At 40.2% G+C, this 251,431-nt stretch overlaps 7 protein-coding genes and 1 pseudogene across 10 annotated transcripts in view; 4 read left to right on the forward strand and 4 right to left on the reverse strand.

Moving 5' to 3' along the window:
* mrs2 (magnesium transporter MRS2) overlaps nt 1-7,482 on the forward strand; it is a 9,203-nt gene extending 1,721 nt beyond the window's left edge. For both annotated transcript variants that reach the window (XM_085366284.1, XM_085366283.1), the window contains 10 exons: nt 492-528; nt 913-1,025; nt 3,604-3,765; nt 3,883-4,013; nt 4,147-4,263; nt 4,616-4,685; nt 5,031-5,113; nt 6,381-6,498; nt 6,600-6,713; nt 6,855-7,482. In XM_085366284.1, coding sequence (XP_085222410.1) covers nt 492-528; nt 913-1,025; nt 3,604-3,765; nt 3,883-4,013; nt 4,147-4,263; nt 4,616-4,685; nt 5,031-5,113; nt 6,381-6,498; nt 6,600-6,713; nt 6,855-6,914 — 1,005 coding nt within the window. In that variant the 3' untranslated portion in view covers nt 6,915-7,482. The remainder of the gene's footprint in view (nt 1-491; nt 529-912; nt 1,026-3,603; nt 3,766-3,882; nt 4,014-4,146; nt 4,264-4,615; nt 4,686-5,030; nt 5,114-6,380; nt 6,499-6,599; nt 6,714-6,854) is intronic.
* LOC146622579 (putative integrin beta-like protein C05D9.3) lies at nt 374-2,340 on the reverse strand. Its single transcript, XM_085366285.1, is given in 5 exon segments — nt 374-1,214; nt 1,365-1,494; nt 1,605-1,815; nt 2,048-2,094; nt 2,097-2,340. Coding segments are annotated over 5 exon segments (744 nt in total). The 5' UTR covers nt 2,304-2,340; the 3' UTR covers nt 374-1,065.
* A 3,125-nt stretch (nt 7,483-10,607) lies between the features above and the next one.
* Nucleotides 10,608-19,127, forward strand: LOC146622580 (uncharacterized). Of its 2 annotated transcripts, none has more exons than XM_085365255.1 (5): nt 10,608-10,886; nt 15,567-15,696; nt 16,270-16,454; nt 17,692-17,959; nt 18,128-19,127. In XM_085365255.1, exons 1-5 carry the CDS (start codon nt 10,827-10,829, stop codon nt 18,289-18,291), a joined length of 807 nt encoding a protein of 268 aa, XP_085221381.1. In that variant the 5' UTR covers nt 10,608-10,826; the 3' UTR covers nt 18,292-19,127. The 2 variants fall into 2 exon arrangements, with proteins under 2 accessions (XP_085221381.1, XP_085221382.1); XM_085365256.1 differs by having other exon boundaries at nt 16,288-16,454.
* A 3,177-nt stretch (nt 19,128-22,304) lies between these two features.
* Nucleotides 22,305-44,708, forward strand: LOC146622581 (carboxypeptidase Q-like). Its single transcript, XM_085365257.1, has 11 exons — nt 22,305-22,406; nt 24,302-24,449; nt 24,702-24,914; nt 25,013-25,129; nt 25,212-25,419; nt 25,531-25,738; nt 31,011-31,122; nt 31,810-31,901; nt 32,395-32,490; nt 32,817-32,922; nt 43,960-44,708. The coding sequence occupies exons 2-11, from the start codon at nt 24,302-24,304 to the stop codon at nt 44,118-44,120; spliced, it is 1,461 nt and encodes a 486-aa protein (XP_085221383.1). The 5' UTR covers nt 22,305-22,406; the 3' UTR covers nt 44,121-44,708.
* On the reverse strand, nt 36,887-42,795 carry LOC146622582 (uncharacterized; annotated as a pseudogene).
* Nucleotides 44,709-48,093: 3,385 nt separating the features above from the next.
* On the reverse strand, nt 48,094-51,485 carry dscc1 (DNA replication and sister chromatid cohesion 1). The gene is made up of 9 exons (XM_085365258.1): nt 51,316-51,485; nt 49,857-50,025; nt 49,642-49,776; nt 49,471-49,561; nt 49,246-49,384; nt 49,015-49,067; nt 48,763-48,917; nt 48,327-48,475; nt 48,094-48,205 (listed from the first exon to the last, which is right to left on the reverse strand). The coding sequence occupies exons 1-9, from the start codon at nt 51,483-51,485 to the stop codon at nt 48,094-48,096; spliced, it is 1,173 nt and encodes a 390-aa protein (XP_085221384.1).
* A 424-nt stretch (nt 51,486-51,909) lies between these two features.
* Nucleotides 51,910-66,172, forward strand: mrpl13 (mitochondrial ribosomal protein L13). Of its 2 annotated transcripts, XM_085365259.1 has the most exons (7): nt 51,910-51,989; nt 53,138-53,261; nt 55,298-55,391; nt 57,599-57,659; nt 59,638-59,724; nt 61,889-62,010; nt 65,596-66,172. In XM_085365259.1, exons 1-7 carry the CDS (start codon nt 51,963-51,965, stop codon nt 65,618-65,620), a joined length of 540 nt encoding a protein of 179 aa, XP_085221385.1. In that variant the 5' UTR covers nt 51,910-51,962; the 3' UTR covers nt 65,621-66,172. The 2 variants fall into 2 exon arrangements, with proteins under 2 accessions (XP_085221385.1, XP_085221386.1); XM_085365260.1 differs by lacking the exon at nt 59,638-59,724.
* Nucleotides 66,173-67,285: 1,113 nt separating this feature from the next.
* col14a1a (collagen, type XIV, alpha 1a) lies at nt 67,286-234,361 on the reverse strand. The gene is made up of 47 exons (XM_085366286.1): nt 234,268-234,361; nt 219,050-219,166; nt 212,250-212,393; nt 211,676-211,762; nt 188,477-188,632; nt 188,186-188,305; nt 187,663-187,827; nt 186,482-186,646; nt 185,938-186,098; nt 184,935-185,064; nt 183,576-183,715; nt 183,317-183,446; nt 182,034-182,173; nt 181,530-181,656; nt 180,643-180,782; nt 177,767-177,899; nt 177,340-177,378; nt 176,159-176,298; nt 173,583-173,715; nt 172,499-172,621; nt 167,898-168,047; nt 164,877-164,993; nt 161,235-161,381; nt 159,715-159,789; nt 157,151-157,290; nt 154,644-154,767; nt 146,661-146,804; nt 146,217-146,381; nt 145,963-146,001; nt 145,657-145,795; nt 142,004-142,146; nt 139,000-139,109; nt 118,272-118,430; nt 115,366-115,443; nt 113,707-113,793; nt 108,802-108,855; nt 105,870-105,965; nt 105,385-105,438; nt 96,353-96,406; nt 85,999-86,052; nt 85,825-85,896; nt 80,032-80,067; nt 77,836-77,902; nt 77,501-77,692; nt 73,706-73,783; nt 72,508-72,663; nt 67,286-67,590 (listed from the first exon to the last, which is right to left on the reverse strand). The coding sequence occupies exons 1-47, from the start codon at nt 234,359-234,361 to the stop codon at nt 67,286-67,288; spliced, it is 5,619 nt and encodes a 1,872-aa protein (XP_085222412.1).
* Between the last annotated feature and the right edge of the window lie 17,070 nt (nt 234,362-251,431).

Raw genomic sequence — 251,431 nt, forward strand, 5'->3', positions numbered from 1 at the left:
AGTTGCTAATACTACTTGAAAGGTTTTGGGATGTGGTTTGTCACTTTGTCTTGCTGCAATAAACAATATCTTATTATTTTGTTTACAAAACCTGTAGATTTCATTCACACGTTTATAATTTAACATACATCCTCCCCATCTTTACCTTAGAAACACTCAGCACCTGTGAGGTTACTGACCTGTCATCAGCTTACACCATTATTTATTTATTTGTTTGTTTATTATTTTGGTGCTGGCATCAAAAATAAGGTTTTGTTACAAAAAACAAAAAAACCCAACAGTAACAAACAAACTTGTCATTTGATCAGCCGTGTGTGTGGAGATGGATAGATATTTAAAAAAAACAAATAAGCATAGCATTTGGAATGCTCAAGTAATTTATTGTTATTATTTACATTTCACACAATTGTGTTTCAACGCTGTGCAAAAATGCAGTGAAGATGTGGTTGCTTGATGTAACCAATCAGCTTCATGTTTTCTTTCTTTGACAGATGAAGTTTGACCAAGAGGGAAATGTGACGTCATTTGGTAAGTGTGAGGAAATTAACCTCATTAATGTTTACATGTTGTTGGCACTGAGACTGATGATTCTCTTATCTCTGGCATTGTGACAGAGCATAGGGATCTTTTCTTCTTTCTTTTTTTTTAACATGTCCCTGAAGTACTCTTCCGTATCCTTTTTATTATGTGTGGCACTGGACATGCACCACATTTTTGTCCATCACTGCTGTGTTTCTGTGTTACTTCCCCTGTGCAGCAGCCACTAATGGGTTGTGTTACCACCAGTGACTCACTTCTGTTATCCATGAGTAAAAATCAGTTGTATTTCAACCTCTACTTCATGTGTAGAGATTGGCCCAACTATATGTACATGTGTGCCTCTGCTCCTCCTTATTTGTTTTTCTCTTCAAGAAAAAAAGAAGACGGAGCTTTGCCAGGAGTTAAGTCTTCAAGCCAGAGACCTACGCTTCCAACACACTACCAGCCTCACTGCTAGAAATAACTGCATTATTTTACGAATGGCGGTATGTTTTATTTCTTTTTCCTTTGTCTGCCACGCTCCTCTTACACCACAGACTCAAAGGAAGTTATGTCAGTCTGACAAAGGTTTCCAACATAAGGCTGATAGCACACACAACGCCCACACACGAGGGCCCCGTGGCTGCTGCAGGTGGGACTGTTTTCCTCTCTGTTTTCAGTGCAACTACACTGACCTGGTGAAGCAAATAGATTTTTAATGTTATTATCACACTGAAGAAAAATGAGCTGAATTATTGAACTCTCAATTTTCTAACAGTCTCATGAAGACTTGCTTTAGGTTTTCAGACTCAAATGTTTCTCGTAGCAAGTTGCTGCAGACTTACACTGCAAAGTTACCTCCAACGCCACACTCTTTGCAAAGCCTCTGGGTGTGATCTGGACAGACCAGGGTCCAGTGCTGTTCTGGTTTGAGATGTCACTCTTACTGGGACATTGTGCTGCTTCCACAGTTACCTGCAGCGCCAGAGGAACTGTTGTTCGAATAATTTGATTTTGGGGGACAAACAAGAAGGAACATTTTCTTTCTGCAAGAGACTGTGTTGGACAGGATTTCTTTTTCTGACCTGCATGAGTAAGGGGTTTCCTGTAGTTATGCTACTGAATGTGATGTTGAGACCAGCTGGCACGTTGCTGGTGTCTAGAGTCAGGTCTGTGGTAGGATGATCACTTGGCATAGAGATTGACAGAGGAAAGGACTGGCTCACACCTGGCCTCAAATGAATGGCGAGCTCCTGGGGCTGCAGGAAGATGGTTTTGGCATCTGCTATGTCTGTTCTGCAGAAGTTCAGAATCACAAGAAATAACATTGTAAGATTTTTTTTTTTTAACATCATAACAAAGGCCCTTTTCTGTTCCAAAATATATTTGAATCCAATCTGAAACTTTCATATTAATAAAAACAAAAGAAAACTTTGGAAGGTTAATTTCTTTTTTTTTTTTTTGTATGGAACACTAAAAAACTGTCAGGTGTCCTTTAATGACTAAAGAGGTATTTAAAACAGCTTACCTGCTGTCATTCCTGATGACCTGCACACTGCTTTGAGGTTTATATATATATGACCTTTATGACAGCCAGCTCTCTGCAGCCCCTTCACAGTATGACAGTGAATGTTAGAGTTGGGGGCAGTGCACCAAGCGCACTCAGGGCCGGATTGGATGCACTGATTGCAGCTGGAGTCAGATGTGGAGCATTTTTGTCCACTGGTCAAACTGAAACTCGGCATAACCAGCAGCAAGAAGAGATGGGACAGCTTCACAGCCATCGTTAGTCCTGACTGTACAAGGGTAGAAACCACAGAAGATATGTTTCAGTCTAAAATTAGAGGAAATAAAGTGTAAAGCAAACATAAGCAAGGACTGATCAGTAAGTGACTGAGACTGCAGTTACTGCAATACAAGCTTGTAGTTATGTGCTACATAAACAAATGTACACACACAGAATGCTTCATTACCTGAAGAACTAAAAGTTTTCAGCTCTGTTATGTCGTCGTGAGGTCTCTGCAGGCTGTGACATGCTGACCATTCACAGTTGTATGTTGGCGGTATCTAAGTGGGACTCAGGACCAGGGAGGCACAACTAGATCCTGATTGGTGCTCAAGTTTCAAATCTCTAACCACAAATATTTACAGTTCAGAGTCAAACAGAGCACTGACATGTTAACAGTAAAACGTTAACCGGGCGCCATGTCATGTCTCCAAAGCCTTTAAAGGAAATTCAGCCATGGAGTCTTTAACAAAAAAGCATATTTTAAACATTCACTCTTTGGATCAGAGTATGTGGATGAGGACAGACTTTTTTGCCCTCCCTGTGGAAATTTTATTATTATTTTTCAGCATTTCCCAAGGGCTGTTAAACAAAGCAAGGAAATTGCAACACAGCACACGGGAAACGTCCTAGTTTCATTTTGGTTGCTTACATTATTTTAATTTGCACAAAGAAATAAAACTATTGACATAAACCAGGATTAAAATTACTAGTCTCACTGATGCTAATAGTCAGTTGTGTCCTGTGAGTAAGTCTCACAGCCCATTTTTTCCTTAGAGAATCTCTTAAGCTCCTGCAGATTTAATGATCTTCTGCTATGGACCCTTGTCTTCAGTTCACCCCACAGATTTTCGTTAGCGTTCAAGTTGGAGCTTTTTACAAGCCAGTCAGTAATGTTCACTTTAGTCTTCTGGAGGTTGTTCTTCACCAGGAGAACGTATGTTTTGCTGGAAGACCCAGGTTTACTGGTGACTGCTTGAGGCTTTCTGTTTTTGCTTAATTCCTTCCACCTTGATGAAATTCCCAGTTCCACACACACTCTGAAGCATCCTCTGTGTGTAATACTAATAATATTGACACTAATATTTTTTTTTTCTGAAATAATTTATTGTGTGGAGCTAGAAATAATTAATACTTAGTAAAAAGACAATTGGTGTATTTGGAAATGTTATACTGAAAATCCCTCCCTATTAAATATAACAGAAAATTTCTGTTATATTTAATAGGGAGGGTAATAATTTTGTCCTCGTCTGTTTGTTTAAGCTCTAGCCCATAACCTCCACTCGCTGTCTTTTCAGGCCTTGAAAGCCATCTTGACCCCGGAGTCTCTTATGGTCTTGGATTTTCGTGGTCTTGGACTGGAGCGCTGGTTAGTTCTGGAGCTCGCCCCCCAGCTAGCGTCACAGACGCACACTCTGCCCTTCGAGTTCAGAGCACTGGAAGCCATCCTGCAGCACAAGGTGAAACTGATCAGACCAGACAGAGTGCTTGTGTAATTAAGCGTGGTCTAACCTAGATAAAGCCTGAATGAAAGTCAAGGACACACACCTGAAGCTTTGTATTATCTGTGTCAACAGGTAAACACGCTGCAAGCCCGGTTGAATGAAGTTGAACCAGTCATATTGGATACGCTGGAATCCCTCGTAGACCCTAAAATCCTTTCTGCTGATAGAAGTAAACTACATGTACTTCTGCAGAATAGCAAGAGGTAATGAATCACTCAAGACATGTAATTGTATTTGAAGAAGTCATTAATGGCATCTGGCATATATGTAAATGGAAGTTTTCAGCCTAAAGATTTACAGTCTTGTAAGTTTTCCCTTCTCTCACGCCTGTTACAGCTTATCAGAGTTGGAGACAGACATAAAAATGTTTAAGGACTCCATGCTGAAGGTCTTGGATGAGGATGAGACGGTTGAAGAGTTCTGTCTCACAAAATGGACAGACCCAAGAGTTTTGTATGTCACACATGCACTCAGACACATGTATATGGGTGCTGAACACAGTATCTTAAAAATAGTTGGAAATCTCCAGTCAGTGGTGAAGCATGTTGAAAAAGAAAGACACGAATTTGTTGAGTTGCCAAGGATCAAAGTCTGTTTCCAGTCTGTTTTCACTCACCTGCAGATCATACGTTACAGGTTAACCTTTTTCTGTGTATGTGGGTTTTTGTTTTGTTTTTTCAAATTAAATTAATTCTGCCCAAACTGCCAGGCCCAGCTGTACTTCTATTTTTCATCCATCTATCCATTCTCTTCAACTTGTGTGCTTCTATTTTGTATATAACCTCATGTCTGTCTGCCTTTTTAGTGAAGAGAGCAGTTTGGGTATTGACCACGCTGAGGAGATGGAGCTTTTATTGGAGAATTATTATATGCAGGTAGCTGTACTTTAAATTCCCGAGTTTTAACATGATCAACAAATATTGCAATTATGCAAAAGTCTTGGTAAAGGCTGCATGCTCACACATTGTATAGGACACATTTGTCATAGATTTCATCAAGCCACGACCACTTCGTATGTTTTTATTTTTTTATTTTCATCTAAGCATTTATACCCATTTATGCTTCTGCTATGGTGATTACTTATTTCTTTGCCTCTATTTTAGTTTAATATCCGAAGCACTGAAACACTTTACATGTTACCTGTGGCAGTTGTGATGGGCTGTCAGTAAGGTGTAGGTTGTACAATTGTTGTCATATTGACCGTGAAATACTTCACACAGGCCGAGGAACTTGGGAACAGAGCCAGAGAGCTGAAGGGTCTGATAGACGACTCTGAGAGTGTAATCTTTATCAATCTGGACAGGTACGTACAAATTGGCTATACATTATGTATACATGCACACTATAGACTGATGTTTTTGAGAAGCAACAAACTCAAAACACTGATAATGAGGCTTAACAAGCCATTATTTTTGAAGATTGAATTTGATCTTATTCAGTCCCCCCCCCCCCCCCCCCCCCCCCCAAAAAAAAAAAAATGCTTTGCCATCTACAATTTAACAAGAAAAATTAAATTTACTAAAAATTGATGCATCTTTGTACTCGTGTGGAATTTTGTGAGCTAGGGGGATGTTCTAACACGTCCAGATTGCGGTTTGGTATTGTCATCCTGAAGAAGGCAAGGTCGTATTTAAAAGATTTTTATCTGAATTGCAGTAAATGTTGCTCCAAAATAAGTACAGTCATGTGAAAGGAGAGTTTTGGGCGCACGACTGGATAGTCGCCTGTCAGAATGTTCCTCTTTCACAGGACTGTAAATGTGATTCAGAAACAGTGGCGCCTTCACAAACGTGCTCGTTACTCCTGCCATGTGCAGTTACACACACACACACGCCTGCTGATAATAAGCTGATGGCATCCATTATTTCAAAATAGAAGTTATTTCAGAGACACTTACCATCTGTGGGATGCCTTTTTTTTTCTCTTTTTTTTCTAATATATACCCAGTTTTGTTACTAATTAGCATTTTTTTTTTCCCCCAGATGTCAGATATCGTCTAGGTTAGGAATGTGAGACTCATTTTATATCGAGGGCAACATGCAACCCACTTTGTTCTCATAAGGAAAACCAGCAAAACTACCTTTTCTGCCACAGTACAGAAGTTTCAGTACACATTTTTACAAAATAAATAAAATGAGACAAAACTGAAGTGCTATTTCAACAGTGTCTGAATTACAGAAATATATAACTTGGGACCCATCATCAGTGGTGGACCTTGGATTCATTGGGTGTTTCAGCCATTATCACTAGACACCCTCATCCAAGGAGGCCCTGCGAGGGTTGATCAGGAGTGTGTCACTGTTATTTCTACTTTCTTTTGTTTAGTTTTCTAAATTATTTTCTTCTATCAATTCACTGCAAAACAAAAGTAATACTTACCTCTTTAATATTTAAAGAGCCTCACTTCTTCAAAGGGATAGAAAAGGTGATAGCGAGAAGTAAGACAAAAGAGAAGAGAGCCGGAAGGGGGGCGCCTGATCTGGCATCCCACACCTCTCTGCCAGATCAGGCGTTCTCTTGTTTTGTATGATTTCTTGCAGCCACTGAGAGCACTGTGTGCTTTATTCCAGCCACCGGAACGTGATGATGCGACTGAATCTGCAGCTGACCATGGGGTCCTTCTCCCTTTCCTTATTTGGCCTAATAGGTGTGGCATTTGGAATGAATTTGACAACAGCTTTCGAAGATGTGAGACAACTTCTGATCAATACTTTTAATAGTTGTAACTAGTGCTTAATGTTTATGAACAGATATTTATGCACTGCTCTGCCTGTGTGTCTCTCCTACAGGACCCCCGCGCTTTCTGGCTGGTAACAGGTTTCATGTTCTTGGGCAGTGGGCTGATATGGAGGCGACTTTTATCATTTTTGGGACGGCATCTAGAGACTTCAGTACCCCCACGAGTAATGCAAACGCATACACAGACACTGTGCCTTGTTATGTGTTCCTGTAAAGTCCAGTCTGCGTAACACTATGCACACCTTTCCCTGGACTGATCCAGAGAAATGCATCCGTAAAAATAATTTCTTCTCTCTGTGATGCAGATCCCTCCAATTTGGAAGAGGAATATGAGACCATCAGACATCAAGGCTGGGGTCAGATGAAGTTCTACCTCGCAGATGATGGTTGTCTCGCAGCGCTCTTGGTCCTCTTTAACTTGATGCAAAGACTTCTGCTAGAATTTTTATTTTTAACACACCTCATTGTTTTACTGTCCCATGGCCACAGCAGAGGTTGAGATTACGCTCACATCTCTGGAGACTATAGTGCAGTGGTTCTCAAACTGTGGGGCGGGCCCCACTGGTATGGCATGGACAACCACGTAACACACATGAAGTTATATGATGTGAATATGATTTTTATTATTATTATTATTTTAGGGAAAAAATTGTAGCGAATTTTGAGGTGTGGACGATATCCATCTTGCATGAAGATCTGCTTTTGGTTTGGGGCATGTCAGAAGAAACTCTGCTCCAGTGTGTGCGTGTCACTGTTTCCCTTCATTTGACTGACGGTCATTTTTCATTTCTGCTTTTTATCTTTTTGTTTTCTTTCCTTTCAACGTCCAGTGCAGATAAAACTTTGAGTTTTCTTAGTGTTGCAGAGCCAGGAACAGCAGGACAAAGCCCGTCCTGTGCTTGCTGTGGGTGCAACTGTAACGTAATCAGCGGCTGCTAGCTTCACTGCTATTAGCAGGTTTCTTTGCACTTACAGTAATGAGCACAGCGTTGTTGCCGGGTCCAGTGACGTCTTCACCTGTTTGCTCTGCTGCACTCTTTGAAGCAGGAACCGCCACCCCACACCTCGAGGAAGTGGTGGGGAAATACTGCACATCTCCATATATGTGTATTTAAAAAAAAAAAAAAAAAAAAAAAAAAGCCAGGTCATATAATAATCATCTCATTGTGGAGTTGTGCTTTCTTTCATTTCACTGGTGAAGAACAAAGAAAAAAAAACTTTATATCACTGTGGAAGCAGTAAACCTGTGACTCTGTCCCTCTGTACTCTGTATGTTCTGCCTTTATTAAACCGGAGGAAGTACACTGTGCAGCTTTGTGGCATGGTGTTTGTGTCAACATGAGCGACAGGCACTTGCTCAAAAATGTCATTGTTTTTCATATAAATGCAGAGTTTAGAGTGACTTTAAAGATGTTTTCAGCTTTTACCAAAGGGAAGCTTTATCATTTATAAACTTAATCAAGTATTATAAAAAATAATTATAAATTGGTTGATGAAAGGTTTGGTGTATCTGCATGATGTCAACTGAAGCCATAGATTAGGTCTTGCATTAGTGGTTCCCAGGCCAAAGGTCAGGATACCAACATAGGGTCACCAATTAAATCAGATGAGTTTTCAGGTTATTAACGAATTGGGGAGGTTATAATAACAGCTTATGAGTTCACCCATAAGATAATGCTTTTATTTATTACATGATTTATTTCTTTTTGGTTGAGTGTGTCAGCTTGACTACTGCGTGTTTTAACTCTATTTTCTGTTCTGAAATATATTATTTTCAGGGAACGTTGAATTACGTGGATCCACTTTTCTTTTGTGACATTGACCTGCAAAAATGTCTCAGTGAAACAAAAAATTCACACAAATGGATATAAATAACAAAGTAGAAAACATCAGTTTCTTTAAAGCTGAGCGCATGTAATGACAGATTTTTCAGATTTCTGATGAGCAATACTTGGGAAGATGTTTTATTAATGTGGACTGTTAGGCTATAAGACTAATATCCTTGGTTTGCTGTGTCAAATTAAGAACTGTTATGGCTGGATAATGTTTTTTATTATTAATATTAATTGAGGTACCTCACATGGAGTCAAAATATCCTTCTCACTGCCTAAGTGGTTTCAAGGTTTGGAAACTACACTAGGCTTCATGTTTTGTAAATATGAGTTGGTTTGAAAGGGAGTAAAGCATTTGACAGTAACGGCCATTTAAACTGCTTGGTTGTCATTACAGCCTTTCTCCACCAGAGGGAGTCATGAACCACACCGTGTGTCACAACAAGCTTGTCCTTCAATAAAAATCAATGGAATCATAAAGTTTTTATTGAAATCTATGTTTTTGGAAATTATTCCGTCTGATCTATGTGCTAATTTCTCCGATGTCTCAAAGGGAAACTTATTTTTGTTGTAAAATTTATGTGTGTATATTCCAACACACAAAAGATGGTTTAGTCTCAAATCAATCCATACTGTGATGATTGCTCCTAATCTCCTGAGACCCAGAAGAATAAATGTTTCATAGTTGGTTGGTTTGTTTGTTTTTAGATAATTTAAGTATAGTAGTTGAAATAAATGTTTAGAAGATTTTTTTTGGAAAATTATTTATTTTTTATCTTAGTATGATGAAATGATATTGTTTCCTTTTTTTTTTTTTTTTAATTAAACTCCATTCTGCACTCCTAATACTCACCTAAACATGGGTTGTTGGGTCATGCTCCCCATGGCAGTAACAGTGATCATGGATGGTGTGACAGAGCGCTGGGTGTGGCAGATAGGATTTTACTCATACTGCTGTCAGGAGGTGAGGTGGAAGAGGGCCAGATTTTGGAGCAAGAAGGTGAAAGCTTAGAGGAGTCCGAGCAGGGACAAATATAGAAATGTTGTTAAAGCTAGGGCTCTGAAGTTGTGGCATTTGGTTTCTCGGCTGCCATTTAAAACACCGGCCTGTGAGGGCAATAATCTTTTGGCACCCCTGTTGCATTCTGTTTAACAGTGGTCTCACCTTCCAGAGAGCTTCATTCTTTCCCCTTTAACGATTAAGATAATCCGTTACTTTGATGGACTCCCTAATATCTGAAAAATGTGCCTTGACTTACTGAACTGACTGTAACAAGGAACCAGCAAGTTCAGGTCCTAGGATATCTGAGTCATGCCATGAAATGGATGTTTTCAGATGAGCACGTCCCTCTGGTTTGTGTGCTCTGACATGTTTTTCAGAAACCTGGTTACCTATTTACACTTTGATGTAATCATAGGGCCTCCTGTCCTGGTGGTTGTTAGCAGCGTTGTCCTGTTTTCATTTTTCATTCTAATGAGACAGGAGAGGTACAGGTTAATGCACCTTTAGCTTATACATCATTAATTATATAAATCAGCAGAGAAAAGAAGGAATCAAACTTTTTTCTGTTTGTGTTTGATTTGTTTAAACATTAAGCAATACTTCTGATAACAAACCTGCTGTTGTGTCCCCCTTTGAGCTTTTACCTTCCTGTCTGACCTCCCTCCACTTCATTTCATGACAGCTCTAATCAAACCACAATTTTGAGTAAAACCCTGTCTTCTGTCTCCTGAAATAGGCTGAAAATGTGCGGCATTAAAATTTTGTTTTGGAAGGAGTAAAAGTTAAAAACCTCTTTTTTTTAGCAATAGAATCATAATAGCTACAAAAAAAACAAAACAAAAGCTTATCACCATATTTTATAGCCACAAGGGAGGGGAGTCCATTTTGAAAAGAAATGTTTGCCCAGCCCCCGCAAATATGGCATCAATAGAACAGTAGGATTCATGTGAATTACATAGAGATAAATGGCCTTTGCCTCAGACTCAAGTCCTCCAAAAAAGGGCAAAATGAATTGCTGGATTTAAAAAAGCGTATATCCACACTAAAAATGTAAATAAGAAAAAGCCGCTCGTTCCGCCTATTATTAATTAACCTCGGTGTAAGGCAGTTGAGCTAATGTCGTCACCTTGTCAACGGTTCCGGCTCGTGTGTGCGTCTCCACTACCGTCGTCAAGGACCGGCGTGCTGACGTCACCGCAGAGAGCCACGCTTCACGACCAGGCTAAACAGCTTTTTCAGACGAAGTCCTTCTCACAACGAGTCCGGGACACACTCGGGAACTTTACTGAGATTTAACGAAGTGGCTCGACAGCGACAGCGCTACAACAAATTATACGTACTACTGAACACCGAAGAGCGAGTTGACCGTTTTCACTGTACCAACATATAATTTCTCGTTTTCAACTAGCGTGTTTTTTTTTTAAATTGTTTTGGAAGTTAAAATGGGGAATCTGTGGTGGTTGTTCCTCGTCGGGCTGGCAACTGGGCCAATCAGTGGAAAAGTAAGTGGCTTTTCTTAAATGTTTTTTAATTCAAACATGTTCCAGTTGACGTATTAGTGGAAAAATACATATTAATTATCTTTAATATGTAAAATAACCGAGAAGGCTAAAACTTTAAGATATTTTTGAAAACGACAGCCCTGGGTAACGTTTGTTATGTTCATGTGGACTGTTTGAGTTCTACCCCATAGAGTTTACACATAAAATAAAAATATTACTCTTAATGTTATATCCTCAGTTTTTTGTCTGTGTTAATTATTATTATTATTATTATTATTATTATTATTATTATTATTATTATTATGTATTTACGTTAAATGTACCTTTAAAGTGAACAGCACGAATTCGTCTTTTTAAAACATAAATAAATGTTACCTCCGGATCTATAAGCTGGGTGATTTTTGACCTCAGCAGCCTTTTCAAACCGAGGCCAAGCGTCCAGTTGGTGTCAAGTTCACACAGGGCCAAAGTCTGTTCATCATTTAGCTCACAGCTTTGACATTTAAACCAGACCTGGCCTGAATTTCTCACCCACACGTTTTATAATGTTATACTGCAAATTCAAATTCTAAACCAGGAAATCATTCATATTTAACCAAGGTGGTTTAAGGGGAAAAAAAAGAGTATTTCAAAATCCTCCTCCTTTACCCCTTCCATTGTTTCTCTATGTGCGGCTGCTTTATAGCTGGAAAACACCTGGGGATGACAGGCTGAAGCAGAGCTTTGTTCATCGTCACAAAGTATGAAAAATATCCAGGCTGGTGATTTATTGACTGTAAGAAATCTCTAATGAGAGCCAGGGAGCCTCACCACCTCTGCAGAAATGCAGTTTGTTTAAGATTTATGGACTGTATATTGTGAAAGGAGACGGAACTGAAACACGATACTGCTTCTGGTGTATATTTGTAGCAGAGGAAAGAGACATGCAATCCCTTAGTAGGACTCAGGGAGTTGTGGATATGGTGAAAATGAATACAGCTTGGCATTCCTGTCCTGCTTTAAGGCCCCACAGGTTGTAATCTCTGAATATAATAGCTTGTAAACAGGTGTGGCCACTCAAAAAACAAACAAACCTTTTTTCTGCTTAACTTTAATTTGTGTCATCTCATACTTTGATCCGTCTTCATGTCATACCATTAATACACAGACTCCAGTCTTAAATTGCTGGGTGTGATGGGCTACATCTTACATCCAAACTATCTGTGTCCCCAAGTGTAAAATGGTAAATGGCCTGTATTTATATAGCGCTTTACTAGTCCCTAAGGACCCCAAAGCGCTTTACATATCCAGTCATCCACCCATTCACACACTGGTGATGGCAGCTACATTGTAACCACAGCCACCCTGGGGCGCACTGACAGAGGCGAGGCTGCCGGACACTGGCGCCACCGGGCCCTCTGACCACCACCAGTAGGCAACGGGTGAAGTGTCTTGCCCAAGGACACAACGACCGAGACTGTCCAAGCCGGGGCTCGAACCGACAACCTTCCGATTACAAGGCGAACTCCCAACTCTTGAGCCACGATCGCCCCATGAGTGTGGCTGTAGAATTACTGGTTAGTCAGTCAGTGACGTTGCTCCAATCCAAAGGATGAATGTTTAAACAGGCTTTCTTCCTTTGACAGTTTGTGATCTGGTAGTTGTGTCATTTTTCTGGATGGATGAGTAACAGCGAGTTCCACTGGGCTAGTCCAGGCAAGCACGCAGCTGCGTGGGATATGAGCAGTTTTTCATCCAAATGCTAAGAGCGAGAGGAAAAGGGTAACACCTCCTCACGGTGCTATTAATGACGATTTTCGTAGGGCTTCAAAAGCACTCCACTGAAACGCCTACATGTGAGGAAGAAAAAAAACGTTTAGAAACAAAAGAACATGAATATAAACTATGTAGTTTGACACTTGCTGCTGTGGAGAACTAAAAAGCCTGGTGGGGCGGAAGATATGTGTTCTCAGTTAATCAGCATTAGTCACAACATTGTTCTGTGTGTCAAAGGCAGTCTGTACACATGCGATTAGCTGCAAGAGGTTTTTCTTTTGATGAGTTGCTGTAGCAGTTTGTTTGACTTTCAGTGTTAGCATGCCCTTGGAGAGTTTTTATTGTATTTATTTATTTATTTTTCAGTATATATTTTTTATTTTTAACCACATATCACTGATTATCTTGACTGTTCTTTGACCACCACACAACTAATGGACAAAGCTATATTAGGTCTTTGCGTACATGGAGTGGACTGGGACCTGTAGTCTCTGGTCAGCAGTTTCAAATTACTGTAATCTGAATTAAGGACATAACAATCACATGTAAGACAGAAGTAGATATTGTGTCACATTTTGCCTGTTGGCATCACTAAAGACTGCATTACCAAACTCTGTCTGATCACTAAAGTTTTAAGAGGAATATTCATTTTCTCTTGGCATCTGATAATTTTGTCCTTACAGGCTACAGCTACTTAATGTCTGTGGACATTTTATTCATTTTATGCCTTAGTCAAACATACACCACCTTCAACACAGCACTCTGCTGCTGCTGCTGCTGCTATCCAAGTGATGACAGATCTGTTGTGTGCTTTTCGTTGTTATCTAAACTAACTCTCGATCTGACCATGCTCTCATTACTTTGCAGCTCACTGGGGATATAGCTAGCTATCAGCTAAGGAGAAACAAAAAATAAGACTTTGATGATTGTCAGCTTTAATGTTGCCCTCCACCAACACTCAGTCTGTGGAGTGATACAGCTGTTTCCAGTAAACTGTCTTCATTGTGACAAAGCACCAGGATATCAGAATGTTATATACAGAGTGGGTGTGTAAATCCTGCATGCATACGTATGCTTTCCAGATGTGTATAAATTCTAAATCACATCTTCCAGTAAACCCCAGTGTAAAACTTGTATCTGTCAAGGAGAACTGATTCAGAGTCAGCAGAAAACAAACTGCCAGTAGGTGGGAGGTCAAAGCTTAATGGCATTTAGTGAAATCAATTCTAAATTAAAAATATTTGATTGATCTGTTTAAAAAGATAATGTGTTGACTCAGCTAATCGTGTGGTTAACATCTGGATTTGGTCTGGTAAAATAAATGCCAGTGAAACACAGTACAACACTTTGATCTAATACTTTTTTGTATGACTATCAAGTCAATGTTATTTATGTAGCTAATTTTAATACAACCGATGTTGACCCAGAGTGCTTTACAGGCACACTCATCTGCAATCCAAGAAGCCAGTTACAACACACAGAACTCACATAAACAGCATAGTAAACATAACGATTAAAAAGAAGTCAGAAAATAAGAATAAAATCAGAACTAAACTCTAACAATAGTTAAAACAGCTATATAAAAGAACTTGTCCAATCTGTGATGGACCTCAGACTTGACTGTTAGCAGTTAAAAAAGGTACGTCTTTAGAGGTCTTTTAAAATAGTTGGACAGATTTTGCATACATCTACCATAAGTTTGCTGATGTCTGATTATAGCCTTATAACCTGATAATTCTCAAGCTAGGCATAGAGTATATTTCTCATTGTGTATGTGACACAGACAGTCACAGCTTTTGCTTTTCTAATCTCTGGCTGAAGTCGGTGAGAACGCCAGCACCTCTTCTGCTATTTTAGTCACCCTTGGGTTTACGTGTTATTAATGCTTCACATGAATACACCAGTATCTTGGTGACATGTTGCAGAATGACCTTAAATGTTAGGTGTACAGTTGCAGATCAGATAGATTTTATATCTGTATCCCTTCTGTGGGCTGCTTGCATTATTGCATACTGATAAAAAGGTTTGTTAGCAAAAGAAAAATGGTGTTAACTTGAAAAGAACTGTTGCTTTGACAACATATTTTGTGAATTTTTATTGGAGTAAAACCTTTTTCTGGAGCAGGTATCTTATGAGAAGTACACTAAACTGTGCTTCCTTTCCTTTCTCCCTATTTTCACCCTCTCTCAGCATCTGTGTTAGTGGAAGCGTAGTATACATACCAGACATATTTCAGGTCTCAATGGGCCATATTCATCCATGTCTCTGTGTGTGAGTGTCTCTCCCTCTCTTAACACCAGCATATGTTTGAGCTTCTTTTTCTTTGGCTCTTTATCGATTTCAGCACAGTTAGTGTCTTTCTTTGATTCATGTGATCTCCGGTTGTGTTTGAGCCACTCGTCTCATTACCTTCTGTCTGCCTAGGCCTTAGATCAAGGGAAAAGAAGGTCACTGGTTTTCATCACACTCCTCTGTGTAGCATTCGGGTTGGCGGAAGGATTTCACGAGGTGCAATCTAATATGTGAAGCGGCCCTTTCCATGTGTGCGTCTACTTGCTTGCTCTCTGTGTTGTCTTTGAAGCTGCTTTATCTCATCCCTCCTCCTTTCAAAGACACTTAGTTCTCTGCTGCGTGGTTCTGCAAAGTATCACAAATTACTGCCACAGCATGTGAAATGATCAAGAAAACAGCCTATATCTACTGCACATACTATAGTATGGATGTAATACTCTCAGACAGCAGCATGCACTGCTGCATATTTGGCCAGCATACATCATTGGTTGTGAGAGGTATTGTCTTACTCCAGAACTGTAGCGAGATCCACATGTTGTCAATTAGTGAAAGGAATTCTGTGTGAATCTATGTGTGCGTTTCTCTCCTACTTAAATAAAATTGCATGTTTTTATCCCCCCTTCTTTTTGGCAGCTCTTTGTCTTCTCCCAGTCATTTAGCCCAAGTGATGACTTATACATAGAGGGCCGAACATCTGGTGACCTCCCTATAGACGATGAAGATGGTGATGATGGTGGGTCAGGCTCTGGATCTGGAGATTATGGTAAGGATATGTATGCATATCTGTCTGTCTGTCTGTCTGTCTGTGTGTAATATATCTATATGTATATTTTCCCTGTATTGCTTATTAAATAGAAACTTCATCACAGATTATTAGACATTATTTAACTCCACTCGATCATACATGCAGGCTGGTGAGTAATACACAAGTAAGCCACAAGTGCTTGTATGTTCAGACACAGATGCACTTACAATATACCAGATGTTTGTCCTGAGGTGATACAGTGGAACCAGGTGACATTTTATTGGAAACTCACAGACTTTGAATGACTCACCTGCGTAAACTGTAGTGAGTGATGTCATGGCACATTCAGCGTGATATAAAACTGCATTACGTTCAGGTGAATTTCAGTAAGTTATAAAACTTGCAGTAGGAACTGTTTCCACATTTGTGGCAGACTCTGCTGTAAAACCAAGTAACCTCAGATGTCAACTCGTTATCCAAGAAAAACGGTCCTATTCCTTCAGTTAATCCAATAGATTAAAAAAAAAACAACTATTCTATAATAATGAAAAGAGACATGCTCTGAAGTGTTTTGTGTTGGTGATTTCTCAGTTTCCCGTGCCCATTCAGATGCCGGGGATATGGTCCTGACGTTGCCTAGCCCCTCTAGCAAAACAGAGCAGCGTCAACCACAGCCTACAGTACACTCTCCAGACAACCCACCAACCACAGTGGCACGCAGCCATGATCCAGCAACTACAGCGAAGGAGGCTGACATTTTCCCTGATGGAGACAAGGTAAAGTATGACTGTTCCTTTTGATTCATGTCCTCATGAAGTCTGACTTATGTCCATCTTCAGGATGATTCATTGCACACACAAGGATATTTATTCTTTTAATTTCAATTGGTGATAGTGAGAGTAAATATTAAGGTTGATTACCGTATTTCCCGGACTACAAAGCACACCTGAATATTAGCCGCACAAGCTAAAATCAGGGGAAAATCCTGTTTTGTACATACATTAGCCGCACCTGACTAAAAGCCGCAGGTGTTTCAATGTTGACTTATCATATGTAAGAGAATATGCACAAAGGGAATTGTCAGGAAAGAGATGGCTGTTTGGAGACACACCCCTTTTATTAATATTTTGAAAAACAAGTTATGGGTACATATTTGCACATGTAGTACATAACAGTAACCTACAGCACACCAGAAAAATAGATTCGGACTACCTTTTAGGCTCAGGTGCAGTGACACGGCTTTAACAAGAAGAAAAGTCAGTCATTCACCATCTTTCTCTTCTTCCTGCGCTCTAAAACCACCAAAGTCCTCTTCTCCAATGTCGGAAACGAACAGGCTCAGGATGGCTTCGTCATCCACTCTCCGCTTCTCTCCTTCGTTGTCACTTTCAAAACCAAAGAAATCCTCGTTGTCAGTGTCAGAGTCGAACACCCTCAGAAGGGCCGTGGCGGTGTCCTCCTCTCCATCATGCAGCAGTCCAGCCCTTCAAAATCCGTTGGTGATCGTGGATGTTTTCGCACTTTTCCACGCTGTCAGAATCCACCGGTGGAGTTGAGCATAACTTGCTTTTCGCAAGTTTATCGCCGCTCGTCATCCACGCCTCCCGCTGAATGCGTAGCGCTACTTTGAAGTTTGTTTTTCGCGCTACTTCGTACGGCACTACGTTGCCTGGCGGACGGACATGTGACTAACATACCACTCTTGAACCCCGATCCTTCCGCCAGGCAACGTAGTGCCGTACAACAGCGGAACAAACAAAACAAATCATCTTACGATATCACAAAAATCATGGAAAATCCATAAAAAAGCCGCACCTGACTAAAAGCCGCAGGGTTCAAAGCTTGTGCAAAAAGTAGCGGCTTATAGCCCGACAATTACGGTAATTTTGGAGCAGAGAAACTAATTGTGATTTATTTGCTACCGCTTTAAGGTGTGAATAGTGGTAAATGGAAAGTATCTAAAGCCACATAATGTCTCAGCATTTTTTTTAAACTGTGCTAATATCCTTATAGGGGCTTGGTGTTGGCCCAACAGCTGACTGGTTTGGAAAGGATGCTAGTCCCAGCACCACCAATGTGCCTCCCAGTGGCAGTACTAGAGCTGATGGTGTAATCAATTCTGGCAAGGAGAGACGCCTGGATGTGTTAAATCCCCAATATGAAGAGCCTATCAAAAAGTCTGATGAAACTCTTACCAAAGCTGATCGAGAAGGATTATTTGGTGAGAACTCTATGGAGGTATCCTCTGAGAACCTGCTGGAGAGAAAAGAGGTGCTAGCAGGTAAGGACTAGGTTTCTACTGTCTTACCAGTTCATTACAAAATTACAGTAGTGAGTTTTCAAGAAAATTTAGACTTCTGTTGAAGAATCTGAAATGTTAAGTATAGATAACTGTTATAAAAATGTTATTTTTTTAAAATAATTTCGTATTTCTTTTTTCCGTCTCCAGCTGTGATAGTGTGCGGAGTCATTGGATTCCTCTGTGCTGTTTCCCTCTTGTCTCTCCTTGCCTACCGCATGAAGAAGAAGGATGAAGGTAGCTACGACCTGGGAGATAACAAACTTTCTGCAACTGCATATCACAAAGCACCCACCAAGGAGTTCTACGCCTGAACTGACTAATAAGAACAAAGCAGGGTGGATTTTGGCTCCTGCCTATTAAGACTCAAATGGATCTATAACCAGCTGAAGATGATTCTTCTTGATGAAGTTTGAAGTAGACACCTCTGCTCCTCTCCAGTGCTGCTTCTTTGTTCTGTCTTTTTTTTTTTTTCCTTCGCCATTCCCAACTTCATCCGCTGCCACTTTATCTTTCTACTTAATGTTCAGTGTTTGTGACAAAGGGGTCATAATAAAATAAAGTCAAACTGTTAAAATGCTTTCCTGTCATCCCATGCTAAGGAAGGAGTAAATACCCATTCAAAGTTTTAAGAATGAAATCCTGAAGTGGATCATTGTAGTGTTGGCGAGTCGTCAGTGTGAAACGGTCCGACGCTGTGCCTTTAGACCTAAGATGAACTACGCTGGACAAGAGCTGATTCTGTGTGACCCAGAAATTGATTGCTCCTTTGGATGGATGTACGCTGAACCAGCCCAGTTCAGCCTGGTACTATATTCTGTATAAGAATAGTATTAAGATGGACCTTAAAAAGTTGACACTTTTTTTTTCTGTCCTCTGAGGTCAGATTGTGTTTTTGTGTTTTGTTTTTTCTGTGTTAAAAACTGTCTGTGTTTCTTTTTACTTTCTGTATGCTTTCTTTAATTTGTTTTGGTTTTTGTGCGGGGCGGGGGAGGGGGGTTACATGAATGAACATTTTCATATGCTGCCCAGTATTGCATTGAGAGATTTTGTTACTTTGCAGGTACAAACATTTGTTGTTGTCACACAGGCACTTACAGAACTGACCAAATATAGATACGCTTTGTTGTTTGTAAAAAAAAAATAATAATTTGTGGTAGTTTTTTTTTTATGTTTAGAGATTATATTTCTGTAAGCCATTTTTAAGCAATTTGTCTTTGACTTCATACAGTGTGGCAGCCTTAGTAAAACTCCCTCAGGCATCTTTAGAACACATGTAATATGTTCAGGACTTTTGGGGGGGTTTTGGTGACTGAGTGCTGCAAGCGTGTGGACAGGTGGAGTCAAAGCTAATGACTATAATTCAGAAACCATAGAAGCGATCAAGGTTTTCTGACAACAGCCAAAGCGCATTCCTTTCTCGCTGTCCTCTGTATACAGCTATAATAGTTGGTTCAAGGTTTAAAGGCCAGTGAGAGCATTTACTGCTCTTTTACACTTTAGAGTTTATCAACTTAGCAGGGTTAGAGAGTTGTTAATTGTGTCTGTTTAACTAATCTGTTTCTTTTAAGCGTAAACGTGCTTTGTTTGACACATGTATTTCCTGATTTTCAGACTTTACCTCAAGCAACAAGAGCAGCATAGCATGTTTTATGGCTCCAATGAAGATACACAAAGCAGATAACGACAACAGGGTTCTATTCCCTTTCGACAGCACTTAAGTGTGTAGACCCTTTTCATAAACCTATTAGGAATTTGCCTTTTTATGGCTTTTTAACCAGCTACCTACTGCCTGTAATGGTTCAAAGAACACTGCTTACTGTTTGTCATAATAAAAATGAATATTTTAAAGCAAGTAGTACATTTGAATGCATTTGCAAGCTACCTATTCACTGTGCATAGAATAAACAGGAAGATGTAGTCATTAACCCACCTCGGTGACTCTTTGTTGATAACGTGACATTTGTTGAGTCTTCAGTGCCTCATGTTACATTATATCCTTTGCTTTGCAGTGCGGTTGAAGTATTAGTTTCATACTTTGAACTGTGAGCTGTACAGAACTGCAAGTTTGGAGTTAAAATCTACTATGCCAGTGTGGTTGAACAACTTCTGTGTGAAACAAAAACAAACCCAGAGGGTTAATACCACAGGTTAGCACTTGTTGGCAAAGACAAAATAACTTTTCTCTTCTATCATCTACATGCATTATATATAAAAGAGATGATTTTCATGTAATAATTTATACTTAATTAGACTACAATGTAGGTAAATATGTCCGTCATTATTGGGATTGTACAGTATTTACTGGTGGTTGAAGCCTCTTTGTGCCTTCAGCTTGAGTTTTATATGCCTATTTGTATCTTGGTGCATTTGATGAGCTTTAGATTATTGTCAATTTCTTTAAAAGATTTTCTAGCATCTTTTTTTTAAAAAAAAGTCCTTTTTCTTTATGAATGCTTCTAAAAATTATAAAAGTACAGAAAGTTTATTGGAGACATGTTGCAGTTTTATTTTTTATCGAAGCTGACTGAAATCCTGCTTCTTAGAAATAAACTACACAGGTATGAGGACCAGCCAATTATCAACTTACCAAGATGACCAATAGAGAACTTTGTTGCTGGTGTATCTCATGAGGTTCACTAATGAATAAAAGTTGTGGCTTTAATGCAGTGGCTGTTTTTTCTCTGTCTCTCAACAATACTGCCCCCCCTCCCCATATACACACATCAACACGACAGGTTTAATATTATGTGTGCTCTTAAAATCTTCTTCAAGGTCACGATCTTTGTGTTTATTTGTTAATTAAGCACCTTCTGGGCATCATTTTGAAGCCCACGTGTTCTCACAGATTTGCATTTTGTTTTTATTGTGTGAGACAAAACCAAAAAGTGAACATTCAGCTGCAGGTAAAAGCTATTATTTGTTGCTTTTGTTCAGCTGATCTGAAATGTAGAGCAAAGCATTTCTATCAAGTCTCAACAAACATTCTTTTACAAAGGCAGGCAAAAGTGAGAAAAAGGTTTGCAATATCAAACCTGGTCAGCAGCATGTGAAATGAGTCATATGGTCAGATGTTTTTAAAGATCTTCAGAAACAAAAGGAGAACATGTGGATGCACAAAAGGTTGGTTTTTTTTTATGTATACAGAAGATGGCTGTAGTAGAAAAGAAGCAGGAATAGAAAGTAGAGCCATGCACATAAGTTAATAGCATAAAAGTGGTAGTAAAGTGTGATAAAATAAATTAATATGAATCTGACATGGGTGGGGCACTTGATGTGAATATCTATGACTGGTGAGGAATGCAGAAGATCAGTGGGAGGGGAAGATGAGAAATAAAAACCACAGATTGAGATGTGCTGTGTTTCCCACAGTGTGCACACAATACACTGTTAGCACTGGGCATCATTTTAACCATAACATTGTTTGCAAAAAGGAAGGATGACTAAGAGAAGACTCATAAAAAGAAGTGCATGATTTAGCATTTGGTTTTAAATAGTTTCTAAATAGGCAGTTCCTTTTTCTTGACTTAATACCAAAAGTGAGATTGATACACTTCTTCTATACAGCTGTGTTGTTTCATTCAGTAGTGGTATTTTTCTGTGTGTAAACTTTCAATTTCTTCTTCAAATTGTTGAACAGCAGGTCAGATGTGAACCCAAAACAGCCTGTAACACATGTTAAAGAAAGGTAGACAAAGCTTTCTCAAAAGCTTCACAGACAAATAGAGCATCTTTTTTGAAATGTCAGTTTTGGAATAATGTGCAATTGCAGGTTTGGGTACTTAAACACTGATTTATGCTGGAACATAATATTTATTGTTGTGTGTTAGTTACTCATGAAAGGTATCATTTATGCACAGCTGAACAGCAGGTCAATTGTGAACCGAAACACTGATTATAAGTGTTCTATGTGGAAGAGCTGGCCATGAGAGTCTGTGATGAGTTCCTTAATCTTTGTATGTCCGACATATTTTACATATTTGAAAGCTTGGTGAGTATAATAGTAACAATGTCCATAATGTGAATAGACTATACTACTTATGAGGGGTAATTTTAACAAAAATCGTTTTGTATGAACTATTGTAACTATTAATTTCCAGTTGTTGCATACTAATCGGTTTCATTGAATTATTTTAGTTTTGTGAGGGGAAAACGGGAGAGTGGGGGGCTGGGTGTGGTTTATTGTTTGTGTGTTTGTGTGTGTTTGTGTGTGTGTAACCATATTTTAATACCTGTATAACAAAACTATTGTTATGGTAAGCATGACGCTCTTATTTTGAAATAAGACAAACCGGAAGTGCGCTATGCAGGTTGTAATCACGAGTACGGAACTGTTTACGTTGCGGTATTTGTGTATTTGGCATATCCTTAAAATTGGACGAAGTCCTGCAACGTCAACAAAACCAAAGACTTTGAATTGACTCGAAGGGTTTGTGCTGTTATGGAGAAGCGCTTTTTGCGCTCATTGTTACTGTGAAATGTTTAAACCGCTGTAACGTTTCTGTCCTTCTCTATTCGTCTGTGTTGCAGTTTTTTTATATATCGTGTTTGTTTTTTAAAATGAGAATGAAGCCGTCTGTGTTAATATGATAATTTAACAATTGTGGTGTCCAGCTACATTTACTAAGAAATAAAGTATAATTGTAATGTCCTAAAGTGAAAGTAAAACTATAACTGGGGATAGCGTAACGTTTCCAATAAAACGCCATTCACGTATAGTGTAGTACTGTAAAATAATAGCTTTTCTTGCTTAAGGCTTAATTTCGAATATCTAAAAAATATATGCAAAAAGCATACAAAAATACATGGCTTAACATATTGAAAAAAAGGAGTAGGAATAAGCATAAACTTATTTAATACCACCCTTTCTCCACTGTTTTGTAATTATCGCTTTACTTCCTGTTTATGTCCTTTCCTATCATAATTCCTTGTTTAAAATTTGCCGCATATATTTGGTTTTATAAACCCAGTAACATACCAAAAAGAGGTATTTACACATATACATCATCTTGGGATGAATGTCATGGTAATTGGTTAAAAAAACAAGAAATGGGTGCACAAGTATTAAATTATTTTTGATTTTCTCTAATCCACATGGGCTAAAAAGTATACATACAGGTTTAGTTAAATGTCCCTTAGCAAGTCACACCTTGACCGGATGGTAGTCGTTTTGGTAATCACGAACAAGCTTCTGGCTTGGTTATTTGGAAATTCTTGTTGACAGAATTTGTAGATTTAATTTAAATTGGTTGGTTTCCTTGTATTGTATTGTACTTGGCTTTTAAGAATAGTCTAAACATTTTCAGAGGATTTGAGAGGCCATTCCAGAAGCTTAATGTTAGCATAATTTATTCATTTCAAAACCAGTTTTGATATGTGTTTGGGATCATTGTCCTGTTGAAACATGCAATTGTTTCAAAAGTTTCAATTGTCTAGCTGTTGATTTGAGGTGAAGTTAAAGAATTTGGAGGTAGTCCTCCATTATTGTATCCAATTTGCGCAGTTAACCAGTATCACTGGCAGCAAACAGCCCAGAGTATGACGCTACAACCATCGTGCTTCACAGCTAGTAAAGTGTTCTTAGGTCATTGTTGCCAAACAGCTCAATCTTTGTCTCGTCTGACCATAAAACTTTTCTCCAGAAGGAATTTGGCTTGTCCATGTGGGCAACTGCAAATTTCAGTTGAGCTTGAAGATGTTGATTTTGGAGCATTTTTCTTAGTTGGTACCCTCTCGGTCCATGGCAATGTAAAACCTTACTTCACAGTCATGCTGGTAGTTCAGTGGTTCTATTGTTGCAAAGAGAAAGCAAAATTTGAAGTCAATCATGATAATTAATGAGAAGTTAATAGGCCTTGGCCCGGTCAAGTTAAAGTACACTGTAGAGCCTGTATATTTGTTTTTGACCCTGTGTGGATTAGAGAAAATCCAAAATAAATTCAACCAAATTCTTGTGCAATCATTGCACTATGAAAAAAGCACAGTTGAAAAAAATAATTAAAAGCCCAAAACTACGATTAATTTATGCCTGCTTTTTATACCACAACTGCATATACATATTCAAACACATGCCTATACATTTACATATACACACTCGCATATCAAAAATAGAAAATACCTGCTGTAGTGCAAAGTAAGTGTCTTTGTGAATTGCCTGTTTGAATCATATCTGCTAGATTAACTGTGTTAGCAGGGGTGATGCATGTTTGCTTTTTAGTTCGTACTAAGATGAGAGGATACTTGCAGTGTGTGTGCGGTTTAAGGAGGATTTAGTAGCAATTTAACATCAACTGACAACAACACACTGATATTTTCTTTTCACAGATGACTTGGAAGGGGACACTATGTATCCTCCTCTCCCTCAATGTGTTTCTCAACCTATCCTCTTTCTGTGATGGTCATCCCCACTCTGCACAAACTATAAATTCAGGATCTGCTGTCAGAGTCTTATCCAATGATACTGCAAAGAGAGGTAACCCAAACTCTGAGAGAGTAAGGCCTTTATTAAAACAACCAGTTTATAATTAATGCTAATAAATGCCTTCTGTACCCATGCATTTTTTTCCAGTTACTTTGGATCCTTTGATCAGTTTAATGTTGGGATTTATGTACTGAGTTACAATGACAACAGTGTACCTGAACTAACTGGTGGAACGGGAACAGTCTTTGCAAGCCTTTACAGTGTTTTGATATGTTCTTGTTGTGTGTCTCTGCATGATCCCAGCTGGGGTTGCAGCTGAGGTAGCAGGCTATGCTGATGTGGCCAAACAGATCATTGACCTGGCTGTGTTCGGTGCTGCCCAGAACCGCTCTTACAGACGGCTCGCAGACTTTACTGACACTATAGGAAACCGCGTCAGTGGCTCAAACAACTTGGAGATGGCTATTAAATACATGTACAATGCCATGGTGCAGGATGGGTTGGATGTACACCTGGGTAAGTTTTACAGTTTTTATCCAACATGTGTTTCAGAACGTACGGGAACTCTAGCTGATTTCTGGTGAATATAAACATAGTTTAATTGTCTTATCTAGAGCCAGTAAAAATCCCACACTGGGTACGGGGGAAGGAGAGTGCAGAGATGACTGCTCCTCGAGCCAAGACTCTGGCTATACTGGGATTGGGTAGCAGCGTAGGAACACCCCCTGAAGGTAAAGACCATAGTCGTATAAAACAGCTTTCATTTCATCTGTTTCTCCTTTACTGCTCACTGATTGATTGTTATTCCTGTAGGTATTGAGGCAGAGGTGTTGGTAGTTCAGTCTTTTGAGGAACTGAAGCGTCGAGCCAGTGAGGCCGCAGGAAGGATTGTGGTTTTTAACCAGCCATATGTTAGCTATGGAGAGACAGTGGCATACCGTGCTTATGGTGCCTCTGAGGCAGCCAAAGTAGGAGCTGTGGCTACACTCATTCGATCAGTCACTCCATTCTCTATTAACAGGTATATCTATCTTCTCCAAGTGTCCAGCTATCTGACTGTCTAGAAATGTTGTAGTGTCACTTTATCACTGGTATATTACATACATCTCTGTCTTTATCACTACCTGTGTAGTCCCCACACAGGCTGGCAGGACTACCAAGATGGAGTGAAGCGCATCCCCACAGCCTGCATCACTGTGGAGGATACTGAGCTGATGTGGCGTATGGCACAAAGAGGTCAGAAAATTGTGGTTAAACTCACCATGGGAGCCAAGACCCTTCCTGATGCTGACTCTTTCAACACGGTGGCTGAGATAAAAGGCTGGCAACACCCTGAGCAGGTAGCTTTCACTCACTCATAACATAGATATGCATGTTTGACAAATTTATCTCATCTATTATTTGTCTAGTTTCCACTTTGATATTACAGTAAATCCGTTTTGTCGGATGTTACACATAAACCACAAGGAAATCAGATGTCCCAATAATCCATTTTTAAATCTCCTTCTTAGTTATTTCCACTTTTATCTTAGCTCGGTGGAGAAGGAAATAATAGTGTGGGCTGTTTTTGCTGACTGAAGATATTCCGACAGCCCTTAACTCTGCCTGTATTTTGTGTTTGCTTATGTGATTTAATCTTTCCAGGAACCAGTATAAAATAGGCTTTCATGAGAACACTGCATTATTTAAACAATACAGTAACCACCCCCAACCCGTCACAGCAGATATCCACCACTGGTTGTGCCAAAGGTTTCTTCCTGTTAAAAGGGAGTTTTTCCTTCCCACTGTAACAAGTGCTTGCTCATAGGGGGTTGTTTTTGTAATATTGTGGGGTCTTTATCTTACAATACAAAGCACCTTGAGGTATTCTTACCAGAGATATTCTGGTAAGTATAAGTGATTATTTTCTTTTCTCTTCTCATTTGCCTCGTAAGCCAATTATAACATTTTGACCATAAAAAAATAAAATTTATAGTTGATCAGTTCAACTCAGCTAAATGTAACCAAGCTTTTTACTACTCACAGTATTTTTTAAGGTAATATAATGCATAAAACTGCAAACTGCAACTACTCAGTTTACATGAAGCATATCGGTTGCGATATAAATATCATATTATTCCAGTATGGATTATATGTAAGGTTGTTACTTCACAAAGGGAACGCAAACTCACAGTTTTAAGTAGCAAACCTTTTCAATATCAGACTGTCAAGAACAGAACGAGATGACAAACTATGGCCTGCTTTAACTCTAAGCCTATGAGCGGACTAAATTACTACCTACTGAACTGCAGAGTATACCTTTTCAGTTCACTGCAGGTGCTTTGTATTTATGACACATCTAACAGGTAGAACCTGATGAATAGATTATGTGCTCCTGCAGAAACCTCAGTGTATGCAAATACAGTTTTTAGAGGAGATATTTTTAGAGTCCCCTGGAAATACTACCCAAGGTTTCTGGGCTTTAGTGCTAAATGGGCTTAGAGGCATGCTCAGCGCCATGTACATGATGTATGTAAATATATTTGAGTTTGTGTTACAACGCCTCACCTAGAAGCTGAGTTGTAACATAACCATACATCTCCAAGAAAGATTACTGAATAGGAAACAAAGAATTTATTTACAACTATCTTACAATATTAAATTAAGTAGAAAAAGGAAAGCAAATAGACACCAGGGGTTCTAGGGCCAAAGCAAGTAAAATCCCCCATTCTTACTAGAATGAGAAGAAACACTGAGCTATGTGTTGAAACAAAAATACAATGCCCAAGTGCTCTGGCTGGCCACAAAACAGGAGAACAGTTGTGTACATAAAATGACAGCAAACCCTTACCAAACTTCCACTAACATACAGATTGGTTTCCTTAAACACAGAGCAACAGAGCATGACAGGTCCCACAGGCTTGCCACAGTTCAACTCCAAAGATCACTTTAGGTTACACTGAACAGCACAGCTCCAGCAACCACACATCTTAGAGCCCAGTGGCCAAACAGTGAGGAGCGCTGGCTGCTGGAGCCGTATAGGCAGTTACTTAAATGAGCAAAATGCTGTGTGGGAGACCTGGAACTGGATAGGGAGAGAGCAGCTCTCTTTCACCAAGAGGCCAAAAGGTCAGAGAACATAACAGTTTGCAGTTAAAACGAAAGGGACAGATTTATCTTGGCGTACTGGAAGTAACTGTTTGGAGTTTGTACATTCACACAAGGCAGCTCATGATGGGTTAAACCAACATGTCCTAAATAGCTGAGCGGGTATGTAAATTATAGTAGCAGTTATTTGCAAAGACAAGTGATGAAAGGTGTGTGGAACAAACATGCAGGGAAATGGGGGGGTGTCTTGTTCAATTTGACTACACTGAATTTTGCATCTCAGTTTATCACGCTCTGTGTGAAATTTCCATAGTGGCATCTGATAACCCTGGTGTATACTGTATATTTGTAGAGGTTGCCTGGTATGCGGATGTTACTGTTGTTGTTAAGGAAGTGTGTGTGCAATATTTGCTTTATTGGCAGATGAAGGTATATGATGGTATACAATGTTTGTTCTTGAAAATTTCCCACTAATGTGGGATATATGAACTATATCTGTGTAAACTTTGACTCCCTCACAAATGCAAGCCTCCCCCCCCTTTAACAGTTTGAAAAGTTCACATCCTAAATGCAAAGTCCAAGATAAAATCCGTCAGGACTCTTGAACCAAGCTGATGTAAGCTTTTACTATTCTGATATAGGAACCAGCATTTGGAGCTTTATTATAGAAAGGGAAATGAAACACATGACATGGCTGACATCATCTCTGGCCCTGTGACTTTGTGCTCTTGCAGTAGCAGTTATCGTGGCTGACGTATTGTGTATGTGCGTTTGTGTGTGTGTGTTCATTAGAAGATGTACATTTGGGGCTGAATGAGTCATTCCCACAGTTAAGTTTGTCACAGAATTTTTCCACCCACTCCAACTTCTACATCTTTCTTCTTCCTTCTTTTTAGTTTGAAGTTTTAAAAAAGTTTTAAGCTTTCAAATATTAAATGTGGTATGAATGATTTCTGAACTGACTGTAAATGTTAGCCTCTCTTTGTTGGGGAAAACATGCTTGGATATTACATACACCACAATGAATCATTAAAAAAAATACATTTGTGGTCTCTTATAATTTACACTTTTAACCAAAGCACATTATGCGGTCTCTGCTATGGCCACAATGTACAATCAGGCTTTAAACAGAGTCATAGCAAAACTAACCAAGTGGCTGCGTGTATATAAATATAATATCAAGTTAACAGGAGCAGGATTATTTTTCTGAGTGTAACCAATGTAAAAATTACAGTACAATAGAAAAATAAATCCACATTTTGAGGTTTCATTTTATATACAAATGTCCTGATGTTTCAGTGCTATTGGTGACCCAAATCTGTGTGTTTATAAGAATGGTTTAAATGCAGAGACGACTTGACTGCAAAATCCCTCATGCAGTTTGTAACCTGGGATGAACTGGCTGTATATGATTCTGTTAATGTGAAACCAGGCTCGCTGCTGGACTGGCCTCTTTACTAATGTAATGTATTTGCAAATACTTGAGAACTACAGCGTGGGAATATTATGCTGTAATGGAATGGGCCCACTTGCCTCCTTGGATGGGAGCATCACTGTTGTAGTGAGTCACTTGATGGGAGTGAGCCCCTTCTAGGATGACAGTGCTCCCATAAATGAGGAGTTTGTGTGAAACAGTAAATATATCTGGCCTCCTGTTAAATCCAGAATTGAATTCAAAATCCTTGTCTTGAATAACCAGTCCCAATGACCTTATAGTATCACCATATCACCCCATTAGAGCTCTTCTCTCTTGGACTGGGGGACTCTGGACTTGTTGTTCCTAGAGTATTTAAACGTAGAATGGGAGGCAGAGCCTTGAGCTTTCAGGCCCCTCTTCTGTGGAACCAGCTTACAATTTGGATTCGGGAAAAAGACACTATGTCTACTTTTAAGATCAGGCTTAAAACTTTCCTTTTTGCTAAAGCATATAGCATATAGTTGGCTGGATCAGGTGACCCTGAATGCTCCCTTAGTTATGCTGCAATAGGTGTAGGCAGCTGGGGGATTCCCAGTACTACTTCTTCAATCACCTTTCTCACTCACTATGTGTGAATAGACCTCTCTGCATTGATTGCACTGCTATTAATCTCTGGCTCTCTTCCACAGCATGTCTTTTATCCTGTCTTCCTTCTCTCCCCAACTGGTCGCTGCAGATGGCCGGCCCTGAGCCTGGTTCTGCTTACTTGCCTGCTTACTTCCTGTTAAAAGGGAGTTTTTCCTTCCCACTGTTGCCAAAGTGCCTGCTCACAAGAGGTCATTTTTATTGTTGGGTTTTTCTCTGTGTGTTATTGTTACCTAGCAATATAAAGTGCCTCGAGGTGACTGTTGTTGTGGATTGGCGCTGTATAAATAAAATTGAATTGAATTGAATTAAATATTTCATGTATGACTTTATCAGTCTTTCACATATGGAGGAATTTAACCCCTCCTGGAACCTCTTCCAAAAACTAGTCATACTTGTTTAATCTTCTTCTTATTTTGAGCACTGCATGGTCTGACCTTGGGATGAATTTGCTGGGATAAATATGCATAGTATTTCTCACTGTACACTGTTTCTGGGAAATGGCCTCATAGCCCTTCCCAGATTGATAGACAGCAGTGGTTTCTTCTCTCAGACATTGCTGATATCTTTACTTTGTAACATTGTTTTATACCTGTGCTCACACTTGCTGATGAGAAATTAATCAAGTGCATTTGATTAGCAGCAGCTGGCTGCTACTTAAACTCTTGGAAGCAGTAAAGGTGAACTTAATTTTTCACACACTGCTGTTTCATCTAGTCTGAATCTTTTCTACATGAAAACGTATGAATTAAAAGAGGGTGGAACTTCTCACTATTTATGCATCATTCACAAATAGTGATGTTACCAGTATTAATAAAGGTAAACTCCTTACACTTTTCCTTTGCTAAGTAGATACTATAATTTAGACTCCCCAGTTTAAACTTACTTCGGAGAAAAAAAATTAATTACTGCAAAGCATTCTGTGAGAAACATCTGTATCTGGAAATAATCACATTCCAATGTTATAGTTTAGACATCTCAGTCTGGAATCAAATGGGCGACTAACCAACACATTGGCATATATTACCATTTCAGTTACATAAGAAAGCAAACACTGTGAAAAAAAAACACATTGGTTTTTACGGGAATGTGCAGACTCTGGGTCATTGCACGGACAGGGCTAGATCAGGTCAGAAAATGTTTTGCAACCTTGAACAACGGCTCATCTACATCCCACTGACAGGAATCTTGGAAATTCCTGTGAGTACAGATACACTGACCCGTGTGCTCTCATCTTTTTCTTTGTTTTTTGTTTTTTTTTAAACGAATCTCACTTTTCCTGCTGATACAAACCTTTTTATTGTTAAAAAAAGAATCAAATTAACTGGACTTTTAACTATTTGTGTCGACATTAATAAAAAGTCAACAGGATATGGGCAGCACTGTCTGCCTATCTGTTTCCTCAGATTTGCTCCTCTGTTTCTTGTTTACACATTTTCTCTTTATCTGTACAATCTCTCTAGGTTGTCTTACTGAGCGGACATTTGGACAGCTGGGATGTGGGCCAGGGTGCCATGGATGACGGAGGCGGAGCCATGATTTCCTGGGAGGCCCTGTCACTCATCAAAGACCTTGGTAATATACAGAGAAATACTTAAAGTAAATCACAGATAAACTTCAGCAATGATAACATGTGCATATTGTAGAATGCAATAAAAGCTCAAGTTTATTAGTTTTGCTTAAATGTTAATCAGAAAAAGGAGATGGCAAACGTACCTATTCATGTTATTAATCTAAAACATTTTACGCTGGATTAGCAGAGCATCCTCTGTTTATTTTTATTTATTTGAGTCACAAAATTACTATGAAATCTAATAATTCTATTAGAATAAGTGAATGTGTTCATTAAAAAGAGAGGAAACAATCAGTATGTGCCGACACAGAAAGCAGAATAACCAGCAGTGGCGATACTGAGACCAATTTAAAAAAAAAGATCATTAAGTGGAGCTAAAGTTTCCAGTTCTAAACACAGGGACAAAATGAAAAACAAATCCTCTGACTGTAAACAGTAATTTCACCCCAGTGTTTGCAGAGGAACAAAATACACACAACTACAACAGGAGGCAGACCTGCATATAAAGTACAGTATTTTTGTGGACAATTTACTTGAATGAGCCTTGGACAAGGACTGGGTCATCAAACAAAGACTACAAAGACCTTTTATTCAACAAAAAAAAAAAGAAAAGAAAAATGTCATTATTAATATTTGGAGCCGTTATCCTCCTCTTTCTATACTGTGTATGTGTCTTCATCTCTTTGTAGGTCTGCGTCCAAGGAGAACTTTGCGAACAGTGCTGTGGACAGCCGAGGAGCAGGGCGGAGTCGGAGCACAGCAATACTTTAATCTACACAAGGTACTGTCTGCTGTTACCGTGCCAATCAGTAGAAAACAAGCACTGAGCCAATGTTATTCCAGCTGCCCAAAAAGCAGGAAGGGTCACAACTGTGAAAAGGCAGTTTAAAAAGGCACTTCCACCACACTGAAGGGACTTGGCTAGCTCCCATGTTTTTCCTGTGCAAAGGACATAAATAAGAATCTGGAGTCTTACAATTTCCTTCTTTGGAGTTCTTGCTGCACACCAGACCCTGACCTGTAATATACTGCGTTTTAAAAACCAGAAACACCAGTGTACCATAACTGCCCGTGGGACTGGTCCAGTTCTTACATTTGATGTATAATTACGTTTTAAATTGCCTAAATTAGTTAAGGCAGCTGCTCAAGGTACTTATAGTGGCTGGCTGAGTGTGTATGCTTTGTTTGCGAGTACTTTGGTTCGGTTTGCTTTCTTTCACCTTTTATCTCTGATCATGACATGTTCCCCCTTTTTGCGTCCTCTCTGCACACAGGTAAACATGTCCAACTTTGACCTTGTCATGGAGTCCGACTTGGGGACGTTCACCCCCATTGGCCTGCAATTTACAGGCAGTGATGCAGCACAAAAGGTGATATTAAAACCCAACTATTTAAAAAAAATAGTGGTATTAGATTGTGAATTCTGCCGCACACAGATTTTGCAAACTGACATGAAAATAGCATCTTGTCCAGTAGATGTACTTGTTTTTTCATTAAAGTCTGTAAAGGTTCCATATATTTACATGTAAAAAGGAAGTAGTAGGAACCACAGCATCTATCATGTTAATGTGGAACCAAAGCATCTGTACGTTGTCACTGAATGTTCCAGTAGTGCTCAAATCTAGAAATTACAATCATAATATTGTCATAATAGTTATATAAAGATAATTTCCTGTGTCTTTTTCCATCTCGACAGGTGATGGAAGAAGTGGTCAAACTTTTGGCTCCCATTAATACAACCAAACTCGAGGCCCACGGTGAAGGGACAGACATCTCACCATGGATGCAGGCAGGAGTTCCAGGTCAGTCTAATCAATATGCCTGTCTGCAACTAAATGGTATAACTAAAGGTTTATTTTAAAGGGGACAGTAGGGACATTGGAGTTTGCATTTTCTCTCTATGCCTCCATGGGTTCTCTCCATCTTCCTTCCAATTAACCTAGCATGCGTGTTTTTTTAATTGATTGTTCAAAATTGGTCATAGTTGTAAATGAATATTTACAACTATATTCAATTTACATGAATAGCTGTCTGTCTCTGAGTGTTAACCCCATGACAGCTGGGATAGGCTGGGGAAAGCCACATCACTAATGAGCACAAAGTTAAAAAGGAAGTAACACATCCTACTTTTAGTGGTGGGAATTTTAATGATCTCTCTTCGGTGGAAAGTGCTGAGCACAAAGAATCACATCCTCACCGATGGTCTATGAACAGATTCTAGTTAATACAATCTGGCTCCACTTCCTTAAAGCCAGTTGTGTATTGTAACTAGAATGACTTAAAGCTATGAAGCAACACTTCAAGACGTCTAAATTATGGATATTAAAGTTAAAGTTGTAACAGTCCTGTTACTGCTAATACAGTATAGAGTTGAAATAAAGTGTAATAAATATAGATTAATCAAATCAATTGTATGAAATTGTTTAGTGTTATATTTTTAAAAAAACATACAGACCTCTTCTACTTCCTTTTCAACTGTATCTCAGTTTAAATCTCTAACTGCGAGTACAAAAATCTAATCAGCCAGTCGCATGGGAGTGCATTTAGGCACGTAGACATGATCAAGACAACCTGCTGAAGTACAAACTGAGCATTAGAATGAGGAAAGAAGGTGACTTCAATTGGGGCATGGTTGTGGATGGTAGACAGGCTATTTCAGAAACTGCTGATCTGATGGCTCTGATCTCTGAACTCACAGCACATTGAAGCTTGAAGCAGATGGGCCTCAGCAGCAAAAGACCACACCGTACAATAAGCACACAGGTTCCAGTTCACACAGGTTCACCAAAATTGGAAACTTTCATTGTTGATTCTTGATTTTTGCTACGATATTAAGATCAAAATTTGGGGTAAACATGAAAGCATGGATCCAATCTGCCTTGTGTCAACAGTTCAAGCTGCTGCTGGTGTAATGGTCTGGGAGATATTTTCTTGGCAGACTTTGGGCCACCTAGTACCAACTGAGCATCGTCTAAATACCACAGCCTACCTGAGTATTGTTGCTGACCATGTTCATCCCTTCATGACTATAGTGTACCCATCTTCCAGTAGGATAACACACATGCCTAAAAACTCAAATCATCTCAAGCTGGTTTACTTACATTTTTGAATTGGCTATTCTGTGTTGCATGTTATGAAAAAACAATGAACCCTTGAAAAGGTTTTACCTAATATCGAAGTCCGTTTCTGTCTTCTTGTTACTTTAGAAATTTGTCGAACTATTTTCTGCTCTTTTCTTCTACACATGTGTTACTGTTTGTTGAAGATGGATTGTAACATATAGAAAGACACTGACTCATATATTAACAGTATAAATACATTTTGGGCACAAGCAATTTATCAGTCTTTTCACAACTGAATTTGTAGTTTAGAAACAGTTTTACCACTAATAGTAGTAATATTTTTTATTGCCTTGTAGTCATTATTTACAGTTTTATAAGACATCGCAAACCACAAAATACTCTGAATTACATTTAAATAAAAAAAATTTATATATTGCGTGAAAAGAAAACAAAATACTAAATGGAAATCTGAAGACCATGGATGCCACATTTTACATGGTATAGTCGACTTTGACCTTAAGAGAAACTACCCATTCTGTCAGTGTAAAGAAGTTTAACTACACTTTGAATCCCTCATATATTTTAATATAAGAAAAAGGAGTCTGATTGCAGCCTCTTAACCTCTCAATTTTGTCTATATGACAAAGAAATGCTGCTGTACGAAATGATAAAAATCTGTTAGCACGAAACTTTTAAATGCATAATTACAAAAAAAGTTCCTTAAGCTCATTGCACACACTTTCTTGTAATTATGATAAAAAAAAATTGTTAACCCTTTATTTACCACGTTAATGTTTATGCTAGAGACAAAGTTTAAACAGTTACAGAAAGGGGAGAAGACGAGCTTTACAAGGAGATTTGGTTTATTACGGTGGCATAAGGTACTGCACCTATTCAAATGGTTACCGAAAGATGAGAATTACTTTTTTTTTTATTTTAAAGCCAAACTTCAAAAATAAGTCATTAGGCCTGTATAAATCTTGGTCGATAAAGGAGAATAAGTTCCTTTTTTGTGAACTTTTGAGAGCCGATAATGAAAAACAGGAACTTACTGTTATTTAATTGTTCTGTTTCTTACTTTCGTGTAGTATGAATGGCAATGGGAAAGTCTTTATCCATTAGAAAAGCTGTAAAACAGTTAAAAGTCTAAAATTGATCCCTTCCTTCACATTTTCCAAAGCAGTCCAGTGGGCCAGTTTTTGGCGGACAAGTTCTGGAACCCAGGTCTTATGTTTGACATCCCTGGTGTAAACTTTAACCATCTAATTTAATCATGTTCCACTACCTCGTATCTCAAAAATGATTTCTTTCATGCTGGATGTCACCACTTGCATTCTAATTTCTTGGCACTATCCCACCGATGCTGGAGAATTGGTTCTTGTTTTTGTTCACAGCAGTGAGTTTGTTATCTGAGGCTGACACATCATGCGCTCTTTGTCCTCCACAAGTTTTCATCTTTTCCTTGTAGTCCATTTACTTGAGCAACAGTGACAATCTCAGGGGAGATGATAGAGAGGATAGTGCAAACATTTTTGGTGTTTGACCTTTAGAGTTTTCATACTGGGAATCAGATGTCATTAGTCAATATTAATAGTAGTGGGGTTACTTAGAGTCCTCTAGATTTGAAGTTCTCCTATTTGCAGACAGGGGACTGCTGTAAGTAAGAGGAATAACCTGAGCACAAGTAAGGTCACGTTAACTTTAGAGACTCTGAGATTCATTTATAGGATTCGATGTAGGATTTTGCAGCTACAAAATCAAGTGAGAAGGAAAAAAGTAACACACATACCCACAAATACAAAAAAACTTACAAGTGGAGAAGAATTGACTTTTATTAAAACAGTATGTGTTTTTATAATTTCCATAAAAAAGAAATATAAGCACCTCTACACATCATATTGCAACCTATATAACAGGAGCTGTCATATGCTGACAAAGGCTCCTGACAGCTGAGCAGCCAACAGCTAAATCAGTTTTCATGAAGACCTGCACGGTACCATTTTTTACAAGTGGGAAACCAAGTACTTCAAACTAACTGTGCCAAGCAGTAAATACAACAATCTCCACCAAGCTGTAGTCTACCTCAGTTTTTCAGGATTTTGAGAGTAGGCATTGGTTAGAACTGAAGAAGCTTCTCGGATGAGAGGTGAAACGTCTTCAAGCAACTTAAAGAAGTCCAGACGCTTTTCTTTGCAAGCTCCTTTGACTAGGCATTGGTTAGTTTCTCTTAGTGGTTTTGTAAACGTTAAAATGAGGCGTTTTGTAGAAGTGAAACATTGCAGTCACAAAGACACCATAGAATAATGTGTGAAAGACGACTTAAAACCTCATTAAACATGTGGTGCAGAAACACCCCTTCTTTGATGTATTGAAGAGACAGAGATTTAGCTGCCTCAATTACAGTTAATTGGAGTTTTACATTGTTAACGGTTTGTGAGTGGCTCACGCCCTGCTTCACGACACTGTGCTTTAAGAATACTTTCTCTTTTCTGGTGATTGTAGGATATGAAAACATACACTGCTTTTTGTAGTAGAAAACCATTATAAGTGTCAACTGTTAACATCTTGACGCAGCAGCTGAATGCTGTGCACATTATTCATAAGTGAGGGCCAATTTCTTGCCTTTCACTTGAGAATTGATTTTGTAGTACATAGTGTTGGTGTGTTATTCATTAACTCCCCTCTATGAAAATGCCGTCCTCAATCACGCTAAATCTTCTTCTTCTTTACAAACCGCCTTCGACGAAGGTGCATTTTTAAGGGTCCTCCTCGAGGCTGAGTCGAGGACTCTTAGATGATCGCTTTACTAATGTTGGTTGTAGGAACACCATGGGGCTGTCCAAGGGAAAGGTGACGGTGCAAACACCAACAATCTGTGCTGGGAACTTGTGCCTGTGTAGCTTAAGTGCAAATACAAGGAACAAGTAACCCTGACAGGATCCTCCACATATATGCATTATAGTGGAAGCAAAAAAGGATTTTTTTTTTGCATGACTTGATCATCTGAAGGGCCACAGACCTGTACTGCGGAGGGAAATCTGCCGGGTTTTCATTGACAGCTGTGTGCTGACTGATCTTCTTTCTGGGGCAGCAGTCTGGGAAGCTACAGACAGAGATCAGCATGCCACAAAGGCCTCTATTACTGCCCTAAACAATGACACAGGCAGTATTAGCTCTTCACTTAAACTTCTTTTTTAAGCAAAAAAGATTCATGGCCCCAAATTTTTAATATTTATTTAACAAAAGAAAATTCTAGCATTTAATTTTAATGAGATTAAGCTCATCCGTTAATGTCTGCTGTGGCTTTATGACTTAGGAACAGGGCCTGCCCGACAAGAGCCATCTATCTAAATAAAGAACTGAAACTAGTCAAACCTCGAGTTGTGGCATTAAGTAGCTTTAAAAAGCAATAACAGTATGAGCAATTACAAAGCAGAGCTATGACACTCAAGTAATAATTTAAGTGTCATAGCAATTACTTGAATCCATGTGAGAATTTCATTATATGAAAAATGGTTTTCTAAAGCAATCATTTGCTTTACAGCAGCCAATGTGCAACACATATAAGCCAGTCATTTTACTGGCTGAATACATAGTTGAAATGCTTTTCATTCATTTCAACTATGCAGTTATTTATCTATCTCATAGTGTAGTGGCCTAACAGCAAAGTGTCTAACTGGGCTTTCGGCATAAAAAGATTTGCAAAATCAAACATGTTTAGCTATCTGCTGACCACATTGTGATATTAGCATGGAGTTTGTTCAGTGCTCTGCTGGGAGAGCCACAGACATGGATCATGCTGGCTCTCTGAGGGAATGCAATGTTGCATGTTTTTTTGAAGTATAACCTTTGTAAGGAATGTGACTCTTAAATGATTATTTTGTGCCCAAATTGCAATAAATTTTAAGCAGTTCAAGCTTGACCTGTGAAGTCTGCACATGCAGTTTTATGTCCCAGTGACCACTAAAATTAAATTTTCCACCATCTTCCTATTCATTTAATCAGCACTTCAGCTGCCCAAATAACTGCCCAGAAGCACAGAAAGTGGCTGTGACAGGACTTGCTTTCAGCAGTTTTCTAGGTTTACTGAATCGTAACATAAATTAGCAGAGATGTTGATACCAGCACTCCGCTGCTAGTGAATAAAGCTGAAATTAAGTGCCATGAAATAATGCGCACAAGTATAGACAAAAAAATTGTAATCTAATGTTAAAAGACTTTTTTTATTTCATAGTAATTTGTCTCTGCAGACATTTCAGTTCTTAAATAACGTGAGAGTTGTCATCACACTTCAGATACCAGCAGGGTTGTTTTTTTTTTAAGTTTTTATACATTTCCTCCTCTTGCTTTTTCTGCAGATGGCAAAATCATCTGTAGATCGTGATCTTCACATAGTTTTAAACCTAATTCTGTTAAGAATTTTCTTATCTACTACCTACTTCAATCTTCAAATCTTTTTAGTGTGCATTTTATGTGCAAATTTTACTTCCAAAGATGGTAAGGTTCAGTGCCAACATTATAACTTCAAAACTTGCTGCACTGGCTGTTTGCTTGCTTTCAAAGTGCCTCAGACGTTAGTTAATCTTTCCTCTTTCTGTTCTCCTATTGCATATCATGTGGTTAGTTAGTACTGGGCCACGTAAATGTACACAACATGTTCAGACATGGAAAACCATAACATGAAGTGCCCAGTGTACACTTTTTGTGCTGATGCTAAAGCCAGAGGGAGTTTGCAACTCTGCAGTTATTGATCCTAAACACTTGCACTTTGCAACAATATTACTAACAGCATGGAGTAGGTAGGAGGTAATACATTTCATACATTCATTCATGAGAAGTTGCAGCAGTGTCATCCTGTCAGAGCACCACACTCAAATACAATGAGTTCTTTAAAGCAAACCCATTCACTCACAAATGTCTGCAAAGGCAGGCTGCATGGCTAGGTGCTTGATTTTATAAACACCTGCGGCAATGGGACTGAAAATACTTGAATGCAGAGATTAAGTGATTGTGTGGCCCAAAACTTTTCTCCATTTAGTGTTAAGTTAGCCAATCACCTGCCAGGTTTTTTACAAATAAACTGTAAATGAATTGGTGCTTATAAACTCTTAACTCTACATTCAATTCACTTTTTACTGAAAGCTTCATTCACTCAATCATACACACATTGAACTACCAACCTTCCAACTACTAGATGACTCATGCTACCTCCTGAGCTACAGCTGGACAACTTAATAGATAGTTTGAGCATTACTAGAAACATTCGGGGCCATGTCCTTGAATGATGACACCACAGAGGAGTTTAAATCAAATCACTGAGATGTGGCTGAAGTGCAGGTTTTCAGCTTAAATTCAAAGGTTTTAACAAAAGTGTTTCATTAAAAGTTTAGGATTTGCACGTATTTTTAGAGGCTGGATGGAACCAGGCTTATCTGATCTGGCATTTTGAAAATACACTGTGAGAGCAGATATCTATAGATTTCCCCAGTAACTGCTTCTTAGTCAAAGGGTGCTTTCCAAAAGTACCTCCTATCTCCTTTGCCTCTTTTCCTCAAGGAAAACGTCATTGTACTTAATCAAGGGCAAAAGGGTGGGTAGGAGAACTGATAAGGAGTTTAAAAAAGAGAAGAGCGGTGTGCTGAGAATTCGAACATACACTAGTCTCCTAACATTGTAATGCCAGATATCTGCTGTGTTGTAACTACAATGATCAGAAGATGGACTCAAAAAATACACACCTTACTTTGCCATGTGTAAACCCTGCTGTTTTATGGAGGCCATATAAATGAGAACAGCCTGTGAAAAATCTCTCTTCAGTACAAAGGTTGGAATTTTAAAGAAAAGGGAACATTAAGGTTGGAAATACTAACGCCTGTACGTTAGACATTAAAAAAACTGTTGGATTTTCTAAAACGGCAGCTAATTAGTCCTTAGTGTGTTAAATTAATGCGTGAATGCTGCAATACGCTATTAAAAATAAGAAGCGATGCACACTTTTACACATTTTCAGTTTGTAAATATGCAGGAGTCTTGCTCTGCACCTGAGTCCTAATGCTCAGCAATTTCTATGAAAGAGTTATTTCTTATATCAAAAGAATATTGATTTCAGCGTCCTCTCATTTATCTGAACCGCCTCACTGTTTTCAAAGAGAAACACACATATCCATCCATCACTTATCCCAGCTCACCTGAAGTATACATTGATTTATGATAATCCTAACAGCAATTGCAAACACAAACTAATTATAGAGAACCCTAAACACGCTTTGATCAGTTAATATATCTCATAATATTTAGAGAGCTTATATACATCTGTTTTTCATGCAAGGCAACAACTGAACAAGTAGGTTTTATTACAGCAGTGGGATGTTCAGAGTTCAGCTCTGCGTTCAACAGGCTGTTGTTTAAAAACCAAATATATCAGCAGGTCATGGAATGAAATGGAAAATACATTTATGAATGAATGAATGAACATTTACATGATCTGCATCACTTTGTTTATTATGTCGGTTGTTGTCGTGAATGGTCTGTAGAGGAGAGTGGTTCAATCCAAACAGTATTGATACCAACGCTGGTATTGATATCTGATTGATCATAGTGTGATAGGATCGATGCTTTGATTCTCTCCTCTAAGTTCAGTATGTAGGACAGCATTTTCTCCTCTCCAGGCAATCGTGGCTCAGTCGTTGTGCCCTTGGGCAAGACACTTCACCCGCTGGCTACTGGTGGTGGTCAGTTGTCCGGCAGCCTCGCTTCTGTCAGTGCACCCCAGGATGGCTGTGGCTACAATGTAGCTTGCCATCTCCAGTGTGTGAATATGTGTGTGGATGACTGAATGTGTAAAGCGCTATACAAATACAGGCCATTTACCATTTAGCAAAGGATGGTCACAGTCGATCCTAAAGTAGCAAATAAAGAAAGCACTAGAAGCAATGGAAACCGGTCCATGTATTTGGAACACACACAAAAAACCAGTGCTTTATATCTTCAAAATAGACGTCAGTGTTTCCGTTCACCTGCTGTTTTTTGAGGGCCATGAGTCATTTATCACGTGTTAGGGTTAAATGAGATGTTCTTTTTGATTGGGAAGAAGTGACCGATGGATATCTGCACTGCATATCGACTCCAGTTATTCAATGTTGAAACCATCAACCATCATCAAGCATCAGAGTTGGGTGAACATTATAATAAGTGTTAGTAGGAAATGCCTGCAGGATTATTGCCTTATATTGGGTTCTTCTTTCAATTTGGTAGATTGAGCGGATGGTTAAATTAAAGCAATACACATTTTTAAATGGGCTTATTTGTAGGTTTATATTATTTTACAGTGCTCTACTGCTGCTACACAAGCAGCTCTGCACTGTAACAGCAGTAAAAATATAACAGAGCACACTCACTCATGACTCTCCAGATTTTCCCAGCAAAGTGGGAACTGACTCGTCTTTCAGGACTAACCACTGCGAAAATCCAGCATTGAACCGCTTCAGGAAGCAGCTCTCGGTAAAATGAATGAGCACTATACGCGGTTGGGGTTGTACTGCTGAGGAATAGTAGTGAAAATGAATTTAACCACTGCTCCTTCACTTCGTCTTCCTGTGGCAGTGTATACAATGGGAGTTTACGTTTGCATTGAAGAAAATAACACCTCCTCGACGTGACTGACACCGCTAACCAAAACCAAACTGCTCCTGGGTTCTTCTGTTTGTTTCTGGGCAGATTTCTGTTTTTTACACTGCCATCTACAGTACCGTATTATATAGTGCAGGTTCTGTTTACTGCAGTTTATTATAGTTTGATGAAATTGATTAAAAAAATCAATACATTAAAAAAACAAAACAGTTTAGTTGTTTATTAGGATATGTGTTACATTCTCTGACCTTTCACATCTTATTTCAGTTTGTATGCATTTCACACTTTGTATTCATCGAGTTTCAGGTATGTTACAGTTTGCTTAGCATTCCTAAACTTTCCCATATAAATGTATATTTTTCTATTCATCAATCAATTATTGTCCTGTTATCCTTATCAGAATCGCAGAAATGGCTGGAGCCTATCCCAGCTACCATAGGGGGAGAGGCAGGGTGCACCCTGGACAGGTCACCAATGTGACACAGGATTATATTTTTTCCATTATATCCTACATTTTAACCTTGAAGTGATGTTTAAGCAGAACTTTCTGCTAATTTTGGATAAATGTGGGGCCACACTGTTCTAAAGGGAACTCACGTGTCTGTGAGTGACTGGTCAGCATTACTAGCAGTGGGAATTTTTTTTAATAATCTGGATGGAAGCTAAAAGATTTATTTAGGGAATGGGTGGAGATTTTAAGCAGGGTCAAGCAGGGTCATCTTGGCCTTTAAATGGTTTTAGAAAATAGTAGTCTGCGGTTCCTTCAATGAATACAAGTGTATAAAAAGCAGAATAACAATTACTACACCCTATAAAAGAAAAGAAGAACAGCAAATAGTCACCATAACAGAACTTTTTGTTACAACAAATCTGTTAAACCTATACGTGTGTTTTTAGCTGATAAAGTAACTCTCGCATTACATACAGACTCATATACAATACAACATTAACAATACTAATGTACACTACTAACTTACCCCTCATTTCTTTATATTTTGCTTGGAAAATGGGAAATTAATGCAGTGATTTGATGAGGCAAGCACAAACATACACAGAAATATACTATATAAGGCAAAAACAGAGTTTGCAAAATTCTAACAAGTTTAAATATATATTTGGTTTGACAACCCGAACTCTTCAGAAGTCTTCAGGAATAGTTCTCCATGGTTCTTAAAGAACATTCAAAGCTCTTCTTTGGATGTTGACTGCCTTTTTGTCAGTTCTCCCATCATCTCTGTCAAGATGATCCCACGCTGCTTCAATATTGTTGAGGTCTGGGGAGGCCAATGGTATTGCATAGTGATTGCACTTTTCTACATTCATATGTAGAATGATAAGATGATAAGATCTCCAACACCACTGGCTGAAATTCAGTCCCAAACCATGAGAGACTCCACCGTGTTTTGCTGTAAACACTCACTGTTGTATGTCTCTGCTGACCTCAAATTGATGATGATTTGAACAAAACTTTAAAATTTGAATTCATCACTCCATCAGAGCCTGTTCCTCTGTTCTCATCCAGTTCTTGTGTAAACTAAATATCACAGTACTTGTGTAATTTAGCATACGTCAGCCTTTTCTCCCTGTTTCTCTTCCTTAGAAATGGCTTCTTGACAGCCATTCTTCCACTGAGACTATTTCTGATGAGGCTTCTACATCTTCTTTTGTAAACGCTTGTAAAACATGTCGAAACATGCCCAGTTTTCAGCTATTAGCTCAGAAAATCCTTTGTTAACTGAATGTCACTTACTAAATATAGGTTTAATATGATTTCTAGGTCACAAACTAAATTAAAGCCTTGAGTACACAGTAAATACAACATTTTCTAATACATAAACATAAGCAAAGCATTTTTAATAGCTTAGACAAGAAGTCGATATAAAATTAGAATGTAAACTGAGGCTCAGAGCAGATTATTTTCCTTTGGTGGTTTTCGTTAGTTTCAAATTACAAGGACACAAATTACAAATTACAGCTGTGACCAGTCATAAAGAGAAATATTCTAAAGGAATAAACCAGACACAATGACGATGCTTCTTTACAGCTGCGAAACTCTGAGTCCAGAACTGTTTCCAGAGCTGAAGTTTCAGATTTTCCAGCATGTTTTGTGACGCTCTTTGTGCATCATTCTGTCCCTGTGTCATCCAGGTGCCAGCCTCCACGTGGCAGACAGCCGTTACTTTTGGTTCCACCACAGTGAAGGCGACACCATGAGCGTCCAGGACCCTCGAGACATGGACCTCTGCTCGGCATTGTGGGCCGTGGTTGCTTATGTCGTGGCAGACCTGCAGGAAATGCTGCCCAGATAGCACGACCTGCTGTGAACTGTACATCTTTACATAAAGCAAAACTCTTGTTAAATTATATTTTTAAAAAAGACTTGATCCAAAGTCCATTCAGATGAAAAACTGACATTCTGTTCAAAATGATTTCTTTCTTTTTGTTTCAAGACAAACTGCCACCTTTGCTATACCATCTACAAAATGCCTTGTGTAGATTAGTTAGTGACACAAACTGATCAGCCGTCTTGTGATACAACATACATCCTCTTTTTTGCACGACAGTATAACCATCGATAAAAGCTTAACAGCTATTTCATTTTGCACAAATGCACTCCTCCGAGTTTGTGTTTTTTCCATCTGACCACATGCAGCTTTCTGCACCATCTTTATACTTATCAACCACACTGTGTTTGTGTGCTGTTTCCTTTATTGTTACTAAAACTGAATCTGAAGCAGAGGGTAGAGCAACCATGGCAGTTTGTCTTGAAACAACTGTAATATTCACATTATGACTTTTTTTTCCATGAAAAAGTTTTTCGACTCGAAATTTTAACTTTATTCTCAAAATGATCTATACATGTTTTTCTTAATGTGGCCCTAATACTCCTTCGTATCAAAGAGATGCTTTTACATAATGATTTTTAACACAGAAGAGTATATTATGTTATGAATGAGGAGAAATTATTTTTTTAATGAATATGTTTTTAAATTTAGGGTTATTGTAGACAAGGAGGGATAAAATATAGATCTGAGTACTGTAATGTTATGTGCAATAGGAGGTTTGTTTAAGGTGTGTGAAATTAAAGAAATGGACTACAAAGTTGGGGAACTCCTGAGTCCACGTCTTTCTCTGTTTCTAGTCTTCTTTAAGGAACCTTTAAAAGCTGTAATGGTTTTCACTTTAAGAAAAAAAATCATTTGTGGTTAATTTTTCTAAGTATTTTCAGAGTCTTTGTATTTCCCCCAGTGCCAGTTTCAGTTTAAGTAACAGCTGACATTGATCGTACTACACATTAACACCCATCTTCTCATTAGCTGCAGTTCTTTCTTTTAATGTTGTTTCTGTGAAAAAAGGGGGAAGAATGACACCAGAGCAAATCACACTACACATCTAGTTCACAGAAAGAAGAAGAAGAAAGCAGAATAGACGAGCAGGAGCAGATATGATGGTGGATCACACATGGGAGGAGAGAAAGTAAAGATTATTAATCACTTTGTGCGTGTTATGTAGACCATCACAGCAGCTGCAACAAACACAGCTGGGATCTCTTACCCCATGCACTGACAAGTCAGCACTTCCAGTGGGTGAAGTCAAGGATAGTCAGCCAGCCAGATAAACTCAGCGTGTGTGTTGAAACACGGAAATTATCAGCTTTGTGTCGTGTCTGGTGAGATCTTCATGTGTCACTAACACTGACTCACATTCAGACAGTTGTGGTAATGAAGGAACAGTCTGCATCTGTGGGTGTTTTGCATGCTCGAGTTAAACATATGTGCCAGTGACGTGTCCTATTTAAAGCACAGTGCTTTCTGAATTTATTTTATCCTGCTTGACTGAATTTCAGTATCCTCAAATATTCATCCCGAATGGACGCCATTATTCCATGATGTAGCGAGCAGTGTTGCTTTATTTTACTTACCAATGAATTGGCTAGTTGGAATATTGCAAGGAAAATGGCAAAGGCTTTGTCAATTGCTTGTGACCTCTTATTCACAAGGTGTTACCACAGCAGATAGCTCCACTGATATTTATGCCGGATGCCCTTCCTGGCACAATCCCAAAGGGTTTTCTGTCTCCTCCCAGGATCAGATCCGGTCAAAAGTATCCAAGATCAAACTGATCGTTCATTTGTTAAGCAAATCTGTAAACCATGACACTGTGCTTAACGTGTCTTTTTTTGTCCAAACATGAAACATATTCATTTCCTTTCTGGAGTAATCCGATAGTCTGAATCAACCAGAAGACATCAGGCAGGCTAGCAAATCAAAACAATCAATTTCAAATGTAATCTGTTTACTTTGGAGAACCAGACTTATTAAAGCATGCTTGGTTTATGTACAGTTGTGGTCAGACGTTTACATCCACTCATCATGGGGATGAATGTCATGGTAATTTGAGGCTTTTCATCATTTCTTTGAGCTGTTCTTTTTCTATGGTGGAACGACTGTAGTGCATACATCTTTAATGACTTTAAAAAAACAGGTTGAAACTATTTTGGGTTTTCTCTAACCCACTCAGGGTCAAAAGTACAGATACAGGCTCACATTTATTTCTACACTGACTTAAATCTTTTAATAAGTGGTGCTACGACTTGTCTTTTTGCTTTTTAGCCTTTATGACAGGAGAAAGACATGCAGCAAATGGCCAGATTTCAACCAGCTCTCTGTACTAGCCGTAGCAGCATATGGGTTCCCTGATTAATCCAGTGAGCTAAACCAGCACCCTACAACAACCTTTGACTTGACATGGCCAAAGCCTATTAACTTCTCATTAGTGCTCATGCTTGACCACAACTTGTGGTTTGCCTTTGCCAATATAAAAGGGATTTGATCAACAGCACTCACTGGATTGGCCAATACTGGGAAAGTCCAAGGAACTCAGGGAATCTCTAAGAAGAATTATATATTTTCACAAGTTGGGAAAGTCTCTTGGAGCCATTTCTAAACAACTACAGATTTCAAGATCAGCATTTCAAAGAACTGTATTTAAGATTTGTCACCAAGATCTCAAAGAAGACCCAAACTGTCGCCCTCAAATGGCTGGAGGTTGGTTAGGATGTTCAGGATCAACCCAGGAACCACCAAAGCTCAACCCTGGCACGAACTGAAAACTACTGAAACACCAGCGTGACGGTCCACAGTGAAGTAAGTTTTACTGGACTGAGAGGGTGCCGACAAAGAAAAAAGCCCCTGCTCCAAAACAAATGTCTTTGAGCGAGACTGAAAGTTGCAGCTGCCCACATGGACAAGCCAAAAGTGTTCTTGAGAAAGATTTTGTGGTCGATACAAAGAGCCGTGTGGCCACAACAAGCGGTACCTTTGGAGGAGTAAAGGTGAGGCTTTCAAAGCTAAGAACATACCACCTGTCAAGCATGTTGGTGGTAGCATCATACTCTGGGCTGTTTTCCTACCGGTACATTTCACAAAGTGCATGAAATTATGGAGGACTACTCTTCAACTTCACCTCAGATTGACAGCTAGATGGTTAAAACCTGGATAGTTAGGTTTTCCAACAGGATAATGATCCCAAACACAAAACAAAACTGGTTGTGGAAAGGATAAGGAGGCTAACATTAAGCTTTTGGAATGACCTTCCCAAAGCCTCAACCCGAGTCTGTGCTGGGAAACCAACTGATTTAAATGAACTCTACCAATTCTGCCAAGAATGTGGGTCAAAGATCAAGAAGCCAGAAGTGTATTGATGAATTCTCAAAAGTGACTGGTTGCCAAGGGATTTATAACAAAATATTAGTGGGGGTATGTATATATATTTTATTCTATATGTATACGTCTGACCCTGTGTGGATTAAAGAAAACCTAAAATAAATTCAAACTTGTGCAAGCATTCTTGTTTTTGAAAGTCATTAATGATGTTTTCTGTACAGTCACTCCACTCTGGAAAAGAAACACGTCAAAGAAATCATTAAAACCCAGAAATCATTACCATGACATTCATCCCCAAGATGAGTGGACACAAACTTTTGACAGCTGTATATTACTCCGCATATGGCACCACCTTGTGGACAATTCCAACATTGCATTAACCTGCCGACAATAAAAAAGGTCTAAGTTTGTCAACAGAAAACAAAAACTTGTTTTTCTGATAACTTTATTATTCAATGATTTTACACATGAGACAAAAAGGAGCAGCTGAAAACGTGCTAACAGGCATTTTTAGCAAACAGATTTTCACAGAGCATCAAAAAAGTGACAGGGTGAAATGAACAGATTCACATGGATACATCTTCAAACAGTAAAAATAACTTTACAGTAGGAGTGTTCACGTAGCCACGGGCCTTCTGGAGTTGAAAACCTTGATCCCATTTTGCATTGAAGACCGAGCGTATTTGGTCAGGAGGGCTCCGGTGGTCTGTTTCTCTCCACACAGATCTCTGGATGAGGAAATGGAGCGTTACACATTGTAATAAGCAAAAAAATGGGACTCGGTTTACTCACAAGCTCTTTGTGTTTCTTTAATTAAAGCCCTTAATAATTTGTATGGATAACACTAACTGTATGTATGGTGTTATATCCTCCTCTGTCCATTTCTCTCGGAGTGTAAAAAGGTGGTTAAAGCGTTCCACCGTGTCCTCTGGGAGGTCCTCCACACGCAGCAGGCAGATGGTCTCTGGGCGGGAGGTGCGGTCCAACAGGGCAATGCCCTGGAAGATATACAATACAGACAACACCAGTCAGGAAACTAAGCTAAACTCTGGAAAGTAGCTTCTCAAACACAACGGGATACACACTGGCTTAAGAGAGAAACAGAGAAAAACTCAGTAAACTAAAGATATGTCTGGGGAATCCTATGGATAAGTGAATGCCAAGCCTGTGAGGATTTCCTTAATTAAAAACAATGAAAATGCCCAAATACACAGCTTATATTCTAACTCCCAACACTTTTCTCACTCTGAATACATCATAAAGGACAAAAGGTGTACAGGTTCACCTTTAGCTGGTCCAGTCTTGTACTCATGCCCTCTGGGACGCTCTGCTGCCAGACCTCCTGAAACTCCTTCAGGTTGAACTTGACAGCATTGTGCAGCAGCATCAGTGCGATACCCCAACAGACTTTGTCCTCATTTAGTGCATAAAACACTTCACCTGTATAGATAAAGGACACAAAACACATTTCATTACCAAGCAGCTGAGAATTGTGTGCAATCCTTCTAGTTTTGTGGTGCGAAGGTCAAATTTTCACCATTTTCAGTATAGCGTTTCCCATAGCAGTTCAAACAGTGCTCGATCATCTCTCTGTGAACAGAAAAGGAAACATCACTATGTAGCCATAAAATACAAGCTCAGAAAGTCACTATAGCCTCTTAAACTGTGTCACTTGGGTATGTTAAAAACAATCACTGCAACTTTACTCCATCTGCATCTTTATGTTACTATTTGTTGATCTCTGGAGGTGAAGATAAGGATCACAGACCTGGGCTCGAGTGGGGCCAGCTCATCTAAACTGGTCTGAAGGGGAACCCTGCTGAAGGCCCAAGACTCAGAGTCCACCAGCTGAGTCACATGACCAAGCAGCTTCATCTCATAGTCAAAGTCCAGAACGCGCCAGTATCCTGGAAGGAAAAAGGATGCTCTTGTTGAAGAGCTGGTAGCTATCTGTTTTGTCATGATGTTAAATAAAAATGACATCACTGTTTACCATCTATCTGACAGGCATGGATGGTCTCTAAGTGTGTCCTTATCTCCTCTTCACTGGCCTGAATCCTCTCCAGCAGATCCTGCATTGTGTACTGGGAACAGGGCAAACTGGTTACTAACAGCTACAGCAACATCAGCATCGACATGAAAAGATCTAACGGGGTGTATTCACCCTGTTCTCTGTATTCTCCTGCTGCCCTCCTAACGCAGGTCCTTCGTAAGGATTTTCCATTAAAAGCCTCTTTAGCTTCTTCAGTCTTGGTCGCTGTTTCCTCAGTTCCCAGTAGCTGTTACAAAACCCCCATATCTGCAACAGGAATCTATTTTTATGCACCGACTATAAGTTTGTGCTTGTCAGTCAAAGAAAGACACCCGTGTAGGTCCTACCTGAGCGTGCACAACATGAGAGCTGTCCTCGGTGTCGGTCAGCTGGTCTGGTGTTCTGCATCCAGGAAGAAACAGCAGCAGGTTGGATGTGTCAGCTATTTTTAGACTGTAGGTCTTGTCGTCGCTACAAACCACTGCATGTTCGTCTTTATCGCCCCGAATCACTAGACTGGCAAAGAGGGAAAAAAGTTAGTTATTAGTTATCACCAGGTAAACTTAACTTTCAAGTTTGCCTAGCTGGACCCATTTGCCTTTAATCTTCATGGACTAGATTAAACAAGTTGCTGGAAACATTTCTTTGTCCATGTTGGCATCATACAGTTGCTGCAGATTCGTCAGCTGCACATCCATAATAACAACCCCCCTGTTTTACCACATCCCAAAGGTGCTCTACTGGGTGGAGATGTGGTGACTGTGGATACAAGGAACCAGTTTGAGATGATTTGAGTTTTTGTATGTTATCCTGTTGGAAGCAGCCATCACGAGATGTGTACACTGATCACAAAAGGATCGATAGCCACAATATTCAGGTAGGCTGTGGCATTTAAACGATGGTCCTTTAGCACTAACGTGCGTCAAGAAAATATCTCTCCCTGTCTTACAAAACCACCACAAGTCTGAACTGTTTTCATGACAAATACTGACCCTACCATCTGAATGTGACAGCAGAAATTGAGAGTATTCAGACCAGGCAATGTTTTTCAACTCTGTTGTCCAATTTTGACCGGTCTGTGCGAAGTGTAGCCTCAGTTTCCTGTTCTTAGCTGACAGGGGTGACACCTGGTGTGGTGTTCTGCTGCTGTACTCCATCTGCTTCGGTGTTTGACCTGTTGTGCATTCAGAGATGCTTTTTCAGACCGTGGCTGTAACAAGTGGATATTTGAGTTACTGTTGCCTTCCTGCTAGCTTTAAGTGGTCATTCTCCTTTGTTCCCTGACATTAACAAGGGATTTCTCCCAGAAAAACAGCCACTCGTTGGATATTATCTCTCTTCAGGCCACTCTATTTAAATCTCAGTAGATCAGCGGTTTCTGAAATACTCAGACCAACCTGTCTGGCACCAACAACCAATGTTGAAAGTCACTTAAACCACCCTTCTTCCCCATTCTAAAACTCAATTTGAACTTCAGGAGGTTATCTTGACCATGTCTACATCCCTAAATGCACTGAGCTACTGCTATGAATAGATATTTGCGTTATATGTGCAGTTGAACAGGTATACCTAAAAAAGTGGTCAATTAGTCTATATTTACATATAGCTTCATGCACGTCCACCCTGCACTTCAGCTCTGATTTTCTGAAGCAGAAAATTGTAGTTCCTACACTTTCACTAATCAATCATTAAAACCTAAATCCACAATAACTTTGAAAGGTTGTTGACTTGTTCCCCAAACTAGCAGAGGAACATTTTCTTTGCTGTCAGTCTCTTCACGGGAATTTTCACTACAATCAGCTTTACCTTTGGCCAGCCTCGATGTGTTTGCAGAGTGTGTCGTCGAGCTCCATCAGGCAGTAGTCCGCAGATGAAACGTTTGGCCCAAAGGACAGACAGTGGATAGTTTTCTGTAAGTCCTCCTCTTTGAGTTTGGCGATCTGCAGAGTGGCCCGCACCTCCTCTAAAGTCCTCATTGTCAGTCAGACGGCAGGTTATATCAACAATAAATGGCCAACAATAACCAAAAGTTTTACAGAGGGAAACAAACCAAAGCAAACACTCCTTTTCTAATAACAAACAAGTCAAAGCAATTTGATCACTCTGCCAAAGAAGGGCCGTCAAATTTCCCCGCTCTCTCTTTCGCGAGAAGGAAGTGAGGTAACCACGTTAAGATGTCACGTAAAAATACCACCGGGTAGAAACTAAATACTACAGAATTATAATTGAAGCTAATTTTTAGCTAAATATCGAGCTATACTGTCAGTTAAAATATGTATAATCGTGAATATACAGTAGTGCCGGACACTACATGAGCTCACGATAAATATAGATTAATTTGGAACCTAGGAACCCTTAAAAATATCTTATTTCAACCGAACATAATTTCGTAGCGGACCGAAGCTCACGTTGGGGTCAACTATTTAGAGGATGCGCTAGTAGTTTAATCAAAAATGTCCAGTTTCTCCAGATCTGCACAGGTAATCTGAGACGCTGTGGGCTGCATTAGTTCCACCTTATGTTTGTATTTTTTGTTATTTAATGGTTGCGGTTGCTGGTAGCTAGCGTCGCTGAACGGCACTGACACTGTTACATGAGAGAAATTTTAACAGCTAGCTGTGAACGAGTGCACTGCCTCCAGTAGTTAAGAGGCTTTCTAAAAGAAATCGAAGGTCTTATTGTCCATTTACTATAACTCTAACCTTCAGTTAGTGAAATGTACCACTTAAAACGTCTAGTCTTTGACTTAACGTCGTTTCTCATATGGTTTTATCCTAGAGAGTTGCTATACTGCTATTTTGATGCTAGCTGTTTGAAACAGTTCTTCTACAGACTCTTAAGTTTTGTCTTAATATGAGATTTAATCCTCGCCACCATTTCTATCTTACTTGGCTCTGTAGTAAGAAGTAAGAAATACTTAAAATAATTTAAACACATGATCTAGTGTTTAAAAAAATGATGATCATTTGCCACCTGTATTTACCAGAAAATGCATTTCACCTGTTCTAAATGATTTATTGATCTATATTTTATCTCATGAAAGATGTCTTGTCATTTTGAACCAGAAAGAGTATTTCTGTAACCAGGTAGAAGCTGCTCAGTGACAAATGTTACAAATGTCTTGTTGTGACACCAGTTCTATAAATATATTTTAACTGGGAGAAAGGATTGGGTTGATTATAACGTAGACATTAAAAAATATATACAAACACTGGCAATAACTTTTTACCCTGAGGTTTACAAGATGGTAGCGAGACTTTGTTATGATGTATGGTTTTGAGTTTTGATGCTGAAAGTTTTGCTTGGAGTGACCAGGATAGCTAAGATTAGAAATGAGGGACCGGTCAGGTTAAGTGTTTTGGAGAAAAAGATCAGAAGAAACCAGTTTTCTCTCTTAGCAGCTGACTAATTGCTGAAAGGTTAGGATATTAAAATTGTCTACAAGGAAGAGTAAACATTTTGCCAACTATAGTTTGAAGGGACAGTTTGGCATGTCCATTATTTTAAGCTGCCCATCTTTACAATTTTGGAGCTTGGAAAATTAACAGGCCTTCTTTGGTTTCTGATGCTGAGATGTCTCAGCTTGTTAGCATATGTAATTTAAGTTTTTCTCCTTGACTTCGTTCAGCAATGGGCGACCTTTGCCCGTTCCTGGTTCCTGATTGATGCCAGGATGCAGCCGCCTGGGAAGATTGCAACTATGTGTTCTATTAGATTACAGGGGAAACACAAACCTATCTACCATGCTCTGAGTGAGTAGGAACTCCATCTCACACTCACCAGACAGTCATGAACAAATTCTCACTGTAACTCACTTTAACTGTTTCATTGTGTATATATGAGGTATTGTTTTTAAACCACAACAAACCCTTAGTTTAAGCATGTTGTGGTACAGCACTGCAGAGGTAAAAGCTGAAGCAGCACTTGAAGTAAAAAGGAGAACTTTATTTCTTACTGGCCTTCATCCCACCCATTGTTCTTCAGTGGTGTTAATTGCAGTTAGAGCTGGGCGAAATGAGATTTTTTCATATCACGATATGTTTTTTTCATTTCAGGCGATAACGATATCTATCACGATATAAGCCAAATAACTATATTTGTAAGATTTAAATGTGCCGTTGCTCACAAGTAAAATGTGAAATAATCAGCAGCTTGTTTTTATTTAAATATTTATTTCCCATAATAAGTTCAACAGGGTAGATGTACTTAAGGAACATGAGACTTTTTCAGATAGATAAAGGCAAATATTGCAAACTACACAAAAGGCAGCCGCTAAAGCGTTTAAGTTTCAAAATAGAACAAACGAAACAGACTAAATTGTCAATTCCACTTAGAAACAAAATATTAATTCTAAAAATAAATCTTAGTTTGTTTTACAGAAGAACAGACAAAACTGACTAACTTTTGTCAATATCAAATAAACTGAGAACTAAAAGGAAATTCTCAATCTCTCCTTGTTGTATAGCTGAGCTTTTCAAACAGTTTTAACAGTTACTTTAGTCTGACAAAAGCCGAATGACGAATTAGCGCTTCCAGTCAGAGACTGAGGCTACGTCCACACGTACACGGGTATTTTTGAAAACGGAGATTTTCCGTTTTCGTTTTAAAAATAATCCCGTCCACACATAAAGGCAGAAATGAAGGAAAACGCTGCTATGAACATGCCAAAGCAGCAGGTGGCGCTAGATTCCTAACCGTGCAGAAATGTTGGCCAATCAGAAGTCTAGAAGCCTCGGTGGGAAAAAGTAAACAAAGCTGGGGCATAGAAGCAGAACCGAGTCGTATGTGTGGACGGACAGTAACTGTGTGTATATGTAAGCATTTAAACACTGCAGAGAGTAGAATTAACAGTATTGTAGAAATTCATTTCACCGAAACAATAACGTGGCGCACAGTGTGACGCATGCACCAGTTTATTGTATTTCCAGACTTGCTTTCGGCACAATTTACAGTGCACGCTACTGTTTTTTGTCAGACTTGAAATAGCCGAAATACCTTCACACTACGGAACTTCTATGGCTCTTCCGTTCGACAATCTCTCCGGCATTGGAACCATCATCGGTTTTCTCTTCGGTCACGCTCGGTTGATTTTTCTAGTCGGCACACTCATTTCCTCCATTACCCGCTGGCTGCTTCCCAAACAAACACACGTGTGGCTTGGCACTTGTGCTGTACGTAACAAGTCACGCGACGTGACGCTGCGGCTGTGATTGGTTCGGCTCTGCGCTACTTAATTTGGATTGGCTGACCTTGAGCGGCGAGGTCTATCGCGATAGCTTAATTTCTCTATCGAGTAAAAGTTATATCGCGATACATATCGTTATCGTTCTATCGCCCAGCTCTAATTGCAGTCATTGTACAAATGTACCCTTTATAAGGTTGGGGAAACCTGCAGTCAGCTGAGACTGAAGAAGTCACCTGGATGAGTGATGAAACATTTCTACCACTGAAAACACTACATCCAGTTAAACAGAATAAATTTTTGGGATTTCCTCGTCTGGATTATGACATTATGACAGAAACATCTACTTTTATATAGAACTGCCACATGGTGGCAGCAGAGGACAAGCTTTAAAAATGTTTTTCCCTTCCTTCTCAGTTATACTTTGGAATAACAATATGTTTTAGTAAAGCTAAGCCTTAGTCTCACAAGGTAGCTTCTGCTCTTAGTAGTGGCGTCATTGGTAGAGCAGCTATATGTGCTAGTCTTCCTCTCTTTAAAACAGAATAATGTGGCTTTTTAATCATGCATTGAGCCTGAAAACAAACCTTTTGAACATCTTCACAGGTGACTGTGGTGACCATGTGGTGGTGATAAACAGCAAACACATAGCTTTCTCTGGGAACAAATGGGAACAGAAAGTCTACTCATCACACACGGGGTAAGTGTATAGTGCCATCTGTCATGATTTTAATTTCATGTTTCCAGTTCAAAGCAGGACAATGCGAGGCCTACATAAAGCTTTGTTTAGTCTGCTGCCAACAGTGATGTAAATGAGGTTTTTTGGGTCACTGAACAGTAGAGCTGGGCGATATAAGATTTTTTCATATCACGATATGTTTTTTTCATTTCAGGCGATAACGATATCTATCACGATATAAGCCAAATAACTATATTTGTAAGATTTAAATGTGCCGTTGCTCACAAGTAAAATGTGAAATAATCAGCAGCTTGTTTTTATTTAAATATTTATTTCCCATAATAAGTTCAACAGGGTAGATGTACTTAAGGAACATGAGACTTTTTCAGATAAATAAAGGCAAATATTGCAAACTATACAAAAGGCAGCCGCTAAAGCGTTTAAGTTTCAAAATAGAACAAACGAAACAGACTAAATTGTCAATTCCACTTAGAAACAAAATATTAATTCTAAAAATAAATCTTAGTTTGTTTTACAGAAGAACAGACAAAACTGACTAACTTTTGTCAATATCAAATAAACTGAGAACTAAAAGGAAATTCTCAATCTCTCCTTGTTGTATAGCTGAGCTTTTCAAACAGTTTTAACAGTTACTTTAGTCTGACAAAAGCCGAATGACGAATTAGCGCTTCCAGTCAGAGACTGAGGCTACGTCCACACGTACACGGGTATTTTTGAAAACGGAGATTTTCCGTTTTCGTTTTAAAAAATAATCCCGTCCACACATAAAGGCAGAAATGAAGGAAAACGCTGCTATGAACATGCCAAAGCAGCAGGTGGCGCTAGATTCCTAACCGTGCAGAAATGTTGGCCAATCAGAAGTCTAGAAGCCTCGGTGGGAAAAGTAAACAAAGCTGGGGCATAGAAGCAGAACCGAGTCGTATGTGTGGACGGACAGTAACTGTGTGTATATGTAAGCATTTAAACACTGCAGAGAGTAGAATTAACAGTATTGTAGAAATTCATTTCACCGAAACAATAACGTGGCGCACAGTGTGACGTCAAAAAATGCGCACACCTTTGACGCTGCGTTTTCTCCGTTTTTCTAGTCCACAAGTAAATGCAAAAACGGAGTTTTCAAAAATCTTCGTTTTCAGTGACCAAAAACGCCGTTTACGTGTGGACGAAAGGTGCAAACGCATAGAAAAATCTGCGTTTTCAAAAATACCCGGGTACGTGTGGACGTAGCGCATGCACCAGTTTATTGTATTTCCAGACTTGCTTTCGGCACAATTTACAGTGCACGCTACTCTGTTTTTTGTCAGACTTGAAATAGTCGAAATACCTTCACACTACGGAACTTCTATGGCTCTTCCGTTCGACAATCTCTCCGGCATTGGAACCATCATCTGTTTTCTCTTCGGTCACGCTCGGTTGATTTTTCTAGTCGGCACACTCATTTCCTCCATTACCCGGGCGGTACGGTGGCTGGCTGCTTCCCAAACAAATACACATGTGCGGCTTGGCACTTGTGCTGTACGTAACAAGTCACGCGACGTGACGCTGCGGCTGTGATTGGTTCGGCTCTGCGCTACGTAATTTGGATTGGCTGGGTTTTTTTTTAAGAGGACAAGAGCGGCGAGGTCTATCGCAATAGTTTAATTTTTCTATCGAGAAAAAGTTATATCGCGATACATATCGTTATCGTTCTATCGCCCAGCTCTACTGAACAGCAGAAATACTCGTTTATGTCTGATTTGACGTCTTTGCTGTGTAAGCTCAGTCTGAAAAGTTAAATCAGAATTTTCAAGTTTCTTCCTGCAACATTTTTCTGGCAGTTGTATGAACAGAAATCCTCAGATTTAGAATATACTGCGTTTCATTGTTTCACGTCACAGTCCCTCCTCTTCTGACTCAAAGTCTGCATCCACACACGCCTCCTAATGAGAGCAGCAGCCACTGCTTCACAAAACGTTATAATTAAAAATTACCTCTGGATTTTCAGTGAGCCTGCTGGCTTTCACATGAACATATAAATACTACAGTAAATGTTGCCTTCAGCATGTGTATTTCTGTAAAATGGATAGCATGATGTTGGGCTAATTTGAAAAAATAATCCGAACTGGTAACTAAAAAAGCATCATCAGAGCAATAAATGCCAATTTCAGTTCATGAAATAAAATTGGACTGGCAGAGATTTGTCGTAATTTATTCATTTTCTTTTAAAGGTACCCTGGTGGATTCAAACAAGTCACAGCTGCTCAGCTCCATCATAAGGACCCAAAAGCTGTAAGTGCTGCTGGCTTCTGTTCTCCTCTTTGTGTTGTTTAGAGTGAATTTTAAACCTTAGCTCACACCAAGAATTTGATTATATTGTAGGTATGATTAATTAAACCACACAGAGATAAGTGTGCCACATGCTCTGCAGTGGAGGTGCTTCCTGGTTTGACACTCATCCCTTTCCTCGTATGTGCTGCTCATGCATATTAATATAAAGTGCTGAGGAGTGGGATTAAGCAGCAGTGGATTTGTGCTGGTTGATGGAGGTATTTTGATATTTTCTGAAACTCAGACCAAGAATGTCAGTTTAAGGATAATTCTTGGGATTTTGGTTGTGATGCATATTTATGATTTCAAGGTAATGAACTCTTCTCCTGTGTAGAAAGAAGAGTAGAGCCCAGTGTGGCAGCTTTTTTACATAATATTTTACATGAATCCATGATTATTCCAGGCAAACTTACTGTGACCTGCATACTGTATTTAACAAATGATGCAAACTCCTGTGTTACTTAGCAGCGACTCAAAAAACAGGAACAACAACAGAACAAGAGCTGAAGGATAACTCTAGTGAGGGTCATTGATTCTTTTTATTGAATCAGTCCTGACACAAGCATGTACTCTGGTGTCACGTCATTATAATCAAAATGGGCACTGTAGTTGGTTGGTGCTGCAGGCTCCGGCTCCTCCAGTGTGCAAGATACTGAACCCCAAGTTACCCCCAATGCATCCGCTGGAGAGTCCATGTGTGACAGATAAAAGCTCTAAAGTATAAAAAGTGTGTGTGTGTGTGTGTGTGTGTGTGTGTGTGTGTGTGTGTGTGTGTGTGTGAGGCTCGTAGGAGAAAGGGCTACGAGTGCACAAATAAAATGTAAACGGGCTGATTCTTTTCTCATTTACACACTGAAAATAAAAGATACATTCAGCTGCTCCCTTATTCATCTGGGACACTTACTAGAAAACCAGATGTGTATTATTCTGCACCGCTACACAGTCCCTGAACACCTCAATACTTCTGGTTAGAGGTGATTAGAAAATAACAGCATCCAGCTGTTTTAGGAAGTTTTTTTTAACCCTTGAAAAAAATGTTTTTGAAAAGAAATGATGAGAAAATGATGAATGAACTCGAGGCACACAGAGACAGGGTGAAGATATAAATGAATAAATATGAATATAAGGGAAAGAAAATCTCCACAGATCCTCATTCAAACGTTACAAAAACGACAGAGACATCAGTGGGCGAAAAGAAGTGCACATAATCGTAACTCAAGTACTTGCCTCACTATAGTCAGTCCCATATTTACAGCATTTTCTGTTTCATTAAATATTAAATCCATTAAGTATTGGAGAATATCTATCATGATTTTTTCCCCCAGACATCTATCAAACATTTTTTTTAATTTTAAATGTATAAAAGTGAGTTTTGCATGTTAAGGCCTCGCCTGAAGCTGTGTGAAGGATAAGCATGCCTCTGCAGTGGTGCACTCAGTAAGAGTGTTTTGTTTTTTTGTTTTTTGTTTTTTTGCAGAAGTTGTGGGTTTGTAGACTTTTTTCCCATATGCAGCTAGTGTGCTAAAAGTACACCGTAAAATTGCTCCTGACATGCGGGAATGACTCGATGTAGGTGCATGACCTGCACTGGTCTCCAGTCTGAAGTGCACTAAACCAGAAGAGACATGCACTAAGCTGCTGGTTTCAGGCCAGTCAGCGACCACAGACGTGCATCCTGAAGGTGATTTAGTTGATGTGACATTTGAAGGGTTGGCGTGCGAAGAGGAAGAAATAGATTTGGACACATAAATGATTTGTCAGCACTGCGTCTGTCCAACATCTCTCTCAATCCAGTAACTTCATCCAAGTTGTGTAACCTGCTTCGCATTGAGGAACAATTTAGAAGAAAATATAAGAAAAACAGAAAATTTGTTGCTATAAACACAGACTTTTGAAAATATTTTTATGTCAATATTTTCATTGTCCTTCTCCTCTCCAGATCGTAAGGTTAGCAGTTTACGGCATGCTGCCTCGGAACCTGCACCGGCGCACCATGATGCAGCGATTACACATCTTTCCTGAAGATGTAAGCCCTGTTTCACATCATCTCACTAATGAAAGACAGTCAGGGTACATTAAGAGAATGAGTGCATGGCTGTGAGGTTAAGGTTTTTTACTAAATCTGGTTGTTGTTGTCCTCTTGTCAGAAGCGCTAGTCTCTCTCCCTTTTGTCTAAAGCTTTACTTATCAGCAGTTCTGGTCGGCAAGGTGGTGCAGTGGTTAGCACTGTTGGCTCACAGCAAGAAGGTTCTAAGTTCGGCTCCATCATCTGGCTGGGGTCTTTCTGTGTGGCGTTTGCATGTTCTCCCCGTGTCTACATGAGTTCTCTCCGGGTACTCCAGCTTCCTCCCATAGTCCAAACACATGCAGTTAGTGGGGTTAGGCTAATTAGTGATTCTAAATTGCCCTTAGATGTGGATGTGAGTGTGAATGGTTGTCTGTCTCAATTTGTTAGCCCTGTGACAGACTAGCAACCTGTTCAGGGTGTACCCCGTCTCTTTTCCTATGACAAGGATAAGCGGTAGAGGATGGATGGATTGTCAGCAGCTCTATATTTACGATGCGTCACCAAGAATATTGAGGAACCAGAGTTGTCTCGTGACTCTGCACTTCATCTCATGAATCTTTAAGGCCATTGTTTCACTTTCTGCTGATGCCCTAAGAAGAACAAATCACAGAAAAGGGCGAGGACTCATGAAGATGAGCTCTTTTTAGACATTTAGACATGACATCACCGACTTCATCACTGTGTTAAAGTCATTCAGACTTATTGTAGTTTGACTTTAATAAGCATCAACTCTGGGGAAGTGTTTAGGCTTTTGTAACTGCAGTTTTGTGTGTCACTTGGTGCTAAACTGCCTCCACTCATAGGGGAGCTTGTTTGGCTTTATTTAGACTAGTTTGCTTTAATTTTATTATTTTATTTTATTATTCAATTTAACCACCTCAAGGTGCTTTATATCATAAGAGAGACAATACAATAAGAGAGAAAATATCCCAACAATGTCCTACAAGCATGCACTTGGTGACAGTGGGAAGGAAAAACTCCCTTCTAACAAGAAGAAACCTCTGGCAGAGCCAGGCTCAGGGAGGGGGCCGCGACTACATTAGTGTAAATTCTTGCGCCATGTTAAAGGTGATATGTCCATTTATTTGGGTCTGATGTGGTAACTTTACTGTTGCAGCTGTTACTTAAAAGTAACTAGGGTACTTAAATGCCGTCAGATTAACCCAAAGTGTGTACCTGAAAGCATATGTAACTGGCCATTTGTTCAAGAGACCCTTAGGTGGTAGTGTACACCAAAACAGTATAAAATGAGGAAATATTAAAGTTTACAGGGCGGCCAGTAAACACACCTCCAATGAATGCTAATACTGGGATTATGTAAATAGGGACGCGTAAATAAACGAGTGACTGTCGATGTCAGTGAAGTATTGTTTTCTGCCTACTGTGGAAAATGACATCTTATTGGCTGCCAAAAGTCATTAAATGCAGCTGAGGCTGAATGTAAATAATGCGTCCAATCGGTTATCAGAGTTGACAAATTGTCCCGTCTCAGTCGTTGATTTAAAGCGGAGCAGATGCGTCGTATCATCGCCGCAGTGAATTATGCCTCGCATGCATTTTTGGCACTTGAGAGCATATTGATTGGTTTCAAATTACACTGGCTAGAGCCAGCGTCACACATCACAGCCTCTGGAATGAATTTAACATAAAAAGTGCTTGATGGGCTGTTAACTGACACACGGGGTCCATCTAAATATCAGCGGATTGTAATTACTATCATGGTGGGAGTGCCATCATCAGGTATTTTGATTTGTAATACTGTGAATAAATGTGTCCATATACAGAGGAACGACTGATTACCTGACTTTGGTCCTAACAGCAGAATCTAAGTAGTACTTAGAGATGGCGTTTCTAAGCCTGAGGCATTTCACAACAGTTTAGGCAGTGTTTCTATTGAACATTTGGTGTTTTTTGATTATTTATTTTTCTTTTCCTCCGTGTTATTCCCAGCTTAAAACCTCCTCCAGGCCTTTGAATAAGGCACCATTTGTAACACACAGTCTCCTTATTTGTGTCAGTTGCTATAAATTCTTTCCTCTCTCCCATTTCCTCCCTTTTCTCTTTGAATTTTTGTGTCTTGGATCAAATGCCTTTAACGTTTCCTTCATCCACCTCTCTCCAGGAGCTGCCATATGACATTCAAGCCAACCTGACAGAGGAGCTGCCTCAGCCCAGAGAAATACCGAAGAAGCTCAGCGAGTACACTCGGGAGGAAATCGATGCCTTCCCCAGGCTGTGGACACCGTATGTAGAAGCGTAACTCTCAATTAATATCCAAAAAGAAGCCCAAACTCCCATCAGTGTTGATTTTGACAGCAAATTCTGATTTAGTTTTAGTCATAATTTAGGGATTTAAATGCTTTTAGTCAACTAAATAACATAAGATTACATCAGAGTAAATCTAAAGTTAATTCAGACGATTAAAAGAAAGCGTTTGTCGTATTTTTACCGGTGAGAGTTTCTCAGTGTCTTATTTTCCTTTTCTACTCTGATCTTTCTGCCAAGTGTTGAAATTTTCTCTCATTTTCATGAGAAACAGGGAGGATGGGCGCTGGTTTTACCAGATCAAATGTGCCCGTCTAACCTTACCGCACAAGATTACTTCTGATTGGATCACCTCCAAACTCGTCCCGCCGTTCTACACAACTTTAATTAGTTCTTATCATGCCATCTCTCCAAAATATTTTCATCTCGTTTTTTTTCGGGATTAAAGTATCAGTACATTCATCACATTTCATCGTAGTGTTGTCACATTTTCGTTAAGGGGGGGGCGAGAAAGGTTGTTGATGAAAATTATTGGCCAATGAAATTATCACAGTCTCCCATTTTGCTGCATTTATACTGAAGAAATTGAAACATTCATGGTGACGCGTCACACTCAGTCTTGTGTTGATGAGGATGGTCCAGAAGGGGGTGATGTTGAACTGTGTACCATCTCACAGTCCCTCTCTCTATGCCAGCCTACTCTGTTTTATCTTAAAAAAAAAATAGCAGTGCAAAGCTTTAAATTAAGCATTTAAAATGAGAAACAGACGACTTATGAACTTGTGTGTGTGCTGGCACAATCTTCAGATATTTAAAAGACGGGAAGGTTTTGACCCAGGTTTGCCTTCTTCTGCTTTGACGCAGTCCTGTAATGTTTTCATGGTCTTACTAAGCAACACGCACACAAATGGATCTAATTCAAATGTATGACAGCTCCTTTTTTTGTGGCCATTGTGACATGACAGTTTCTCCTCAAGCAGGAAAAAAAAGTGCAACATTTTTCATCGTAACTACAAACACATGTAGCTGCGGTGCGAATGATTGTCAGCCAACTTAGAGCTGTCATTATGTGACGCGATGCACAAAGAACTGAAGTGCTGAACCACTAAGGAGCTGGCTCCTGTGTGCACTACTACATGAAAATAGGAGTAGTTGTCCCCAAGCTGACTTTTTTTTCTTTTTTAAGTTGATGCAAGTTGGCTTCATTGTGAGCTCGATCGAAAAGCTGTAAAAAAGTAGGACACTGTACATCGTAACGAGGAGCCAAACCTCAAAAACAGAGCAGGACGGTTCTCTCAGATGCACACTGGGAAAATCAGCTGTATTCCCTCACTTCCTGAGCGCTTGGATACACAAGTTTTCTCTGAAGGATGTGTGAGAGAGCATCTGTTACTCGGCCTAATCATATTCATAGCTTTTCTGAGTCAAGTATTTTCTGGTTGGAGATTAGACTGGCATTGTGACCCGCGGTTTGCCGGCATGATAATATCGTGCCGTTCTCCCCGGCCTCAGCCGCAGTAAACATCGTTCTGACAGGTTAACGAAGAGCGTTCTTGCTTCACCTGCTCAGCAGTAGCCTTTGCATCCGTTCATCCATCAATCCATCCGTTCACCTGTGGCCCAGCTGCTTCTGAGTCAGGGTCACTGCTCTTCACCCACCGGACATGCTCAGCACCCAGGACCTCTGATGGTCTTTCTTGTACCCAGTCTGAGGTGCTTAATTCGAAAGCTTGGATTTTGTTTCTCCAGGTTGTTGTAAACATTTTCGACAGCAGCTAAATCAGGATTTAACAAATGTATTGTTGTTATTGGCAAATCCAAACCCTGCTTTCCTGCCATCGTACTTTCTCTATGTAAAAACCCCCATAAACACATGAATCTATTTCTGCAGCTAGGTTTCCTTTGTGGTTTTCAGATGCTGGATGCCTCTGTGATGTCCCACTTCAATAAATGTTAATGGGATTTTGTTAACAGGATTCGGTGCATGTTAACAATTACACTGAGCAAAATGGCAAAATTCGTCATGTTCTTCCTCCTTTTTATGTGGTGTGATCTTTTGGAGCAAAACTGACATTGTTTTGTTGGAAATAATGCTGATGTTTTTTGTTTGCGGTGCTGCACACACCACAAGCAAAACACCATTGATCTCCTCTGTGTCGACACAGAAATCTCAGACTCTCAGAATCAAAACCAAATCTGCTTCACAACAGTCAAATGAACAATTTAGCTCGTATGATCCTAACGTTTTGCACATTTGAACTAAACTAATATCAGTTTTTAGAATCAGTGTTTTCACCCCTCTGTATACATATTTTCCTACTTGAGTAGGAAAATATTAGTAAAGGTTTTGCATGCAGGTTAAAGATGATCGTTTGAATTGAGTGTGTTGGAGCAGGGAACCCCTGAAAAACCTAAAATGAGCATTCGAGTGATCAGAGTTTAGAAGCACTGCTAGTGTTATGTGGTCTAACTGTACTTTTCTGAGGCAGCAAACCAAAAATGCTAGTAAATAAATGAAACCACCAAGTAGATGTATTCAAACAATATAGTTATTTAGGGGTACATGAGAATAGTGTCAGCATTTGCAGGGACTGGCTCATGCAGATTTGGTTCCTAAAAGGATAGCTCCACCCCCAGGTCGAAGGTCAGGCCCTCTTCTGCTCCTCGTCCTATTGAACAGTGATGACGCAGGACGTGTTGTTAAGTAGAAAAATGCATACATGAAATTTTTAAGGTACAGTGGTGCCACACAGGGCCAATAGTTTTATTTGTGTTCTCTGACATTAGTTTTCACTCTGTGTATATGCCTTGTGCAGATATGTACAGCATGTCGGTGCTGCGTTCACCACTGCTGTCAGAGTGTGTGCCTGTGCGAGGTGATAAATGAGCTACTTCTTATTGTTTACTGCTTCAATCTCCTCAGCCAATCAGTCTGTGTGCTGAGGCTGGTCGCTGTGTGGCCATCAAGGTCAAACTAATCCTGGTTTATTTAAGAGATAGGCCTCAGTCTAGTTAATATTCGCTCACACGCTGCCTCAGTCATTTTACTGATCGTGTGAGTGTGTCAGGGGAGATGGGGTTAAGGTCATCCAGGGCGATTCAATCGTTCCCCTTTATTAAACACACTGTTAATATTCTCTCAGAAAAACCTTGGAGCCCAGGCGAGAGATTATTATTGAATGTAAGCTCCCTGTCCACCCCTGTACAACACACACGCACACAGTCAACACACAAACAAGTGCTCAGACACAGAAAACCGACAGCATACGGGTGTAGCTGATAGCAGAGCTATTACATTTGATAACAACATTTTTTCTACTTTGTATCAAAACCAATACAGCACGCTCTGATAATATCTGTCTGCTGCAAACTCTGCTTGAAATTAAAGCGGAAAAACCGAAAACAACGACACAGTCTCTGAAGTCATTTTGAAAAAAGGGGCGGGGGGAAAAAAGAGATAAGATCTGCCCACTCTCTCATCTGTCCCATTCTATCCATGTTTTTCCTTGTAATCGGTCCTTTCCCCACCCTTCATACTAATGCGTTGTTGTATTTTTTCCACAGACCTGAAGACTACAAGATGAAATGAAGGCTGCCCAATGAGACCGAGAAATGGAGGGGGAAAAAAAGGTCTTATATCAACACAACACTGAAAGCAGCACCATCCTCTGCTATTGATTTGTGTAAATTTAGCCCGCAGTTTATGCCTGCAGAACTGGCATCAAAGCTCGACAGCACTTAACATAACATAGATGCCAAGAACATCAACATTATCCTACCAGGGGAACCTCTCTGTCGCTCCTGTCGGCTCCAGCGTGACCGCGGTGGGCCTGAATTATCCAATGACAGCTTGAGATTTGACCATGTGGCTCAGCTGTGAGAAAAATCAGATTCTGTGGGTGATTCTGATTACACACCATGAAATAATCCGATCTGGTCCATTAAAAGTGACATCTGTTAGAGCTGATCCTGCCTTTAAAGGCTCGTGGATGCACAGTGAAACCAGTTAATGTGTAACTATATGAGAATCCCAAAATGTTAACTTGATCACACAGCTGCTTTTTTGTTTTTGGTTATTAAGTTTCCATCGATAAATCTGTTCCCCTTTTAAGTGAATTGTAAAAAGGCTAATAAAGAGTTTAACGAACCTCTTCTTGTCGAATGTTGTTTTTACAAAAGTGTTGTAAACTCTGGGTTTTTGACCCTTTTGCGCTGTTAAACAAATGAGCTAAGCCAATTCTTGTAGTCTCATTACAGATTTATTGGTTATAAAAGCAAACAAAATAGAAAATAAATAAGTCCATATTGTACCAAAGGGTGCGGTAGCGAGACACATTCCTTATTAAAGCTATTCACGGTTGACAGTTAAAATCCAGACCGGGACCAGCTCGTAGCAACACGTCTGCTGCTTGTTTTTCTGACTGCAGTGCAAGAGGGGTTCTTATTGATTTCACAGAGAGGCGAGAGGATTTTCTTCTTCTTCTTTTTTTTTTTTTTTGTAATAATAACTGACTTCAGGTCTTATTCCAGAAAGAGGTCAGAGTTCAGCCAGTGAGCAAACAGCTTCCACAGTGAGCAGGCCCAAATTTGCATAAGAAATAAAAGGGAACATAATGAACATAACAATGTTCTTTAAATTCACAAAAGCCCCCTGAAATAAAATAAAATCCAGAACAGTAACAAGCGCCAATGTTCAAATTAAAAAGAAATTATCTTTTTTTAAGTGTGCTTCTAAGTGTTCAGGGAAAGGAGTTTGATTGGTCTGGGTTTCATGTCCACTAAGAACACCACTTTTCAACAGTTGGTACAAAAACAAAGACAACCAGAGGAAACATGATTCATCATTATAAAAAAGCAGCCTGCGCAAATGTTACCAGCTGAACTAAAACAACCCAGTTAGTTACAACCAAAACAAGAGGCGCGGGTTCCACTTCCATGCAGCTCCACACAAAAGTTGCTAAATCGGCTGTGAGATGGGAAGGAACAAGTCTTACCTTGACATTATCAAATGGGCGTTGCTAAACATAGATCAGGCACTTTTTGGACCTCCCTTTTACAGAGATATGGTACAAGAGTCCACAGAGCTATTTACAATGTTTCACCTGATGGGGGTGGGGCTGGGGGATCCCACCGGGGACACGGGAGGGAAGGGACGGAAGTTCTCGCCACAGTTTCAGGTGTTTTATATGCATGTCTCAGCTCCTTGCGTTTTGTGGGAACATCTTTATCTTGAGGACTTTAATTCGTCTTTCATCTAAAGTCCTCCATCCTCGCTCTCCTCCATTACGTCGACATCCCGCAAAAACCTCCCGGCGATGCCCGGTGACCTCAGCTCCACGTCTTCGGAGTAGGTGGGGCTGAAGTGGTAACCGTAGTTGATGTGTGCCAGCTGAGAAGGCTGTTGAGGGTAGTACTGAGGGGGATAACCACGATAATAGGGGTCCTGCTCCTCCTCCTCCTCACCCCCTCCTCGGTTGTTGTAGGCCTCTGCAGCAGGGTGGTGTGGCTGATTGTAGGGAGGACTGTAGGGCTGGTAGGCGTCATGAGGCAAAGCTTGAACTGGGGTGGTGGGAATATTTAGGATCAGTGAAGAGTGTTTCTGCATCAGCACAGCAAACACAAAGCCAGTACTACAGGAGAGCGTGGAGCGAGGTTAAGGCCAACACAAGAGTACGGTATAAAAGAAGCACAGTGGGAAAGTGAGGCATGCACAGATTCAGAAATAGCTTCACAGCAGGTTAAAATCATTTCAACCAGTCAACAATTCTTACTTCTTTGATGGTAAAATGACTTCTCTGCAGAAGCAGATTCAGGACCCGGGACAGAGTCCAAAAGATTGGGTTAATAAGGAAGTAGTTTAATGGAACTGAAGACGGCTCTAATCTCTGCCCCAGTATCGCCCAGATGTGATTATTTTTCCAGGAATGAAAATGATCACATTATATCAGGCGTAAAAACTGAGATTTTCTGTCCATCTTGCAGAAACTGAGATGCACTAATAGCTGGGATGTTCAGTAATGAAAGCAGCCAGTCAACATCAAAGCAATCCATCACTATTTAGCTGATTTGTCTGGCTTTTGAAAGATGAGATTAGCTTTTATGAGATCTGAGTTTAAAGCAGGGAGAAGCAAAGGCTGCGGCAGCAAAGCTTTGCATACACGAGTATCTGTCGACAGGTGGTCCTGTTGACGACGAGCGGGGGCTGTTTTTTGTGGAAAAGTGAGTCAAATTGCTCGTATTTTTCCTTCGACACGGGAAAATAACTAGTTTAATGAAGCAGTTCTTATCAAAATACTTTACTCACGGGTGCATGAAGTCTGAAAATCTGGTGTGGTTGTGTACAAACCTGCACCGAACGACGGCGTAACGATTTCTAAAATGAGAAAACCAGCTTGCTTTTAAACTGATGTGCCTTTAAAAAAACCCTAAAGAAAAAAAAATCTTAGCTAAAAAAACAAAACAAAAGGTCTCCAGAGAAGAAAAATGTGATAATCGCTGCTGCAGGGACTGCAGTTTCAAAAGTGTCAGGACTTATCCATCCCAGGAAATATGGCAGCCTTTAGGGAATAACAGGAGTTTCTTCAGTATTTAGTCTTTTCTTTTTAAAAGAGGACGCAGGAGGAGGTGAGCACAGGTGGAGGAGAGGAGCATGGTTCAAGAATGCTCCTCAGTAGTCATTCCTATAATCCTGTTGAACTTCAGAACGAGAGATGCAGGGAGGAGAGAAGAGGGAGGAGAGAGAAGGAAAAAAAGAACCAGAGAGAAGATGTTACTTCATATCAGAAAGAAAACCCAGTGAACCAAAAGAGTTAAACCTCATAAACGACACCGACTGTGCTTCCTCAGCTGCTTCGATGTGGCTTTTGAGGTGGAAAAAAATATCAGTGTTGTAATCTATGTTTCTTCTTAGGAGAAACAAAAAGCACAAACTGAGAAATTAGTTCAAATAAACACTGTGACATTTTTATAAAGTGTTTGGAGAATGTTTAGAAAATGTGTCAGATCTTTATTTTACCTTTCTGGATGTTAGAAAGTGCAAATAAAGATTTCTAACACGGAAAACAGATGACAAGGAAAACACGCCTTATGAGTCACCCTGACTGAGATCTTAGGAAGACATCTGTTGCAGTTAAATACAACACATTCAAAAATGTACATTCAGGCAAATTCAGAAAAAATAGCTCTAAAGGAATGAGACCTATGAAGCTTGTGCCAGTTTTTCTGATGCATCACCATTTATATCTACATAAAACATATTTTTCTTACAAGATCAATATAAACAAACAGTTTAAACTGATCTTGAGCATAACATATAGTGTGAAACACTTCACATTGCTCTGTCTAAAAGTAACAACATCCTGTCTTTCACCATCTTAAAGGGCCCATAAACCAATGTGCATTTTCTAAAGGCTATGCACCAGATTATTTTGGCAAACAGCACCCCAGTGAAGTGTGTATGTTTGAAGACAGCTGGACTGCCTTTTGTACCATCTTAATGTTTAGCTAAGCAGCTTTTGGTTTAGTTGTAGGCAAAAAAGTATTGGGCCACACCTCTTAATGACTTGCCAAAGGTGTAGGAAATCAAGCACCTAACCATGCAATCTTCCTTTACAAACATTCGTGAAAGCTTGGGTCGTTCTGAAGAGCTCACTGGATTTGAGCGTGGAACTGTGCTGCAGTAAGTTTCTTCCCATCAGCTTCAAGTGCGATTATTGCAAATTGCAAGGGTTTATCAATCATAGCAACTCAGCCACATAGTTACAGATCACGTAAAGTCACACAGTGAGGTCATCAAATGCCAGTGTGTAAAAGTCTCAGACGCTCTGCTGACTCAATATCTTTGGAGACTTTGAAAAACCTCCCTTTGAATTAACATCAGCACAGAAAGTGTGCACTGTGAGTTTACATGGCCGAGCAGCTCCTGTAGGCGTAACGTGAAGGTGGCCCGGTACTTTTATCCAAATAGTGTATTTTACAAGATTTTAACAACTTAGGAATGTGGGAAAAGGACTTTAATCACCCTTGTTTGGGATAAGATCAATTAGGCCAAACTAAAGTTAATAATTTACATATATCCTTTGATGTAATATTTTATACTTTTTCCATATATTTAGATTGGTAATGGCTGACATTTGATGGTTAAAAACCTCATATATCATCTTGAAGCCGTGACACTGATCCTTGTGTAATGCACTAACTGAGCCATGATATGTTAACTACACTATTCAGGTTGACAAATACAAATGTAGGAATAAATTCTACTTGTCACAAAGACACAGTTTGAGGCCGCATTTTATTTGCTTTAAAATAAAAAAAAAAACTTATTTTAAGTGGTCAGGGAGGCTGTGTTTAATCTGTGCACATTTGGGACTAGCACTGAGGATTCTCGCAAGTCATAAAGTACAAAAAGACACCATTCAGACTGGAATCCATCACTATAAAATAAATCTGGTTTGATGGATGAAGTAATGTCTCATCTATCAGCTACTTTTAGACGATGATACATCATCAGGGCAACTTGTCAGAGTCTGTTAGACGTGTAACGTCCAAGCTGAGATGGCCCAAGACCCTATAAAGCCCTGCAATGGCCTCATCGGTATGAATATTCAATGTCGTCAAAGACGTGTGTGCAACTGCATATTTTATTTGATCTAAATACAGATGAATAGCTTTGGCCTTCTAACGTCTTAATCCATCGGTGTGGACATGAATGTATAAACTTCACAGTGGAACAGCCATAAAAGTCGGGTAGCTCTCAAATTCCCCGAACACTTTTACAAGAACAATAACTGTGCCAGAAACAGCTGTCACTGTGAAAACAATATTTGAGTGTTTTACACATATAAAAGATGCTTTATAAGGGCGTATAAAGACCAAACAGGCCTGGTTTTGTTTAAGCTGCTTAGAGCAGCAAGTTAGCAAACATAAAAATAAACCAAATTGCTCAGAATAAAAGTAATATCGCTCGAATACAGAAGGACAAATCAGGGCAAGTCTGGATAAACAGCAGTGAAGAATGTTTTGGTAAGGTCTGGATATTTCATGTTTTGACTCTGGTCACAAAAATATTCCAGTCAAGATGTTATTTCGATTCCTGGTGGCAGCTCCTCACCTACTGTGCACACTTTTTATGAATGTGCTTTTGTATTCATTTGTCTGCAGCACACGTTCTGCTCTGTTATGCCCCCCATATGAAGCTATTAAAAACACATAACTAAACCTAAAGAGAAATCAGTTGATCCTTTTGTGTGGATAAGACAACATTGTAGTTGAATTCTTGCTGATAATTTGAACCTAAAATCTAATGTGGAATTTTAGCTTTTCCATACTGGGGGAAAATTAGGGCAACTGCACCGATGCTTTTGTTTCCTGCACCTCTCTTTCTTTTTCATTGCCTTGATTTGATAAAGAGTTATTACAGAAAAGCAAAGCACACACAAATATGTGGATCACCTCGTTCTCTGTTTTTGTAATGCAGCTTTGTTCCAACCAGTCATTAAATATCTGAGAGTGGCATCTCAATGATGGGGACTGAATTTGCTGCTTTAAAACAGCTGACAGGTTACGACAGCTAATGATTACACTGAAAACAGGAATACTGAATGTAAATTGAGGTTCATCAAAGTGACATTTTTCATTTGTGCAATAACAATTATTTTGGGAATTATGAATTACTTTTTTACACCTCTTTAAAATAGCCTTAAAAACAAGTACAGCATAGTAACACTCCCTGTAGAAACCTGTATGTACTACTACTTCCACGTGGGAACCAGTATTGCCAATGTAACTGCACTCGTGAGTCATAATTTTAAGTTATACTTTGTTAATTGCATTCATCATATTTTCAAAGAAAATCAGCCTAACTGACAATTACTAAATATATCAGTTAAGCATTTTTGTATTTACGATTTTCACCAGAATTTAGCTGAAAAACAAATCATGAGTAACAAGATGTTGGATATTGGGATTACTTCCGCTCCTTTTGAAGTCTGCAGGAAAACGTCTTTCTGACATGACTTCTTTCCTGATGATTTTATAGGTTCTTTGCTGATGTTGAATAAAATGTGAAGTCTGCTTTGTAAATCTTGGTCATACTATGATTCAATATTGAGGATTATCTGTCAATCACACATCAGTAGCCAGTGAGTGTGCGGTCAGATCCATCCCTCCTCATCACGTCTGCTTTTTTGTAACTAAGAAATAAATGTGTGACATCACGGTAGCAACATGCATCTTTCATTCTGTTTATAACTGTGATACAACTGCAATCTCATGTTACCTTAGTAAGAACTCAACTACATATGTTTTGTGTGTCTGAAAAAACCAAAACATTTGGCCGATATGTTGGCTTTTTAAATTGACAAATATTGGTATCAGTCCTAAAAATCCAATATTGGTCAGGTTTTATGTACCTCTGCCAAATCCTACACCCTTTATTTAAAATGGTACCAATGCATGAAGTTGAATGATATTTACCTCCCACGTTGTATCCCAAACAGGAGTTTGCATCACAGTATCCAGGCTGACCAGCTGGTCCTGTGGTCCCTGGATTCCCGGGCCTCCCCGGTGTCCCTGGGTTACCAGGTCGACCAGGTGGGCCCTGGCTACCTGTCCGTCCTTCACCTGGCAAACCTTAAGATTAAGGAAAGTGTTCTGGTTAAAAAAACAACAAAAACTCCCAAAATCCAAGTGTTTGTTTGACATTTAGTAAAACGATTCTCAGCAGATGATGCTGGGTGTGAAGGAATAAAGGGAAAACCACACAATTAACAATGGCAGCCTGTGTACAACCTGTCACTGTACCATCACCTCTTCAATGGCTTTTAAATCCTGTCTCCTCTATTAGCTGGAAAAACATGATCTGAAGGCAGCAAGTGTTTGTTTGTCACTTGTGGATAAGAAAGGTGATGGTGAATGTCATGAGGGCAGGAGCAGGAATAACACAGTTCTTCGCTCACGCTGAGCCAGAGGCATCTGTTTTCTGTTTTCACAGGAGAAACTGCCCCACCAGGACTCACTTCAGCAGTCAGCAGAAATATGAAATCAATATTTGGATGGGAGTTTCTTTTGCCAGGGGCTAAAATTATCATCCCACAAATATTTCAGAAAAGTACAATGGATGAGGACTGAGCCCCCCCGTCCCCACACCTCCCCTCAGCACCCTCATCTTAGAAGAGACTTCCTTTTTCAAAATCTGAAGTTTGGGCTTCCTTTTTTTTTAGTTATCTGATCACAGCAAAGTTTTGTCAGCTTGTTCTAGAAGTATTGATCGCAGTAAACAGAAAATCCCAGCACTGACATATTTTCATAACACGAGCCTCAAATTCCACAAAGCGTACCGGGAAATCAATACAGAGAATTATATTCATGGTCCACAATGCCTGCTTGCTTTCCTCAGACAGCGATTCAACAGAGAGTAAAGTAAATCCAAAGCAGATTAAGTCTCTGTGCCATTTAATTCCATTGTTTCAATATTTGAAGCCGCTGTGGTTTATTCAGTGGAAACACAGTGAATATCTCCCATACGGTAGCTCCAGCTGAAAACACCAATAAGAAATGTTCAGGAGCAGAAAGATGCCAAATGATCAGATTTAGAAGCAGCTACAGCGCCTTGATGTGTAGCTTGGAGAACGCTGGAGAGAGAGTGTTGAGTATTCCCGGGCTCGTCTCTTACCAGGAGATCCGGGTGGTCCTCGAGGCCCCTGAGTCCCAACCCCTGGAGTCCCCCTTTCTCCCTTCTCTCCTGGCAGACCTGGAAACCAACAAAGAGATGCACATTTAAACATAAATTCACATCTTACATCTGTCCTCTTGGGTGTCTGCACAGATTAAGGGTTTATAAGCTTTATATGCAGGAGGGAAGGCACAGGTGGAGTAAATGGTGAACCTGATGGTGAACCAACATGTTTCTCAAAGGGCAGGTAAACATCCTAATACTTTTTTACCGGTTTGCTGTAACATATTACAATTACAATTATATAATGGACAGGGACATAATGTTTGGACTCTCAGCTTTTATTTGAGGGTATCCACGTTCAAATTGGATGAAGGGTTTAGGAATTTCAGCTCCTTAACAAGTTCCAACCTCTTTGTAAAGGGACTAAAAGTAATTGACTCAAAGCCTCTTTCATGGGCAGGTGTGGGCAATTCCTTTGTTATGTCATCAGTTAGGCAGATGAAAGGCCTGGAGTTGATTGGAGGTGTGGTGCTTGCATTTGGAAGATTTTGCTGTGAACAGACAACATGCAGTCAAAGGAGGTCTCCATGCAGGTAAAAAAATGAGCTGTGAAAATAGAAAAAAAAAAAACATCAGAGAAATTGCCACAATAGTACGAATGGCAAAATTTACAGTTTGGTACATCCCGAGAAGGAAAGAAAGTTCTGGTGAACTGAGCAAGCAAAGAGACCTAGACGTCCATGGAAGATAAGAGTGGTGGATGTTCGCAGAATCTTTTTCATGTTTAAGAGAAACCCCTTCACAACAGCCAACCAAGCGAACAACACTCTACAGGAGGTAGGAGTATCGATATCCAAGTCTACCATAAAGAGAAGACTGCATGAAAGTAAATACAGAGGGTTCACTGCAAGGTGTAAGTCACTCATAAATCTCAGCAAAAAAAAAGGGTAGATTGGACTTAAAAAAAAAAAAAGCTGGCAGAGTTGTGGAAAAATATTGTTGTACAGATGAAACCAAGATCAGCCTCCACCAGAATGATGGAAAGAAAAAAGTATGTTGAAGGTGTGGAACAGCTCATGATCCAAAGCATACCACATCATCTGTACAACATGGCAGAGGCAGTGTGATGGCTTGAACGTGCACGGCTGCCAGTGGTACTTGGAAACCCGTGTTTACTGATAATGTGGCACAGGTGTTCAGATACATACTGTCTTAAGCCAGTTGAGTATGCATTTCACTTGCTGAAGACTAAACTTCGGACAGAAAGGCCCACAAACAAACAGCAACTGAAAGCCACTGTAGTAAAGGCCTGGCAGAGCATCGAGGAGGAAACCCGGCATCTGGTGATGTCCATGAGTTCAAGACTTCAGGCTGTTATTGCCAGCAAAGGGTTTTCACCCAAGTATTAGAAACAAACATTTTATTTACAGTTATTTAATTTGTCCAATTACTTCTGAGCCGCTGAAACGAAGGGATTGTGTTTAAAAAATGATTTAGCTCATCTCATTTTTATGCAATCTTTTTGTTCAGCCTGCTGAATCAAAGCTGAACATCTGAAAGACTTCAACTGCATCTGAGTTATTTAATTTATTATTAATATTATTATTTATTTGTCTGTTATATTTAAGATCCATATTTTTTATTTATTCCTGATTAAAAATGCCAAATAAAAACATTTTTATGAGTTTTTAATGCACTTTATCTGCATTTTAATTGTCTTCATGCCTTTTGGCAAATGAACCAGATTATTGATGTTCAAACAGGTTCATTTGTTTTTGAAGTCTAATGATGGCCAATCTCTTTGAGCCTTACTTACAATATCAAATACAAATTCAACAGTGAATTAATGTCATATATGTCTGCTCAATTTTTCATGAAATAACAAAGGAACGGGCCTCTCCAGGCCATGAATCCGCTCCTCACTCAGCTGTCCAATTACTTTAGATTGTCTAAAAATGAGGTACAGTGTATAAAAAAACATTCCAAATAATAATTCCCATCTTGGTTGTTTGGCTTAGAATCCACCACGGTGGAGCCAAAAATACAAAAATGCAAATTATTAGCCTAACTGTAGTTTCAAGCATTCATTTGTTGTAGTCGTCCTTCCAAAATGTCCCAAACCTAAAGGTGTCTACAGACTGTAACATGAGTTCATTGCACCTTCACAAGTGTTAAGTTTGAACACTATTACCAAACAATGTATAATATGGCACAACCTCTTACTTTTGTTTGTTTGTTCGGATGAGTAGGTCTTACATTTACTGTCTCTATCAGTAGTTAAGCTTCTGAGTAATTGTCCAATACTTGCTCTTCCAATGTTGTATTATATGAATATTTTCATATAAAATTTGCTAAATGAATTATGCCTCTGTGATCAGCCCAATAAAATGTATGATAAACCCAACGTCTGCTCTGCGCAGCTGTTCGAATGACCTAATGGAATATTTTTGTACACTCTAATATTAAAGAACCACATAAAACTAATGTGCAGATTTTCTGCCGTGCTGCTTTTACGACCGCCTTAATCAATCGCATCAATAAAAAGGAAGTAAGCACCACGAGGCTGGAAAACATTTGACATTACCTCAAATAAAAATGCGTTTTCTACTACGGTGGCTTCATTATGACTGTAACTTGATGATTGCAACTCCATTGTCTCACTGTCTGTCAATTTTACTGAAAATATTCTAATGTTGAGCCTGATTCTGGTAGCCCTGCGCTCACCATCTGTTCATAAGAAAGCCATACATCTTAGAATGGATGCTTACTCTGGTTTCAGTTCTATAAAACAGTAAATTAGTGTGTTTGTAGTAGACCAGTGGCTACAGATCATAAATGTCATTAGGGAGACTCAAAGACCTGAACCTTGACACTTCCTGACACAAGTTCAAGTGCTCTGAGCTTTCCAAAGCCTTCTCCGTGTGAGTGTGTGGGTGTGTGTGTGTGTGTGTGCGCAGGCTCATTCAGCATGTGGTTCTTCAGTGTGGGTTGCGTGTTTTCGTGATGAGAATGGAGCCTCATAAAGGCTGTTTCTCCTCTGAGGGCTCGTGGCAGGGGAATGACCTCATGGATATTAGAGATACTGTCTTCTGGCCTGGACTGAACCTCACAGGAGCGCTGATGCTGACTGTGAGTTTGTCTGGAACCTACACAGACCACAAAATACAGCAAACAAGCAGGCGGGATTGAGAATTTCTTGCTTTTTCCCCCTCCCCGAATCCTTTCTTTTTCTCACTGATAATTAGTGACATGGAAAAACATGGAAGCTCAATGTGTTGAGCTTTTGGGGGTTTAAAGCAACTTTTCAAAATTCAGCATTTGTAATGTATAATTCACAGAGATGACGGGTTTCTGTCTGGACACTGACAATGTACAGCTGAAATAATGAGCACAGCAGAACCAGACAGGTTCATCTGATGGTACTCATAGTCAGAAAATTGGTACTTATTTTACTCAGAGTGCAACTCACACTAGGGGCTCTACTTTTCTCACTGCAGTTTTTATTTCATGTGTATCTCGCAGCTAATATTCCTATTATCTGTCTTAAAGACGTTAAATTACTTCAAAGGCTTGTGACTGTATTTTTCTTTATGTCTTGCTAAATATTACACACAAACACATGCCTAATAAATACTCAAGTTTCTGTCTTTTTGATGCTGTTAAATGTGGGATGTTGACTCCTCAGCCATAGCAGTGATAAGGGGAAAAAATGACCGATGTGTGCCTGTTGACATGAGCTGTCTAATGTCAACAAACTCGGATTTTAACCATGAGCACAGCTTTATGTCTCACCCCTCTCGCCTGGTTGCCCGTTCTGGCCGTTAGTACCGGGAAAGCCTGGACTCCCGGCTGGACCTTGCTCTCCCTGAGGACCAGGGGTGCCTCTCCTACCCGGCTCTCCTGGTGGTCCAGGCACTGTTCGGACTGACACCGCTGGCTGCATGGGGATCTGGTTCAGGAAGGAGTTGTAACGCGACAAGTGGCCTGAAATAGATGGTGGAGATTGAATGATTTGAAAACACCCAGATTTAACTTTTGACATTCATGTATGTTTTGTTATTTAAAAAAAATAATCAGAAGTAATGAAGCATGCTCGTGTTAATCTGTAAAAAATCGAGATTACTCACTCTGGATGAGCTGTTCACACACTTGACGTGCAATAGCTCGCACAGTCGCCTGGGACTGCACATCACCCTGGAAGAACAAACACAGAGCTCGTAGGATCTGACTTTACACAACCACACAGACATAAACTGCCAGACCAGACGTTGATAAAGTGGTGGGCGGGTGTTTTTTTATGGGTGTTTAATGAGTGTACTCCACCTTTACTCCACACTGACACAAAACAGAAAGCCAGAACCATAGCAAGTACGTGAAAACTGGACGATTAAATATAAATCCAGATTTAATTACACTAATTATTTGGGCTAACTTTGTTGAGTGTGCTTCTATAGTTTGTATTTTAAAAATTAATCTTTTTTTTTTTTTAAGCAGTTAACTTGTCATGAGGAGTACTACACAGGAGGTGTGAAAAACAACCCAGACTACATCTCAAAAAAGATGAAATTACAAAGCCAATAACAAAACGTTTGGGACGTTGTATTGCATGTAAAATGATTTGTGGCTCTCATAACCCATATATTATTCCCAATAAAAATAGAAAAAATATCAAATGTTAAAAAGTATTCACTATTTTAGGAAAAATATTAGCAATTTGATAGCAGCAACAGCATGTTTAGCATCCCCTCTTCTTTTAACAACAGCCTATAAACATCTGGTAACTGAAGACACCAGCTGTTGGTCTTTTGGGAGAGAAATGTTGTCCCATTGTTGATTGACACGGGACTTTACCTGCTCAGAAAGATTTTTTTATCATGATCTTCTTTATCATATTTTTTTTCATATTGTCATTTTGTTTAAAAAGTGGCTGTCAGTAGTTACTTAAGAGGCACTGTGTCAGTTTTGCCGAGCAAAAATTTAGAGAGGAAAATGTTTAAAAGGTTTGTAGCTTGTAATTTACCACAAATGTCATCAAATTTCACAGAGAATAGAAGCATGTCTCATTTATATGGACGAGCAGGATTCATGTGTAATTGCCACTGGTAGATGGCTCAGGGCTATGAGCATGGTCCCATATTTCTAGTCTTCAAAAAACAAGTATTTTAATGAAACAGATCAGAACTCAGGAAGGGAAATCTCATTACAAACACACATAGAGCGTAACTTTCATGTAGTTTTTAAGCTAATATCAGAGCTTTTATGTACCAAATGCAGCATTCAACAGGACTCATAGAGATCTGAAATGTGTAGATTAATGTCTTTATCTTAGAGTATGTAATATTACTTTAATTAATACCTGCATCAATCGCAGTACTTGCGAATGATGGAAATCTGACAATATTTCTTTGTCTTTTCTCACATATCGTGCTGGTCAGCTGTTATTCTGATGCTCCACCTGTGCTGTCGGATTTACCCAGAGAACAGCTGTGCAAACATCCACCGCCGATGAGCAGGTCTGCTTGTTTTTGTACTACTGAAGTGTGTGCTGCTTTCGATAAAATGTGGATCATTATTGAAGTGAACTGGCTACCTTGCACTCGACTGAGTGCATCTTTGCTAATTTGTCCTGCTTACTAAATTTGCCCCCTAATGTCAGATTATCTGAACCCCTGTCTCTCTGACTATGAGCATCAGGTGTTTGTTTATATAAGAGCAAGAATACACATTAAAAATAACATTGCATTAAAAATGTATTGTTTAAGAGTTACACAATTCACTAGAGCTTTCCTACCATCACAACTGGGCCACCTCACCCAAATATACACTAAGAAAAAAAAATCCTCTCGCACGTTTTCTCCCAGCCTTTCATGTCACGTTGTACTGAAATTAACTGCAGCAGGGTACAAATGTCCCCAATAGTTGCTTAAAACGAAGCAGAAACAGGAATTACAGGTTCGATTCAAGCTGGCAAGTTGCGTGTCTCTCAAGCCCTCGGCGGTGACGGCCTCTTTCCCGTGTCAGCAGAAATACAGACCCTGCACTGCTGCAAATTTGGACCATGAACACTGATTTGATTTGGTGCGCCTTAAACGAGGCTGAGGGAGAGCAAGAGGAATAGAGTGAACGTTTGTGCAAAAAGACGAACAGGAAATGGTAACTGCGTGCTGCAGTACGCTGCGGTTTCTCCACAACATGGGCGGGAGGTATTAGTGAGTAATTGTTAGAAGTTTTACTTCAGCAAAAATAACTGTATTTCCACAGCAAAATAAAACCAGTAAAACAAGATTTGCTCTAAAGAGCTGCAAAACAGTGGAAAGACTTACTCTTTCTCCTTTATCGCCTTTGGTACCAGCAGGACCCTGGAACATAAAAGCACATGAGGAGAATAAACAGTCAACAGGGCTGAATGCTCACACACAGCCATCTCTTTTTCTGTCCCCATCTTATCAAGCCCCATCTCTTCATCTCTTTTCATCTCTGACATAACAGCTAGTACAACTAAATACATCTAAAATATGACAAAATGAGCCCAGAGTCTTTGTTTTCTTTCCATAACACTCATGAGCTCCAAAGTTAGAGTGCTCACAAACAGAGGGCATCATCTGTGTCTTGGATGGGCTTGCTTTCCTCCAATGTCAACACTGTAAAGCACAGAGATGCATATCTGAACACGGTACGCACATACTCTGAAATACCTGCCAAGCTTGCATATCAGAGGCAAATAAAAGACAAAGATTTCCTGGCCGCGTGGACCGTGAGCTGATACAATAAATATAAGTTTGATGCTGCTGCAGCTTTTGAATAGAGTTTTGTTTATCTTGGGAAAACGTGTCCTTGACCACCAACTGACAGGCTGCGTTTGTGTGTGTGAGGGAGGCTGAGCTGAGAGGGATAGAGAAAATGCGTGCATGCTGGCCTGGGATATTATATGCATATTATACCACAGATGATAAAAAGGCTTTGCCAACATTTGACACAGTGGCTGAATTGGAGTGCAGGTCTGAACAATAAAAGTCTCTTCCTGGACCTCTGCTGCGTGCCTGTTTGGAGGTTCTGAATCTTCCTGGGCACATAAATGTCGACTATCTCATCAGGTGCCAAAGAGCACAAGAAAGACAGAAGTACAGCTCTGGTATAAATCAAATTTCTTTTATGACTCAATCAAAAGTGTCTTTCCATCATGTCTTGTATACAAAGAGTCTTTCCAAAGTGCAGAGTTGGTGTTTTTTCACTCAAAATATTTCCCATTTTATCTGAGAAGGAAAGTCCACTTGCGAAGACTTCAAATGTGGATCTCATAAAACAGCCACTAGGTTTGTTCCTTTTTTTCCTTTTCATAACTGGCAAACGCCAGCTAGTCAACCCCTCAGGTGGTTGACTAGCTGGAAACCACATCCAGAAACTGTATCTGGTCTCAGTCCCACAAACTCAGGACGTTGGCGAGAGCTACGACGTGTTTCAACATCTACTGACAACCAGAATGAGATTTGGCAAATATGCAAGTCAATCAAGGAGTAAAGCATATTTAGATTCTCACTCAGTCTTCTCCCTTCCAAAGACCTCCATGCATATGTTTTGTTCTAAGTCTCTATTAAAAAGCTTCATAAATCCCTATATTTACAGATGGCACATAGCATTTCCAGATGCACCATGTCTTCCCTAACAGAACAGTTTGGGTTTCACATTAGATGCTCGAGGCAAGAATTTGTAGAAAGTGCAGAATGACCTTCTTCTCTGCATTTTTAAACTCTATGCTCACACACTTATCTAATTTGTCAGAGTAGTGGGATAGATGTACCAGGTTCTACCTCAGACAAACAGGTAGAGTACTCCAGGACTCACTTCTGAAGCAAAGTGGTAAATTTCCCTCCAGAATTAACTGTCTGCTATTTTAAACAACTTGTTTAAGAAGAAAAATATTCTCCTGCAGCACTGGTGAAAGGTTGCAGGGGGCAGAACAGACACTGAATCAGTAATTTCTGGTTGAGATAAAGTTTGAAACTCAAAGTTTAATAAAACGCCAGGAAGGGAAATGTTTTTCCATTCATTTAATAGATGCATGTTTGTACATCTCGTAGAATCGCCAGATGTGATCTCGCACTGTTTTTGGGTATATGTTGAGGAGAGAGGAAGTGATTTATAGCCCTACTGTCTGAGCCAAACTTGCTGCTGGCCTGCAAAGCTGACCCAAGACTAGATTAGCTGTCACAGGACTCCACAGTATCATCTGTTCCTGTTAGCATTACACAAAGCATGGATCCCCACACCATCTCCTCAGCATCCTCATCTAAAATTATGTTTCCTGCACAAATTATTTTAAAGGGCTAAACAAGTCTGACTTACTGTACTTCGGATATTAAAGCTAAAATAAAAGTTTTGAGGCTTCTCAATTTGCGACCAGTAAATCATTAAGTTGACCTTAAGCACCTTGGTGGATGTAAGATGAATTCTTGTTAACATGTTAACATGACCCATATGCACACAGTACCAAAAACATGACCTCCTTGGCAGAGGTTGTGATGTTAGTTTGATTACTGCTCAAAAGCGGAGGAAAAGGGAAATATAAAGTGGAAGAGAACAAGACTTCCTCAAGGACTAATTACATCTGAATATGAGGAAAAAACAAAATGTGTATTTACACTTCCTAAACTTTGTGTAGGTAGGTATGGAACGCCAGGACTGCCATAATGAATTAATTAAATACACCATTAAATAATTAATTAAATGTGGCAATAATTAATTAAAATTGGAATTAATTAATTAAATAAATAGTTATGACACATGTAATTAATTAATTATTGACACATTTAATTAATTATTTATGTATTTCACATTTTAATTAATTATTGACACATTTAATTAATTAATTATTGACATATTTAATTAATTATTTATGTATTTCACATTTTAATTAATTATTGACACATTTCATTAATTATTGACACATTTAATTAATTATTTAATGATATATTTATTTATTTCATTTTGGCAGTCCTGACGCCTGGCTCTCATCATGAAATAATTTTATCTGTCAGCCTCACCCATCAAACTCAGGGGGCGGGGTTAACGCTGATCGAGTCAAAACCATTGCTTTGGCCTGGTGGCCATTGTTTCTAGCACACAACAACCGGCATGTGGAAGCTAACAGAACTGAGCTTTGAAAAACCCTGTTTGTGTGTTACCAAATACCGTTTTAATATTTTTTTAGAATGTAGTGGTTTAATCTTCATGTGTCTGGTCGGTTTGTCAAGATACAGCCTCTTTGCAAAAGTGTTTCGATGATTTCGGAGATGTCGTCCCAGTCTCACGGCAAAGCGTGGGATAGACCCGCTCGCCTCGCAAGCAATCCCACCGACAAAGCGCAGGCCCCGGTACACAGCTGTAGTAACCCCCGCTGACTTCTTTTACTGAGGTTATATTTATCGGTGTTTTATTTCCTGATGTTCTTATGTGTCCTACGTGTTTCAGTCGCCAATTCTGAATTATAACTAACATTAAAAACATGTTTAAGGAGGAGAGAGAGCAAATAAATCTGTTTAACATCTGATCTTTGGGTTTTTGTTCAGTAATCAGCGTGACCTGTGTATAAACACATAAAAGAGATAACGTTGGTGTTTCCGTCATGTAGTAACTGCTGGCTTTAACTGTACAAAGGTTGTTCGACACTATGAAACACATACAGACTTCATGATGTTCGGCTAATATTTTTATTGTGAATATTAATCATGCTGACCTCGCTCTGTACACCACGCAGCGAGGTCAGCATATCCACGATATCCTCAGCTCCATGAGTTAACACAAAGTTTCCCAGCTGACTATCTAACTGCCAACTATTCCAGAGACGTGAAAATATACAGCATAAAGAAAAGTGTAAGAGACTCAGCAGCAGATTAGAATAACAGTTATACATTTAATAAATCACCAAATGAATCCAAGAAACGAGCAAACCTGTTCCAACAATTTGAATTTGTATTCCCTCAGCTGCAGACTCGCTGCTGTTTAAATGTTTGAAAAGGAAGATTAGATATAAACAAACGTCAAACATAGACTCAGTCTGCCTTCACATTTGATATGAGGCCAGCACGTATAGTGGCCTCAGCAGGCTATTACTGAAATACACGTGCTATATCTTAAACTATGATATAAACAGGGAGGTCCTATTAACATGTTTAGTTTTAAAGGACACCTTCCTGCCTTTAGTCTCATTCATGAGCAGTATTCGTTTTCTTCTAACATCCAGAAGTCTGCACAATGTGTTTCATAGTTTGTAACAAGCCTTTGACAGGTAAACATAACATGACCGAAAAAGCAAAAAAAAAAGAAAAAAAAAAGAGAGAGAGTGTTGACATAAGAAGAGAAAATTCTCTCAATTATGGAGACAGGCAAATGGTTCATTTATGTTTGATGTGTGTTTATTCCTCCCTAAATATCGTCGGTGAAGTTTGCCATGCACGTCAGATTTTCCTGCGCATTTTTATACCTCTGCCAACAGAGAGAGAAAAAAAATCACATTCTAACAGACAGCTGGTGCTTAGAATACAGTTGAATAACTATTAAAAAACAGATGATATTTAGATGATAGTTCAGTCTAACACATGTGCCAGTGAACCATTAAACGTCTGTGAAACTATGCAGTTATGAAACGTAACTTTAACCTCAGCCAAACCGATTTGCTCAGTTGTAAATAAAACAGCGAAGTAAACGTGACCCGACAGACAGAACCTGAGTGAATGAAGTCCAGCATTTAACCACTGAGAGCTAAAACTCAGCTGAGGTTTGAAAGCTGTGTGCTGGTGATTGGACATCAGCCGCTGATAAAGCTGGCTCGCCTATAAAGTGCTCTGTAAGGAAACAAGCTCCAGCAGCTCTGCGCTCGGGGAAAACACTATATTTACTTATCTTGTGCAGTTAAACTGTGACTATCACCAGGTAACTAGGCGTGTTTCTTGAATTAGCAGCAGGTGTTAAACAGCTGACAGATGAGGAGGAGGATGCATGCAGGTAAATTGAGGGTCTGCTGAGCTGATCGCTGGTTTCGTGAGAAAAATGTCAGCTCGTTCTTTATGTTACAGAAGCACAGAGACACAAGACCAGGCGGAAAGAGACGATCGTTCGGTGAAAATGAGAATCTGCGAATGCAACATGTGGAACACGGAGAGTGGAATATGTAAACAAACCGGTTAATGTACCCCCTCGGTGCGCTCTGCATGCTAACTGTTAGCAGAGCTAGTGAAATCTCTGAAAACATCTGAGCACTTTTGCAAGCATGTTCTATGTTGACAACCTGACCAGACATACGGCGCGACATTCGCGGCTAAAACACTGTTAAAAGTGTAGCTGGTGACAGAAAAACGGGGTATTTTAAAACTACACCACCACCATTGCTGCCTGTGATTTGATCTGCATTCTGGGATAACTGGCTGCCCCAAGTCTACACAAGCAATCGATTATCTAGGATCGACCTGTTTTGACTTACTTTGCACGGCAACCAATCAAATGTTAGAGAAGCTGCATGGGCAGCGTTAACCCCGCCCCCTGAGTTTGATGGGTGAGGCTGACAGATAAAATTATTTCATGACGAGAGCCAGGCGCCAGGACTGCCAAAATGAAATAAATAAATATATCATTAAATAATTAATTAAATGTGTCAATAATTAATTAAATGTGTCAATAATTAATTAAAATGTGAAATACATAAATAATTAATTAAATGTGTCAATAATTAATTAATTAAATGTGTCAATAATTAATTAAAATGTGAAATACATAAATAATTAATTAAATGTGTCAATAATTAATTAATTACATGTGTCATAACTATTTATTTAATTCATTAATTCCAATTTTAATTAATTATTGACACATTTAATTAATTATTTAATGGTGTATTTAATTAATTCATTATGGCAGTCCTGGCGTTCCATAGGTAGGTTTATGTGAAGGTTGGTTAATATGGTTCTGGTCAGACAATAAGGTGTTTTCTTAGCATACACAGCGCATCATGTCATAATATTTCATTGCAAAGTCCTCAGATAAATGCAGTATCATACTAATCTTAACAACAACAAAAAAACAAAACCGAAAAACAAACAAACAAAAAAAACATTTTCACCCACAGGAACTCCTTGATCCCCTTGTGGCCCTGTTGGCCCACCTGGTCCTGGAGCTCCTGGTGCTCCTGGTGCTCCCTGAAAAAGGTGCAGATGGAGAACAAAGATGGCTAAAAGCTGAGGGATCAAGTGGATTTTTCACACAAAATCACAGTGGAACTAATAAGAAAACAGACTTACAACTGGTCCTGGGGGTCCTCGTTGCCCCTGTGGTCCAGTATTACCTGGCAGACCCTGCATGAGTGAAATACAGTACATTTATTAAAGTCGGCTGCACTCTTTTAATTCCTGTGGGCTTCTCTGGGAACCCAAACGCTGTTGCATCTGCAGCTTCTGCTGGTGGTAACTGCACACACCAAATCAAATCTACTTTCATTTTATACAAAACACAGTTTTATTATTTTTCACTCTCTTTTACTTTTACACACCGCTCTGCATTTAATCATAAGTTATTATTCATCCCTGACTCACTTCAACACTGCGTCTTTTGTCTATCCTCACCCCCTACCGCCAACCGGTCCTGATAGATGGCCCCGCCCCTCCCTGAGCCTGATTCTGCTGGTGGTTTCTTCCTGTGAAAAGGGAGTTTTTTCTTCCCACTGTTACCAAGTGCTCACTTATAGCTGCAGGATCTTTACCTTACAAAACCTTTAGGTGATTGTTATTGTGATTTTAAATGCACCTCTACCACTTCATGCATGATACATTTATGTACTATGCGGTGATTCTTTTTCAAAAGCACAGTTTTTACATCAGAAGCACACTGAAATTGTGTAGGCCAATTTTCTGAATGCCCGCATATAATAACATGATTTTAAATGACATGATGGTGGACTTGTTTTAGGTCAAAATATAGTTGTAATTCGAATTGAACAAATTCCCTGTTATTAATACACAGTTTGGACGCTGAACACGGCATCGTAGTGGTCTGGAGAACAGCTTAACCTGAGGTTAAGCTAATCCTTTCATTCCAGTTTGGATGTACTTTGTGGTTAAACACTGAGTCCCCTTCAGTCTTAACAGACTCAGATTAACCTTTGTGAGGGGAAGCCATCCATTAATAACAACAAAGCAACATAAACATGGAGAGTATGACACAAATGAAGACTCCCCAGTGGGGCTACATCCTACTGTCACCAAAGTTAAACTGTCATCCTTTCAAATAAATATAAGCAGTTTGTGACAGCACAACAAAATCTGCACTTATTGCACAACAAGATATTCCGGAGTTTCTCTGAAATAGCTGAGCTGCTATGAGACATCTGAAAACTCTTCAGCGAGAGTTACTCTGGTGTCACACAGTAAACACTCGTCAACCCACTAATGGGACTCTGGAGAGGGTCTCAGATCCTCCCAGTAGTCATGCCTGAAAATGTCGAATACATACTTTGAAATCCTTTCAGTCTGAGCAGAAGCGAATGAGGAGCAACAAGAATTCAAATCTTTGTGAAGCAAATCTGCTGAGGTCCTGGGCAGAAGTCCGCCAGCAGTCGCACTAAATACTCACCATTTAATCACACAAAATGTTTCATTAATGCAAGTATAGTAAGGATGTATCCATCCAGCACTAATATAATGTCTAATGTACACACAAACATCATCAGTTACAGCTATAGTGCAATCCTGATTTTTCCTTTTCTGTCTCTGAGGTTCAAATAAGAAATTCAGTCTCCGGCCTTTTCTCACAGAGGTCAGGCTCATGAAAATGTATCACTGCTGTTGCATTTCAGAATCAGAGCAGCTGCAGGTTTATAGCTGCAGGGCTATAGTCTGAGAAACTGTGGGGAGCCTAATCTAACTGCAGCATAATATCCATCAACAGTGCACAGGCTCTGTTTTTGTAACCTCTATTAAAAAGTCTTTGTATTAATTTTAAACTTTCTATGCAAAGTCCTGCGAGGACACAGACGGGTGAGAACTGTAGCGTCGCAGTGTTGGATAATTTATAAGTCACCAGTAGATCCCAAATAATAAATGTGCCAAAGTGATGGCCCTCACAAGAATTTCATCAGGGTTTCATGAGCCTGGATCTTGGGGAAAACTTGGATCAACTTAGTTTTCTCCTGAGTTGGGAAACTTTGACAAAATAAAGATTTATAGCTTTGCTTGATCCATTTCTCTGTGATATTACGAACAAATAAAGCACCTCGGAGACAGTTGCTGTTGTTTCATCTGATCTAACTGGCAGCAGTCCACTTTTAGGCAGACTTGTGTTTGTTTTTTCTCCAAGCCAGGCTATCTTTGGCTTATATACACCTCTTAAAGACTTCTGTACTGTGTGTATGCCCATAGGAGGAGAGTGATACTGATACAGTTTTACCGTATCAGGAAAGGATCATCTTCTTTCCCTAGCTGGCATTATACACACTGGATGATACAGGCTGGTGTAAATCCCCATTTATTGCTAATCCCAAAAGTACCACACGCATTGTGAATGGCTATTAAGTTTCTCTAATTACTGCTCAATTGGTAAAAGCTTCCTTTCTATATTGCAGTTAAATGACTGTTGATATCAGAGATTGCTGTTGCATCGATAACATCTGATGAACTGATATTTAGCGCTATTCCCTCCTTTTTTGGATGCATTCAGCCTGAGAGCACTGCTGGATTTAATTCCACAGCAATTAAAGCACTGATTAGAGATATTTTCTCTATTTGCATGGAAACTGAATTCTCATTAACAATTTGCGAGTTTACACACCAGTGCACTGTGGGTTATTTTTAAAAACATAAAATTCACGGCAGATCTGTAGCATGTTGATGAAATATTAATGTGGGAGGTCAGTCATGCACAGTGGCGCAGAGGGGACGCCTCTCCAATCGAGAGCAGCTAAAATTGCTTCCTGAAAAGTAATTGAACACGATTACACTCAATAATTAGGTTGGTAAACACGGTATTCCTTGAGTGTATGATACAGTGCAGGCTGGTGATTGCGATATCCCACCAGGGCTCCAAAATTATGTTTTTCACTGTTGATTATATCTGTAATTTCCAGTTAGATTTTGTACCTCCCCGTGTCTGTTGTTTCAGATACCTCCAGCTCTGGTGCATTTCCTACCTTTGTGAATGTGCGCTCCACCCTAATGAACTGCACCTGTGTTTAATTGCTCCCCCTCAGTGTATTCAAGCAGTTTCCATCTTCCTCTGCCAGACAGCGTTAGAGCAATGTGTCAAGTGTCCAGTAATCCCTTTATTGTGTCAATCGGCCTGTGTGTGTCTGGCTTTGTTTCTGACACTCATTCTCATTTTGTTAGCTGTGTTGGACCAGTCGCTCGCAGACTAAACCCCTCAAGTAAAAGCTGCCCTTTTGAACTTACACCTAGCATCTGTAGGTAGTGGTAGAGGAAAAAAGCTGTAGATGGAAATTATTCAATATATTGCTTCAGCTATAATCCTGAACTGTTTCATAATCTGTTTTTAGTGCAAATACGCTTAGTTAAGAAGCTTCAGAAAACTTTATATACAGTATTATGTTATGTTATTTTAGAAACCTGTCAAAAACCTTTTAAAACAAAAAAATTCCTGAATTCATGTTGTTATAGCCACATTTGAGCTGGCATACTGGAGTTCTCTGAGAAGTCAGAAATTAATCAAGCATAATATTCAGCTGCAAGTAAAGATTTTCATTTGAAATCTTAATAAAAATAATAATAATGTGCGTTATTATTTAATCTATCTGCCGTTTTGTAAAGCAGTCAATTTGAATATTCATGGATGACAACAATAATTATATTATAGCATTAAAATTATTATTTTGATTAATGAGCTTGCACATACTGATCATTACAGAAACAGAAAAAACATTCTAGTAATTAATAATGCTGTTAATTTAGGGCAACTATGACATCAGTTAGTTGAATACTGTACTTTACTAATTAGCAGGTTGAGGTGATGATGTAAAGACATTTTGAGTAAACATACGTTGGAAGCACAGCTGCTTTAGTTTCAGTGTTACTTTCTTTGCGTTGCTCTTGCTCGCTAGCTAGCTTACTCTTATGATTTATGTTAACAGCAATTTTTCAGTTTTTTCTTTTACTATGAGCCAAAATGTCAGCTGTGAAAAACCAAGCGTATTCTGACTCAGTGTTTTGGATTGTAAATCTTTCCATTACAGTCAGAGTGTTGTTGGATGCAGTCTGTAGCGTAGCGTTTGAACACACAAGCCAACTCTCGATCCACATTTGTAGCAGCTCTGCAGAGCCTTTAACGTTTAAAAATATTACAATATGGTGCACACTCTAATATAAATGATGTACATTAGTCTGTCAAGCGGTATCAAACTGAGCATTAATATTTTAAAAGTATTAAAGAACTGAGTCCAGAAAAAAAAAAGAAATAGGAAAAAAAAGAACAAATCCCTGTCAGCATTAAGTTCACTGGCTTAAGTGTACTAAGACAGCTGAGAAGTGCTGCTACTGATCCTGCAACAGTTTCCTGGACTCTTTTACTAAATGCCCGCATCATTATACTGTATTTGCTGCACAGTCTGACAGATACACCTGCTGTGTTTCTCAAATCACGTTCTTTCTTACACACAAGTTAAGCGCTTAAGAGCCTTCACACAATCCAGTACTGCTACGTGAGGTGCTCTACAAGTATCTGTATGGTGCACTCATAGTGAACAAATATCACAAGAGTGACTACGCAGTGGAAAGAGGGAAAGGGAACGGGCACATCATCAGCTGATGATGCAGATGCTAGGTGCTTTTACACTGTTTAGGTGCTTACAGTACTGTGCAAAAGTCTTGAGCTACCCCTTTCTAATTTCTTTAGTTGAATCTACAAAAAACAAACAAGATGACACAGTTCAGTGGCCATAAAATATGCACCAATTTTGCACCAAAGAGATAATTCCCATAGACCTATTACCTAAAAACTGACATATAATCAGGATGGTGTGCAATGTGTCCTAAAAAACAAAAATTGAGGGAACTGGAGACGTGGTGGACAGAAGAACTGGCAAGCCTAAAAAACTATCTACAGCAGATGAACAGTATCTCGAAGTCCTTAAAAAATAAAAAATAAAAAAAAAATCTGAGGATGCATCTGGCCTTCAATTCATCCATCTACTGTTCATCAAATCCTCATCAAAATGGTCTCGATGGAAGGATGGCTGTCAAGAAGGAGAGAGGAAACAGGAAAAGGCTAAGGTATGCCAAATTACACAAGTATTGGACTGAAAATCGGTGGAAACAGGTTTTATGGACCGATGAATCTAAATTTACAATTTTTGTCTCAAGTAGTCATCATTACAGTGGGGAAAATGAACAGGCTTCATGGCTTTATGGTAGTTTCACTGTTTAATGGACAGAATATCAAACAATAATCCAGAAAAAGCACAATAAAATTATAAACTGATTTGCATATCAGTTAATAAAATAAGTATTTGATACCAAAGTAGAAACCTTTGTTGGCAAACACAGTGGTAAGACATTTCTTTTAGTTGGTTACCAGGTTTACACAGATCTCAGGAAGGATTTTGGCCTACTACTCCTCACAGAAACCCTCAAAGTCCTTTAGGTTTCTTGGCTGCTGCTTGGCAACTCAAAGCTTCAGCTCCCTCCACAGATTTTGTTTAATAGGATGGAGGTCTGGGGACTGGCTAGGCCAGTTGTTGCCTTGGTGGTATGTTTTGAGTTACTGTTATGGTGTAAGACCAATCCATGACTCATCTTCACTGTTCTAGCAAACAGAAAGAGGTTCCCATCGAAGATTTTTACAGTACATGGCCCCGTCCTTTAGCCCTTCAGTGCTGTGAGGTGGTCCTGTTCCCTTAACAGAAAAACAGCTTCAAAGCATAATGTTTCCACAATCGCTTCTACAATTGTTTCCATGACAGCTCTTTGGTCTTGTCCATTCCACACGTGTGCTTTGCAGGGAGTGCAGAATTATTAGGCAAATGAGTATTTTGTCCACATCATCCTCTTCATGCATGTTGTCTTACTCCAAGCTGTATAGGCTCGAAAGCCTACTACCAATTAAGCATATTAGGTGATGTGCATCTCTGTAATGAGAAGGGGTGTGGTCTAATGACATCAACACCCTATATCAGGTGTGCATAATTATTAGGCAACGTCCTTTCCTTTGGCAAAATGGGTCAAAAGAAGGACTTGACAGGCTCAGAAAAGTCAAAAATAGTGAGATATCTTGCAGAGGGATGCAGCAGTCTCAAAATTGCAAAGCTTCTGAAGCGTGATCATCGAACAATCAAGCGTTTCATTCAAAATAGTCAACAGGGTCGCAAGAAGCGTGTGGAAAAACCAAGGCGCCAAATAACTGCCCATGAACTGAGAAAAGTCAAGCGTGCAGCTGCCAAGATGCCACTTGCCACCAGTTTGGCCATATTTCAGAGCTGCAACATCACTGGAGTGCCCAAAAGCACAAGGTGTGCAATACTCAGAGACATGGCCAAGGTAAGAAAGGCTGAAAGACGACCACCACTGAACAAGACACACAAGCGGAAACGTCAAGACTGGGCCTAGAAATATCTCAAGACTGGTTTTTCTAAGGTTTTATGGACTGATGAAATGAGAGTGAGTCTTGATGGGCCAGATGGATGGGCCCGTGGCTGGATTGGTAAAGGGCAGATAGCTCCAGTCCGACTCAGACGCCAGCAAGGTGGAGGTGGAGTACTGGTTTGGGCTGGTATCATCAAAGATGAGCTTGTGGGGCCTTTTCGGGTTGAGGATGGAGTCAAGCTGAACTCCCAGTCCTACTGCCAGTTTCTGGAAGACACCTTCTTCAAGCAGTGGTACAGGAAGAAGTCTGCATCCTTCAAGAAAAACATGATTTTCATGCAGGACAATGCTCCATCACACGCGTCCAAGTACTCCACAGCGTGGCTGGCAAGAAAGGGTATAAAAGAAGAAAAACTAATGACATGGCCTCCTTGTTCACCTGATCTGAACCCCATTGAGAACCTGTGGTCCATCATCAAATGTGAGATTTACAAGGAGGGAAAACAGTACACCTCTCTGAACAGTGTCTGGGAGGCTGTGGTTGCTGCTGCACGCAATGTTGATGGTGAACAGATCAAAACACTGACAGAATCCATGGATGGCAGGCTTTTGAGTGTCCTTGCAAAGAAAGGTGGCTATATTGGTCGCTGATTTGTTTTTGTTTTGTTTTTGAATGTCAGAGATGTATATTTGTGAATGTGAAGATGTTATATTGGTTTCACTGGTAAAAATAAATAATTGAAATGGGTATATATTTGTTTTTTGTTAAGTTGCCTAATAATTCTGCACAGTAATAGTCACCTGCACACACAGATATCCCCCTAAAATAGCTAAAACTAAAAACAAACTAAAAACTACTTCCAAAAACATTCAGCTTTGATATTAATGAGTTTTTTGGGTTCATTGAGAACATGGTTGTTGTTCAATAATAAAATTATTCCTCAAAAATACAACTTGCCTAATAATTCTGCACTCCCTGTACATCATCTGGAAACCTCTATAAAAATTCATGTTAACACTGGTAGGCATTGCTGAAACAAAAAGATGTGAACAAAAGACATAATTGTCTTAAAATGGATTTGATGAAATGTGGGGAAAAGCATAACTAGCAGTCAGGTTCTGCAAATCAAGCACTTGGATGTCTGATCATCAGTAAGTGTGTGCAGAAAAAAAATCCAAGAGCTTCATTTCAGACTCTACAGGCCTTAGTTAGCATGTTAAATGTTAAAATTCACGATAATAATAAACTGTATTTGTTTGTGCTTTTCAAACCACTCAGGGTCACCTTTCAGTACAAAATTAACAAGAACATTATTAAAAGAGATTTCAAATCCAGGAAGAATAAGATTGTAAAACATATAAAACAAGATGCTTGTGAGTGATACTCTGATGGAAAAAGATGGGATTTGAACTGTGTCAGAGATTGTAGTGGACAAAGGTGAAGTGGTAATAAGTTCCAAAGATGAGGTGCAGCTCAGGTAAAGCTTGTCAAGCTTGTTAGACTTATACAAACTCTTTTTTTGCCTTAAATACTGTATATCCATGTACATTTGCACATTTCAATACATTTCACATTTTCCTAGCAAAAAATAAAGAATGAGGGACGGCTCAAGATTTTTTCCACAGTATTTATTGTATTCATGCGAAAGTGTAGCAAAAACATAAGGCCAAAGGCACAAATGCTTGCAGATCTTAATAAATGTTTTTGGTGAAAGTGGCATTTCTAGTAGTACACAGTGTGATGTTGCTTTGAGACAACATTACAAATCTTAAAAGTCATGTGTAGGGATGGGTACCGGTGTCCGGTGACATAAACGGTAGTAACCAGACCGAAAAGCAGCGCACATTTCGGTGCTTTATTTCGGTGCTTTTTTTTCCTGAGCTGTGATACACTTTAGATTCTAGCCAATCATTTTACGTTTCCGAGGATAGTAGGCGGGGCCAGGTACGTACGTTCTGTTAGAGCAGAGCTACAGATTAAAAATGCCCAAGGCGAAGCGGTCAAAAGTCTGGCTGTACTTCACAGCAAAATATGCAAACTCAGCAGCCTGCAACAAGTGCTTTAAGGTGATATTGTGATACTGTCAAAGGAGGTAACACCAAGAATCCGATTAAACAGCTGGCGACGCATAGCGTTTTTTTTAAAAGCCGAGAAATGCGCCGTATTTGATAGCTTGCTGCGAGACCTCACACCGTGCACGTCGGGTGGGTTGCCAGTTATCGGACCCGGAGCAACATCCCCCAACAACCCGAAGAGTAGAGTCCTGGCCCCTAGCCCTGCCAGTGTAGCAGAAATGATGAGGATGATGATGCAGCAGCCGTTCTTCTCTGCGTGAGTAGCTTAATGTTGTTCATGTGTAATTTACGTTGAGTAGGCTAACCACGTTATTACATTAATGCAGGTAAGGTGAACTAGCAAACATCATCATAGCTACATGCGGCTGTCTTCTTGTTTGATGGCAGATACTCCCTTCACCCTGGCCAAAAAGGCTAAAATGACCAAAGAAAAAGTGGGAAACAGTTAAACATGAGAGGTTTTTGGACAAAGTTTGTGTTTTTTCCATTGTTTAAGCACTGCTTCCAGCCAAGAGTGATACCATATATGCCACATAGCTGCAGAAAAGGCTAACATTGTTATCTTTTTACAAAAAAAAACAGCTGAACATGAGAGGTTTTTGGACAAAGTTTGTGTTCTCCATTCTTTAAGCACCGGTTCGAGCACCGTTTAAGCACCGGCACCGTTTCAAAAGTACCGATTTGGCACTGGTATCGGATAAAACCTAAACGATACCCATCCCTAGTCATGTGCTACATAAGTAAGTACTGAGTGTAACACAACTTTAAGTCAGCATGAGTTGTACAATTTGTGGAAACTTCACTGTGAATTCAGTTTGACTCTGTAGAAAATTTCTGATAATCAAATCTGAACTTTCTCAATACTGTATTTAAATTCAGGTGGCAAAAAGATCAAGTAAAAAAAGTTTAAGTTTACAAAGATGTCACTGACTGATTTAATTAAACCAAATTATAATATAAGTTGGTTGTTTTCCTTCTAAAAGTTCATGAACTCCAAACCTCTCTGGCACTGTGAGAAGAAACTCTGGCCAACATGCAAGCATCCTCAAGGAAACCACATGACAAGCCTGAAAACTATGCAAGACGTCTTCTGACAACTACCACTGAGGGGATGAGTGCTTGGGCATGTGTGGGCCAAAAAAGAGACAGCAGATGGATGAAGTGCAAGACTTTCACCTCTCCAGGAGCCAGACACGGACAACAGGCTTCCATGACTATGTTACATATTTGGAATAAACCTCCTTTTTTCTGCTTGCTGATACATTACCCTCTGGCTATGTTTCTGTTTTGGTATTTACAGTGCAGTTGAGCATTGTAAGGCCTGATCCCGCTGTCAGCATCAACTACAGACCAGCTGGTATCACAGAGCCCTAAAAGTGCTGGATCTCATATACTGTGAATGCTGTACATGAAACCAGGGTGATGTAGCTCTGAACAACTGGGGGAAGACATGCATGGTTTTATGAAGACACATAAAACTAAACAGAGAAATGCAGCTGGACATTAAGGCGCTGTGCAAAGCTGGAAATGGACCATAAAAAACGTTCTCAATAAACACGCCTCTGTTTTCACTTTCTTTTGTATGGTATTATTTATCTAACTCATTTAACTGAATGCAAACTTTGATTTTCATATTAAAGAAACTACAAAGAAATGCCATGAATATTAATGAATCTATGTATATTTCCTCAAAACTTATTTAGTGTATTAGAGCATATTTTCGTGATGACAGCGGAGTGATTATGCAGCTGTTTTACTGTTTTATCTTTGCAGATCTCATCCATTGTGCCTTTTTTATTTAGATGTTCACTTTCAGAATTGTATTTTACACCCCATTAAATTAAAACGTCCACCCCTATGTACCTATGTACTGTATTTCAGACTGTAGTTAACCAAATGCATGCAATAGACAGTACACTACACTCTACATTTCCAACAACCAACAAATCAGGCAGCGTAACACAAACCAGCAAAGCTGAACATCATGTCAGTATCTTACCCTTGATCCTGGGGGACCATCTCTACCAGGTGAGCCAGGACCTCCGGGAACTCCCTGAGAAAAACACAAACACAGGGGTTTGAATTACTGTGGCAATACAGACTGACTGAGGATTTATGCTTCAGTGAGAAAACTACGCCATAGCTACGTAGCAACCACTAACAAATCTGAAACCCTACGGTCCAAACTGATGCTAACCTGCCTAAAACCTTAACCACACGGCATGTCGCGCAGCTTTTCAGCACTGTCAATGTCCAGCTACTTTTTTACACCAGGTTTTGAATTTACCAGTGACAACTTATTTCAATATAAGAAATAATAACAGCATTAATGTAAGAACTCACGAATGTCGGCATAATCATGGAGTGATTTTGTTAAAACTGTGGGAATGGATGTGAAGGAACGGACAAATAAATGGAAGAACTTGAGGAACACAGATGTCTGTCCCTGAAAAAAACTAATCACAACAAAGAGCAAGGGCCCAGGAGGGAAAGATGTTCCAGCTTTTTATTTGTTTCTATCAGCTGGTGTTAGGATTAAAATTATTTAAGCTGTTTTTTATATGCACATTGTGATGGGATCATTAAAGAGTTGGAGCTCCATGTTTTGAAGGTCGGAAGCTTCATTCAGTGCTATGACTGAATTGAAATATTGTGATTGACGTAGAGTCCAGAGGGTTTTTTCGCAGCATGCTTACACATCATAACTAGCTAACACTCAGGATGATATTTACTGGGCCAAGGGAGTCTGAACAGAATATCCCGAACTTAGATAATAAATAGAATCAGTAAGAGATTTATAATCAAGGCTACGCAGGGAGGTGTTTTCTTTTTCTGTTTCTGTTATTCCAGGAAGGAGCAGATACGAGGTCGGAGAGAAGACTCGTAGGGAAACAGCCGGACCACCACATCGCTTCCGGAAGAATACTTGTTTTTGTTGGGGTATAAAACTGCACGGCTCCATCCGGGGTCATACTTTCTGTGAAGACAGATGGCTGATTTCACAGAGAGGTCCAGTGCTGTAACTTGTAATTTCAACTGCTGAAGCATATTAAATCTTTTTAAACAACAGACATTCTCCAGTACTTCCTGGAGACTGAACACGACACTTGCTCCATGCATAAATCAGACATGACATGACCGAACGGTAATTAACACATAATGCACAACGCAGATTCATAAATGCCAGTGACATCATCGGCAGCTTGTGTAGGTTGCATCATTGTCCATCAGCAGGAATCTCATCATAATTAGGAAAATGTATTTGTAGTATTTCCATGCAGTCATCTTGGTTGTTGCTGACCTGATATGAGCAGGAAACCAAAGGACTTAAATCAGCCTTCAAAATCAGATTTTCTTTAAAATTGTGAATTCATTTAATTTCTTTCTTCTTCTTCTTTTTGCACCATCGCAGCCCAGTGAATTTTTAAAAAGTGTTTTAGCTGCCGAATCACGTACAGTATATCAAGGAAAGTCTTTATCCATAAATGTCTCATAATAATTAAAATACGCACAGACGTGCTACTAAAGGTCAGAACAGCTGAGGATTTGCTATCTTGCTCAACAATGCTTTGACGGCAGTGGACATAAATCTGATTTATAAAAAGGACCAGCTTTTAACCCTCTGGGCACAGACAGTCTTCATATCAGCAGTCGACCCCGCCGCTCCATCTCCTGCCCCATTTCCCCTTCATCCGCCTCTCCGCAGGTCAATGCACACACAGCCAATTCCAAAATGCAGCCACGGACTGCGTGCTGAGGTGATTTATCTCCGCACTTCAGTATTAGTGGAGGGCTCATAAAACAGGACAGTTAACACTGTTAAAGGTTCTACAAATTACAGGACGGGGTCGCGGAGGACAGGCCTCATATGATTAACGATGTGCCGCTGTTCAGATGTTGCCTGATGTGCACTCTCCCATGACATCTGCAATAATACCTCCCCTGCAACTTTCACTCAGATATCGACAAACTTCAAGAAACACGTGGAGCGGAGAGGCAAACCTCCACGTCTGCACAAAACACAAAGACTGATGAAACCATTGTTGACATTAAAGACGAAGTTAGTAAAGCGAACTGCAAAAGAAAAATAATTATAGCAAAAAAAATGTTATGAAAGTATCGTGGCTCTATGTAAAATGTAAATAAAAATAATAATTCAATAATTTAAACACTACATCCACAAACACTACATATTAAATGTTAAATAAAAAGTGCGCTGCATCACCTTTTCTTTCAAAAAAGCGATAAGACTAATTTCTCATTTATTTCTCGCTTTATAGTAAAATGATTTCAGCTGCTCGACACTTCTGAGTTTCTTTTATGGTAAATATGCCAAAATATGTGCGTGACACGTCCAGTTTAGCAGCTGTACTGTTTTACTATCACGCCCCCTCTGTCATAAGCTGTACATGTGTCCTGCGATCTCCTGCTTTCACAAGCCAAACCTTTCCTCAAAACTATATTATCTGGGTGGCAGCACAAGTTTAGCCTTTACAAAAGATAACTATACACATGTCACATGCATTGATGTAACCCGCCATACGCCATCAGAGAAATTTGCAGTCTAGATGGTCCACATCCTCTTTAGCTCGGAGGATGAGACATTCTTTACTTCAAGGAAGAATTCAACATTTTTAAACTTGAAACCACAGGACAGTTTTCCACTTTACCTCAGTCTCTGAAATTAGCTCAGGCACAGTAACATTTCTAAATGTTATTTCAATACATTTTTTGCTCTGCATGATCGAGTTTCAGCTTGCATTTGTGGATAGTGATTAACTCTGTTCTCGGACAGGCTTTAGGATGTCCTCCTGACCACATGCAGTGATTTCCAGGACAGAACTGTGCTGTGTTTATAATACAACACTGTCTGAGGCCATGAAGATCACAGCTGTTTATTACTGGCTTTAATTTAATCTTTTAAAGATATCATATACTGTGCAAGATAAAATACTCAAACTGCAAATTTAGATTGCTCTGTTTTACTGATGGGGCACCGCCCTCCTCCGCCCTTATAATAATGCCACTATTTAACCCAATTAGCTCTGAGTTAATACACCATGTGGGTTTTTTTTTGTAGAGAACTAGAGAGTCTTTATTTTTATTATTATTTTGCTTTTGTCTTGACTTTCCTTTGAAGGAGTTCCCTGTATAACATTCAAATTGAGCATACGTGTTGAAAACACATAAAATGTCAGTTTCAACATTAAATAGGCTGTTTTTGTATTATTACATTTAATATAGAGTTTAATTAATTTGGATATAATGGTATTGCATACTTATTCATATTTTCCATTGTCCCATTTAGTTTTTTTGGTTTCTTTTTTTGGAGAGCAGTTGAAGAAATCTTTCAGTCAAGTCAAACTTGGAACAGTTTTCTGAACTTCTCTACCTGTACCGATTTTTTTAAAACCACTTTTAAGAAAAAAAGCTTCAAGTTTCAGTTATAGTCTAACTATAAAATATTCAGTGTTTGATCATAAAATATTAAAATATTCTTTTGTTTCTTGATAAATGCTGCATAATTCACAACACCCTGAGAATAAAATGAACAGGCAGGCCAAAGAAATTAATAATTGGAGTGTGCGAGTGATTCTGATTCAATACATTAGCCTCGGGATTTACACACACACGGAAATGCACAGCTGTAAATTTCCATGGTGTCCGGCAGATAAAGGACTGAGATGAGGGGGTCATGTGGGGCAACCGTATATATCCGCACAAGATCAAGAATGAGACCAATTTGAAATTATTGCCTATACCAAAACAACCCGCATCCCTCTCTCAGACAAAACCAAAATTATTAGTCGATAACAAAACCTCACATGCGCGCGATAAACAAAATGAAAGCGAGAGATGAGAGAGACGGCTACGTACACAAACACACAGTCGCCGCTCTTCAATGCAGCTGCATTTTTCATTGTCAAATTGAAACAGAGGTGGAGGGGATGCTGACGACAAGGTTACATTGTATTTACTGCAGGAAGAAACAGAGCGAGGGCGAGAGGGAGAGAGAGAGACTGAGGTAATTGATGCTTTAGAGTTGTGATACTCTCTGTGGTCCCTCGTATATTACAACAGGGCCCTGGAAGCTACATTATTCCCCCACTGAGCCACACACACACCCATTCATATTCCTTGCTGTGACAAAACACATTATTACTCAGTAACATAGTGCAGCACAGGGCAGCACTGCCAGCTTTTATTAATAGGGCTATGCAGGCACAGAGATCGCTAGATAGTGCCGCATCGAGGACTGCTGAAGCTCTCCGTGAGCTCGTTGGGAGACTAGTTGTTCTCGCCTCCTGAGAGTGGCTAACGTTTCGCTGCGCTTCTGAAAATGAAACTAATAGAAACAAACATTTTTTGGGGGGACAAATAGAAAACATTTTCAAATTCTTTCAGAAAATGAAAATTTGCAATTTGTTGGGCATTGAAATGCAGGTGAATTAAAATTGTCACAATCAGCAGGGCTGGCTGCGTGTAGAGTGAAACGTGGACCCAAATGCAGACGAAACAAAACGTGAAACGTGACTTGAATAACCAAAAATGAGCCGTTTATTGAGCTGGCAAAATAACTGCAAACAAAAGGCAAAAGGCAAGACATGAGCCTAATGACAGGACAGGGGAAGTGAAACTAAATACAGTGAACCAAGAACACTCAACTCCTTCAAAATAAAACCGGAAACACTGAAACTAGACATGACAACACAAGTTTAACAGGCCTAACACGTGATGAACAATATAAGAACCCAAATACAGAAACCAAGGAAACAATAAATAATGACTGCCTTTAACCTCAACTAAAAGCTAAATAGGAATGACACATGAACTAATCACAAATCTAAAATGAGACAAATACAAAATGTACTCAGAGCGCTGGGTCGGAGACAATCCAGCACTCCCATTCAATCAAGCTTTATTATAAGTGCAAAATTAAAAAGAGTTCTTATGTTAAATATCCTGTTGTGTGCAAAGATGTCGAGTGCCATTAGCTTGACTACCCAGGCTTTACTTGACCACTGAGAATTATTAATTATTTAATCATTCTTACAGTACCGAACAAAATCGGCTGATTCAACTGTCGAAGGAAACCATTAGAAAACGACCGTCCAAACATGGAGCCTGTGTGCTCTGCAGATCAATGTACGAGTGTGACACGATCAGGGGGAAGATGGGAACAGTGACTGTAACAAATTGTGCTCAGCGATGTAAAAAAAATAAATAAAATATAAGACTGCTCCTTTCTTTTTGCTCTGTGCTGAAGCCATCTCTCAAAATCAAAACCTTGGCACTGTCAGCTCGAGTGCAGCTGTTGTAATGAATTTAAGTTTAACTTTTATCAAATTATTCTCTGAAACGTTCTTATTCAATTCAATTCAATTTTATTTATATAGCGCCAAATCACAACAAAAGTCGCCTCAAGGCGCTTCATAGATGCTTATCCCCGTAAACGTCTGGAGATATGGTTTGCAAAGACACAAGACAGAAGGCCTCTAGATGTTAGTCCATGTGCTAATAAATGACACTCATATATTATATCAATACTCCATCTCAAATGCGTTGAAACACATTTTCTTTTCTTCAACCAAAGCTGATGCATCCAGATAAATACTACACGCCTGAAAGGGTTCTTGGCTACGGAGCCCCCCAGGGGACATGGGAGAAAAAAAAATTACGGAGGAAAAAAAAAAAAATTAGGGAGAAAAAAAAAATTAAGACGGACTTTTGCGAGATCTCGCAAAAGTATTGCGAGCGCTCGCAAAAGTATTGCGAGCGCTCGCAAAAGTTTTAGCCGCATTCTTCGGAGGCCGCCAGCTCGAAACCGACCGGGAGGTCGAGGCACGATGTGCCGGGAAAGCGGTGTTCCTCCCGGCTGTAGTAGGTCTCGACTTCCCGTTAGCTTCGAGCTAGTGGCCGCCAGCTCGAAGCCGACCGGGAGGTCGAGGCACGATGTGCCGGGAAAGCGGTGTTCCTCCCGGCTGTAGTAGGTCTCGACTTCCCGTTAGCTTCGAGCTAGTGGCCGCCAGCTCGAAGCCGACCGGGAGGTCGAGGCACGATGTGCCGGGAAAGCGGTGTTCCTCTCGGCTGTAGTAGGTCTCGACCTCCCGTTAGCTTCGAGCTAGTGGGCGTCAGATCTCCAAAAACGTCGGAGCACTTTTGCAAATATGTGATGTCTTGTAAACCGAGCAGGTATCTGACGTTTACACAACTACATTCACGCCTCAAAATATCTTAAAAGTGTATTTTGTGACCCAGAAAGAGTAATATTACAACTAAGTAGCTGCCGCCATTGTTGGAGTTTTGCGAGATCTCGCAATACTTTTGCGAGATCTCGCAAAAGTCCGTCTTAATTTTTTTTTTTCTCCCAAATTTTTTTTTTCCTCCCTAATTTTTTTTTTCCCTCCGTAATTTTTTTTTCTCCCATGTCCCCTGGGGGGCTCCGTACTTGGCCACTTCAAATGTCAATGGATTTTCTCAGTCTCCCAGTCAGAAGCCTGCAGGCGTTATCTGTGTTCTTGTTCCAGTTCATTTAAAAACTAACCATTTCTACAACAGGCGGGCCTGCACAGAGCGGCGAGGATAGTGCTGCGTCAGGAGCTGCTTTAGCTCAGTGCGAACAAGTGTGAGGAAGTGAGACAGAACTTTTACGCCTTCCGTTTTCTTCGCTTTCAAACAAAGTAAATTCAGCAAACCTTCGTTCACTGAAATGCATGCACATCACCAGGTATTATTTTATTTATCAGCTAAAAACAGAAAAACAAACTTGAAAAAATTAGAAAAACGGTCTGTCAAGAAGCACTTCTACAACAGTGAAAGTCTCTGCAGACTCCTACAGGTAAGTGATTCATTTAATATTTAACCAGTCTAGCTGCAAAACAGCAGAGATTCAGACTCCAGCTCAGCTTACACACCCATTACTCACCCTCACAGTTGTTTTCACTTAATTAGCCTGATTAGCTCTGTTTTCAGGAGTGGTGCGTGTATATTACCTTTGCTGGGGAAATAAATCTGTTTACATAGTCACATTCTTAAGACTTATTTCCCTTTGGAGGCTAAATACCAAAGTCTTTATACCATAGCATTAAATTTTATGGTGCAAACTTGATCCAAGGTTGTAGTAGGGTGAGGTTTTTTGGGGGGGGCAGTAAAAGTAATGTCCTCTGAAGTGATGGAGACATTGTATATTAGTGGTTTGGGCCTATGACCTTCCACAATGACCTAACCTGAATCTGATTAAATAGAGATTTATTATAATACAGATACATTAAAAGAAGCACAAAAGTGACATATTCTTCCTTGAAAAATAAGCGTCTCCTGGTACACAGCTACTGAAACAATGACTGTGTCTTTGCTGATGTCCAGGGCTCCCAGTAGAACACCATTAAATTAATTCAGTATTACTTTGGATTGGTTCAGTGCAGAATAATCGAGACGCCTGTGATGATTATTCACATCTCACTGATTCCATTAGACTGCATCATGACCATGTGCATGTGTAGACTGCTAAAACACACCCCCACACACTAAAACCCACCAACCACTAGCATTAAGACCAGATCCTTCCAGTCCTGTAATTTGGATCTGACATGTTATTCCAGCCCATCCCACAGATGCTCAGCCTGACTGAGATCAGGGAAATAAGGTGGCCAAGTCGACACCCTACAGCTGTCAGGGTGTACCTCTGTAATGAAACTGGGGGTTATGTGTTTAGGTACAAGCAAAAGTAACATCCAGATAAAGTTTTCCAGCAGAATATTGCCCAGAGCCTCAAGCCATGCCTCGTCTACATGATGTCATCAGACCAGGCTAACCTTTTTTCCTTTGGACCACATTTGGCAGGTATTAAACCGGAAACACCCACAAGAGCAGCAAGTTCAGCCCTTGCCGTTACCCTGGCCCATGCACTGACCTCCTTGAGTTGCTGCTGTTCCCTGCCACACACTGTCCCATATAGTAATTTATAAGATCTGTTATTTATATTTAGTTATTTCAGTACTTAGGTTTACATTTATTTGAGTATTTATTAAATTTATTTCAGCTGTTTTACCTATTGTTCAGTAGAATGCTGCGTATACTGAGGCTTACTGTAAAGCACTGTTTCATTTGTATCATGTCACATATTTCAATGACAATTAAAGCTGAGTCTGAGGAAACGTTGCTGAGATCGTCACACTTGGACATTTATCTTTGTTTCAAAACATCACCTTCAAGAGCTGCTATAATGTGTCCACCTCCCTGAAGAAGGCCACTGTAACAAGTGAATCAGAGTTAATCACACTTCTCTCCCCCCTCCCTTCTCTCCCGCTCATTTACATAGTGTAATTATGAAATGATCAGGAGCAACACAACAACTGTGTCTACAACTGATCAAATGAAGCCACAGTAGTTCTAAACAAACCAATAATTTGCCCTGTCAGCACTGGCCTGGCAAACATGTCACCAATATTGGCTACACAGGCAAGTCATTTTGGATTTTTTTCAGTCCAGTGCATTTTATCTATCACATTAGATATGTACTGGTGAGCTAATCATTTTGGTAAAACATTTTATTTATCCCTAACTAAGTTATCTGCTAAAGTTAATCAGAAATAACACACCGAGTCCATGTCAGCCTTAGTAAGAACGGCCGAAAGTATCAAGGAAACAAGAAAAATAATTGTAAAAAATCAAATGAAAACACAGAAATATGCTTTTATAGAGTAACACGTCTCACTTCTGTGAGCGTACAGGTCCAGGGCACCTTTTATTAGATGTAGGATTCATTTCAATTCTGCACACACACACACACACACACACACACACACACACACACACACACAGAGCTGGGTATACTTAGTAGTACTTAGCTCCTATAAGTAAGACAGAAACACAGGAGGAAAACATTGTATTTCAGGCAGGGTGGAAAGTAATTCCCTCTCCGTGTTGTACTTTGTAATGTAGGGAATCAGACAGTAAATGTAGGGCATCAGTAAACACACTTTACTGCTATGTTTTACAACAGTGACCATTTTTGGGAAATGTTCTTACCATTGGTCCGGAAGGGCCGATCTCTCCTCTCTCTCCTTTCTCCCCAAGAGCTCCCTGTAAAACAAACAATGTCACTGCGGCTGGGCTGGACTCGTGGGCCTCGTGATAGCCACGGACTGGAAAAGCCAACATCAGTTATCTTAATAACATTTCTTTGGGCAAGATCCGAGAAATGTCTGGAAGTCTATTTGAGGCATATGTCAACATTTGTCAGTTCACAATGGCAGGTGGTAGACAGCTTAATATCAAGTGCAGTCATAATTGCACACATTTCTGAACTTGCTGAAGAAAGATGGGAACAAACTGCAAAAAGCACACGTCCAGTGACCGGTTATCATAATTCAGTGAAAGTGCTGCTTGAGAATGACAAAACTTTATATGTTACTTGATCCCAAAGTTTTATTTTTGTTATTACAGGAAGTTGTGCGAGTTTCAACGCTAAAGCAATTGTGGAAAAATCCACCTTTACGCCAGTAAAGTCTTACCGGAGGCCCCTGAATGGAGAGTCCGTTGGGTCCTTGAGGACCAGGTTGCCCTGGGGGTCCAGAAGGGCCAACTTCTCCTACGGGCCCTTGAGGTCCCTGTGAAAAACACCACGTGGAACCAAAGTTGCAACTTTAAGTTACATATAGTAACACAGATTGGTGAGAAAGATAAACCCTGTGGTTCTTTAGTCTGACCCCCTGAGGATAAAAATGTTTTTGTGACCTCCTCACTCTCCAGAATCTGGAATGGCAAAATTTAAGAGTGCAGAACACGACTGCATAGTCAGCAATAAAAAATGTCATTTAAAGGCACGACAGCCTTTTACATCAATTTAACCGTCGATAAAGGAACTGGCCTGAACCGGGCTCAGAGGCTCATTTTCATAAACAAGGCTAAAAAGAGCGTGAGCGCTTTATAGCTTTACTAAATATAAAAACGGACACGATCGCTGCTTCTGTTCAGATCGTTCTACACATTTTTGATCAATTTAATCTCCAAAGAATGTTTAAGAGATTTTTTGTGCCAATTCAGCATGATGTCCATCAGGTTTAGATGGTTGCCATCCATCTGAAGTCAGGTCTTTGCAGCTCATTTCATTGGTGTATGTGGATTACAAACCGAGTTCACAAACAGGAGACAGAAAAGAGAAATTCCTACAAACCACGACTGATTTGCAGTATTTGTGGCTTGTTGGCCGAGCGGCAGCAGTAGCCAAAGTAATCGTTGCTCCAGCTGTATTTATTATTTTAAAGTTCAGCCTTAGAGGTTGTTGGGTCAGGGCTGCCTTATCCATGCACATGATCAAAATAAAGCATGGATCAGATATACATGAGTGGAAAGGAAATAAAAACAAACAGAGAGAAATGTTGTTGTTTTTTATCTCATATTTAACTTAATATTATTCTCATAAAAATATTGCACCAAAGTAAATCACTTTAAGGTTTATTTTGCAAAAAGAATAATTTATTTTGCGTTTTATCCACCGTTATCCTGTAATATGTAATTCACTAAAATGAATTAGTAGCACTGAATAAAGATGAGTTCAGGGAGGAGCATACTGATGACACAGATGTACGAATGGTGTAAGACTGATCGAGCAGGAATACGGTACTGTGGGAAAGTCTTCATCCACCAATCATTTCTTTATATTTTGCCAGAAAAACAGGGAAAAAGTGCAATAAGTTATTGAAACACATGCAAACATACATGTAAATACAGTATAGAAGGCAAAACTAGAGTTTGTAAAAATTCCTCTGAAAAAATAGCCCGCTCTCACTACCGAGGCCTAATATAATTTTGATTGGTCAAGTCCCACGGCGTTCCTAAGGAACGCGAAAGGTGACCGTCTGCGTATGCTACGTGCCGGGTTATGGATGAACTCCAGTAGAATGATCCTGTTGTAATACATGTTCCAGCCATGTACTCCAGCCCTAACCTTATCCCTAACCTTAACCAGCACTTAACAGCTCTCTAAGTCTCTAAGTCTAAACTTTAATAGTGTTTTCCAAAGTGATTTAAGTAAAATGAATGTACATGTGTGGATTCATTCCAAATGGTTCTCATGTTTCCTCATTTTTTCCGATCTCGTAATCTAGGGATGTGTTGGGTGCCCGGAAGTGTAACATATTGACGATTTGTCACCTAGCGTAAAATGTTATGCTTTGGGAGTGAGAATGTGTTGTGAAAAAATAGCACTTCAGTCTGGCTCCTTGGAAACAAAATCTGAAGAAATAAGGGGTGAATCGAGACCTTTGCACAGCACTGTATATTAATATCCTCTACTGTGTGTGTGTGTGTGCCTGCAGTACAGAAATCCACATCTCTCTTCATAGCTAACACAATGGACTACTTGCACTAGGTAGTCCATTGCACCCATGAAACACATCACATACAGTCATTACTGACTATATGTTGTTTGGGGGTTTTTTTTGTGGGACACTTCATGTGTCGCACTTGACGTGCTGTCGGTGAGGTAAAAAAGTGGGACATATGGTTGCGATATACAACCTTATTTCCCTGACTGACAGTAGTGTGGTTTTCAACACAAGCTGCAGCACCAATGTCGCCTCCTTCAAAGAAGAAAAAGCGTCAGAACTTTTTTCTAAGATTAAATTTCACTCATGGGAGTTTTTGTTCAGAGAAATTTCCACCAGGATCAGGATCTGTAGCGACTGCTGCAGCTGGATGTTTAGTAAAAGTTTGGAACAGACGACCATACCAAAACCAGAGCAGATCCAAACATTACAGTCAGTCAGGATGGCTGCGAGTGGAGGTAAACTAGACAAGTGAGATATACCCTTGCAAATATCAGCTTCCTTTAAACTACGGGTATGTAACCTGAATGCTGTTGAAACTCTTTCAAAGTCCGATATTTTACACTTTCATCACTGAATGTGTCATTAAACAGAAGGCGATGGTTGCTTTGTTCTTGGACCCACTGGTGTGGACCACCACGTGCAGAATACCACACAAAAATAAACAAATGATCCGGGCATCCATTTAAATTTATTACACTGTGAGAGACAAACTCACTGGCTTTTGCAAACTGATCCACCTTCATTTCGTTCATGCAGACTTCAGTCTGACTGAACTGTGACAGGTGAAATCATAAGGCTCTACTAAAGGGGTCAGATGTCATCCAAGAAACATATTTCAAAGTTCAAGGCTCAATTTATCCCTCTGTAAAAATCACAGAAATTATGCCCATTTATGCTGGCTGCCGTACTCGCAGCCATTTCCCACCTGCTCCTTGCCACAACACACCAAAATTTCGTCTGGCAAAATCCAGTCTCAACATTATTTTTAACTCATGCAGCAATTCTGCTTTCCCACTGTGGAACATTTTTCATGCCTTAACCGTGTGAAATACAGTAAATGTTCAAGACTGTAGCAGGACAATAGTGTCCCAGAATTTAAGAGCATTTTACAAACCGTCACTCCTGGCTCGCCTCTGTCTCCTCTGGCTCCTCGTATGCCTGGACCACCCTGAAACAAACACCAGAGACACACGGTAATAACAGAAATAAGAAAAAAACATGGGCTGTAAGACTGTAAATGTATCAAGACTTCCACTAAAACATGGAAACTGGGGTTTATGTTTAAAAATATGCTAAACGTAGAACGCCACGTGTCTTTCATATGAATGGATTGTGAGGCTCATGGAGAGAAGCCAGCGCTGATCATAATGCTGTAAACTGCTCCTGTGAGCTCTACACTTTATTACGCTGCATCTGTGACTAACAGCGAGAATCTAAAGCCATAAACCTCGGGCTGACCCTTCTCGAGGTTTATCCAGGGACAGGCAACACACATCTGCTAATCATTGGCCCATTTGGGATATATCCCCTTCCTGTGTTTTCTTAACTAGGTCTGCCTTGGGAAGCTGGGGGCAACTAGGTAGTTCCTGAAGTATTTAACCAGACGAGACAAGGGTGGGAGGAATATGAGAAGAGACATGCAGATGTGGTAAAAACAAGAGGTCATTTTCTTTTCGATAATTTCTATCAATTGGAAGTCAACACCAATCAGTTTGCTTTAATTGGTAGACGTAGGATATATTGTCTCTTTTAGATGTAGTCAGTGCTCTCTGCAGGGATTCCTTATGTGTGTGCTGGTCTTGGATTATGTACTTAAACGTAAAGTGACAGAATTTACAGGCTCAATTAGTTAACAAAACCATAATCAAAGTTTAATAAAGGCGAATGTAACAGCAGATCAAGTTAACCAAATCAAAAGGGTTTTTTCCAGTGTGTTTTTAGTTTTCGATGTGGAGGAATACTCATTGTTAGACAGCCAAAGGTTTGCTCCTGGGCCACAACTCTATTAACAAAAAAACCTACAGATGACAGCCAATATCCCAACATGAAGCTTTGAACTGGCACATTCATTTTGTCAGGTAGGACAGGAATGATGACAATGACCAATGACCCCTAGAATTATTTTGAAATACTTTGAATCAATGGTGAAATGGGCCTATGACGACTGTGTCTTTGTAAAATCACATCAGGGGAAAAGTAGTACTTAAAATGACTGGGCCTGTTCATCAGTTCAAAAATGTATTTCTGTTGTTTTAATGGATTCTTCTAAACAATCAGAGCACTTGCTGGAGGCACGGAAAAACCTGCAGAGAAACTGAAATGAGCTTCCAACAGTAACAGCACATGTAATTACATTTGGATTTTTCCACGAGACTTTAATGAATGTGGAAAAAACGGAGCAATTATTGTTCAACTTAGCAATTTTATGCCGAAGGGAAATTTACATTTTTTAAATAATGCTTGGATCTCAAACAGCATGGGCACTATTCATTTTGAACAAACAGACATGGCAGGTTGAGCATGTCTTGCTTTCCTTATTTTAGATTGATTGTTGACTGACGTTCAGCGTTAAGTTGAGTCTGTGCCAAATCAGATGGCACAGATTGCAGTTCAGCTCAGCCAATCAATAGTATTTGAAATGCTGAAATGTGAAGAGGTCTGCTGCTGCGTGAGGCAGGAAAAGACGTACATCTGGCAGTGAATGCAAACATAAAAATTACTCTGAGGAAGAAAGGCTCAGCGTTGTTGTGAGTGATTACGTCCGTAGTCTGCACACTGGAAAAATACAGCAGACAAAAGTGCATTTTCTGCTTATTACAAAAACTTTCTTTCTGCTATTACAGTTTCTTATTTGGCTCCTTGTTTTTGTTTTCATGACATTACTGAAATTACCCATTTAATATTTTTCTACAATTATCCCAGTGTGCAAAATATTCAACTTCTAGGTGACCACTTTTAATCGCTAGCTAATTGCAATGGTTATTTGATGGTAGTCAACCTGTTTCTAACGACTGTGGTCCAACTTGGACTTATTACAGTCACTCTCAGACAGATTAGCAAAGTCTTGCAAATAATTAGCATCTAATTTATAAACACAGACTGATACAATCAGGGGCGATCGTGGCTCAAGAGTTGGGCGTTCGTCTTGTAATCGGAAGGTTGCCGGTTCGAGCCCCGGCTTGGACAGTCTCGGTCGTTGTGTCCTTGGGCAAGACACTTCACCCGTTGCCTACTGGTGGTGGTCAGTGTCCGGCAGCCTCGCCTCTGTCAGTGCGCCCCAGGGCGGCTGTGGCTACACTGTAGCTTACCATCACCAGTGTGTGAATGGGTGGATGATTGTGTATAGTGTAAAGCACTTTGGGGTCCTTAGGACCCAGTAAAGCGCTTTACCATTTACAATCTACAGGCTCACTTGAAATCAGTCTAAGTAAGTCTGCCAGGATATGCAACATCTCTGCAAGATGTCTAATTGCAAGAGAAGATTCGACTGGACTGGTTACCCACTGCCTGTATTCTGGTTTATAGCCCCAGTACAGTTGTGGTCAGAAGTTTACATCCACTCATTGTTGAGGATGAATGTCACAGTAATTTTAGTTTTTTAAGGAACTGTTCTTTTTACAGGGTGGAATGCACAGCATACATCTTTAATGAAATGCAATGAAATCACCATCCTGCAGCAACTACGTCACTATTTGAGGAGGAATTTCGGAACTTCTATTTCAAGTGTAAGAGGCTGTGGCTGGACTCTGAATGTAAGTAGTTACAGTGTTAATAATATGTTTAGTGTAAATGTATGTGTATGTAGATGGCAACAGATTTACGATGTTCACCAATTTAGACTAAATGTAACTGCCTACTTGATCCCATTTAATCGCAAACTGATGGCTGACAAACGCCATCTTACCACCTTTTTATTGCCATCTTTGTACCAAAGTCCCGTTTGGTGCTCGCTTGCTTTAGTAAGAAGCAACCGAGTGCCAGTGATTGTAGACCTGTTCCCCATCTTTAATGCAACCATTTCAAATGCAACTAGATTGCAAATTCATTTCACACAGTTGCATTAATTTTAGTTGAACTGTAATCTTCAACTACTGTGTCCCCCCCAATGTGACTGTAGTATTAGACGCTGTATCAGGTATCCATCTACCTGATACACGTTTATTTTACAGCTTTATTTGATTGAGCTTAACACCCCCCCCCCCCCCCCCCCCCTTTTTTTTTGAGAGAACAAAGTGTTAGCACTGCAACAACAGAAGAGTAAATCTGTTTTCACATACACGTGAACCGACCGTTATATCGTTTTTAACAAGGGGAGTTGTGATAATTTTTCATCCTTTCTCTAAATCCCAGTGACTACAGTGTGTAGTTTTAGCACAAAAGCAGCTATGATTTCGCCATCACGCCATTCATCTATTCCCATATCCTGCAGTTAAAATGTGATTTAAGAAGCCCATTCAATGTGGGCGAGAGTAACAGACACAGACAGAGCGACAGAAACAGTTACAGAGAGGCATAAAACGACAATAAAATGAGAGAAAGAGCCCCAAGCAGGAGGAGGAGGTAAAATAAATAAAACAGAGAAAAACAATGAAAAGTGAGAAGCTAAGGTATTTTCTATGCTATATTAATCTCTGGAAAACAGAAGAAGCAAAAGAGACTGTATATAGAAAACATGAAAGAAACACAGAGAACAATATGTAATCCTAAATATTACATGAGAAATTTCAATTCTTTGGTAGTTTCCCCATAAAATGTGAATATTTTATACAACATAGAGCTTTCCTCTGTTATAGAACTGGAGGTTTAACAAATCCAGAGGGAGAGAGCTGTGACCTGTGGATATAACCCTACCAATGAGAAAGCAGATCTGGCTCGTTGGACAAGGAAAAAAACATAGGGGGGAATTTTACTTGGCTGTGATAAATGGAGTCGCCCAATAATTACTTTCTCAAACTATACCAGTGTGGATCTACACCCCTCTCCTGCTCCGCTACCCAAAGGTGCCGACAAAGACAAAGAGAGAGAACTTAAGGAGCGATAGCGCAAATGAAAGTGGTGAAGAGAGAAAAAGAAGAATTTAGACAAAAAGTCTCGGGCTGCAAATTAGCTCATTTAGTCGCTCTCATCTCCCGACCTCATTCTGGTACAATCTGCGATTGCGTGAGAGGAATACAACTGTTTGGCATGTACACCCCAACTCTTTCTAACATTCAGCCACCCCAGAGAAAATGCCTCTAAGAAATGGAAAAGTGTCTTCAGGCATTAATTGATGAAAAGAAAAAAGACTTGTTATTGTGTATATGTCACAAAACACAGGGTAGACTCTAAAAGCACTTTTATCTACCCTTTGATATCATGTCCTTTTGTGTTGCTGGATATATTCACCCTGTTCCATCTAGAGTTTATTCACACTGTGATATATTACATATTTAGATGTCTTTTGCTCTGGTCTTTGTGATTTTGTCATAAACTATAGTTAGACTAAGCTTCTGTATCTGAACTGTGAAGCAGGAGGTAACAAATTTGATTGCAAAAGTATGATTATGCAGAAATCAATTAACCTTTCCTGGTAAATTTAAGGTCTCAGTCCCAAAATTAACATCTTGCTGAATAGAAGTTCTATGTGGAGTAAAATCGACAATAACTTTAAGACTGGTCTTGAGAAAAGCACTGACCGTAACTAAAATTAATTCAGTCGAAGTATGTTCACATTGAAAATGTTGGATTGACTTTGACATTACGAGCAGTGTCCACTAATGACCATCCAAACACTTTTTCTTTACTTCTGTAGAATTTTCTAGTTGATGAGAGTCCTGAGAGACTAGATGAAGCGAATGAGTAACTGATCTAAAGAAAGAGTTCAATTGAGTTTCTAACAACACAAAGAAGGATAAAAAGCACAGAGAGCAGAGGAAACTTTTAAAGGATTGCCACATCGGAGTGATTTGTTCATAAAAGGCAGAGTATGAGTGTTTAAGTAACTACATTAAAGAGTAAATGTGTATAAATATCGTCTTACAGGTGGTCCAGATGGTCCTGGAGGTCCTTTACTGTCCTGAGAGCAGGTACAGGCATGAGGCATGGGAGGGCACTGCTCTTCAACTCTCTGAAAAGACAGTTCACAGAATGTGTGTGCAGTCTCTTTGGTCAATATTCAGGTCAGGCTTGAGCTGCACTAAAAACACACATAAACAGGCTTAGACTTTGCCGGAAAAAAACAGATAACACTTGTAATACATGCTATCGTTGGCCAGTTTGTCTTAGGTGTTTGGATCCGTGTTAAATTTACAGCCCAGTAAAACTAATATTTTTCATATTCCACAAATCTCATATCATACTTTGGAGTTCTTTGGACAAACCAGCTAAAATTGCATCTTTTTCTAACAGAAAAACATATCTTTCCTCTTAAAAAAGTCAAAAACAATGTATTTTCAGTTTAAATGCAGCATAAACTCTTTTCTTTATTATTGCTACACAACTGCATAATTATTTACAAACTGTAAATGCAAACAATGTCCTTACAAAGTGCATTTAAATAAAGTTATTTTCAAAAATATACTTCAATACGACGGAGTAATCAATACTTTTTTGCATGCCTACTTTTTCATTGAGTAATCTGTACTTTTGAATGTGTATGTAATGAGTATGGAGCATATTTGAAAATGCAAACACTCAAAAAAATCAGTAAAAAAAAAAATCATGAATTTAGTAGTCTTGGGATTTTCATTTCATTCTTCTTGTGTATAGAGGAGCCCGCTTACATAAGGACATTACGTTCGCTAAACCATACCTGTCTTTAGAAATACAAAATAAGCTCAAAACGCTGGGTCCCAGCCCCAGCACACATTTTAATTGCCAGCTAACCACTAGCACTGAAGGCTACATGACCCATGTGAAGACCCGAATTCTGAACCCCTGCCGACAGACTCCGACTTACTCAAGGGCTCTGCTAAAAACAGGCCTTTGTTGCAAGGTAGTTACTAGGCAACATGGTGATATCATAATATCTACTTACCTGCCAAGTTTGGCTGCTCAACTCCTGATCATGTAGGGGGAGTTGGCAGCCAAAGAAACACATTGTGTGCATTACAGTAAGAGTTGACTTTTTTGTGTTAGCTGTGCAACTTAGCTTAAAAACATCACACTGAAAATAAACAAGTCAATGCAGTTCATCACCTTGAATTTATTTAATTTTTGAATGTATTTAATTTTTCAGACATTGCGAGTTTCCGCACTCATGACAGTAACTGCCATGCATTTTATTACCCAGTGATGTGTTGATAACACTCAGGCCTCGGAGAAATTGGTTAGTACATTGAGACATTGCATTTTGAACCCTATTGTACAGGTGTGCAATTAATAAGGATCTTAGTGTTTGCTCAGTGGATTACATTTTATGCCTGGGGCGTTAATTGATTGGTGCTACCATAAAGGCAGACACACACTTTTTGTGACTTTTTGTATATGCATAATACGCAACTGGTCTCATTAAGAGAATTTCTTTCACATTAAACTAAATTAATTGAATGAGCATTTTGGCTTTGATTGGAACCATACTTATCACTTTATTTATATGGAGTTTTAATATTCTGTGAATAATGCACAGAAGAAGAGAGATCAGGTACGTACCAAATTATCTCATAGAGTAGGTTTAAGTAGAGGGAGAAATGTTACTTACCAATGCTGGCAGCTCACAACACTTATCTCTGCTGGCCCAGGAAGTACTGCAGATAATGTCAAACATCTGGAGCTGGAACTGTAAACACATGTGCATGTATGAGTACATATGGATATACACATAACCTCTGCATTAATACTGCAGTTGCGATGTACATTAGGTAAATAAAATGCTGAATTAAAAGAAAAGTTGCATTAGAAACTGAATATTACCCAGGATTTTTTGTAATGCTGTGTTTCTGTGTTGATAAGAAGCAAGAAGACAGACAGCTTGGCTGCTTATGAGCTTTAATAACAAGCTGAAATGTGCTGGAAGACAGATATATGGAGTCTAGCTGATTGCTTTAATAAACAAACTGGATGTTCTCAATGATCCGCTAGTCTTGGCCTGGCTATAAATTATGTCCCTGGCTTATGTCTGATTCATTTCGAAATTTTAGCATCAAAACTTAAGAGGGGCTCTGCTCCCGTACACTGTTTATTTTATTAGAAAAGCAGTGTTGACATTCCCAATACCTCAAACTTCGTCAACATTGTTTCCAGTGTAATGCATATACAATCAGAGACAACCTATATTTTCGGAAACCCTCACTTAAACTTAAAAATAAATAAATAAAGCAGTTTCATCTAGGACACCGAGTTCATGCTGAATATAGTAGAAAACTGTATTTCTTTATACTGTTGCATTATTCCTATAATCATCAGATTTACTTTGTCAATTATAATGATGGGATGCACATTTGTTTTCAGATCAGCTGATAAAAGTCTTAAGGTCATTAAACAAAAATCAGTTAAATTACATTTAATTTAAAAGATACCCAACACCCTTATTTACATAATATCATCAGATGATAAATAATACCATATGCAGTTCAATTTATTGGGAAAATGTATGACAGTAAGTAAAAACTTGGCTCAGAGGTTTTTCATTCCTAAAGACAGGAGCGCTCCCCTGCTGCTGATGTGGCACAGCTTGTAATTATATATGTAGTGCTTCTATTGCAGCACCGCAGGGGGTCTTGGAATTTAAGAGCCTGTGTTCTTACAGTAAAGCTGGAACTAATGTTAAGACCAAAAGATACGGATTTGCTGTGAATCGTTTGGGGGTTTGACCCATTTTCATTTCATAATTTGAGCTCACTGACAAATGCTACATGTCTCTTTATACCCTCACCAGAGCCTTTATTAGGTCCACCTGTTCAAGTGCTCGTTAAAGCAAATATCTAATCAAATGCATGGCAGTAACTCCATGCATTTAGGGATGTAGAGATGGTTAAGATGACCTGCTGAAGTTCAAGTGGTGCATTTGAATGGGAAAAAAGGGTGATTTAAGTGACTTTGAATGTGGCATGGTTGTTGGTGCCAGACAGGCTGGTCCGAGTATTTTGCAAGCTGATGATTTAGTATGTTCCAGCATAACCATCCCTAAGGTTTACACAGAATGGTCCAAAATAGAAAAAAACATCCAGTGAGTGTGTATCTGAGTAAAAAGTACCTCGTTGATGCCAGAGGTTAGAGGAGAACAGCTGGACTACTTTAAGCTGATAGGAAGGCAACAGTAACTCGAATAACCCCTCATTACAACCAGTTTAAGGAAGAGCTTAGATTGGTAAAGCTCTGAAGGTAAAGCGAGTCAAATCTGCATGTCAGATGGGGGACAGCAGCAGAAGACCGCACCACACGTCACTCTTGTCAGCTAAGAACAGGAAACTGAGGCTGCAGTTATCACTAGTTCACTAAAATGGGAATATTGGAAAAACATTAGCTGGTCAGATGAGTCTCAATTTCTAAGGGATATTTTTTGACACACTTTGGGCCCTTAAGTACAAACAGGGCATCATTTACATGACCACAGCCTACCTAGTAATACTCGGCTGGCCTCCACAGTCACTACATCATTCACATCCCGGATGTGCAGCTGACATATCTGAAATCACTTTGCGAAGCTGTCATGTAAACATGGACCAGTATTTGTGAGGAATATTTCCAGCGCCTTGTTGAATCTGTACCAAAAAGAATTAAGGCAACTCTGATGACAAATCGGGGTTGAAACGGTTGCTAACAAGGTGTAACTAATGAAGCACCCAGTGAGCGTACGATTTTATTCTGTTACACTTGTACTCCTTTAAATCAACTAAACACAAAGTTAATTATGAACACGAACATGTTTACAATTGTTTCCAGTTCAATTTGTTGCCACTTAAAACATAGAATTGTTAGACTAAATTGATTCTTCTGTACAACAAGTTCCATTTTCACGTGCTTTTTGCAAATACTGTTGGCAAGCCAGTAGACATTTTTTAAATAAATAGCCATTTTCTTCACTGGCAGTGGAGAACAATCTGTTAGGTAGAGAAAATATAATTAAAGAGCATTTATCAGCTAATATTTTTCTTTGGAAAAGCTCAGTAGTATACATTTACTACTGGGCGTTTGGAAATACTTAGTATTTCCAAACGCCCAGGTTATCTTACCTTCATCCCTCACTGTGTCTGCCAAAAGCTCTTTTTTTTGAGTGCCTGTGCTATTTAATGGGTAGAGAACAGCTAACACAGAATATATAAAGCAATTTGTGCATTTCCACTTGCAATAAATAAAATGAACTCCTACTGAGTGACTTAATGAAATGGTTGTGAATATTTATGGCTGCCACTTAACAGGCCATAATTATGCACACACACATGCACACGCACACACACTCACTCACTCAGGTGCCTGGTCATTTCTGGTAATTTGAAACAGATTGTAAAATAACTCTAGCAAGAAGCAACTTTACCTTTGCCTGTTCATTTTTCAAGTCATCCTATCGGCTGCTGTCTTGAAACAAAACCTACATCTGCATTTGTTAATACACGTTGTAGTCAATGCTTCCTTTTTACATTGATCCAAACAAGTATTCATACTAACCGGAGCAGAGCTGTCTTGTCTACCTCTGGATCGAACCGTCCTTCCGAGGACCTCCATTCCATCGGTGGTGATGTTACCAGCTGCATTAATGTATTTCTCCCCAACCACTGAGCAATCCAGTACCACCTTCACAGACGTCTTGCTGATGGTTACATGGAGCTGAATGGGCAAAAAGATAATTGGTTGCATTAGAAATGCTTTGGCGGCGTGCCTGAAATCACTCACACCACACTATATGGAGCACTACACAGAGTTTACCATTTTGCAGGGCTGCCCAAACACACAAATAGCTACACAGACGTCAAATGGAGCTGCTGATTTTAAGTGCAGCACTGTCACAGGTAATGATCAGCCAGAGTAGAAAACATCTGACTCCCTTGAGTGTGAATGTTCCAGAAGAGTGCATCAACAATCTGCAATCTTTTTACTTACTAATCAGTCACAATGAGTTCTTTTGTGTATGTATTTTCTAATAAAACCAGTCTAAAAGCATCCATGCACTTAAATTACCCTGTCTGAGCTGAGTGTCGGATGCCTGTGAGCTAAAACTGCCTCCTTAGAGGAAACCACTGCCAGAGCCATGAACCGTGAAATTCAACTGGTCACACAGTTAATGAGCAAAGAGGGCAGCATCATGCTGAAGGACAGGAATAAACTAGACTATTAGTGTCCGCATTATTCACAATTACGTGAACTACTTTGCTCTTTCACATTACTTAAGCCAGTTTTAAGCCACGGGACTACAAATGCATGTGTCCACGTCTAAATGCATGCACAAAGCCACACAAACAAGCTACAGCTAATGTGGAGTTTGACAAAGTTCATATTCAAGTGTCAGAGACCATTCATCAGCTGACGCGTACGCGCCCGCTTTACTGTAGAACGACTTTCTGTTCTCATCCTCTGTTCTGCACACTTCACTGGGCATGAAGGGTGTGTGAGTGCTACACTTTTATGATATAAAAGATGATGAAATCCTCTAAGGTGCAGACATTTTGCCGACATTCTGTGGCATTTAGTGGTTTCAGTTCAGGTTAACATTGGTGTTTAGGGAATGAATGAAGGCCAGTGTGTGTTTGTGTGTGCAGAAAAGATGTCAGTCACTCACCTTCTGGGTGGCTGGATTTCCTAAAGCAATGACTGATTTTCAGGCTAAAGACTGATACACTCTTCCCTTCTTAACAGTGGATTCCGTGAAATCGGAATAATCGGGTTGACAGTTGCAGGAAGCAGATATTCGCTGTTTACTTGTCATTCACTGTATTTTGCACTCATGATAAACAGACAAATGTGTTTTTAACTATTTAAGAGTTTCTTTTTATAGTTTGCTTGCAGCCTGAGCACTTTTGACCAAGCACATTTAAAAAGCATTTGGTTAGGGAACAATCTTGAAATAATCGGCTATCTTGTAGTGCTGATTTAGCATTTTTAATATCTTTTTTGATTATATATGTTTTTGTACCCATGAATGGTGGATGCAACAAAAAGTCTTGCCCCTGCTATCCTCTGTCTATCCCCTGAAGCTTAAATCAGCAGACTAGCTGAAAGGTTTTTAGATTGATATTAAATTTCTTTTATTGCTTTCCTCATTGTTTGATGACTCATTAAAAAACAATCTCTGAACTAAAATAAAGCCCCTCTCCATGTGTAATGCACTCATCACCAATTACTTAGCTGCCCTTGTCCTATGACAGCTGGGATAGGCTCGAGCCCCCACAACGCTGAAATGGATAAGCAATTAAGCAAATGGATGAATCAGTGTCTAAAGCCACTGAATTCACTAACATTTCATAGTCCCAGGTTGCCAAATTGCTGCCAGTATCTTCCAGTATCTATACCCTAAGACATGGACCGGACTTGTGAAACTCTATTTTCTGTCAGTGTAAAGATGTTTAACTACACATTTGACATATCTTAATGTAAGAAAAAGAAGTGCAATTTAAATAATACATCTCTGCTGTGGTAAATGAAAGAAATCTGTCAGTGCAGCTCTTTGGACTTAAATTTAAAGAAATAAAAGTGTAAAATTACAGAAAGTAGCTCAATGGTCAGACTGTCCTGTAATTATAATTGACAGAAAATATCATTTTATTAGAACATGCAGGAACTTTTCTGTCATGTCTTAGTTGATTACTTTGGTGCAGTATGAAGGGCCAATGCTGGAGGTCTTTATTTATTTTAAAGCCATAAAATGAAATCTTTATAATGCTTTCTAAAATGTTTTATATTGCTATAAAATGTAAAAATACAGTTAAGATGGCGCCGGTGAGGTCGGCTGCCGTCACGACTGCTCCGACCACTTTTTCTTTGTCTTTGTTTTTTAAGTTAGTTTTCAGCGTTTCTAAATCGGCAAAATCATCACCATTGGGTACATTAGGTATGACAGTGACACTCTTGTTTCTATTGGTATACAATGTACTCACAATTCGAAGTTTTTAACTCCGGATCCGAGCTGGCCGAGTGAGATCTCGAGGGAGAACAAAGGGAAGCGGCGGCGGCCTAGAGGGAAGCGAGCCGGCGTCAGGAACAGGCTGAGAGCTCGTGCACACCGCACACCTCTGCCTAGCATCCTGCTCGCCAACGTCCAGTCACTGGAGAACAAGCTTGACGACCTCAGGGCCAGGATAAAGTTCCAGAGAGACATTCGGGACTGCAATCTCCTCTGCTTCACCGAGACATGGCTGAACCCAGCGGTGCCGGACCACGCCATCCAGCCGGCCGAGTTCTTCTCGGTTCACCGCATGGACAGGACACGGGACTCGGGGAAGTCAAGGGGAGGCGGCGTGTGTTTAATGGTGAACAACAACTGGTGCAACAGTGCGAACGTTGTTCCTCTCACACGCTCCTGCACACCAAATCTGGAACTACTGTCCATCATGTGTCGTCCTTTTTATCTACCTCGGGAATTTACATCGGTCATTGTAAGTGCCGTTTATATTCCACCACAAGCGGACACGGTCACCGCCTTATGCGAGCTGCATGAGGCACTCACACAGCACCAGACACAACACCGGGACGCTGCGCTTATTGTGACGGGGGACTTTAATAGCGCCAACCTCAAACGCGCAGCGCCGAACTTTTATCAACACATCACCTGCCCCACCAGGGGTGAAAGGACACTGGACCACTGCTACACTGCGGTCAAGGACGGCTACAAGGCACAATCCCGCCCCCCGTTTGGCAAATCTGATCACGCCGCCATCTTCCTCATGCCAAAATATAAACAAAGGCTGAAACAGGAAGTTCCGGTTCAGAGGAAGGTCGCGCGCTGGACGGATCAATCGGTGGCCGCGTTACAGGACGCACTCGATGACGCAGACTGGGGCATGTTCAGAAACAGCTCCGACGATGACGTCAACGTGTTTACGGAAGCGGTTGTGGGATTCATCGGGAAACTAGCGGATGATACCGTGGAGACAAAGACTATCACAACGTTTCCCAACCAGAAGCCGTGGGTGGATAAAACCATCTGCGACGCTCTGAGATCCCGCACCGCTGCCTACAACACGGGACTCATGACGGGGGACATGGACCCGTACAAAGTCGCGTCATATAACGTGCGGAGGGCGGTGAAAGAGGCGAAGCAGCGCTACGGGAGGAAACTAGAGTCACAACTCCAACAGAGTGACTCTAGGAGCCTGTGGCGGGGACTAAGGACAATAACGGACTATAAAGCACCAACAACCGGTATGACGAACGCGGCCGTGACTCTGGCAGACGAGCTGAACACTTTCTATGCTCGCTTCGAGGCTGCAGCTAAGGTCTCCAACAATGCTAGTGTTAGCGGCGCTAACGGCTGCAGACAGGAAGATACTGCCAGCACCGGAAACGTGCTCGTCATCTCCGAGCATGAAGTAAGGAGAGCCTTCAAGAGAGTGAACACCAGGAAAGCAGCAGGACCAGACGGCATCCCAGGTCGTATCCTAAGAGACTGCGCATACCAGCTAGCTCCTGTGTTCACTGAGATATTCAACATCTCTTTATCTCAGTCGGTGATCCCCACATGCTTCAAAGACTCCATCATTGTTCCTGTCCCGAAGAAACCCCACCCTGCTTCTCTCAATGACTATCGCCCTGTAGCCCTCACCTCAGTAGTGATGAAGTGCTTTGAACGCCTGGTCAGAGACTTCATCATTTCTTCACTACCAGACACACTGGACCCACTACAGTTCGCTTACCGTCCAAATCGTTCCACAGACGATGCCATCTCTCATCTCCTCCACACATCACTCACTCACTTGGACACTAGAAGGGGGAATTATGTTAAAATGCTCTTCATAGACTACAGCTCTGCATTTAATACCATAATTCCCTCCACACTCACCACCAAGCTGGAGCATCTGGGACTCAGCTCATCTATGTGTCAGTGGATCTCCAACTTCCTAACTGGCAGACCACAGGCAGTAAGGATGGGCGGACATGTCTCAGCCTCCACCACTGTCAGCACTGGAGCCCCCCAGGGGTGTGTTCTGAGCCCCCTGCTGTACTCTTTGTACACATATGACTGTGTGGCCACTACCAGCTCCACCACCATCATCAAGTTTGCTGACGACACCGTCGTGGTGGGCCTGATCTCTGATAACAACGAGACGGCCTACCTGAAGGAGATTAGGAATCTGGAGAACTGGTGCCAGAGGAACAACCTCCTTCTAAACGTCAGTAAGACAAAGGAGCTGATAGTGGACTTCAGCACTAAGCAGGAGAGGAACTACCAGACCCCCGTCATCAACGAGTGCCCAGTGGAGAGAGTGGACAGCTTCAAATACCTCGGAGTTCACATCACGCAGGACCTGTCATGGTCCTGTCACATCAACACCGTGGTGAAAAAGGCCCGACAGCGTCTCTACCACCTCAGACGCTTGAGAGACTTCCAACTGCCCTCCAAGGTGCTCAGGAACTTTTACTCGTGCACCATAGAGAGCATCCTGGCGGGAAACATCTTAACCTGGTTCGGGAACAGCACCATGCAGGACAGACGAGCTCTACAGAGGGTTGTGCGGTCAGCTGAGCGCACCATCCGCTCCGAGCTCCCTGACCTGCACTCAATCTACAGCAGGCAGTGCTGGACCAAGGCCAGGAAGATCGTGAAGGACCTCAGCCATCCCAACAACAGACTGTTCTCTCTGTTGAGGTCAGGAAAGCGATTCCGCTCCCTGAAGACCAACACAGAGAGACTGAGGAGGAGCTTCTTCCCGCAGGCGATACGGTCTCTCAATCACACCACCACACAGTACTGACCCACACATATGGTTCTTACACACACACTGGACTTTCTGGACATTGTTTTTGCCCAACACTGGTCACTATATTCTTCATTTCCAGTTAATACTTGTACAGCTGCTGTTATTGTGTATATATTTATTTATATTTAGATTTCTTCATACATTCTTATATAGTTCTATATTGTGTATTGTGTATTTTGTTGTACAGTTATTTTATTTTCAACTTTAATTTATATATTTTATCTTATTCTTCCCAGTTAAATTTACCCTTCATTCTAATTTGTGTTGTACAGTTATTTCATTTTTAACCTTAATTTATATTTTATTCCTTCCTAGTTAAATTTACCCTTTTTAATTTTGCATATTTATTTCCTATCTTATTCATAGCCTTTCCTTTTTTTGTTTTCTTTAGGTCACGAGCAGTTGTCCAAGCATTTCACTACATATCGTACTGTGTATGACTGTGTACGTGACAAATAAAATTTGAATTTGAATTTGAATTTGATTTAATATTTTCCAAAGCCATCCTATGGGGCCGATTGGTGAATTTGCAAGGCCAATTCAGGACCCCAAACCTTATGCTTGACACCATTGTCCTACGACGTGCATATGAAAGTATCATGACTGGCTAGAAGTTAAACATGCACAGTTATCTGTGAACAATCAGCACATGCAGCTCATATTTATTTTCATCCGTAGCTCATATTCTCATAGCTTATATCTTACTTTTGCACTGAAGCTCCCCAGTTGTTTTAATAGTTTTGTTCTCACCCTGTTGATTATGTGATGACTTTCCACAGAGATTCATCTCAAAGAGCTGCACTTGATCTCACATCATAGTTAGGTAAAATCAACTACATCCTCTAATATACCAGCAAAGACCACCCATTGTCACTGGCCTTGTGGCATCCCATAGAGAAGGACCCAGTAAAGACCACACACAGAATTAAAAAGATGACAAATGAGTGACTTTAAAACTACCTTCAACATTACGAGAGTCCTTTGTGTTTGTATTTGTCCATTCGAGACACACGCATACACCTAACAAGAGATAGATTCTCAAAGACTTGGAATTATAACTTATCAGTGCGGAATAAGAAAATAAAGTAAAACAAAAGCCATGGCAACAATAACTGAGTATGGAATTTAAGACATATAACTAGCATAATGCTTTTTGCATTGAGCTGTACCTTGCAGGTCAGATGGCTGGCTGGAGCCGTTCACAGCCAATACTGCTGCCATAACAAGATAAATTACTCTGTTGGTGTCTCCCTCTCGTTCTCCTTCACACACACACAGACACACACACGCTGCTATTTTCTGCTGTCTTAAACATCAGCTGCATGTGTAATATAAAGTACCTCATTTGTTTGTATCTCCTGTCAACAGATAGTTTATTTCACTTTAACTTGTTTTGCTTTATTTCTCAGGTTCAATAAATAAATACATTTGTGACTGTGTGACTGACAGCGCTACGTTATGACTTGGTTGATAAGGAGTCTCACAAATTGAACTCAAAAGTACTTTGATATCAGAAAAACAAAAACATAACACAGAGCTATCACTATTATAATGGCTCTATATGAATGTCAAAATAAAGTAAAATATGTAGACATTATTATCTTTGGGATTCAACTATGCAGCTGCACCAGGCACGTGCGGGGGGGGGCTTGGGCACCTGCCCCTTTTATGTGTATGTGCGGAGTCTGCCTGTACCCCTCAACAGTAACATTTAACTACAAATCACAATTTTGCTAAATAAAAGGATCTGGCTTACACATGACTACCATTAACCAATGCTCGCCCTTGACGGCAGAGCGTGCTGGTTACGAGCTCGGAACGAGCTCGCAAAGAGCGCCCAGATTTTTTGCCACCTGGGCGGTGCGGAGCTGTGGGGAATCACAAATTCATTGGGAAACCAGTAAATAGGATGTACAGCTCACGCTATAGTCTATAGCACACAGGAGTATTAGGTTTTTACGTACACGTTAAGTTGTCTTGTGGCAACTGACGAATTGAAACAAATGAGCGTGCTGTGTGTGCAACAGCGCGATAAAACATTACCTGTCCTTTTATTAACTGCACAAGTAGTGGTGTCATTAGCTGCTAGCTAACTGGGTAAGGGTGTCATGGATCTGTAGCTCTGTCCACCTTTTTAGGGAACATATTTAATTTTAAAGTAAGTTACAGGGCTTATATTTCATTAAAAACTATCTAATATGCATATCCACATAATTATAGATGATTATAATTATGATATTTAAAAAACACACTGTTTTAAAAAAGTTACATTAAGAAACAGATATATTAGATTAATATTTCAAATATGACAAAATACTGATTTTACAGCAGCAGAATTAATGTATCTCTACAGTTTAAACATTTAATAAGCTTTCTGCCTGCACAGAGTGGATAGTGAAACAAAATCCTCACAAATACATTATTTTATATTTATTCCTTTATTTTTTATTCTTATTATTTTATTATTATAGTACTAGGAATAAATAAGAAGGGAAGGATTCTGGATCAGCAACATGATGAAAACTTGTGGCCATAGTATACACAGTATTCTGGAGAAAGGTCTAAAATGTCACTGTATGTGCACGTGTGTGTTTTATGTGTATAGATTTTTTTAGATTATTCCTCATGATATAACATTGTCCAGACATGCCCTGTAAAGGACAGGAGCAGGAAACAGTGACAGAATGAGCTGTGTGAGGCTGATAAAGGCAGTGGATCCTTCAGCAGCTGGATTACAAAGAGCACAGGTAACATTAACACATGTACCAGTTGTTGCATTGCAGAGATACTCAAGTATAGAAACAATAATAAACACAATTGTTTTGGTTCTATAACATTTTTCTATCGTTACTTTATTATGGATTAGGTGTTGTTAAGTGTGGAAAATTAAATAATAGATTAATGCAACAGGAAATTGTGCCTTGTTCTCTGATGGACAGGGAGTGGAGAGATAGATGAGATGAGGAGATGGAAGGAGGAAGAGAGCAGAGTTTATTTCCCACAGTTTTTTTTTAAAATTTGTTGCTTTATGGTTCCATGTGTTATTGTCTCATAACACTTGTTTAATCAGAGACCATCTCTCCTATGGACTTTAAATGTCTACAGTCTCAGATCAACACAGCCCTGCCCTCCAGCACTATCAGCAGCAGGAGCAGCAGTAACCCCTCAACAGCAACACTGTACCCATCAAGAAAAACATGTTTGCGTTGCATTGTCAACACCTAATGACAGTGATATAGTATGATACGATTCCATATTCGATTCTTGATGAATGTGGGTTGTTGTTATTCAGCCTGGTTCTACGTGCCCCTTTCTAACTTCAAACATCTCTGCATGGCCCTGAGCTTTCACCTGGACTCATTTCATGCATTATTGATTTATTACAGACTGGACATAGAGGGTGTTGGCTAACTTATGTCTTATCGCCTTTATTGTTTAACCTCTGCACTGATGACTACAGCTCTACACAGCCTGGCTATGATTCGGATAAATTTGCGATTGGTCATTTTAGATAGCATTGACGTTTTTGCGTTGTTGATTTTTTGATGTTTTGTCTCATCTGGTGCTCTCTGTGCCTGATAAATAAAGTGTTTTGTTTATTAAATTTGAATTATCACTTTAACATGAATAAAGTTTGATTCTTAAGTTCAATTTGTATCTGGTTTTGTGGTTTTAACACAGAGATCTTCACACCCTAGAAGCAGATTCATTTTTGAAGAAGGGGGAGGGGAGGATGCCTGATTACACATGAAGAAACTGTTGCTCTTGCATGTGTTTTTTATGTAGTTGCAAGAGAAAAAAAAGTTGTCTAGCTTATACTATATGCTGTAAGCTGACCATACACTGATTATCAAGCTAGACACAAGTAGAATTGACTAGAAGCCCAGTCCTATAGTACAGTATTAAATGCTCAACTTGTTTTGTTGATGTAAACAATTATTTGGCCTGTAACTGGGTCTGGTTTGACAATTAGAGTCGCTGAAAAACAAACAAACAAGTCTTATTATTCCTGTCTTTATGAAAAAGATCAGTGTACATAATGAGAAGCTAGAGCAGATTTGAGCATTTTTACTCTAGCTCTGGTAAAATAAACATTTAAAAATTTTTTAAAAAAAATGATGCCTTTATTTGAACAGTCACTGCAGAGAGCAACAGGAAATGTAAGAGAACAGTATGACATGCATCAAAAGATTTACCAGCAGGAAGTGAAACCATGGATGTACATTATGAACCTTGTGTATTTTCTATAGTCTTCTATAGCAAGACTAACATCACTAGTATTGGATTGGGTTTATCTGTCAGATAAATATAGAAAAATCTAGGAAAGCAGAAACAAACTAAATCTAAACAAACAAAACTGTTCCCTAAACCTCTCCCACAAGACAAGAATGGTCCCTGGATGTTGGACGTTACTTGTAAAGGGTTACTGCCCATCTCTGGTCATTACCCATATGTTGAGTCCATGCATGTATATGGGCTCCACAGATAATTTTCTCTTCCTGTTTTATGTTGATAATATTTTTGCCTCTGGTGTTTGTTTGTTTTTATTTGATTTTGCCCTCCTTGTCCCTTCGTCCTTGATTAGTTTCAGCTGTGTTCCCCACCTGTATGTATCCATTTCCTGAGTCTCCCCCTGTCCTGTGTTTTATTTTCCACATTGTTGTTCGTTTCCTTGCTCTGCTTTCCCTGACTTTTCTGAGTATGTTTGTAGTCTTTGGAATGGTACCCTGTCACCATTCAGATTTTGGGCTTTCTTTTTGGTTTTCTGGAACCGGAAGCGTTAAAGCTTGTTTAAAGTTTATTCCTGTCTCAAGAATCCTGCACTTCTGCCCATAAATGTGTCCTCCACACAACAGTTCATTAAACACTGATGCACTTATGGTTCAAACTCTCTCCAAGGTGAAAATCCTTTGCTTTTTACACTGGACAATAAAAACGTCTTACTTCCTACAGGGACTCTTTTTACTTTCTAGACCAAATAGTTTATGTTCTAAAGTGTTTTGTCAAAGGCGGGGACCTACCAACATTCATCAATATAGATTTAAAATAATAATAATAACAATCAATAAACAAATTAAAAGTGCTTCTTTAAACTTAGTGAGATACGGTGGATAGCTGTAGAAAGTAACAAATGTACAGGTGGAAATTTCCTTAGTGTCGATTTTTTACAGCGCACACAACGACAGCTTTGTGTGCTGCTTGTAACTTTTTAATGCGGGGCATTCAATCATTTGGGTCACAGAAATAGTGACCGCACAGTTTTGGAGCAAAATGAGTTGTGTATCGCGGATAACTTTCACCTCTTCTCTCTGTGTGTCTAAGAGTTAATACTCCTCATCATATCCATTTCTTCTCTTCCTTTACCTGTTTTTGTTCCCTCTGTGTACAGAGAGAGAACACACACACAAACATGCTGAGTGTATGTTTGTGTGTGTGCTTCCACCAGTGCCAGATCCCGCTGAGTATTCCTGCTTTCACATGAGGCGTCTTCATATGGTAATCCCTTTATAAAGGACCCACAAACATGCACACACAGACACACACTCCTCTTATTCACTTGTCATCCTGTCTAAATGGAGAGGGAGACTTCCTCTGGTCAGGCAGTCCTCTGCATCTGTTCCCTCTCTGAAAATTGTCATGTTCTCCGGGAGAAAGGTGAGAAACAACAGAGAAGACAAAAGGCAGAGAGAATGATGGACAGCTACTCCATGACATTTGAGAACTGAGATAGAGACAGTTAGTGGGCTGCTGTTGGCTTGTTTTCAGAAGAAATCCACAGAAATTCCAGGCAAAATAATGTTTATAGAAACTTTTCTTGGAGTTCTATTCATTTGTCAAACAAACATCTACTAGTCTTTAAAAAAAATAAAGAAAATAAAGCAAAATCTAAATCCGACTGGTTGAATTAAAAGAGCTCCTGAAATGATCGGCACTCAAAGGAGAACGTGCATGTAAAGACAAAAGGACTGATTATCATTATTTCGTTTATCTCGGCTAATGTTGTTTTGCAATGTGAATTAGTCATTTCCTGGGCCTGCTGAGGCTAAATCAATGTCATTATTTATTCAGCGGGGGCATTTGCATCAGTATTTATTTCTGTGTTTATTTTTTTCTCAAAATGCTCTTTCCTCTCAAGTGAGCACAAAATTGTCTTCTGTTGGAGGAAAGCCATCAGAATCTGCTATTTTCACTCAGTCAGAGTAATTAGATACAACATAATTTACATAAAAATGCTCAGACGTAATCCCGGTCATATGAAATGCCTTTGGAAGAAAATCATTTGGGTGGGATAAATAATATGGTTTCTCCAGGGAATAGGTATGACTGCATAAACAACTAAAGACCTTGTTCTAATGGTGTACTCATAAAATCTACTTTTTTAAAGGGATTACACTCTAAAAAAAAGTTACTTGTGTTGCACTGATTAAAGAAAGAGACTGTTTAAAATAAGATTATTCTTGTTTTTTTTAAATTCACATCAAAAATAATGACAAAAGTCCACAATAACCTTATCACAGGAGACCATAGAAAATACTTAAAGGTTGTTAAAATCTGCAGTTTTACTCCCACTTTGCACTCTCCACTGGTTTAAAAAAAAAAAACAATTGGTGCAAGAAAAGCAGTGGAGAGTGGGAGGGAGATAGGGAATAGGAAAGGGGGCTATCATCACATTTTTAAACACTCTCCGCAGCAGTGCTGACAGATCGAGAGAAAAATTTCAGCCCAGGAGCCTCTGGAAAACCACCCAACAGGAGCCACAGCTTCAAAAACACCAAAAATACAATAGAGCTTTCTTATGTTTTTGGCTCTCTACGGCAGCTTACCGCCACATTTCCTTCTCTCTCTGTCCCAATCTGCTCTCCAGAGTTTCAAGGCAGCAAACCTCAACATTTATGTGAAACACTACCACCTAAAAGTTCTGAACAGAGTTTATCACTGTATGGGTACAGCAAATATGTTAAGCCAAATATTGCGTTAGCATGGCATTAGCAGCTGCAATCCCAGCAGATCAGTTAATCTTATAGTCCGACCACATCGTTTGATGACTCATTTTCTGTTATACTGAAGCTGCTTTAGCATGCACACAGATGATATACCTGTGAAAGCCACTTTGCAACCCACGCTCACCCTGAAGCAGATACTTACTGCTAAGTTTGTTATAAATGGGATCATAATTTAGAAAATGGGTATGTTCTGGCTCCTTAAGAGTCACCACTCATGTTATGTAGTGTTATACAAGTTCATGCAATCTTTATTCGTTTCTGGCACACTGTTCATTTTATTTTGACATTCTACCGGAAGTGCTACTTCTCATTACTTCCTGTCTAACGGGAGAAGGACAGTTTGCTACTCCTGTGCCTGCCTATGCTACCTCTTAAGCCAGCACAGTCTGTAAGTTGGCAGTATTGTTGTGTTTTACCGGTGAATGTTTAGCACTAACTGCCGTGTGTTGTTTGTGATATTTTGAGAAAGCAAATTGACTCAATGATGTGCTTTATTAGTCATTAGCCTAAACGCTAATTAGCGCTAGCTAACCGCTAACGTTAGCTTGTTAGCTTGTTTCGTTCTGCTTTGCTTTGCATAGTAACAGGTCATAGCATCTTCTAATTGTAAGAATGTTTGCTTATATTAGCTCACATGGGATATTTTGTGTTTGTTTACAGTTTTACCATTCATCCATTCATGTATTTCGACAAAGCCATGCTATGCATCCAATCAAATAAATCCACCAGAAAGGAACAACGGTGTGGTTTTTCTACATGGGATGATGGTTGTCTGTCTGCCTAGTTAAGTGCGAGGGCAGAACAGTAAAAAGACTGGCGAAACGGCTACTTCAGGAGGCAGTCTTCCAGACATCTGACCCAGATGCCACTATGCTGTCAGCAGAGGAGGAGCAGCTGGAGGTACGGTCCACCTGCTCTGGATCTACATCCAGATCCCGCAGCTCACTCGCCAAAGCAGCAGTCGAAGCACGGGCAAAGGCCAAAGCAGCAGTCGAAGCACGGGCAAAGGCCGAAGCAGCACGCGCCAGAGCAGAGTTTACACGACGGGAGATTGAGGTGAAAATGAGGCAAGCAGAGTTAAGTGCTACATTAGAAGCACTAAAAGAAGAAAAGGAAGCAGAAGCTGCGCTCGCTGAAGCCAATGTATTTGAAGCAGCAATAGCAGAGGAGGTAAGCGGGGAAATGTGGTCATCTCGTGTGTCAGAAAAACAATATGGGGAATCACGACAGGGTCAAGAGAACTCACAACCAGCGCTGAACTCTCACGCTCTACTCCAGCTTCCAGCTTCAACCCAGTCATACAGACTACAGAGTTATCTTGGATATTCTTCACCAGAGCATCGCAGAGAAGACTTGCCGGACCCCAAACACTTTACGCCGATAAAACAATGTGACATCAGTCCAATCCCCGATCCAGCCACTTCACCTCAATATGTCCCACAGGTAAATCAACAGGACATCAAATATGAGATTGGCAGCCATCTTACACCAGCTGCTGATACCCAAGAAAAATGTGGCCAAAGGTATGTAAGTACCACACCGCAACCTATGAGCTTTTCCCCTTACACTCCACCTTTCCAGCCAACGCAAATCAACAACGGGAACAGTGACTTTGCTAATCTCGCTAAGTTTCTGGCAAAAAGAGAATTGGTGGCAGACGGTCTGACAAAGTTTACGGACAGAGCAGAGGACTACTGGGCATGGAGAGCTTCTTTCTGTAACGCTATTGAAGGGTTAAGCTTAAAGCCTAGCGAACAGTTAGATTTGCTCACCCGGTGGCTTGGAGAAGAGTCGTCTAAGCATGCCAAACGTATACGCTCTGTCCATCTCAACAATCCAGCAGAGGGCCTACGTCGAGTTTGGACACGGCTACAAGAATGTTATGGCACCCCAGAGGCTATTGAGAAGTCGCTCCTTGACAGACTTGAACGCTTTCCTAGAGTGTCAAACAAAGACCCCCAGAATCTCAGAGAACTTGGCGACCTACTTTCTGAAATTGATGCAGCCAAATCAGACGGCTCTTTACCTGGGCTAGTGTATTTGGACACATCACATGGCATTGCCCCGATAGTTGATAAGTTGCCAACAAATCTTCAAGACAGGTGGATGTCAGAGGGGACTAAATACAAGCAGAGACATGATGTATATTTCCCTCCATTCTCATTCTTCTGTCGCTTCATACAAGATGAAGCGAAAATGAGAAACGACCCCAGTTTTAAGTCTACTGTATCAGGTCCCACATCCTATCCAACAACTCACGACAACCACTATACAAGATTTGCCAAGTCAAGACCGCCTGTTGCCGTCCACAACACAGAGGTAAACAAAACTCACAAACCAAACTTAGGCAGCACGAGTGAGTTCACAAACAAACTGTGTCCCATCCACAAGAAACCGCACCCGTTAAAGAAGTGTAGAGGTTTCAGGGAAAAGACACTAGATGAGCGTAAGGCATACCTCAGGGAACACAACATCTGTTTTAGGTGCTGCAATTCCTCAGCTCACCAAGCTAAAGACTGTAAGGAAGAGATTACTTGCCTAGAGTGCAACAGCAACAAACACGTTGCAGCGCTGCATGCAGGTCCAGCTCCATGGACACAAAACACAAAAGCTCAAAACATTGCCCCAGACCAGGACAGGGAGGAGCATGGCGGGGAGAGTAGCCTAGACTTGGAGACTAGCTCAGCATGCACTCAAGTTTGTGGGGACTTAGGTGGGGGGCGTTCCTGCTCCAAAATATGTCAAACCTACATTTATCCAAAGGGGCATCCAGACAAAAAGGTCAAGGTTTACGCTATCATAGATGACCAGAGCAATAGGTCATTAGCGAAGTCAAATCTTTTCGACACCTTTGGCATCCCAATGAGCAACCTAGCGCCATACACACTTAAGACATGTACAGGGGTTTCCACTACAAATGGCCGCTTAGCTGAGAACCTCTTTATACAGTCTGTTGATGGCCAGTTCAGCTCTCCTCTGCCTTCTTTGCTCGAGTGTGACTCACTCCCAGACAACAAGAATGAAATACCAACGCAAGAGATTGCCCTAGCCCATCAACACCTCAAACACCTAGCAGATCATATGCAGCCCCTAGACCCTGAGGCTGACATTATGTTGCTGTTAGGCCGAGACATAATACAAGTGCACAAAGTGTATGAACGAGTGAATGGACCAGTCAATGCTCCATTTGCCCAGAGACTTGCACTTGGGTGGGTTATTGTAGGTGATGTATGCCTAGGATGAGCCTATAAGCCAGCCATTATAGGCACATACAGAACGAGTGTTCTAGAGAACGGGCGTCCAAGTCTCCTAACACCCTGTCAAAACAGCTTTCATGTCAAAGAGCAGTCACACAACAAATCCTGGAACACTCACAGTTCATGTCAAATAGGGAAACACATATTCCAGCAAAGTGAAAAGGACGAAGAGCTAGCCCCTTCCTTTGAGGACCAAGCCTTTCTGGAAATTATGGAAAGAGACTTTTACCAAGACGATGCAAATAGCTGGACAGCTCCACTTCCTTTCCGTACACCGAGAACCCACCTCCCAAACAACAGAAACCAAGCACTCAGCCGCTTAGAGTCGTTGCGCCGCACATTAAATAAACGCCCTGAGATGGAGAGACATTTTATGGATTTTATGCAGGGGTTGTTTGACAGGGATCACGCCGAACCAGCACCAGCTCTCGAAGAAGGAGAAGAATGCTGGTATCTGCCCTTCTTTGGCGTTTATCACCCGCAGAAGCCCGGGAACATCAGGGTGGTATTTGACTCAAGTGCTAAGTTTCAGGGAGTGTCCTTAAATGATGTGCTGCTCAAAGGTCCAAATATGAATAACAGTCTGATTGGGGTGCTCATCCGTTTCAGAGAAGAAACGGTGGCTGTCACAGCGGACATACAACAAATGTTCCACTGCTTTCAGGTGCGAGAAGACCACAGGAACTTCCTCCGGTTCCTTTGGTACCGCAACAATGACCCAAGAGAGCCAGTTGTCGAGTACAGAATGAAAGTGCACGTGTTCGGCAACAGCCCCTCTCCAGCGGTGGCAATTTTCGGTCTGAGAAAGGCAGCACACCTGTTCGACACACAGCACTATTCTGAGGCCAAACAGTTTGTTCAAAGACATTTCTATGTCGACGATGGACTCAAATCCCTCCCTACTGAGTCAGAGGCAATTAAGCTCCTCAAAGACACACAGGAGCTGCTCGCTGCGTCCAACCTGAGGCTCCACAAAATAGCTTCAAACAGCCCAAATGTCATGAAAGCATTCTCTACTGTAGACTTGGCAAGCGGGCTCAAGGACATAGATTTCAACACAGAGTTTCCTCCAATGCAGAGAAGCTTAGGAGTATGTTGGGACATTGAAGGCGACACCTTCACATTCAGAGTCTCTCAAGCCGAAAAGCCTTACACGAAAAGAGGTGTTCTGTCCACTATCAACAGCCTTTTTGACCCGCTGGGGTTTGCAGTGCCAGTGAGCATCAAGGGGAGGGCACTGTTGCGGGAGCTGACAAAAGAGACTTGTGGGTGGGATGAGACTCTTCCAGAGGGCATGTTTAAGGAGTGGTCAGAATGGAAGAATGCTCTCAAACAACTCGAGCAAATCCGTATCCCAAGGCCATACTGCTCCTTCTCCTTTCTTGGTGCGAAGCACAGAGAAATCTGTGTCTTCTGTGATGCATCAACCCAGGCTATTGCAGCCGTGGCTTACCTGAAGTTAACGAACAAAAATGGTGAGACAGAGTTTGCGTTCATATTCGGGAAAGCCAAACTTGCCCCCAAGCCCGATCTTACCATTCCCAGGCTCGAGCTGTGTGCATCGGTGTTAGCGGTGGAAGTTGGGGAACTAATCAGAGATGAAATGGACATTCAGATTAGTAACATGCGCTTCTTCTCCGACAGCAAAGTCGTTCTTGGCTATATCTACAATGAGGCAAGAAGATTTCACGTTTTCGTGAACAACCGGGTGCAACGCATCAGACGAGCAACAGTACCAACTCAGTGGGGCTATGTACCCTCGGTGCACAACCCGGCCGATCACGGATCCAGATCTCTACCTGCCGAAAAACTGTTGTCCAGCACATGGTTGAAAGGGCCGGAGTTTCCCTTAAAGCCCTTACAGAGCAACTCATCAGGTACATTCCAACTTCAAAACCCCGACTCAGACATTGAAGTTCGTCCCTTGATCACTGCCACCATTCAAACATCATACCCCTGTTTAAAGACTGCAAACTTAGAATCTTTCTCCAGCTGGCAGTCCCTTACCAGGGCAGTTGCACGTTTGGCACACATTGCACGCACCTTTAAGGTAAAGCAATCAGGCGGACAATGTAAGGGATGGCATATATGTCATGAACTCACTACCTCAGATTTTGAGCAAGCAAGAGAGACAGTTATAAAAGCAGTCCAACAAGAAAGCTTCCCAGAGGAGCTCAAACAAATAGAGTCAAGGAAGGACATCCCAAAGAAAAGCCCTCTCTTAAAGCTTTCTCCCTACCTTGACAAATCAGGCCTCCTGAGGCTTGGCGGACGCCTTCTTCATTCTGACCTTGAGTCCGCAGAAAAACACCCCTTGATTATGCCGCACAAACACCATGTAACTAACCTGTTAGTCCACTATTACCATGAAAGGGTCAGGCACCAGGGGCGTCATCTTACAGAGGGTGCTTTAAGATCCGCAGGTTACTGGGTCTTAGGAGGTAAACGCCAGATCAGCAGCCTCATTTACTCATGCGTAGTTTGTCGCAAGCTAAGGGGAGTAACACAGTTCCAAAAAATGTCAGATCTTCCTGCAGAACGCCTTAGTGCTGAGCCTCCATTCTCTTACGTAGGCATAGATGTGTTCGGGCCATGGTCGGTTGCCTCTCGTCGTACTCGGGGCGGACTTGCCAGCAGCAAATGATGGGCAGTGATGTTCACCTGCATGAGCACAAGGGCAGTTCACCTTGAGATCATAGAGGGGATGGACACGTCTATCTTCATTAACGCTCTCCGCAGGTTCTTTTCAGTCAGAGGACCTGCAAAGCAATTGAGATCGGATTGTGGAACTAACTTCACAGGAGCCTCCAGGGAGCTAGGGTTTGACAAAAGGATTCCTTGTGACCCACGTGTTAAATCCTTCCTAAATGATCATGGATGTAGTTGGGTCTTCAACCCTCCCTACTCTTCTCACATGGGGGGCAGTTGGGAGCGGATGATAGGAGTGGCACGTAAGATATTAGACTCCCAGCTCGCTCAACTTGGTTCCAGGCCCCTCACGCACGACGTCCTGATCACCTTCATGGCAGAGGTGGCCGCCATCATCAACGCACGGCCGCTGGTTCCAGTGTCAAGTGATCCCGATGTTCCGTGCATCCTTACTCCCGCCACACTCCTCACGCAAAAAGTTGGTGCACCTCCAACACCCTTAGGTGACTTCGGGGAGAAGGACCTCTACAGGCAACAGTGGAAAAGAGTTCAGAGTCTGGCCAACTCTTTCTGGCATCGCTGGCGTAAGGAGTACTTATCAACACTGCAATGCCGCCGCAAGTGGCATTCCACCAGACCAAACCTGCAGCAGGGGGATGTGGTCCTCCTGAAAGATCCTCTCGTGAAGAGAAATCAGTGGCCCATGGGGGTGATTGCAAAGGTTCATCCTAGTAGTGACGGACTTGTCAGGAAGGTAGAAGTCAAGGTGGTGAAAGATGGTAAAGCCAAAGTTTACTTTAGGCCAGTCACAGACGTTGTTCTTCTTGTATCAGCTGCTGTGCAACAAGTTTAGTTTGGGTACAAGTGTGACATCTTACCGATGTCAGGCGGGGAGTGTTCTGGCTCCTTAAGAGTCACCACTCATGTTATGTAGTGTTATACAAGTTCATGCAATCTTTATTCGTTTCTGGCACACTGTTCATTTTATTTTGACATTCTACCGGAAGTGCTACTTCTCATTACTTCCTGTCTAACGGGAGAAGGACAGTTTGCTACTCCTGTGCCTGCCTATGCTACCTCTTAAGCCAGCACAGTCTGTAAGTTGGCAGTATTGTTGTGTTTTACCAGTGAATGTTTAGCACTAACTGCCGTGTGTTGTTTGTGATATTTTGAGAAAGCAAATTGACTCAATGATGTGCTTTATTAGTCATTAGCCTAAACGCTAATTAGCGCTAGCTAACCGCTAACGTTAGCTTGTTAGCTTGTTTCGTTCTGCTTTGCTTTGCATAGTAACAGGTCATAGCATCTTCTAATTGTAAGAATGTTTGCTTATATTAGCTCACATGGGATATTTTGTGTTTGTTTACAGTTTTACCATTCATCCATTCATGTATTTCGACAAAGCCATGCTATGCATCCAATCAAATAAATCCACCAGAAAGGAACAACGGTGTGGTTTTTCTACATGGGATGATGGTTGTCTGTCTGCCTAGTTAAGTGCGAGGGCAGAACAGGGTAATGTTAAAATAAGACATAAAGTCATTTATTTGGAAAAATAAACTCAACAGGAAATGGTTTACTGAGGTCATAAATCAAGCAGGAAGTAGTCCTACTTTGAGAGAATGTGATTAAGTATAGTAATTAGGACATTTTTGTAGATAAGCTTCAATGGTCACGAGCTGCTCTATTGTATGATTTACACTTTAGTCTTTTTTAATGTAATCATCAGGCAACGTAATATCATCATGCTATAATCACGTATCATAATACAGTGCTCCCTTGGTTCACCTTTCATGGCCTCGCTGTTTCGCGGATTTTTTAATGCAATTTTGCTCGATTTATTTTTTACAGCGCACTGTGTTCTTCGTGCTGATTGGCTGTAAACCATTGTCAATCAATCTCGTGCCGCGTCTCCTGTACAGTCAGAATGCGTTCAGCTTGTCAAATTTACATAAATCTTCGATCACTAGCAGTGTGACTCTGAAGTGCTGCAAGTTTTCTCCCCAACAAACAAAACAATGTCGACGAAACTTTTGCACCGTCACAGGCAACTGCGGGTGCCTTTTCATTCTGTAATACTGGACTTATTTTTCTACAAAGGTTAGAACTTTGAGAGTGTTTAAACAAGATAGAAAAGTGTGAGAATGTTCATGCCTGTCTGAGAAAAGTGTATAAAGTGTGTAGTGAGGGGTTTTACAGCCTTAAAACATCTATAATAATTGTAAAAAATAAAGTTGGCTATTTCGCAGATTTCACTGTTTTGGTGATCGGCCCGAGTTTCGCCTTCATCGTGTGTCGTGCATCGTGTAGTATACATGGGGTAACGAGAAGCGATTAACACCTCACGACCAGCTCCCGATCATCAATCGTTTGGTCGTAAGAAAATCAAACCTGCTTGAAATCTTGTTGGCCGTCGTGATGGTGTCACCGCAGGCTCTCACACCACGCACGCGCAAACACTTGACATCAGCATGTTAGCCACAATGCAAAAATACTTTGTCTGTTTTGACGCCTACATTTTGAATCCAGCTACGTAAAGTTATTTTCAGCGTAGAGTTGCAAAAAAAAAACTAACCTTGTGGAAGCTGCCATGGAAAATTTTTTTGATTGCTGCCTCTTCAAAGGTAGCAGTCTGGAAGTCTCCTTTGTAGTCATGGTTAAAGAACGTCAGTGTCTTTCCAGAGTCTGTGGGAGGAAAGTGGTGGTAGTGAGGTTGGGAGGATAGATAATTTTCCCATTCAGTGCAAATGTGAATTGAGCACATGACTAAGTATTACAAACATGCATTCCCTAAAAAAAAGAAATTCAATCAGAAACAAACAAAATCAAACTGCATATTTCAAGTGTCTGGACTAACAGAAACAGCTTTTTGAATAACACATACACTGTTGTATTCACACTAAAGACTCAAGATGTAAGCAAATATATGTCACTCACTCAAAAGTAACTCAAGCCCAAACTAAAATGCAATTTTGTTGCCTCCTTGCTGTATCGGGCTCAATTGGGAAAGCACAGAAAACTAAATGATTTTTTAACATCCTCCAGCTACTCCTTGGATCTCACATGGGATCTCATACACTGATATGGAAATGGCAGCAGATCAAGTCTTCTCCAAGTCAGTGATGTCCAAAACACTTCTAAAAGTTCACCCTAGGGGTGAGCTTACCGAGTGTGCACTGTTTTCTGTGATAGGGCTTATCACAGTATGACACAAACACTTACTATACAGCCACTGCACCATGGTAAGTCTTCAGCCACCATTATCATCATCATCATCCCATCTGTTTTAACTAAAACTGACTTTATATCGTACTCAAGCTGTGGCTGATCCACAGCTGTAAATTTAAGGCCATGACTCCTTTTCATACATATAATCAGTACCATTCAGAAAGAGTTAAATAATACAGGTATTTACCAAAAAAAGCAGGAACAGTCACTGTAAAAAGAAAGTATACAGTCTGTCAGGTTTTATGTATCAGGACAAAATGACAAATCTGGTCCTTATCAGCTCTTTAAATCAGATGACTGCAACCTCAGATAAACAGAAATATGACATTCTTGTATATGTCATTATTTATTTAGCAAAAACTAAGGCAAAAAGTAGGAAGAGTGTGTGACAGACTAAGTACATCCAATGATTCAATAGCTCGTAGAGCCACTTTTAGCAGCAATAACTTGAATTAATCATTTTCTGTATGACTTTATCATCCCTCACATCATTGTAGAAGAATTTGTCACACACTTCTTTATAACATTGGTTCAGTTCACTGGTTGAGTAATTATTTATGCACAGCTCCCTTCAGGTTCAGGTTCTGCCGCAGCATTTGGAGATTTGCTGCTGTGCTTGAGATCAATGTCCTGTTGCATAACCCAGTTTTGGCCAACCTTTAACTGGTAGGTGGTGTTTCACAAATGTGGCATTGTGTATTAGGACCAAATATCTCAATTTTGGTCTTATCTGTCCGAAGGACATTGCTCCGGAAGCTTTGTGGTTTGTTCAGATGCAACTTTGCAAACCTAAGCCCTGTTGGCATGTTCCTTTTAGAGAGAACAGGCTTTCTCCTGGCAGCCATTCAACATTTACCATGCTGACTGAGGCTTATAGAGTCTAAGATGAAGCTCTTGGGTATTTTTACAGTTTGGGAGCAATGCTAAACCTGACATTATGGTGAATTTGCAGGGCCACTGTCAGAAGGTCTTCCACACAATGATGGAAATCAACTCATAACCTTTCCCACATTGATTGGGAGCAATAATTGCTTCTCTGAGATCATTGCTGGCGTCTTTCCTCTTTGGCATTGTGTAAACACACACCTGAATGCTCCAAACCAAAACCTCTGCTTTTATAGAGGTGCTCACACTGGTTAATCAGGTGTACTTAGTTTTGCACACCTATAATCTTTGACCTAATTTTTGTTAAATAAATAGTTTTGTAGTTCACCTAAAGTTGTATTTACATAATTTTAAGACCTGCTAAGGAAAAGATAATTTTAATGTCCTGACACATTAAACCTTAGATTTGAAAAAGGCCATGCTTTATTTTAACCATGTCTGTATCTTTGATTTTTATTAATCCTCGAGGTTAAATAGAAAATACTTTTTATTGTTTTTGTTGTTTCCACAAAGCAAAACAAGCTAAAATATGACATTTTGAAAGTGGAAAACTGCATTTTGTTCCTGAAATCATTGAGACCATTGTGTATGTTTCAGGGCATATATAGGCTTGTATACAGTGTGCAGCATCATTGGTGATGTGAAAGCTAACCTTGACAGAGGTGCACCAGTAGCCTTTGATTCGTTTAAAATCAAATGTGGACTGGTCGGACCACAGAACAGCCTTCCATCTCTAAAAAGTCTGTAATAAGTTTGGATCATCAGAAGGTGGTCTTTCTTGTTTAGATGATTGTTTCTTTACATGACAGATTTTTCTCCAGTTCTCCAGATTTCAGGCGTATTAATATATTGTAATAACTACTGCAGTAGATAATACTCCAATCTCTGAATTCTAATGTTTACTTTTACAAGGCATTATTCTTCATTTTGTGAAGCAATATGCCACATTATTCAAAACAGTAATGAATCCCCATCTTCACTTGTAAAGCATCATTTTCTTTTTCTGTCAGTGACTTCTGAAATGCACCATTTCTCCCCGCGTACACATCCTTTCCAGTCTTTTGATGCCTCTGACTCCAATATTTTGAAACACATTAATAGCATCCATTTGAAAATAAGCACATATAGCATGCATACAATTAACCATGGGTTTAAATGATCATTGCATTCCTCTTCTTTCTTTTCTCTTTTTCTTCTCACAACGCGTCCCAACTTCTTAAAGCTGCATAAACCATAGTGGATTAAAACTGTAGTTAATGTAGCATCCCAGCTGGAATCATTAATATCTTTGCAGCCCGACTTCTAAGTTTGGCTTCATTATGCACTTTCTCGGTTTACTTGGAGGTGCTGGGAAAGCTGTAGCAAACATCTGCTATTTAAGTCTATACTTGTCAAACTGTGATGTGCGAAAATCCAGCTGAGACAAAAAAGGTAAAGAAGAAAGAAAATAGGTGATTCAAACTCACTGTCAAGAATCAGTCCAACTAACGGGTCGTTGTCCTTGTTGAGGATTTCCCACAACGCAAAAGGTTCCTGTGGGGTCTCGGGAAGTAGGCGGAGCATCATAGAAATAGTATAGTCAGATGGTAAACCCTCAGGGTGAAGATACCTGTCACACACATGAAAGGACAGGCAAACACACACATAGCAAGCTTAGCGGTGCCTGAAAGGCTTGTATGCACTAGGTGTGTTTAAAAAGTGTGCTGTCTGTTTTTAGCTGTTGTGATTGCTTTTAGAGTGTTTTCAGATGCCTGAGACTCACTATGAGCACCAGCCTCTTTTTAATCACAGAGCCTAGTCTTTTTATAGGTAGCTGCCTCCGAGCACTTCAGGCTTAAATCTCCTAAGCTTCAGTTTTTCAGAGTGGTTGTCACTTTTCAGAAAAGGAGCAATCAAAGAACAGGAAGCTGAAATGGAAGTCTGTTGACAGCATCAAGTGAAAATAAGCTCCGAAAACATCAGAAAAGACCTTGGGGATCGAAACTGGAGCCACTGAAAGCTCTGAGTGCTACTGAGTGTAAGCAAACATGTATGTTGTATTTAAACGTGTACCTGAAGTCTAGTGCTACTGTAGATACGTACCAAATCTTTTAACCTATATGAACAATCTCTTCGAATGCTTTCAAGTTCTTCCCAGCACCTTGCATGTGGGCCAGTGGCGCAATGTCTGACTATGGATCAGAAGATTCTAGGTTTGACTCATGGCTGGCTCGTTGCAGTTTTAGCTTTAAAACAACATGTTCTCTTTCACTGTAAGTTCTGTACCTGACTTTCTAGAGATGTGTAATTCCAAGAAAAAGTGAATATATTGGATAGCCGGGGATAGTAATAGCTCAGTAGGTAGAGTGTTTGCCCCATGATAGCAAGGTTGGGGGTTTAAATCCACCGAATGGCTACCCTGAGATACCCATGAGCAAGGTGCTGCCTTTATACACTGCTCCCTGGGTGCTGGATTGGTGGCTGCCCACTGCTTCACTGAGTGAATGGGTTAAATGCAGAGGAATTTCCTATGGGATTAATAAAGTGTACACAATGTTAAATTATCAAAACATTGATTAAATGTTATTTATTTATTAAAATAAAAATGTACTTATTTATTTAATTGTGTGTTTGTTTATTCAAAACCTTGTACATGTTTAAAACTGTAGATATAAAAACACAGACCAAACAAAATAATTAATTTTGTTTAAGGTACGATGGACAATGACACAGTTCTGTACACCACCACAGTTTAAATCAAACAATCAATGTGTGATTGTAGTACAGACTTTCAGCTTTAATTTAAGGGTTGTAACAAAGGTGCTGTACTGTATTGTAACTGTTTCAGAATTAGAGCCATTTGTATAAACAGTCCTCCATTTCTAGAGGCTCAAAAATAATTAGACAACTGGCTGACAGGCAGTTTAATAGCCAGGTGAAGCAGTTTCTCTCATTATACTATGACAAATAGGAGATAAATAACCTGCAGGTGATTCAAAGTGTTTAACTTGCATTTGGGAGCTTTTCGTGGAAACCATCAAAAATAGATCAAAAGAGATGCCGAACAAAATAAAAAAGGTGATCATTAACCAAGAAAACCAAAATAAATCTATCAGAGATAAAAGGAAAACTTTAGAAGTGACCAGCTTAACAATCTAGTTCTTTCTTAAAAAGAAAGAATACAGTGGCCAACAAGATCGAAAACCCAGAAAGACCACAAAAGACAACTAAAGTGCATGATGACAGAATTATTTCCATGGATAAGAAAAACACCTTTACAACATCAAGTCAAGAACACATTCAACGAAGTAGGTGCATCGTCGCCAAGAACTAAAAATTCTCATTCATGAATGTAAATACAGAGGCATTTACTTTAACCATAAATCAGGAAAAAAAGGCAAACATATTAAAAACACAAATGTAGCTTCCTGATTTGGCACACAGCTATCAGAAGTGTGTGAACCCAGACCTTAAGAAGGAGAAAGTAGTGCATTACAGATGTTTCTGATTCATTTATCATCGTGTCCCTGTGTCGTGATCATTCTTATGGCCAAAATCATCTTTGCTTATTTGCTCTAAGATCTAATCTCATTCTTAATGACACTTGAATAAAGCTATGCCCAGCTGCCAACTCCAGATGTGCCAATTGTTCATCAAGCATTTGTGCTGTCAGGCGAGTTAGCAGTCATAAAGAAGAAATGTGATCAGTTGTTTCTTGGCTTGGGTAGCATGGTGCTGCAGTGGTTAGGACAATAACCTCACAGTTAGAAGGTTACTGGCATGCTTTTGTGTTCTCCTTGTGCCTGTGTGGCTTCCTCCCACAGTCCAAAGTCATGCATGTTGGATGTTAGATGAGGGGCTATCTGTCTGTATGTGTTAAGTCTGCGAAGAAAGTGCAGCCTGTCCAGGGTGTACCCAGCTTTTCACCATGTGGCAGCTGGGATAGGTTCCAACCCCATTTTAAAGTTGGATAAGTGGTTAAGAAAATGGATGGATGTTTTTTGGCTGTTTAAAAGTTACTGTTATATTAGATGCAGACTCCAGTTAAAAGTTTTCTGACAAGAGAATCAATTAGAAAAGCTAAACTGTGTGTTCAGCTAAAACAGAGCAAATCATTAATGAAAATAAAGAGAACAGTAATCTGAGCAAATCCACTTCCTTATCAGACGAAATAATGATGCACAACTGAAATACAATTTCAGTGGCACAGTAACTCATGTGTCTTGTGATCCATCACAGTTCACAGGTTCTTGTAAAGTGTAATTTGTAGAAACTGATAAGTTATCTTGCCATTGGTTGGCTGTATTGCACAAACTAATGAGAATAAAAATCCAATGAGAAGTCGAAAAGTCTCTCAAGCAGTCATACCCAGGACAAATTTATTCAGTTCACCACCAAAAGAAAGTGTTTGAGTTCAGGAGTATTTACAACCATAACCAAAAAGTATGGTAAAAATATGTAAACACATCAGCATGTTATACTTGGCAGTGGCCATAATACTGATTTTAGCATAATGGTGATAGAAAGTCCCAAACCACACCTTCCTTATGTGGGATTCACCCATTAGGACCACTCCATCCTTCACCATGACCAATAAGATCACTGTTATAGTTAGTTTTCTTTGTGTCCTTGGGCAAGACACTTCACCTGCCACCTACTGGTGATGGCCAGAGGGGCCGATGGCGCGATATGGCAGCCTCGCTTCCCAGGGCAGCTGTGGCTACAACTGTAGCTGCCTCCACCAGTGTATGAATGTGAGAGTGAATGAATAGTGGAATTGTAAAGTGCTTTGAGAGTCTCGAAAAGCGCTATATAAATGCAATCCATTATTATTATTTTATTATCTAACCATCTAACAGGATACAAGTGGTATACAAAGCAATGTTTCAAGCTATCATATCAAATGGCATTCAGTGAACTTCTGTCTTTATCATTTTATTCATGCAAAATGTAGCAACATGCAACCTTAAAGAATTTGGAGCTGTGTTTGGAGTTTATAAAGCTCATTAACGTTGAGCACAGTTTGAGTGAAAGCCCATTAGGTGATCACTGTTTGTAAGTTTCAGTAAAATCTGACCAATACTCAAGGAGGACACAATTCTTGTGATGTGAACGGATGGATCAATGTTCATTTACTCACTTGGTGGGCTGAGACACCAGGGCATCACGGTGTAACCTGTAGCAAGGGAAGCTGTTGAATGAACCCGGCTCCAGAGAAACTCCAGGTATGGTGCTATACTCCTTCTCTACCAGGCCAAACTTCTCCATCATACGGAAACCTGCAGCAGAATCATCACCATTAACACTTTGGTGTAATAATCAATAATCATTGCTAGCACCACTATGTGGGCCATCATGATGTAATTGCAGTCATTATTATTTACTTCCTCTCCAGGGATTTCAGCACAGTGCATGGCCCTGTGTGATTGGTATTTGAAACTCTTACCTGCCAACGTGTTACCGCTCATCAAAACAGACGGACAAGCTGAAAGAACAAAACTGAGTCTGTTAGTTCATTCAACATTAGCACAAGTTCTCCTCTCCTCCATTTTTTCCCTCAGGATACATATCTCCTTTTCTCCCAGCTGAATTTTATTCTGTCCCTCTTCCCTTCTGTCTACCTGTATCCCCATCTGACTTGAACTCATTTTCCTCCCGGCCTCTCTCTCTCTGTTTTAAACATGAGCTGGTGTTACTCACTGGCAGTGGCAGCCTCACAGACAAAGGTAATGAGCTGCTCTTCTATTTTCTTCACAGCGTCCAAATCGTCCACAAAAAAGACGTGTCTGTCACTGGGTTTGCTGGCGATATTCACCAGCTCGCCGTAGTCTGCGTCCGCAAACCCAATTGCGAAGATGATGTAGCCTGAGAATGAAATTAAAAAAGAAGACTCATTACAAGCTGGAATTAATTAAGTCCTTTAATCTAACACACTGTTAGTTTTCTTGCCGCAGCAGCGTGAGAGATACAGGACTAAAACAGAGAGGTCGAATGAGGATTTTCTCTGATCTTCTTCCTGGACTCTAACCACACACGCTCATTATAACAACATTACATATCTCACCGACTGTCACAGACTCATAGTTTAGGGCCAGAGTAAGTCATCGTTCATTGCATTTCAGGATTAATGACGTAAATACCCACCCTCCACCTGCATTTCCTTGGACACTTTGTTGACATCGTCTTGTGAACGTCCATCGGTCAGAACGACCAGGACTTTGGGAACGCCCCTTCTGGCTCCCGCCTCTGAGGTGAAAATAGACTCCTTCACATGTTTGATGGCTCTACCTAACAAGAGACAAACCAGAAGCAGCATAAAGCAGAAAACTCACACACATGTTTTCGTTTTGTTACATTACACAAATGAAGCACGGTTCAGGCAAAGCAGTGAAGTCACACTTGTTCCCGGCCAGATGGCACCAGTAGCCTTCAGTAAACTTCCCAGTCATCAACTTAGTCAAAATGTTTAAACGTTTTTTGAACATTTGTGTGTATAAGTTACAATTAAATACAAGTTTGAAATCATTTTCAAATCATTTCACTTTTTCCCCAAAATGTTTTCTTCCTCTCGGTTCCTGTAGATAGTGTTTAATACCGTTGCTGACCACTTTTAACACCTCTCTTTAGATTTGTAGCTTCATATTTTCACATTTTGGAGCAGTCATTTTATCATCAATCATGTTTCCCAAGCGAGGCTCGATGCTGATAAATGTTTTGGCAAATGAAAGCTATTGGAACCACGGATGTCATCTCTAATCATCTCAAATTCTCTTCCCCACATCAATCAAAGAGGTGAAACCATGTGACCTTTGATGCAATTTTAATGGACCTCCTAATTTATTATTCCACTGACATTAATAAAATACATTACTGACTCCATAATTATCAGACAAGTGACCCAAAAGCCCCTGAAATTAGATTTAGGCTGAGCGATTAGCATTTAGAAAAAAAAGAAAAGCCAGAAAACAACTTGTGTGGCGTGTATCTCAATGACACCCAAAGACAGAAAGATAGACAACGTCACAATGTGGTTTACAGCATGCTATCAAAAAAATTAAAAGTCACTTGCTAATGGATGTAATCAGTCAATAAAATCTGTCTAGACAGTTTTAAAAGGTTTCAGGAGCCACCCACAGCAAAGCAACTGAGGGGATTTCTGTGCACACCTGTCAGTGAATTTAATGATGATTTATGTGCATCACTGTGCTTTAAGCACCTTGAAAAGTTATGCAAAATAAAATTCAAAACAGCAGAAAAACTTTGTAGCACCTACAGCACATTTTTCTTTATAATTTTTCCTTCAGGAAGCTCCGTCTGCTGCCATCAGGTAAAAGCATCGAAAAATTAACTCTGAGTAGGTGACGGATGGTCATCTAAATAAAAGAGAAACTTTTACGTTTTTTTTTCTTTTTCATTTATCACAAATGAATGCATACAGAGCACCAACAATAAGTCTAATCAGTCATACATTGGTAGGTAGTTTCTATTTAATTCCATCATTTGCATTTTGTCCATTATAATTAGCTGGAAATGATTAGTTGAGCTGTGCTAAATGTTGCTCATATCCAGATGACCTTTTCATAATAAAAAAAACCCCATCAGTCCTTCTCTGTCCTCTTACACTCTCATCTCTCACTTCTCATGTGTTTCCAGGAGTTATAACAAGAGGTGCAGACTCAGGAAACTTTGCACTAAAACCAGCGCATCCATACATGGCCCGCCCATTAACTGATACTGCTAAACACTGGTATTAATTCTTCTATGTCTGCATGATGTCTTTCAATTTTTAACCACACTCCACATCATATCTTCACTTTCTCCTCTTTGTTTTTTTTTTTTAGAGTGAGCTGTCACTGATGAAAAATGATAGAGTGCTTGGCCTAGCCAGGCATGAAGTGACACACTGGACAGAGTAGGAAAGAAGGAAAGTGAGACAGGGGAGGGGCTAAGTGGATCGTTGAGGATAGGAAAGAAGACAGAAGAGTGGATCCAGATGGGGAGAGCAAGTTAAAAAAAAGTGATAAAAAAAATTATTGCAAAACCAAATCATGTCAGGACAGCTTGAGTTGGAAAGCCCATCATCAATCAGCGATTCATTATTTTGAGTGTGTTTGTGTAATCTGTGTCATTTTACATTTGTTCTGGTGTCTGGCAGTTTACCAGCTTTGTTGCTGTCACTCAGAAAGAGAAACAATATGGGAAAACAAAAGATGCTTAAATGTTTTAAAATTCAAAGGCTTCATGCAAAAGAAAGAAGAAAAAAACAGAAAAAAGTTATATTGCAGTAGGAAACGCTCCCTCCCTGTTCTTTTGTGGCTGTAGGTGGAGGCTGTAATGTTCCCTCTGGAGTATCATAAATGGACAGAGCCATTAAATCCTCTAATCTTTAAAAAGTTACAGTAAGCTCATGAGAGTACTTAAAATTTTAATCAGGGTCATGAAAAGCATTATTGAACATATACAAAGGCTTTAGAAAGGGTTTTATTGGTTTCACTGGTTTGACTAATGTACTGGTGGAATGAGTTTTATAGTCACCGAAACTCATTCATACACTAATTCTGAATTCATAAAGGAGTCATAAACCTAGATGAATTGAGTGAGGGTCCCAGAAGACTGCATTAATACAGATGAATAAGGGTGCTTTCTTTAAAAAAAGTCACACCCTTACTAATATAATGTATGACTGGCCATTTTATTAGGTATGCCTGATCAATTTAATAAAAATGTTTAATCAACCAATCACACTGCAGCAACCCAATGCATTTAGCCTTTTGTCAGCAGATCTTAGAGAAGAGGTTCTCAGAGTGAGTGAAGCCATTGCAGGGGGGGGGGGGGCTGTAGAAAAAAAAGAAAAAAGAAAAAAAAATGCTTGGACGCTGCTCGCATAATGGACAGGCTTTTTTTTAAGGGGCTCCCATGCAAAGGCAAAGCATAAAGAGAAGCGTTGCTAAATATGCATCCAAACCAACTTCCATCCAAGCCAGGGACTAGAACATATGATGAAGCATATCTTGCCCTGGGCTTCACCTCCACAACAGCTGTCGTTCCAAGGTAGGTTTCCCCTGTGTCGGGAGCACACACTGGGCTCTCCAAATCAAATTCTTGATTTTGAGTTCACAAACACTTCTTATAAGACTAACTACTCCTGCAACTGAAGGAGCAGTTCTCTGGGTGAAAATGCCATGTTGATGACAGAGGTCAGAGAAAAATGACCAGACTTCTTCTAGATGATGACAGAGGTCCAAAGTAACTCAAACAACCAATCATTAGAATGCAAAGGTGCATCTCTGAATGAACAACACATTGAACCTTGAAACAGATTGGCTACAGCCGCAGAAGACCACATCTTTGTCTACTAAACACAGGAAATCAGGCTACAATTCACCAAAACTGAACAACAGAAAATTGGAAAAAAAACATTGCTAGGTCTGATAAGTCTCAATGTCCACTATGACATTAGGATGGTAGAGTCAGAATTTGGCATGAAAGGATGAATGCATCCTGCCTTGTATCAACAGTTCAGGCTGCTGGTGTAATGGTGTGAGAAAAAGTTTCTCGGCATACTTGTGGCCCCTTAGTACCAACTGAGCATCATTTAAACACCACACCTGTCTAGGGTTGTTGCTGACTTTCTGACTACAGCGTACCCATCTTCTGATGTCCGCTTACAGCACAATAACGCAACATGTCAGAGAGCTCAATCATCTGAAACTGGTTTCTTGAACATGATAATGAGTTCACTGTACTTAAATGGCCTGTACAGTCATCAGATCTCAATCCAATAGAGCACTTTTGTGTTGTGGTGCAATGGGAGATTCACATCACAGGTGTGCAGCTGACAAACCTGTAGTAACTGTATAATGTTATCATGTAAATATGAAGCAAAATCTCTTAGCAATGTTTCCAGCACCTTGTTGTATCTGTGCCATGAAGAATTAAGGCACTTCTGTAGTAAAGGGGTCCAACCTGGTACCATCAAGGTGTCCCTAATAAAGTGACCAGTGCGTGTATCGCTAAATAGCTGAAAATCAAAAGTAGCACATGCCGTGTCTCCTTAATACATGCACATAACTACACACTTTTACATTTGCTCACAAGAAGCTACAGAAACACAATTTGCCACGTGTATACTGTACTGCCAATCCGCTCCAGGGATTAACACAATTACTTGTATACAGCAAAAAATAAATAAAAAAAAATCTCAACACACACACAGTGTACTCATGTACATTGTGTATACAGGGATAAAGACTAATGCAGCTATATCTATGTTACATCAATCATTGACTAAGCCAGCCAGAGGCTCAACAACTTGTTAATGAAATGTGTAGTGACAAACAAAATCCCAGAATATAAGCCTCAGCGTGCTCTCTCTCTAACTTGTATCAGAGCGTACTGATGCTGGAACAGAAACTGACTATACAGTCTAAAAGGATGCAGCATCATTTACATATTGTTTATGAAATGGGTATATAGAAAAGGCTTTGCACTACAGGTTTGATCAGAATATGAATAAGTAGCTGTCGGATCTTCTTAAGCAAAAACCTTTGCAGGCCTTCAAACAAGAAACTCAATCCATGTTGCTACAGAAACAGCTCTGCACTCTCAACCAACTGTATGAGGTAAGGAGGCAGAACTATTTCTCAGAATTAATAAAGATGTCAGACTGAACTTATACCTAAAAAAGATTCCATCTTTGGAAATCCTACCGTAAACAAGTACACTTCCGAGCACATTTCTTCTACTCCAAAGGTCATAGGACGGCGATATAAAGTGAACAAACCACTTACAGTAAACATAAAAGGGCATTAACACTGCAGGGCTTCTTGCTGGCTAGCTGTTGTATTCACACAGATAGCCAGAGGCTAAAGGTTTAAAAGGAATAAAAGTACATATTTTGGGGGGCTTTGGACACAATGAGGGTCCCTAATGGGGCCTTTGAGGAGAATCTGAGGTTTGGAAAAAATGAAAAGGGAATAGTTTGGGTTTGGAGAGCAAACAGAACTTATGGATTGTATTGCAAGCCTCGGTTTTGAAAGCCAGAGGAACTGCTGACCCTTCCCTCAACGAACCAGAGGAGCAAAATGTACTGTAAGGAAGGGGAATTGGGTTTTGCGCTTTAGGCGATTTAGGCCTTTTCATTTTGTAACATTCTCTGTCCAAAATTCATTCAGCAGCATATCAACCCTGAGAAACACAGTCAGTCCTAAAAGACTATCCTCAGTGACAAGAGGAATAAGGATTTCTGCTGCCGACTGTCAGGCCCCCGCATAGTTCTGATCCCAACACACTGTAGCAATTCTAGGATTATATATGAAGTGAAAGAAGACACTGAGAAAGTGTAAATCTACAGATGATCTATGGCAAGAGCACCTAAAGCACCAAATAAACAACCAAATAAAAAAAACTAAGAATAAGGGGAAAACACAGAGGGGAGTAAATAAACAAACAAACGCTAAGACCAAAAAAAGTACAAAACTAAGCACATAAGAAATCCAGTGAACAAATACCAAATGATAACCAATGCTACAAAACTCAAGCAATAGACAAAACTTCATAAAAGAGCAACCGGGGAGGATAAAAAAAACACAAGGAACCAAATATAACGAACACTAACTGAATTTCAAAGAGTAACAGAAACACAACTAAAAGCAAGAACCATGACCTCACAAAAAAGACAACAAGAGCAACAAAACTCAAACCCTGAGTCCAAGAGTGATACAAGTAAACTGAACATACCTGTGTAATTAAAACAGAGATTCATTATGTTTTAGAAGCTATATTATGAATATTGGATCACAGAGTACCCCGCGTTTCATCCTAAGACAGCTGGATAGGCTCCAGCGCCCCCGCGACCCTGACAAGGATAAGCAGAAGAGAATGGATGGATGGATGGATCACAGAGGAGAAACCATAGAAGAAGCACCATTAAACCAAACAGAGACATACTCTTCACCTTTGTCATTGTAAAAAAGCACAATACAAGTATTAGATATACTATGCATATTCTATTATTCTTTTTCTATATGAAATATGTAAAAAGTATAAAAATCAAGTTAAAAATAAAATACATGCTGTGTTGGTGTCTTAGACGAAGTAAAAACAGCCTGAATAACTCACAGTGTATCTGAGCTGCTGAGGAATAGTTTTACTGTGCTGGCTCCAGTTATGTGTGCGTTTGTGTGTTTGTGTGTGAGACAAAGAGATCAGGGTTGGAGATACACTAGTGAGTCTGTGAGCATTAGCTTAACCTTGTGTGAACCAACTGACTCCTACTTTTTATTGTGTGGTGAAGATTAAATTTCATGGTTTATTTTCCGCTCCGCAGTAGACCACATGCACTCATATACACATTGCCCTGTCAGCTAAAACACCACCTGTTTTCACCTGTTAAACTATAATTGGGAAGCTGGACCAAAGAGAACATTTAGGAAGAGGAGACAAATGAAAGAGGGATGGGATGAAACAAAGCGGCCAAAAAGCAATGCCGAGAAGAACGCTTGAAAGGAAGAAGAAGAGAAAAGGAACAAAGATCAGCAACAAAGAAAGAGAGTAGAGGAAAACACATGTAGGAAGACTAGTGGAATCGGCTCTGTATCACACAGGTATAGCTCAAGGACACAATTACTGTGTGCAGACACTGAGCCCTGACCCAAACTTTAGCAGAGGGAAAGCGCTCTGAACGACCAGCATTACCTGCACAGTCACATACCACATCGAGTTAATGGCTTTCACCTTGTGTAGACTAACGCAGCGGGACATTTCAACATGAGTTTTACAATAGATTCATCATCCGTAGTGTTTGTTATGCATACTGACAATGAAGCAGGAGTGGTACAATATACCAACATGGACAGAATACTGATTTGATGTTAATGACGCACATTTGATACGAATAAAACTAGTCAAGTTATTTGTACACGTGTGTATTATAGTTATACGCACTGCTCAAAAAATAAATAAAGGACAACTTTATTTAAAAACACATCAGATATCAAGCGGTAAAAAAATCATGCTGATATCTGTACTGATATGGACTGAGTAATGTGTTTGAAACACAAGGAAGCTACATTATATGATGGGAATGAAAATTAGCTACTTGCAGAGCGCTGAATTAGAAGGAAGCCAGAAAATCAAAGTGAAAAAAGAAGGAAACATAGACCCAAACATAGAGTCACTAAACATAGATTCACAGAGGTGTTCTGTTAGATTTAGGTCAGGTGAGCATGCAGGCCAGTCAGTGGTATTGATTCTTTCATCCTCCAGACACCGCCTGCATACTCGCCACATAAGGCCGGGCATTACACCTGGGGGAACCAGTACCCACTGCACCACCATAGGGTGTGATAATGAGTCCAAGAATTTAAGCCCAATACCTAATAGCAGTCAGGGTGCTGTTGCCTAGCCTGTAGAGGTCTGTTGTATTCCTCCATGGATACGCCTCCGCAAACCATCACCGACGCACCACCCAAACAGTCAGGCTGAACGATGTTACAGAGCCTGTCACTTCTGGTATTCTATTGCAAATGCCACGAAGGGCTGGGCAGTGAGGGCAGGCAGTTCCTGGAGGATGAAGAAATTGATACCACTCACTTGCCCCCATGCTTGCCTGACCTAAATCCAATAGAACACCTCTGGGACATCATTTTTCAATCCATCCAAACCCCAAGGTTGCACCTAACAGTCCAGGAGTTCAGTGATGCCCTGGTCCAGACCTGGGAGAAGATACTCCGAGACACCATCCATCTTATTAGGAGCATGCCCAGACGTTGCCAGTCATGCTTAGAAGCACATACACACTACTGAGTACCATTTTGAGTTGCTGCAAGGAAATTCCCTCAGAATGGACTAGCATCACTTTTTCACTTTGATTTTCAGGTTGCCTTTGAATTAGGCCCTCTGTAGGTTCATCATTTAAATTTTTTATCAAAACGATTTGGCATCCTTTTATTCCTAAAACATTATCCAGGCCATAAAGCATGATTTTTCTCTTTTTCATCTGTGTTAAATTTTTGAGCAGTGTACTAACATAGATTATAATGAAAATGTCCTGCTAATAAATAGAGCTAAACAAAGGGAATTGCAGTAACTATCACCACTATAATCCTGCCATTGTGCTGTTCTAACCTGTCTTAGTGTTTCCTCCTTTATAGCTGATTCTCTGAATAGCCTCCAGCAGTGCTTCTTTGTTGCTATGAGAACTCAGCTGGAATTCGGTCCGAGCATCGTCGCTGAACTGAGCAACGGCCACCTGGAGAGAGACAGAGACACATGTCAAATAAAATTATGCAAATTTAAAGTGCCGTTTGCCTGAGCCAGTTTGGGTTTAAACTCCGTATAAAGGGAGAATTTAGAAAATAGTAAAATTCTGTCATCATCTGTTCACAGTCATGTCATTCACGATACTGCCACAAAGGGTTTTCAGGGTAGTTTCAGCCTCGCCCCATAGTACAAAAAACCTAAATTACACACAAAAAAAGCTTATCTGGCATTAGTCAAGTGTTATGAAGCCAAATGATTGCGATCTTGGTCAAACAACCTAATATCCACGTCATTATCACCAACACTCTCTGAATTTTTTCTGGACATTAACAACAGTATCAAACAGATATTGCTATTGTTCACTGATGGTAATTGTGTAATTACATTAATTGGGGTGCGACAAAATAGCCCCACAAAGCGAATGTAGTGCAGATGGGTTTGTCTGTACATGATGCACAAGAGGCCTGAATATACAATTCACAGTTTAAGATTATAGCTTTATAGACGGGGCAGTGTTATCACCTTTTTTTCATCTGGTCCTTCCTGGTGTATTTAATATTTTTCACACTAAGAAACACTCATGATGCAAAAAGGGAATAATGCAACTTTTTCTACAAGCATAGGGGAAACTTAGGAATACATACATCCACATTCCCAAACTGGCACTGTAATCAGTCTAATATCCATACTCTAAGAGCGTCGGACAACTGTCATTACCTCCAGACTGCTAATGGTGCTGTTGTTGGCTTTGGTCAGCCTACATTACCCAGCCAACTCCCTCTTTATTGTGCAGCCAACTTTCTCACATTACAGCCAGCGCTCTGATGCTGGTAGCCTACTGCCAGAAGGTTATGGAGCACAGCAAGGCTAGTGAACTCCTTAACAGCAGACATTACACAAATGAAACAAAAGGGTTTAGCAAGCACCTCTACAGTGTGATAAATGAACCAGCTGAGGTTTGCTGACATAGTGGGGGCCATGCAGGACAGAAGCGCAAATAAATGAGTTCACAGTGACAACAGGGAGCAACAGCCCCGAGTTAGAGCTTAGCATTACTATTGATGGACCTGATAAATGGGAGATAGTCTGAGGGAGTGAAGATGGTAATATCCCCCGTGGTAACATGAGTCAAACTTTTGCTCTGTTAGAATCACGTTGACAGAGAACCACTCACTGTTTATACCAGCTTTAATGCATCTGCACTCAACTTATTAAAATCACCATTTCTGCAGGAAAAGTATTGTTTTCTGGAACGGTGGCTGCAAATGAGTGGAGTTAACTCAATACCGCTCAGCAACAAGAGGTCATTCCAGAAAGTAAAGATTGACTCACGGGGAGTTTAAAGTTTCTTCTCACTTTCCCAAACTTTTCAACAGATGTAAAGCTTTGGTCCTGCTGATTTATCAGGGGGTTTTCAGGGTAGTGGTTGGCTCCAGAGCATCCTTCTAATATCAATGAATGCCAGTGTCAGCACCTTTCTTTCCTAAACAATAAATGATCCGAAGGATGTGGACTAAACTCAAATGATCTAAGATACATTATATGGGTAAAATTTCTGTTCTAATCAAATTTCAGTGGCTAACTTTGAAACAAAGAAAACAGTAGGTTACAGAAACTAAGTGGCTTTTCGATAAGTCCCCTCCATCCTCTCATTATCAGCATCCAAGCTCCTTTATTTTACTCTCCGCTGAATGTTAGTCTAGCTTCAGCAGATCCTAAAGCAAAAATTAAAAATAGCTTTTCTTTCTCTTTTTGGTGACTGGCTATTGGTGAAATTGGCTGCAGTGCATAACGGCTGGAGGAAAGAGGATGAGGTAATTCGCTAGAGCGGCAGGGGGTTGTAATCTATCTTTTTGCAGGGATTAACACCCGCATACACATAATTCTCTCGTCTGTGAACGAGTTCCTAACCCTCAGATTATACTCAGATATGCAATTAAGTTATTCCCTCATTATTATGGTTTTGAGTACAGCTGCATTTGGCTGGAGCCCCACTGTCTGCTATACATCATATTTCCCATGAGGAAAAATTCTTAAACAAAGAAAATAAATTGCAAAGAGACTGAAAGGAAATGAAAAGCCTTAGGGACAATTTGGATTTCTGTTGGTTAAACTGTGTAAACTGGCAAAACGGTAATTTTCACTAGACACAGGAATTTAGACTAGACACAACAACCACTAACAGTCCTAAATGTGAATCCAAGCCCTGCAAAGAGTCTCACTTCACTGTGAGTCAGAGCGAGGCGGTCAACACAGCATGACGTTTTAATCCATAAATCTTCCTTTCCCATGTAATGACAGATTTTTGGGGAAAACTGGTATGAATGAGTAAAACGAGATAAGTTCACTAAGAATGCTGTCATGTGACTGACCTGGGTGCCATCTTGTCCAATCAGATCCAGCGATCCCATGGTGCTGTAGAGGAAACGTGTAATCTTCATGAAGTTGTCGTCTCCGATGGACCAGGAGCCGTCGACCAGGAACGCCAGGTCAGCCTTGGCCTCCTTACATACTTCAGACAGATAAGGGAGGGGTTTAGATTTAGTCAGCACAACGCTTTGTGTCTACACAAAAAAATAATTTCACACAGTGTGAATGTCAGCAGAGGACAAAGCGTAAGTGGAATATTAACTGGCTGCCTAATATATTCAGACTCAGAGTAAATATGCAAAGTATGAAGCTCTGCAAATATACATCTGCTGGAAAAGGGTAAATATGCAAAGACTAGGTCTTCAGAGCAATCTGCCAACTGTGGAGTTCATAAGATTAAAGGTATGGTGCTCACACATTTTTAAACTCTGATTTTTCTGAACACAAAATCATCTCTATCCTGTCTGGTTGTGCCGCTCTTATATATCCACGGCCCTGCAGCGACGTTTCCCTCTTTTATTTGTCTCAGGTTTCTTGATGACTCCCAGCAGCCTTTTCATCACTGCTGTAAAGTTGTTTTGTGGTTTTAACAAGTCTGCAACCTCCAAGTCTTTGCTAAATTTCTAACCTTGTTTATGACCATGTCAGTATCCATAAATTCCAATGCAACAAAGGAGAGGAGAAAACTTCAATGTTAGAGAGGATTGTTTGTGTTTCGGGTCTGCGTTGCCATCTGTCTTGAACATTTGACCATTTTCAGTAAATTTTCTTTCTATCTCTTCATGCGGCATAACTTTGTTTCTTTGTCTTCTCCCTCCTATGTAGAACAAACACACGGTCCTTGTGTTCTGTTTCTCCCATCTTTGCAGTTCTGTCCCGAATAAAGGTTGCCTGTCATTACAGATGGAGGCACTGGTCTGACAAAGGTCAGAAACTTAGACAGAAGCGCTTCCAGGCGGGCTCAGCAGGTGTGTCTTTCACTTTTGTGGACCTCGTGTTGTGGTGCGACCTTTTACCTGAGCTCATCAGACAGGAACAGAGGAGGACGAAGCCTGTCTGGGTAGTAGGTGAAAGGGTGGTGGACTCAAACCCCTTCGTTACTTGAGCTTTCGATTTAAAAAAAACATTTGAAAAACATTTTTGCTTGTCCTAACTCATGAGTCATTCACAACCCTGTTTGGAAAAGAAAGAAAGAAGCTGTGTGCTAATAAAGACTAAATTGCAAATCATGTTTATTAACTTGAAAGCATCAAAAAGAGAAAACAAAAGTTGAACTTGATTAATTTCTTCAGATTAACACTGAAATTATAGTTTTGGAGCAACACATGCTGCTCTCCAGATGACTTTTTTTGAGCTTTGTCAAGTGTGCTAAATCGGCATGTATTACAACAGCATGGCTCTTTAATAAAACAGCCCAAAGCTAAACTGGCATGCCAGCTGTAGAGACCTGTCACCTAATAAAAGAGCGTACAAAATCCTATATTAAGTATGGCTTCATAAGCATTTTGCATAAGAACAGAGGAATTAGGCTCCTTGCTCTCCAAAGGCTCAAGTGTTATTAAAAAGTTAGTGACATCATATTCATTATTGGCTTTTTAAAAATGGTTCAAATGCCTTAATTTGACATGCTCTCTTTTTTAATGTATTAAAATAGATATAGTGCTTGGATTGGATGTGTTTTATTACGTAGATTGTAGTTTGAATTTATCAAGAACAGCTGAGGCTCATTTTCTAAATTTTACTTAGTGATTGATCCAGTGAAGAGAAACTTCACAAGTATCATAACTTGCTGGTCAGCGGTGAGTCAAGTGTAACCTGCATGATTTGAGGAGAAATAAAGCTGAGTAAGAGTGATCAGATTAGCCTAGCTGAGCCTGTGGTAATATGATAAGAGGTTACTTTTCTTCATTTTGGTGTTAGCTGCAGCAGAATCAGTATATTTCACATAATTAAGTCATTGTGGAATAAAAATGTCTGAGATTTTCCTTTAGCACACCCTAAATTTACAAGCCGACTCTCCAAATTTCCTTATGATTTACTGTGTATGTTCAGTTTCAGTACCACAGCAGAGCGGTATAGCACGTTGGGGACTGTGCCTTCTTCTTTCGTGCCTCCGTCTCCCTAGCATCCTCCTCTGTCACACCATCTGCACGCCCTCAATCACTACTTTCTCTTTGGTATTTCCCTTTTCCTCTCCTCTGGCAGCTCAATCTTTGGCATCATTTTCCCAATATATCCACTAAACACACTCTTCTGTCTCACATTCATTTTCCTAAGTTGCTTCAGTCGCATTTTTCCTGCACACACAGGCAAAATAAGTTCAGATAAGAAGTTCAGCAATTACGTGCGTCAGTTTTACAGAACGCACATGTTTTGTATGTAAACAAACTATTGAGAAGGAATGTATTGGCCATTTTTGTTTTTCAAAGTACACAATGAATACACCAGGTGGGAATAAGGAACAGAAATAAGATGGATGTCATATTTCCTCTAAAAAGACATAATATGTCAACTGCAAGGATTATCCACCACATTGAACATAAGAGTATTAAAAGCTTCATCTCACCCTCTTTGGCTGGTGGGATTGTGGGTGGGGGCTCCGTAGTGGGTGGTTCAGTCGGAGCCTGAGTGGGTGCTGCAACTGGAAGCACGCACAAACACACACAGAGACACAGAGATAGAAGGCAAGGTCATCAATCATGACGACAGTGACAAGTGGCACCATCAATGGGGTCTACATGCAGACCGCAAACACACACTTGTGCATGAGCACACAAACACAGCTGGCACACTGAGACATAGCAGTGGTCTGTTTCTATTAACCTTTCCTCCAGCGATTGAACTCTGGACCTTTACAGAAAAAAAGATTTCTAATGCAATCTGTAGATATTGTACATACGCAAAACAGCTTCTGTGTTTTATTGAGTTTGTCTTTTGCTCCATTTTGGAATTATTTCAGATTTGAACTTTCTAAATTGCTTCTATACATCCTAAATTGGGGACAGCACAAGTGATTTTTTTTTTATCAGTCTAGCATCTATTGTCTGTAAGACTCAAAAACAGCCCCAAGTTAAAGTCTGTGCCTCGGTGTCAGATTACTTACTTTGGAGAAAGTTCTGTCAAACCAGAGAGCAGTAAAGTGAATCATCTCGGAGAGATTTGCTACTGCGCAAAGAAGCGACACACACTTTGTAAAACTGGATGAGATTATCTCAACAAATGTTTCTTCGGCTTCCACACCACACCGCTGTGGTGACAAAACAAAGATATGTAGCCTGCTTGAGAATATCTGCTTGATTGACGCAGCTGTCACTGAATGATAAACAGTGAGGAGTTCAGGTGAAATTCGTGCCTTCGTTACCTGACGCTGTTTCTTGCTTTTATTGTGTCTTTTCACCCTTTGAGCTTTATCGGTTGTTTACAGACTTACACAGATGATATGGAAAGGTGGCTGTTGGCTGTGTGTAAAAGCAACAAGTACAATTTCAAGTACTGAACTTAATATAATTATGACAATTTGTAGTCGATACTTCTCTTTGCTGTGGCTAACAGCTAAAGGTTTTGATACACAGACACACTCGTATTAATTACATTTACAGTGAATACATCAGTGAAATTTCACTTGTCTATAGACCTTCAACTATTTCCAAAACCAAACAGATTAAGTCATCCAACAGATGTCTTGCTACATAGCAATGTGAATATGAGAACATATCTATCTATTCATTTTTTTTGGTATTCCTGGTTTTTACACCAGTCTTCTTGATCCCAGGAGCTGTGTGGTTCACCTCACCTCATTAACAGACCAATGAACTGCACAAACACGATATGTTTTCCGAGAGTGCAACCGAGCAAATTAAAGAAAACCTAAGCTACGAGATGTGCGACGAGATGGCTACAGTGTGCAAAGAGGGAAAAATATACATAAGATGGAGACGTAAAGGATTAACTGATTACATTAGATGAGAAATGAGTAAAAAAGAAATAAGAATAAAACTTGCAACCCCTTTAAAAATGTTCACGATAAATAGAAATGAATGAAATGATCGACAGCTTTGACATAAAACAAACATAAACCCAGCATACGTGTCATGTCAGTGATGGACACAGAGGGTCCCTCCGTTTCTTGTATTTGCGCGTGAACGCTGATCTGGTATTGGCTACTAGGAGTGAGGTCGTAAAAGCAGTGTCGGGAAGCTCCACCTCCCAGCCTCACTTCCTGTCTCTGACCATCTGCAAGGCAACAAGAAATAAAAGAGCTGATTTAGAGTGATTAAAATTCCCAGTAAAAGTCATGCACGCCAAACAGACTGAAATCGCCTGGAGATGCTTTTTAGACGAACTTTTACAAAAGACACACCTTCATTTTCATCTGTGTTCTCAATGAAAATGTAAGATAATATTAATAATGTATTTTCTAGCAGATTAGGGTAAATATAATCAGATTTGAGTCCGGTTTAAGGCTCTGATGAAGCTCAATGTTTTGTTGACTTTACAGAATTAACTGTGATGCATCAAAATGATTCATTCTCAGGCATCTTTTTCATGATGAAAGCACAACACACACACATACACTGGTTGAGAATCCGCCACATGTGCCGCTTTCACTTCACCAAAAAGGTAAGCGAGAAAGTTTTCAAAAAGTGTGGGAAAACATCTTAAATCAACTGAAAATCAAAATAAATCACGTTATTGAGCTCTTTTGTCTTCTCTTGACAATTTCCCCTGGATTGCAGACTGCAAACACGTACTTTGTAGTGTCTGTTTTGACGGGCTGCAGAGCGAGAGGATCACAGAGAAGAAAAGACATGAGAATTTATGTTGGCAGCCCAAAAGGTACAAATTGGAAACTCGCGTATACAGTACACACTCTAATGGCTGCCATTTGTCAGTTTCATTTAGTCTAATTTTATTTCCTAATGTGTCTCTCATCTTGGAGGTTGACAAATTAGCTCCTCCTCCATGCAGGAAGCAGCCATAGATAATAAAGTTTAGGGAAACAGCTGTCGAGGCTCCGCGCGTTTCCATCCGAGAAGGTGTTTAAGCAGCTGGCTGGCTCTGCGTGGATTAAAGTAAATCTCTAAACTTTCGACTTCAACATCCCACCGCTACTCAGGCAGGAGAGGGAGAGAGAGACAAAGACAAATCGAAAAGTTCGCGAGGAAGACGGGAGAGAAATCTCCCTTCTTCCTGCTGTCTTCTTCCCTCGAAAGGCAATGAAATGCGTGCACAAATCACACGCCGAATTTGTTCGTGTCTCTAATACATTTATCAGCCAACGCTAGCTTCCAATTTAGTTTAATCAACAGCAACCACGAACCTGAACGCCGTCGGAAAAATCTATTTTAAAGCAGAGCCAAGATCTGATATACATACACAGTGCATTCCTGTTATTCAGTTTAATTTTAATAAAGCTGCATTCAATTTTGTTGCTGTGCTGTCATTGCTTTGATGTTGTGCACACTGCCTTGCTTGCACACCAAAGCAAATCAAGATCATTGGTAATGGTATTAGTCACACCTGCGGTTTCTTTCCCATGGCAAATCAAATGGGTGGAACCCATTTACCAACTACGAATCTCACTGAACGGCAATCAAGGAATAAATGACAGGATATTTTCAGGCTTAATGTAAACCCATGAAGCACATACGGTAGTCCAACCTGCCTGCTACAATATGTTTTGATTTTTACTGCACTGATATTTCAAAAATAACCCTGTGGACTAAGCAGTGACACTTGCCTACACTAACAAATTATTTTGAGGATGACCACAAATCTATACAGCAATTTCTACATGATAGCCATCTCTGAAAAATATCAGGAGGGCTTTAGATTTTATATGAACTTGTGGGATAGCCCCCTGAGGACGAATAAAAATAAAGCTCCGACTTGAAATTGTTCACTGTGATAGGATGAGTTCCAAACTTCTCGGTCAACACAACGTGGGTTTTATATTTTTGTCAAACTATCACAAAGCTGGGGTTAAACACAACTTTTTTCCTTGGCTGATTCTATTTAACTAAAACATATTTTTCCACTTTCTCCTTTTTGTGCGCCCTCCTCCCTTTGCTTCAACCCCCTTTCTTCCTCCAGCTCCCTTTTTCCATTGATTAATAAGGTGATCTGTGTATTAAACAGCGTCTAAAGGTCACATTCTGTGTCTTTCCTGGTCTCATTTCTGCTGCGATGACATGCGCGATTCTCAAAGCAGTTTCCTCCCATGTCATTTATCGAGCATATCATATCTCCCCTTCCCTTCTGCAAATAGCAAGATTTACGATGATCCCTCACAGCAGAAACCAGTGCCATGTGAGAATGAAACAAATATAACACGTATTTTCCCAGTTGCTCATATCAATATAAATCAACATGAATGTGAAAGGTACCCGTAACCAGTACACGTGTCCTGAGCTGACTGGTCTTTGTGTTAATAATAAACAGAGGAGACATTTTCACGAGGATACTGCAAACCTTTGAGGACACACATTCAAAAGGTCGGAGCCTGAATCCAGCTGCATCACCGCATAGCACAACTCTAGTAAAGAGTTTGATTTACTGACTGAACTGTATTCCAGATACTTAACTGGCAAAAATATTGTTTCTCACATGTTGGGACAACTGGGGGGTGCACAGTAAAAATGTACGTATTGACTATGTGTCTCTGCAGAGAACTCCTGCTTGTTTCTGGGATGAAGTTTTATTACAGTAAAGGTGAGGTGGGGTTCAGACCATATTTCAGAGAGTGAGCAGCTTGTAACAGGTCAAATTACCAATGGACTAAATTAAAATAATTACACTTTTCACAGATACAAGTATATGCCAGTATACAATATAATTAAGGTCTCAGTCACACAGGTCTGGAGATGAGTCGGCAACCATCCGATTGCATGATGTTGCTGGCTGCTGCTGTTATCATCCCATTCCAACACGTTCTCGACCCAAAACGTAACGTACGACGCTATGTGACAAATCCTCGGTATGTTACGCTCTCGGAAACATGAGAACAGTTTGGAATTAATCGACACATGTATATTTATTTTACTTCCTCATCATTAATCACTTTGGAAAACACTATCTAAGCCGATTAAGACTGTGGTTAAGGTTAGGATTAAGGTTAGGGTTAGAGCTGGAATACACGGCTGGAATGTGTGTTACTGCCGGGAGCGTCATTCTGTTAGACTCCATCCGCAATCTGGCGCGTACCATAGGGATGCAGAAGGTTACCTTTCTCGTTCCTGTGGGACGCCTCAGGACGTAACTAATTGTCGGTATGTTACGTGTTGGGAATTAGAACAGTCTCCCCATTCATGTAATCTTAGAGCCTGGTTACCGTGTGAGAGACCGACTTGTCAGCAAACACTTGCAAACCACTTGCCAAGTGGTACTGAACTGGTCACCTTGAAATAAAAGTTGCACCTTTTGAAATCTGTTGATTGAAGCAGGAAGGCACCTTCCTAATTCAATCAACTTTAACTTTGATGGCAACCATTCTCTGTCTCCAGTTTGCAAGGCATTCAGAGAGTAAATGGCGAGTGTTTGTAGACATGTGCAAACACTTGCAAACCACACAGCAATCTGCTAACAAGCAAAGCAAACACAGGGAAAGTTTTTGGTGCAGCACCCTCAGCTAGCAACCACTCGCTAACTGGGTGGAGAATACACATTCTTCCCTAGTGAATGGAGGTTGCCAGAGGGTTGTTGACAGGTCTTAAGAGTAAAAGTACTTACTGAGTGTGGACTGTATAGAGATTCTGTATATTGTAGCATGTAGAAGAGGCTGCCACTGAACACACATGCTGTTGGGTCGCACCTGGTAGGCTGACAAGCCAGACACACCAAGGAATACTAGAGAGAAACAAAGAGTTGTAGAGATGATAGAAAGGTCAGATTAACCTCTAGTTTTCAATTTCCAATACACTCACTAATATGCATTTCGTAATGTCTCTCTCTCTCTCTCTCTCTCTCTCTCTCTCTCTCTCTCTCTCTCTCTCCGACACGCACGCACGCACACACACACTATTACTTCCTGCTGTCCCCAGCCCTTCCACGCACCAAACAATGAAGAGTTTAAGTAGGAGAAATTTTGAAATCCCCAAACAGAAAGCTCTTTTGCAAAGCACTTTAAGGGAAATGTAAACAGTTATTAGTGTTTCGGACAAAATGAATTGTCTGGATTATGTATGAAACAGAAAAGTGGTCAGAACATTAACAGTGCACCAAGTGTAAATAGTCTAAAACTTTCAGCTGGGTAGATGTTAAAATAAATCATTAAGTAACAAAATTAGTCAGCGTTGATGTGTCTTGTGGGGGAACAAGAGACATTATGCAGTGAAATGCAAAACAGCTGAGCAGTTTTAATAGCTGAAACTTGTTTGGTAGTGTTATTTGAGTGTACCACAGGCAAGCAAACCTCCCTGGAGTCACTCTCTCTTCTGTTTTCCTCTCTCTCCCTCTCTCGCTCACTCTTGTTCTTTCCTCCTTGTTAACAGAATTTGCTGATGATATAAAATAAACTCGGCTCTTGTGCCAGTAAATGGATATTTTATGCCGGGACCATATGGCAGGTGCCTTATTTTAAATACTTTTGAATAATGCATAGGGCAACCCATCATTTCTATTAATAATATGCAAAGATGCACATAAACTTACTCTCATACATACAAACATGCAACATTCACGGGGCACTGGAAGACACCTACAAGCTGGTGCTGATGCACATGTGGGTGCAGCAGCATGCAGATAAACACTGCGTTAAAATAATGTCTGATTTTGGCTTCCTTTGCTACAACTTGGATGAAAAAAAGTCTTTGCACCCAAAGGAAAAGTATATATTTAGTTGATTCAGGATGTTTCTCATCATGCCTTTCTTTTCATACTGGAAAGTTTGAGTCAAACCTCTCTTTTTCTTCTGCAAAACATCATGAGACTCTTCTGCAGTCTTGTGCTAACCTATATGATAAAAGCTCCAGCACCCAATTTCAAAATATATTAGGCTTTGTCTGAGGGAAACAAGTTAATTTCATTCACTGGTCCTACGGGTACTAAATTTGCTTTTTATGCTACATGTTAGTATGTGCAAATTACTTGTGCAAACATGCCATATAACCTTCTGTTGATGAGGCTGCCATGAATGCAGTGTGCCCGGGGAAATATGACACTATAGCCACCTTATTAAAATGACAAATGATTCCATGCACTTCCCTTTATAAATCAGGGTTCCCCCAGAGAAGACCAAACTACTGGCAATGAATTTAACTAAGCACTGTGTAACATGGGGAAATGCGATACATCTGAAAATGTATCGGCACATTGAGAATTGATTGCATCTCATATGTGTTCTGTTTAATATTTAGTGATGAGATATTTTCTTGATCCCTGGCCAACAGTGTAGAAAAACTAATTACAGCATGAAAAACAGTACTACAAGCATAATGCGGTAGATAGCATGGATCCCAAAAGAGTAACATGTGGATAAAGTTGAAAAACAAAATACATGCATTCTGTTAGTCCTGAAGTCACTGCTAAAAATTTGTTGCCACGCCGGTGTCAGAGTGTAAAGTTTATATATGGAAGGTGGTATAATTTGCATCCCAGTGCCTCGTGTTTTATCTTTCTCTCTTTGTGAAAGCATCTTTCATTATGAGTGCTTTATATAGACAGGAAGGCGTGAGGGAGTTGTAAGTCATCCTACTGGGGCACAGAGAAAAACAGATGAAGGATGGCACATCACTGCAGCACAAATTAATAAAAAGAAATCAAAAGCAGCCCATTTATTTGCAGGTGATATGCAACTTGATTAATCACTCGGCTTTACGTGTCTCAGCACTTTGCTTCAGAGGGAAATAGTGTGGTGATGACCTATTAAAACTACAGTATAAGCTTATTTGTATTTACCCCACCACTTGAAATTAGACCTTAAACCTAGAAAACCGCAATAGATTTTGAGAGAGGGATGATAGGGCAGTTTTCTGAAAACTCACATGACTACACAGAAACATAAAGAAAAAAAAAACTAAAAAGACAACATAAATGAAAGCATGCATGCAGTGCTTTTTAACTTTTCTCTTTTCTCTCGGTGTCTCAGCCTCCCACTCTCTTCATCTATTTGTTTTAGATGAAAGAAGCATTAAAGCCTGCATTAGTTCTTACTGCACCTACTGATACCAAATCTATATGCAAAAGAGATTGTTCTCACCGCCTGCAAGGAAAATATTAATATCCATCTGTCTGTTTGCCAAAGTCTCAATGGAAATTAGAGAGTATGATATCAGCAGGTGTTTAATATGCATGTTGTACCTTCCCCACTTTCCTTAAACTACTTTGCTTTTCTGCTGCCGTCTAATTGCCAAATTTATAATTAAAAAATTTCCAGCTGGTGGTGACATCCCAATAAAGCTCCTTTATTCATAGGGGGTTGCTGTGGCAACGCCTTGTGCATGTTTGATTTGGTAGATTTTTACACCAGATGCCCTTTCTGACACAACCCCAAAGGGATTTGTGTTTCCTCCCGGGATCAAAACAGACATCTTTCACTTGGTAGGCGATTGAGTAAATCCCCGAAAAATATAATAACTTCCCAAAAGTAAGTCAATGTTTTTTCAATGAAAGTGCAATTTAAAATTATGCTTGCATATGTTCACAATCTTATGGTAATGAACTGTAACAGCCAAGAGACTGTGAGGGATAACGAGTTCCTCAGCATTTACATTTCTGTGCTGTTACTTGCAGGTTTATGAGAAGGACACTTACATGTCTTGGCATTTATTAGCTGTGGCTCACTTTCTCCTGCAGGGTAGGAAGCCTTGACTCGGACACTGTACTCTGTCCCACTTTGTAGATTGACAATAAGCATGGAGTTCACATCTTCATCCACTGTTGTCTCCAATACTGGACCGTGAACTGAGAAGAAGACACATACACACTGGTGTAAAAAGGAAACAAACAATGATAAACGTTTTTGATTTTTTTAAGGCACACGCTACAAACAAGATAAACACAAAGATATGACTCAGCCGACTCAGGAGGGGAAAGCAGTACTCTACTTGGACTGTGTATAGTGTGGGTGGAGCACTGATGACTTCAACTGAGGACACTGTTGGATGGTGGAAGGAATACTTCAAGGAATTCCTTAATCCCACTGACAAGTCTTCTGTAGCGTAAGCAGCGTCTGGAGACAAGGCGGACAACTGATACAGTGGGGCAAAAAAGTATTTAGTCAGCCACCGATTGTGCAAGTTCCCCCACTTAAAATGATGACAGAGGTCAGTAATTTGCACCAGAGGTACACTTCAACTGTGAGAGACAGAATATGAAAAAAAAATCCATGAATCCACATGGTAGGATTTGTAAAGAATTTATTCGTAAATCAGGGTGGAAAATAAGTATTTGGTCACCTCAAACAAGGAAAATCTCTGGCTCTCACAGACCTGTAACGTCTTCTGTAAGAAGCTTTTCTGTCCCCCACTCGTTACCTGTATGAATGGCACCTGTTTGAACTCATCATCTGTATAAAAGACACCTGTCCACAGCCTCAAACAGTCAGACTCCAAACTCCGCCATGGCCAAGACCAAAGAGCTTTCGAAGGACACCAGGAAAAGTATTGTAGACCTGCACCAGACTGGGAAGAGTGAATCTACAATAGGCAAGCAGCTTGGTGTGAAAAAATCAACTGTGGGAGCAATCATCAGAAAATGGAAGACATACAAGACCACTGATAATCTCCCTCGATCTGGGGCTCCACGCAAGATCTCATCCCGTGGGGTCAAAATGATCATGAGAACGGTGAGCAAAGATCCCAGAACCACACGGGGGGACCTGGTGAATGACCTGCAGAGAGCTGGGACCAAAGTAACAAAGGTCACCATCAGTAACACACTACAACGGCAGGGAATCAAATCCCGCAGTGCCAGACGTGTTCCGCTGCTGAAGCCAGTGCATGTCCCGGCCCGTCTGAAGTTTGCCAGAGAGCACATGGATGATACAGCAGAGGATTGGGAGAATGTCATGTGGTCAGATGAAACCAAAGTAGAACTTTTTGGTATAAACTCAACTCGTCGTGTTTGGAGGAAGAAGAATACTGAGTTGCATCCCAAGAACACCATACCTACTGTGAAGCATGGGGGTGGAAACATCATGCTATGGGGCTGTTTTTCTGCCAAGGGGACAGGACGACTGATCCGTGTTAAGGACAGAATGAATGGGGCCATGTATCGTGAGATTTTGAGTCAAAACCTCCTTCCATCAGTGAGAACTTTGAAGATGAAACAAGGCTGGGTTTTCCAACATGACAATGATCCAAAACACACCGCCCGGGCAACAAAGGAGTGGCTCCGTAAGAAGCATTTGAAAGTCCTGGAGTGGCCTAGCCAGTCTCCAGACCTCAACCCCATAGAAAATCTGTGGCGGGAGCTGAAAGTCCATGTTGCTCGGCGACAGCCCCAAAACATCACTGCTCTCGAGAAGATCTGCATGGAGGAATGGGCCAAAATACCAGCTACTGTGTGTGCAAACCTGGTAAAGACCTATAGTAAACGTTTGACCTCTGTTATTGCCAACAAAGGTTATGTTACAAAGTATTGAGTTGTATTTTTGTTATTGACCAAATACTTATTTTCCACCCTGATTTACAAATAAATTCTTTACAAATCCTACCATGTGGATTCATGGATTTTTTTTTCACATTCTGTCTCTCACAGTTGAAGTGTACCTCTGGTGCAAATTACTGACCTCTGTCATCATTTTAGGTGGGGGAACTTGCACAATCGGTGGCTGACTAAATACTTTTTTGCCCCACTCTATATCTCCGGGGGTGAGGTCACTGAGGCAGTTAAACAATTTCTTAGTGGCAAGGCTCCTGGGGTGGACGAGGTTCGCCCTGAGTTCCTGAAGGCTCTGGATGTTGTGGGGCTGTCTTGGTTGACGTGCCTCTGCAATGTTGCTTGGAGATCAGAGGAAGTACTTTTGGATTGGCAGACTGGGCTGGTGGTTCTCATCTTCATGAAAGGGGACCGGAGGGTGTGTCCAACTAAAGGGAGATCAAACTCCTCAGCCTGCCCGGGAAAGTCATGGTGCTGAAAACGAGAGTCCGTCCGTCAGTCGAACCTCAGATACCGGAGGAACAAAGCGGTTTTCAGTCACGAAACACTGGACCGGGTCTTTTAAAGGTTTGCCCAACCAGTCTACGTGCGTTTTGTGGAATTGGAGAAAGCATTCGACTGTGTCCCTCAGGGAGGTGCTTTGGGTGTATGGGGTGTTTGGCTCATTGCTACTGGCAATTCAATCCTTAAACAACCGTTGCAGGAGCTTGGTCCTCCATTCCTTTTGGAGCCAGTTCGAGCATTTGACTAGAATGTCTCTTTGGCATCTACTGGGTGAGGTATTCCACTGGGAGGAGGCCCTGGGGGCAGATCTAGGACACGCTGGACAGATTATATGTGTCAGCTGGCCTGGGAACACCTTAATATTCCCCCTGAAAAGCTGGAGGAGCTGGGCAGGGAGAGGGAGGTCTGGGCTTCTCTGCTTAGGCTGCTGCCCCTGCCTGGCCCAGATAAGTGGAAAAAAAGTGATGGATGGATGGATGGAAGTCAAAACCAACTATTCGAGTATCTTCGAGTAAACTAAGCCTCTAACAGTATAATATTAGAATGACAATAATTCCTTTCTACATTTTAATATAAAATAATGTTTCCCTATATTTCATGTGTCATGAAATATATCAAATGCTTTCAGCATGGATTGAATCAAGACATATAATACACATTTAAGCCCCTGAATGTTGTTTTGGTTTAGCACTATATAAATAAACCTGAATTTAATTATATACACAAACACACGAAGCGATGCCCTCAACTTGACTACTAAATTAAAAACAAAGACATAATAGTAACATTCTGTATTAATGCAGCTTTCCCAGATAACTGCTGCAAAGTGTTTTACAAAATAATAACAACCTTGAATACAGAGATTAAAGATTTAAATTAAAAATGAAACAAATACAATAGAATAAATAAATAAAAACAGATAAATACAGACAGAGTAGCAATTATTTTTACAGCACACAGCCCACTGGAACAATGTGAAGGGAAATAAGCTGTGTGTTTGCATGTGTGCTGTGCATTTTAATCATTTGCTAAACTTAGTGTGTTTATACCTGTATTAAGTATATGGTAGCTGTATAGCTGCGTGTGTGTAGGAAGGCACACACAGACACTTTTCTTCCCTCCATGGCTCTTACCGTGAAAACAGCAGCCTGCTGAAAATTATTTCTCTTCAATACAATTTCCTAAAATCAGCAGTCTGTCCTGCTTAAAGCTGGATCCTCAGAGACACAGTAATTGTGTTTAGATGACTAAAAACAGACATGGAAAGGAAAAATGGAAAAAAAACCTGTTTTGTTTTGGAAAGATGAAACAATTAGAACTAGAGAAGCAGTATGACAGTGAAAATGGGCTTTTGATGATGCCTCAAGACAAAAAATAAATAAATGAGTTAGGGTAACGTCTTATTTTAGTGCCAAATGGTGACATTTGCTTTGAACTTCATTTTAAAAGAAAAACTAAGAAGCCACTATCAGGAAAACCAAAACACCTTGAGAGCCTTTTGTTTTGTCAGACATTATGTGTCTGTCACAGATTTTTCAGTGTTGGGTCCTTAACAATCAGCTATACACGATATAAAACACACACACACACACACACACGCACGCACGCACGCACGCACACGCACACACACACACACACACACACAGGATACTTTCTTAGGTTCCCCTTGCTAGTACTACGTTTTACTCCCACTTGCCTGTAGAACTGTCTTAATTTCAACAAGATGCTGGAAACGTTCCTCATAGATTTGGGGCTATATTGACATATTGACATGATCAAAATGTTCTCCCACATTTGGTCTGTTTAATTGAGATGGCCATATTCAAGAAACCAGTTTGAGATAATTTGAGCTTTGTGACAGGGGGCGTTAACCTACTGGAAGCAGGAGTGGTCTTCTGCTGCTGTAGCCCATCCGCCTCAAGGTTTCATGTCTTATGTGTGTGCAGATCAGCAGTTCTGAAATGCTTAGACCAGTCCATCTGGCACCAAGATTCATGCCATGCCCAAAGTCACTTAAATCATGTTTCTTATGCATTCTGATGCTCAGCTTGAACTTCAGCAGGTCATCTTGATTTTGTCTACATGCCTAAATGCACTGTTGTTGCCATGTGATTAGCCATACCTAGCAGAGCCCTGAGTGACTGTATATTCCTTTGCTAGACAAAGGAAGGTGAAAAAGAAGGTATATTTAGATAGAATAATAGTAATAAACAGAATGTATGTGTGCGTGTGTGTGTGTGTGTGTGTACCATAGAGGGGCTGGTAGACGATCTTGTAACCCTCAACAGGAGACCGAGGTGGATCCCACGAGACCCTGAGGCGATTGAACCACTCCTCTGACACACGCAGATTTTCAGGAGGCAAGAGCGGCACTGCCAAAAACAAAGCAAAACCAGAACATAGAAGAGCTTCTAAGAACTGCAGCTGATATTACTAACACATGCTAAAACTTTAACATAAGAACTAATTCACCTAAGTCATCAGTTATAAAGACAATCAACCCAAGGACTTCTAAATAAAAATGATAAAATTAATGTTTAATTATATAAATCTGAAGCTCAGCGCTTATATTCAGCTTGATAGAACAATTGCTGTCCACTGGGACAGTTTTTCATGCTTTCAGCACTTGAGAGTCTTTGAATTTACAAGAGACGCTTTTAGGTGTTACAGGTCTAATATCCAGCCTTGACAGGGCTGAGTGTGAGTTGTGCACTTCCACATTAGAGAAATAACACATTACTTCAGGAACTGATTTAGGGAATAATATTCATCACTGAAAAAAACACACAAAATCATCTCTTACTGTACACCAGGCTCTGATGCATAATTCTTCAAGCTAAGTAGATTTTTATTTGCATTACAATGACTTATAGTGCTCTCATCTAAAAAGAAGACATGTTTTGTCTGACATTTCAATTCTCTGTGCGATGAGGAGACAGCCACTGCTGGCTCACAAGAGGTAATCTAGAGAATAGTTGAGAAAATCAATTAGACCTGAGCAAAATAATTTAATCGTCTCATTAATGAAAGGCGCTGCAGCAATTATGAGTGGCCTTCATTAAGACAATTAGGAATGCATCAGTATTTGTCGTGGCTTTGATTTATAATCTCCTTCAAGAACGTAAATGAACATGAAATTAATGCAATGCAAATGAAAGCCCTGCTCACAGCGATGAAATTCATTGTCATTAACTTCCAGTATTCTCCTAAACCGGGAGCTGCATCTTTGTGTTGTGAAAAGGGAGAAACGCAGCATTATGGTCAATACAGTAAGCCAGGGATGTGTGTGTGTGTGTGTGTGCGCTTTGCATTTTGTGTGTTTGTTAGCCTTACATGTGGAACCCATGGCAGATGCACCAAGGCCATCTTGTCCATCGCTGTACACCGGAGTGACTGTCACTTTGTAGCTGGTGTCTGATTGTAAAGGCTCGAGCACTGCTCTCCTCTCACCTCCAGAAACTGACATCTACGATTGCAAACACACACGTGAATGCACACATTCTGGGAACATTTGAATGGGCCACAGGCACACACACACACACACACACACACACACACACATATAGCACACTGGGTATAGAAACAGCATCTTTGCTCTGCTGGGTTAAAGGGACATTTGGAGGAAGTTTAAGAAGTCTTTTCAATTCAGCTCAGTCAATAAAGTCAGTTGATGGCAAAAGTGGGGCAGGGAATAGCTGAGAAAAACCCCATTACTGCCCCGTCTTCATTTATAACTGTTGAAATATTTCCCTGGATGTTTGCTTGCATCCTAAAAGTACCACTTGGTTTAAATTAGCTCCTTTTTTATCCAACAGCCTGCACCTCCACCCCCTGTACTCTGAGTATTTCTTCTGCGGCAACAAGCTAATCATGATGAGACTGATAATTTACAGTATACTTAAAACTTGATAGAGATACACTAAGAATGAGATTCACTGGCTGGCAAAACAATCTCGATAAGTTACACCAAGTGGATTTTATTAAAGGTGCTTTCAGCTACACTGTAGCACACATATTGTTCATCCGCAGCTGTCCTGAAACTGTAGGAGGTCAAAGTTTTCATTACGCAGGGCACTCATGCTCTCAGTCATGTTGGCTTGAGCACTAAAAGTTGAGCATTACGAATTGCTCCTCTAAAAGTGCTTAGAATGATGAAAATTACAGTCATTTGCAGCTCCATAACAACCGTGACTACTGAGATTATGCAACGCAGTTTAAAAGCACACTTTGACTGCTCTGGCATCTAACTGAGGATATCTGTAACTAAACTGTAAGTCATTTGAGCTTGAAAAACTACGTGGCACTGACACAACCAAGTTATTTCAATCTTTCAATAATGAAACTTATGTGCAAGTTCAGTAAGGAAGATTATTCAGTATTCACTCTTCTGCCTGCATTCCTGGGTGTTTGGGCTGCTAGTCTAGTCTTCATATTACTTCATTGTCGGGTCTCCACTGCTTCATCTCTGCCACCACCAGGATTTAGGCCCTGGGTAGGTCCTGTCCTACTTTGTATCACTTTTGGACTATGCTCTGCTAATGTAGCTTCCTCGGAGTCTAATTGCTGAAAATTTTATTACTATGAATTAAGTTCAGTTCTTTCAAATTTTCTCTCCTCATTGAAAACTGTCAGGACTAAAAACTGACTAACTCCTGTTAACTGATATTATAAATAGCAATAGGTGTGAACTGCATCATCCATGTACAGTTGTGAATGTCTTGTATTACCTGGTCTTCATCTTTTCTGGACCCTATTACAGTTATTCTTTACAATTTACTGTTTGTGTTTATCTCATTTTTGCACGTCCTGCCTTCTTGGTCTTCAACTTCTACACCAAGACGTGACATGAGTGTTGAGACAAGGCTATTCAGACCCAAAGGATGGGGAGGAGCTGTCCACTGTGACTTGGGTGCTGAAACACTGTGTCCAAGTGGAGGTGCAGACACACGCGTGCATTTTCAGGTACATAAACAAACAAACAGAGTTTTCTCTCTTTCTCCTTTCATCTGTCTTTCATACACGTCCGCAACAAAACATGCCGAAACTTTGGAAAAGACGTGTGACCTGGAACGGCCCTTGGCCATCAGCCGGCAGACAGGTTTAAGCTTCCTCGCATTTTGTGCAGCTTTTGTTTCTCTTCCCACCTCCCTTTGTTTCTTTTGCTCTTTTCTCTGCTGCCCTCCATCCCCACTCGCAGTGAGGTAAATGGCTGCTGAAAAGATAATGGAATGTCTGCCGGCCTGGCCTGGACTCTCCATCTTCTACGGCTCTGACACCACATTGGGAAATTAAAAGAGGGGAGGGGGAGTGAAGGGAGGCTGGAGGATAGAGAAGAGAAACAGAGAGATAGAGGGACAGAAGAAGAATAAGGGAAAGGCTGACTACTCGTGTGTGTGTGTGTGTGTGTGTGTGTGTGTGTGTGTGTGTGTGTGTGTGTGCGCGTGTGTGCGTGCGTGCGTGTGTGTGTGTGTGTGTGTGTGCGCGTGCGTGCGTGCGTGCGTGCGTGCGTGCGTGTGTGTGTGTGTGTGTGCATCAGCGATCAGGGTCAGTACATGGCACTGAGCTCAAGGGCTCTTAGAAGAGATAGAGGGATCAAGAACAAGGGGCTAAGTGGCCCGGGACTAAAAGTGTAATCAGTTTTCTGACTGTAGCAGACGACCCAACGCTGACCGCTGTAGGGCCATCCAGTTGGATGGAGGTGGGAAACAACAATAATCTTCCTCCAAAAACAACTTCAGTGTTGTCTATTCCACATAATCAGCATTCACAATTCACCAGGGAGGCAGTTTGTGATGGAGGGCAGCTTTAGAAGCTGCAAACATGTAACCCGGATCTAAAACACCTCTTGAGAGGGAAAAAAAAAAATTTAAATCTGGGAACTAACATAAACCCTTAAACCTCCAACTCACAGAGTCCTTGTGATCTCCGCTGAGGCTTGTGTAGGCGACCCTGTAGCTCTCCACGTTGGGGTCTTCCAGCTCCCACGAAGCCTCTAAGCTCTGGGTGGTCTCGTCACTCAGCTGAAGGTTTCTCACAGCCTGACGTGCCGCTGAGACACCACATCACAGATTCGCTGTTACTGTACCAAATTACTCTAGATATTATTTCTCAAAAAATTAGGCTTGGCTCAAACTTTATTTTCTTCACACTGTAAAAATATCAGGGGGAAAAAGCCAGCGTGAAAGTTTCAGTTTCAGCTCGACACACTGTGATTTGGGGTGCTAAAGAAAAGTATTCTCACAAGCACTCACAAAATGCTTTTGTTTAGCTTATATGATGCATCCTTAAAGCACTAACTATGATTTTTTTTCTTCTTTCTTAAACAAAGGCAACCTGCTGGTGTTTAGTCGGCTGCTTTGAACTGTGCTTTTTAGAGGGCCACTTGGATTTTTAAACAAAGCAGATGTGCTGTGTGAAACTTTCTAGGACAGTGGGCAAAAACTTAAGTAAAGGAGACATGTTGCTTTTGTAAGCTTTTGAAGCCACAAGACTCAATTAGCTGTAGTCTGCTTCTAAAACAACAAAAACCCATTCCAGATGGCCTTTGGTCACCTTTGAGAAGCCAGAATCTGAACTCCAGTCTCTGGATGAAGCCAACTTGGTAAACACACTTATATAAATTCAAACTTCTAGGAGAGACTCTTATCAGCATTTCAACTTTCTCTTTAAAATGAACAGTTTCAACATTTCTTTTTCTAATTACTCGGTAATTTTGCTTTTGCTTCTTGAAAATAAATAAGCAACAATGGCCAAAAATCTGCTACAAGGACTAAGAGAACTACGTTTTCACTTTGGCAACATAGGCCTGCACTGGCAGCTAGTGGAGCCTTTCGCATTAAAATGGAAATTGCCTTCCTTGACAGATGCCTTGGCTTGAGCCATGATTAAAATTTGGCCAGTCTCTTTGCAGGGATAGTTTTTCAGAAAAAGTACCAAGTGAAATTAGCCTTCTGTCCACTGGACACATGCTAGCAAAAAAATTAAAGCAACTGCTTTTAAGTTTCATGGCACAGTTGTACCTAAGACTAGCTGACCTGGTTTTTGCTGACATTTTGAAGCTTTACAGAAAGCCAGCTCAGACGCTTCTTACCTGTGGTTTTGGTAGAAGTTGTTGTTGTCTGTGTGGGCACTGGGGAAATACAAAGAGGACAAATCAGATAATTGGATTCAAACTCTGCTCAACAACTCTTTGTGTCGATAAGTAAGCCAATTAGACAGGAATACGTAACAAATCACTGATGGTAAAATAGATTTTCTTCTCCTGAGATAAGCTGAGACAAACAAATCAATGCAAATGTGTTCATGCAGTGCTTTGCTTTGACTCAGAAATGCTCATTTTCTTATCCTAAATGCACATGTGATTGCACTGATCTGTTATAATAAGCAGACAGCAGTGCTCTGTCAGGAGGAATTACATCTCAAGGAAAGCCGTGAGCCTTACTATTGTCAAGTTTAATATTGATTAGATAAAGCAAAAACTCACAGCTCTGTGAGTTAAACAACCTCGTCACACTTACATGTGGTTTGAGTGACAAAGACTGTGTCGCTCTCAGACTTGTCTTTGAATATGGCCGTCAGCATAACTTCATACTCAGTGGAGGGACTGAGGCCGGTCAGTGTGTATCTGTTATCACTTCCACTCAAGACCACCTACAGGAAAGAAACAAACCTCATATTAGATCTGATTTCCAACAGCGCGGTCTCTCCAAACTTTAGAGACGTGATGGCTGATAGTTTCCAAAAATGTCAGATTTGTTGTTCTATAACTTTGTTCAGACAAAACAAAAAATATAGACAGTACTTTCAGCAGTATTGTTACTGAAGCAATTACAGTTAAGTGATAAACTCACTTAAAAACTTTAAGTGATTTGTGTTTTTATTTGCTGCTATATTTGCCAGAACAAGTTGAATCTGAAGAATTTTGTAAGTTCAAATATTGCAAAACAGCAAGAATGTTATCAAACAGTCTGATGATGTTATTAATACTCTAATGAAAAACTCCAGGCTGTCAAATTCCAAGGTCGTGACTGAGTTTTAGGAGAGAAAGCCGCTGAAAACCTAAAATAATAAGTCATCTCATAATTTCTGCAGGTAGAGGGAGAAACAGCAGGAAATGGTAGTGCAGGTGGTAATGAAGCAGGTATGCATGGAGATTACATGTAGTATTTTCATTGTTATGTTGAACAAAACAAAAATAACATGAGCATAAGTCTTACTGGATTACATGTTTCCTATGATATAACTATCACAGGTGTGTGTGGTTTCCTACGAACACAAAATGCTTCCAGTTGGACTTGCTGCATCTGCACTAGTCCAAAGAACCACTACAAATTGTTTTATACAGGAAAAAATCAGACCCCAAGGTACACACAAAGAGGTCAACAAGAGTACAGCACACTTCTACCGAGAGAAACCCTGAAATTAGTATTTGCTCCAGATGGCTCAATAACCAGATTATGCGGAGGTATTTGTTTCTTTGCAAAACCCTCCGAGGTACAGTTGCATGCAGATTTTACCAACGGGGGCAATTTGTGCTTTCCCTGAAGCAAGTGTATTGTTTATGAGTCATTGTCTCCCTTTCCTTTTTACATCTTCTTCCATTTAATGTAAAATTTTCTGTTTTATTTTATTGTTTCCTGAGACTCATGCAGATACGTTTTTGAAAAAAGAAAAGACAACTTAAAAAGAAAGATATCAAATTATCATAAAGTTTTTGTATGGATAACATTTCACTCTGTGCTGTATGCATTATGTCTAATCCCCTCTCAGATGTAACAATACCGAGAAAATCGATGAAGGATGTAAATGTGTGTGTGTGTGTGCCAGCACACGGAGTATGTGGGTGAGAAACAGAGAAAAGCTGCATGTATCCCTTTCTCTAGTCTGGCGGTATTACCAGCCCACCTCTCCAGCTCCCCAGAGTGTTATTTTCAGCTTCGATGACTCTCAGCAAAACACACAAACACACACACAGACACACACTCTAAGGGCTCTATCGCTGCCTTGCAGCTGTCTCTAAACCCCAGATCATAGTAATAAAACACCCTAGCCATTAATTTCTAGATTTATTCAGCCTTTATTTATACTCAACCAAGCCAGAGGTTTTACCAGCTAGTGTAGTTAAGCTTCTGTGTAAGTCTATAGGAGACAGACTGCTCTTTATCCATGCGCATGGAGTGGAGCTACTGCTTCCTCTTAAAAAGAGATAATGACTGGACTCCAGGCTAAATGAAATCCATGCAGATTATTTTCTTCAGATGCTTAATAATATGTTTTGTTTGCATAATAACACTGCAAGCTTAACCTTGTGATTCTATGCTGTTGGATGCTTGACTCTTACTGATCTAAAACACATGCAGTACTGTGCAAAAGTCTGAAGCCAGCCTTTATTTCTTTATATTTTGCTACCAAGAAGCCAAACTTTCTTATACATTTTTAAAGATTCCCAAAGAGCTATTAGTACAAAACCTGGGATAAAATATCTTGGGATGGCGTGCAGTCCCAAGATATTTAGGAAACTGAAAAAGTGGCAAAAGAAGAAGTGGTAGGCTGATGAAGAGTATTTGAAAGTCCTGCATTTAACAAATAGGAGAAAATTCATCTGACACAGGACCTGAGAGATGCCTCTGCCACTTCAGCTGACCTGAAGGGCCAGAACTGGGATAAAGAACTGGGATGAAAATGAGAAGCAACAGGTCTGAAATCTTTTGTTCATATTGTCATCAACATGTCAAGGTCAGGAGAGACGTACGTGTATCTGCAACTACAAACAAGTGGAGACTGTGTAATGCTTTGGGAGCTGAATTTTAGCCAGTGATGCAATTATGAGCGCAGAAAAGTACAGTCAGACTTTGATTCACCAGCCAAAGCCATCTGGAAACACTGATTGGCAAACACTTCATTTTTCCACATGACAATGATCCCAAACGCAGACCCAGAGCAGTAAAAATATACTTGATAGCTCTTCATAATAATATCATACTTTTAAGCATTAGTAAGGTATTAGTAAAGTTTTAGCAAGTGTTTAATTCATATTTTATTTATCATCATTCCTCCTTAGTATACTGCTGTGCATGGTGTAGCATGCACTGCTAGTAACTAATAATAATCATAGTAATAATAATATATCTGTATTTACAAATGGCAATGCGGCATAAATAATGAATTAAACGCTTACTAATACCTCAATAATTATTAGTGTGACATTATTGTAAAATGCTACTGTATACTTATACAGAAAAGCCGACAGTGGAGTCTTATCTGTCATGGATTGGTCTCCCCAGAGCCTGGACGTCAACATTACTAAAGTATTTTCCTAACAAAATATAGAAAAAGGAGGATGGCTCAAGACTTTTGCACAGTGCTGTACCTTCTGTATTTTAGTGGAACTAACCTCTTTTGTGTTGCCACCATCGAATGGTGTCCAGGAGAGTCTGTAGAGAATAATGTCACTGGCTGAGTGATCCCAGCTGACCTTAAAGCTGTCCGTGCGGACCTCACTGGAGTGTAGATTCAGAGGACCAGGAACTGGAGCTGAAAGACAGAAAAGCTGAGACTCTTTTTCCCCTCCTTTTTTCTCATGTGTTAATATTCACATAAATTCAATAATATTTTCAATTCTGCCCCGATTACACTGTAAGTTTATGAAACTTTTTTGCTGGGCCAATTTATAACATAACTGTCAGTTCAGCAAAATGTTCTCGGAAAAGCACTGTCGCACCGTTTTGGTGTGAACCTACCGCTTCCCACTCAAACAGCTGAAACGTGCCATTGCATTTTCGTTAGTTCATAAAGCCCCCTTTCTGAAAACTGGTCCATTAAACAAACTTTGCCAGGAGATAAATAAAAAATGCAAACAGTCCTTTTAAAGTGGATAGTTTAATAGTTGCTTGCCAGACGCATTTCTTTGAGCTGACTCAGCGCTGGAGCCCAACTGCTTGTTGCAAAGGGATATTCCAACAAATCAATATCTGTTAGCGTGACGGAATAGTCAGGGACAGTGAAATGACCTTTTAATGTGACTGGGCTATTATGCTGAGGTGTAAATGTGATGGGCAGGCTGCCAAAATAGCAAAAGGACCACTGAGGGTAATAAAATTCACCACTGTTTGGCACTATAAGAGAAATGGTTTGCCTTTTAATGATATTGATAGAACTATTTTCTGGAGATTGAGGCAAAATTGTCCTCAACAGAGATGTTGGGAAACAAGAATACAGAAAACAAAAATTTGTTCTCCACTGGTGACGGCGACTCGCAAAAGTCAAAAGCCAGTTTCTTACTGGTGGTGAACGCATCGGTGAGCGGTTCTGATTCGCCCTCGTTGTACAGGGCAAAAATTGCCACTGAGTACTCCGTCAAAGACGTCAGCTCACCGAGGTCATAAGAACTCACTGAACCAACCTCCACCTGCAGGAAACACAGAGAAACATCATGTAGCCACAGACAAACCCACTGCTATGCCTCTTAAACAGAGAACAAGATAAACACTACTAACTTGAAAGACAGCAAGTCTACTAAGACTCAATGTAGGGATATTTTTCAAGTCTTCATCTATGATATTCATAACACAGAACATTTCCAGAAGACTAAGCTTTATCAGTATCGTAAACTGCAGTATCTGTAAATTTTCCATTCATATGATTATTGTTAGGCTTTTAGCCCTTTATTATTCGACTGTTCATCCCTTTCTCATTTCTTTTTTTCTAATTTCTTATTTAATCTTGGCACTCAGAAACAAAATTCCCAAAACATGAAAGAAAAAAAAAAAAACGGTCACACGTCACCTCGTCTGTGACTAGTCCGTCTGTCTTGTCCCACATGATGCGGTAACCATTAACTCCACCAGGTGCGGGGTCCCAGCTGATGTGGGCCGAGTTGTGGGTAATGTCAGAAAACTGGAGGTTGCTGGGAGGACTCAGTGGTACTGGAGGGGGAGAGACAGAAAGCTCAGGCTGATCAGGCGTTAAACCCTGGCTGTGAAAAAAAAGGAAGCCCATGCCAAAGACTGAGTCTAACTTTGGAGCAAAAATGAGCATGTGTTCAGCCTTGTATAAAAGTAGTTTTGGTATTTTTTGGACATATTAACTGCTTGTGGTGTGATTTCTTTTTACCTCACCCATTTAAATTAATATTAAGTATAAAGCTGTTGGTGATGGGTGGGTGCTGCTAGCTGCTTGTTAGGCTTCATGTGAACTAATCAGGTTCCACCTTTAAGCAACCGGCATGAGTAACGGGCAGAACAATTACATTCTCTTCCACTAGAGGGCAATACAACTACCATCTAGTAGTAGTTGTACTGCCACTAGCAGTTGGGTTGCCAACTGCCAGTGAAAACAGAAGAAGGCAAAGACGAAATTACGTAATAGTCATGCCGTGAGTGAGACGACACAGCCAGATAGTAGTCGATAAATATTTGAAAAGCAAAAGTAGTCAATCTGACCCGGGTCATGGAGAAGGCCCTAGCATGAGTAGTGGTCAGAAGAAAGAAAAAAATGGTATACTGGTGACAAACCGAGCCAATTCCACTATTCCTGGTGCACGAGGAAAAATTATAAATATGCTTTTTGTGCTGTGTGATTTTTCTAATGTGAAATATGTGCCGTGGCTCCAAATGGTTGGAAAACAATGAAGTAGTCTGCGTACACGGAGTGGACATGGTATGGACGTCTGTTCACAATGATTAAGTGACTAAATTAGACATCAGTCAAAGACACTTGGATTTAATTTCTTTATTACAATAAATAGGCAAATTTTTCTTATTTTGTAAGAGACAATCAGAGCAGACTATTATCATATGTGGAAAGAAGGTCAGCTGTCTACAGTTATTGCCGCATAACAACTATGAGCTTTGACCTTGGAGAAAACATCACTGTTTCAGCCATTTTTACCAGCTTCATGAGAACCAGTCTGAGTTTTTGAGATTAAGGACACTTTTTATGAAGAACACATATGATCCAGTTTTCTCTTTTACAATGTTTGAATGTCTGACTATTGGGTTATTTGAATTTTTATTAATTTTAATAAAAAAGGCTAAGAATTAAAAACTGTTTGGGTGTGCATTACTCACATGTGGTTTCCTGGTTTGTAACAGGTTCACTGGCCTCCTCGCCGAACATGGCATAAACAGTGACGGTGTATTCGGTGTGAGGGATCAACCCATCCAGCTCCAGCTCCGTCACTGCATCTGACACCCTTATCTAGGGACAAAAAGAAACTTCAGGATTTAAAACAAAACTTTGGCTGTCATGTTAGCAAATTCCAGGTTTACAACTTTGAACTAAATAAACAATTCATCCTCCCCTTATTTTATTATTTTTTGTTACTACCTCTTTCTCATCCAAGTCATCTGTCAGAGGTGCATAAAGCAGCATGTAGCCAGAGACTCCATCCGCACTGTTCCATTTTATTTTCATGGTGTTGTGACTCACATCAAACAGCTGGAGGCCGGTGACTGTGGGAAGAGCCACTACATGCATACACACACAGCATACACACACATCGCGACACAGCAAACAACTAAATAACATGGCAAATTTCAATAAAGGAGGAATCACATGAATGTATTTTTGTAATAACTATAAACATCAGGGTATACTGCTTAAGGTGGATTTGACCTTTAAGCATAAAATTCTTTATTGCTGTATTAGTTACTGCTGTGCAAAGTATTGAGCCAACCATATATTTTTAATATATATTAATATATTTATCCAAGCTTTCCAGCTTTCTTCTTTAAGACATCTTCAAGTTCTCTCCAGGCTTCTCGAAGGACATTCAAAGCTCTTCTTTCCATCTGTCAGAGGTATTTAAATGATGTTGTATGTCCCTCTGACAGATTATTATTATCTGACGAGATGTTCAAATACTGCTTCAACAATGTTGACGTCTGGGCTCTGGGAAGGCCAATCCATGACAGATAGTACTCCACTGTGGAGTATATATAAGAATACAGTAGCATTTTACAATAATGTCACACTATTAAGCTTTATTAATATTATTAGTAAGATATTAGCAAGTACTTAATTCATCATTCATATTGGAATGATGATATGATATATAAATGATGAATTAAGAACTTGCTAAAGCTTTACTAATACCTTAATAATGTGATATTATTATGAAGTCCTTACAAGCATATTTTTTTACTGCTTTGGCAGTGTGTTTGGGATCATTGTCATGTGGGAAAATGAAGCCTTTGCCAATCAGTCTGTCCAGATTGTATTTCATGGTGAACAAAAATCTGACTGTGGATTTCTGCATTAATAATTGTATCAGTTTTGACAAGATCTCCAACATCGCTGAAATGCAGTGAAAAAGCAACCGAAATGCATCTCTAAGGTCCTGTGCTGGACATTTTCCTTTTTCGTACTCACATGAACTTCAGATACTGTTAATCTGCTTTACTTTCTTTCTATAGTTTTAGATAGAAAGATAGAAAAACTTTGAAAGACCTATAGAGAGCCTGGAGAATTATTCTTCAAGACTGAACCCTTTTTAAAAAATGATAGGAAAACTCCTTGGAAGCAGAATATAAAGAAATAGCTCAAGACTTTTGCACAGCACTGTAAGTGCATTTTCAATATGTCTGGCTTCTGCAGCTGTAACTTTTTAAGCCATTGTTATTAAATTGTGTTCTGAGTGTGGAGCCTTATAAGCACACTTATGTGTGTTTGCAAGAATAAACTTACGCGTTGTTTCTGATCCTCTCAGAGCTGCACTCGCCTTGTTTGCATACACAGCAAACACCGCCAGTTGGTACTCAGTGAGGGAGCTAAGATGCTGTAACACCACTGAAGACTCACTCCCGACCACTACAGCCTGCAGGGGTGCAGGAGGGTCAGTCAGGGAAGTAAGAGAATATGAAAGATGGAAAAGAAGGTGTGAAGAGTTGGAGGGGATAGAATGGCATGAAAAATGGTAATTGAGGCAATAAATAGGGAGACATAAAAATGAAAAACAGAAGTGAGGAAAGCGAGATAAAACCAGGAAAGAAAGGAGAGATTGGAAGAGAATGGGAAAGGAAGAAGGAAACAATCGATTTATTGAATGGGATAAAGCACAAACGCTTAAAACTTGAAGAATATTTTTCTTTTTCATTGTGAACTAAAAGGATGACAGTTGTGATAAAGATTAGGCCCACGGTGAGCCAGCTGGAAAGGTCTCTTTACATGAGGCTCCAGAACATCTGGTCTCTGTAAACCCAGCTAAGTGAGAGATTTAATGGCTTCTGTGGTCAAATGTTCTGGAAAAATCAAGCAGGTGCCTGGTTCCAGCAACAGTATCATTTCTAGTGAGCCGTCATAACCTGCAAAGATATTCTGGGGAGAAGTGAATAGAGAGATGAAAGTGAGAGGTATGGATGGGCGATAGCACTGACGCCTCGAGGAAAAACTGATCTCAAACTATAAACCTGCCCGATCCTTGATAACTCCCCCTGGTGTCATAAATATTATGGAAAAGTACATTTTGCCCACCTCACACTCCTACTGACTGTAGGATTTTTTAGCTGCTGCTTATCCTTCAGCACATCTGTATCCAAAGCTGAACAGAGTGAGAGAGTCATGTCCATGGAATAAAATGGATATTTCTTGATTTTATGTTGTGATAAATATATCACGACATAAAATATGTTGACTTCCTCAGCTCTGGCTGGTTTGATGTGTGGTTTTCAGCAAATAATACACTATTTACCTCCTGTGGATCTCCTGGGTCTCTTCCCTGAGTGGGATAATAAACAACTCTGTATTTCTCTACATTTCCGGGGGCATGGCTCCATGAAACCCGAAAGCTTTGGGCCGTGATGTCTGATGTCACTAGGTTAAGTGGCATTCCCGTTGTCTCTGGTATATGTTCTGAAAGACAAAAAGGACAGGCCAACAGGCTGCCTCAGATTGGATATAACTTTGAAGTGCAAATCCCATTAAGTCAGATCAAATGAACATTTGATCTGACTTAATAGTGTCCTGTTAAACAGTTCCTATAGGCCATCGAACTTTTTTTTTTTTTTTACATACACAAGGTTTGATTCATAGTAAACAAATTTACTTTGTAACTAGACTTTAACTCTGACTTTTTATCATTTGGTCATTTATTGATACACAACTAGTCAAAGTGAGGATACTATTTGTTTAACAACTCTTTTCCTTTATGCTTTACTCCTCATGACACAGAGTTCCTACTAGTATTCTTGTTTGCATGTTAGTAAGGTTTCTTCAGTTTTCCAATTTGCTCTTACTCTGCTTGATGTCTTTGTCCTGCTGCTCCACCTGTTTGCACACTGTTTTTGTTAGCCCCCCTACAATAGAGCTCATGATGTTAAAGTCAGCCACATTGTAGACGTGATTGCTCTCCGGTTGTGAGGCGATGGAGCGCAGCTCATTCTCGTCAGCATTCTTTACACCTGGAAAAATACATGAGTACTCACATGAGTACAGTATCCACATGAATACACAAAAAAGAATGGCAAGTCCTGTCAAAAGCATGACAAACCAACTGATGCCAATTCAACGCTAAATCTATAAAAAGGTTGCCCAATAATTAGAAGCCTTGATGGGAAATGTGCAAAAATATGAAAAAGTGAGTCTTGCATCTGGACAAATAATGAGGCTTAAGTATGCCTCAATGTTGCATTGGATTATAAAATTAGAAAAAAACAAGGAAACATTTAACTGGGAGATTTGTCAGGGGAAACACTAGAGTCTCTCTTGTCCTTTCTCTATAGCGATGATGAAATGAACCAAAAATTTCAGATTCAGCAACTTTTAGTTCAAATCTTGAGTAATTTGTCATAACTGTGCCTTTTCTCCCTGTTTCCCTTCCTTAGTAATGACTTCTTGACAGCCACCATTTCAAAGTGACCATTAATGATGAGGTTACAGTGAACACTAGATGGATCTGTTGAAGGGCTGTCTTTTTTTTGTTTTGTTTTTTTTTTAGCCCTGCCACTTCTTTTTAAAATGCGCAAGTACAAGAACAGGATTGCAACTGAATGAAAAAGCACCCAATGTCCAAAGAAAAAAACTTTAATGGACCAGAAAGCCTGGAGACCTACTGCTCATAAACACAAAAAGAAAAACAAACCTGGCTACTTGGAATCACAATATAACGATATATGGGGTGAATCAATACTTTTACTGCTCTAAGTACCAATTATTTTGTTGTGTTTTTGAGTAGCGGCAGCATGCATTTTAATATAACAAATGCACCTTAGTAACCAAGCTAGCTAGCTAACCAGCCTTAGCTAACAACACCTTTCTGCCACATATTTTCATGTAAATCATGTCCAGAATGAAAAATAAAAACAAAAAAGTTGACACTAGCTAGAATGTTAAGCTCCAGCCTTAAAAACAGTAGTCCAAAAACTAAGGTCTGCCACTGTGGAGATAAGTTAAAAATATGATCTGTAGTTTATCTCACCGATAGCAAACAGTTCAACACCAGCATTTCTCAGTTCCTCTGCTGGTGGTATAACATCATCTTGGGACTTTCCATCGGTGATCAGGATCCCAATCTTGGGTATTCCAGGCCTTGCACCAGATTCAGGCTTGAAACAGTTCTCAAAGATAAAAGTCAGTGCAAGACCTGTGAAAAAAAAGAGTAGAGAGTAAAAAGGATAGTAAGTGAAGAAGGATTAATCAGGTAGCTGTAAGGTGGCATACTTGATGACACAGTAATATAAATTTTATATATATATATATATATATTATATATATATATATATGTGTGTGTGTGTGTGTGTGTGTGTGTGTGTGTGCGTGTGCGTGTGTGTATTCAAAAATATTCAGCAAAGATAAGTAAAAATAGCAATAGAATAACAGTAGTGTGTGAAAGTAGCGATCATAACAGGACTTTTAAAAAGACAATTGGGAAGAGAATGGCAAGGAAGAACTTTTTAATCTACTATTGTAAAACAAAAGTCAAAATCACAGAGGGTCAGTACCTGTGAGGGTGTTTCCTCCTTTGTAGGGCAGGTTCCTGACAGCATCAACGACTGCATCTTTAGTTGAGAAAGCATTTAAATGCCACTCAATCCTGGGATCGCCACTGTACTGTGCGAGACCTGATAAATGAACAACATGACACAATTACACACAGCTTGTCATTTCCTAGTAATATTCACTCAAACTTGAACTAATTCGATAGACGAAAACAACTTAATTCATGGCTAAAACAGCCATATTGGTCCCATGGTGAACCCATCTGTTCAAGAAGGAAAGAAGCCAGGACCCACCTATCCTTGTTTTATCAATGCCAACATCAAAGGCATTGACCAGGTTTTCCAAGAACATACGGACCAGCCTGAAGTTTAGTCGGCCAATACTCCAGGAGCCGTCCACCAGGATCACAATATCCGCAATAGCCTCAGTGTGACACACAAACTGGTCAACTGAAAAAAAGGAGGAAGGGAGAAAGACTAGTAATTAAAGAAAACGATAATACCACTAAATCCACATTATTTTTATTTTCAATGTGCAATGTGTGTCCAATGTTTTTTATGTTGCATTCTGACCCTACCATCTGCATGTCACTTGAGGCTCATCAGACCAGGGAACATTTTTCAGTCTTCTATTGTCCAGATTTGGTTAACTTGTGTTAATCTTGGCCTCAGTTTCTTGTTCTTAGCTGACAGAACTGGTACGCAGAGTGGCCTTCAGACTCTGCGTACCAGCCCATTTTCTTCAAGGTTCAACATGTTGTGCAGTTAGAGATGCTCTTCTGCATCTCTAAATGCACATCATGTTTGTTGTAATGAGAGGTTATTTGCTGTTGGCTTCCTATCAGCTCAAAGGAGTCTGGCCATTCTCATCTGACTTCTGACATCAGCAAGGCATTTTTGTTGAGAGAACTCCCACTCAGTGGATATTTTCTCTTATTCAGACCATTCTCTGTAAAACCTAGAGGGGGTTTTGTGGGAAAATCCCAGCAGATCAGCAGTTTCTGAAATACGCAGACCAACATGTCTGGCACCAGCAACCACGCAATGTTCATAAGTCATTTATATCACCTTCATCCCCATTCTGATGCTCAATTTGAACATCAGACGATCATCTATACCATCTCAAACATACAGTTAAACAGCTGTACCTAACAAAGTAGCAAATGAATGTAAATTGCTCCCTCGCACATCCATCAGTGTGGTAGGAAAAGCACTTAAGCGCAAATGAAGACTGGGGCATGCAGAGTAAAAGCGCTTCCAGTGGTTTAAAAGACTGAAACAGCAGCATTATAAAAGTAGCAGCCCATTTCCATCACTTCAGACTTACATAAACTTACTGGAGACCTACCACAAGTGTTTCTTTCCAAACAAATCCTTACAATACAGGGACTTCATAAGAGTGGCATTTTTTTAACAGTATGACTGCAATATAAGCACAGCACAGAAATCAGTTCATTCATTGTAATTTATAACAGCTCATCCACCTTTCTTTGGTATCCTGAAAAGAAATATATCTACTTAAATTTGTAACATAAACCACTTTCCTGTCTACAGGAAAGTAATCGCTATTAATCTACGACATGCTCATAATGTCGGACCTTTGTGTCTCATTGAAGAAAAATCCATAAAGCAAAGAGCTGACAGTAGGAAATGTGGATTTATTTGTGTTTTGACTAAAAATTCAGCTCCTGCCAACTTTAACAAAGCCATTTGGAACTAAGCACAACAGGGTCTTTGGTTTAACATGTTAATTAGCACAGGCGTGTGCTAAATTGCTTGAAAATAAAGAACAAATATAAAACATGCTGGGATGTATTTATTCAAACAGTGGCAGTGATGCATAAATGCTATAAACACAGCAAAACATGCTTCGTAACATTTACACTTACCTCACCATCTGTGCTTTCCGTGTTATCGATTCAAGCCAACACTTTCTCAAGATAAAAATTAATAAATAAGCTACATCGTCTAACGATACACAGGTATTTATTTCAAGAAGCAATTTTTCAGACGGAGCCTTCTGTCTGCTGTCTGTGTGCGTCTGACTGTTTGAACCATCCATCTGCTACAGGCGGCCGACAAACGAGAGAAGGGAAAACAACAAGGTCGGGAGATAGCTGATGACAATCTGTGGCTTGCAAATGCAGAACATTGAAAAAGGTGCCCGTGAAATGCACAAAGGTTATTGTTTTGACAAGGGAAAAAGAATGTGATTTTATATCAGAGTTGAATAATACCCCTTGTTTTAAGGAGAGGAAAAAAAGAAGGCTTTGTTCGGGACTTTCGGCAAAATGGCAAAAGGTTGTAAGGCCAAAGATCATATCGATATCTTCGTGGAGGTTACTCTATTACAAAACAAACAAACGTGGCCTTTAAAGAGACTCTAGCGTTAAAGGTTTTATAGGAACAACCATAAATAAGCACCAAAACAGGACATATAGATCAAATCAATCGAGCAGCTACTCTTTGACATAAAATTATAGATATTCATTTTTTATTATCTATAGTAACTAAATAGAATGGCAAGGAAAAGGTTAATGGTTAAGAAAGAAAGAAACCAAGGGTGGGGGTGTGGGGGGGGGGGGTTGTTAAATGTGAAAAGCCAGCAGGAGGTGGTAAACAGAGGATTAGAGGGTCAGTAATTACAGCTAAGTACAGCTCGCTGGTCATTCCTGCGTCTATTGTCAGGGTGGTGAGAACGTTAATTAGGACCCATCGGACCCAGCAATCAAGGGTGCTGCGTCCTTCACATTACTCCTGCTGACATCTGTCAGCACTCTGTTGAGTTGACCATAATGTTTATTTAATTGTTAGGGCAGGTTATTTTGTCACCATTTAGGTTACTTAATATCATACATTTATTTAAATTTTCACATAACCAATTTTTTATTTCGATTTTATTTGAACCACAGTCGGCCTACACTGAACTATGAGCTAGATGCCAAAGCTGCCTTTCACTTCCTAGCGCAAGCAACAGTAATCGAATACTGACAGACACTAAGGGAAATTATGCATCTCACTTATTCACTGGTTAGGACTGCTACTAATTTCACATTAACCATGTAGGGCGGCACGGTGGCACGGTGGTGTTAGCACTCACAGCAAGAAGGTCCTGAGTTCAATTCCACCATCAGGCCCAGGCTCTCACCGTGTTCGTGTGGGTTCTCTCCGGGTCCTCCGGCTTCCCCCCACATTTCAAAGACATGCAGTTAGTGTATATACACAACACTATTTATTACATATGACTTTTTTTTTTTTAAACCAGCTTGTATATGCATGTTTGCACTGAGTAGGAGATGCTCTGTATCTCATTGTACAACTGTATAGTGACAATAAATGCATTCTATTCTATTCTATTTAGGTAACTGGTGACTCTAAATTGCGCATAGGTGCTCAAATGGCTTTTAATAGTTTTTTTTGGCAGAAATAGCCCTGTAGATAAATTTGATCCCATGTGTAGTCTTTCCCCACAAGCTGCAAAACTGTGACATCACAAAAACGTGATAGTCTCTGTGGCAACATTGATTACGATGGTGGAGGAATATCACCAACACAGCATTATCAGATTGAGAGGCTCATGGACATGATAACGTAGTTCTCCTAGCAAAAAAAAGCACTCCTAGTATGTTTCTACTGTAGCTGTATTATAATCTCAATATGCTCTCTGATAGTCACCAGTAGGCTAGTCAGAGGTTCTCCTTCTTATAAGCCCCATCTGTCTTTTTTCTCCTCTTTTGCCCTACTTCTTTCTTCCCTTTTTTCTTCTCATCTAACGCCTCTGCTGTGGGTCAAAGTGTGTACGGGGGGAACAGAGTGAAAGCAAAGAAGAGAACCAAAGTTGGAATGAAGGTAAAAAGCCAAAGTGCTGTATCTGAGGGCAGCGAAAGGTCACAGATGTATTGACACTTTCTGTGGAGCCAAGTCTTTCTTTTGTCCAAGTTTATGTTTACTCACTTCACTGCCTCTCTCCACTTCACTGCTAAGCTCATTCCACCTGCCTGACTAATGGGCGACACTCCTGCCATGACATACAAAGTGTTATGACAGAGTATAATTTTCATATAGGTAAGCATTTCTGTCTACAGAAGTACTGCATTGTTACTGTGTTTTATAAAAGACAATTGAGTTTAGATTTTTATATTTCATGTGTACAGTACTGTGTAAGAACTATACAGCCTCTGTTGCCTTAGCTATTGTATTTCCATGTGTTTGGTCATTTTTCTGTAATTCACTCTGCCTATTTCCCATTTTCTCAACTAGAAATTAGTCCTGGATCGAGACTTTTATACAGCACTGTAAAGTAAAAGTAATTTTCTCATAGGCCAAAAATAATGCAATTCTATCATGGGAACAAGCCACCCGATGTTCAAGGCTCAAATTTACATTTTAACATTTTAACGTTAAAAGGCTTAGTGGTGGTACAATAGAGCTCAGAAAAAAGAATAGTGTGATGGTGAACCAAAATACATATGGAACCCTGAAACTAAAGCAGCTGTTATGTTCAGTCATCATGTTTTATTAGACGCTTACTGCTGATTTCAATTCTTTATGTAGTTTTTCTACATAAATACTGTACGTGGTGGTGATGATTTTACATTTTTATAGGTTAGACTGAAAAAACCCCCACAAGACCATTTTTCCCCGTGTCACACCACTACTTTACAGTCTAAACCTTGTTTGCTTGGAAGCACATGGTTAGTAAAGGTGCTGAATGAAACTATTTACATACAGACACACACGTGGACATAATCCCAAGCATAACTGGCATGCATGAGCGTGATTAGACTGCCCACCTGTGTCTATGGGAAAGACGAGACCATGTTTTACAATTCAAAGCCCACAGAGTCTGCAGAGCTGTGGGGAAAAGTATGTGGCTCCCAGACAATTGGATTAACTTGTGTGGGAGTAGAGTAATGGGTATTAGAAATGTGCACTGTAACAATGGAAGCCACTGTTGGCTATAAAGTCAGGGAGCAGCATCAGAGACTAAACAGGACTGAGGGTTGTGAGACAAGCAGTTAGTGGGAACACTTGTTACACTACATAGCCACTCAAAAATGCTCATGGAGGCTTAAAAACACAGTCACTGTTGGATACATGCTTTCTTCAAAGAGAGATAAACTAAAGCAAAGCAGCTTTAGTTTACACTCAAACGTATGCATGCAGAGAGTAATAAATGTGCAGCAGAGTAACAGATAAATTGAGAGACTCCTATCAACACATCTAAACACACACGCATGTAGTTTAGAAAACTTTTCCACCCTCGTCGTCTCTGTTCTCTTTGTCTGTCTCTGTTCTCATTAACAGTCATTCTTCCCAGCCGGCCTTGATTTATTGCTGACCTCTATTTAGCCAGGGATCAGACAGAGTGTGCTGTCATTTCAATCTCTCTCTAGTTAAGTTTTATTTCCCCCGTCACTGTGATTGTGTTTCAGTGTCTGGAATTAACATTGAGGACAGTGACAGGCATGCAGATGGATGGAGAGTAGCAGCAGAGAGAGTCCCCACATCAGTGAGAACCCTTCCTTTATTATCCTAGACTGATTCCTTAGTGAACAAACTCTTACAAGTGCACTTCACCTCTAAGATGAGGCTAATTCACTGCACAAATAATTTGACACTTACTCCCAAACAGCTTAACTCAAGTTGATTTTTAATTTTTTTTGCTATAATACTCAAAGTATTAGCTTCACTGAAACAATGTTATCCGTGGGGTGAATTACTTATTTTATGTAAGGTGTTTTCTCAATATATAGTTTCAGGATGAATAGTAATAAGATCAATTTCTCCACCCAGCAGATTACCATAAAGAACCAAAATGTTTCATATAGGCAATTTCCTCTAAGTTGTAGCATAAAAGGCCACTTAATCTCAACATTGTCTGGTCCTTTCCGCCCCCTCTGATCATGTGTAGGTGTGTTTGTTGAGTGCTCTACCAAACGGGAGAGAAAGTGTGGATCGCATTTAAAGAGACAACCACAGTGAAGCACCAGTTAGGTGAACTGGCCTTGCTAGCCAGTTTTATATATCATAATTTAGCACAGACCTCTTTAGCATATGTGCTACAAAGAGACATAGACAAATTTATTAAAGTGACTGAATGCTTACTTTCTAGAAAATAATAACTGGCTAAATTTAGAGGAAGTGTCCAACTAGCCATTGATACGTGTGGTGTTGTATTTCCATTAAATTACAGTAAGAACAGTAACAGGCAAATTCCAAGATACATTACAATGTTGAAAGTATTCACTCACCCTTTCAAATCTTTGAATTCAGGAGTTCCAATCATTGTCACAGGTGCGTAAAATAAAGTACCTCGGCATGAAGACTACTACAAAAAAAATGGGTCACCCTCAGGAGCTCAGTTAAAACCAGCGTGGGGCCATGATAGGATGCCACCTGTTCAGATGCAACATGTCCAATTGTGAAATTTCTTCACTACTAAATATTTCCACAGTCAGCTGTTAGTGGTATTATAACAAATGGGAAGTGATTGGGAATGAGAGCAACACGGCCACAAAGGGGTAGGTCACGCAAAATCACAGAGGTCAGCAGATACTGAGGCGCATAGTGCACAGAGGTCGCCAGTTTTCTCTGGAGTCAGTCACTATACACCTCCAAACATCATGTGGCCCCAAGTACAGTGAGGAGAGAGCTTCATAGCATGGGTTTCCATGGCCGAGCAGCTGCATCCAAAACTAACCTCACCAAGTGCAATGCAAAGCGTCAGATGCAGAGGTGTAAAGTTCGCCACCACTGCTCTGGAGCCGTGTTCTCTGGAGTGATGAGTCATGCTTCTGTGTCTGGAAATCTGACAGACAAGTCTGAGTTTGGCGGCTACCAGGACAACAGTATTTGTCTGACTGCGCTGTGCCAAGTGTAAAGTTTGGAGGAAGGGGAATTGTGGTGTGGGGTTGTTTTTCAGGATTTGGACTCAGCCCCTTAGATAAGCAACTCTTAATGTTTCAACTAGTGCTGTCAGCGTTAATCTCGTTAAAATGACGTTAAAAGGATAAACCGAATTAACGCGGCAAATCTCAGTTTGGGAGTTAACGTGGGAGGGCTGCACGGCGTCAACGTGTTAGCACGGTTAGCTCGTTAACACGTTAGCGCTATGTAGCCCCACGCACGGAGCGATCCGCATTAACTCGTTAACGGAGATTTGCTGCGTTAATGCGGTTATGGCGTTAACGTCATTTTAACGAGATTAACGCTGACAGCACTAGTTTCAACATACCAAGACATTTTAGAGCATTTCAGCTCCTACCTTTGTGAGAACAATTTCGGGATGCACAAAGCAAGGTCCATAAAGGTAAGGATGAGCAAGTCTGGTGTGGAAGAACTAGACTGGCCAACACAGAGTCCTCCTGACCTCAACCTGACAGAACAGCTTTGAGATGAATTAGAGCTAGGCTCATCCAACATCAGTGTCTGACCTCTAAAACACTGTAAACCCAGATTTTGATTCAACTTAAAAATAATGAGTTCTTATCACTTAAATATGTCTAATTTGTGAACATTACTTGTTACTTTTGATTAAACTGAGCTTTTTCATGTCCTTTTTTATTGTAATTGTGTTTTTAAGTCCAATCAATAATAGCTTCTACTGAAACAAGTGCATATTACTTAAACATCTGTAATTTCTTTACATTAATTATAAATTCTAAGTAAGTTCTACTTTTTATTAGCCTATTTTATTGTAATTATGTGTTTGAGTTCAAACAACTTAATATAATCAAAAATCTAGTTCATACCAGTTTTGACAGAGTGGCTTTGAGGAGCTCTGGACCTTGTGAAACAGAGCAGACATGGAACCGAACACACATGAACAATTAGCTGCACTGAAGCGAGCAAGTTGTCCAGCCCACGTTTTGTGCCTTCGGTGAATGACCAGAGTTTAGTCACAAAACAAAAACAAGCACAAAACCTACACTGGTTGCTTCTCCACTGATAGGTGAAGTAACAAACCTAATTACTGATAAGTTAGTGTATTTTATTGATAAGTTATAAGGTAGTTAACCAGCTAACATCGCCCAACACTTCCTTAGCTAATGTTAGCTATAAATTCACTGAGAATGTTAGCTAGCTAATTTATAGCCACAAGTTCTTTGTTTTTAAATTGATTTCACCAAAGGGGCTCTGTTGTACTCATCAAAATTATATTACAGAGAAATATTGCAGTCTGGGTTGATGCATAAAAAGATAACACTATGGTTAACTCATCTGAACATGAACATGTTTTGTTTTTACATGTTTTAGGTGTTTCTGGAGTTCAGCACAGTGGTTGTTAAGAGCCTGAGACTGGAGTTCTACGAGGCCCTTGACCATCACAGTCCCAGACTAATGGAGATCTTTAAGTCAAAGAGGGGTCTCACAGACAGATGTTACCTGACCTTATGCAACAAACAAATGTTAGTTCATTTTCAAATCTTTACGTAATAGAAATCAGTTGGCTACTTGATTGAACTTGAACGATCACATCCTGTCTTATCCTGTCTTCCTTCTCTCACCCTAACTGGTCGCAGCAGATGGCAGAACCAGGCCCCTCACTGAGCCTGGTTCTGCCAGAGGTTTCTTTCTGTTAAAAGGGAGTTTTTCCTTCCCCCTGTCGCCAAAGTGCTTTTTCATAGGGGGTCATATGATTGTTGGGTTTTTCTCTGTATGTATTATTATAGGGTCTAACTTTCAATATAAAGCGCCTTGAGGTGACTGTTGTTGTGACACTGGGTATGTTAACAGGTTAACAGGGGTTCCAGTACTTAAATGGTTGTGCTTTTTATTATGTTTGCGATCATATTGTTCAGGGTGACATATTGACTCTATTCGAAATGTGTGATCTCCTCTCTCCTCCTTCATTCCACCAGACTTCGGATGTGACGGAGGTCAGATGCCTTGTCCTCAAGGGGCTTCCTGTCATTTTCGGCAATGATCCATCTGCCTTCTTCAAGTTCTTGTAAGGAACTGATTTTTCTTTACCTCCTCTTATCCCCCATTCCCTAGTTCCACCTGTTTACTACCTCTCCACTTTTCCCTTGACCTCCCTTCCCCTCTCTCCACCTCCCCTTCTCTCTCTCTACCATACATATTATTTAAAGGTTTGCATATGTTAATAGTTACTTTTTTATTGTTATTATTGTCATTGACTATCCCAAGTGATTTTCTGTGGCAGTGGTTGGACACTGGACAGGGCAGGCACATCAGCTTTGTACATATAGAGCCTGTTTATAGCACTGTGTTGTCATGTTGACGTGATGATCCTGTGTTCCTTTTTTCACAACACTGATGATGAGGAACATTTGTACAATGATGTGCCAGTGGAGATCCTCTTCCATGAACAAGAAAAATTTCTCCACACATGCAGTCCCTTCATCGCAATGCATCCTCAGTGGGAATCATCTTAGGGGGCAAGGTTGTGATGGATGTTGAGAACCTGCCCCAGGCCATGCACATTGTCTTCGGCCTTACCTATGCATTGCATCTCAACTACCCAAAGTTTTTTTTACAAAAAGTACTTCTGAACTCAAACTTCAAACACTCAAGAATCAGCAGAAAGGTGGAGGGAAAGTATGGGCTCTCCATGTAGTATTTTGTTTGGATTTTTGTTCACCCTCCAGTTCTCTCCCTGTATTCTTTATTTTTTGCCGTTCCACAGACAAATTTGTTATTTGTTGATGTTAAGATACCAGTGTCCTGCAGGGCTGAGTTTCTCATGTTAGTTTATTCACCATATTTCAACAGACACAGTTCAGTATTGTAAAGAATACATTTTCTATTACTTTTGTTGCTGAAACAAAGACATCACCAATAGTAAATTGTTGCATGTATTTCTTTTACTGGCTCTATTGATTGAAAGATATATTTTGATTTTCAAGAACTGTAAAAGTTAAGTTTGATCAGTGAGAATATACAATTTAGTTCAGTTGGTAATGGAGTAATGCTTACTTAATAAGCTGAGTTAAACATGGTAACTAAGTATCTTCAGTTACTGTATTAGTACATTCAAATCTTCCATTCCTTTAGGGGCTCAAGTACATTGAACGTAGTCCAGTGCATTTGTTCAACTAATGCTTCATTACTTAAAAAATATAAGGCAACAAGTTACCTTGATTTTTTAAAAGTAGATTCAACTTATCCAGGTTTACAGTGAATGTGCTTCTGGAAGAAGAAGAATCCCATAAACACTCCTAAACCTTGTGGAAAACCTTCCCAGAAGAGCTGAAGCTGTTATAACTGCAAAGGGTGGGCCGACATCGTATTAAACCCAATGGATTAAGAACAGGATGTCACTCAAATTCATATGTTTGTGAAGGCAGACGAGCAAATATTTCTGGCAATATAAAATAGTAACTTTGCATTTGTAGATATTTGTGTTTTTGACCATCCTAACTTTGTAAACAATGTTTGAAATAACCACGAACCCCAGTCACGACTCGCACTATTCAGCGTGTTTGTGATGTTTTTTATTTGCAATAAGTTTCATTTCGGCACAGTTGTTTCGTCCACAACCAGAAAGCCTCCCAGGTGACTCCACTAAAAAAAAGGGGTGAGAGCATGATTACAGGATGAGAAGCTGCTGCCCTGCCAGCCTCCCTGGCACTGCCCCTCGAGCCTGCTGCACCACCATAGCTGGACTGGCCATCGGGCATACCGGGCATTTGCCCGGTGGGCCGCTGGCGATTTTTTGTTTTTATGGGCCGATCGATATTTTTTTTTTTTTTTTTTTGGAAGGGTTTAAATAATGAAAGGTGTTGGATTGGCCAATTGGTCATGATCCACTCTGGGCTGGACCAATTACAGCCGAGGAGGTCGGATGCACCCTCCCCCTTGTTTAGCAATCTTATAGACAACTAAAGAAAATGAAGAACAAAAAAAGAAAAGGAGGTGCAGAAAAAATTAGGGCCAAAAAGAAACAAGCCCTTCAGGCAGACGCTGCCAAATGTGTAAAAATAACTGAATTGTTTGGCGGTAGCTATGGCATAGCTTCCACAGATTTAGCAACATCAGCAAGTGGTGGAGGCCAGCAGGTGGATAAGGGAAAGGGGAGGCAAGAGGAGGAGAGACCCGAGGTGGCCGCCGGTCATAGTGGCAGAGGAACTGAACTTCAGGTAAGAAGTTATGACCTGCTGTCTATCTGTGTCAGATATAAACCAAGTTTAGTTGTAGTTTGTTTTCGTTGTGCTGACTTTTTACAGTCGCTTAGAATAACTGGTACTGCGTACTAGCTAGCATGACGGAGTTTATATACTGCTGGGCGGGTGCTATGAAGTTACTGATAGTAAATTTTATTTTATGCTTAAGGTTAGTTTCTCAAACTCCTCAAAATCTTAACAAATTGTGCCAATCCTTACATGTTGCACCAGGCTGATTTATCATCAAAAGTGGAGAAGTCTGTGACAGAGGAGACAGAAGAGCAGCAGAGAGAGATGGAGCAAGAGAGAGAAATAAAAGAGCAGGAGAGAGAGGTGGAGAGATGACTTTATGTCATCCATGAGGGATGCATTTGACATATGTTTCACATATTATAGCCCAACAAGTTACTTATAGCAATTTAAATACGAGCAATCAGTTTTTGGCAGACAATTACTTTTTGGCACAACACCGGCTATTGCAGTTAATAATACAACAGCTTCTTGCCATTTTTTGTGTTTCTTTTTATCGCTGTGTAACTGAGTTCAATTTAAAGCCTGCATGCGCTAGTACCTCTTGCCACAAGTTCCCAGAATCCTTTGCGGTTTTACCCCTGAATGACGTCACATTTTTGGTGGGCCGGTCTCTAGTCAAAATGCCCTTCACAACTTCATATTCAATGCTCGGAAAGGCTTGAGCGCTGCCCCATAGAGCGGTTTCCTGCCCAGAACAGGCTTTCTCTTTTTCTCTCTTACAAAAAAATGATGGTACACAAGAGCTCAGAAAAAGATTTTCTTTGTTTGCCTGTTTATTCAGACGAGAGACACGCAACAGACTGATACACCTGTCGTTTGCTCAGTGGCCTTCAGTGTCACTCAGGAAGGCACACGCATTCACATTCATCTGTGAGACCCATAGGCCTGTGTGAGCGTAAGCACTGAGCTCCACTGGGTTTTAAGGTGTAAATCCAACAGCTGTTTTCAGAAAGGCTTGTGTCGTTCCACCAGAGACCTTTCGCTGCTTGTCCTCTTGATCTTTAATCCACTGTCTTGTTCTGTACCTCTTCACTGAATACACAGACGCAATGACAGAACAGACACTGGATGTATGCGGAAAGCAGCACATGGCCTACAAACTTTCTCTCTATACCTTTCTCACTCATTCCTCTACTTGTGCTTGTTTGTCTATCCTTGGTCTTTTCTTTCTACTTTATGTCTATATAAACATTTATTGAACTACATATGTGTGTCTCTGCATTGATAGCACTCTCTTATCATATCTGGTTATATTTTAACTCCATGCACATTAAGATCTCTAGACATGGGTGTTGCACTGAAAGAAGGCATTTTTGTTGCCATTCAATAAAACACCAGCTTAAATATTAATTTGGTCAGAGGCATAGCCTGCCATCCCACCCACTCCCCACTCCTCTTATTCTATCTTTTAGTTTGTCTTAGTCAGGCATAAATTACAGTGTGATAAATGTATACATTCATCAACTTAAGGGAAGGGAAATGGGCCAGTAAACTCTGGAAAGACACCTTACTGCAGCTTACCCATTTATGAGGCACTGGAAAATCATGGAAATGTATTCAAAACATAGCTATAGCTCTGCCTGTATACCATAATAAAACAGTTTTCTAACTCTGTACTTGAATCAACAGGTCTCATGTGCTTTATCAGCTGCAAAGGACAAAGAGCGATATATTATAAGGAAAGGAGGGCATGTGAGAATAGCGGAAAGAAGGCAGGAGGTCTCGAAGTACGACAGTTGTAAAAGTAACGGCACTTGGAAGTAACTAAACGCGGAGCATGAAAGTAAATACATAAAAGTGCAGATTTAACAGGAATATGAAAAAGAACCAGTGTTAACTGTAACTGAAACCGAGGGTACAAAAGAGTAAAAGCAATACCAAGCATGCAATCCGAACTTGAAACAAGCCACCAAGGACTGAACAGAAATGTAGTAATAATGACTCAAAACCATGGCTCTAACACCAAGGACAATGACAATGTCCTTGTTGTTAGAGCCATGGTACCATATTAAGTAGGTAATAACCTTGCCCCATTTCACTTATTGAATGCCATATAAAACTTAAGGTTTATGTAAAAATATGTGATGTTGCATCATTTTCACCCTATTTAAAAACACTGTTAGCTCAGGTCTGCTTTAATTGCACCTGCAGAGGACGGAGTATTTCAGCAGAAACAGGCAAAGACAAAATGTCATAGCTCACCCCACATCCACAGAACACAATGAAGACAGAGTGAAGAGAAGTTATAGCAGTGGAATCTGTGAGGAAGTGGGCTCTAATTATTCTAATTGACCTCTGCACTTAAGAAGTCCTTGCTACTAATGACTAAAGTGCCATTAGCACACACACACACACACACACTTGTTAACCAAGTATCATACAAATAGCTCAATTCACCCATGAACGTCTGCTGTTAATGGAGGACAAAAATCTGTCTATGTCACAAGACCACACACACACACACACACACACACACACACACACACACACACACACACACACACACACACACACACACACACACACACACACACACACACACTGTGTGCAGGCCTGCTCACGCATCTCCGAGCACATCCAGCATATTTGAAGATGACATTTCTTTAGTCCTCTTTCAGCAGGAATGATCTAGTAGTTGGAAAACATCCAAAGTAAAGAGTAAAGCAGCTCTTGTAATGATACAAGAAGTGAGAGCAGACAGAGATGAAACGTGTATTTCTGCAGGACGTTTACCTGAGCTCCCTGTGTGGTTTATTCGTATATGTTTTCCCCTAAATACTTCTCTTCAGTCCCATCCTTTCTTAGCCCTTCATGTGCCACACCAGTTTGCAATAAAACCGCGTTTCACATTCGTCACATCATTACTTTCACATCACGTCTACAACATCCATTTTAAATTTCTTGGAGCCTTTCACGCTCTCACCATGACATACATATTTGGTTCATTTTGCTCTCAAATGGAAAGAAGTGATGTAATGTTAAGAGGCCTTCAAAGGAAATGATAGGATTCCCTATTAGTTATTTTGTGGCCTGCACGTGCTTGAACGGGCTGCATGCCTTCCCTGTATTTGCCTCCTTTAATCTGCGGTGTTGGTTTGGGCCTCTTCCCTTAATCTCTCTGGGCGTGTGCCATTAGGGTGACACATCTCTCTGGCCACAAACAGTTGACATCTTGTGTGTCCAGTGAGCATTGCACAGACTGACTAAATGAAAGAAGAAGGCTAGGAATGTTTTTGTTTTTTTTAAAGGAGAGAGAAATACACAAAGTCTGTGGAAGTCTATAAGTAGTAATTCAGGAAGCTAATAGGGCAATAAAAAAGCAGTGGACACAGACGCAGAGAGATAGAGAGGCTAAATGAATCCTAAAGCTAGAAATTAGTAGAGATGGCACGATACCACTTTTTTATGTCCGATACCGATACCGATATCATAAATCTGGATATCTGCCGATACCGATATGAATCCGATATAGTGTTTTTTAATCAACAAAACTGTTTTTTAAATATCTTGCTGCATTTTGTATAAGTTCATACTCAAGTTTAAAACAACAACTACACTAAAGCTATTCTGTTATACCTGTATGCAAAAAAAAATATTTCATAGTTCAGCAATACTGATCAATCTAATAAACTTAAACCTACACCATCCTCCCTATTCTGGTATTTTAAAGAGTACTTAGCATATATATTAAGCAACCTAACTAATAGAGTTCCAACTCCCAGCAACAATAAAAATAAATAAATAAAAAATAGGGAACCACCCCTCACGCTCCACCTCATGATGCTTAATCGACGTAATCAACCTTAATTTGATGCAGTGTGAAAAAAAAATGCACAGAAATCAATTATTTTTCAAGAAATATTAAATAGATTCAACATCTTTCTTCAACAAAATTGCAGACTGCACAGATGGTACCTTCCCAAAGGAAAAAGTACTATAGCTTACTAGGGTATATATATTAGACTTAATAGTTACTATATATAGTAATTGACTTCTATTCATTTTACATCAAATTAAAACTTTCGGTGTCAGATAATTATTTATTAAAAGCTCGACATTTTAAATGAGAATAAGAAAGAAAAGTATGTCTTTGTGCCCCCTTTTCCCTGTTCATGCCCTATCGGCCCCCCTGGCTAAACTTTGCTAGATCCGCCCCTGCACAGTTACCAGCGTCAGCTACGTAGAAAAAGATCCTCGAGTAGAAAGTAATATTAAATACATTCTAACAATAGCTGATCAAGCTTAAACGTGCTGCTGTTGTTCAGCCGCTGGTTTCCTCTTTCTGGTGCAAAGTGGGCCAAAAGCAAACTAGAGTCACGGACTCGCGACAGAAAAGCCGATCAGCTGATCGTTAAGCAGTTTCATGATTGAAGTAGCAGCAAGAAGAGGCAGTCGCTCCATATATCGTTTGTTAAGCTTAACGGAGGAATGCTTTACAAACATTCAGAGATGGACTTACACACTTGCTTTACTTCTCTCGGGATAACTTTATCGGAGATGAAATGCCGGGTTGCTAGCGAAGCTCCACATGCTATCCAGACCACCGACAGGTCCCGCATGCCACAGCCGCTCTATCACGTGATGCATACTGCTCCGACTGCTAACGTTCTGAGGTGAGTTACGGGGTGTTGCAAGTTTTGTGAGGTGCTTTCGTGATATTTAATGGATCGGATTACATTTTTTATTTTTCTCCGATATCCGATCCAGTAATTTAGGTCAGTATCGGACCGATACCGATACTTAATATCGGATCGGTCCATCTCTAGAAATTAGCAGAGCAAAAGATATAGAGATGTGCACACACGGAGCTAAACGTGGTGTCAGAGTTGAAATACGTATTAATGTGACAAATTAAGGTTGGCTGTAAATATAGAAACCTCACTCCTCAGGTGTGTGTTTGTTACCCTCTGTAGAGATGATGGATACCAGAGGACTCTCTGTCTCACACTAGCAGTGTGGTGAATGTCAACAGAATCTCATTGGCCTCGAGTTCAACTTTAACTGCATCTGTCCCTTGGGTTGTCTGTGTGTGTGTGAGCACTGGATCCAGGCCTCAGTCAGGGAGGGAGGAAGGCAACACTCCACTCACATCCTGTCAGCTAATATCTATTGAAGAAGGCGCCGTTAGCGTGGAGGAACGAAGAGGCTTTTACCCATTACTGCTCAATGATTTTCACTCCGATTGCTTCATGTACGAAATCCACTCAAGCGTTTAACGAGCAGACCGGTAATAATATGAGATCAGTTGAAAAGGTCTGAAAGGCATCAGCACCGTTAGTAATGCTGACAACTCAGAACAGGAACAGTTACATCGATATGAAAACAGAAAGTGATCGCTATAATATGTAGAAATGAGTTAAACTGACTCTCACTCTGAGCAATCGTTGGTCGGATGATCCATAAAAACTCTGGTGGGTGGGATTAAAAATAAAGAGGGGAGAGCTGCAGGAGGAGGGCTGTCTGTCTTCTGCAACATTATTGCCAAAAGAGATAAATTTGCTTTTTTCTACAAACTGTTTTTTTTCTCCTATTTATTTTTAAATCACTGTGGTTAATTTGACATTACAGGGTTAAGATTTCAATAAAGATTAAAAGACACTCGTACTTACTCATAGTTACACTGTCTTCTGAATCTTTATGTTCTTCAGAGTGGCAAACATCTGTTTTTACATCTTCTAACAGGCTACTGAGCTAAATCGGTAAAAAATATAGTCATGGACATACCTAGACACATGCACACACTCATACACAGACACACAGATGTCTATGGTCTAATATTCTCCAGCTGTCTAAATTATAGTTATTATTTTTAAAGAAACATTTAGTGCAAATTTCCACAGAAAACACATTACTGTCTTGTAGTAGTTGTCCCCTGATTTGTTTGAGCTTTTTTTAAGCTAAAAAAGCTCTCAAATATTTATTATTGCTGGCTGCTGGATTCCATGCGACTTTATTTTGGAAGAAACCATCATCCACAGCAATCAGTTCATGTAAAAAACAATGGAGGCAGAATCTGTATAGCTTTTAACTCGTCCTCTCATTTGTGTTAGGAGCTCAAGTCTTCAGCCTCATTTCATAGGTGTTTGTATTACTGGTCTCTTTAGGGGTGGCCACAGAGGATCATGTACCTCCATCCTATGTGTAGCATCTGTATCCTTCTCTTTCACTGCCTCCTAACATGCCTTCCTCCTCTCCTCTTCCTTTGTCTTTGGCTAACAGTAGCAGTTTCCAGCTCAGGTGCTGACCAGCAGCACCTGAGGCGGTTGTTGTTGATCCAGGCACTGACCAATCTGGTATAGAAATCATGTTCCTTATGATCCGCATGTTTGATGTGGCAAATATTTTACGCTGGATGCCCTTCCTGACACAACCCTCCCCTATTTGTAGGAGAGTGTGCGGCCCCACAGTGACATTCTACATAATTAACACTCACCGGATGCCCTAAAAACACTAATTAGAGAAGAAATATTGCAAAGGATTTCCAAGTTAAATTGTCTGTGTCATTTAGAGGGAAGAATGATAAAAGCTGTGCTTCTTCTGGGAGAGAAGCTGCTGAAATGAACTCAGACTTTTTTTCAGTGGCGGCATCGAATCAAGCACACAAACATGGCAACCTTTTGAACTGATGTCATTCGGTCTCAATGGATAATAGCATTACACACTATTTGCTCTGCCTCTTAGTCCAAGTTAAAAATGGAAAAAAAAGCATATGTTGGTGTTTTGACACTTTGGACTGTGGGAATAAAATATGAACAATCAAGTATGCAGACTGTTTTTCAGTGTTTTTTCCTCTTTTTTTTTGCTGGCAAAGATGAAACTGTCCGATACAAGTGGAAACTAAATGTCTGACAAACTCCGTTTGCAGCTCCTGCTGACAAGGAGCTGAATATGTTTTTTTCATTCAGTGTCATTAGCTTTGGAATAATTTATAGACTTTATGAGCTGCTGTTGTACCTCATCTGTCCTTTTTTCCCTCATCTCGTTTCTAGCGAATCCATCCTTATGTTAACACAAGGAGATTCACAACAAAGATTTCTTAGAGAACTGTATTCCAGAGACAAATGTGAATATAAAATTTTTTTCACTTTTAGCTGGTGGGAAGAGCAATGAGACCGCTACCTCGTTTAAATTAGTTTTGTCCTGAAAACAAACTTTTTTTTCCTCAGACATACAGTAATTCACGAGAAGAGCAGAGTACTGTGACATCACTGCACCCATGCGTGTAGTTCACACAGTTAAGCACTTTTTCTGTCACTTAACCAAAAGTCTGACTGACTTGTATGTATGTATATTTTCTGTTTCACTTATTTACTGCCTCTCTTCTTGCCTTCATAGTTATAGATTAAAAAAAACAAACACTTTCTTTGGAGCAGTGTAATGATCAATCTGCTCCATCACAGTTTGTTATGAAAATTAGGTTTTATTTTTGCTGCTTTTCCCTACAGATGATGCCACTAAAGAAAAAAAAGAAGGGATAAAAAGCAAAAGAGTCTTCAACTTAGAAACGGATATTCAAGGAGAAAACAAAATCTCTTCACATCTTCCAGCAGCGAGTAGCAGAATCCAGTGGGTTGATTTAGAGGCTGTAGGAAAAAAAAGGCTTTAAGTCCCTGACCAATGATCTGAGTCATCAGCTTTTAAGGGGTGCAGGCCTACAAATGACTGACATGGACAGACTCCAAACTACAAACCGAGGTACAAACCAAGGTAAAATCTCCTTGAAAAGCTTCTGCTGTTGCTCAGAGCCAGAGACAGTCAACGACACCCCAAGAGCAGACAGAAAATTTGTTTCATTCAAAGCTCCTGGAAAGAACAAAGTCTGTATTTAGTGCAGAGGAGCCTGTGCTTACAGTCTGCAAGATATGGTTAAGTCGTTTGTACATTTTTAGGTTGGCCGAAGTAGCTCTGCTGCCCAACTTCAATGCATCGTCGTAATAATGTTCACAAAAAGAGTTGTTGTGGTACTTGTCATACTGTCCAACTTGGTTTTCCAAGTAGAGATGCTTAACAGTGTCTGACGTATTTACTAAACATCAAGCTTAAATGCAACACACACTCATAAATTGTACACACAGCTGGCTCGAGTGCAAAGAAATAACCAACCTGTCTGATGTCTGGAACACATACATTCGGGATGTAGAGATGGGATTATGTGCGAGCTCTTAATAAAAGTTTTTGTAAACAACCCACCCTAACAGGAAGCAAACTGATTACTACTCTGGAACAAAGTGCTGCACACACACAGAAACACACTTTCTAATGCATCGTGCAGCGCCATCTCTTTGGAGCTTGATATTTCATTGTTATTATCACGATCGAGGACAGTAGAAGACACACACACACACACACTGAGCCTGATAGAGAGGAAAAGAAAGACACCGTTACGTGTTACGGTACATAAAAGCAGAGGTGTGGACTCGAGTCACATGACTTGGACTCGAGTCAGACTCGAGTCATTAATTTTATGACTTTAGACTTGACTTGAAAAAATGTTCTAAGACTTGTGACTTGACTTGGACTTTTACACCAATGACTTGGGACTTGAATTGGACTTGAACCGGTTTACTTGAAAAGACTTGATATTTTACCCCAAATATAAAATTTAACACGCATATTATATAGAGATTGAAAATGTGACGTCATTCACGGGTAGAACCGCAAAGGATTCTGGGAACTCGTGGCAAGCGGTACTAGCGCACGCAGGCTTTCAATTAAAATCAGTTATACAGCGATAAAAAGAAACACAAAAATGTCAAGAAGCCGTTGTATTATTAACTGCAATAGCCGGTCGCATGACAGCCACGGGAAGCCGACGGGTAAAGAGATCGGTTGTTATCGGATTACGTCGTTGAAGAGAAATTGTTCGAGCCATGTTTCCGAAGTAACAAAGAGGCGACTGGATTGCAGCCATTCAAAGATCAAATATAACGTCCCAGAACACTCCAGCTCACAGGTTAGTCTGCTCCAAGCATTTACACAAAGGTCAGTCTGCTGTTGTAGTTAATGCGTCATTTTTCTTAACATAATTGGTGATATAGGTTACAAGCAAGTCTGGCGCTGAACAGAAATTGTCGCGCTATGCTCCTTTATTTATTGTGCATAAATAGTGAATTGTCCTGACACAATATTGCGTTTCGCTTCTGTTATTATGGTACATTGACAAAAACATATACTTTTATTCACAGGATAAAACAGGTTTTTTGTATCACTAATTGCCCAGTGCGATTACAACATACAATATTATTGTCACTGCTACATTTCTGTGATGCTACCAGAAATTATTTCCACTACTAATTAATTACCGTTGAGCTCAAAGGTCCTATTAATAAACGGTTAACGAATGTGTATTTATGAAGACGATTTGTGAGACTGGTAAACTTATGATACGTACGATGGTCTTTCGTTCTACACGGTGCATTTCAAGGTCCTGCACCCATCCGTCGGTAAACTGTACCTGGGCTTGTTGCAGTGACCGGAAGTTACTAAACTTCATGAGTGTATGCACTCACTCCAACAACCGTATGATTATAAATATGCATATAAATATGCTACGATGAGATAGCTGACTTCATCTAACTAGCAAATGTTTTCCAGGCTACGTTGGTGATACAGTTTTTTTTAATATGTATGATATTTTTGTCATGCGATTTTAAAGCCGGTCCTACAACCGCATCCAAGAATAACATGCAGCTTATCTCAGAACTGTCGGTGAAAATTATTCTTGGAGCTAAGTTTAATTGAGCTGCATTTTAAAGAGGTGCAATTTCACAATTTGTGTATATTTTCTAAGTTCACTATTTTGTATGTGTTGAGAAAAACACAGATTTTAAAATTACATGGTCTAATATTTACATTTAGCATAACTGCAACATTATTTTTTCGTTTGTTTTTTTTAAAGACTCGAAAGGACTTGAAATTCAAAGTTTCAGACTTGTGACTTGACTCGGACTTTTACACCAGTGACTTGAGACTCGACTCTGACTTGCCTGACATTACTTGAGACTTGACTTGAGACTTGAGGATAAAGACTTGAGACTTACTTGAGACTTGCAAAACAATGACTTGGTCCCACCTCTGCATAAAAGGGCCTCCTTTATTCATCCACAGTTACCCATTATCATCACTACAGTACACAAAGATGCAAACACCAACACACACTTTCACAAATACGACTGAAGCACAGCAGGATATTATTATAATCCCCAACAGGTAGGAGGCAGAACACCAATCAAGGTCACCTCTAGTGGAGGGCGAGTGGTTCTGATAACAGCAAACTGAAGTAAGCTTTCTAATTTGCCTACCGATAGGAAGGAGAAGAGGAGCGGAGGGGGAGGACAGCACGAGAGAAACAAAGAGGAATAACATCAAAGATCTAAACCTGTGTGTGTGCATGTGTGGTTTGGGTTGACTGCAGGCAAATTCACCACGCAAGCTCACATAGAGTATTTTTGGGAAACTCAGCCTGATACTAGTTACGTATTGCTAGTATCAGTTACGTATTGCTAGTGAATGAGTGGTTATATTTGAGTTACTGTTGCCTTCCTATTATCTCAAAGCAGCCTGACCTTTCTCTTCTGACCTCTGGCATCAACAACATATTTTCATCCAGAGAACTGCCGTTGCCTTCTCCCGTTTTGATCCTAGAGAAGGATGTGTGGGCAAATCCCAGAAGATCAGCATTTTCTGAAGTATTCAGACCAGAAAACCAACATCAATGCCATGTTCAAAATCGCTTAAATCACCTCTCTTCCCTATTCTGATGCTCAGTTTCGATTAGATTTGTTTTCTATAGAAACAGCTACAACCTCAGTCTCTGCTGACATATACCGTTGCTGTCATTTTAGTTGTTGTTTAAATTCTATTTGCCAGATATAGCAGACAGAAAAGCAATTTACCAAAAATGAAAACGTAACATGAGAAAAATGTAAATACATCTCATTTTCATATTACTATAGAAATATATAGATGTGACAATCAAACATTATTTATGGTGAATTCATCACTCTTCCACCGCTCGCTGTACAGGTTAATATACTATAATAAGACACTTTAAGTGCCACTAGAGATTGCATTCAATATGAAACCTGTGATTTACTATCAGTGTGTTTTCCACCCAAGAGCCAATTTATTAAGTATTCATGGATATGAATTGCTCAGTGATTCTCTCCTGGAGAGTGCATGTCGGTCTCTTGCTCCAACAGCAACTATGAAATGCACATACACAGTTACACGGTAAATTGCCTAAATAATATATATGTACTATAGTCAATAAATATGATGACACACTGTACAGTTTAATGGAAACTGGACGCCTAAACTATACTATATAACCACACTTATATTTCTAAACAACCTCAATCTTTTAGGGCCCTGTGATAAATGATCACCAGCACAAAAACCGAACAATAAGCCAGCCTGAAGCAAGTATGCTTAAATAATAAGTACGGCTCCACTGAATAATGACTGTCTGTCTTTGTGTACACTTCAGGCTACAAAACTGTGATGAAAACGTTAGAGAAAGTCAAAAAACTATTGCACCAGCAGCAGTTACAGTGTTTCAAATCTGACACCGTTCATGTCTTCACATTACCGGGCTCGTCTTTCTTACACGAGCACACACGGAAAACTGAATTGCAACAATCAATTATCTATAGCCAGAGATTTCCAGCTGAATTCACTGTTATGGGAAAGAAATCAGCAGACAGGGGACAGTTGCTATGCAAGTATACGCTCAATAAAGAAAACAAATGCATCCCTGTCTTCTTTTACATTGCATAGGAAGAAGGTTGAACCATTACGCATTTTAATATGAGGACATCCATGCTGCCAGCTGAAAGAACATCTCGGTTTTAAGAATAAACACGCATGAATCCAGACATCTTGCATGGGAGCGGGAACTCAAGTTAGCAGGCAGCCACACAGACACAAGCGAACATTGTTGGTCACTTGCCTAACTTTAGGAGTTATGCTGAAATAATAATAATAAATAAATAAATTCCCAAAAAAAATCACAGCCACAAATGATTTGCCAGTCAGGCAAAGATGATTTTGGCATCTCATCTCAAAAAACTTCACTGTTAACCTGTTGGATAAAAACTCTTCATGCAGGGAAACACGGACAGACACGCTGACTCATACTTTTTTGGCCTTCTGATCTATGTAACTGCCCCGGTGGCTGTTTATCCTTCATCCAAACATCGCTATGGAAACTGACTGGGAGACTCTTTAAGCAGAGTCCAATTCATCAGCGCGAGTCGTTTTATTTATATGTTTCATGTGAGGACAACTCTGCATATCGTCTCATCTCCTGGAAACAGTGCATTTGTCCTACCTCCAGAGATCTCGTTGGCGTTCCTCGGAGGAGCAGCTGAATCGGTGAACCTCTGGGACTCAGTCTTGTCACTCTCATTTCTTTCACCTGCAGAATATAACGAATTCATAATTTTAAATTATTTTAAAAACAGTTATTTCAGAAAGTTTCTTTCTATCTGGGTCTCCTTCATTATAGTGTAATAAAATATCCCAAACCAAGTAGTACATTACTCAAGAATAGACACAGGCGAGGACACGGCAGAGGAAAAAACAGAGTGTAACGCAACAGATCAAAGCTGAGTAACAATAAGAGAAAGGGCTACATGAGGAGGAGGAAGAGGGTGAGGAAAGACGATGAGAGGTAATACGCAGAAAAGAGGAAAGGAAATGAGAGGAGGGGAAAGAGAAGAAGTCGAGACAGGATAAAAGTAGAGAAAACTGAAATGATGGATAAGAAGATGAAATAGGAGTGAGTCGCATAACAGAGTAAGGTTTAGCAGAGGGTAGGAAAAACACTAAGAGGAGACTAGTCATCAGGAGAAAGGCAGAAAAGATTTGGGAGAATATAAAGCAGGAGTACAAGATGAACCAACCTTTAAATCTGCCCTGAAGTGGTCTGCTCTGCTTGTTGCCGCTGACTGCGATAACACTGAAAGTGTAGACTTTAGAAGGACTGTAGTCTGTTATCAACACGCTGGTGTCTGATTTAGATACTATGATCTCCCTCTGCTGACCACCTGACAGAGAAAGGGAAGAAGACAAAGAAGTGGAGTGGTGAGTGTTCGACTCAGAGACTTTAATTCATGTATTTGAGTCTCTGGTAGACAAACATCAGTACTCTAAGTGCCAGATTGGTAAATTTGGCGATCCCTGAATCCCACTCATGGGTGAATTGCAAGTTTTAAGTTGTGTAGTTTTCTAAGCACAGATGTTGTTGGTTCATTTGAATATCAAGCGAAAAAATAAAGAACATGTTTTTGATGCATTAAATATCAGGACAATAAGCAATAAGTTGTGTATCACAAACATTAGTAAATTGGTTTGTGTGCTATTCTCCTCCCTCCACAATATTTTGCACCTTTAGAAAGGAACTCGCAGAAATACACATGAAACCGGGTCAGTCCCAGACATTCCCAAGTTCCCACCTCTTACACACGTTCTTGTCGCTTTGCTCTCTTTGTAAATAGCAGCAGCAGTTTGTTTGCACTGGTGCAACACTTTAGTGCATGTAGCCATAAGACACCAGCAGATGAAGCACAGTTACTGACTAATACTCCGCTCTAACACTGAAGGCAGGATAAAATTAAGCACTAAATCTTTATTGCCCAGTAAAAATAGAACAGCAACCTCTTTGTGACTAGTTGCCCAATTTTTGCATGTCCCCCCCAATTTTTTCACATTCTGCTTTTAATTAGTTGGTCGTTGGTGAAGTTTTGCAGGTAACTGGCATTTAATTTATAAATCCACACTGATTGCCAGCATGCTGCAAAGTCTGAAGTAAGTCTGAACCTTGTGAATTTCTGTTTAATGTTTATTTCTGTGTATATAGACTGCAGATTTCCAACAGAAGAAAAATCCACTCCGATTTTCACCAGCTCGTCACAGTTGAATTAACTTTATATCAAAATGATTACATGTAACTTCCAGCGTGAGCCCATTCGATCACAGACTGATAGCAGGGCGGCTCCATCTTCTTGCTATTTTATCACCATCTTGAATCATCTTGCTTTTAAGATGGCACCTGACTGTGAGTGGTCACAGACCTGATCCCCATCTTCAGAGTAACCATTTCAAAAAAACAACAAGATCACATATTCATTGCACAAAGCCGTGCTGCAGGTCTCCGACCTCTGTTCTTCCCAGTGTGACTGTGGCATAAGTTCTGTTTCGTTTTTAATTTCGTCACTACGGTTAGTGTTCTCGACACAGAATCAAGGTTTGAGTTAGTTTCAGATGCCCCAGAAATAAAGAGTTGATCCTCACAGTCCTCTGTGTGTGTGTGTGTGTGTGTGTGTGTGTGTGTGTGTGAGAGAGAGAGAGAGAGAGAGAGAGAGAGAGAGAGAGAGAGAGAGAGAGAGAGAGGGGGGGGGGGGAGTACGTGTCCGTGCATGCACTTCCTCAGCTCTTCTGTCGCCCGTCCCTGCGGGGTGCTGACTAATGACACCTCTGGGAAAAAGGAGATAAATCCTTCTGAAGGCAACTGAAGATCAGGTGAGGCAACTGCATTGATCAACTCCACAAACTGGAGGCTCGGCCCGTGCACGCGAACCAAACTACTATTAATCAACCAAACAACAGGGCTCAAGTCTAAGGCTTTGACTTGGTCTATATATGAAAACTGACTGTTCATGTCTTATTTTTCTCAGAGCCTCCTCCTAAAGTTTCTTTTTAGTCCTTCGCCTTCACAGATCACCTCAATGACAGACTTATTAAATGGGAACAGCGATGGATCAAAGATCCTCTTTAGTTTAGCATCTCAGTAACCCCAGCAATCAAAACATCTTCATTTTTATTTTTACAAAAAGACAATAACCCTACTAACTGTCATCTTATTAGGCATTACAAGTTGCAGCTATTTCTGTCATTGATCCCGGGCTTCATACACATGCAGCATCTCTGTGGATTAGTTACAGCACACATCCCCTCCATAAAACCATACATTCTCATTTTTAGATTTCTTCTTGTAACCCAGTGAGACAGATCATCCCACGTAGTGCGTTTTAGAGAAGAATGTTAGACTGAGCCAGGCTAACAGTTTGGACCTGCTTTCAGTTTTTATGTTCAGGCCCTGGATCAATTCTCAGTGCCCGAGTGATATTGATCCTTTAATTTAATGCTCTTATGCAAAGTAAAAAGGTGTTTTTCTCCAAAATGTTGAATTAATCCTTTAAAGTCATTGCAAGTCTCACAAATTCTCACAGCACAAAGTGATTTGTTTGAAGTGAAGTACATCAGCCGTGGAAAACTCATTAAAATCATCATCTATCATTATCGAGTGTAATTAAGCAGATTTTTGAAGATTATGGCAAATAAATTGTGCTTTATGTTACTTTCTAAATATTCAGCGTTAGAAAGTTGGCTAGGAGCTCATGGTAATCTACTTAACATAAGTACTGGTACAACCATCAGGCAGCACACACACTGCTGCAGTCTTTCTTGGCCAACAAAATCCTTTTAAAGTGACAAAAATGTGCAGAAAGAGTACATCCCAAAAAGAGACCATAAAACACAAAGTAAAACACAGAGGGATTAAATAAAAAAATCATAAACAAAGAGGTAATAAAATGGTTTCGATAGTTTAGGTTGCGCTCTTCTGTCTCTGCCTGTTATCTCTAAGTTAAACTGCATTTGAATGTTATTTAAGCTTTACTTGCATATATCTTTCTAGTTTGTTCTGTGAAATTTATTTTTAGATAGATGTTTGCAGTGGCGGTCCTAGCCTGTTTGGTGCCCTGGGCGAACACTCCCTCTGGCGCCCCTCCGGCGCCCCCCCCCCTGACACACACACACACACACACACACACACAGAAAACATATAAAGGATTGTACATTAACATAAAACTGTTGCCAGAATCATACTGAAATTCACCAGAGAAACATACACACACACATATGAAGAGAGAGTATGCATAGTATGCAAATGGCTACCGGACAGCCATCATAATTCATCATATAATGAGAACAGGACAAATCAACAATTGACACTGACTAATTAATATTACAATCTGTAACATAATGTATTGTTTGGAGTTTAGTCTGTTACTGTTACTATTTTTACCATTTCTTCTTGGAGCAACTGTAACCCACATAATTTCCTTAGGGATAAATAAAGTATTCTGATTCTGATTGTTTCAGAATGACCTGTTATTATCCAATGACACATCTGCTTACCTGTATCTTTTGCTCGTTTCTCCTCCTCCTCTTTTCTCTTTTTTCTAAACTGAGCACCTGATGGCTTTGAACTTTTCTTGTCCATCTTGGTTTTAATTTTGCACTCCAGTATGAACACCCATCCACCAACCCGAGGATGATAACCTAATAGACCTACACCTTATTTCACAGATTCGCTTTGTCTAAGGTTTATTTCTGGGATTTCACACAACCCAGGATTCAAATCATGAATACATAATGGGCTTGGATTTACATCATTATGAATGAAATGTGCTCTATATGGAAGCAGCAGGTCTCTCTCCCCTTTCGACAGGCTGTGTGTGAGACTTTAAATCAGCAAACTGTAAATTATAAATTTTAAATTGTTATTGATCTCTTTATCCCTGGTCCGAAAGTGTATATATATTTTCTTACTCTTCTTATATTTATTGTTTGTTTACTTGCACTGTTGTAACTGGAGCCTCGTTCTCTCATCTCTCTAGATACTGCACTGTATGTAGCGGAGATGACAATAAAGTTTACTTTGTCTTCAGCAGCGAGCAGGCGCACCGAGGGCTCTCGCGCTCACTTTTCACGTATAGAATTTCAAAAAAACATCGGTGCAAATTATAAGTCTGTATCATAATCTCTGGTGTTTACGTGTTTGTTGTTTTGTTTTTATTTTATTTTATTTTGTGAGTTGGTTATTAGATGCCGCTCCAGCCAGCCAGAGAATCCCCCGCCGCCCCGCCCTCTCCTCCCTGTGCCGCAAGCAGCAGGCCACCTCGCAAACGGAGGGCGCCCTTACTCCCAGCAAATGGGCGATAGAAAATTGACTGGTGCTTTGGTCGTTAGTGTGCTGCATTACTGCACATTTTGTTTTTGACCTGATACCAAGTAATCAATTACCAAATAATCAGGATTGAAACTGGTTGTCCCACCTCTACTAAACATCAGAAAGGGGGATGTGAGAGTATCACTGCTCACAGGCTAATAACTTCTGATTGATAGGTAATAGGTAACCACATGGTCAGAGAACATGTCCTTTCACCGACAGCTTGGGCTTTTGCTCATCACATCTGGTTTCAGAACAGTAAGGTTGTTGTTTCATGATGTGAAAATGCTCATACCGAGGTTTCAAAGCGGGAGCTCACAATCCACTGTTTGACCAATGGGGTCATCAGCTTGTATACAGACCCAAACTTTTGTTTCTTGTTGCATGTTGAAGCTCTACTTGGAACCTTGTTAAGATCCAACCACGTAAAATATGATTTCTTTTTGCCATTTTTCAAGTGGCCTTAAACTTTTGATCGGGACTGTACTATGACTACACTCCAGGACTACCCGCTCATCTACAGAAACTGCAAGCTGCCTCTTTTAGTTAATTCTTTCTGTCCTGAGCTGAGTCCTGCAGCTTATTACGACAATATCAAATGTCTAAACTCAGAAAAGGAGTTTGTAAAATTTTAAAAAGCATAATTAGCTCATTTTGAATTTGATGGCAGGAATACACCCCATGGCCCAATCCCAACACTAGAAAAGTTGGTACAGGGCCATGTTTACAACTGTATCGTATCCTGTCTTCCTTTAAGAAAAGTCAGTGAAAACCTGGGAAGTGAAGAGCGCAGCTGCTAGACTTTTGGGGGAGTAAAAATGCTCCGTTCTTGTCTGATATAAGATTCCAGCTGCTCAACAGTCCTGGGTCTTCCTTGTTGTTGTTGGGGGGTTTTTTTGGTTTCATGATGCACCAAATGTTTTTATTTAAAGGTCTTGACTGCAGGTAGGCCAGTTCAGCACCCTGACTCTTCTACCATGAAGCCATGCTGTTGTAATAGATGTAGTTGGTGGTTTAGCATTGTCTTGCTGAAATATGCAAGGTGTTTCCTGAAAAAAGACATCAGCTGGACAGGAGTATATGCTGTTGTTTTACATTGAGGGACATTACTCTGAAATTGTTTAAGAATTTGTAGAAGCACCTTTTGCAGCTGGGTAGGCTACCTGTATTTTTTGTACCACTTCAAAGGGCTAATTTAAACTCGTTTACTCAAATAAGAATGTGATTAAAATATGAATGTGTACACATGTGAAGATGATTACACTTTTTTTACTATTATGAGATCTGTATCGTAAGTGAATACCAGTGATTTCCACCACTACTTGTATTATTTGGTGCTCAAAAAGCAAACAAGCAAACCTTCCAGTAATCACATTATGTACCGATGCATGAATATTACAAAAACTCAGCTTTTTTTCATCTGGGTCTGGCTTCATGTCCGCTGAGATTTAAAAGATTAAATATGGACATCTGGGTCTAATAACTATCACACGAGTATGTGTATGTACAAACAGAAAAAAGGCAGGCTATTCAACAGATATCCAGGAAATACCAGCTGACTGACAAAGAAGCAGGGTAAAGGTAAAAGTAGAACATTTTAAACAATTTGTAGTGCCATAAAAATGGTTTAAATTACAGGAGAACACATGCATTAAGGAAAAAATATAAATTTTGTAGGTAAAAGTAAATCATCTGGTTTTATTCTTCACACAAAGTTCAGCTCATTTGATTCAGAGAACGAAGAGAGTGGACATCAGGAACATGGCAGCTGCTGTGGCTTTCATGGCTATTTTTCAACTGACAAAGGCTTTATCCATCATATACATTTTTTAAATTTCCTGCTGAATTTGTTAAATGCCAGTGAGCTACTATTGCACTCCTCCCTTCAAGAAAAGTGGCCATAAATTTGAGTTTTAGTTCTATTGTTGGAAGCGGCAAAAAAAATTTCAGACGAGGCATTTTCAAAAAGTATTGTTTGCGAGAAACAGGTTTTATGCTATAGAGTGCTTATTCAGTCCTTCTTATTCACTTCTACATCAGCTGCAGAAGAATTGCCTGCTGTATTCAGCACAATATCAATAAAGAGGGAAGTGATGTGAAGGAGGATTTATGGCTGTAAACGTGGGTGCACATCAGCGGTAATTCGGGTGATTTCTATTAGACTTCTATTACACTGTGCATACTCAAAAAGAGACAAAAGTATAGCCGCTGTCTGTGACAGACACCTCATGACAAGCATCAAATAAAAGTGAAAATTCCACGTGTCCATTATGGCTGTAACTGCTTTCAGTGAGTTTCAGTTTAACACTGAAAAATGACTCCTGTGCTGACATTTGGCTGTCCTGGGCTAAACCTCTCCATCATGTCCTGTGTACCTATCAGCCCCATTTTCAAAATGTGCTGACAGGCTGCACATACGCAGCAGAAACTCTCCCTTGTCTCAAACTTGGCCGAGGTATAAGACAAACTCTGAGTCCTCTATATCTCTCAAGAGTGTAATCCCTTCAAAGGAGCTTTGATAAGAAGTAAATTACATAATCCTTCCTGACAGACAGAAAATCCAAGTCATAATGGGATCCTTCCTCCAAAATTTCAAAGTTAAGCTCCGCTTCTTTTTGGCATAGAGGTGCGCGTGCATGTGCTTTTGTGCATGAGTGTGTGCAGTAAAAAAAAATAAATAAATCCTACCTGGGGTACTTTTGTAGAAAAACAGATAGCTGTCAAAGTCTCCTTTGGGCTCCTTCCATGAAACCAGGAGTTTGCTTGAGCTCAGCACTTTGAAACGCAGCTTCCTCGGAGCTGGAACTGAAAAACAATTTTACAGTTAAATTGGCTCCAAAGAAGTTTGGGAATTATTAAAAAGAAAACAAACAAAAAAACATGTTAAATTAATGAAAAATGTCCTAAATATCAGTCAACATAAATAGAAAAAAAATATGTGAGCAGTTAAATCCAGAATGGCCAACAAAAAGCTGCAAATCGATGCGACTTTGACAGGAAATAAATGAATGAATGGTTGCATGGAAGGACACAGAGAGGGCTGAAGGTCCTACATCCATGAGAGCCACATAAGGCAGAGTATAAAAGAGGAAAAAAATAGAGGAATGTCTTCTTATGATCAATTTATGTTAAACACCACTCCAGAGACAAGAAACAGCGCAAAAAAAATTATTTTGCAAATATATGTATCACTTATCTAATCTATAGTGTATACATAAAGGAGAAGTGATTGGTGTACAGTGGCATTTTCATCTTATCCCTTGCAGCCCTCTGTCAATGAAAACAGATGCGCTGTGGCCTGTTAAAAACAGTGACAGCAGCCTTTCTGTCCCAGTTTGCCGAGGCAAACTGCGTGGAGTGTGAAGAGTGGACCCAGGTGCAGACATCTAAAACTCAAACTTAACTGATGATGAGCCGTTTATTAAGGCAGAACAGTACAAAATAAAAGGGCAAAAACAATGCAAACTAAGCAATAACCTAAACTGGGTAAACTAGAAAGGAAACACGAACTATGAAAAACCCTGGCAAACAGAAAAACAAACAAAACTCTAAACATGGCAATGATGATGAGGATATATGAAAACCTGAACGCAGGACATGGCATGGGAAGACTGAATGAGAAGGCACAGACTAAATACACACAGGAGGCTAATGAGAGAAGTGGGAACACATGGGGAACAGCTGACACATGAACATAACGATGTCACAGTGGAAGAGTAAAACTAAACACGATGAACACAGGAACACAAGACCTCTTCAAAATAAAACAGGAAACATAAGACGCAGACATGACAACCTGAACTTGACAACGTAAGACACAGACATGAAACACATGAAGGACAAAGGAGACTTAACAGGGGTGGAAGACACAAGGGGAATCTAATAACAAAGAACTAGAAGAACCTAGGCATGATAAAAAAATGAACTTAGAAAACCTGAAGGGCTTAAACATAAACCATAAACTAAAACTCAAAACGCTGGGTCAAAAGACCCAGGATCGTGACACTTTCTCTGCAGGAGTCTGAGTTTGTGCAGACTGTGGTTTCTAACAAACAAAGAGAGCACATTTTTTTCAAATAAAAGTATGGCAGAAAGGCAGACGACTTTTTCACATCTCCAGACAGAGCAATGTAATGTAGGAATGAGTAGGAATCCAACTAATTCACTTTAGTTGAAAATGGATGTAATTTTTATGCCTCGTTTCACCCTTTTGGTATATTATTCTTTGCTAGTGTTAATACAAAAGATGTAAGCCCAGCACATGCATTTTTGTCACGCTTCCTTGAGAAGTGGATCCATTTTTCAGTCAATAAATTGTCTCTTTTAAAAAAGGCAGTTTGTTGGGAAAAGGAAACAACTGAAACTTTAACAATGACAAATATATGAACAAAAAGGTGCTGAATGAAAACAGTATGAAATCATAAAGTTCCACCCATGAAAGTCAAATTGCGCTTGGCCGGTGTCCCGTTATAGGTAGTCTTTAGATCACTCCGTGGAAGCTCTGATCTGCACTTGTGCAGTTCATTCTGGAGTCAAGAAGCTGAATTTCACTTTGGAGAAGAGAGTAATGTTGCAGGGGGCCAGATCTACAATTTAGCAGAACTATGCATCAACAGTTTGACCCCAGGAAGGACAAATTTGTAAATGCACATCACAGGGAATGTCAAAAACATGACTATCATCCTCTTGGTCATACTCCCAACCTAATGCACGGCTTTTGGGCTTTGGAAACTCCTCGTCTAAAAACAGCTCTTTGGCAGAACCCCAGCTCCCATCCTGACTGAAAACTGGGCCTATTTAGAACATAAGTATTGTGTGAAGAGCAAACATATATCCAGGGGCATACATGAAAGACGAACTTAAACGGCAACACGTTGGAGCGGTCCAGAGGTGCAAAAGGGGGCATCCCATTTGCCTGAATTTTAGGCAAATAGCAAGGTCTTTGCTTTTTCACATCTAGTAATTAATAGGATCATGTGAATTTTTCACATGAGCAAGTTTTGAATCAAGAAACTGTTGAGAAAGCCTGAAAGTTTTTTACCACTGGAAGAAAAAGAGCTTTACATAAAATGTTACATGTCAAAGTATCCCTTCAAGCAGTAATAACGCTTGAATGGCTTCATATTTTAACTGCACACCCAAATAATCTTTCAGTCTACAGGGACTGTAGCCTATAATAAGTCACAATAGTGAGTGTGAACATGTGAAGAGCTTGCATTAGGCATGAAGGAGAAAGTCAAAAGCAGGGGATAATGCACTGACAAATCTGAGACGTGCTGTTCAGGATTTCCACTCAGAGGTGAGGACAGACTTCCAACCCTGTATCATATAAATTGATGTTATAATAAAGGTGACAACATCCGACCCGCGGTGCTCAGCTTGGTTAATGGCCTCATGTTGAAATGTCTTGACGTTCTGTGTAATCTTCAGTCGCGCACCATGAAATTTCTATACACCCGTGCATCTTCTTGAAGTAAACACTTTCCTCTTAAAGTCCAACTCATCAAAACCAACATCAGCCCTCCCTTCCAAACAACTTTAAAATGTTAGTCATGGCATTACCTCACAAATGTAAAATCAAGCCTCCACTTTTAGAGAAGCCAAAAAAGAAACAGAAACCAGTCTCAAACAAGGACGACTTCTCGAACTTGTCATCGGGAGATCTTCTGATGCAGCGCGATTGTTCTGCAACACATCACAGTCTCACCTTTTTTGTGCTGCTTTTCTTAAATCTCACCACCTATCCTCAGAATGCATGGGGTGGAAGTGTATAATTACACAACACAATGAGAATCTATGAATAATTTAAGCGAGTGATAGAGCTGAGTAGGTTATGACTTTGGTATTGTTTAGTGCGCCTGATAGTAGGTGAAATAAGTTGGCAGACAGGGGTACTAATAATGTGGTGACAATTGCGTTGAATGTCTGGATTTTTGCTTGGCATGTCAATGAAAACGCATACACACAGTGAATAATAAAAAATAAGACAATGTAAAATCTAAATGATCCAACTGTAACCCTTCAGAATGATTGTCAAGATCTTTAAGTAGGAGGCAATACCAGAGACAGCAACCATGATTAATGAATATGGACACAAATGCTGTGGATGCTGACAGGATACAGAGTTCTCTGATATAAATTACCCTTCAAAAAACCGACACGCCTGTTCTTGTTTATCCCCGTACAGCTGTAAATATCATCCAAGAGCTCCACATTCTGCACTGCCTCTCTAAATCTAAGATGCTTTCGTGGAACACATTACACATCCACACTCTGTATCTCACAATAAAATACTCTGCGGAAATACTAGACCTGCCCTGGACTTGCACAGTGCATACCCATCTATAACACAATGGTGTATTACGCAGCCCAGAGTAATTTATCTGAAAGAGTTACACCACTGGAATTAGCCAGCCCCCAACAGCTACTCGCAGGAGCTTTTTGGCAGGTAGTAAATGCTCCTCCAAACCTTTGGCAAAAGCTTCACGACTTCTGCATAGCAGCAAAATTTTGCTTCGGTAAATAGTCTGAATCACTGAGGCCTCAATGAAAAACCCCCCAGTGTGAAAATGATACGCGCTTTGAAAAAACAATATTTAACATGTTCTCCTCGTGCCGTTGAACCTTAATTCACAAGTTCCAATTTCAAGGTTGAACTTGAGTAATCTCCCGACTCGGTGGGGAGCCTGGACTAGAAAAATCTTTTAACTGGAGGCCCAGTATGAACTGGCATTATCTGGGTTCCAGCGATACAAGCACAGCTTGATGCCTCAGTTTCAGAAGAGATGACTCTTCCCAGGATTAGGAGCGCTGAAAGCTAGCAGGGATTCCTGGTAGATGAGTAAATGCTTGCTGTCCAATCCTCTGCTTCACTTCATCTTCTCACTCAGCTCTTGTCTCCGTTTCAAACTTCCTCTGCTTTTCTTCCCATCTTCTGATTTGGCTCACTGTCCACTCTGTGTTGGCTTAATTTCATCCAGCTTCTCTCCTGTGCTCTCTCTTCCCTTCTCTCTTCCGTGCTCAACAATCTCTCTATCCGACTTCCATTCATCTCTCTTTTCTTTATGCTCTGTTTCATCTCATGTCTTTCCTTTGTCTTTGCTGAGATTTCTGCTTTTTGTCAATCTCTATTTTCATTGCCAACCATCCCCTTTCCCTCCATCTCTGTCTCCTCTTTACCCCCTCTTAGCCTCTCATTTCTTTAATTTTCTCATCATTTTTGTCCCTATCCATTTCTTTTCCTTTCTTTGTCCCCTACTTTCCACTTTTACCCTCTTCTTAAGTTGACAGTACTTTGTTACTTCCTCTCTCTTTCTTTCTTTCCCTTTTATCTTCATTCCTGGACTCTCTTTAAGTTTAGTCTTCCTTCTTTTAAGTTGCTGCTTTCCTTTTTACAGAAAACCTACAGGCTCCACTTTGAGTGTTCAGGCCTTCACTACTCAGGATTTATGTACGACAACTGTTGGCTTGCGATGTCACCATAAGATAGCTACTGTGCTGTACATGAGAGAGATCAGGGGAAGTGTAGGAGTGTGTGTGTGTGTGTGTGTGCATTTAGTGTCTATTCAGCACCACAGCATGCATCCTTCAATGTGGTCGGCGTCTCGTTTTGCACGTAAACTACTCTGTTCACTGATGTAACACTTAACCCAAAATCACTGTGGCTCCTTTTTTTTTTTTAAATTTTCATCACACCTTCTCTTCTTATCCTCCAGTTTAACATCCTTGTACCGCTCCTCTTCACTTATATTCTGCTCTTTTATCAAGTTATTTAAGCATGTTTGCTCGTTTCCCCCTCCTTTATGAGCGTTTTAGCGACTCACACCCCTTCTTTCTCTCTTTGCTTACCTGTGTAATGGATGCCTTTTTACTTCATGCCTCATCTCTCTACTGCATTGTGTGTGTGTGTGTGTGTATATGAGAGAGAGACAGAGTGTAAAATCTCTCTTTAAGTCGGCTGAATATTAAGAGTCTGTTGAAAAATCTGTCCCCATGTGCAGTCTGGTGAAAGAAGCCATAATATTCCACATACTTGCCAACCATCTGTGAAAAAAATATCACCATGAAATACTCAGTCGGGTAAATTCTGCAGCAGATGACTGACATTAAACGGGAAGGAAATATTAAATTCTGGAGTTTATTACACTGACGCCGACATGTTCAAAACCCAGAGAAGTGTTAAGTGCAATGCAACATAAAATAAAATGTATTTTGCAGGAATAATTTGGTCTAATTCATCCACGAATCTATTACTAATATTGTATTTGTCATGTTAAACAAAGGAAATGAGGGCTCAGTATATCTGCCTAACATCAGTAACAGTCAATATTATGATTATATAGAGTATTGTGTCACATCTGTTGCAAAGATAATGTAATGAGTAGCTGATAAACTTTAACCTCCTAAGATCTGAGCTCTTATTTCTCCTTGGACCTGACAAACATTAAAGTAAGCATCGTCTTCAACAGATTTTTCTTTTTCCTCCTCTGGGGGTTTCTTTTACAGCATGACAAGAAAGTCAGAATTGTTTAACAGACTGCAAAATGCTTTATTGAGTGGAATGAAGTGTAAGGTGCAGAAAAGCCAAAATGTAATGTTCACACGAGGACTTCAGGTCCTGAGGAGATTAAGGCAGGGGCAGCTTGTAATAAAAATGCTTTGTCACATTAGTACAGATGGGCCAATAAATAACAATAAATGAATAAAGATGCAAACAAAACATTTTCATATCACTACCACTAAACCACACTGGTCAAGGATTTTTTTTGTTGGTGTTTCTTCTTCTAGAGATCAAATGTGCTTTATGATGGACTGTGATGTGCTGAGGCCAGATATAAAAAGAGCTTGTCACTGTTACAAAGGTGCACGTGCTTTAGATGTAATGTAATTACATTAAAATGACCACTCAAAGCACTTTAGACTGTGAGCTAGATATATTCATATATACGTGTGTGTATACAAAAACAGTGGGATGCAAAAATTTGGGCAACCTTGTTAATAGTCATTACTTTCCTGTATAAATCTTTGGTTGTTACAATAAAAAATGTCAGTTAAATATATCATACTGGAGACACACACAGTGATATTTGAAAAGTGAAATGAAGTTTATTGGATTTACAGAAAGTGTGCAATAATTGTTTAAACAAAATCAGGCAGGTGCATAAATTTGGGCACCACAAAAAAAGAAATGAAATCAATATTTAGTAGATCCGTCTTTTGCAGACATTACAGCCTCTAATCGCTTCCTGTAGGTTCCAATGAGAGTCTGGATTGTGGTTGAAGGTATTTTGGACCATTCCTCTTTACAAAACATCTCTAGTTTCTTCTAGACTCCAGAATGAACTCTAGTAGCCTTAACTTGAACTGAGCTTGTGGTCTTCCATTTTCTCAATATGCTCCTAACTGTGGAAGCAGACAGCTTAAATCTCAGCTCTCTCTGCTTATTATTGGATTCACCTGTGTATGTAGGTCAGGGGTCACTGAGCTTACCAAGCCAATTTGAGTTCCAATAATTAGTTCTAAAGGTTTTGGAATCATGTCTGGTTTTAATTAAGAACTAGAACTAGTGTCAACCAGCAACAAGGAGAGGTGAGATGTGAATATGGAAGCATTTTTTTTTTTTTTTGCAAAATTTCCGCGAGATCTTCAACGCACACCTCCGGCAGAGCTTCAACAGCATTCCGAGGGAGACTGGGGACATTGAGTCCGAATGGACCATGTTCAGCGTCTCCATTGCCGAAGCTGCTGCATTGAGCTGCGGCCGCAAGGTGGTTGGTGCTTGCCGTGGTGGTAATCCCCGAACCAAATGGTGGACACCAGAGGTGAAGGGAGCCACCAGGCTGAAGAAGGAGTCCTATCGGGCTTGGTTAGCCTGTGGGACTCCGGAGGCAGCCGACAGGTATCGACAGGCCAAGCGGAATGCGGCTCGGGCAGTGGCTGAAGCAAAAACTCGGGTGTGGGAGGAGTTCGGAGAGGCCATGGAAAAAGACTTTCGGACTGCCTCGAAGAGATTCTGGCAAACCGTCAGACGTCTCAGGAGGGGAAAGCGGTGCTCTACCTGCACTGTGTATAGTGCTGGCGGAGCGCTGCTGACGTCGACTGAGAAAATTGTCAGGCGGTGGAAGGAATACTTCGAGGACCTCCTTAATCCCACTGACACGTCTTCCGAGGAGGAAGCAGAGTCTGGGGATGAGGGGAATGACCCGCCAATTTCCGGGGGCGAGGTCACTGAGGCAGTTAAACAACTCCTTGGTGGCAGAGCCCCTGGTGTTGATGAGGTCCGCCCCGAGTTCCTGAAGGCTCTGGACGTTGTAGGGCTGTCCTGGTTAACACGCCTCTGCAATGTTGCGTGGAGATCAGGGGCAGTACCTGTGGACTGGCATCTTTAAGAAAGGGGACCGGAGGGTGTGTTCCAACTACAGGGGGATCACACTCCTCAGCCTCCCTGGGAAAGTCTATGCCAGGGTGCTGGAAAGGAGAGTTCGTCCGTTAGTCGAACCTCGGATACAGGAGGAACAATGCGGTTTTCGTCCTGGTCGCGGAACACTGGACCAGCTCTTTATCCTCTCCAGGATACTTGAGGGTGCATGGGAGTTTGCCCAACCAGTCTACATGTGTTTTGTGGACTTGGAGAAGGCATTCGACCGTGTCCCTCGGGGTGTCCTGTGGGAGGTGTTGCGGGAATATGGGGTGTCTGGCCCATTGCTACGGGCCATTCGATCCCTATACAACCGTTGCAAGAGCTTGGTTCGCATTGCCGGCAATAAGTCGGACTCGTTCCCGGTGGGTGATGGGCTTCGCCAGGGCTGCCCTTTGTCTCCGGTTCTGTTCATAATTTTTATGGACAGGATTTCTAGGCGCAGCCAAGTGGCGGAGGGCTTTCGCTTTGGTGGCCTCAGAATCTCATCTCTGATTTTTGCAGATGATGTGGTTCTGTTGGCTTCATCGGGTGAGGGCCTCCAGCTCGCACTGGAACGGTTCGCAGCCGAGTGTGAAGCAGCGGGAATGAGGATCAGCACCTCCAAATCTGAGGCCATGGTTCTCAGCCGGAAAAGGGTGGAGTGCCCACTCCGGGTCGGGGATGAGTTCCTGCCCCAAGTGGAGGAGTTCAAGTATCTCGGGGTCTTGTTCGCGAGTGATGGGAGAAGGGAGCCGGAGATCGACAGACGGATTGGGGCTGCAGCTGCAGTAATGTGGACGCTGCACCGGTCCGTCGTGGTGAAGAGGGAGCTGAGTGTAAAAGCGAAGCTCTCAATTTACCGGTCGATCTACGTCCCTACCCTCACCTATGGCCACGAGCTGTGGGTAGTGACCGAAAGAACGAGATCGCGGATACAAGCGGCAGGAATGAGCTTACTCCGAAGGGTGGCTGGCCTCTCCCTTAGAGATAGGGTGAGAAGTTCGGCCATCCGGGAGGGGCTCAGAGTAGAGCAGCTGCTGCTCCACATCGAAAGGAGCCAGCTGAGGTGGTTCGGGCATCTGACAAGGATGCCCCCTGGGCGCCTCCTGGGTGAGGTGTTCCAGGCATGTCCCACCGGGAGGAGACCCCGGGGCAGACCCAGGACACACTGGAGAGATTATATCTCTCGGCTGGCCTGGGAACGCCTTGGTATTCCCCCGGATAAGCTGGAGGAGGTGGCTGGGGAGAGGGAGGTCTGGGCCTCTTTGCTTAGGCTGCTGCCCCCGCGACCCGGCCCCGGACAAAGCGGATGAAGATGGATGGATGGAAATTTCAGGTTATTATCTCAAAATCTCAACATTTGGGATTATCTAAAAATTTAGAGTTAGGTACCAACTGGAAGGTTGGCGGTTCGATCCCCAGCTCCTGCTGTTGACGAATCCTTGCAAAGGAAACTGAACCCTGAGTTGGCTGCAATGCATCCAGCGGTGAGTGTCAAATAAAAGTGCTTTGTGTGTGACTGGGTGAACCCGCATTGTACATGAAAGTGGTCTGAGTGTTCAAAACTGAACAGAAGGGTGCTCTAAGAAACAGTCCATTTAACTTCTGACAAAACAACTTTCAGGTTTGAGTTAAGTCAAAATTTTGAGGTAAAAACCTGGAATTGTTATTTTTTAATGGTATTTTTTTTAATCATTATTATTATTCAGTGGTGTAAACAAGCTTCCAAGGTTAAAAACCATAAACAAGTGTAACTGCATGAGACAGAAAGAGGCAATGACAAGGAAAGAACGAATGCACCAGGACAGAAACCCCATGAATATATAACAAAAATCCAGGACCGTGGTGTCATTTCACACAGTCCCTAAATAAAACACGACTCGAGAGTTCAGCAGTAACTTTGACTTGAATTAAAAAAAACAAGCTTTGCACAGAAGATGTTCTTTTTTTTTTTTTTTTGGTAAATGAAGTTGAAATTATTATAATTACTCAAACTACTGCAATTATCTGCTGCAGTCCACAATAACTTGTGAAGGCAGTGGTTTTTAAATGCTACAACAAAAAAAGCTTAAATTTGATCAGCCATTAAAAATAAAAAAGTGAAATAACAGTAAATAATTTTCCCTCAGCTGAGTTTCGCCATTGTTTTTCTGCTTGTGTCCCGCTAACGGAGCCCAACTCACAGTATGAGCACACTGCAGTGTGCTTTATTAGAACTGTAAAATATAGCGTTTGTATTCACAAGATTTTGATTTGAGTGAAGAAATAGAGGCGATTCAATGAAACTAAGTTGTTTGCTTGGTTTTTATCAAACTAGTGGTGTTTTTTAAACATTATAACAACATCATATTATTTCTGTCAAAGCAGGACCTCATTTATAGACCGCAGTATGTGAGTATCTTATCTTATGTAAGTAATTTAGCAGATGCAGGAAGTCACCTGAATATGTAGTGTATACACACAGACCACCAAAAGAAGAAAAATCCTCATTAATTCAAATTAAGATGCAATTACAATTTATTTATGTACAATCACGGAATATGATCTACGTGCTCTGTCGGTAACGAGGGGGTAAAATTAGAAAAACTCCAGCGAGTCACATCTCCTACAATCCAATGCTCCATTTAGTCTAAAGTGGCTGATGATTATGACAAGCTGGATTACCATCAGCAGCAGCCGCAGCAGAGTGACAGGGTGACAGCGGCCTTGGTTCAGATAATTTAACAGTTTTTTAAATTCAAAACAGGTTGTTCCATCTCATCCTCATTTTTTGTTTATGAATAAATGATTTCTCATCATTGGCTTCTCTCCCTGTTCATTATAACTGAAATTACTGGCCCGCACTTTCACTCATACTAATTCACCAGGCTGCCCTCTAACACACACACATGCAGAGAACCCCTACACACAAGCATCTTTACAATGACTGGCTCACCCATCCACGACTGAATATAATGAATAAATGCTCGACTGGCAATTATTCCTATTTGTTCTAAAATGAGGTCAGAGTTCAGATTTAATCATGGCAGACATCCACCATCACCACCATCTTTCCTCCATCTATTCTGCTTTTGCTGTACTGGAAGCATCTTCCCAGTGTCAGGTCGTGGCTGGCATCGTCTTAGTTGGAGCAGAAAATAAAATTTACATTTCCCTTTTTGTCACATCTCAAGGTCAAAGAGAAAAAAGAAGGCCAGAAAAACAAAACAACAACAACAACAACAACAACTGTAATGTGCTTTGTTGCACACTTCTGCCTTTCTTCATTAGAAATAGTATCAGATGCTCTTTGCAAGTCCGACGGATGAGCATAAATCTATAAATCCTAAATACATACATTAACCACTAGGAAACAGTATGCCATCAAGAGGACATCTTTCAGCTCAATACCGGATGACAATGTCTGTGAGAGATTTATCTTGTCCTGAAGGATTAGTTCAGGTTAAATTTCTCTCCGATTTTCAGACTTACTTAGCATCACCAGCATGGCCGGTGGTCATTTAGAGAAATGAAGTGGTCACCAAAACTGTTGGACAGGCTGCCACAAAACAGTGAGAACAATATTTATGGTCCTGTGAGGAGAAACTCAGATGTTTTGGATGATCTTGTTTGTTTTCCTTTAGTGCTACCACATAGTTAATATCTTGAGCTTATAATGAAACATCTTGACTATGACACAGTACTTTGTGAAACTCTTGAGCAACTTGTCCTGGGTATATCCCGCCTCTCACCCTGTGATAGCTGGGAGAGACCCCAGCCCCTCGTGACCCTCAACTGGTTAAGCAGAAGGGGATGGATGAATGGATGGATGCGTGAGATAGATGAACCAATGTTGTGTATTTTAAATTGTGTCTTTGTTATAAGCACTCTGTTACAAGAACACAATTAGTTTCCCATATTTTTGCAAAAGATAACACAGTTTGACAAAATAAATGAGTGTTTTAGCACCAACAAGGTGATTTAAAGAGCTGAAAACTTGGCATATGGTGGCACAGTGTACATTTCTCCTCGAAAAACCTGAGTACTTTGGACAAGAGGAGGACAAAAGAAAAAGCAGCTGGCCTAAAAAACTATTTACAGCAGATAAAAAGTATCTGAAAGTTCTGTCTTTTAAGAAATATCTGAAAGAGATGCACCTGGCCCTTGAGTAGATCCATCTACTGTTCACTAAAGCCTCATCAAAAATGGTCTCAGTGGATGAATGGCTGTCAAGAAGCCATTCATAATGAAGGCGGACAGGAAGAACAGGATGAGGTGTGCCAAATTACACAACAACTGGACTGAAAATCAGTGGCAATGGGTCTGATGGAGTGATGAATCCAAATCTGAAATTTTTTATTCAAATTATCATCAATATGTTCAGAGGAGGTCAGGAGAGAAGTGCAACACTGAGTGTCTACAGCCATCTGTGAACAATACTGTACTTAAAGAATCTACTAGAAAGTTTTCCTGAGAGAGGCTGTGTTGAGGACTAAAGGTGATCATAGCAAATGTTGACTTTCAAGCTGATTAGAATTGCACATCTCTGTTTTATATACCTTATATAGTGTATTTCCTGGCTCAAGCACAGTGCCATACAAATTCTCTAACTGTCCTTTATAGTGCAAACAGTAGCACAAAGTTGCTATTTATCAAATCAACTGGTTAATTTACAAATACTTGCAAAACTAAAGACATCTCCCAGAACTTCAGCTAAAAATTAACTAAAAAACAACAACATTGCTTTACAGACATCATCAATTTAATGTTAATGTTACCAGTAAGTACAGAGTGAGCCTACATCTGGACAACACATGTGACAGTTAACTCTTATTGGGTATTCACTGGATACAAATCTTACAATAAGCATATTTTTGGAGCAGACTTGTAGCAGACTAAAAAATCATGAGTACATAATTTACATCATATCAGTTTCAGCGGTAAGCTGTCATTTCATTGGTCTCAGAAAAACTTTTTTAAAATACAAAAACAAGCTATACAATACAATATTAGTTTTATTTTATTCCAAAAGAATAAACTAATATTAAGCAACAATGAGATTAGAGTATTATTTTCTGATAATACTGTTAAATACTCAATAATTTTCTATAATTCTTAACCGGTGCCCTCGTTAAAGGGACTTCCTGACAATATCCAGACAGTTGCTCTGTACATACAGACATCCTGCATGGGAAGGGCACATGCTAATCCTCAAGCTAAAATCCCCTCTGACCAGATGTTGCAGCTTACAGGGACAGACTGGGCACAAAATTAATGGCTATCACATGCTCCCTAATGAAGGGATTGAACAGGGCATAGTCCTGTAGTGTCTGGGAGGTCGTCCATGTTCTGCTGTGGTTCACTGGCATCAAATTAATTGTGTCCCACTTCTGTCTCACCTCTTATTTCTGTCCATCTGCAGTGAAAAATATGACTTATGGAACTATCGACAGTGCAGAGAAAGATCTTTGATAAAAAGAGGCAGCGGTGGGGAATGGGTGAGGCTGACATAACGATAAACATACAGAGAAGGAATTTTAAGTTGCTATTTATTAGGGATTCCCAATGGTCAGACACAAATAGCCACGTGCTAATCAGATCCAGTTTTAAAAGATTAGCTTTAAGCAAAAGCTATGTAACCTCTGGAACACCACCCAGTGATTGATGCATGTTTAAGGTGGAATTCTTTTAACGCAGCTGTACAAAACAGATCGATAAATGGATTTTGACAGATGTGGCTAATGAATTTTGAACGTCACAACCTGGAAGGAATATAAGCGGCTCACCCATACACACACGCGCGAGCACACACACACACAAACAAAGAACATTCAACTAAATATCTCATCTTCCCTCAGGGTCATTTGAATATGATCACTATCTTGATCGTGAAAGGTCTGACCATCTGTACAAGCTTGCTAAATACACATAAACAGAGCCAACTTATGCACAAAATCCACTTAAACACACACACAGGTGCACACACACACAGACACTCATTCACTGCATCCATAAGACTGAGTATAGAGCCTCTGGATCCATTAGTTATAATAAGCTGAAATTTACCAGTAATGCATCCTACAGCCGTAGAGGAGATATCAGATGGTTATATTTACCATCTGAATACCAATGAAGTAGCACAACATGAATAACCTAATTGAAAAGGACTGGTTTTCTCATACACATGTGAAAATGTTTTCACAGGACCACACAGAGTCGTGTGAAAAACAAAGTACACCCGGCGATTCAACAGCTGTAGAACCACCGTTAGCAGCAAACTATTTTTTTCACTCATTCTGTTAGAGATCTGCTGCTTTGCATCGTCTTTTTTCATGACCCATTTTTATGCTTAAGCTGTCGGACAGACGGCCTCACATTTGACTCTAGAATACTTTGGTATACAGCTCAGTGACTGCAGGCTGCCCAGCTCCTAAAACAAACCAAAATCATCACCCCTCCACCACCGTGCTTCAGAGGTGGTATGAGGTGGTGTGCTGGTATGTCAAAAGGACGTTGTTACAGAAGTGTTGTGGTTCGTTCAGATGCAACGAAAACAAACTTTTTTGTTGTTGTTGTTGTTCTGTTTGTTTTGGGGGGTTTTTGCAGTTTCTTTGAGAATTGCACAGTTGGACTTTGGGGTGAATTTACTTGGAAGATTGTGAGACTGGTTGCTCCAGACCAGCCAACTGCCAAAGCTTCTGCTTTTATAAAGGTGCTCAGACTTCCTGATAGTCACTTAATGAAATGTATTTGGTTAGCAGGACCTTGATGATATTTACCATCTTAATTCCTGTTGTGTACTTAGATCTTTTCACATGACAGCGAAGAGTCCTGTGGAAACTTTCTTTCTGTTTGTTTCCCTGAAGCCAATAAAGTAAACGTATCAACAAATATTGGGGAGGACCAGCAGGAAGAGTCTCAGTATCATTCAAAAACACACACTGTTTCATTTTAACACAAATGTGCTGATATATCCTCATAATGATGATAATAACCCATGTTCAAGTGGATGCCATCCAGATACTTAATGTGATCAAAAATATGGCACAAATCAGACAACAATGCACATTTTGATGAAACTCAGGTTTGCTGAGGTGAAGATAATTGCAAAGCACACTGGAGTGTTATATACTGAGCAGCACATTGTGCAGCAAATCATCCCAGTGTGAAGCGCACTATTACGCTTTTATTAAAGCCTCTCTGAAGCGCGGCAGCATCAGCAACGGGGTGGCAAGTGTTGCCATGCTGCCAGGGTAAGTCGGCATGATGATATGAAGGTGATATGAACTAGAGCATGATGTGATTGGACTGAGCCTGCACGCCAAACAGCGAGATGATGAAGGGGGTGATGAGGGAAGAAAGGCGGAGGATGAGAAAGCAGAGAGGGGGGGGGGGGGGGGGGGGGGGGGTATGTGGATATAGTGGAGTTCAAACAGGTAAGAGTAAGGGGATTGGATGGGGTGACCTGATCGGGGGGATAAGAGAAATGAGACAGCAAGGGGAATTGGAGAAGAGGAAAACCACTTACCTTGACCCTGTGCCTTACTGGGGTAATAGGAAACAAGGGCCAGTAACACCAGTGGAGCCCACAAACACCAACTGATCTGCCCCATTGACAACATCCTCAAAACCAGCAGTCTAGACCTGCAAGGACAGAAAACAGATCAGCAAGAAAGAAAGAAACAAGAGCGGAGATTTAACTGCATGAATGTCACTCGGCTGCGGGGCGACTCAATGCTTCAGTTCACTGATCTAGAATCAGTTATTTTGTTTAATATCAACTTTTTTAACAGTTACAGAGCAGAAGCTTCACAGTCTACACTGACCACAGAGCTGCAGCTGAGCCTCCCGCCTACACAAAACGAGCCAGACGCAAAACAGTGGAGCACTTTGTTGAAGAGAAGAGAAGAGAAGAGAAGAGAAGAGAAGAGAAGAGAAGAGAAGAGAAGAGAAGAGAAGAGAAGAGAAGAGGTCAGACAGAGTGACAGTCAGTTTGATTGACAGTCCAGAGAGGGAACATTTCACAAAGCCATTGTTCAACCAAAAGAGCAAACACTTCTTCCGTATCTCATCTCCTCCTTTCACCCCTCACTTTTTTGTTCTCTCTCCTCCACATTACCCCTAACCCCTCGCCTCCTCTCCCACCTCTCTGCCACTCTTTAGTATGAGCACTGATGGACACACAGATACCTTCTGATTTTCTCTTTTAGACCCACCTCACTACAGTCACACCTGTCGCCGCATGGACATGTGAAAGAAGAAAAAAGTCCTTTGATGACGATCGATCGTTCTGTGGTGTTGAATGAGCAGCAGGTCTTTCATTCAGACGTTGTGAAAAAGCAGAATTAATAAGAATACACAAGAATGGGGGATTATTTGTCCTAGTTTTTCATACTTATGGAGAGGGATGGAAAAGTGAAACTACTTCATTTGTAATAAATCTTTCACACACACTGACAATGCAACATTTTACACACACAAAAACTTCATCGGGGCTGCTAAAGTAAGATGATTAGACTCAGAGGGAACGTAAACGGTCCTCCCGTGGTCCTAACAGCAAACCTTTAAATAGGGACCAAAGTTTCCCTTGTCTCCGGATTGCATCGATGATGACGATAATCCGTCTTTTAATTCGAGGGGAAAATTTGCAACCGGTTTACTGCTTTAATTGCTTAATGAAGACCAGAGAAAAGGCGTCAACTTCAATAAAATCTAGCCATTTTTCCTTTAATTTTTTTTTTTTTTTTTTTTTTTTTTTGGTTTTTAGAAAAATACTAAATATAATAAGAAAGACCGAGAAAGACACGCGGATCAGTTAAGAGTAAATAATTTTAACACATCAGGAGTAAAATACAAACTGATTGTTTCGTAGGTGAAATTTTCCTTAGCTTAAGAGATTTTTTTTAAACATACGCTAAATTACTTGTCTATTTTCCACCTGCTCTCAAGCCTGCAAGTTTAATTTCATGACCGCAGCATGAATGCGTCCCCCGGTGATCATGTTGAAGTGCTCCAGAGTGATTTAATTTAAGTTTCTCAGGCAGATTTCTCTCAAACTATCAGACCTATTCAAATGAACCGATTTGGCCGAAATACCCCAGCGCCAGCAGCACACCTGAGACCGACTCAGTTGCCCGCACAATGAATGAAATCGCCTTTCATACCTCTCCAGTCATCAATTCAAAGCGTCCTTTTATCCCCCAAAGGAAATCCCGTGAATACCAAAGACCGCTCCTGCTTCTGCCTCCCAAAAGGGTTCCTCTTTCTTCTCACTCTTTCTTCCCCTCTTCCTTTCTCTCACTCCTTCTCTCCGGATACAGTTCGTTCAGTCCGGAGTGGGTGTTTCTCTCCTCGTTATTCAGCCATCCCTCCCTCCGGCTATTCCTCCCTGTCCCAACCCTTTCCTTCACCCGGATTCATCTCACAGAGAGAAAGAGAGAGAGAGAGAGAGAGGAGCGAACCAGTGGCGCTGCGCAAAATACTCCGCTGCCAACCTGCAGGTTTCAAATTGGCTTCCTCAGGGTCCCTTATGTGCGCCTCCGCGGTCACGACGGGACTTGTCGTGGAGGACGTATCTGTAATCTGCGGCTTTAAAGGACCCACACGGTTATTGTATGTGCGCGGTCTTTTTTCTTCTTCTTTCTGAAAAAGGCTCTGTGCGCTCAGAGCAGGTGTCTGGCCATGCCCTGCTGCGCTGCCAGCTTTGATGTTGAAGGCACAATGACACAGGTTTTCACCTCAGCTCAAAACTGGAGTTTAAAAGAAAGAATCTGACAGGAACCATATGGAACATTTTAGCTTCACAGTTTCACTTTATTGCATCCATAAGCCTAAATGTTCAGCTCTGGGTTTATGAACAAAGCTTGGAAATCACTTGAAATCTTTCATGACTGTTTTTCTGTTCCCCGGTAGAACAATCCTGTCTCCGCAATTTACCCAATTCAATTAAACTTCTGCCTGAAATAAAACGAAATATTTTGAAATTCAAATTCAAATATGAGCTCAAGTTCTTCTGTGTCAGAAATTTGTATCTAGTACAAAACATTTTCAAACAAATAAGTGCACAATGTTGGCTTAATCTAATTATAAGATTCTTAATTGTTCCTAACCTAAGACGGCGTCTCTCAAACCTCTGGGTGTTGGCTTAATTTCAAGTTTGTAATGTATTATTATTCAGTCAGCTAGCTATTGGGATTAGTTGTCCAAAATTGGATCCAACTTTGAAATGTCAAATCTTGTAGTTCCTCTGATGGCCACTTGAGGCCGACTACAAAAGTCATTCTCTATAGACTTCCATGTTAAACCCCCTAGTGTTATTTATTTCAAGCAAGTTTACAAGCATGGTACAAAAATAGTTTTGGCCTCTATAAATTCAATTCAGTTCAATTTTATTTTATTTTATAGCACCAAGGTAAACACCCTACAATCATACAAATTATCATACAGAGAAAAGTTCCAGCAGTCAGATAACCCCCTTTGAGCAAGCTCTTGGTGACAATTGGAGGGAAAAACTCCCTTTTAACAAGAAGAAACCTCTGGCAGAACCAGGCTCAGGAGGGGCGGTGAGGGGAGGAAGACAGGACAATAGACATGCTGTGGAAGAGAGCCAATGTCTGAACTCTCAACTATGAACTGTTGGTGCCATTTGAAGCATTAGTTAAGCCATATGACTAATATTATGGTTTACTGTAAGGTACTGACCTTCCAAGAAGTTTGTGCTTCAGTTTTGTTGAGTGCAATTCAAGTATTTTAGCCTGTTACTTGGAACTAATTACTAATTACTAATTTGTAGCGATTCTGTGAATTCCAACTGTATGGTTTATGACTGGCCTTCCAGCTTAGCAGATAGCACAGCACTACACCCTCTTGTTTCATACAGTTGTTGTTGTTTTGTTTTTTTACGTTTATTTAACAGCAGGGAAAGAGTGTGAAGCGGGGAAATCACTGGTGAGTAACAGTTCACTGAATGGGAGCGCTTTAAAAAAATTCTTGTTCCAGTGTTCAGGACAGAGTTGCAGGCTGGGGTTTTCTAGAAGGTAAGGCAGTGGAAGGCGGACAGGTGAGCTTTAACTAGATTAATCCTTTCACAGAAACTAACCAGCTCGGGATAGCAGACGATTTCTGGTGAAAGAGCTCCTTCAGCCAACTGAGAGTCATTAGGAAGCAGAGGGGAATGAGGCATTTGTGAGGAGAATTCACAGGGAGCTTCAACAAACATCAGAGAGCCTGATTACCAGAGTGGGCTCGAGCTGGTCCTTAAGTATAGGAAGGTAATGAGCTGACAGCACACAGGTGCAGAGTGGAAAGGCAACAGGCTTCACTTGCAGGGTGGGGCTTCCCAACTCCACCTGAGGGCACGCAGGGGAAAGGAGAAGAGTGGATAGTTAAGAGAGAGAAAGAAAACATGAGGGAAAAAGCCCTAACCAGCCCTGGACATGTAGTCCATCTATGGTAACATCTATGGTCCAGTGAACCAGCATCGCTGTGGTCAAAAACAGAGGCTTCAGAGTGCAGCGTCTAAATCCAATTCAATTCAATTCAATTTTACTTATATAGCGCCAAATCACAACAAAAGTCGCCTCAAGGCGCTTCATAGATACAGAGAAAAACCCAACAATCATATGACCCCCTATGAGCAAGCACTTTGGCGACAGTGGGAAGGAAAAACTCCCTTTTAACAGGAAGAAACCTCCGGCAGAACCAGGCTCAGGGAGGGGCGGCCATCTGCTGCGACCAGTTGGGGTGAGAGAAGGAAGACAGGATAAAAGACATGCTGTGTCCAGTGGGTGACATCTTCACACCTACATACATTCCTTTTATATACAGCCTATGGTGCTTGATGCAGACTCTCAAGCACTTGAAAAACCTGGTTTCAGATAGATGACTGCAAATTTTTTGCCAGTTTACACAATGCTGTCCAAAATGTGACACAATTAGGTGAAATTTTGAAATGAATCCTTTAGTTTCGACTTTCTTGCTGCGAAATGTGAATATTGATGCACGACTAATGTTGCTGACTAATGTTGTTTTGTCAAAGTCTGTGGTGGGTCACATTTATCAACATTTATGCATTCAAGGTGTCCTTTGAGCATGATGCACAGGATTATGGCAAAAGTAAGACGGAGTAGTCATCCCCACCTGTCATTTTGCAGGGTTCAGGATGTTTCCTGAAACCATGACCTTTACCAAAACCTAACCAAACAGTTTTCAGGGCCTAGACCTAATCAGTGAGTGAAAGTAAAGGCACTCAGCTCAAAAGTGAGAATTAGCAGCACCTGGCAAAACAGCATTATATGATGAGAACATTTTGTGTTCTTCAACAAACTATTCTTTCAAACTAAATGAGCATTATAATGGATTAGCCAGCACCACGGGTTCCTCCATCAGGCTGAGAGAAAGACTTGAGCGCACTTTGAAATCCTGTTTATGCACTCAGCTCTGCTGCTCTTGAAGAAACTGAGGAAATTTGCCCTGAGGGCGGAAGAATGGGAGTCATGGGAAACTGAGACAGGTGAAATGTGCCAGTGGCTGAGTTGAAACGCTGAACAGCTACACTCCAGGTGTGTCCCTGGGGCACATAAATACTCTTAGCACAGACATGCACGTTTTAGCGCCAAAGTACTGTCCAGATGTCATAAACACTATAATCAGGTGGATAAGGATTCTGCGTCCACATCCCTCTCTCCCGTCCTCCCTTCCTGTCCTTCTGCTGTCCCCTCTCCCTTCATGTTTTCTGTTTGTAGAAGACCACACAGCAGATAAATGCAGCGCGTGTAGACACTGCGCCACAGTGTCTGCTGTCATATTCAGGGATTGAGGTTAAGACATAAGCATAATAAATCAGTGGTATTTCTATAACTAAAAATTCCACAATATATTCATTATATATTCATATATTTATGCTTAAGGGGAAAAAGTGCTTTCATGAACCTGTGTGTGAATGAGGATTGTAGTATAAACCACTGTGGTTACTCAAGCTGAGTTAAAAAACACTATACAACAACCAGTCCATTCACCATGTCTCTGTTACTCTTGTGAATAATTTAGCATGGAAAAGGAATTTGACAAACTGGTTTATTTACCAGATAAAGAGGCACTAAAACCAGATAAATCCAGCTTGGCTGTGATGTGTAATCCTTATTGATGTCACTTTATATTCTGAGTCCTTAGTGGGATCTGACTGACAGCTCTGCTCTACTGACTTACAGGCCAACGGACCTGAAGACCTGCCCGATGTATGAACCACAGCACTGTCCTCACCGCAGGTCCCTTTTCCTCCTATTCACCCCTCTTGATGTCCTCTCTTTATTCACCTTTTTATCATCTCCTTTTTTTTGCCTCCCTCATTGTCCTTTCCATTTTTTCCTCCCTTTTCACCTCCCTTACTGATCTTTTCATCCTCCTTCTGTCTCCTCCACCATCACTGTCCATCCCGACTGGGGCTTTGTTGAATAAATAAATCACTCACTTGGTGAAGTTGATCTGCAGGTCATTTAGCTCGGTGCCATATGGTCCAACTGTGATGCTTCATAAAGTTTTTAAAGTCACAAAACAGCTATTGATATCTGTAAAAACTGCATGTACTCTACCTTGTGATAAGGACAGAGCCTGGGAGACTGCAGCACTGCAAGAAATGTTTCATTATATAAATATAATGAAACATTTTATACATGAAACATTATACACAAATAATAAGTGCATTCAGATGGTATGTGAGAGATGTAATATGTCATAGTGTTATTCACACTAAAAACAGTTTCTTTTATAAAATAAAAGTGTTCATAAGGCACACTTAACCTCCAAGGTTTGTAATCCCCATAACAGCTGTTTTCTTTTGACGATTCCTTTGGTCACTCGGCTGGTGTTTAAGACCTCCTGTTTACACCTGGTCAACGTATTGTAATAAAAACTGATCAAAGTACACCACGGTCTTTCGCAGTTCCTTTATCTTACTGTAATTATTAGGAGCAAGCTGCCATTGTTGTTTAGACAAACAGAGAAAACCTCGCTTCCAGTGCTGTGGAGGATTTTCCCCAGGAAACACGAACCCCCTCATTTGCGTGAATCAGCACATGTTTAAAGCTCGACGTGTGTGAAAGACGAATGTTCATTGTGTGGCATCAATCAGCAGTGAGTATGAGAGCCACGAATTTACTCACGCCCTTCTTTACAAAAACAAAAACAAAAAAAGAAAGAAAGAAGAAAAAGCTGGTTTCTTGAAAACATCCCTAAATAAAAGCACAACCTTTTTGCAGTTCAAAAGCTGCAACAAGAAGTAATGCTCATTAGATTCTGCATGTCAGGTCACACGCTCGCACAATGCATAATTTCAACAACATTCATTCTCAAATTTAAACAACCACTTCCTCCACTTAGTGCTCTCTTTCCATTTCACACAAACACACACCTGAAGCCCGCTGGTTGACATGTTTAAGATGCAGAGATAACCTGAGGCATTGAGTCTTTGTTCTCTACCCCAGTGAGACAAAACAACTCATTGTATCACACACACACACACACACACACACACACACACACACACACACACACACAGCTGCATTTAAACCAGCAGAAGAGCCTAATTTGTTAGTCTTATAGGCTTAAGCTAAACACCAGGACAAGTTCAAATAGAGCTGACACATTCAAGGCCAAGCTTGCGCACACGCAGACGTGTGAATGCCGGACACACACATTGCTCTTGAGCGCTGTGTTAATGACAAGCAGCAGGTTAATATGAGGGCAGCAGGAGACAGAAGTGACCACAGCCTACTGATTAGTCCACTAGCCACAGTTGTTAGCAATCTTGTCATCTGCTACCAAGCCTGCCATTCTCAGTGCCGCTAACCCGACAGCTCTTAAGGTCACAAAGCAGCACTTCATGGTGCAGCTCAGAGATAGAGGTCATTAACTCTTAAAGTTATTTATTTGAAAACTCTGGGCAAAGGTGGCTGTTTGAGTGCTTATGAGCTGAGGTATCTCATGCATGCACATTCACCAGAGCTCCTCAGTTCAAAGCTTTAGCCATGGTAGCAATTAGCATAAAGTCAAGTCCTAGCGCATGCTAAGTGCTAGTTACAGTTTTTGCCCGTTGCTTGAACACTATAAACCCATGCTCAGACTAAAGTAACACAACGTGAAGCTTTTGTTACCATACCTCAAACACATGTACCCATACCTTAAACAAAAGCGCTGCTTTGCACCCCAGTACCAATTATGCAACACTCCTACTCCTTTATGCAACACACCTACCCCTTTATGCAACACACATGGTCCTGCATGCTACACTCTATTTCATACATAAGACACTTCGCTCACAAAATGAAATCTCAGGGTGCCATTCGGAAAACACATGTATCCAAAATACAAAACACATCGGGTAATTGCAACCACTCAAATACACACCTGAAGGCACGTACTTGCAAAACCGAACACCAATTAGCCAACTACAAAAAGCCCTCAGCGTAGCCATTTCAAGAACTTTGCAAGCATGGATGGAGGGAGAGCAAGAGGAAGAGGTAGAGGAGGAGGAGGAAGAGGAGGAGAAGGCCGAAGAGGCCATGAACGGACCCATATTTCTGATGAAATAAGAGCAACTTTGGTGGACCATGTCATCAACCATGGCCTGACTATGAGGGAAGCTGGGCAGAGAGTCCACCCACATCTAAGCCGCTTCACAGTGGCATCTGTAATACGAACATTCCGACTAGAAAACAGGTATGTCTTCACCTCCATACCTTCTGCTCTACTCAGATGGTTTTATAGCACTGTTCTACAGTATATCACATTACCATATCAAGTGTACGGGGTGCTAATGCTCCTTTTGCAGCCAAAGTGGCTGATTCCTTATATTGAAGTACAGTGTTGTACAGTGGATGACACAGTACATACAGTAAAGTACTGTAAGAAAAATAAGCAAACCGATGACAATATGTGGTTGTATTCCTCCAGAATGACCCGAAGACCTTCTGGGGGAGGACGGCAACGCCTGTTCACACAACAGCAGGAACTTGCCGTTGTGGACCTAGTGAGGGCAGACAATGCCATCCGTCTCCACCAGCTACGACGGAAAATACTTGCAGACAGGCGAGTGTTCAGCAACATAAACCATGTGAGCATCACCACCATCAGACGCATCTTGGGTAAACTCAGCATCACCATGAAGCAGCTCTACAGAGTCCCATTCGAGAGGAACAGTGACAGGGTCAAAGGACTTCGAGCTGAATATGTACGGGTACGTGTAACTGTCCCTTACATTTACAATAGAGTATTGGTGAAGTCCAGTAGCAGCTGAATATGTACCATATCAGTACCACATGGATCTATTCTGAGAGCTACACAGGTACCTGTGTGATGGGGTGAGGGTGCCGTATGTGTAGCACTGTAGTACAGTGACATGTTCCCCTTTTTTTCAGAGAATCTCGGCCATGGATGGAGCTGCACAGCCTCATGAATACATTTTGATTGATGAAGCTGGATTCGACCTGAGCAAAACAAGACGACGGGGTCGTAATGTAATTGGCCAAAGGGCAATTGTGCACGTCCCAGGGCAGCGCGGGGGAAACATCACATTATGTGCCGCCATATGCCTTCGAGGGCTTCTGCACCATCATGCAATACTAGGTCCATACAATAGCCAACACATACTCACATTTCTAGATGCTCTCCATGATATAGTTGTACAGAACAGAGCAGATCAGCCCAGGTTTGTGGTGATATGGGATCATGTCAGTTTCCATCGGGCTGCTCTGGTCCAGGCCTGGTTCTCCAACCACAATCAATTTGAAGTGGTATACTTGCCCCCTTACTCACCATTTTTAAACCCTATTGAGGGTTTTTTTAGGCTTGGAGATGACGTGTATATGACCGCCAACCACATGCCCGCATGCCTCTTCTGCAGGCAATGGAACAGGCCTGCGGCGACATTCAGGTGACAGCAATCCATGGATGGTTTCGACATGCAAGAGGATATTTTCCCCGGTGCCCAGCGGGAGAGGACACTGCTTGCGATGTTGATGAGGTCCTGTGGCCAGACCCCAACAGACGGCGGGATCCATGAGCCCACGTATGCACAATTGTCATGGTTTTTTGTGTTTACAGTATAGTGTTTTTTCTATTGCAGTATTATTGTGTTGTGGTTTGTTTTTGGTTTTTTTGCTTTATCTGAATTCATGGTACTGCGATGTACACTATTGAGTAGGTCTATTTGCGTTTTTGGTTGTTTGGAAATGTGTCTCCTGTAAATGTGCCTTCTGAATACACAATGGAAATCAAGGACTGCAGTGTTTTATGTAAAGAAGACTAGTGTGTTCCCCCTGATCTGTAAGTGTTTGCATATGATGCAAGTATGTGTCATTTTGTCAACAGAGTTACATTTTGACAGAGGAATGTTAGGTTTTGACAGCAGAGTTTAGGTTTTGGGAGTGGAGTTTCATTTTGGCACAGATGTGTATGGTATATTTCCCAGTGTTGTGTCGTGTTTACTTGTGTTTAGAGTTTTGGCACAATGAGCGACGTTTTGCCAAATGTGTTCAAGCAACGGGCAAAAACTGTAATAATGATGATATTCACTATCCTCACTGTGCATCATCAAACAGCCCAAAAGAACTTCTAGTGTGGCTGCAGATGCTTAGGTTCTTTGAATGTCCAATTCCAGAAATGGAAAAACAACACAGACTGATATTAATACACTGCATGTTGCAATTTCACAAGAAAAAGAATCTGTATTTATAGTCAATCGTAGCAATTAAAAACAGTGTCACATATATTGATTTCACTTCTCCACCATTAAGTTGTTAAAATACGTTTGAAATAGGAAATTCTGTGTGAGCCAAAGGTGACTTCTTGCCAGAGTTGCTAGCCAAATTCACAGAGCTTGCAGCCACAGCCCAAGAAGCATTTGGCAGGCAGCTACCAGTTCTGCTTGCTGTGACTTGTCCTGAGCTCATCCTGTGAGAAGAGAAGTGGAGGACAGGAGACAATTCACTTGAAAACACTGTAGTCATGCCTGAAAGCCATTCTGCTCATTAACCTGAGCAACCACTGAAGCATTGGGGTTTTTTTTCTTCTCCTCTTTTCTTTCCTTTCTAAGTAATATTCAAAGGCTCCTTATTTCTCACACTATAACACAGATAACCTTTATTTAATTAAGGCAGTACTCACACTCTTTGGCGCTCTGTGTCAAAAAGCTAATTAAACTGTTCCAATGAATTTTTCTGCTTCATTATTTCCACTCTCAGAAAGCAAAAAACATACAATAAAAATACTAGAAAAACACTACACAGCAAATACTTATGGTTAATTTTGAGGAAATAAATTATTTACTAGATGTTTTTATATTCTTGGATATATTTTTTATTTCAAGGTATTTTGTATGCATTAATGTATTGAAAGCAGGGGTGATAAATGTACAACGAATAACTTGATACACATAGGTACAATTAGTACAGTCATGGTAAAAGAAAAATTAGTACAACCTCTTTAAATTCTAACCTTATATGAATCAGGACACAATACAAATAATCTTAAAAGGAGTTTTTTAACCTGAAATTAACAACGACACATGGCATGTTTGAACACCTCTAAGAAAAACAGAACAAAATAAAACCTGAAGTTTTGGCAGTTAGCTGTTGTGGAGCATTCATGTGTGCTAACACAGTGCCAAAGTGGAAACACATCAGCACTGAACTTAAGCCCCGAGAAACAGCAAAATACCGGAAGCCACATCTCAGCCTCTACAGGCCACTTAACATGTAAAATATTAAAGTTCATGCCGGTACATTTTGACAATTTGAAAGAGACTGAACAAGCATGTCTTATTTGGAAGAGCTTCCAGGAAAAAGCCTCTTCGCTCTGAAGAAAACATGTCAGCAAAGCTTAGGTTTCCAAAGTTGCATCTAAACAAACTCCAAGACATCTGCAGCCATGTCCTTTGGAGGGATGACACCAAAGTGGAGATGTTTGGAATCACTGCACAGTGACATCTTTGGCAAAAACCAAACACCTCATACTAACAGTCAGCACGGTGGTGGAGGGGTGATGATTTGGGCTTTATTTTTTAAATCACAGGACCTGGGCACTTTGCACTCACCGAGTGAATCAAAACCTCCCCTATATACCAAAATAATGTGAGGTCATCTGTTGAACAATTAAAGCTTGGCTGAAACTGGTTAATGCAACAGGACAATTAGGCCAAACGCATTGCCATCATCGTTAATGTCATTAAGCAAATCTACAACAGAATAGCTAAAAAAAGGTAATAATCAAGGTTTTGAAATGGCCTAAAGTCCTAAACCTGATTGAAATCCTGTGACCTTAAGAGGGCTGTGAATAAATGAAAGCCTACAAACCTCAAAGAACTGAGGCAATGTTGTAAAAAAGAGTGGGCCAATATTTCTCTATAGCTGCTTCACAGGCTGATAAAGTCAAACAGAAAACGATTACTTCACATTATTGGTGCTAACAGTGGTTCTACAAACTACCAGATTATGGTGCATACTTGGTGTTTCACACACTACTTTTGGTTCAGTTTTTGCTAAATAAATATTGACAGGGTGTAACATATCATATGTTGTGTTCGTCTGAGGCTGTTTTTACACAACTTTAAATCCTGATAACTACTAGACATATGTTTATGTCCTAATATGTAAAAAACTGAAAGAGTAAATTTCTGACCATTTAAATCCTAGAACAAAGTAAGAAAACGCTTCTGGTGCAACAAACAATCTCAACACTTCATTCAATTCATTTTTTCATAAACCCAGTTTTGGCCCTTGCAGGATTTTCATCACTTTTACTCATAATCAAGGACACAGTGTTATAAAAAATACAGTCTGAAAAGAAATATCTTTAAAACCAGCCCCGCAGCTTTCAATATGCTTCCTATTTCTACTTAACTTTCCTATTTTGGATGCTGTCACTGTCACAAGAGAGTTTTTTTATATGTATTAATGATTCGATTTTGGCTCTTCTGGTCTACCGGTGTTACTTTAATTGGACCAACTGGGCTTTTCAAGCCTGAATGTGATCTTATAAAGTAATTTATACCACAGAGTGAATACGTTAATCTCAGGATCTCAGAGGACATACATTTTTTTGTGTGTTGGCCCCAGCTGGACTCCCAACTTTGGCAGTACGACTGTGATCCTGCATCCACAATCGACGTCACGTTGTGTCAACACATTATTCTCCAAGGCCTCATGAACAGAACATAATCTGCCAATAAAAATGTTCACCTCCCCTCCAAAAACATCACTCCTATTTGCCACACATTTCTCCCAAAATAGAAACTTATACAATCACTGCAGTTTGTAAAAGTCGACTGCTTCAGATCGACTCTAAATGTTCTTACTCTGATCTCATTCTTTTTGTCTCATCCCCGGAGTAAAAATAAGTCCAGTGGGTTCTTAGGTTTCTGTGCCATGGCTTTTAATTTCCTGTGTATGTATCACTCTGTTTACTGACCAGATACACAGACAAACAGACACACAGTCAGAAGATTAGATGCAAAGATGAATGGATGGTGGAAGTGTGAAGGCTGGATGCCGAGCGAATCAATGGACGTGTATAAAAGGGGCAGATGAATAAATGGGTGGGTAAGTGAAAGAAGCCGTAGTTGTTAGCCAGATTAGAAATGAGGGTGTTATGTGATGACAAAACTGTGGTGTAAGCAACATTTTTTTAATAACTCACCAACATTTTTGCTTTATCAGATGAGAGAGAGAGAGAGAGAGAGAGATGGGAAATTTCAGTCTGGAGAAAAACTGCAGACTGTTCTAAGGATTGATTGTTGATGGGATACCATGAGTCTGACTTAGGATCCAGAACAAAACCCTTTCAGATAAATTTATATACTTATAATAAAATAAGAGCAGAGGTTTGGGGGTTGGGTTTTTGTTTTGTTTTTTTGCTCTTTTATTTGCATGTTATTTAAATTGAGCAAGATGAATAAGAAATGTGAAAGAGGAATGAGTAGAAATCATCCAAATACTGTTTGTCTCCGCCCCCTGCGTTCACACAATTGACAAAGTTGTAAAAATTGCTCTGCAAATAATAAAGTTATTTCCTTCTTTTCGAAATCCATGAACATCCCCAAAAATTAATAAACACAATCAGGAGCATGACGACGTGTATGCTGAATAGTGTGGTATGATATTACCCCCTGCTGGTAGCCTCTGTTAGTGCAGCTAAAATAGGTTTAGTTGGATTAAAGATTAGATTTGCTTGTTTCAGATTAGCTATTGTAGTCTAAACTGTTTACTCTTAGTTTAATCTAGTTTTAATCATTAGAATATGGATGGTACACTCTTAGAAAGGATGTATTAAAAATGGCAAAACAAAAATGTGTTGTTACACTATAAACACATTTTGTGTGAATTGTACATAACACGTGTAAGAAAATGTGTAAACTTTGAAAAGATGTGTAAAAAGCTTAACACACTTGATGTGTTGCACAGTTTAACACATTTTGTGTGTTATTTTCAGATAACAACAACAGGACCTAAAACTTATTTTATTTTATGATGTTAGATGGACCAAGGTGTGTATGGTGTACTAAAATTCTGAAAGAAGATTCATCTTTTATTTCTCAATATGTATGGCATACCAATTACTGGCCCTGGCTGTACTATAACCTTAAGTATACACACAGAAAACAGGCTGAATTTTGACCTTTCACATGTGACCTAAGGCAATAAAATTGAAGTGAAAGCAGAAAATGAAGTAAGAAAGAATGCACATGCTGAAAACTGAATTAAATTCTGCCCAGCAACAGGACATACCTATCTTTTCGCGCCACTGAAACAAAAGAAACAAAGATGGAGGGTGCATCGCCTGGTGTGTTGTCAGACCTTACAGTAAGTATCATTTATCAGTTTATCTTAATGCATTGAAAATATGTCAGCTTTCTGGAAGAATGTGAAGCTTTGAATTTTTATAAAATATAGGAGTTATTTAGGAGTTTTGAGTGAAAGCGCTGTTAATTACTGCTTAACTATACCTAGCTAACCTTAAGGTAACAGTCATTGCTGACATATCCTTCTCTTAATTTTAGCATTAGTTCTTGGCTTTAGTGCCATACTTCGGTAGAGTTAAACTGTTTTGGCAGCATTTTTATGTATTACCTAAAATTCAGTTTTCAGTATTCAGAAATGGCTCTTAGTACCAGTGTTGTAGTTGAGCTAGTGGCTCCGACAGTCATTGTGGTGTCTATGAGCAAGTCAGTACTTAACCATAGCGGAGTTGTGTAAAATGACAAATGTTAGCTCTGAATATAGCAAATGTAGTTATCACCACGACCATGTGTTTACTAGCACGGAATAGGAATAAAGACTAAGTAACTTTAGTTTGCTGTCGCCCATCTGCCATCTGTTGTCACACTTAACCCTTTAAGTCCTACCATAGAACCAAGTCCGCCAGAGCTTATATTATATTTTTACATTTTTGGGAGCATTTCAAGTTGCTATACATCAATACAACCATTATAGCCCAAATTTTAATAATATGTATGCATTAAGTACATAGTACTTACATAAATTGCAAAAACGTGCAATAAACTACAAAAAAATTGAAAATTGTTTTTGTTTTTTTAACATATATTTCTAGTTAGAGAAATTTAAGAGGCTTATCCCTCAAAACTGTAAATACAAAAAAGTTGCACAAACTAGTTTCCCACCACAGGAAACTTATTTCGAGTGTCTTCATAGTTTTATTTTTGAAATACACCAATTTTCATATACTGCAGGAAAAACGAAAATAAATATTATAATGCAAATTTGCAAAATAACAGCATATGCATCAAAATAAACTATTTCCAGCAGTGCAATATGAGTCCTAAGCATCCCAGAAATGACACAGACAGTCATAAAGTCAAACATAACTTTTAAAAACACCAGTATAGGCTCATGAGGCCTTGATGGTAAAAAACTACATTTCTGCAAAATGACGTCACTTCCGGTTTCAGCCAGGTCATGGCGGACATGCGACAGTTCACGCTGATGGACGTAGGAAGTGTTACGAACAGCTGTGTTTCTGGAATATTATGTTTTTGTTGCTGCAAGTGCTTTTTATGCAATTTTTGCAAAGCTATATGTGGAAGGAAACTGTGACCGAGGACAAGCTGATGGCATAAGATGTAAGTACAACTCCTCCGGTTTCATATGCAAAAAAAATTATTGCGTTAGCTTACGTGGTTGCAGTGCTACCGGGATTTTAAAATAGTTAGGCAAAATGGAGCGTGTCCACTCCGACCGGCTTTAAAGGGTTAAGTTAGCAGTTAGCAGTGTTGTGATAAGTATCTCTTAGAATTACTTATCATTGTTTAACATGAAATATATCTCATGTTATATATACCTCATATCACAGAAATAATGATTTTATAAGGCTTATTGCTGGAAACATGCTCTGATATTGTTTCTTTTTTATGCAAAATGTCTGAGCAAGTAATAGTCAGTGTTATTAAGAAAACAACAACAGCTTTGCAGCAGGATTGTATGTCATGACTATTCAAGTTATCTCACCTATTTAGCCATGTGTTTCTTTTTTTTCAGCACACAAATGACAACTTAGAATCTGTCAAAGTCCTTGTAACCACTTTTAAAGATGAGAAAGAAATTTGTAAAAACAATTCTTCATGTCAGCAGTGACAAAGATATCATTGTTCAAAACCAAGCTCAGCACGTGGGCTGTGTGCTTGATAGGTTGCTGAAGTATAACACTGATTTCATGGAATTGATTGACGTTGACAGTGAGGTAGACATTAAGGACTTTGATAGATTCCATATCTTCCTGTCAGCCAGAGGACCACAGATGGAAACCTCTCTTGGGGAGACTAGTCAAAATCAGGTACACTTCGCGCTTCCTAAGTCATAAAATGTGTTTCAACTGTTATTAACAATTAGTCAGGATCAGATTTATTTGCCAAGTAGCAACTACAAGGATGAAATCAATTTAATTATTATTCAGAATTTATTTTAGTCTCTCTAAAAATCTATCTTTATCTTCCCTGTCTCCAAGCCTGGAACAAGTATTGCATCACTTTGCAGTGATCCTGAAGCATCATCCACAACACACCAACCCCAGGTGATATGCATCGGTGATCTAAAGAGTGCAACCAGGCAGTACGTCATTGTTGCTAAGAATGACAAAGTAACCTTTCCTCTGAATGATGGACTGACGTGTCCATCATGTAGAGAGTCTGTGTTCACAGGTTCAACATATGTATCACTTTATCGCCTTCATACATTTATATATATATGTGTGTATATATGTATATATGTATATATATATATATATATATATATATATATATATATATATATATATATATATATATATATATACAGGACCAGCAGGCTGAAGGACAGCTTCATCCATCAGGCTGTCAGGAGGCTTAACTCCCTCCCGATTCTGCCCCCTCTCCCCTCTCTCCTCCACGGTCTCACTGAACTCTGTCACACACACACAAACACACACACTCTCTGACTCACTCACTGGCCTGCACCAGTTACCAGTCACTTTGTGGAGCATTGGACTGCCATTACCTCATAAAACTTTGTTGTTACACTTTCTCTTACCGTACATTACTAAATCTCCATTTGCACTATTTGCCTATTTGCACTACTCTGCCTGGTTTACACTCAATGTCACTTACCCATTATATTGTATATTGTATAGCTTTCTTGTTATATGTAAAATTG

The sequence above is a fragment of the Diplotaxodon limnothrissa genome, linkage group LG11 (genome assembly GCF_057381915.1).
Source record: "Diplotaxodon limnothrissa isolate DT_005_m linkage group LG11, D_limnothrissa_male_GT1.1, whole genome shotgun sequence".
Lineage (NCBI taxonomy): Eukaryota > Metazoa > Chordata > Actinopteri > Cichliformes > Cichlidae > Diplotaxodon > Diplotaxodon limnothrissa.

Coding starts and splice junctions, on each gene's coding strand:
- LOC146622580 (XM_085365255.1), top strand. CDS start 10,827: ATGGGGAATCTGTGGTGGTTGTTCCTCGTCGGGCTGGCAACTGGGCCA. Junction 15,697..16,269: donor CTCTGGATCTGGAGATTATG/GTAAGGATATGT, acceptor GTGATTTCTCAG/TTTCCCGTGCCCATTCAGAT. Junction 17,960..18,127: donor GAGAAAAGAGGTGCTAGCAG/GTAAGGACTAGG, acceptor TTCCGTCTCCAG/CTGTGATAGTGTGCGGAGTC.
- LOC146622581 (XM_085365257.1), top strand. CDS start 24,302: ATGACTTGGAAGGGGACACTATGTATCCTCCTCTCCCTCAATGTGTTT. Junction 24,450..24,701: donor CAATGATACTGCAAAGAGAG/GTAACCCAAACT, acceptor GCATGATCCCAG/CTGGGGTTGCAGCTGAGGTA. Junction 32,923..43,959: donor GATGCAGGCAGGAGTTCCAG/GTCAGTCTAATC, acceptor TGTGTCATCCAG/GTGCCAGCCTCCACGTGGCA.
- dscc1 (XM_085365258.1), bottom strand. CDS start 51,485: ATGAGGACTTTAGAGGAGGTGCGGGCCACTCTGCAGATCGCCAAACTC. Junction 48,918..49,014: donor GAAACGCTATACTGAAAATG/GTGAAAATTTGA, acceptor TTATCTATACAG/GTGAAGTGTTTTATGCACTA. Junction 48,476..48,762: donor CAAGACTGGACCAGCTAAAG/GTGAACCTGTAC, acceptor TATATCTTCCAG/GGCATTGCCCTGTTGGACCG.
- mrpl13 (XM_085365259.1), top strand. CDS start 51,963: ATGTCCAGTTTCTCCAGATCTGCACAG. Junction 51,990..53,137: donor GTTTCTCCAGATCTGCACAG/GTAATCTGAGAC, acceptor GACTTCGTTCAG/CAATGGGCGACCTTTGCCCG. Junction 57,660..59,637: donor ATCATAAGGACCCAAAAGCT/GTAAGTGCTGCT, acceptor TCTCCTCTCCAG/ATCGTAAGGTTAGCAGTTTA.
- col14a1a (XM_085366286.1), bottom strand. CDS start 234,361: ATGTTGTCAATGGGGCAGATCAGTTGGTGTTTGTGGGCTCCACTGGTG. Junction 154,768..157,150: donor TTGGACAAGATGGCACCCAG/GTCAGTCACATG, acceptor GTCTCTCTCCAG/GTGGCCGTTGCTCAGTTCAG. Junction 142,147..145,656: donor CTGGTGTCTCAGCCCACCAA/GTGAGTAAATGA, acceptor TGTGTGTGACAG/GTATCTTCACCCTGAGGGTT.